Source organism: Saimiri boliviensis, chromosome 20 (assembly GCF_048565385.1).
Source record: "Saimiri boliviensis isolate mSaiBol1 chromosome 20, mSaiBol1.pri, whole genome shotgun sequence".
NCBI lineage: Eukaryota > Metazoa > Chordata > Mammalia > Primates > Cebidae > Saimiri > Saimiri boliviensis.
This window is the reverse complement of record NC_133468.1, coordinates 30,705,815-30,933,549: the sequence shown is the minus strand read 5'-3', so window position 1 is coordinate 30,933,549 and position 227,735 is coordinate 30,705,815. Positions and strand designations below refer to the sequence as shown.

The following is a 227,735-nucleotide window of genomic DNA, read 5'->3' as shown; positions in this document are numbered from 1 at the left end:
TTCTGTTCTTGTGTCAGTTTGCTGAGAGCCACCCCAAAAATAGGCCAGCAGGTTTGGGGTTGCTCTCCAAAAGCTGAGGAAGTCACACACCAGGATAGCTTCAGACGCATCTCTCTCTGGAAGCTATGGAAGTGCAAACTGCCTACTGCAAAGAAATTTAATTCACAGGTTTTGTTTGTTTGTTTCTTTAAGCACACTGGATGCGGTAGGTCACACCTGTAATCCCAGAACTTTAGGCAGCTAAGGCGGGAGGACTCCTTGAGCCCAGGAGTTTGAGACCAGCCTGGGCAACATAGCAAGACCTCCTCTCTACAAAAAATAAGCAAAAACTAGCTAGGTGTGGTGGCACACACCTGTGGTCCCAGCTACTTGGAAGGCTGAGGCAAGAGGACTACTTTAGCCCAACAGTTTGAGACCAGCCTGGGCAACATGAGATGTGTCTATATTTAAAAAGAATTTTTTTTTTTTTTTTTTTTTTTTTTTTTTTTTTGAGATGAAGTTTCACTCTTGTTGCTCAGGCTGGAGTGCAGTGGCGCCATTTTGGCTCACTGCAACATCTACCTTCAAGCAATTCTCCTGCCTAAGCCTTCAGAGTAGCTGGGATTACAGGCATGCACCACCATGCCTCACAAATTTTGTATTTTTGGTAGAGACGGGATTTCTCCACGTTGGTCAGGCTGGTCTCGAACTCCCAGCCTCAGCTGATCTGGCTGCCTTGGCATCCCAAAGTGCCGGGATTACAGGTGTGAGCCACCAAGCCTGGCAATTTTTGGATAAATTTGAAGACAATTTGTCTTTGACAATTATTCCTTTAATGTTTGGTAGAATTCACCAGTGAATCCATGTGTCCTGGACTTTTCATAATTGGGAGCTTTTTGATCAGTGATTCAACTTCCTTACCAGTTAGAGATCTGTTCAGATTATTTATTTCTTCTGATTCAAACTTGGTAGGTTGTGGTTTTCTAGGAATTTGTCAATTTAATCTAGATTAACCAAGGTGTTGGCATACAATTGTTCATAATACTCTCTCTTTTTAATTTTATAAAATTGATAACTCCTCCCTCTTTCCGAATTTTCATTGTTTGAGTATTTCTTACTCTAACTAAAAGTTTGTCCATTTTGTTTGGTTTCATAGATTTTCTCTATTGCTTTTCTATTCTTGGTTTTGTTTTTCTTTGCTTTAATCTATATTATTACCTTAATTTTTCTGACTCTGGGTTTATTCTTCTTTTCTAGTTCCTTAATGTATAAAGTCAGATTGTAGATTTGAGATATTTCTTCTTTTTATTTTTTTCTGTGATAACAGATTAATTTTAATTCTAGACCTGAAGCTGTACAAGGGTACACGTCTTTAAACATTGTATAAATGTGTGCAATACCATTTAAAACCTCAAAAAAGGAACAGACTTTAGAATTGTTTAAACACAATCCACAGAATTAAAAACAAAACCAGAAGCCATTCACAGTTATACTATTGTCAATGAAAAGTTTTACACTTAATACTTGATATAGCAGTCAGTATCTAGTGGGATTGCATAGGTTCATCCTGTTGTACTGGCCACGCGCTGGTCTTGTGCGTACAACCAAGATCAGACCAGCAAGTAAAAGTTCCACCACAGCCCTGTGGTTTCCACTTCGTTTGCTTTGTCAGTTAAAAGTGAACAGTGAAAATTAAATACTTGCCTTTGCATAGGCACAAGGTATGCTGTGAAAGCACATTTGCTGACATACATATAAAAATACTATTTAATAAGAAAATAATGTATAAAAGTTTATAGCCAAAGCACTAATCATCTCTGACCCTAGAAAGACCAATTCTACATATTACATTACTGCTATGTCATATAGTTTCCATTTTTTGAATCCCTTATCCAGAAATACTTGAAAAGACAGGCAGAAATTACTCATTTTTGACCTTAGCAACTCTGTGAAAAGAGTTAATTAAAAAAAAAATTTTTTTAAATCAAATATTTCACCATAGGGTGTCAAGCACTAGGTGTTTGAAATGTATTATTTCTAAGTGCCAAACTAAGTTTTTCAAAACAAAATCATTTGCAATTTTCACAATTTGTACATACAGTTTATTAAAATTTGCTTTATTCAATAATGTTCTTAATTTGGTGAAAATATCTGAACGTACTTAGGGTATTCATTATGACTGAAACAATGTTTCCATTTGGTAATAAAATACATATTCGTATATTAAACCTAACTTGGGAAATTAAAAAAAATCAAATATACTGAAATGCTCAAGTTTAGAATGAGTTGAAATATTTGACCAAGTAGAATATTATCATCTTCAAGAGCAGGAGTAGTAACACAGGCTTTTGTAAGCAGTTTTTAATCCATAAATATAATAGGCATTTTGATACTGAGATGTCTCACTTCTGTAGATTCAATTCAGTGTTTTTAAAGTTCACTAAAGCTGACATTAAAATTTTTTAAATAGTCCAAAAAAATCACATTAAAAATCCATATATTTGTATTTGGAGTAACAGTAGACCACATGATTCCAGAAGTTAAAAATTATTTCGCAGCCTGTGGCTTTGGCTTGGCAAATGACCTAGGTTCCCAAGAGGTTTTGATTCTATTAAAATGTAACCCCTAAAAAAGAATGTGTCTGTGTATATATAGATACATATTTTAAAGGAATCTGATAATCTATGAAACAGCCTTAATGTTTCCTTTAAATTTGCCTGGAAATGACCATTGCATTAGCTTCATGGAAAGAGCTAGCCAGCGTCTTGTTCTAAAGCTAACAGGGTCATTATTTGTCTAAGGCTAGAATGGTACCAACAAGATGTAAACTCTAAGGAGAGGAGGAGGAGATGAGGCCTTTCCCTGGCATTTGGTAGGTAATACTCAAGGGATTCTAGAAAAATGACACAATGTTACTGCTCCTTGTCTTTTTCTTTCCTCATTGGTTCTGGTGAAGGAGTACATTTCTGCTCTTGAAATTTCCTTATAACCCAGCGATGCTCATAGAAAGCTTGAGACCAGTTGTGATGGCTCATGCCTGTAATCTCAGCACCCTGGAAGGCCAAGACAGGAGGATCACTTGAACCCAGGAGTTCAAGCAGCCAGGGCAACACAGGAAGACCCCATCTCTTAGAAAGCAAAAAGCTGAGCTTGGTGGGGCAAGCCTGTGATTCCAGCTACATGAGAAGCTGAGGGGAGAGGATCACTTAAGCCCAGTAGTTCAAGGCTGCACCGAGCTATGATCACACTACTGCACTCCAGCCTGGGTGTCAGAGGACCTTGTTTCAAAAAGAAAAGGCACACACTGCATTCATCCTAATCTTTGCTGATACCTCCATGTATGTTACCCTAGGTTGCTGTGCTAATTGCTGTCATTCCTGTCTCTGACGATCCAGAGGTGCTTTATTACCCATTAAAATCATTGAAAACTCACCATGCTCCTTTACTCTGAGGAGAATCTATCTTTGGAATTGATAGGTTTCTTCAAAACTGCCCCTATCTTTACCTGAAAAGACCAACAGGAAACCCTCACCAGTCCTCACACACTGTTCCCTCATGGCTGCAAACTCTTCTTGTCCTGTTATCTGCAAAATACCTAGCTGGGCTGCTCTGTCATCTAGCACACACTGCTTTGTGTTCGAATCTTCAATGGTTGGATCACATTCATTAAAAAATAGGACTGCACTGGGCGTGGTGACTCATGCCTGTAATCCCAGCACTTTGGGTAGCTAAGGTGGGCGAATCATGAGGTCAGGAGCTCGAGACTAGCCAGCCAACATGGTGAGACACCATCTCTAATAAAAATACAAAAAATTAGCCAGGCATAGTGGTGGGCACCTGTAATCACGGCTACCTGGGAGGCTGAGGCAGGAGAATCTCTTGAACACAGGAAGCAGAGGTTGCAGTGAGCCAAGATCATGCCACTGCATTTCAGCCCAGGCGACGGTGCGAGACTCCGACTCAAAACAACCACCACTACCAAAAAAAAAACAAAAAACAAAACAAAAAAAACAAAACCAAAAAACTGGAGGAACTAGATGCATCAACTTCCAGCAGGGGAGGGGCTCTTGGGCACCAGGAGTTGTCAGAAGGGCTGGTCCTAGGGCAGCATGGTACCTGGGGCTGCCTGGGTCTTGCCCCAGGCACAGAGAAGTGGGGTGATTACCAGGGTCCTGGGCAGCAGGTGAGGGTGGGGTGCTCCTCTATGCCTCTCTGCAGCACAACTACATATGGCCATCCGGGGGCACTGTTTTCTTAATTTTTATTTCAGGTTAAGCGGTACACGTACAGGTCTGTTATATAGGTAAATTGCACGTCCCAGGGGTTTGTTGTGCAGATAATTTTGTCACTAGGACAATAAACATAGCACACAATAGGTAGTTTTTGACCCGTACCCTCCTCCTACCCTCTATCCCCCAAGTATGCCCCAGAATCTGTTGTTTTCTTCTTTGTGTCCATGTGTACTTGATGTTTAGCTACCACTTATAAGTAAGAACATGTGGTATTTGGTTTTCTGTTCCTATGTTAATTAACTTAGAATAATGGCCTCCAGCTCCATTCATTTTCCTGCAAAGGACATGATCATATTTCTTTTTAATGGCTGCATAGTTTCCCATGGTGTATGTGTGCTACTTTTTTTTATTATTATACTTTAAGTTCTGGTGTACATGTGCAGAACATGCAGGTTTGTTACACAGGTATACACGTGCCATGGTGATATGCTGTACCCATCAACCCATCAGCTATATTAGGTATTTCTTCTAATGCTATCACTCTCCTGGCCCCAAACTCCCAACAGGCTCTGGTGTGTGATATTCCCCTCCCTGTGTCCATGCATTCTCATTGTTCAACTCCCACTTATGAGTCAAAATGTGGTGTTTGGTTTTCTGTTCCTGTGTTAGTTTGCTGAGAATAATGGTTTCCAGCTTCATCCACGTCTCTGCAAAGGACCGAACTCATTCTTTTTCATGGCTGCATAGTATTCCATGGTGTGTATGTGCCACATTTTCTTTATTGAGTCTATTATTCATGGGCATTTGGGTTGGTTCCAAGTCTTTGTTACTGTGAACAGTGTCACAATAAACATAGGTGTGCATGTGTCTTTATAGAATGATTTATAATCCTTTGGGTATATATGCAGTAATGGGATTGCTGGGTCAAATGGTATTTCTGGTTCTAGATCCTTGAGGAATCACAATACTGTCTTCCACAATGGTTGAACTATTTTACACTCCCACCAACAGTGTAAAAGCATTCCTATTTCTCCACATCCTCTCTAGCATCTGTTGTTTCCTGACTTTTTAATGATCACTATTCTAACTGATGTGAGATGGTATCTCATTGTGGTTTTGATTTGCATTTCTCTAATGACCCATGATGATGAGCCTTTTTTCATATGTTTGTTGGCCACATAAATGTCTTCTTTTGAGAAGGGTCTGTTCATATCCTTTGCCTATTTTTTGATGGAGTTGTTGGTTTTTTTCTTGTAAATTTAAATTCTTTATAGATTCTGGATATTAGCCCTTTGTCAGATGGATAGATTGCAAAGATTTTCTCCCATTCTATAGGTTCCCTGTTCATTCTGATGACAGTTTCTTTTGCTGTGCAGAAGCTCTTTAATTTAATTAGATCCCATTTGTCTATTTTGGCTTTTGTTGCCATTGCTTTTGGTGTTTTAGTCATGAAGTCTTTGCCCATGCCTTTGTCCTGAATGGTATTGCCTAGGTTTTCTAGGGTTTTTATGGTGTTGGGTCTTATGTTTAAATCTTTGATCCATCTTGAGTTAATTTTTGTATAAGATGTAAAGAAGGGATCCAGCTTTCTGCACATGGCTATCCAGTATTTTCCCAACATTATTTATTGAATAGGGAATCCTTTCCCTATTGCTTATTTTGTCATATTTGTCAAAGATCAGATGGTTATAGATGTGTGGTGTTATTTCTGAGGCCTCTGTTCTGTTCCATTGGTTTATATATCTATTTTGGTACCAATACCATGCTGTTTTTGTTACTGTAGCCTTGTAGTATACTCTGAAGTCAGGTAGTGTGATGCCTCCAGCTTTGTTCTTTTTGCTTAGGATTGTCTTGGCAATGCAGGTTCTTTTTTGGTTCCACATGAAGTTTAAAGTAGTTTTTTCCAATTCTGTGAAGAAAGTTAATGGTAGCTTGATGGGGATATCATTGAATCTATAAATTACTTTGGGCAGTATGGCCATTTTCATGATATTGATTCTTCCTATCCACGAGCATGGAATGTTTTTCCATCTGTTTGTGTTGTCTCATATTTCCTTTAGCAGTGGTTTGTAGTTCTCCTTGAAGAGGTCCTTCACATCCCTTGTAAGTTGTATTCCTAGGTATTTTCTTTTCTTTGTAGCAATTGTGAATGGGAATTCACTCATGATTTGGCTCCCCTTTTGTCTACTATTGGTGTATAGGAATGCTTGTGATTTTTGCACATTGATTTTATATCCCAAGTCTTTGCTGAAGTTGCTTATCAGCTTAAGGAGATTTTGGGCTGAGATGATGGGTCTCCTTAATACAGCACACTTACGGGTTTTGACTCTTTATCCAATTTGCCAGTCTGTCAGCCCCTACTGGGAGGTGACTCCCAGTCAGGATACACGAGGTCAGGGACCCACTTAGGAGGCAGTCTGTCCCTTATCAGAGCTCAAATGCTGTGTTGGGAGATCCCAAGCTCCCTTCAGAGCTGTCAGACAGGAACGTTTAAGTTTGCTGAAGCAGTGCCCACAGTCACCCCTTCCCCCAGGTGCTCTGTCTCAGAGAGATGGGGGTTTCATTTATAACTCCCTGACTGGGGCTGCTGCCTTTTTTTCAGAGATTCCCTGTCCAGGGAGGAGGAATCTATACAGGCAGTTTAGCCACAGATGCCTTGCTGAGCTGCAGTGAGCTCCGCCCAGTTTAACTTCCTAGTGACTGTGTTTACGCTGTGAGGGGAAAACCACCTACTCAAGTCTCAGCAATGGTGGATGCCCCCTCCCCCCACCAAGCTCAGTCATCCCAGGTTGACCTCAAACTGCTGTGCTAGCAGCAAGAATTTCAAGCCAGTGGATCTTAACTTGCTGGGCTCCATGGGGGTGAGATCTGCTGAGCCAGACCACTTGGCTCCCTGGCTTCAGCCCCCATTCCAGGGGAGTAAAGGATTCTGTCTCACTGGCGTTCCAGGTACCACCAGGGTTTGGGAAAAACAAAACAAAACAAAACAAAACAAAACGAAACGAAACAAAAAACTCCTGCTGCTAGTTCAGCGTCTGCCCAAATGGCCCCCCAGTTTTGTGCTTGTAACCCAGGGCCCTGGTGATGTGGGCACCAGAGGGAATCTCCTGGTCTGCCAGTTGTGAAGACTTTGGGAAAAATGCAGTATCTGGGCTGGAAAGCAGCATTCTTCCCAGTACAGTCTCTTGTGGCTTCCCTTGGCTAGGGGAGGCCTCTTGGGCTTCCCAGGTGAGGTGATGGCCCACCCTACTTAGCTTGCCCTCCGAGGGCTGCACCCACTGTCCAACCAGTCCCAGTGAGATGAACAGCGTATCTCAGTTGGAAATGCAGAAATCACCCACCTTCTGCGTCGATCTCTTTGGGAGCTTCAGACCAGAGCTGTTCCTATTTGGCCATCTTGCCAGTCTATCACTGATGGGCATTTAGGTTGATTCCATGTCTTTGCTATTGTAGGTAAAGCCATTGTGGATAGCAGTTATTTCTGAAATAACTTAAAACAGAATTTCTATTTGACTCAGCAATCCCATTATTTACCCAAAGGAATGTAAATCATTCTATCAGAAAGACACAGGCACACATGTTCAGTGAGGCACTTCTTTTTTGATGGAAATGTTTTTAGCTATGAGTTTCCCTCTTAGCATTGTTTTGCTGCATCCCATCAGTTGGTATCTTTTTCTGCTTTTTAAATTTTTTTTATTTTACTTTAGGTGTATACTATATCCACATTTCTCCCCATGTTATTATCCCTCCCTACCCTCCCCACCCCCCACTGTCCCTCCCCTACCCACCCCAACAGCCCCCAGTGTGTGATGCTCTTCTCCTTGAGTCCATGTGTTCTCATTGTTCAACACCCACCTATGAGAGAACATGTGGTATTTGGTTTTCTGTTCCTGTGTCAGTTTGCTGAGAATGATGGCTTCCAGATTCATCCAAGTCTCTACAAAGGACATGAACTAATCGTTTTTTATGGCTGCATAGTATTCCATGGTGTATATGTGCCACATTTTCTTTGTCCAGTCTATCATTGATGGGCATTTGGGTTGGTTCCCGGTCTTTGCTATTGTACACAGGGCTGCAATGAACATACATGTGCATGTGTCTTTATAGCAGAATGATTTATAGTTTTTTAGGTATATACCCAGTAATGGGATTGTTGGGTCAAATGGAATTTCTATTTCTGGATCCTTGAGAAATTGCCACACTGTCTTCCACAATGGTTGAAATAATTTACACTCCCACCAACTGTGTAGGAGTGTTGCTATTTCTCCACATCCTCTCCAGCATCTGTTGTCTCCAGATTTTTTACTGATCGCCATTCTAACTGGCGTGAGATGGTATCTCAATGTGGTTTTTGATTTGCATTTCTCTGACGACCAGTGATGATGAGCATTTTTTCATCTGTTTGTTGGCCTCATATATGACTTCTTTTGAAAAGTGTCTGTTCATATCCTTTGTTCACTTTTGAATGGGGTTGTTTTTTTCTTGTATATCTGTTTTAGTTCTTTGTAGATTCTGGATATTAGCCCTTTGTCAGATGAGTAGATGAGAAAAATTGCGAAAATTTTTTCCCATTCTGTTTGTTGCTAGTTTGCTCTAATGATGGTTTCTTTTGCTGTACAGAAGCTCTGAATTTTAATTAGATCCCATTTGTCTATCAGAATCTTTGTCAAAGATCAGATGGTTGTAGATGTGTGGTGTTGCTTCTGGGGCCTCTGTTCTGTTCCATTGGTCTATGTCTCTGTTTTGGTACTGTAGCCTTGTAGTATGGTTTGAAGTCCAGCAGTGTGATGCCTCTGGCTTTGTTCTTTTTGCTTAGGATTGTCTTGGCTATGTGGGCTCTCTTGTGATTCCATATGAAGTTTAAAGTGTTTTTTTCCAGTTCCGTGAAGAAGGTCATCAGTAGCTTGATGGGGATAGTGTTGAATCTATAGATTATGTTGCGCAGTATGGCCATTTTCATATATTAATTCTTCATAACCATGAGCATGGAATGTTCTTCCATCTGTTTGTGTCCTCTCTTATTTAGTTGAGCAGTGGTATGTAGTTCTCCTTGAAGAGGTCCTTTACATCCTTTGTTAGTTGTATTCCTAGGTATTTTATTCTCTTTGTAGCAATTGTGAATGGGAGTTTGCTCTTGATTTGGCTGTCTGTTATTGGCATATAGGAATCCTTGTGATTTCTGCACATTGATTTTCTATCCTGAGACTTTGCTGAAGTTGCTTATCAACTGAATTCAACAGCACATCCAAAAACTTATTCATCATGATCAAGTAGGCTTCATCCCAGGGATGCAAGGCTGGTTCAACATATGCAAGTCTATAAATGTAATCCATCACATAAACGAAACCAAAGACAAAAACCACATGATTACCTCAATAGATGCGGAGAAGGCCTCTGACAAATTTCAACAGCCTTCATGCTAAAAACTCTCAATAAACTAGGTATTTATTATATACTCTCAATATAAAGACTCTGTCTTTATATTGAGAAATCAAATGCATTTACATTTGTCATATGTAAATGATACATTCTGTATCATAAAATGATAAAAGCTATGTATGACAAACCTACAGCCAATATCATACTGAACGGGCAAAAGCTGGAAGAATTCCCTTTGAAATCAGGCACTAGCCAAGGATGCCCTCTCTCACCACTCCTATTCAATACAGTATTGGAAGTTCTGGCCAGAGCAATCAGGCAAGAAAAAGAAACAAAGGGTATTCAAATAGGACAGGAGGAAGTCAAACTGTTTCTATTTGCAGACGACATGATTGTATATTTTTTTCATAATAATTTGTCTCAACATTGTTAAATGTGCTCTGAATGAAGAGACCCCACCCCCAAAACAGGCTTTGTGTGAGCAACATTCAGCTGGGTGCAGGTGGGCTGAGTCTGAATAGACAGTCAGCTGAGGGCGGGGGGATAGGAGTTGGCTCTATAGGTTTGGGGTAGGCAGTGGACAGTTACAGAAGCCACAGTTCAGGATGATTTTTGCAAGCTGGGAGGGGGTCGTAGGGTCTGGAGTCACAAGGTTGACCTATCAGTTGAGCAAGGTCGGTTACAAAGTCCAGTTGCCTTCTCAGTTGAAGTGGGAATAAGGAAAAATAGAAGAATGTCTCAAAGTTAAGGTACTGCAGGGGTTTGTCATTCTTCTCCTTTCATGGTTTTTCAGTTACTTCAGACATTCTAGTTCCAGGAACTCATCTGGAGGTCTATGTGCAGGTCACAGAGCTTACCAAGCAATCCATGGCACAGTCAATCAGCCTGAAAGAACTTAAAAGATATTTTCTTTTTCTTTTTCTTTTTTTTTTTTTTTTTTGAGACAGAGTTTTGCTCTTGTTACCCAGGCTGGAGTGCAATGGCACAGTCTCGGCTCACCGCAACCTCCACCTCCTGGGTTCAGGCAATTCTCCTGCCTCAGCCTCCTGAGTAGCTGGGATTACAGGCACGTGCCACCATGCCCAGCTAATTTTTTGTATTTTTAGTAGAGACGGGGTTTCACTATGTTGACCGGGATGGTCTCGATCTCTTGACCTCGTGATCCACCCGCCTCGGCCTCCCAAAGTGCTGGGATTACAGGCTTGAGCCACCGCGCCCGGCTTACAAAGATATTTTCTAATCTGTCTTGTGATTTATTCTTTGACTAATTGGTTATTTAAGAGTATGCTGTTTAATTTTCATATATTTATGGATTTTTCAGTTTTCCTTCTGCTATTGATGTCTAGTTTTATTTCGTTGTGATTGGAAAAAGATACATTGCATGATTTCCGTCTTTTAAAATTTATTAAGACTTGTTTTATGGCCTAATATGTGGTATATCCTGAACAGTGCTCCATATGCACTTGAGAAAAATGTTTCTTCTACTGTTATTGGCTGGAGTGTTCTGTATATGTCTGTTGGGTCTAACTGGCCTATAGCATTGTTCTTGTCCCCAATTTCCTTATTATGCTTTGACTAGTTGTTCTATTTACTACTGAAAGTTGACTACTGAAGTCTCTTACTATTATTGTAGAGATTGTATTGTATTATTACTACTTTTTCATTCAATTCTGTCAATGTTTGCAACATATACTTAGGAGCTCTCATATTTAGCACATATATGTTTATAATCGTATCTTTTTGGTTAATCCACTCTCCTTTTATCATTATGTAATGTTCTTTGTTTCTTGTAACAGTTTTTGAACTAAAATCAGTCTTGTATGATATTGATATAGTCCCTCCTTCTATCTTTTGATTATTATTTGCATGGAATATCTTTTTGTATTCTTTCACTTTCAACCTATGCATGTTTTTAGATTTTAAAGTGAGTCTCTTGTAGAAAAGAGTATAGTTGGATCCTGTTTGTTTTATTCACTCTGGCAATCTGTGTATTTATACTGAGAAATCAAATACATTTACATTTAAAACACAATAATGGGGAAGGACTTACTATTATGATTCTGTTATTTGTGTTCTGCCTATTTTATAGGATTTTTTTTTTTTTTTGTCACTCATGTCCTGCCTTACTGCCTTTCTTTGTGTTTGGTTGATAACTTACAGTGACATGTTTGGATTACCTTCTCATTTTCTATTGTGTATATTCTGTAGATCTTAATTCCTGGTTACCACGGTGATTATGTAAAACTTCCTACAGTTATAATAATCTATTTTAAATTGATTACACTTTATTAAAAACCACTACTCCTTTACAGCTCTACACTCCCTCCTTTGTTATTTATGTCACAAATTACACTTTTATGTATCATGTATCCATTTATATACACAGTTACTTGTTATGCTTTAGTCTTTTATATCCTATAAAAGCATAAAAGAGAAGCTATAAGCCCTAAGTTGCAATAATACGGGTTTTAGATTTGTACATATATTTGCTTTTACCAAAGAACTTTTTTCATATTATTGTATGGTTTCAAGTCACTAGCACACACATACAAAAAGGAGAATCCATCTCTAACAGCCTGTCACAGTACTAACAGAATACCATACAGTCCCTGCCTCTTTCCTAAAAGTATTTTTTTTAATTTTGGTTTTTGCTGTTGTAACTTTACCAAAATTATTTAAAGTAACTTTATCAGCATTGAGTTTTATTGACTAAAGCCCTCCAGATTATTTAATGAGTATGAGTCTATTTTGTTTCAGCCAGTTTGCATGGGGCCTTGTCGTCAGCAAAAATAATTTCTGGGCATACAAGTAACTGTCTTTTAGGTTCTACTTTGATGAATATATTCTGAGTGAATTAAAACTGTCAAAGAAATCTTGACTTTCAGTGGCAGGCACTGGAATTGACCCTAATAAAGTGTTCTTGGGGTAAGCCCACTTCATAGTCTCAACCTGTCTGAAGTAGTCATTATAATCTGAACTTCCTAAAGTTCATGTGCAAAGTTGAGTTTATTGTTTAATATTCAATGAGGATCAGTCCAGTAAGATGATACTGTAGGAAAATATCAGATGCGTGTCATCACTGGTGGTATCGTTTAGATTGCAACACATTCTACCTGGCTGCTGATCTCAGCCACCACACCTGTGTTTTATCTTTCTTCATGGTCTGCAACCTTGGAAGCTTTGAACTTAGCTCATAGAAACCTGAGCATCAAGAACATGTGGTTCTGATGGCTAGACGGGGAATGAGAGTAAAAGGACCTTACCCATGGTCAAGTGAGTCAGTGACAGGTTTGGGGGGGTCTGGACTCCTGTGATGATGTCATTCTGGCAATAGTGTTCCAGTTGTCCCTTCATTTCCTCCTAGTCCCATGTCTGGTCTGATCTGGCTGTTTCCCACCTTCCAGTTCCTGCCTTCTCCAATGCTCCCTTCCATAGGTCACTCTGGCTCAGAGTCCCTGCTTAGCAAATGCCCAACCTTTTAATTATTTGTTCAGTAAAACTTGAACTTATGTCTCCCTTCTTGATAAAAAGAAAATACGTTATGTAATATAGGGTTACACTATAACTCTTGTCCTCTGGCTTGGCAACTACTGAACTGTTTTCACATTGAGCAACGTTTATGGCAGGAATGCCAAGAGTCAGGTACTAGGCTTAGAAATATCCTCTGTTCTCTCTAGTCAAAGGCGGCACCAGCCAGAATTGCAGATCTAGGTCCCAGGCCCACTGCAGATCATAGGCCAGGGTCTGGTCTCATCTGGGCTCCTTTGGGAGGGAAAGACATAATCATGAACACTCGTTTTATAGATTAGGCAACTGAGGCTGAGGGATTTTAAATAACTCATACAGGGCCTGCACATCAGTCATATTCCAAGGATCCCTACTTGCTCTCTTCTTTCTACAGAACAAGAATAGATGTCTCTGGAGCCCATAGAAAGCCCAGGGGCCTGTTTGGGCATGGTGGTCCACACCCATAATCCCAGCACTTTCGGAGGCTGAGGCAGGTGGATCACCTGAGCTCAGGAGCTCGAGACCAGCTGGGGCAACATAGCGAAACCCCATCTCTACTAAAGATACAAAAAATTAGCTGGGTGTGGTGGCACGTGCCTGTAATTCCAGCTACTTGGAAGGCCGAGGCACAAGAATTGCTTGAGCCCAGGAGGCAGAGGTTCCAGTGAGCCGAGATTGCACCAGTGCACTCCAGCCTGGGTAACAGAGCAAGACTCTGTCCCAAAAACAAAAAAAACTTTTTCCTTTCCTTCCTTCTTTCCTTTCTCTTTTTCTCTCTCTCTACTTTTTCTTGATGATTTTATGCAAAGGGCTGACATTCTGATCGTTCTATTTTCAGGTCTAATCCTTATTTTAATAACATTTTCAAGCCAAAAAAAAAAAAAAAAATAGCAAGCCCAGGGGCCACCTGCATCAGGTTTCCAGCCACACCTTTTTCTTGTCCCCCTCATCTTTGGCATCTTCTCACCGATTCTTGATTCTTTGTGGTTGCACAAAGTCAAAATTCCAGAAATGTTACCACTTCATGCCCACTAAGATGACTTGTTTTTGAGAAAAGAAGATAACAAGTATTGGCAAGAACATGGAGAAACTGGAATTCTCTCCCATTCCTGGTGAGAATGTAATACGGTGCTGCTGCTATGGAAAACAGCTTGGAGGTTCCTCAAAAAGTTAAACAGGCCAGGAGTGGTGGCTTACACCTGTAATCCCGGCACTTTGGGAAGCTGAGGCAGGTGGATCACAAGGTCAGGAGTTCAAGACCAGTCTGGCCAACATGGTGAAACTCCGCCTCTACTAAAAATACAAAAACTAGCTGGGCACAGTGGCGGGCACCTGTAATCCCAGCTACTTGGGAGGCTGAGGCAGAGAATTTATTGAACCTGGGAGGCGAAGGTGGCAGTAAGCCGAGATCGTGCCACCATACTCCAGCCTGGGCGACAGAGTAAGGCTCTGTCCCAAAAAAAAAAAAAAAAAAAAAAAAAGTTAAACAGAAGTTCTATGTGACCCAGCAATTCCCCTCCAAGTTATATATTGAAGAGGATTAAAATACATGGACTCACATATTCCTAACAGTACCATTCACAATAGCCAAAAGATGCAAATAGCCCATCCATCGATGGATGGATAAATTGTGGTCTATCCATACAATAGAATATTATTTGGTCATAAAAAGAATGAAGTTCTGATACATGCTACAAAATGGATGAACCTCAAAAATATTTATGAAGGCCAGAAACAAAAGTCCACATATTGCATCATTAAAATATCCAGAAGAGGTACACCCACAGAGACAGAACATGTAGTGGTGGATGCCAGGGTCTGGGGAGAGGGAAGAGTGGGGAGAAACTGCTCAACTGATACAGGCTTTATTTTGGAATGATGGGAATGTTTTGCAACTAGATAGAGGTGGTGGTTGCAGAATACAGAATGTACTGGATCCTCTGCCTTTGTTCACCTCAAAATGGTTAATTTTCAGTCCTCAGATTGGATAATCATAAAGAAAAAGATTAATTTCATGTTATGTGCATTTTACCTCTATACATTTATTTTTAATATCTCAGAAATATATACTAACAGGCATGGGACATGCCACTCTGGTTCCTGTCAAGCCCCGTGATGTTATCTGGTGTCCCCACCCAGCCTCAAGCCTCTTGCTGACAGGTGGAGTGCAGAGCCTTTGCCCTAAACATACAAGATCCACATGTTGGCATGATTCCTGGCCAGATTACTTCTTTATTAGCAGTAATTAAAACTGCCTTGATTCAGACATTACCTTGCAACCAAGAAATGAGTCAACAATGATAATAATGGTTAAGCTGGGTCATTCTCTTTATTTGCCAGTTAAATTATATTTATTAAAATGTGATATGAAAAAGCAACTCCAACAGGTAACGCAAGGGCAAAGGACATGTACATTTTATCAAAGAAGAAATGCAGCTATCGAAAATACAGAAATATTCAACCCTGTTAATAATAAAAGTAGGCCAGGCGTGGTGGCTCTCACCTATAATCTCAGCACTTTGGTAGGGCAAGGCAGGAGGATCATGAGGTCAAAAGATTGAGACCATCCTGGCCAACATGGTGAAACCCCATCTCTACTAAAAATCTGAAAATTAGCTGGGTGTGGTGGTGCGTGCCTGTAGTCCCAGCTACTCAGGAGGCTGAGGACAGAGAATAGCTTGAACCAGGGAGGCGGAGGTTGCAGTGAGCCGAGATCGTGCCTCTGCATTCCAGCCCAGCAACAGAGTGAGACTCTGTCTTAAAAAATGGCAGGGCTCAGTGGTTCATGCCTGTAATCCCAGGAATGAACTTTGGGAGGCTGAGAAAGGAGGATCACTTGAGACCAGAAGTTTAAGACTATCCTAGGCAAGTCAGTTCAAGACCAGACTTCATCTCTATAAAAAAATTAGCCAGGCATGGTGTGCATGCCTGTAGTCCCAGCTACTCAGAAGGCTGAGGCAGGAGGATTGCTTGAACCTGGGAGGTTGAGGTGGCAGTGAGCCATGATTGTGCCATTGCACTCCAGCCTGGGCGATACAGCAAGACTCTGAATAATAATAATATATATTTTGTTGAGACAGAGTCTCACTTTATTGCCCAGGCTGGAATGCAGGGGTGCGATCTCGGCTCACTGCAACCTCTGCCTCCCAGGTTGAAGCAATTTTCTGCCTCAGCCTCCTGAGTAGCTGGGATTACAAGCATGCGCCATCACACCCAGCTAATTTTTGTATTTTAAGTGGAGACAGGGTTTCCCCATCTTGGCCAGGTTGGTCTGGAACTCCTGACCTTGTGATCTGCCCACCTCTGTATTTTTTATTACCAAAAAAAGGTAGACCATTCTCACAGTCTGAAATGCTTATCACTTTCCCTTCTTCTGTCCAAACACTTCTCTATGATAATGCAAGCAGTCATCCTTTAGGAAGACTTTACCCCACGTAGTTCCCAGATCCTCTTCTCTCTGCCTTTCCAGAACTTCTGGTGTCTCTCCAGTTCCCTCCGTGTGATGTACCCCACCTAGGGTCTCGGTATGGCTCGTTTTGTGAAGTTCTTGTTCACATTTTCCCTTAAGAGTTCTGTTCCCTTGTATTGTGTCATAGCACTGGGTACAGGGGAGAAGCCATTCACACTGATAAAGAGGGTCCCGTGGTTCTGAAGATAACCGTGTAACCGATCAGAATAGGGCATTGTGGGCTAGGTGTCAGGCATGGGCTGCACTTGGGTGGGCAGTTCCCTCGGAAAGTCAGTGTGTTTGGCAAGCTTCCAAGTAAGGTCTCCCTGGAGTCCCCTTGACGCTGCATGCAAAAATCCTGGATGCTGTTTTATTCTGGGGAGATGGTTCATTCCACTCATTTGATCATCAAAGAAACTAACAGTCCCAACTAACAGTCACAAAATCCAGTTTTTAAACTGAGATGACCTCACTCTGTTTTCCCCCAGCCTCTCGGTGCCCTTGAAATCGGAGCAGTTCAAGCAGCCTCATGAGACATTACAATGTTTAATTATTTCAGTGATTATTAAACCTTGCCCTGTGTTGACCCCAGGTGAATCACAAGCTGAACTTCTGACAAGAACAAGCTATGATATTCTTTTCAATTACAGAAAAAAGTAAGTTAATTGATAGGATTTTCTTTGTTTGAATAATGTTACTAGTTTTGAAAAGGTAATATATGCACTTGGTATGCATTAAGAAGGTATAAGAGGATAATCCTTTTATACTACTAAGAATAATGTTTTCTGTAAGGTTTTTTTGGTAGATGCTTTCATTAGATTAAAAAAGTCTTGGCCGATGGCTCATGCCTGTAATCCCAGCACTTTGGGAGGCCGAGGTGGGCAGATCATGAGGTCAGGAGATTGAGACCATGCTGGCTAACACAGTGAAACTCTGTCTCTACTAAAAAGACAAAAAATCAGCTGGGCATGGTGGCAGGCACCTGTAGTCCCAGCTACTCAGGAGGCTGAGGCAGGAGAATCCTTGAACTTGGGAGGCAGAAGTTGCAGTGAGCTGAGATTGTGTCACTGCACTCCAGCCTGGGCAACAGAGCAAGACTCCCTCTCAAAAAAAGAAAATTTCCCTGCTATTAGTTGTTGAAGTTTTTAAATATCATAAATGGGAGTTGAATATTATTTTATATTATTAATATATTATTATTGAACTATCAAAGGCTCTTCCTGAAACCTTTGAGATTATCTAATAACTGTTCTCCTTTAATCTGTTGACGAGATCATTTGTACTTATCTCTTTTCTCTGTTAACCATTTTTTTTTTTTTTTTTTTTTTTTGAGACAGAGTTTCGCTCTTGTTACCCAGGCTGGAGTGCAATGGCACGATCTCGGCTCACCGCAACCTCCGCCTCCTGGGCTCAGGCAATTCTCCTGCCTCAGCCTCCTGAGTAGCTGGGATTACAGGCACGCGCCACCATGCCCAGCTAATTTTTTGTATTTTTAGTAGAGACGGGGTTTCACCGTGTTGACCAGGATGGTCTCGATCTCTTGACCTTGTGATCCACCCGCCTCAGCCTCCCAAAGTGCTGGGATTACAGGCTTGAGCCACCGTGCCCGGCCTCTGTTAACCATTCTTGAGCTTCAGTTTTAAATTCAACTTGGTCATGGTGTATCATCTTTGATCACTGCTATCTCTGACTTACTAGTATTTTGCTCAGGATTTTTGCACTGATGCTTATGAATGAGACTGGCATGCCATCTTCCTTTGTGGTCCTGATTTTTGTCTGATTTGGATCATGTTGTTATGGCCCTCATGGAAAGAGTTGGGCATGATGACTTCTTTTTCATGTCTCTGGATTGATGGGAAATTTTGGATTCTCTCCACATGGCCCTCATGGTCCCTAACTCCTCACTGTTAGGCCCTTGGGCAACACCTTCTTGTGTTTTTTGTTTTTTGAGTTGGAGTCTTGCTCTGTCACCCAGGCTGAAGTATAATGGCATGATCTCAGCTCACTGCATCCTCTGCCTCCCGGGTTCCAGCAATTTTCCTGCCTCAGCCTCCTGAGTAGCTGGGATCACAGGTGCCCACCACCACACCTGGCTAATTTTTGTATTTTTAGTACAGATGAGGTTTCACCATGTTGGCCAGGCTGGTCTTGAACTCCTGACCTCATGATCTGCCCACCTCGGCCCCCCAACGTGCTGGGATTGCAGGCGTGAGCCACCGTGCCCAGTGAACCTGTGGTTGTTAAAAGCTCCCCATGCATGTGAATGCTGTGAGCATCCCAGGATAACAGCCACTGTGTGTTCAGCTATTGAAACTGTGAGTAAGCACCAGTGGGACCCTCTCTGGCACTTGCCTTGCTGAGCTCGTGAAAGAGTCTTGCTGGGCTTCTCTTTCACATGTTGATTTCATCACCTTTTACTTTTTGCTTTCCTGGAAACAAAAATAATTCTGATTGCAACATGTCAAAATTATTTGCAACATTCCCCTTTCTGCTGAAACCACAAGTTCACTGAATACACAATTTGGTAAAATGTAGGATGTGCATGTCGTTTTCATGGTCACAGCCAGCTCTGTAGCATGTTATAACTACACTGGCAGTGTGGTGGGAGGTGTAGAAGGAAGTATTTATCTCATGTGTCACTGACACAACCTGCCAAGTTATTTTAGGAGCTTCCTTGAATTCCTAGCAAGAAGGCCACCGGCACGATTTGTAATTACAACGTCTGGCTCCATGACCTGGCTTCATGGGTTAGTCACTTCTACAAGTCTCTTCCCATCAGTCTGTTTCCACATCTAAAAAGTGCAAGTTAAATCATCCTAACACTACTCACCTTACAAAGTTTTATTGCCGATCATTAAGAAAGGAAAGAACGTATAAACTGTGAAGTGCCATGGAAATGTTAGCGGTTAGTTTATCAAGAAATAGACGCTCTAGAGTGGAGTGGAAAGCAAACAGTTATGATCAAGTCCTCTTCTTTTTTATTAATTTATAAAGAAAAGAGGTTTAATTGACTCACAGTTTCATATGGTTGGGAGTCCTGAGGAAACTTACAATCATGGCAGAAGGCAAAGGGGAAGAAGACCCCCTCTTCACAAGGTGGCACTAGACAGCTCCTCTTCTTTTTTTGTCATAAAGTCTACAGAAGTGCTTATACTTCAAGGCAAGGGCAGGCAGGGAGAAGAAACGACATTGCTGCACCCCAACCCTCATTAACGAGTTTGCTAGGGGGCCTCACTGTGTCCCAGTGTCGGGGCAGAGCTCCGGCCACTACCTATTCTGCTAGTTCCCCACTAACTGTGTGACCTCAGGCAGGGTCGGGCCTGTGTTAAAAGATTATGACCCTGGGCTCTCAAGCTAGAGGATCTAAATTTGAATCTCGGCTCTGCAGGAGCAATTAGTGATGTAACCTTAGATGGGTCAGTTAACCATCCTGAGGCTTAGCTTGCTCATCTGTAAATAGGGATCACAGCAATACCAATACCGCAGGGTTGTTGGACAGAGTGAATCAGTTCATGCAGGGTAGGTACTTAGCATGACATGTATTTACTATCATTTCCTGGAGTAAGAGCTGTGTGTGAGTGGGTGTGAGCATGTGTGAAACCATTTCCCTGCAATCTCAGTTAAGAAACCAATCCAGAATTTAAACTTCAGGGCCTAAATGTGTGGTTACCTTCTCCCAGTTCCATCCTATCTCACCTTTGTTCTTCCTCCTGTCCACAGGAGCTCTTGGGCCTTGATTGGGCTGGAAGACCTGGTGGACCCAGCCCAATCAAGTGATTTATAAGAGAAGGAGAATAGAGGAGAGGGAATGTCTTTGAAAATCCTACAGGGACATAGAAGTTGAGAGAGGCAGGCAGACCTGCAGGGGTCTTCTGATTGGGACAAGGAGGACCTTGGTCTTTATAGGCCAATTCTGGTCAATTTCCCCCATGAACAGATGAGGAAACAGGCCTAGAAATGTCCAAGGTCTCACACTTCCCATCCATCAAGTCTTGTTGATTCTGTTGTATTCATGTCTTTCAAAGAGAGAGAGAGCTGCAGTGAGCTGTAATTGCAGCACTGCACTCCAGCCTGGGCAACAGAGTGAGACCCTGTCTCAAAACAATTTTTAAAATAGATAAATAAAAACAAAACTTAGGGCCGGGCGTGGTGGCTCAAGCCTGTAATCCCAGCACTTTGGGAGGCCGAGGCGGGTGGATCACGAGGTCGAGAGATCGAGACCATCCTGGTCAACGTGGTGAAACCCCGTCTCTACTAAAAATACAAAAAATTAGCTGGGCATGGTGGCGCGTGCCTGTAGTCCCAGCTACTCAGGAGGCTGAGGCAGGAGAATTGCTTGAACCCAGGAGGCGGAGGTTGCGGTGAGCCGAGATCGCGTCATTGTGCTCCAGCCTGGGTAACAAGAGCGACACTCTGTCTCAAAAAAACAAAACAAAACAAAACAAAACAAAACAAAAACCTTAGATACCACCTGGCCACCCCAACCTGCAAAATCAAGTGTTGCCTTACTGAGAAGAATGGGGACTTGAGAGCAGAGTTACAGAGAAAGAATCTTCCACTTTTTTTTTTTTTCAGTTTACATCCTCAAGATCATGGCCTGTGAAATTTGAATCTAATACACAAATCATTCCAGAGCAATGCTGCCTCCCCACACCACCATCAATTAAGTTGGCCACTGGAAGACAGGACAAGCTTCCCAGAAGCAGCTTTTTATATTGGGCTACCAATACAAAAAGATGAAAAGACCAGAGTGATGGTGTTCCATACGTCACTGAGGCTCTGGACATCCTTGTCATCAGTGGATGACATCATCATCCACTGATACTGATATCTGAGCCTAATGCTTCTCTGAATGTTCTTTGAGATTTAACTTTGATCCAACACTAACTAGACTGAAAAAGAAGATAAGTCTTTCATGGTTGATAAGGACCCTGTATTTCTCATATTTTTAAGGTTACTTTTCCTCAGCTGTACTATAATTATCTGCTTATTTGTCTCTGCTCTATGCGTTTAGGGTAAAGGGTTGACCAAGACCAAGAATAACATCTGGGAGCACAGCTTTAAAAACATGGTGAGCCAGGTGCTGTGGCTCATGCCTATAATCCCAGCTCTTAGGGAGGCAGAAGTGGGAGGATAGCTTGAGCCCAGGAGTTCGAGACCTGCCTGGGCAATACAGCAAGACCCTGTTCTCCACAAAAAGGAAAAAAACAAGACCAAAAAAAAAAAAAAAAGCATAAAAACATGACGAATGCTTTAATACAGGAAATGAGTAGGTGAGAGGCATTTGGTGGTTGGGTGTTCTTCCAATACATAGTTATCTTCCTTGACACATTCAGTGCGACTCTCAGTAGGCAAGTCCCTACATGTTAGAAGATATTACCTTCTGTGGAATTAAGTGGCAGAACGTGCCTTCAATTATTTTCCTTTGCAGAACAAGACCAACTGCATTAGTTAGGATACAGTGCTGGCTATGTTTTAGGTCTAAGTAATGATTAGTCTATCACTGTTGGTATAGATTTCCAACCAGTCAGACCACCTCCTGAAGTTCGTAGGGCAGGTAAATCGTCATCTTAGAATAAAAATCATCATAGCCAAGTATGTGTTTCAGAGGAAAGAATAAAACATATTTGTTTCCTTAAAAAAAAAAAAAAGCTCTGGATTTAGGTGAGTGAATGAAGCTGTTGATAGTTATCAGATGACACTGGAATCTTTACTTGTCTGAATGTGTGGTGCGCACCTCCCAGGGTGGGAACATAGAGAAGGAGATCCTCCAGTAATGCCAGCGATATGGTCAGAAACTGCATCTTTTTTTCTCCCTGCTGAGATGAGGTGGAGTCCTTTGTTCCAGAAGACCCACAGCGGGTGCTGCTGGGAGTAACCCTTGAGCCAGGGACATGAATCTCAACCAATTTGCAGTTGCAGCCTTGAGTGTCACTATTTCCCATAGTGACACTTGGCAGGGAATGGAAGGTGCACCAGAGCAGCATAGGACCTTCCATGTGCCTTCCTGTTAGCTTTTTAGAATATTTTATTATGATCAGTAGCAGTTGGGAAGCCGCTTGCAATCACTGAGCCTCAGTTTCTACATCTGTAAACTGGAGAAGTAGCGTGGCCGTATTTAATGTGCTCAACGAAGACAATGAAAGGAGACAGAAATGCATCTTCCTTGGACTTTATCCTGCTTCTCCTGGGGATTGTCAACCACCCTTCCATGTCTGTCCTTTGTTGTTATGACACTTGCTGTCACTTCTTTCTTTAGGTACCTCTCTGTAGGGCTCTGTTATTCCAGGGATTCCAGTTATTGGCACATGCATACCTCCATCCAAACATGTTTATGTGTCTCCTGCTCCACTAGGCTGTCCCCAAGGAAGATGTGGCTCCCAGCACACACCTGGCACAACACTGCACAAGACATTCACCCACTTGGCCTTGAATCCGACATGGAATCTGGCATGACATTCATCCACTCAGGCCAGATGCTGCCCAGCCCTAGAGGCTTAGGGCCAGAGGGATGGGAAGGGTTGCCCTTCTGGGGTGAGTATCAGTTTCTACTGGAAGGCTGAGTGTGAGAAAGAATAAAGAAGGAAGTGCACAAGCACAGCTTAAACATCTTCTATCTCTATTGAGTTTTAAGAACTCTGAGATTTTGTTTGTCATGTAATCCGCCATTCCTCAGGCCAAGCAGACACAGAACTTGGGTCAGAGTGATGATAATGAGCTGATACAATTTTCACACCGTCATCACTGAGATCTCTCCCATCAGGAATGGGTTGGGAGGCTCACAGATGGCAGCAACTGCTATTACAGGCCTCATCTCTGCCAGCTCCTGGGGCCTGCTCTCCTCCCATTAGAAAATCCTCCGCTTGTCAAAAAGGAAGCCATTTGCTTTGAATCCCAATTCCACCCTCAAGAGACTGGGAACATCTCACTGGAGTCCTTGATGCTGCGTGAGCCTGCAGTGACCGCTGCCCCATCATTGCTGGCTAAGGTGGTTGGGATCCATCTGGCCATCTGGGCAGCTGTTCTCTTCTCTCTGTTCTCTCCCACTGTTTCTACACATGCAGTATTTCCAGAGAGAAGGGGCTACTCTTTGGTAAAGAACCTGTCTAACTTGCTGTCTACAGCAGGACCTTTGAAGGGTTCACAGGAGGCAGCACAAATTGATAGTGTTCCATGAAGACATCAGCTCCATCTTATCCACACCCTGTCTCACCTTTAGGGGTCCTCTTGCCAAAAGAATCGCAGAGGACCAGCCTGGCAGTGCAGAGACAGCAGCTGAGGCACAGCAAGAGCTCTGGCTACAGGAATGACCAAAGAAGATGGAATGGTCATTGGGAAGTCAGAGGAGATGACACACACGGGCCCAAGAATCTCAGCCAAGTCAACTCTACCAGCCTTTCTGGTTGTCAACTGTGTGTTCAGCACCCTGATAGGGAGCAGAGCCATGACAGTGAGTAAGACCAGACTATGCCCTTCAGGAGCTCATCTCGGGTAAGGAAAACAGGTGTGGAAACCCACAATGGTGGTCAAGAGGAAAGCAACCGGATTGCGTGAAGGAAACGGTCACATCTGTGTGAGTAGGTTGGTGAGGAAAGACTCGAAGAGAAGGCTCTGTCTGGCTGGGTTTGGAAGGATGTATAGGAGTCTTCTAGGGGGCACAGGGGCACTCTAGGCACGGGTAAAGATCTGTAGGTATGGCTTGTTGGGATGGATTTCAAGTATTCTGGAATGAAGACAGCCATGGAGACAAGGGCAGAAGAGAGGAAATTTAATAGATTTCATGTCTGTGGCTCCACTTGAGTTTCTGATAAGAACCTCTAACCCTTGGACTCCCCAGTAACACTGATTGACTTGTTTATGATTGCCCAAAGAATATGAACTCAAAGGAGGTCAGTGGGGGTTATGTGTGATTCTCTGCCAACTGCCAAGGTGAAGCCTCTTCCAACTGCAGATGGAGCGCAGGTGACCCTGCTACTGGCTACAACTCCAGCCCTGCCTCCTGCTCCAGTACATAAACAATGCAGCAGCCTCACTGAATCACTGCTGTGCAGGGCAGGAAAGCTCTATGCACACAGTCCAGCAAACAGCAGCACGCAGCTGAAAGAAGTCTCAGAGGAAATAAGGAAGGAAAGTAGTGATGGATTTCATCCCAAACTTGGCCGTCGAAACCTGGCTTCTCCTGGCTGTCAGCCTGGTGCTCCTGTATCTGTGAGTAACTGTCCAGGCTCCTCTCCTCTGTTTCCTTGGACTTGGGGTGCTAATCAGGACTCTCCCTTATCTGTTTTAAAGATCAAAAAGAGATGTTCAGGCCCGGTGCGGTGGCTTACACCTGTAATCCCAGCACTTTGGGAGGTCAGGGAGAGAGGATTGCCTGAGGTCAGGAGTTCAAGAGGAGCCTGGCTAACATGATGAAACCTTGTCTCTACTAAAAATACAAAAATTATCCAGGTGTGGTGGCGCATGCCTGTAGTCCCAGCTACTTGGGGGTTGAAGCAGGAGAATCTCTGGAACCTAGGAGGCAGAGGTTGCAGTGAGTCGAGATCATGCCACTGTACTCCAGCCTGGGTGACAGAGAAAGACTCCATCTCAAAAAAAAAAAAAAAAAAAAAAAAGTAGATGTTCAAAGAGAAGTAGCTTAAGTGTTGGATACTACAAACATAAAGAGATTATTACAGATCTTACACAGATCTATAAAGAAATAAATAAGCATCTCTGCCATCTATCTTCAGTGACAAGAAGGGTTTAGGGACAACTTTGATTGAGGATGATCTAATTGACAATAGTTTGGACCCAGCTTACTAAACCAGAATTTGGATTTCACATTTTTCCCTCTACGTTGTGGTAGAAGATGATAAAGGGAAAAATGGAGGTATTAAAATAAACTGTCGGGAAGGTATATTTAAAAAGACACATGAAATCTTGTCAAAGAGGTGCACACTTGTGCATTAGACTCATAATCCCATATGAGTACCTCTATGACAAGATTGCATGTGTCTTTTTGTGGGATTCCTAGCATCCTAGAGCAGGTGGAGAGAAGAGTTACTCCCCACTGTGGGCAGTGGAGCCTTCCCGTCTGTCACATTTTACTTCTACCTCAATTTCACTTTTATTAAGAATAGGGAATTATGATGCCACAAAAATAGAAAATATAAACCTAATTTTAATTCTTTCACAGAAAGGTTAGAAATTCAGTGCATTGTGGCAACAGTTTCCATCTGCTGATATTTGAACATGAATTGATATGGCTTAAATTTATTCTATTTAAACCAGATTTTTTTTGGATATAGACTATTTTCAGCATGTTCCCCCTGGATGATAAAAGAGGGCTATTAGTTCAGTATTTATGACAACAAATGTGTGTAAAATAACCTCACCTTTGCAGAATAATGTCAGGAATATGAGTCTAATGCACAAATGTATATCTCTATGACAAGATTGCATGTCTTTTAAAATATACCTTCCTGACAGTTTATTTTAATACCTCCATTTCAAATAAACTGCTTAGCAGGTTATCATAAACTCGCAAGGCAGGGAAGCAAGCAAGACTATGAGTGATGACAGTAAAGGTATCCAGGTAGGATCAGTATAAAGTGAGAAAATATTCCTCAGCTCTCAGGGTACAACTCCAAAGAGATATTCATGGGTCCTGGCCCCACAGTGGAGGTCACTCAAAGGGCAAACAGGTTGGCATCTCATCTGCTTCAAGCCTGGACATGGGGCACCATCTGTGTCACTCTGTGTGTGGTCTGCCATGTTGTGGGGCTGTCACTACAGATTTGGGCAGCCGGGCAGGCAATACCTTAGCCTTAGATGATGCTTGTGCAGCCCAGGAGTCAGAAACTGCAGTGTAGAACATGCCTTCCTTGGGCCAACACAGTTACATGCAATAGATGACTGGCTTTTCTGTTAGCTTCTTCATTGGAACCGAAAGCAGCATTACTCTATCAAACAGAGGACAGCTGGAAAGAAACTAACAACTTCGCCCAGCTCACCCTCTGCCTTGACATGGTACCATGTGAGTCTAGACACTTGCCTTTATCTTTCCTCAGGGCCAATGCTGCTGACACATTAACTCAATAGTTTGTCCTGGCCTAAGAGGTCAGGTAACATGTAGAAAGTTTAGAAGCAGAGATTAGTGTCATTGATTTGCCATGGCTATGACAACAAAGGAAGGAACTGGAATGGGAAAACCCAAGGCCACCCTGGTTTTAGTAATGGTGCACACACTTCCACTGACTGTTCTGGGGGAAGGATCCAAATGCACTATTGGGCCTGGCTGTGCTGCCTCCTCTGGGTCCTCCAAACATGACCCCCCTGCAATTTCTCAGTTGTATTTTACCACATATTATAAGAGTCGCTGGATTTGTACAGAATGTTTGGAACCTTTACTGCCTTAAAAGCTACCCTTTAAAGAAGAGAAAACGGTCTTAATTCAACTGTGGAATATTTTATGGTTACGTGGAATACTGCATCTTTTGCTATCAACAGGAAGGTACGTGGACATTAGAAGGCCCCTGTCTTTCAGCTGAAAGCACATACAAGGTGAACGGATTCATTTATACACTCCACACTATTCACCACATTTTCCTGATTTGCCTCTCTGAGGCCAACTTTGTGGGACTAGCAGATTCATGGTTGAATTGATGGCTGGCGACCCCTTCCATCAGCCTTTGTTCTTCCTGCAGTCCTCCCCAGCTCAGTAACATCAGACTGGGAAGGTCTTCAGACATCCATAACCCCCAGCTGGGAGGGTCCATGCATGATGCATCAAAGATGAGCTGCAAGCAGGCCTGCCAGAGGGAGCACCAGCCTTAATGGGTTTTCCTACAGAGATAGTTGATGTGCAGAGGCAACAAACTGACTGCTTTGTGACTGATCGCCTTGAAAAAAATGGGCATGTCTGGCTGTAATCATCCTTTCTTGCATTGCTATAAAGAAATGCCTGAGGCTGGGTAATTTATAAAGAAAAGAGATTTAATTGGCTCATGGTTCTGCAGGCTGTGCAGGAAGCACAGTGACTTCTGCCTCTAGGGAGGCCTCAGGAAATTTACAATCAGGGCAGAAGGTGAAGGAAAAGCAGGCAGATCTTACATGGCTGGAGCAGAAGCAAGAGAGAGTGGGGAGGAAGTGCCACACACTTTTAAACAACCAGATCTCATAAAATCTCATTGTCACGAGGACAGCATCCAGCGGGGGATGGTGTTAAACTATGAGAAACTGCCTCTAAGATCCAATCACCTCCTACCAGGCCCCAACTCCAGCAATGGGGATTACATTTCAACATGAGATTTGGGTAGGGGTACAGACGCAGACCATAGCCCTGGCACCGTGCTTATCAGGTGAATATCACCAGTTGGAAGGCTAGACTCCACAAGAGGAGGAACATTCTGGAAATTGGTTCTTTAGTTGTGATTCTTCTGCACACTGTCATTCATGAAAATATGAGTCAGTCATCCTCCCCAGCAGCTCAAATCAACCAGATCTTCTGACCACAGAGATTGAAGTGTAGCTGAAAGGTGCTCCCATTTCTATGAGGCCAATGGAAGCCTGGAGCACAGTTGTCCATCTGTAGAAATTAAGCCTCTGACTCCTCCAAGACCTGTGAATGACAGTTTAAGAAGGGTCAGATCCTAAAACAGGGTCAGAGTTTAGAGGGAAGGGAAAGCATAGAAGCCTCTGAGCAAATCTTAAAGATAGGGTCGCCATAGGCTCTCAGTGACCCTCTGTGGTTGACTGTATACAATGATGCAAAATCTCATCACTGCAGAAGACAAAAATGTCACCCTTTCTACCTAGGATGAGGATTCCCAAATCAGGGAAGAGTCCACTTATTAGATAGACATAAGGGAATGAAGTGCCCGGGAAGACTTCCCACCTGAACCTCTCAGTAGCACTCACGTTTGAGGACATTTATGAAGTATTCACTCCAGGACTGGGACCAGGAAGACTTCAGCTGCTTTTAGCTAATCATTGTGACTTTTTGAGGTCTCATGGTGGAGGCAGGAAAGGACCTGATGAACAAATAATCATCTTTGCTGTTGGAGTTACTCTTATTACTTATTGCCTTAATGTTACCTCCCTCTCTTGACAATTTCAGTTCCTCAGTGACTCACCAGCCCCTATATCTGTAAAGTCACAATCCCTGCAACCTGACTTCTGTTTCACTTTGTAGATATGGAACTCATTCACATGGGCTTTTTAAGAAGCTTGGAATTCCGGGACCCACACCTCTGCCCTTTTTCGGAACTGTTTTGTCCTACCGTCAGGTGAGTGTTCTGGAGCTCCCCGTTTTGCTTCTTATGATGGCAAAGAGCAACTTAGTTCCATCAGTAAAAATGTTTCTCCTTGGGAGGAAGGTCTGAGGTTTTACACTTTCAGAAACAGTGTGCAGACATCACCCAGAGCACAGCAAAGATTACCCCGGGGCTCTTGTTCACTCTCAGGAACCTCAGGTTTGCCTCAGTCGAACAGCCCAAATCTCAGGGAGATCAGCAACCTGATGTTCAGAACTTGATGTGCAGACTTTGTGAGCACCATAAAGAGGATTTTCTTGCTCCGTGCAGGTTCCCAGGAAGGTACAGTCATACTTAGTATTAAAAGTAGTAACAGGACCTTCCAATTGTGGCTTGTTGTCTGTGTACATGAGAGTCAAACTCTCCTCTGTGTAGCAAGAGCTCATGAGTTAGCCTTTTCCCCCTTCCTCCTGGACAGCTTTGAAACTCAGTTTATTGGGGCGCCCAAGTATTTACCATTGGGTCGTTTGCACCTATTTGAGTAGTCTCCAAAAAATGCTAAATTCCCTGATAGTATTTCTATGACTCTACCCCAGCTCTTACTTCCCATGACATCTTTTGTAGATGTGAGAGACAGAACAAAGGTTTTCTGCTTTACTTCTTCTCCTCAAAAGCTGCACCCTGTGGGTGAGTCTGAGCAGGGAGTGGATATAACTGAGATGATGAGATAGTGGTTGTCTATCAACCTCAGATATTTAAGCACAAAATGAATTTATGTGTGTGTGTGTGTGTGCTTTTCACACAAAAAGGGAATCACATGCAAAATCACTAGAAAGGGGGATGATGTGACAAAATTATTAAGTATTTAATTTGACTGAATAGAATGCCGTATGTGCCACACGGACTGTGAACTTTGGCCCAGCCTTTGTGCCTAACTGGGTCGGATGCTCTGCCAGGGGCCTGGCCCCTGGATGGAAAATGAAGAGCTCACGTCCACAGGGCCAGCAGCAGCAGTCGGCTCTCTGGCTTAGATCATCTTTCCTGCATACCTGAGTCTCATTTCTCAGATTCTAATTCTCCCAAGTGAGGGCTTTGTTGTCTAATTACTACCCAGGAGCTTCCTATGTTTTCCCTCTGCAAAGGCAATAATTTCCCCACCACCTTTCCCAGGTCAACTCTTTAGTAGATATACCCCCAAAATATACATTCCTGGGACCTCTTTTTGCATAGTTAAAACATCGCCCCTGAAATATAGAAACAGGAAGGATTTTTTTTTTATTGTACTTTAGGTTCTGGGGTACATGTGCAGATCATGCAGGATTGCTGCTTAGGTGCACACTTGGCAATGTGGTTTTCTGCCTCTATCCCCCCGTCACCTACATCTGGTATTTTTCCCCATGTTATCCCTCCCTGACCTCCCCATGCCCCCGCTGTCCCTCCCTTGGCCCCCCACAACAGACCCCAGTGTGTGATGCTCCCTTCCCTGTGTCCATATGTTTTCACCTATGAGTGAGAACATGTGGTGTTTGATTTTCTGTTCTTGTTTCAGTTTGCTAAGAACGATGGTTTCCAGATTCATCCATGTTCCTACAAAGGACATAAACGCATCATTTTTTATGGCTGCATAGTAGTCCATGGTGTATATGTGCCACATTTTCCTTGTCCAGCCTACCGTCGATGGGCATTTGGGTTGGTTCCAGGTCTTTGCTATTGTAAACAATGTCGCAATGAACATATATGTGCATGTGTCCTTATAACAGAATGATTTATAATCCTTTGGGTATATACCCAGTAATGGGATTGCTGGGTCTAATGGAATTTCTATTTCTAGGTCCTTGAGGAAGTACCACAATTGTTTTTAAGTTTCAGTGAAAACTCTGAGCCAGTGTCATAATTTGTTGTGTTTGATGTGTAGAGGTGACATTTTCTCGTAACTTCCATGTTAAGCTGGAAAACTGGAAAGCAAGTTCACTTTGTCATTCTGTTGCTCACTCATTTTCTCACTCAACAACATGCCTCAGACTTACCTAAATCTGCTAGACTAAAAGAGGTCCTTGGGGTCTGTAACTTACTAATTCTGCTAGAATTCTAGAGCGAGCTCATGAAATAAATGAAAAGGATGATGAACAAAGAAATCAAAGGCTGTGCATTCCCTTCTGACACTCACATTCCCTCAGCTTCAGTTTCCCCACTGTCCCTGGAGGTGATCATTCAGGGATTTATCAGATTTTAGAGACAACACATGAAAAAGAAAAAGACATTGAAAGACAAGGAGTTGCTTAGTATTTATACACAAGGATAAGTCATTCAGTATCCACAACACTTGGAGGAAATTCAAGAGTGATTTTTAAATTTCCCATTTCAAATATCTCCTCTGTTTTCTCTCCTTTCCCTTATGACGTCTCTAAATAAGCTTCCTCTAACTGCCAGCAAGTCTGATTTCATTGGACTCGACTGTTTTCGGTTCCATTTAGAGACAGGGTTTAGTACGTTTAAAATAATAATCAAGTATTATTTTGTTTCTCCTCCCAGGGCTTTTGGAAGTTTGACATGGAATGTTATAAAAAGTATGGAAAAGTGTGGGGGTGAGTATTCTGGAAACCTCCATTGGATAGACTTGTTTCTATGATGAGGTTACCCCACTGCACAGAGGACAGTCTCAGCCCAGAGACTGTCCTTCGGATAAAGCTCTTGTCAACCTAACTATAAACAGAGAACTTCTCTGAAAGAAGAGGATAATTATTGCAATGGGAATCTGTGTGCCATTATAAACTACATGCAAATTCGGGGGGGTGGTAAAGCAAAACCAAGATGCTCCAAGGAAAACAGGAGGGGGGTTTCATACCAGTTTTGAAATAATTATCCTTCCCTACAAAGATCAGTAACAAGGGTGGCTCCACACCAAGGTTGAACAGGCAGTTGCTGGGCAGGTGTCCCTGAAAAACTATTTTTATGTAAGGTTGGGATGGTCTTTGTGCAAGCCTGTGGTTTTGCAAAGTCTTTTGTGGTACTTTTGTTGTCAGGCACACAAGCATGTGAATCCCCTCTTCATAGCCTTATTTGTCAGGGTTTTTACACACACACACACACACACACACACACACACACACACACACACATAGTGACATCATTTTGGTTCTGACAACGTTCACACTACTGTAAAACTTTTTGAGGCCTGTCCTACCAAGGATGTCGAGCTTTTCAGTCTGAACTAGGCTGGCAGCATTGTGGTTACAACTCTTCTCCAGGCTTTGTTGGCTCAGGGACTCCCAGCATTGCCTTCTGACCAGTGTCTGCCCATTCCTCTCTTCTTTTTTTCTTCCTTAGGTGCCTTTTATCACATGCATTGTCTCAAGACTTTTATAATATGTGCTCATAAATGCATGGCATCATCTTCCCACATCGATTCACTTCCAATTAAAAGTCAAAACTCTTTCATTTAAACTTTGGAATTAATGAACTTTTAAAAGAAGGGTTGAGAGATACAGAGAAACTGTATCTGGGAAACCATTTATGCTCTACTGGTTTTTGTTTTTTTTTTTTTTTTTTTTTTTTTTTTTTTTTCCACTGCAAGTGTGGAATTTTTCCTTCCATTTTGTTATTAAATTTAAGCCAAGACTTTTTAATAGAAGGATATACAGGTACATATTGGCTTATACCATTTTGCTTACTTTGAAGAAGAGATGCTGAATATTCTTAAACCATTGTGTTCCCTGGGGGGCTGACGGACTGTGATTTTATCAGGTGGCCTCAGCCAACTGCAGCAGCTGTTCCCTGTCAGAGGGGCTAGAGGTTTGGTGAGAGCAGTGGAGGAGGGGCAGTGGTGTGTTTGTTCACTAGAAGCAAGTGGGAGAAGGCTTTGTCTCTTTGTGCTTCATCTTCTCTCACCAAGTCCTCAGAAACCGCAGTGCTGGCTGCAGGGTGCTGTGGAGCTGGTACGGCTCATACAGGCAACACGACTGAGTAGAAAGAACACACAGCTCGGGAGGTCCATGGGCCCCCACACCAACTGCCCCTTGCAACATTTACTCTTGTGAGCATCTGATGATTTACCTACCTTCAATTTTTCATGAACCTAATATTCTTTTCAAAAGTGAGATATTTTGGGCTGGGTGCAGTGGCTCATGCCTGTAATCCTAGCACTTTGGGAGGCCAAGATGGGCAGATCACGAGGTCAGGAGATCAAGACCACCCTAGCTAACACAATGAAACCTGTCTCTATGAAAAATACAAAAAATTAGCCAAGCGTGGTGGCATGCACCTGTAGTCCCAGCTATTCGGGAGGCTGAGGCAGGAGAATTGCTTGAACCTAGGAGGCGGAGGTTGCAGTGAGCCGAGATAGTGCCATTGCACTCCAGCCTGGGTGACAGAACGAGATTCCATCTCAAATATATATATATTTAGACATATGAAACATTATGGAGAATGGCATGGGAAATACCCACGTATGCACCACCCAGCTTAACAAATGCTCTCCTATATTTCTAAGCATGATCTCTTTGAAGAGCTCTTTTGTCTTTGAATGTCTCTTCCCTGTTTGGCCCACATTACCCTTTGTCATATGAAGACTTGGGTGGCTCCTGTGTCAGACTCTTGCCATGTGCCATACCTAATGAACTAGAACCTAAGGTTGCTGTGGATTGTACAAGGAGCGGTTTATGTAATGTGAGGGTCAAAGTCTGGCTTCCTGGGTTTGGCTCCGGCTGTAGAATAAGGCTGTTGATGTTTAATCAACTCTTTTTTTTTCCACACAGGATTTATGATGGTCGACAGCCTGTGCTGGCTATCGCAGATCCCAACATAATCAAAACAGTGCTAGTGAAAGAATGTTACTCTGTCTTCACTAACCGGAGGGTAAGCATCTATTTTTTGAAATTTAAATGCTGATTGATTAAATTTTTATTTTGAAATTCTTATATATTCATAGACAATTGCCTAAAAAATGTTCAGGAAGGTTCCACATACACTTCATCCTGTCCCCCACAATGGTAACATCTTGCAATCTTGCATAACTATAAATACAGTATATTCATGTTACTATAGTACAGGAAATTGACATTAATATATTGATACAGTTTACAGAGCTTATTCAGATTTCACCCGTTTTATGTGCCCTCACTTGTATATTTGTATGTGTAGTTGTGTGTGTGTGTGTGTGTGTGTGTGTGTGTGTTGTGAGATGGAGTCTTGCTCTGTCGCCCAGGCTGGAGTACAGTCGTGCAGTCTTGGTTCACTGTACACTCTCCCTCCCGGATTCAAGGATTCTCCTGCCTCATCCTCCCAAGTAGCTGGGACTACAGGCACGCACCACCATGCCCAGCTAATTTTTGTATTTTTAGTAGCGATGGGGTTTCACCAAATTGGCCAGGCTGGTCTTAAATGTGTGTGTAGTTCTGTACAAATTTATCAGTGATCAGCATGATCAAGATGAATACCCATTCCATCACCATGTGGCTCCCTTCCGCTATCCTACAGTCACAAGTCTTTTTCTCTGACAGGGTCTAGATCAGAGCAAACTTTTTTATTTTTAGGAGGTCAACGTATTAATATTTCCTTTTATGGATTGTGTTTTGGGTGTCAAGTCTGAAAGTTCTTTGCCTAGCCCTTCTTCCTATATTGCTGTTTTTTTCTAAAAGTCATAAAGTTTAATGCTTTACTAAATGTAACTCTATTATCCATTTTGTGTTATTTTTTGCATAAGGTATGAGATTTAAATCAAGGTTCATTTTTTGTGTGGCTTTTGGCTGTCCAGTTGTTCCAACACCATTTTTGGAAAGGTGGGCATATTTTAAAAATCAATTGGGCTTATTTCTGTGCATCTCTCATTTGCTATTCCGTCCCATTGATCACTGTGTTTATTCATCCACCAATACCACACGCAGTGACTCTAGTAGCTGTACAGTAACTCTTTTTTTTTTTTTTTGGTCAATATAAGCTTTAGGAATATCTGAACATGTACATTTACATTCAAGTTGATAACGTAGTTTATTTCGATACAAATTATGCTAGAGAACGCTTACATTTCAGACATGGTCATACATGTGCTATTTGAAATGCTTTATCTTGATACAGATCTTGATTATGAATCTCTTGATGATAGATATACAGCTAATTTGTCCCAAAATTCACGAAGATAACTGTATTGCTTGATGATCTGTATTGCCCCAGATCCTCTTAGGTCATGCAGGCTGTCTATGGCTTGCTTTGGTGATACTGTGTGTGACAGGCTGTATAGTAACTCTTAACATCATGTAGAGTGATTCTTCCCACTTTTATTGACTTATTTTTTCAGATTTGTTTTAGCTTTTCCTGGTCTTCTGTTTTTCCATAAAAATTCAGAATGAGTTTGTCAGTGTCTACAAATAAACCTGTTAATTTGACAAGAATTGAATTAAATGTATAGATCGACTTAGGGAAAATCTGTATCTTTACTATGTTTGGTATTTCAATTCATGAACATAGTTGCCTCTCCATTTCCTTAGGTTTCTTTTGACTGCTTTTAACATTTTGTAGTTTTCAGCATAGATATCCTGTACATGTTTTGTCAGATTTACCGCTAAGGTATTTCATTTTTGTTGGAGTGACTCTAAATTATATTATGTTTTTCTTGTATTTTCAGATATTGATTGTTGTTACATAGAAATGTGCTTGGTTTTTGTGTGTTGATCTTGTATCCTAGAACCTTGCAAAACTTAGTAGTTCTACAAGTCTTTTTGTATATTCCTTGAGATTTTGTACATTGACAATTATGTCACCTGGAAATGGAGACAATTCTTTTATTTCCTTTCCAATTTGTATGCCTTTTATTTCTTTTTTCTTGTCTATTGCATTAGGACTTCCCAGTATAATGTTGAGTAAATGTGGTGAATTTTTGAATTGTTCCTAATCTTAGGAGGGAAGCATTCGGTCTTTCATCACTAAGCATTACTTAGATGAACTGGGTGTTTTTTTTCTTGCAGATTCCCTTTATCAAATTGAGGCGCTTTCTCTCCCTAATTTGCTGAGTTTTTGTCATAAATGAGTGCTGGAAGTGCTCATTATAAAACAAAATATGGTTATGGAAGATGAAAGAAAGTTTCAAGCATGTTGGCTTGATAGGCCAGTTCCAAGTTGGCAAAAATAATTACCTCTTTTTCTATCTATGGAATAAAAAATTAAGAGAAAAGAATTTTCATGGAATCTCATTATTTCTTCAAAATATATTCCTAGTTTTAAAAATTTTACCTACTATTTTTTTTTTTTAATCACCACATCAAGGGACCTCTTTTTCAAGTTATCCATGTTGTAGGTGAACATAAAGACAGAGCTTGTCTGAGGCCACATACAGTCCAGCAAAGCCGCCTGCCTGTCTGTCACCACTCCCTCTCTAGACTGTACAGTCCTGGGGGCAAGTCCTAGGTCTTCATCCTGTCTATTCCACTGGAAGACCAGGTTCCCTACCATGTGGAGAATTTGCATACAAAAGGAGACTGGGATATAGAGGCTGGAGACCACATCAGGTGGCTGGGTCTCTTGAACACTGCCCCACATGCAAATACATCCCAGGATACCGGGCATCTGGGATAAATCTCTATTGAGCATCTAGCATAGGGCCTGTCACCTAGCAGACAGTCACTAAATATCTGTTAATGTGATGCCTGTTTAACACATTTTCTACAACCATGGAGATCTCCACAACTTATGTAGGACAAAATGTTTCTGCTTTGAACTCTAGCCTTTCGGTCCGGTGGGATTTATGAAAAGTGCCATCTCTATAGCTGAGGATGAAGAATGGAAGAGAATACGATCATTGCTGTCTCCAACCTTCACCAGTGGAAAACTCAAGGAGGTATGAAAATAACGTGAGTTTTAATTAGAAACTTAAAGAATGAAGCTGATGGGGACAGGTAGAAAGTAAGATCACAGTCCCTTTCTAAAGGTTAGTCCACTGAATTTGAGCTTCCTAAAAATGGTCTTTTATGTTTATGTACAGAAAAGACATCACAAAATTCATTATAAAATGTCACTTACTGCTCCATGCTGGAGAAAGCCATGTCCTTCTGGGACTTGAGTCTGTGCTTTTAACTATGGGTGGTGTGTTTTGTGCTTAGATGGTCCCTATCATTGCCCAGTATGGAGAGGTGTTGGTGAAAAACCTGAGGCGGGAAGCAGAGAAAGGCAAGCCCATCAACATGAAAGAGTAAGTAGGAGCACAGCCATGGGGTTCTTAGCCATCATTAGCCTCTCCAGCTGCCTGCCACGGAGCTAATATTGCCACTGTTTGGTTATTCCAGTGACCAGACAAAAGGAAGGCTGTGATATTGCAACTCCCATGGGTCACCCAAGATGGGGCAGCTCCCATGAGGAAGTGGCGCAGCTGGAGGTAAAGGGTCTTCTCCCCTGTGCACATGAGCCACGATTTACTTATCTGATAAATTGTCACCCTGAATATTCTGGAAGACTAAATACCTACTTTAGGGGGAAAAAAGCATGATTATATCAAAGTTTTAAGTATGGAGTGTATGGGATGGTGGAAAGGGAAGGCACTTGGTATCTGTTGGTTGGCAGTGAGTAGGGTGGGAAAGTTATAATGGAGAACTTTAAGTAACTTTGATCCTTTCATGGTTTTTCTGAGGATGTGAGTAACATACAAAAGATTAAACATTCCCACTACTACTTTTTCCCCCAGTCTTAGAGAGGGTGCTAGAAACACCATAGGTAAGGCAAGCCTATTATTTGCTGTCTACACTAGTATGTACTTCAATTTTGCAGGAATAATGGGTGTAATCTGAGCCTGTCCTGGGCAGAATGGGGATATGTGGTCACTCAGGTATAGGAATTTCCATATCAATTTTTGAGAGATTATTATTATTATTATTATTATTTTTTTAGACGGAGTTTCGCTCTTGTTACCCAGGCTGGAGTGCAATGGCACGATCTCGGCTCACCGCAACCTCCGCCTCCTGGGTTCAGGCAATTCTCCTGCCTCAGCCTCCTGAGTAGCTGGGATTACAGGCACGCGCCACCATGCCCAGCTAATTTTTTGTATTTTTTTTTTTTTTTTTAGTAGAGATGGGGTTTCACCATGTTGACTAGGACGGTCTCGATCTCTTGACCTTGTGATCCACCTGCCTTGGCCTCTCAAAGTGCTGGGATTACAGGCTTGAGCCACCGTGCCTGGCTGAGAGATTATTTTTAACCAGGACGTTCTTGGTCATTATATTTTATAAAAATGATTCTGCCATCAGGGCAACCTCAGCTCACAAGAGCTGGGGACAGTGGAACTTTCCAAAGCTTTAGCAGGGAGTGGAGAGAATAAGGACAATATTTCTGGGAGCTCAGAACAGGATGTTGCTGTTAAGTGCTGAAGAGGAATCAGCTCTGGGCATAGAGTCTGTAGTCAGATATCACCTTTCTTGAATCCACTAGGATGAGTTAATTATTCTACTCTCGTCCTGCTAAAGTACAGTGCTTACACATCTTATATCATCCACACTCAATACATGCTACTATGGTTGTCTGATAATGGGTCTCTGTCTTTCTATGACTGGATTCCTTGACCTCAGAGGTGAGTCTAACTCAGCTTGGTGTCTCCATCACACCCAGCATAGGGCCAGCTGCATCACTAGCACCTGATAACCACCTTCTGAGGGGGTGTGATGGAAGATGATCGAGTAGATAGTTCTGAAAGTCTGTGGCTCTTTGTCTTGACTGGATATGTGGGTTTCCTGTTGCATGTACAGTGGAAGGATGGTAGAGTGGTGCTGATTTTAATTTTCCATGTCTTTCTCCACTCAGCATCTTTGGAGCCTACAGCATGGATGTGATCACTGGCACATCATTTGGAGTGAACATCGACTCTCTCAACAATCCAAAAGACCCCTTTGTGGAAAACACCAGGAAGCTTATAAGATTTGACTTTTCAGATCCATTCTTTCTCTCAATAAGTATGTGAACTACTATTTCCTTTTCTCTTTTAAAAATAACTGCTTTATTGAGATGTAATTCACATACCATGTAATTCATCCACTTAAAATGTACAGTTCAGTGGTTTGCAATGTGCTTGAAGATATGTGTGACCATCACCATTGTAAACCCTAAAACATTTTTGTCAATCTAGAGACCTTATACACTTTAAGCTATCAACCCCCTGCCACAAACCGTCATTATATGTAACACTAATCAACTTTCTGCCTCTTTGTATTTATGTACAGAAAACATAAAGAGGCAGAAAGCTGCCTATTCTGGACACTTCATAGAAATGGTATTAATTTGTCAGTGTTTTTATTCTCTGGTTCATGAATTTGTACTTCAGTCTGTATCATTTTCTTTCTTCTGCTGGCTTTAGGCTTAGTTTGCACTTCTTTGTTTACTGTGTTGTGGCATGAATGTAGATTACTGGTTTGTGATTTTTTGTTCTCCTAAGTTTAGACATTATAGCTATAAATTTCCCTCTGAGCACTTCCTTTGCTAAATCCCATGAGTTGGCCTATCACATCTTAATTTGTTTTCACCTCAAAACAGTCCCTATTTGCCCTTTGGGTTTCTACTTTGACTCATTGGTTACTTAAGAGTTTATTATTTAACTTTCACATATGTGTCAGTTTCCCAATTGTCTTTCCCTTATTGATTTTAGCTTTATTCCATGAATAGGTGACAGAGATATGCTATGTTATTTCTATCGTGACGACTATTTCTTGAACAGCATGATTAATTTAAGCAGCAAATTATGATTTGGGTTATCCTAAGAGACTCTAGTCCAATAGATAAAGGCTAAGAAATTAGGATATTGAATTTTGTTTCTTTCATCATTCGAAAGACGCAGAAGGGGCTGCTGACCTCACTTCTGTAGTGGTGGTCCCTATGTATAGACCTGCCCTTGCTCAGCCACTGGCCTGGAAGATGGGCAAAAGTCATAGAAGGAATGGCTTCCAGTTGACAACCTTGATGTCTTTTACTCTTCTGATTGGTAGAGAAAATTAGAATTGCTCTGGTAAATTTTGCATGTTCACAATGGTTTCCTCTTCTGTTGTTGTGTTTTTCCTACAGTACTCTTCCCATTCCTTACCCCAATTTTTGAAGCATTAAATATTTCTATGTTTCCAAGAGATTCTACAAGTTTTTTAAGAAAATCTATAAAAAGGATAAAAGAAAGTCGCCTCAAAGATACACATAAGGTAAAATCTGGTGGTAGTTATAGGAGGATGTTTATTTTTTCATAACTTGTTAGATAATATACATATGATTGGTGCACTTACCTGTATGTTTTAAAATAAAGATTTTAACATGAAGAGTACTTATGTTTAGAGCAGGAGAATTCATTTGGTAGGAATGCAGAAGGTGTAGTTTGGGGAAGGAGACATGAGAATGAGTCAGAGACAGCACTTAAAATTTGTTATCAGGTGCAACAATTAGTATGCCATGGCATAAATACTATAAAGATAAAATTTTACCACTTGACTTCCCTTCAATAAATTGTCAAAGGATAAACATTACTGTTTGGAAATATATTTTACTGGTATTATACTTTCCCCAGATCATAGATTGGTAAAGAGTCATTTCAAATACAAGCCTGTTATTTTACACATTCTGCAATGAAAGGCCCTATCAGGCCACTTGCTGAAGTATAGTGTGTGTTACATCTGAGCCCTCTCACAACCTGAAGTGAACAGAGGTCTTCTCTGGGAATTGAGGCTGCAAGGTTGGCTAACTCAACTTTGCTTTTATGAGCCCTAGAGGTCAGCCAAAGATGTCTGCAGGTCACAGAGGCAGGACTGGGTAACCCAGGTGTCAATAAAGATTGTATAGAGTTTGGGAATGTTGGAGTATTTGAAGATGCTCCCACCAAAGCTGCTAAGTTCTGGAAATGTCAGGAGATTAATCTTTGTGGACATTGGGAGGAAGACAAGAATAAGAGGTCCAGGGCTTCTTCATGGGTACCAGTTATGCCCACAGAAAGAGCTAGCAACTCTTTGGCCAGGAAGCTATGTCCAAAAGACAGGGGACTGAGGATCAGTAAGGAGCAAAGACCAAAAAGCAATTGAACATGATAGCCAGATTTGTTTCAGGAAAACATCCTGCTTTCCAAGGATTTAGATGGATATTTTTTTCACTGGTGACTCAGGCAACACCCATCAGATTTCTGGTCTTCAAGGGGCCATATTCTCAGAAGGGAGGCTGAGGACTGCACTTCTGATTTACTTCTGACTTGATGAGTCACTTTCTGTCAATGTAATGTCTCTTTTTGCTTCTAGCACCGAGTGGATTTCCTTCAGTTGATGATTGACTCCCAGAATTCGAAAGAAACTGAGTCCCACAAAGGTAACCAAAGAGTGCTTCTGGGGGCTACTGGTGGGGCACTAAGAGGGAGGTCCTTGTTCTGAAAATGTGCAGGAAGTATTCGAGGAAGATGAGAATTTCTGTCACATAGCAGAACGATACATGTTTGGATGTATAAATGGTAGCGGAGATACTTTTCAGAGGCGTACAGGCATAGATAGCCATGTTCTAAGCTTAAAGGGCAACCTAAGCAAACCTGGCATGCCATAATGTCAGCGGTCAGTGGATCACCTACATCAGATCAAATGTCAGTTCTCAGTCTCCTCCAGATCCACTGAAACAAAACTTCTGCCTGGAAATTTATTAGGTTGCTGCAAAAGTAATTGCGGTTTTTGTCATGACTTTTAATGGCCAAAACTGCAATTACTTTTACAGCAACCTAATATATCTAACATCCAGTCAGGAGATATGCTGTCCAAATAAGGGTGATTTTAACTGGCAGTACTTGCTGAAAGTGTGTTCACCAGGCTAATCTACTGCAAAGTTATTTTTTCCCTTTCAAATGGATAAGTAACTTGTAGGGGAAATATCTGAGACCAACTAAATATCCTCTTTGTCTTTAATCTTTCACCTACAACCCATGTATGGTTTTTACTAAAGTAATTATTATAATGACAGTGGCAAAATGATGACCATGGTCAATTTCAAGCCACCAAGATTTGGCAACCATCTCACAAAATTCCTGTATATTTACCCATTGGTTCTAGAAAGCAGGACTGGGCTAACTCTAGTAGTCTGCTTTAAATATGTCCATGTCTACATCTACTTCTGTCTGTCTATCATCTATCAATTATCTGTCCAACTATCACCTATCTACTTACCTATTTTCTATCATATATCATTTATCTATCTATTAATCTATCACAATAGAACTTGCTGTGATAAAGGAAATAGTGTATTGTTTTACTGTTTCATACAGAAATCACTAGACACATAAGGCTATTGAGCACTGGACATGTGGCTAGTGCCACTGAAGAACAATTTTAAATGGTATTTAAGCTTAATTGAATGAAATTTGATTTTAAATAGCCACATGTGGATAGAGGCTACCTTATTGGACAGGAGAGCTCTAAACTTTGAGCGTACAGTTCAATTCCGCATCAGTATCATCAGGTTCACGGTAACTGAATACAATTATTAGATAGTTTAATTTACCCACAACTACATCACAGAAATCTTCACTGGTAAATCACAGCTCTGTTGACCTTTCTCACACTCATTTAATATTGGTTTTAGTTGTGAATTACATGGTTGGAGCAGGCACCATATTTATTTCTGTGTTCCAGGTCTCTAAGGTCCTAATCCAGTCCTGATCAAATAGATGAGTGATGGAGCATCCTGAGCTTCTCTCAGGAGACAAATCAAGAGGGGAGCCAACTTGTAATCATAGGAGCTTATGCTCTTTTAATGCCATTCATCAGACTACAATCAGTCACCAATCATATAGCCTTTTTTCCATCTCTAGTTCCTGTACATCCTGAGATAGCAAATTCTGAAACCTGTAGCCTAGATCTATCACCTAACACCTCTCAAAGATAAAATCCATGCTTCTCAAGCTAGGCTATGCAAACAAATCACTGCATCTTGTGAAAGTTCAGATTTTGAATCTGTAGTTCAAGGGTGGGGTTTGAGATTTTGCATTTCTAATAAACTCCCAGATGCCTCTGAACTGTGGACCACACTCTGAGTAGCTAGAGATGGTTTGTAGTCTAGTATTGGTCCCTTAACTTCCCTCAAACATATCTACAGGAAAGGTCCTTTAATTTTCCCTATATTTAACCATTAATGTTGCAAATTCCCTCAAAGTTTGTCAAGGTATATTGTAGCTAAAATAAATTACATCTTTCTTGGGGGAGAAGACTACCCCATATTAATTTACAATAAAGTACTTTTAGGATCATTCAAGAAGCATACCCATAACACTGAGTAGGTTATGTAGAAACACTCTCTCTGGAAATTACCCAGTTGTGCAGGTGTTGGGGATGGCAGGAGGAGAAGTGGATGGCCCACATTCTTGTATACCTTGGGGAAAACTGGATGAAAATGATTTGCCTTGTTCTGGCTCTGTAAGATACATATCAAAGTGAAACCACCCCCAGTGTGACTCTGAATTGCTTTTCTGTTTTTTCCCCTAGGGATTTGAGGGCTTCACTTAGATTTCTCTTCATCTAAACTATGATGCCCTCCATTGACCTAATTTACTTAAAATGTCTTTCCTCTCCTTTCAGCTCTGTCTGATCTGGAGCTCGTGGCCCAATCAATTATCTTTATTTTTGCTGGCTATGAAACCACCAGCAGTACTCTTTCCTTCATTATGTATGAACTGGCCACTCACCCTGATGTCCAGCAGAAACTGCAGGAGGAAATTGATGCAGTTTTACCCAACAAGGTGAGTGGATGATACATGGAGAAGGAGGGAGGAGGTGAAGCCTTAGCAAGAATGCCTCCCCACCACTTCCCAGGAGAATTTTTATAAAAAGCATAATTAGTGATTCTTTCACTGACACTATGTAGGAAGGCTCTGAGGAGAAACACAAGGGGAGAAACATAGAGAATGGTTGTGACTAGCAAAACTATAAGATCTTTGTAAAACAGTACTGGCCCTGGTTCATCTGCTTTCTGTTACCACAATAATGCTAAGTTAAAAACATCCAAAAACCTCAGTGGCATCCAACAATAAGCATTTGTTGCTCACACGTCTGGATAGTGAGCTCTGCTGACATTGGCAGGACTGGCTCTGGTCTGGCTGTGGTCTGACAGAGCTTGGTCCTGGGTGTGCTGTGCAGGCTGACTCACCTCTGCCCCATACCTGTCTCATGTTCCAGTCAGGTAGCCACTGGTGAAGAAGCCAAGCTAGGAACCAGGGTATCTGACTCCTGAGCTGAACTCTTAACCTCTATAATACTGCCTTCCAAATATAACACCAAGTACAAGGTACATATCACCCACAGTGTTTTCAGGCCTCTGCCAAAACTGGGATTCTTTGTGGTATGAAGAAACCTAGCTTCTGGGGCTGGCCCTGGTGTGGCAGTGAGGTGAACACAAAGGGACAGAGATTACAGTCCAGCCCTGAAGTAACAACTAGGAGACTGTTTCAACAAATGAGGACAGGGCTGTTCCAGCCTCTTTATAACTTTCACTAGCATTGAAATTGTGTGCTCTGGTGACATCCAACCAGAATCTTCTTTTGTCATATTTGGGATAGAAAGGGACTAGTTTATTCTCAAATTATTGATAGAGATTTTATATAATACAGTGTGTCTTTCCACATTTATTTATATAACAAAAGTCCTGCTTTTTTTTTTTTTTTTTGTACACACAGACATATATAATACAAATCCTGCTTTGTAACTCTTGTTTGTATGTATAACAAAAAGTTACCATGCAGGACTTTGCAACCAATAATCCTTGTGTGGCACAGATAATTTGCTCCTTTTATCTGTTTTTACTTTCCTGGTTACAGGCATGTGACTTCTTTTTTGAAAGGTGACAGTCACTTTATCACATTTTATTTGATGCTAGTTGTCATAGCCTATTAGTCACATCTATTTCCATGAGAAAGAAAAACCACTATACAGTTATGCTAAAGATTTTTAGTACCTGGGGTGAGGATGGTCCCGAATGTCTCCCACCTTCATTACTCCTCCACACATCTCAGTGGGCCATTCAGCACATCAGTGGGCATAACAGTTATTAAAATACTTTATGAATGCTACGATCCTTTACCAGTATGAGTTAGTCTCTGAAGCTCCTAACACTTCAGTAATACTACATGGACTGAGTTAAAAGTTAATTCAAATTCTCAATGTATCCAAATCTGTTTCTTTCTTTCCAGGCACCAGCCACCTATGATACTGTGCTACAGATGGAGTATCTTGACATGGTGGTGAATGAAACACTCAGATTATTCCCACTTGCTATGAGACTGGAGAGGGTCTGCAAAAAAGATGTTGAAATCAATGGGATGTTCATTCCCAAAGGGGTAGTGGTGATGATTCCAAGCTATGCTCTTCACTATGACCCAAAGTACTGGACAGAGCCTGAGAAGTTCCTCCCTGAAAGGTACAAGGCCCCTGGGAAGGGAGCCCTCCCTGAACCAGACTGGTTCAAGCATATTCTGCTCTCTTAATCTACAGGACAGTCATGTGGTTGTACAATCATTTGCTTGTCTTTTTTAAAAGTTATTTTTATTTTTATTTATTTTTTTATTTTTTTGAGACGGAGTTTCGCTCTTGTTACCCAGGCTGGAGTACAACGGCGCAATCTCGGCTCACCGCAACCTCTGCCTCCTGGGCTCAGGCAATTCTCCTGCCTCAGCCTCCTGAGTAGCTGGGATTACAGGCACGCACCACCATGCCCAGCTAATTTTTTGTATTTTTAGTAGAGATGGGGTTTCACCATGTTGACCAGGATGGTCTCGATCTCTTGACCTCGTGATCCACCCGCCTCGGCCTCCCAAAGTGCTGGGATTACAGGCTTGAGCCACTGCGCCCGGCCCAAAAGTTTTTTTAAAATCATCAAACTGATCATTGTCACACTTTACAAACCACAGACTAGAAAAAAGAAAGCTACAGCTACCCACAGTCCCAACAACTTAAGATGAAGGTCATCAATTATGTCCTTAAGGGTCATAAGTCTCCAAAATATATGGACTCTTAAAAACACATGATCATAATGCTATTATTATTTATCCCTCAAAGGAATATTTTTTCCTTAATATAATCAAATATTTAGGAATCAAATTTGAATAAAATTTTTTTATTGGCTCTAATCTTCAAAGAATTTATAGCTTAGTGGAACAGACAAAGCAGTGATGATACTGCTGTACATCAGTACAGTAGCATCATATGGCCATGTAAATTATCTGACTTAAACTATTTTATGGAGGAATGGGGGAGAAAGAAGGAGAAACAGGGAGAAATGGAGTGAACAAGAAGGAGGGAAGGTAGGGAGGAGACGGAGGAGAATTAGAAAAACAAGAGAGGAGAGGAGAAGGAAAGTGCAAAATAACAATTTTGAAATAGTGCAAGACAATTTCCCCTTCTCCTTCCACATGACCAACATAAGTGTGAGTTGAGGCAGGAACCTACTTTTCCATCAATCAGTCTCATCACTTATTTGCCTTTTATAGTGTCAACACATCACCAGCAAGAATATAAGTTTAGTGTTTAGAAATAAATATTCTTGGCCGGGCATGGTGGCTCATGCTTGTAATTTCAACACTTTGGGAGGCCGAGGCAGGCGGATCATGGTCAAGAGATCGAGACCATCCTGGCCAACATGGTGAAATCCCATCTCTACTAAAAATACAAAAATTAGCTGGGCATGGTGGTGAGTGCCTGTAGTCCCAGCTATGCAGGAGACTGAGGCAGGAGAATCATTTGAACCTGGGAGGTGGAGGTTGCAGTGAGCCAAGATTGTGCCATTGCACTCCAGCCTGGGCAACAGAGTGAAACTCCATCTCAAAAAGAAAGAAAGAGAAAGATTCTATGCAACACCATTTATCTCATCTCAACAAGACTGAAAGCTCCTATAGTGTAAGGAGAGTAGAAAGGATCTATAGCTTACAATTCTCATCGCAAAATAAGCATAGCAGGATTTCAATGACCAGCCCACAAAAGTATCCTGTATACTACTAGTTGAGGAGTGGGCCCTAAGTAAGAAACCCTAACATGTAACTCTTCAGGGTATTATGTCATTAACTTTTTAATCTACCAATCTGAAATTAGGTTCAGTAAGAATAACAAGGACAACATAGATCCTTACATATACACACCCTTTGGAACTGGACCCAGAAACTGCATTGGCATGAGGTTTGCTCTCATGAACATGAAACTTGCTCTAATCAGAATCCTTCAGAACTTCTCCTTCAAGCCTTGTAAAGAAACACAGGTAAGTAAATTTTTGTATAAATAATGTTTTGCTAAAAATTCTTTTAACTGAATGGTCTATATTTTTTAAAAAGAATATGCTCATTTAATCTTTTAATAATTTCTTCTATGGGCCAAAGAATATATTTGGACCCATCTATGATTTTTAAGGGTGCTTCTGTTGTGGAGTCAAAAAGCCATAGCATTAAAAACATCATCTAAAGTCAATGTAGATTACCATGCCATGATTATGTGCAGTCTCTCTGAACTTGAGCAAAGTTTAAATTCCATTTCAAGTTGATTGGAAAGATAAGTATTTTGCACAATCATGAAGTGCAATGATTACCTTGTTTTGACTTTTCAATGGTGCTCTCCCTCACCAGAACTTATAGAGGCTTTCTCATGACAGTGGTTCCCAACCACTAGCTGTACATTTGAATCACCAGGGAGCTTTAAAAATTCATGATGCCTGGGACATCTCAGTAATTCTAAACTAATTTGCCCAGAGTGTGGCTTTAAAAGCTCCCACATTGTTTCTCATGTGAAGCCAAGGTTGAGAATGACTAATTTAAGCATTTCTGGTAGATATGAAGGACTACCACAGTCCAAGACCATCCTGACTGACCTCACCTTCCAGATGCCTAGCTCTATCCAACTGGGCTACTTTTCAACCCAGTTATAACTCTATTAATGTTCTTTCCTCTTTCTTGCTCATTCTGTTCTTATCTTTCAAGTCCTAGTTCAATTCCCAAGCCCTTCCAAAGTGTCTTCTCCACCTAGTCCAGGGTCCCTCTCCTCTGCTCTGTTATTGGTTACTGGAGGCTATTATTATATAATTTCATAGTTTGCTATTAAATCACTGAGTTTTGTTCTCTTTTCTCTGTATCTAAGAATATCTTCCTTCCTTAACAATATTCTCTCATTTTACTCCTTTTAAAATATCCCAGTGGTGCCTTACAAGAGACTTTATCTAATGCAAGCATTTGGTAAATATTTAAGGAGTGATGTGCAGTCAATTGGCTTGCATAAAAACTATTTAATGTGAACATATAACAAATGACATTCATGTATATATTTAAGCTATTTAATGTGAACATTTAACAAATGACATTCATGTATATATGTGTGTGCATGTGTGCACATGTGCATGTGCATGTCTGCAGGGAAATATATTCATGCCTTTTGAAATTTTTTAAATAATAAGGTTTTATGTTTGTAGAAAGATTAGGAATCTTTTCCCTGAAGAAGTTAAAGAATAGATGTTATTGATTCATATTAAGGACTACCACAGTTAGTCCTTAATATTAAGCAAGACCCTATCAATCTTATTTCTAGGTCTTATGTATTTATTATGCAACTCTGCCCCTTAAGTAAGTTTTCTACATAGGAGAGGAAGAAGATACAGATGGTTTCCGTATTATTTCCATATTCCATATTATTTATAGCTTCATGTCAGCTGTGTAGCTATCCTATATGTGTGCTTAGGCAGGGGACTCAGTCCTGAGAGAAAGTGGTCCTCTGGCACACCTGGGATGGGGAAGGTACTCCCTGGTAAGCTTCCAAGCTGGCACTTCTTGATCTCCGTGGCAGTTTTCTTGCCCTTTACTCTGTGGAGATCAGAATATTACTCTGTTGTGTTCCCTCAATACTGAAGGAGTGTCTCAGTAAGAATGGGGCTTAAAAAAAAAAAAAAAGAATGGGGCGAAAAGTTGAGTAGAAACACTGTAGGAATTAATTGAGGGGTTCCCCACTTGCACTACCCTTAGAAGCCAAGGGGAGATGTGAAAAAATAAAATGATAATGCTTACTGAAGGTGTCTTCCCATCTTTACACTGGATGGGTTCAATTGGGAGGAATTACTGGACTCTGGAAGTTGAAGACTGTCCATATAATTGAAATGTACAATAGCTACTCATGATCACCTTGAAAGTTTCAACATATACAAAATTCACTTTATATGACTCTTCAAAAATAGTTTGCCATCATACCTAATAATCTGGTTTAAATTTTAAAAACTCATCCTTTTTACTTACAATTTGAATCCAAAAGGAACACAGGTTCCCACGAATTTGTCTCAAGCCTGGCACAGAATAGGTGCTCCATAAATATTTTGTTAAATGATAGATGATGAATGGTCTCACACTATCCAGTCTTCACACATTATAGAGTAAGTATAAAGAATCCAAGATTTGTAGTGCTGAAGGTAGTTTTCATATGTTCACAAAGCATTATTGTCATTAATGCATTTTTTTTTTTACTTTGATGCTATACTTTCTACTTTTGCTTTATTTAATGCTTCTCAATATGCTTGTTTAACTGTTGCAGATCCCCCTGAAATTACGCTCAGGAGGACTTCTTCAAACAGAAAAACCCATTGTTCTAAAGGTTGAGCCAAGGGATGGGACTGTAAGTGGAGCCTGAACTTCTGCTTTGCTCTTGAAGAAAGCTGTGCCTCAGAACATCAGAGACCTCAAATTACTTTCTGAATAGAATCTTGAAATAAATATGGGCTTAATCTAATGTACTGCATAAATAACTGGGGATTATGTACATGCATTGAGCTATCTCACTGACCGTGTAGAGTGTTACAGTTGGTAATATGAAAGGGATGACCTAGATTTGGCTTCTCTGCTTCTCATAGGACTATCTCCATCACCCCCAGTTAGCACCATTAACTCCTTCTGCACTCTAAGAGAATAAACATTTCTCAATAATTTCATCCATAATTATTAATGAAAATAAGAATTATTTTTATGACTCTAACCGTGATATTTATATGAGATATTTTATCAGGAGTATTCTATGAAAAGTTTTATATTAAGCAAATAAATAAAAATCTCTTTACAAAAGTATTATTGCATGCTTTCCTGCACATTAAGGAGAAATCTATAGAAGTGAATAACTGAGAACCAACAAGTAAATATTTTTGATCATTGTAACCACTGTTGGTGTGGGGCCTTTGTCAGAACTCAAATTTGATTACTAACATAGGTGGAAGTTAATCCACTGTGTCTTTGCCCATTATTTAGAAAGAACATTCACAGTTTAATTATGCCTTTTTTGACTGGGCACAGTGGCTCACACCTGTAATCCCAGCACTTTGATCACCTAAAGTCAGGAGTTCGGGACCAGCCTGGGCAAAGTGGTGAAACCCATGTCTACTAAAAATGCAAAAATTAACTGTGTGTGGTGGCATGTGCCTGTAATCTCAGCGACCCAGGAGGCTGAGGCAGGAGAATCACTTGAACCTGGGAGGTGGAGGTTGCAGTGAGCCAAGATTACAGCACTGCACTCCAGCCTGGGTGACAGAGTGAGACTCCATCTCAAAATATATTTTGTAACATACAACTGAAGCTCTTACTATAGTATTAGTTTTGAGTTAATGTTTTCAGCCCAGCTCCCCTGATATTTCTGGGAGAAGGAAACACGTTTTCTTACACCTCCTGCATTCCATCCTCAACTCCTGCCTTAATACAATGAACACTTAATAAAAGGGAGTCAGTTGGCCAATTGACTGGGCAACAAGGCTAAAAGCATTCATTCCTTTTCTTTTCCTATTCCTTCCTTTACTTTCCCTTTCTGAAGAATTTAGTCCAAAAGCCACTAGGTGGGTGGCAGCCAGACAGTGGCCACACATTAAGGTAGAGAAGAGAGAGTCATGGGGTCTCCAAGTCAGAAACCAAGTAAGGTGAGGACCAAGTAGATGTTCTTGTGGAGAGACAGCCTGGCCAGGGTATGGGAGTCCAAGCAAGCAGAGAAGGGGTCCACCCAGAGGGGTGGCCAGCAACAGCTAGAGCCTAAATAGGGCCTACAGAACCCAAGCGAGGAGAGAAGGGCATCTATGAGTGGGAGGGGATGGGTAAGAGCTGGCTACACAAAGGGGATTGATCAAATAAGTAAATATATTAAGGATGATGGAAGCCAGTCTTCTCACCTTTGCAGAAGGGAGTCATGGATTCAGAAAGGGAGAAAACTAGCATGAATCCTATGAAATTAGATTGAAATGAATGTATCCGTGTATATTCATATCCTTCTAGATAGATAAAAGATAACAGATGATATAGACATAAATGTATGTATGTGTGTGTACAAAAAACATACGTTCCCTACTTCTCTCCACTGATAAGGCTAGGTAACAATGACATTTCAATAGCAATGAGCACACTTAGTGCCTAGATGTTGGCTTATGAATACCATTTTGCACTAAAGGGAACCAGAGCTCTTCAGAGAAATGGCTGATTGCAGGGCTAGGATTAAGAATGTTCAAGATAAGCCTAGGATACATTTTGTGCCAGAAAGCAAGAAACTGTTCAAATGATTTCCAAGTAATGTTTGGAAATGATATTTGAAAATGATTTCCAAATGATATTTCCAAATGATTTCCAAACAATTTCCAAATGATATTTGGAAAAACCTAAAGATTCCACCAAAGAACGATTAGAACTTATATACAAATTCAGTAAATTTGCAGAATACAAAATCAACATTCAAAAATCAGTATCATTTCTATCTGCCAATAGTGAACAATCTGGCAAAAATTTAAAAAGTAACCCCATTTACAATAGCCACAAATTAAATACCTAGGAATTAATCAAAGAAGAGAAAGATCTCTACAATGAATACTGTAAAACACTGATGAAAGAAATTGAAGACACAAAAAGGATATTCCATGTTTATATATTGTAAGAATCGATATTAAAAATGTCCAACTACCCAAAGCAATGTACAGATTCAATGCAATCCCTCAAAATGCCAATGCCATTCTTCAAAGAAACAGATTTTAAAATCCTAAAATTCAGATGGAACTACAAAAGACCCAGAATAGCCAAAGCTATGTTCAATAAAAAGGACAAAACTTGAGAAATCATATTACCCAATTTCAAATTATGCTACAGAGGTACAGTAACCAAAACAGCATGATACTTGTATAAAAACAGACACACAGACCAATGAAATACAATAGAAAACCCAGAAACAAATCCACACATCTTCAGTGAACTCATTTTCGACAATATTGCCAAGAACATACACTTGGGAAAAGAAGGTCTCTTCAATAAATGGTGCTGGGAAAGCTGAATATCAATATGCAGAAGAATGACACTAGACCCCTATATTTCACCAGACACAAAAATCAAATTAAGGTGGATTAAAGACTGAAATCTGGCTGAGCACAGTGGCTCATGCTTGTAATCCCAGCATTTTGAGAAACCAAGGTAGGTGGATAACTTGAGGTCAGGAGTTTGAGATCAGCCTGACCAACATGGTAAAACCCTACCTCTACCAAAAAATACAAAAGTCAGCTGGGCATAGTGGTGCATGCCTGTAGTCCCAGCTACTCAGGAGGCTGAGGTGGGAGGATCACTTGGACCCGGGAGGTGGAGGTTGCAGTGAGCCAAGATAATGCCAATGCACCCCAGCCTGTGCAACAGAGTAAGAATCTGTCTCTAAAAAAGAAAGAGTCCACAGGAAAGATCGCAGAATAGGAATAGCCCTGGTGTGCAGCTCCCAGCAAGATCAATGCAGAAGGCAGGTGGATTTCCACATTGCTAACTGAGGGATCACAGCTCCTTGCTAGCAAGGGAACAAAACTGGATGGAGACTGAGTTTTATGAATTGACAGAGGCAGGCTTCAGAAAGTGGGTAATAACAAACTTCTCTGAGCTAAAGGAGAGATTTTTTGTCAGCACCAGGCCCACCCTACAAGAGCTCCCAAAGGAAGCACTAAAAATGGAAAGGAACAACGGGTACCAGCTGCTGCAAGAACATACCAAATTGTAAAGACCATGAGCGCTAGGAAGAAACTGCACCAACTAACGGGCAAAATATCCAGCTAACATCATAATGGCAGGATCAAATTCACATATAACAATATTAACCTTAAATGTTAATGGGCTGATAGCCCCAATTAAAAGACACAGACTGGCAAACTGGATAAAGAGTCAAGATGCACTGGTGTGCTATATTCAGGAAACTTATCTCACATGCAAAGACACACATAGGCTCAAAATAAAGGGATGGAGGATGATTTACCAAGCAAATGGAAAGGAAAGAAAAAAGCAAGGGTTGCAGTCCTAGTCTCTCATAAAATAGACTTTAAGCCATCAAAGATCAAAGGAGACAAGGAAGGCATTACATAATAGTAAAGGGCTCAATGCAACAAGAAGAACTAACTATCCTAAATATTTATGCCACCAATGCAGGAGCACCCAGATACATAAAGCAAGTTCTCAGAGACCTAAAAAGAGACTTACACTCCCACACAATAATAGTGGGAGACTTTAACACCCCACTGGCAGTATTAGACAGATCAATGAAACAGTATATTAACAAGGATATCCAGGACATAAACTCAGCTCTGGACCAAGCAGACCTAATAGAAAGCTACAGAACTTTCCACCCAACATCAACAGAATATACATTCTTCTCAGCACCACACTGCACTTATTCTAAAATTGACAACATGATTGGAAGTAAAACACTCATCAGCAAATGCAAAAGAACAAAAATCAAACAGTCTCTCAGGCCACAGTGCAATCAAATTAGAACTCAGGATTAAGAAACTCACTCAAGGGTGCAGTGGCTCATGCCTGTAATCCCAGCTCTTTGGGAGACTGAGGTGGGTGGATCAAGAGGTCAGGAGATCAAGGCCATCCTGGTCAACATGGTGAAACCCCATCTCTACTAAACTATGAAAAAACTAGCCAGGCATGGTGGTACATGCCTGTAGTCCAAGCTACTCAGGAGGCTGAGGCAGGGGAATGGCTTGAACCTGGGAGGCAGAGGTTGCAGTGAGCTGAGATTGTGTCACTAAACTCCAACCTAGCGACAGAGCAAGACTCCGTATCAAAAAACAAAGAAACAAACAAAAAACTCACTCAAAACCATGCAACTACATGGAAACTGAACAACCTGCTCCTGAATGACTGCTGGATACATAAAAAAATGAAGGCACAATTAAACATGTTCTTTGAAACAAATGAGAACGAAGATACAATGTCCCAGAATCTCTGGGACACATTTAGAGCAGTGTGTAGAGTGAAATTAATAGCACTAAATATCCACAAGAGAAAGCATGAAAGATCTAAAATCGATACCTTAATGTCACAATTAAATGAACTAGAGAAGCAAAAACAAATTCAAAAGCCAGCAAAAGACAAGAAATAACTAAGATCAGAGCAGAACTGAAGGAGACAGAGACACAAAAAAACTATTCAAAAAATCAATGAATTCAGTGCTGGTTTTCTGAAAAGATCAACGAAATAGATTGACCACTAGCCAGACTACTAAAGAAGAAAAGAGAGAAGAATCAAATAGATGCAATAAAAAAAATGATAAAGGTAATATCACTACTGATCCCATAGAAATGTAAACCATCATCAGAGAATACTATAAACATCTCTATGCAAATAAAACCAAAAATCTAGAAGAAATGGATAAATTCCTGGACACTTACACCTTCCCAAGACTAAACCAGGAAGAAGCTGAATCCCTGAATTGACCAATAATAAGGTCTGAAATTGAGATAGCCATTAATAGCCTACCAACCAAAGTCCAGGACCAGATGAGTTCACAGCCAAATTCTACCAGAGGTACAAAGAGGAGCTAGTACCATCCCTTCTGAAACTATTCCAAACAATACAAAAATAGAGAATCCTCCCTAACTCATTTTATGAGGTCAACATCATCCTAATACCAAAACCTGGTAAAGACAAAACTAAAAAAGAAGACCAGAGAAAGAAATAAAGGCATTCAAATAGGTAAAGAGGAAGTCAAATTGTCTCTATTTGCAGATGGCGTGATTGTATATTTAGAAGACCCCATCATCTCAGCCCAAAATCTCCTTAAGCTGATAAGCAACTTCAGCAAAGACTCGGGAGACAAAATCAATGTGCAAAAATCACAAGTATTCCAATACACCAATAACAGACAAACCAACAGTCAAATCATGAATCAACTCCCATTCACAACTGCTATGAAGAGAACTAAACATCTAGGAATATAAGGATGTGAAGTACCTCTTCAAGGAAAACTACAAACCACTGCTAAAGGAAATAAGAGAACATAAACAGATGGAAAAACATTCCATGCTATGGTTAGGAAGAATCAATACTGTGAAAATGGCCATATTGCCCAAAGTAATCTATAAATTCAATGTGATCCCCATCAAGCTAACACTGACTTTCTTTATAGAATTGGAAAAAAAAAAAAAAAAAAACACCTTAAATTTTATATGGAACGAAAATAGAGCCTGCAGAGCCAAAACCATTCTTTTTTTTTTTTTTTTTTTTTTTTTTGAGACAGAGTTTCACTGTTGTTACCCAGGCTGGAGTGCAATGGCGTGATCTCGGCTCACCGCAACCTCCGCCTCCTGGGTTCAGGCAATTCTCCTGCCTCAGCCTCCTGAGTAGCTGGGATTACGGGCACGCACCACCATGCCCAGCTAATTTTTTTTTTTGTATTTTTAGTAGAGACGGGGTTTCACCATGTTGACCAGGATGGTCTTGATCTCTTGACCTCGTGATCCACCCACCTCGGCCTCCCAAAGTGCTGGGATTACAGGCTTGAGCCACCGCGCCCGGGGAGCCAAAACCATTCTAAGCAAAAAACAAAGCGGGCAGCATCATGCTACCTGACTTCAAACTATAAAACAAGGCTCCAGTAATCAAAAAAGCAGAGTACTGGTACCAAAACAGATATATAGACCAATGGAACAAAACAGAGGCCTCAGAAATAATGCCACACATCTATAAACATCTTATCTTTGACAAAACTGACAAAAACAAGCAAGGGGGAAAGAATTCCCTGTTTAATAAACGGTGTTGGGAAAACTGGCTAGCCATATGCAGAAAGCTGAAACTGGATCCCTTCCTTACACCTTATACAAAAATTAACTCAAGATGTATTAAAGATTTAAATTTAAGACCTAAAACCATGAAAACCCTAGAAGAAAACCTATGCGATAGCATTCAGGACAAAGGCATGGGCAAAGACTTCATGACTAAAACACCAAAAGCAATGGCAACAAAAGCCAAAATTGACAAATGGGATCTAATTAAACTAAAGAGCTTCTGCACAGCAAAAGAACCTGTCATCACAGTGAACAGGCAACCTATAGAATGGGAGAAAATGTTTGCAGTCTACCCATCTGACACAGGGCTAATATCCAGAATCTACAAAGAACTTTTAAAAATTTACAGGAAAAAACCCCATCAAGAAGTGGGCAAAGGACATGAACTGACCCTTCTCAAAAGAAGACATTTATGGGCCGGGCGCGGTGGCTCAAGCCTGTAATCCCAGCACTTTGGGAGGCCAAGGTGGGTGGATTACGAGGGCAAGAGATCGAGACCATCCTGGTCAACATGGTGAAACCCCGTCTCCACTAAAAATACAAAAAATTAGCTGGGTATGGTGGTGTGTGCCTGTAATCCCAGCTACTCAGGAGACTGAGACAGGAGAATTGCCTGAACCCAGGAGGCAGAGGTTGCAGTGAGCCGAGATCGCACCATTGCACTCCAGCCTGGGTAACAAGAGCGAAACTCTGTCTCAAAAAAAAAAATAAAGAAGACATTTATGTAGCCAAAAAAGACATGAAAAAATGCTCATCATCACTGATCATTAGAGAAATGCATATCAAAACCACATTGAGAGACCATCTCATGCCAGTTAGAATGGTGATCACTAAAAAGTGAGGATAAAACAGATACTGGAGAGGATGTGGAGAAATAGGAACGCTTTTACACTGTTGATGGGAGTATAAATTAGTTCAACCATTGTAGAAGACAGTGTGGTAATTCCTCAAGGTTCTAGAACCAGAAATACCATTTGATCCAGCAATCCCATTACTGGGTATATATATATATACCCAAAGTATTATAATCCATTCCATTATAAAGACACATGCACAAGTATGTTTATTGCAACACTATTCACAATAGCAAAGACTTGGAACCACCCGAAATGCCCATCAATGATAGACTGGATTTTTAAAAAGTGGCACATTTATACCATGGAATACTATGCAGCCATAAAAAGGATGAGTTCATGTCCTTTGCAGGGACATGGATGAAGCTGGAAACTATCATTCTCAGCAAACTAACATAAGAACAGAAAACCAAACACCACATGTTCTCACTCATAAGTGGGGGCTGAACAATAAGAACACATACACACAGGAAGGGGAATATTACACACCGGGGCCTGTCAAGGGGTGGGGGGCTAGGGAAGGGATAGTATTAGGAGCAATAACTAATGTGGATGACGGGGTGATGAACGCAGCCAACCACCATGGCATATGTATACCTACACAACAAATATGCATGTACCCCAGAACTTAAAGTACAATTTTTAAAAAGGAAAATAAAAATAGAAACATTAAAAAAAGACTGAAATTTGACCTAAATGATGAAATTGCCACAAGAAAACATTATGGAAACTTTTCAGGACACTGATCTGGGCAAAAATTTCTAAAGTAAGACCCCACAAGCACAGGCAACCAAAGCAAAAATGGACAAATGGAATCACATCAAGTTAACAAGCTTTTGCGCCATGATGAAAGCAAATCAACAAAACGAAGAATGGGAGAAAATATTTTCAAACTAACACTCTGACGACAGATTAATAGCCAGAATATATAGAGAGCTCAAACAACTCTGTAGGAAAAAGTCTAATAATCCAATCAAAAAATGGGCAAAGATTTCTTTGACACTTCTCAAAAGAAGACATACAATTGCCAAATAGGCATATGAAAAGGTGCTTAACATCACTGACCATCAGAGAAATGCAAATCAGAACTACAATGAGACATCATCTCACCCCAGCCAAAATGGTTTTTATCCAAAAGACAGGCAATAACAATTGCCAGTGAGAATGTGGAGAAAAGGGAACCCTTGCACACTGTTGGTGTAAATTACTACAACCATTATAGAGAACAGTTTGGCGTTTCCTCAAAAAATTAAAAATAGAGATACTCTAAGATCCAGAAATTCCAGTGCTGGGTATATACCTGGAAGAAAGGAAATCAGTATATTGAAGAGACATCTTCACTCCCATGTTCACAATAGCCATTATTCCCAAATGCCAAGACTTGGAAGCAACCTAAGTGTCCATCAACAGATGGAAGAATAAGAAAGTACTCCACAATAGAGGGCAATTCAGCCATGAAAAAGGCATGAGGTCCTGTTATTTGTAACAACATGGATGGATCTGGAGGTCATTATGTTAAGTTGAAATCAGGCAGGTACAGAAAGACAGACATTGCATGCTCTCACTTACTTGTGAGACCTACAGATCAAACCAATTGAGCTAATGTCTAGGCATTAGTAAATTTTGTACCCTAAGTACTAGGAGCACAGCTTTTAAAATACATGATGAATGCTTTAATACAGGAATGAATAGATGAGAGGCACACAGTGGTTGAGTGTTCTTCTGATACATAATATCTTGCTTGACATATCAGTACAACTCTCAACAGGTAAGTCTCTTCATGTTAAGTTACCTTCTGAGAAAGTAAGTGGCAGAACATGCCTTCTATTATTTTCCTTTGCAGAACAAGACCAATTGCATTAGTTGGGATGCAGTGCTGACTGTATTTGAGTCCCAAGCAATTACTAGTCTATTGCTATCACCACAGAGTCAGAGGGGATGACACCCAGGGGCCCAGCAATCTCACCCAAGGCAACTCCACCAACCTTTCTGGCCACCCACTGTGTGTACAGTACTCTGCTAAGGACCAGGGTCATGACAATAAATAACACACTGTGCCCTTGAGGAGCTAACCTCTGCTAAGGGAAACAGACACAGAAACCCATAATAATGGCAGAGAGGAAAGAGGACCATAGGACTGTGTGAGGGGCACAGGAGGTACCCAGAGGAGGAAATGGTCACATCTGTATGAGGAGGTTGGTAAGGAAATACTTTAACAGAAGGGGTATATCTGGTTGGCCTTGGAAGGATGCATAGAAGTCATCTAAGGGGCACAGGTACACTCCAGGCAGAGGTTATTGCATGGGTACACATCTGTAGGTATGTCTTGTTGGGATGGATTTCAAGTATTCTGGAATGAGGACAGCCATGGAGACAAGGGCAAGTGAAAGGAGATCTAACAGATTTCATGCCAATGGCTCCACTTGAGTTTCTGATAAAAACCTAGAACCTTTGGACTCTCCAATAACACTGATTAAGTTGTTTATGATTCCTCATAGAATGTGAACTCACAGGAGGTCAGCAAAGGGGTGTGTGCAATCTTTTGCTACTGGTTACAGCTGCAACCCCGCCTCCTTCACCAGCACATAAACATTTCAGCAGCCTGGCTGAATGACTGCTGTGCAGGGCAGGGAAGGGCCAGACACACAGCCCAGCAAACAGCAGCACACTACTGAAAGGAAAACTCAGAGGATACAGTCGAGGAAGAAAAGTGGTGATGGACCTCATCCCAAATTTGGCAGTGGAAACCTGGCTTCTCCTGGCTCTCAGCCTGGTGCTTCTCTATCTGTGAGTAACTATCCAGGCTCCTCTGTTTCCTTGGAATTGGGGTGCTAATCAGGCCCCTTTTCCCTTATCTGCTTTGAAGATAAAAACAGATGTTCAAGGAGACGTAGCTTAAGTGTTGAACGCTACAAACACACAGAAGCTATTATTGATCTTACGCAGCTCTATGAAGGAATAAATAAGCATTTCTTTCATCCACCTTCTAATTTTGGTGACTAGGAGAGTTTAGGGACAGCATTTGGTGGTGAGAATGATCTGATTAGCTTATATTTGAACTGATCAATGAAAACACGGCAGAGGCTGATTACAAACTACTGAACATGACAGCCAGTGTGACCCTCATCCCCTTCCCAGGCTCTGGGGATTCTGGGAACGGGAGGGAGTAGCTTGGGTTTTTGTCTCATTATCTTCATTTTCTGGGTTCTATGTCTGCTGGGAGAGATGTGTAGAACTATTGTCCCCTTGGACCTGGTGGTTCCTGCTCCCCTGCCTTCCCCCCAGGATATCATTTACGTAAGGCACCAGGGAACACCAAAACTTACGGGAAGCTGTCCCTTGGTTCTTCCCTCTTTACTATGCCACACCCTAGAAAATCTGCTCTCTTCTATGACTCAATCCTCCACCCTGTCATACACAGAACTATTTATCTTGAAATGATTAATCTCTAGAGCAAAGGAGACTTCGAGAAAGTTTTGAAGTTTTATTCTTTGCTTTAATCTTTTTCCTCCAGTCTCTCAGAGGCTAGAATTAATATAGAGCTTTGTTTCTCACTTAATGGGAATCTGCTAGCAGCCCAAAAAGGAGCTGTGAAAGCCAATTGGGATTTTACACATTTTTTCCCCTTTATGTCACAGTACAGGAGGATGAACCCTCTCGGTGGTGGGATTCCTGGAATCCTAGAGCAGGTAGAGAGAAGAGTTACTTTCTACTGTGGGCAGTGGAGGCTCGACCCATCACATCTGACTTCTACCTCAAGTTGCCTTTTATTAAGAGAAGAGAGAACCACAATGACATGAAAATAGAAAATATAAACCTCATTTTCTCTCTTTCACAGAAAACTTAGGAATTCAATGAGTTGTGGCAACATGGTTTCCATTTTCTAACATTTTTAAATGAATTGATATGGTTTAAATTCATTCATTTTTAAACCAGAAATTTTTGGAGATAGACTATTTCCAGCAAGTTCCTTCTGGATGATAAGAGGGCTGTTAGTTCAGTATTTGTGAAAATAAATGTGGGTAAAATTATCTCACTTTTCCAGACTAATGTCAGGAATATGAGTCTAATGCACAAATGCATATCTCTAAGATAAGACTGCATATGTCTTTTTAAATACACCTGCCTGACAGCTTAATACCTCCTTTTTGAATACACCTGCTTAGCAGGTAATCTTACACTCTCAGGGCAGGGAAGCAAGCAAGACTGTGAGCCACTGATAATAGCAAAAGCATCCAGGTAGGATCAGTATGAAGTGAGAAAATATTCCTCAGCTCTCAGGGTACAACTCCAAAGAGATATTCATGGGTCCTGGCCCCACAGTGGAGGTCACTCAAAGGGCAAACAGGTTGGCATCTCATCTGCTTCAAGCCTGGACATGGGGCACCATCTGTGTCACTCTGTGTGTAGTCTGCCATGTTGTGGGGCTGTCACTACAGATTTGGGCAGCCGGGCAGGCACTACCTTAGCCTTAGACAATGCTGATGCAGCCCAGGACTCAGAAACTGTAGTGTAGACCATGTCCCCCTTAGGCCAACACGATTATGTACAACAGATGACTGGCTTTTCTGTTAGCCTCTTCATTGGAACCAAAAGCAGCATTACTCTACCAAACAGAGGACAGCTGGAAAAAAACTAAAGACTTCGCCCAGCTCACCCTCTGCCTTGACATGGTACCATGTGAATCTAGACACTCACCAAGAACTTTCCTCAGGGCCAATGCTGCTGACACATTAACTCAACAGCTTGTCCTCACCTGAGAGGTCACGTAACTTGTTTAAAGTTCAGGAGCAGAGATTAGTATCGTTGATTTGCCATGGCTGTGACAACAAAGGAGGGAACGGAAGTGGAAAACCCAAGGCCACGCTGGTGTTGGCAGGCGGTGCACTTCCACTAACTATCCTGGGGCAGGGACCACATGTGTGACTGGGCCTGCTCAAACTGTCCCTGCTGGGTCCTCAAAGCCCCGCCCTTCATGTAATTTCTCAATTCTGTTTTACTACATAGTATGAGTCACTGGATTTTTACACAATGTTTGGAACCTATACGGCCTTAAAGGCTGAACTCTAAAGAAGAGTAAACAAGGTCTTAATACAACTCTCTGGGACATTTTATCTTTACTTATATGCCATACTGCATCTTTTGCTATCAACAGGAAGGTACCTGGACTTTAGAAGGCCCCTCTCTGTCTTTTAGCTGAAAGCACATATGAGGCATGTGGATTCTTTTATGCACATCATCTTTGTCAGCCACATTTCTGTAGTTTGCCTCTCTGGAGCCAACCTTATGGGACTAGAAGCTTCACAGCTCAATCAGAGTCTGGCAGCCTCTTCCTTCAGCCTCTCTTCTTCCTCCAGTTTTCCACTCCTCAATCACAACAGAGGGGGCAGGTCTACAAGGATCCAGAACCCTCAGTTGGAAGAGTTTGCACATGATTCATGAAAGATGAGTTGCAGGCAGGCCTGCCATAGCGAATGCCAGGCTTTATGGGTTTCTCCTCAGAGATAGTTCCTGTGCAGAGGCAGTGAACTGACTGCTGTCTGACTGACCACCTTGAAAAAGATGAGTGTGCCTGGTACTGTGCTTCTCAGGTGAGTATTGCCTGAGAAGTATTAGTTGTTGGTTCTTCTGCACACCATCATTCAAGGATATATGGGTCATCCATCCCCCTTAAGTAACTCAAATCAACCAGATCATCTGACCACAGACACTGAGGTGTAGCTGAAAAGTGCCCACATTTCCATAAGGCCGATAGAAGCCATGAACACAGTTGTCAATCTGTAGAAACAAGGACTGCGTGACTCCTCCAAGGCCTCTCTGTGAATCAAGCTTTAAGAAGGGCCAGATCCTAAAAGAGGGTCAGAGCTTAGAGGAAAGAAAAAGTATAAAAGTCTCCGAGCAAATTATAAGGGCAGTGTCACCATAGGCTTTTGGTGGCCCTCTGTCACTGAGTGGATGCAGTGATGCAAAATCTCATCATCAGTGCAGAAGACAAAAAATTGTTACCCACTACCTCAGATGAGAACCCCAAATCAGGGAAGAGTGCACTTATTAAATAGACATAAGTGAATGAAGTACCCTGGAAGAATTCCCACTTGAACCTCTCAGGAGCACTCACGTGTGAGGGCATTTATCAAGTATTCACTCCAGGATTGGGATCATGAAGACTTCAGCTGCTTTCAGTGAATCATTGAGAGTTTGGGGGATCTCAGAGTCAGGGAAGGATATGATGAGTGAATGCAATTACTGACATTGGAGTTGCTGTTATTATTTATCATGTACATATTAACTCCCTCTCTTGACCATCCAAGTTCCTCAGTCAGAAACTGATCAGCCCTCCAATCTATAGTCACAACCCCTATGACCTGATTGCTGTTTCACTTCATAGATACGGGACCCGTTCACATGGAATTTTTAAGAAACTGGGAATTCCAGGACCCACACCTCTGCCTTTTCTTGGAAATATTTTGTCCTATCGTCAGGTGAGTCGTTTGAGCTTCCTCTTTTGCTTCTTATGGTTGCAAACATCAGCTTAGTTCCATCAGTAAAAATGCCCCTCCTTGGGAGGCAGTTCTGAGGCTTCACATATTTAGAAATGGTGGGACTGGGCATGGTGGGTCATGCCTGTAATCTCAGCAATTTGTGAGGTCAAGACTGGAAATGACTTGAGTCCAGGAATTTTGAGACCAGCATGGGCAACACAGTGAGATCACCATCTCTAAAAAGAAAACATTACCTGGGCATGATATAGTAGCCCAAGCCTGCAGTCCCAGCTACTCTGAATGCTGAGGTGGGAGAATTGCCTGAACCCAGGAAGTCAAGGCTGCATTGATCATGCCACTGCACTCCATCTTGGTCAACAGAGCAAGATTGTTTCAAAAAAAGAAAGAAACAAAAAGAAAAGAAAGAAAGAGAAAGAAGAAAGAAGGAAGGAAGGAGAGAGAAAGAAAGAAGAAAGAGAAAGAAAGAGAAAGAAAGAAGGAAAGGAAGAAAGAAAGAAGAACAAAAGAAAGAAAAGAGAAGAAAGAACAAAAGAAATGGTGTGTAGGCTCCACCCAGAGCATGGCCAGGTTTACCCCAGGGCTTTCTTGCTAATTCTCAGGAGCCTCGGGTTTCCCTCAGTTGAACAGCCCTGATCTCAAGTAGATCAGCGCTTGATGTTCAAGACTTGATGTGCAGATTCTGTGGCACCATAAAAAGTATTTACTTTTTGTTCCATGTAGATTCTCAGGAAGGTATAGTCATACTTAGTTAGTATTAAGAGAAAAGCAGGAAGGGGGCCCTGGCAGTGGTTCATTATCTGTGTGTACCAGATTCAAACTTGTCTCTTTGTAGCAAGAGCCTTTTCCCCCCTCTTCCTCCTGGACAGTTTTGAAACTTTATTCTATTAGGCAACTTAAGTATTCACCATCAGGAAATTTGCACCTACTCGAATTTTCTCAAGAACTGCTAAATTCTCTAGGCATATTTCCAAGGCTCTACCCCAGCTGTTGTAACATCTTTTGCATATTTGAGAGAAAGAACAAGAGTGTTCTGCTTGACTTCTTTTCCTTGAAAGGCTGCACCCTATGGGCGAGTCTGAGCAGGCAGTGGATGTTAACTGAGATGAGATGGTGGTTGTCTATCAACCTTAGATACTTAAGTACAAAATCAATTGTGTGTGTGTGTGTGTGTGTGTGTGTGTGTGTGTGTTTACACAAAGAAGTGGCCACTTAGGAAAAATCATTAGAAAGGCAATAATTTGTCAAAATTATTAAATATTTAATTTTACTGAACAGAATGTCATATGTGCCACATAGACTGTGAACTGTGGCCAAGCCTTTGTGGCTACCCTGGTCTGAAGCTTTGCCCAGGGTCTGGCTCCTGGAGGAAAAGTCACAGCTCATGTCCAGAAGGCCAGCAACAGCAACCTGCTCTCTGGCTCAGATTTCCTATCCTGTGTACCTGAAGCTTGTTTCTCAGATTCTAATTCTCACAACTGAGGCCTCTGTTTTCTGATTACTGTTTGAGAATTCTACACAATTTTACCCTTAATAAAAGCAGTAATTCCTTCTTCATCTTTTCCAGATCAACTGATCTGGAAAATGTTGTAGTAGAATAATATTTCTGGAACCTTATTTTACATAGTTAAAACATCACTGCTGAATCTTAGCAAGAGGAAGGTTTGCTTTTAAATTTCAGAAATGAAAACTCAGAGCATGCACTGTAATTTTCTGGGTGTGATGTGAAGAGGCAGCATTTCTCCAGTTTTTCTGTGTTAAGCTAGAAAACTGGAAAGGAAATCCAGGCCTCCTTTACAAGAGCCCCTGAAGGAAGCACTAAACCTGGAAAGGAACAACCAGTACCAGCTACTACAAAAACACAACAAATTGTAAAGATCATCAACACTATGAAGAAACTGCATCAACTAATGGGCAAAACAACCAGCTAGCATCAAGATGGCAGGAACAAATTAACACATAACAATATTAACCTTAAATGTAAATAGGCAAAATGTCCCAATCAAAAGACACAGACTGGCAAACTGGATAAAGAGTCAAGACTCCTTGTTGTGCTGTATTCAGGAGAACTATCTCACATGCAAAGACACACATGGGCTCAAAATAAAGGGATGGATTTACCAAGCAAAAGGAGAGCAAAAAAAGCAGGGGTTACAATCCTAGTCCCTAATAAACAGACTTTAAACCAACAAAGGTCAAAAGAGACAAAGAAGGGCATTACATAATGGTAAAGCGATCAATGCAACAAGAACAGCTTACTATTCTAAATATATATACACCCAATGCAAGACACCCAGATACGTAAAGTAAGTTCTTAATGACCTACAAAGAGACTTAGACTCCCACACAATAATACTGGGAGACTTTAACACTCCACTGTCAATATTAGACAGATCAATGAGACAGAAAATTAACAAGGATATCCAGGACTTAAATAAACTCAGTTCTGGACCAAGTGAACCTAATACACATCTACAGAACTCTCCACCCAACATCCACAGAATATACATTCTTCTCCATACATCACACTTACCCTAAAATTGACCACATAATTGGACGTAAATCACTCCTCAGCAAATGCAAATTAATGGAAACCATAACAAACAGTTTCTCAAACCACCAAGCAACTAAATTAGAACTCTGGATTGAGAAATTCACTCAAAACCACACAACTACATGGAAACTGAACAACCTGCTCCTAAATGACTACTGGATAAGTAATGAGATGAATGGAGAAATGAAGATGTTCTTTGAAACCAATGAGAATGAAGACACAAGGTATCAGAATGTCTGGGACACATTTAAAGCAGTGTGTAGAGGAAAATTTATAGCACGAAGTGCCCACATGAGAAGTGAGGAAAGATCTAAAATCGATACTCTAATGTCATCATTAAAAGAACTAGAGGAGCAAGAGCAAACAAATTCAAAAGCTAGCAGACGACAAGAAATAACTAAGATCAGAGCAGAACTGAAGGAGATACAGACACAAAAAACCCTTCAAAAACATCAATGAATTCAGGAGCTGCTTTATGAAAAGATCAACAAAACAGATCGAACACTAACCAGACTAATAAAAAAGAAAAGAGAAAATAATCAAAAAGATACAATAAAAAATGATAAAGGGGATATCACCACCTATCCCACAGAAATACAAACTACCATCAGAGATTACTACAAATATCTCTATGCACATAAACCAGCAAACCTAGAAGAAATGGATAAATTCCTGGATACTTACACCCTCCCAAGACTAAACCAGGGAGAAACTGAATCCCTAAATAGACCAATAAGAAGATCTCAAATTGAGACAGCAATTAATAGCCTACCAACTAAAAAGTCCAAGACCAGACGGGTTCACAGCAGAATTCTATCAGAGGTACAAGGAGGAGCTGGTACCATTCTTTCTGAAACTAATCCAAACAATACAAAAAGAGAGAATCCTCTCTAACTCATTTTATAAGACCAACATCATCCTGATAACAAAACCTGGCAGAGACACAACTAAAAAAAAAAAATTTCAGGCCAATATCCATAATGGACATTGATACGAAAATCCTCAATAAAATACTGGCAAAATGAATCCAACAGCATATCAAGAAGCTTATCCATCACAATCAAGTCAACTTCATCCCCAGGATGAAAGGCTGGCTCAACGCACACAAATCTATAAATGTAATCCATCACATAAACAGAACCATCTATGATTATCTATATAGACGCAAAGAAGGCCTTTGACAAAATTTAACAGCCCTTTATGCTAAAAACACTCAATAAACTAGGTATCAATGAAAAGTATCTCAAAATAATAAGAGTTATTTATCACAAACATACAGCCAATATCATACTGAATGGGCAAAACCTGGAAGCATTCCCTTTTAAAACCAGCACAAGACAAGGATGCCCTCTCTCACTACTCCTATTCAATATAGTATTGGAAGTTCTGGCCAGGGCAATCAGGCAAAAGAAAGAAATGAGGGGTATTCAATTAGGAAAAGAGAAAGTCAAATAGTATCTATTTGCAGATGGCATGATTGTATATTTGGAAGACCCCATCATCTCAGCAATAAATCTCCTTAAGCTAAGTCTAAGCAACTTCAGCAAAGATTCAGGAGACAAAATCAATGTGCAAAAATCACAAGCATTCCTATACACCAATAACAGACAAAGAGCCAAATCATGAGTGAACTCCCATTCACAATAGCTACAAAGAGAATAAAATACATAGGAATACAACTAACAAGGGATGTGAAGGACCTCTTCAAGGAGAACTATAAACTACTGCTCAAGGAAATAAGAGAGGACACAAACAAATGGAAAAACATTCCATGCTCATGGTTAGGAAGAATCAGTATCATCATGAAAATGGCCATACTGCCCAAGTAATTTATAGATTCAGTGTGATCCCCAACAAGCTACCATTGACTTTCTTCACAGAATTGGAAAAACCACTGTAAACTTCATTTGGAACCAAAAAAGAGCCCCCATAGCCAAGACAATCCTAAGGAAAAAAAAAGAAAACAAAAGAAACAAAGCTGGAGGCATTACACTACCTGACTTCAAACTATACTACAAGGCTACAGTAATCAAAACAGCATGGTACTGGTACCAAAATAGAGATATAGAGCAATGGAACAGGACTGAGGCCTCAGAAATAACACTACACATCTACAACCATCTGATCTTTGAAAAACCTTACAGAAGCAAGCAATGGGGAAAGGATTCCCTGTTTAATAACTGGTGTTGGGAAAACTGGCTGGCCATATGCAGAAAGCTAAAACTGGATCCCTTCCTTACACTTTATACAAAAATTGATTTAAACATAAAACCTAATACCACAAAAACTCTAGAAGAAAACCAAGGCAATACCATTCAGGACATAGGCATAGGCAAGGACTTCATGGCTAAAACACCAAAAGCAATGGCAACAAAAGCCAAAATACACAAATGGGATCTAATGAAACTTAAGAGCTTCTGCACAGCAAAAGAAACTATCATTAGGGTGAACCAGCAACCAACAGAATGGAAAAAATTTTTGCAATCTACCCATCTGACAAAGTGCTAATATCCAGAATCTATAAATAACAAACAAACTTAAAAGAGAAAAATCAAAACCTCATCAAAAAGTGGGCAAAGGATATGAACAGACACTTCTGAAAAGAAGACATTTATGTAGTCAACAAACATATGAAAAAGCTCATCTTCACTGGTCATTAGAGAAATGCAAATCAAAACCACGTTGAGATACCATCTCACACCAGTTAGAATGGCAATCATTAAAAAATCAGGAGACAGATGCTGGGGAGAATGTGGGGAAACAGGAACACTTTTTACACTGTGGTTTGGAGTGTAAATTAGTTCAACAATTGTGGAAGACAGTGTGGCGACTCCTCAAGGATCTAGAACTAGAAATACCATTTGATCCAGCAATCCCGTTACTGGGCATATACCAAAACGATTATAAATCATGCTATTATAAAGATACATGTACATGTATGTTTATTGAGGCACTGTTTACAATAGTAAAGACTTGGAACCACCCCAATTGCCCATCAGTATATAGACTGGATAAAGAAAATGTGGCATATATATACCATGGAATACCATGCAGCCATAAAAAAGGATGAGGTGATGTCTCTTGCAAGGACATGGATGAAGCTGGAAACCATGATTCTCAGTAAACTAACACAAGAACAGAAAACCAAATACTGCATGTTCTCACTCATAAGTGGGTGTTGAACAATGAGAACACATGGACACAGGGAGGAGAACATCACACAGTGGGGCCGGTTGGTGGGTTGGGCCTAGGGGAGGGATAGCTGAGGGTGAAGGGACTGGGAGGGATAACGTTAGGAGAAATACCTAATTTAGATAACAGGGGGACAGATGCAGCAAACCACCATGGCACGTGTATATCTAGGTAACAAACCTGCACATTCTGAACATGTACCCCAGAACTTATAGTATAATAATAAAAAAAGGTAGTCCACTTTTTCACTTGCTCATTCGATGACACACTCAGTCACTCACTCACTTTATCACTCAACAACATGTCTTAGACTTATCTAAATCTGCAAGACTAAAAGACGTCCCTGGTTTCTTTTAACTTTCTAATTCTGCTAGAATTCTAGAGAGAGCACATGAGATAAATGAAAAGGATACCGATGGAAGAGATAAAATATTATGCATTCCCTGCAGAAACTCACTTTTCCTCAGCCTCAATTTGGCCCCTGCCATTGCAGGTGATCATGAAGGAGGTTAGGAGACTTTAGAGAGAATAAAAAACAAAAAACAAAAATACATCAGAAAGACAGAGTTACTTACTAGTCATAGACAAGGGTGAGTCCTTCAGCACTTGGAGAAAATTCAAGAGTGACTTTATATTCCCCATTTCAAATATATCCTCTGTTTTCTTGCCTTTCCCTTCAAATGTCTCTGAATAAGCTTCCTCTAACTGCCAGTGAAAGACAGCAGGCCTGATTTCATTGGATGCAACTGTTTTCAGTCCCAGTTAGAGGTAGGGTTCATTCTACTTAAAATAATAATCAAATTGTATTTTGTTTCTCCTCACAGGGTATCTGGAAATTTGACTCAGAATGTCATAAAAAGTATGGGAAAATGTGGGGGTGAGTACTCTGGAAACCTCCATTGGATAGATCTGCTTCTGTGATGAGGTTACCCCACTGCACAGAGGATAGTCTCTGTCCAGGGCTTCATGTGATGAAGCTCTTGTCAACCTAAATACAAACAGAGAGAGGTTCTCTGAAAGAAGACGATAATTATTTAGAGTATTGCAATGGGACTCTGCGTGCATTTGCAAATTCAGGGAGGTAAAGCAAGACAAAGATGCTCTATATGAGGAGGATTTCATAAATGTTTTGAGATAATTACTGTTAGTTGCAAAGATCAATAACAAAGGTAGTGCCACACCAAGGTTGAACAGGCAGTTGCTGGGCAGGTGTCCTTGCAGAAATATTTTTGTGTAAAAATTGAAATGGCCTTTGTGCAAAGTTGTGTTTTTAGTAGAGTCTTGTGATCGTTTTGTTACTAGGAACACAAAGGTGAGAATCCTCTCTTCAGAGCCTTCTTGGGATTTGTCAGGTTTAAAAAAATAGTGACGTCACTTTGGTTCTGACATGTTCACACTTGCTATTGTAAAATTTTCAAGGCTTGTCCTACCAAGGATCCATGTCACCAGGTGTCGAGGTCTTCAGTCTGAACTAGGCTGGGAGCATTGTGGTTACAACTCTTCTCCAGGCTTTGTTGGCTTAGGGACTCCCAGCATTGCCTTCTGACCAGTGTCTGCCTATTCCTCTTTTCTTTTTTTCTTCCTTAGGTGACCTTTTATCACATGCATTGTCTCAGACTCTTCTAATATGTGCTCATAAATGCATGGCATCATCTCCTTCCCACATCGATTCACTTCCAATTAAAAGCCTAAACTCTTTCATTTAGACATTGGATTTAACAGGTGCTTCTGAAAGAAGAGTTGAGAGATAACAGAGAAACAGACTGGGAAACCATTTATGTTCCACTTTTTTAAACTTTCTCTTCAAGTATGAAATTTTTGGTTCCGCCTTGCTTTTAAAATTTAAGCCAAGACCTTTTAATAGAAGGATATACAAGTACTTATTGGTTTATACCATTTTGCTTACTTTGAAGAAGAGATGCTGAATATTCTTAAACCATTGTGTTCACTGGGGGCTGACGGACTGTGATTTTATCAGGTGGCCTCAGCCAGTTGCAGCAGCTGTTCCCTGTCAGAGGTGCTAGAGGTTTGGTGAGAGCAGTGGAGAAGGGGCAGTGGTGTGTTTGTTCACTAGAAGTAAGTGGGAGAAGGCTTTGTTTCTTTGTGCTTCTTCGTCTTCTCTCACCAAGTCCTCAGAAACCGCAGTGCTGGCTGCAGGGTGCTGTGGAGCTGGCACGGGCCATACAGGCAACACGACTGAGTAGAAAGAACACACAGCTCGGGAGGTCCATGGGCCCCCACACCAACTGCCACTTGCAACATTTACTCTTGTGAGCATCTGATGATTTACCTGCCTTCAGTTTTTCATGGAAATAATATTCTTTTTGATAATGAAATATTTTAAACATATGAAACGTTATGGAGAGTGGCATAGGAAATAACCATGTACGCACCACCCAGCTTAACAAATGCTCTCCTGTCATTTCTAACCATGATCTCTTTCAAGAGCTCTTTCGTCTTTCAATGTCCCTTCCTTGTTTGAGCCACATTACCCTTCATTGTATGAAGACTTGGGTGGCTCCTGTGTCTGACTCTTGCTGTGTGTCACATCCTAATGAACTACAAACTAAGGTTGCTGTGTATGGTACAACTAGAGGTATGGATTACATAACATCATGATCAAAGTGTGGCTTCCTGGGTGTGGCTCCAGCTGAAGAATCAGGTTTGTGAAGTTTAATCAGCTCTGTTGTCCCCACACAGATCATATGATGGTCAACTCCCTGTGCTGGCTATCACAGATCCTGACATGATCAAAGCAGTGTTAGTGAAAGAATGTTATTCTGTCTTCACAAACCGGAGGGTAAGTAAGCATCCATTTTTTGAAATTTAAATAATGACTGTTAGATTAATTTTCATTTTAAAGAAACTCATATATTCACAGAAAGTTACCTAAAAAATGTACAGGAAGGTTCCATGTACCCTTCAACCTGTCTCCCCCAAAGGTAACATCTTGCAATCTTGCATAACTATAAATATAGTATACACATATTATTAGGTTGGCACAAAATTTATTGCAGTTTGCCATTTAAAAACTGCAATAACTTTTGCACCAACTTAATAATACAGTACAGGAAATTGACTTTAATATAGAGTACAGAGCTTATTCAGATTTCACCGTTACACGTGCCCTTGTTTGTGTGTGTTTTTGTATGTGTGTAGTTCTAAGCAAATTTATGACATTCATAGATTTGTGCAGTGACCAGCACCATCAAGATGCGACCCATTCTGTCACCATGTGGCTCCCTCCTGCTATCCTACAGTCACAACACGGAGTTTGTCTTTTTCTCTGACAGGTCTATATTCATAGCAAACTTTTATTTATTTGAGGTGGCCAATGTATTAATATTTCCTTTTATGGATTGTTCCTTTGGTGTCAAATCTGAAAATCCTTTGCCTCACTCTCCTTCCTACCTTGTTTTTTCTAAGAGTTATATAGTTTAACACTTTACAAAATGTAACTCTATTATCCATTTTGTGTCAATATTTGTAAAAGTTATGAGATTTAGATCAAGGTTCATTTTTTTTGTGGACTATGGCTGTCCAAATATTCCAACAGCATTTTGGGAAGGTGAGCATATTGTCAAAAATCAGCTGAGCATATTTTGTGCATCTATTTCTTATTGTTTATTCTGTCCCATTGGTGAGTGTGTTTACACCAATACCACACTGTGGTGACTCTAGTAGCTGTACAGTAACTCTTATCATATAGAGTGATTCTTTCCACTTTATTTACATTTTCAAAATGGTTTTAGCTTTTCTTGTCCCTTGCCTTTCCATAAAAACTCAGAATAAGCTTGTAAATGTCTGTAAACAAATCTGCCATAATTTTGATAAATTAAAGCAGAGGTGTCCAATATTTTGGCTTCCCTGGGCCACAATGGAAGATGAATTGTCTGGAACACAAATAAAATACACTAACACTAATGATAACTGATAAGCTAAAAAAGAAAAAAAGTCCGTGTATAGTTTTCATTTTATCTACCACCACATATAAGCAAAAATGTCCTTGCATAATAATCCTAATTATGCACTGCCCCATTCAGAGGATCTTTTAAAATCGTTGAATGGGTCCCAAGTTTGTAATCACTGATATAGAAAATGTACATATCTAAGTTTAAAAAACTTCACTACTTTGGTATTTTTTATTATAAAAGAAAAGAGGGCAATGTAAAACCAGTGGGGTACTTGACATTGTTTTTGAGAAACGAATGCATCAATATCTGGCTTGATGGAAGTAGTTGCAATTCTCGGTGAGTTATCAAGATGCTCATCAGATATTTTGATTCTAATTTTACTCTTCATGTGCTTCATCCTTGAAAATAGTTGCTCACAAATGTAGACGCTGCCAAAAAGCAATGAGATGAAAAAGGTGTGATTGTGAAGCGAGGGATATTTGTCATTGGGAAGACAGGTCTTACAAAAGTCCAGTAAAGAAACACAATCACATTTTTCTTCAGGTTGAATGTCAGACTGCAGCTCTGGGCATTCCATTTGAAAATTGGCAGGTAACATATTTATGTTAATGGAAAATGGAGTCACAAATATACCAAAATATTGATTATTTTTTCAGAAATCTTGAAATTCCTGTTTTCAAATTCCTGTATCAAATTGAAAAGCAAGGCTGCGTATTTTTTGCTGTTCACAGGACCGTGTTTAGCCAAAGTGTCAAAATGCATAAAATTGTTTGCCTTTATTTCAACTTGCCATAATTTCAGTTTCATTTGGAATGCTGTTATGGTTTGAGACACTGTATTGTTAAGTTGATTTTCACCTTGAAGACACAGGTTTAACTCACTTAAATGGGCCTTCAAATCCACTAAAAATGCTAAATCTGTAAGCCAGTTTTCACTGTCAAGTTCTGGCACAAATTTTGTGTTTGATATCATAAACTGCTTGACTTCATGTCACAAAGCATAAAATCTTCACAACATTTTGCCTTGACTTAACCACATTACTTCTAAAAAGTGAATGACATTGCTAGAGTCAGCATCCATACTTTTAAGGAATTCCTGCAACTAGCGATGGTGAATTCCTGCAACTAGTGATGGTGAATTCCTGCAACTAGCGATGGTGAATTCCCTGGCCCTTGTGAAATTCACAGCCTTGATAATAATTTGCATGATGTTATCCATTTTTAAAGCCTGTGCATATGGATTTTCTTATTATGCAATAATACTTGATCAAAGGTGAGTTTTGTGTGGCAACTGCATCATCTTCTATTAATTTTACAAGTCCCATTCTTTTACCCACCGTCACCAGGGCACCATCTATAGCTATATCAGATATGTTCATAATAAACAAAGAAAATTGCTTTAACGTATTTTTCACTGCTTTGTATAAATCTCTTGATTTAGTTGTGTCTTTTAATGGCACATTTAGAAATAGAAATAAAAATGGTGACATTTCTATTTCTTCAGTGACATTATATTCATCATCAATACCTCCAATAAAAATGGCAAGTTGTGCCATATCTGTAGTGTCAGTGCCTTCATCCATCACCAAAGCTAAAATTTTAAATTAGCAGATTTACTCTCCAAACATCTTTCAATAGATTTCCCAATTTCTTCAGTTCTCCTAGGTATAGTCTGGTGAGGCAAACTGATTTTAGAAATATCAGTTTCTCAAGACAAATAATATCTACCACATCTTCTGTACATTGCTTAATAAACTCACCATCAGTAAATGGTTTTGATTTTTTGCTATTAAATTTGCTACCACATAACTAGCCTTTATGATAGAATTTGTTTGAGTTGTAACTGTAAAAAATTTTTGTTGTTGTTGAAAAGACAGACTTTTAGGGGAGCATCACACACCGAGGTCTGTGGTTGGGAGGATTAGGGGAAGGACAGCTGGGGGAAGGGAGCTGGGGAGGGACAACATGGGGAGAAATGCTAGATATAAGTGATGGGGATGGAGGCAGCAAACCACACTGCCATGTATGTACCTATGCAACAAGGCTGCATGTTCTTCATGTGTACCCCAGAACCTAATATGCATATATATATATATATATATATATATATATATAGAGAGAGAGAGAGAGAGAGAGAGAGAGAGAGAGAGAGAGAAAAGACAGACTTTTTTTCAGTTCTGCTATTTTGTGCTTGAAACACATTCCTTGATATGTACCAAATTTGTCAGCATGTTTTTGCATACAATTTGCCTCTTCAAATTGTAGTCTTTGAAAACTGGCACAAATACCACAGAAATTAAGGAGAGTGCTTTGCTATTTACCTTAAAAAGAATAGAATAGAAGTCATTTGTCCACTTTTCATTGAACAATCTTCCTGCATCCATAATTTTTTTTTAGGGTTCTGTTTCCTTTTTAAGACATTGTGGAAGCTATGCTAGAATTAAAAACATTATATATATAAGCAACTATATTTAATTTTATTATGAAAATTTGGGCCAGGCACGGTGGCTCATGCCTGTAATCCCAACACTTTGGGAGTCTGAGGCAGGTGGATCATCTGAGGTCGGGAGTTTGAGACCACCCTGACCAAGATGGAGAAACCCCTTCTCTACTAAAAATACAAAGCATTAGCCAGGCATGGTGGTGCATGCCTGTAATCCCATCTACTTGGGAGGCTGAGGCAGGATAATTGCTTGAACTCAGGAGGCAGAGGTTGCAGTGAGCCAAGATTGTTCCACTGCACTCCAGCCTGGGCAACAAGAGTGAAACTCCATCTCAAAAAAGAAAAAGAAAAGAAAAAGCAAAGCTTAATAATCAAGTAAGAATATTTACATGTCTTCTAAATAATACTGAACACCTATCATTTACAACCATAGATTGAAATACTATTGATAATCACTATGTTTTACTTGCAAGGTTGCCACAAACACACCTAATATCTGATGGTGTCAATTCAACTGTCTATGAGTGGAAGATAACACACACTGGAAGTCGCACATCACCACAAAACTGAATCCACACATTTGTACAAATGGCGAGAGTGCCTGGTGTACAGCAGTGCTCTACCTTCTCTAGAATACACACTTGAATTCTTTGTCACAATTCACTTTACATGGCATTGCAATAGAGTCCTCTCGCTCTTTATTTTGTTAATTGTAATGGTTTTTCATTTCTTCTGGCCGAACTGTTTGCAATTATAATGCAAATTATAGACAATACTCCATTATTTGTGGCTGTGACATCCTCTGATTATCCCATTCCACTCCATTGTCATCTACAAAGTTCACACTTGAGAACTGCACAGTCAAATTACAAAAGAAAAATTGCAAAAAAAAAAAAAAAATCACAAAATGTTTTCAGAAAGTTTCAAAATTTGTGTTGGGCTATGCTCAAAGCCATCTTGGACTGCCTGAGGCCTGTAGGCCACAAGTTGTACAAGCCTGAATTAAGCCAATAGAACAATTCAAGGATAATCTGTACCTTTACTATGTTTAGTCTTTCATTCCATGAATATACTATGCCTCTCCACTTCTTTAGCTTTTATTTCTTTCCTCAACATATTGTAGTTTTTAGCATAGAGATCCTGCACATCTTTTGTTAGATTTACACCTGAAATAATTTGTTTTTGTTGGAGTAAATGTAAATGATGCTGTTTTTCTTATATTTTCAGATATTAAGTTATGTAGAAATGTAAATAATTGTGGGTATTGATCTTGTATCCCACAGCCTTGCAGAGATCACTTATTAGTTCTAGAAATCTTTTTGTATATTCCTTGACATTTTACACATTGACAATTATGTCACCTGAAAATAATGATAATTCTATTATTTTCTTTCCAATCTGTATGCTTTTTATTTCTTTTTCTTATTGTATTAAGACATCCAGTATGCTCTTCAGGAAGAATGCTGAGTGGGCATTTTTAAAAAATTGTTCCTTTTTTTTTTTTTTCCATCCTCAAAGAAAAACTCTCAGTAAGAATAATGGTTCCTGATCTTGGAAAAAACCATTCAATCCTTCATCATTAAATGTGATTTAGCTGATTTTTTTTTTTAATAGATTGTCATTATTAAGTGAAGGAGCTGTCTCTCTCTTCCTAGTTTATTGAGATTTTATCATGAGTGCTGGAAGTATACATTTTAAAACAAAACATAGTTGTGGAAGATAAAAGAAATTTCCAAGCATGCTGGCTTGATAGGCCAGCCCCAAGTTGGGAAAAAGAATTACCTCTTTCTTTTTCCTTCTATGTATGAAATAAAAAATTAAGAGAAAACAGTTTTCATGGAATTGCATTATTACTTGAAAACAGGTTCCTAAAGTATTACCTACTTTTGAAAAAAAAATCACCACATCATGGCATCCCCTTTTCAAGTTGCCCATGTATTAAAGATGGTGTATTAAAGACAGAGCTGGTCTGAGGCAACATACAGTCTGCCAAGGTCACCTGCCTATCTGTAATCAATCCTTTTCTACTCTGCACATTCCTGGGGAAGTGCTAGGTCTTGTTCCTGTCTACTCCATTGGAAGAACAGTTCCCTACCACGTGGAGCATTTGCACTTAAAAGGAGACTGAGATATAGAGGCTTGAGATCATATCAGATGGCTGGGTCTCCTTACTTCCACTCCTGCCCCACATATACTCAGAAGAGGCTAGGCATCTAGGATCTCTATTGAGCATCTTGAATATGGCCTGCCATATCATATACAGTTACTAAATATTGGTTAAATAAGTCATATCTGTTCAATATATTTTGTACAACCATAAAGAGCTCCGCAACTAATGTGAGACAAAATGTTTCTGCTTTGAACTCTAGCCTTTTGGCCCAGTAGGACTCATGAAAAGCGCCATCTCCATAGCTCAGGATGAAGAATGGAAGAGAATACGATCATTGCTGTCTCCGACCTTCACCAGTGGAAAACTCAAGGAGGTATGAAAATAACATGAGTTTTCAGTAGAAATGTAAAGAATGAATCTGGGGACAGGTAGAAAGTAAGATCACAGTCCCTTTCCACGGGGTTGTCCACTGAGTTTGAGCTTCCTAAAAATGGTCTTTTATCTTTATGTACAGAAAAGACATCACAAAATTTGTTATAAAAATGTCACTTACTGCTCCATGCTGGGGAAAGCCCTGTCCTTCTGGGACTTGAGTATGCATATTTAACTAGAGGTAGTAAGTAATCTGTTTTGTGCTTAGATGTTCCCCATCATTGCCCAATATGGAGATGTGTTGGTGAGAAACCTGAGGCGGGAAGCAGAGAAAGGCAAGCCTGTCACCATGAAAGAGTAAGTAGGAGCATAGCCATGGGGTTCTAAGCTATTACGGGCCCCTCCAGCTGCGTGCCATGGAACTGATATTCCCACTGTTGTGTTACTCCAGTGATGAGACAAAAGCAGGGCAGTGTCGCAACTCCAAAGAGCCACCTAAGAGGGAGTGGCTCCCATAAGGAGGCAAGTCAGCAGGAAAAAGGGCCTTCTCTCTGATGCACAGGAGCCAAGATTTACTTACCTGTTAACTTGGCACCATAAATATTCTGGGAGATTAAATATATACTTTAGAAATTTAAAAAACATGATCGTATCAATGTTTTGAGTGTAGTGGATATGGAACTGTGAGTAAGAAAGCATTTGGTACTTGTTGACTTGCATTGGGTAGGCTGAGAAAGTTACAGCGGGGAACTTGGAACAATTTTAATCCCTTCACGGTTTTTCTCAGGGTATCAGCAAACTATGAAATATTAAAGCTTCACACCTCTTCCTTCCTCTCCAATCTCAAAAGAGAAAAGATGCTAGAAACCTATGTGTAGGGCAACCCTATTATTAGCTGTCTACGTTGGTAAATGCTTGAATTGTTCAACAACAGGTATAATTTGAGCCTGTCCTTGGGACCATCACTCAGCTATAGGATTCCCCAAATCAATGTTGGAGAGATCTATTTTTTTAAACCAGAACATTCTTGGTTGTTACATTTTATAAAAATGATTCTGTTCTCAGAGCAACCTCAGGTCAGAGGAGCTGGGGATAGCAGGGTTTTCCAGAGCTATAGCAGAGAGTATAGAGAATAAAGGATGGTATTTCTGGGAACTCAGAACAGGGTGTTGTTGTTTTGTAAAGTCCTGAAGAGGAATCAGTTCTGGGCATAGAGTCTATAGTCAGACAACATCACCTTTCTTGAATCCACTAGGAAGAATTAATTATTCTACTCATGTCCTGTTGAAGCACAGTGCTTACACATCTTGTATCATCCACTCTCAACACATGCTACTGTAGTTGTCTGATAATGGGTCTCTGTCTTCCTATGATTGGGCTCCTCGACCTCAGAAGTGAGTCTAACTCAGCTCAGTGTCTCCATCACCCCTAGTGCAGGGCCACCTGCATCACCGGCACCCAATAACCACCTTATAAAGGAGTGTGATGGGAGATGATCCAGCAGATAGTTCTGAAAGTCTGTGGCTCTTTACCTGTCTTGACTGGACATGTGGGTTTCCTGTTGCATGTATGCTGGAAGAATGGTAAAGAGGTGCTGATTTTAATTTTCCATGTCTTTCTCTTCTCAGCATCTTTGGGGCCTACAGCATGGATGTGATCACTGGCACATCATTTGGAGTGAACATCGACTCTCTCAACAATCCGAAAGACCCCTTTGTGGAAAGTGTTAAGAAGTTCCTAAAATTTGATTTCCTCGATCCATTATTTCTCTCAATAAGTATGTAGACTATTATTTCTTTCTCTCTCCTTTTAAAAATAACTGCTTTCTTGACACATAATTCACATATCATATAATTCATCCACTTAAATGTACAATTCCATTGTTTATAAGATAATAATAAATACATGTGACCATCACTATTGTAAACTAAAACATTTTTGTCAATCTAGAGTCCTCATACATTTTTCGTTATCAACACCCTGCCATAAACTCCACTGCCTTAAGCAACCATTTGGCTATTCTGGACACTTTATAGAAATAATATCACTGATTTTTCTCTGTTGTTTTTTATTATCTATTTCATGAGTTTGTACTTTAGTCCTTGTTATTTTCTTTCTTCTGCTGGCTTTAGATTTGGTTTGCTATTCTTCTCTTAGTGTTTTGTGATGTAAATGGTAATTATCAATTTGAGATATTTTATTCTTTTATATTTAGGTATTACAGCCATCAGTTTCCCTCTGATCACCTCTTTGGCTACATCCCATGTTTTGGCATATCATGTTTTCTTTTTGTTCATCTCAAAACAATTTATTCTTGCCATTTAGATTTCTGCTTTGACTCACTGGTCACTTAAAACTGTAATGTTTAAGTTCCACAAATGTATGAGTTTCCAAAATTTCTTTCCCTTATTGACTTCTGGTTTCATTCCATGGAAATTTGATGTATATATACTGTGCTATTTCTATCTTGACTATTATTTACTGAACAGCATTATTAATTTAAGAAGCAGATTATGGTCTGATTAACCCACAAACTCTAGTCCAATAAATAAAGGCTAAGAGGGCAGGGAATTTAATTCTGTTCCTTTGGTCACTCGAAAGATACAGAAGGTACCACTGATCTCACTGCTGTAGTGGTGGTTTCTATGGATAGACCTGCCCTTGCTTAGTCACTGGCATGAAAGAGGGGCAAACATGATCAAAGGAATGGGTTCCAGTTGAGAACCTAATGTTCTTACTCTTATTACTGGTAGAGAAAATTATAATTGCTCGAGATAAATTTTGCATTTTCATTATAATTTCCTTTTGTTTTGTTTTTCCCACAGTACTCTTTCCATTCCTTACCCCAGTTTTTGAAGCATTAAATATCTCTCTGTTTCCAAAAGATGCTATAAATTTTTTAAAGAAATCTGTAAACAGAATGAAAATAAGTCGCCTCAACGATAAACAAAAGGTAAAATCTGGTGGTGGTTAAATGATAGTGTTTAGTTTTTGATAAATTTAGATTTTATACATACAGTAGTGTATGCATCTTTATTTTTAAAAAATAAAGTAAGAGAACTTAATGTTTCGAACAAGAGAAGTCATTTGGTAGAAATGGAGAAGGAGATTGGGGAAGGAGATAAGAATAAGTCAGAGAGACAGCATTTAAAATTTGACATCAGGAACAACAATTAGTATGTCATGACATAAACAGCACTGAGATACAACTTTACTACTTCACTTCCCTTCAATACATTGCCAAAGGATAAAGATTCCTATTTGAAAATATATTTTACTGGCATTATGCTTTCCTCACATCACAGATTGGTAAAGAATCATTTCAAATCCAAGCCTGTTATTTTACTTATTCTGCAATGAAAGGCCCAATCAGGCTACCTGCCAACTGCTGACATGTAGTGTGTGGTAAATTTGAGTGCTTCACAGCCTGGAATGAGCAGGGGTCTTTTCTGAGAATTGAGATTGCAAGGCTGGCTAACTCAGCTTTGCCTTCATGAGCCCTAGAGGCCAGCTGAAGGATGTCTGCAGGTCAGGGAGGTAGGACCAGGTAACTCAGGTGTCAATGAAGATTGTATAGAGTCTGAGAATGTTGGAGTATTTGAAAACCTTCCCCAAAAAAAGCTACTGATGAGTTCGGAAAATGTCAGGAGATTAATCTATGTAGACATTGCTGAAGAAGATGGTAGAAAAATAAAAGATCCAGGACTTCCTCCTGGGTAAGTAGTTATGACCACAGATGGAACTGGCAACTCTTTGGCTAGGAAGTTGTGTCCAAAAGACAGAAAAGGTGAGCAACAGGGAGGGCAAGAACCAAAAAGCAATTGGACATGATAGCTAGATTGGTTTGAGAAAAACATCCTTCTTTCCAAGAATTTGGATGAATGTTTTTTTCACTGGTGACTCAGGCAACACTGTCAGATTTCTGGTCTTCAAGAAACCATAGGGAGGTTTAAGGAGAGAAGTCAAGAAGGGAGGTTGACTACTGCACTTTGGATTTACTTCCGGCTGCATGAGTTACATTCTGTCAATGAAATTTGTCTTTTGGCTTCTAGCACCGAGTAGATTTCCTTCAGCTGATGATTGACTCCCAGAATTCAAAAGAAACTGCATCCCACAAAGGTAACCAAGGAGTGCTTCTGGGGGCTACTGGTGGGGACATTAAGAGGGAGGTCCTTGCTCTAGAAATGTGCAGGAAGTATTCGAGGAAGATGAGAATTTCTGCCACATAACAGAAAAACACACATTTATATGTTGTAAATGGTAGCTGGAGGCACTTTCCAGAAGCCCACAGGTACAGCCATGTTCCAGGCTTGAAATAACCCTAAGCAAACCTAGAATGCTTGGTGGACAGTCAGTGGTTTGTGGATCACCTACATGAGATCAAATGCCGGTTCTCAGCCTCCTCCAGATCCACTGAGTGAGAACCTCTACTTGGACATTTATATCAAACATCCCAATCAGGAGGCACACCGTCCCAGTAAGGGTGATTTCAACTGGCAGTACTTGATGAAAGCATGTTTGCCAGGTTAATTTACTGCGAAGTTTTATTTTTTGCTTTGAAATGGGTAAGTAATTAATGGGGGAAGCCTCTGAGACCATGTAAATATCTTGTCTTAAATCTTTTACCTACCAGTTTAACGACCATAGATGGTTTTGACTGAAACCATTATTACTAAGACAGTGGCAAAATGGTAACTATGGTCAATTTCAAGCTACCAGGATTTGGCAATCATCTCACAAATTCCCGAATATGTAACAACTGGTTCTAGAAAGCAGAACTGGGTTGACTGCAGTTTATCACTTTAAACATGTTCATGTCTACATCTACTTCTATCTGTCTGCCTGACTATCAATCATCTATCTATCTATAATCTATCAATTAATCTTCTACGTATCTATCTATCTATAATCTATCAATTAATGTTCTACTTATCTCAATAAACCTTACTATGATAAAGGAAATGGTCTATCATTTCACTGTTCCACATGGAAATCACGAGACAACAAATTTCAACTCAGTATAATGGGGTTCAATGTAACTGAATAAAATAATTGGATGGTTGAATTTACCCACAGTACGATAAAGATATCCTCACTGGTAAATCACAACTCTGTAGAACTTTCTCATTCTCATTTAATATTGTGTTTGGTTGTGAATTACATGGTTGCAGCAGGCACCACATTTATTTCTGTGTTCCACATCTCCAAAGGTCCTAATCAAGTCCTCATCAAACAGACTAGTGATGGACCATCTTGACTTTCTCTCAGGAGAAATATCAAGAGGGAGGCCAACCTGTAATCACAAGAACTTCTGCTATTTTAATGCCATTCATCAGACTGCAGTCAATCACCATGCTTCTGGCTTTTTGTCTATCTCCGCAGTTTTGTACATCCTGAGATAGTCCATTTTGAGAACTGTACCCTAGATCTTGTAATGCCTGATGCCTCTCAAACATGTAATCCATGCTGCTCAAGTGAGGTTGTGCACACAAATCACCACATCTCTTCAAAGTTTGGATTTTGATTCAGTAGTTCAACAGTGGGGTTTGAGATTCTGCATCTCTAGTAAGCTCCCTGACCCCAGATGCATCTGGTGCTGCTGGTCCATGAAATATACCTTGAGTAGCAAGAGGTGATCTGTAGCTCAATATTTGTCTTTCAAGTTCCTTCAAACATACATAGAGAAAAGGTCCTAAATATTGCAAATTTTTTCAAAGTTTGTCAAGCTATCTTGTAGAAAATCAAATTTTTCTTGGGGAAAATGTTACCCCATATTTACTTACAGATAAAGTACTTTTAGGAGCATTCAAGGCACACTCCCATAATGCCGAGTATGTCAGACAGAAATGCTCTCTCTGGAAATTACAGAGCAGTGCTGGTGCTGGGATGCCATGAGGAGGAGGAGATGGCCCACAGTCATGTAGACCATGGGAAAACATGGATCAAAATGATTTTGCCTCATTCTGGCTCTGTAAGGTACACATCAGAATGAAAACCACCCCCAATGTGACTCTGAATTGCTTTTCTGTTTTTTCCTCTTGAGATTGGAGAGCTTCACTTAGATGTCATCTAAGCTGTGATGTTGTACATCAACCTGATTTATCTAAAATGTCATTCCTCTCCTTTCAGCTCTGTCTGATCTGGAGCTTGTGGCCCAATCAATTATCTTCATTTTTGCTGGCTATGAAACCACCAGCAGTGTTCTTTCCTTCACTATATACGAACTGGCCACTCACCCTGATGTCCAGCAGAAACTGCAGGAGGAAATTGATGTAGTTTTGCCCAATAAGGTAGGTGGATGACCCCTGGAGATGAAGGGAAGAGATGATGCCTTAGCAAGAATGCCTCCTCACCACTTCCCAGGAGAATTTCTATAAAAAGCATAATCAATGATTCTTTCACTGACACTATGTAGGAAGGCTCTGAGGAGAAAAACAAGGGGAGAAATGCAGAGAATGGTTGTGACTAGCAAAACTGTAAGATCTTTGTAGAACAGTACTGGCCCTGGTTCATCTGCTTTCTGTTATGACAATAATGCTAAGTTAAAAACATCCAAAAACCTCAGTGGCATCCAACAATAAGCATTTGTTGCTCACACGTCTGGATAGTGAGCTCTGCTGACATTGGCAGGACTGGCTCTGGTCTGGCTGTTGTCTGACAGAGCTTGGTCCTGGGTGTGCTGTGCAGGCTGACGCACCTCTGCCTCATACCTGTCTCATGTTCCAGTCAGGTAGCTACTGGTGAAGAAGCCAAGCTAGGAACCAGGGTATCTGACTCCTGAGCTTGTTGAAGTTCAGAGGAGCGCTTAGCTTCCCTGAGAGGGCATTTCTCCAGGTTCATGGTCTATCACTCTCTCAAAAATAAGGGAGAGGCTACAGCACACTGTACTCGTAAAGTAAAATACCGGACTTAAAAAGTGGTTGCAGAAAGTGATTTATTTAGATAGAAAAAGAGAAAAAGGGGAAGGAGAGAGGAAGAAACAGCTTACTCTCATACTTAGTGAGAGAAAGAAAAGCCGCTCTCACACTGAGTGAGAAGGTGTCCCAGAGGGAGAAAACCAGAGAAGGAAAACTCCCCTCACACTGAGTGACAGAATTCAGAAAGATGGAATCCAGGAAAGGAAAGATAGCTTCCACACTGGGTGGAAGGGGACCCCAGAGGGAAAATCCAGGAGGGGAAAGAGAGCTCCCACTATATGGGATGGAATTTCAGAGAGCAGGACATCCGGTGTGGGTGAAGGAGCATGGGAATTTATCCTGGGAGAAATTCCCACCTCCCCAAGTTCCTCTGGCTAATGAAAGGAGTTCCTTAAAACTTCTGCTGGGGTGATTGACCCTTAGTTTCTTCCCGTGCCCATGAAATTGAAACATAAACTGTTAAATCTCCTGGATTGAGAGAGATGAGAAGGGGGCATGGCACTGGGAAGTTCTTGCAGCCACCACCCCCAGCCTATCCTCAAGTTTTTAATGGAGTTTTTATATAATATAGTGTTTATATCATTCATATATATATATAATAGTTGCCAAGTGGGACTTTGCAACCAATAATCCTTTGTAGAAGAAGAGATTTGCTCTTTTCCCTGTTTTTCTTTCTTGGTACAGACATGTGACCTCTTTTTGAAAGATGATAGTGTCTTTGGTGTATTTTATTTGGTGGTAATGGTCACAGCCTATTAATCACATTTTCTCCCATGAGAAAGGAAAACCACTACATGGTCATGCTAAGGATTTCAGTCCCTGAGGTGAGGTTGGTCCTGAATATCTCCTATGTTCATAACTCTTCCACACATCTCAGTAGGTCACTGAGCACATCAATGGGCAAGACGATTGTTAAAATACTTTACAAATGCTATGATCATTTACCAGTAAGAGTTATTCTCTGGAGCTTCTAACACTTCAGTAATACTGCATGGAATGAGTTGAAAGTTAATTCAAAATCTCAGTTTATCCAAATCTGTTTCATTCTTCCCAGGCACCTGCCACCTATGATGCCGTGATACAGATGGAGTACCTTGACATGGTGGTGAATGAAACGCTCAGATTATACCCAATTGCTATTAGACTTGAGAGGGTCTGCAAGAAAGATGTTGAAATTAATGGGGTGTTCATTCCCAAAGGGACACTGCTGGTGATTCCAACCTATGCTCTTCACCATGACCCAAAGTACTGGACAGAGCCTAAGGAGTTCCGCCCTGAAAGGTACAAGGCTCCCGAGAAAATGGAGCTTACCCTGAACCAGGCTGGTTCAAGCATATTCTGCCTCTCTTAATCTACATGACAATTGTGTGGTTGTACAATCATTTGCTTGTAAGTCTTTTTATCACAAAAAAGTGATAAAGGTCAAACTTTGCAAATCACAGACAAGAAAAAATGAAACGACAGCCATCCACTGTCCCAACACATTAAAATGAAGATCATGAATTAAGTCCTTGTGGGCATTTTTCTATGCCTATATAGATTTTTTAAAACTAGAATGTTATCACTTTTTGATTTGAATTGCTGCTTACTTTATTTAACAGGAAACTATCCACTGACCTACATTACTATAAATATAAATACAAATATATATAAATATATATATATGTTGCATATGCCATAAACCATTTAACCATGATGTTAGTTCATGTATATAGGTGTTTTATTCCTTGCAGTTTTTTCTATGCTGTGCCCTTTAGCTCTCTGAATTTAACAGCAACTTTAAAAGACTCACACATTCCATTTTCTTTCAACATTGCTTGCTGTTTCCTCTATGGTAATTATAAAAGTGCAGGCTGAGGTCCTGAGAAGTCCTTGTCCCTAATGGATTAAACCACTTCACTGAGGACACACGACAGCACAGGTCCTCCTGGTTCTGTCTGTGGCAGTCCTGTGCCAGCTCCCTTATACTCTCAGTAGACATCTCATACACTCCTCCTTGGAGGTGTCTTGAGCATACTCTTCTGGGAATTCAGGGACAAAGTCAGGCTTTGGGCACAGTTGGCACTCTAGACATAGTTGGTGTTTTCCCATTATTGTATTATTAAGCAAAATTTAGAATGAAATGTTTAGAGTACTGGCTGGTGATTCAGGATGCTTGGGAGCTAGACTTTCATTGGCCCCTACCTACAAGTTTGCTGATGGCAGGGACCTTGTCTTGTTGGCCATGGTGTCCCTAGTGCCAGCATAGAGTCTGCACATAATACTTGTTCACAGAGTAAGTCAGAGCTGACCAAGTTCTCTGTTTTCTGGGGTAGAGGACTTCATATTTCCTGCAAGCTCAGTACTTCCACCTGCTGGGGCTGCACTAATACAAAATCAGAGACCACTTGCTGTACTTCACTTTGAATCATTCAATCTCCAAACAGATAGTGCTTGCCATGTGTCAGAAACTTGGCCAGGCAGGGAGAAATCGATGTGATTCATATAAATCCAAATCATGTAATTTACATAAATCCAAATCACGTAAATTTATATAAATCTAAATCATAAATTTATATAAATCAAAATCATATATATCATCTAAATCATACATATCATCTAAATCATGTATGTCATCTAAATCAAACTTGCTCTAATCAGAGACCGTCAGAACTTTTCCTTCAAACCTTGTAAAGAAACACAGGTTGGTAAACTTTCTGTATGTTTTGTGTTCTCAATGAAGTGGCTTAAACCATTAGGAATGAGGACTTCTCAGAACCTCAGGAACTCATATATAATCATATGATCTAGATTTATATAAATATAAATTTATATATACAGTATACTTTCTGTATGCTTGTGTCCTCAATGAATTGGCTTAAACCATTAGGGATGAGGACTTCTCAGGACCTCATATATAATCATATGATTTAGATTTATATAAATGAATTTATATAAATTTATATAAATGAATTTATATAAATTTATATAAATCTAAATCATATGATTATATATAAATTTATATAAATCTAAATCATGTGATTAATATAAATCCATTTATAAAAATCTAAATCATATATATCTAAATCATATATAAATCTAAATCATGATTATCTAAGTCTAAGTCATATATGAATCTAAATCATATATATATCTAAATCATGATTATCTAAATCTAAATAATATATAAATCTAAATCATATGATTTCAAGATTAATATATAAATCTTGAAATCATATGATTATTATTTATATATTATTTAGATTTAGATAATCATATAATTTAGATTTATATCAATGGGTTTATCTAAATCATATGATTTATATAAATCATAAGATATGTGTGTGTGTATAGGAGAATGTTCCACATATACACAAGTGTACTCTATAGACACCAGCCTATAGAATAGTTTTCCTCTAACTCCATGTATCTATCACTGGTCCCAACAGCCATCAAACCATGTTAGCTGCCCCATCCAAATGCCACCACCACTCTCCTCCTGACTGTCATGTTATTTTGAAGCAAAGCCTGTAAATATTTCCGAATGTTCTCCAAAATATAAAGACTCCTGTAAAAACATAATATAAAAATGTCGGCCGGGCGCAGTGGCTCAAGCCTGTGATCCCAGCACTTTGGGAGGCCGAGGTGGGTAGATCATGAGGTCAAGAGATCGAGACCATCCTGGTCAACATGGTGAAACCCCATCTCTACTAAAAATACAAAAAAATTAGCTGGGCATGGTGGCACGTGCCTGTAATCCCACCTACTCAGGAGGCTGAGGCAGGAGAATTGCCTGAACCCAGGAGGCGGAGGTTGCAGTGAGCCAAGATCACGCCATTGCACTCCAGCCTGGGTAACAAGAGCGAAACTCCATCTCAAAAAGAAAAAAAAAAACGTCATTATTACTTTCCTCAAATCAACATTTTTTCCTTACTATAATCAAATATTTAGAAATCAAATTTGAATAAAACACGGGTCAATCTTGAAAGAACTTATAGCCTTGGCAGGTGTCCCCAAACTTTTTACACAGGGGCCAGTTCACTGTCTCTCAGACCGTTGGAGAGCCACCACATACTCTGCTCCTCTCACTGACCACCAATGAAAGAGGTGCCCCTTCCTGAAGTGCGGCGGAGGGGCAAAATAAATGGCCTCAGGGGGCCGCATGTGGCCCGCGGGCCATAGTTCGGGGATGCTTGGCCTAGTGGAACAGATAAAGGAAAGCAGTGATAACCTTACAGTAGGGTAGCATCATATGCTCATGCAAATTATTCGACTTAAACTATTCTATGAGAATGTGGGGGAGAAACAGACGGAGAGAAGAACAAGGAAGAGAACGACGAGGAGAAGCAGGCAGAGAAGAAGGCAGACAGCGGAAGGTGGAGAGGAGGAGGAGGAGGAGGGGAATTAGAAAAATGGATGACAGGAGAAGGAAAGGGAAGAGCAACAACTTGAAACAGCACAAGACATCTTCTCCTCCTTTCTCAATGAGCATGTGACCAACATTAGTGTCAGTAGAGGTAGGAACCCACTTTTCCATCCATCAGTCTCATCACTTATGTGCCTTTTATAGCGTGAACACATTGCCACCCTGAATATAATTTTAGGTTTAGAGATAAATATTATTTGCAAAAATATTCACCTCATCTCAAGGAAGCTCAATGCTCCTATAGCATATGGAGAATGGAAAGGACCTGTAGGTTAAAATTATTAAACAAAATAACCAAAGCAGGATTTCAATGACCGGCTCACAAAAGTATCCTGTATCCTACTGGTTGGGAAGTGGAGGGGGGCGGTTCTTAAGAACTCCTAATATGTAACTGTGGTTTTTATGTTTCATTTGCTTTTTAATAGGTTCAGTAAGAAGAACAAGGACAGCATAGATCCTTACATATACACGCCCTTTGGAACTGGACCCAGAAACTGCATTGGCATGAGGTTTGCTCTCATGAACATGAAACTTGCTCTAATCAGAGTCCTTCAGAACTTCTCCTTCAAACCTTGTAAAGAAACACAGGTCAGTATACTTTCTGCATGTTCCATTAAGAACGTTTCTAACCAAAGGGTATAAAAGAATATGCATGTTTATCTTTTAATAATTTGTTCTATGGTCCACATAATCTGTTTGGATCCATCTTTGATCATTAAGGGTGCTTTGGTTTTGGACCTCAAAACCTGTAACATTAAGAACATCATGTAAAGTCAATGCAGATTAGCATGACATGATTATGTGCAGCCTCTCTGAACCCTAGTTAAGTTTAAATTCAGTTTCAAGTCAATTGGAAGGAAGAGGAAGTGTTCTGCATAATCATCAAGTGCAATGATTACCCTGCTGTGACTTTTAAATGGTGTTCTCCATCACCAGAACTTGCAGAAGCTCTCTCATGACAGTGGTTCTCAACCACTAGCTGTATATTAGAATCATCAGGGAGCTTTAAAAGTTAATGAGGGGCCGGGCGCGGTGGCTCAAGCCTGTAATCCCTGCACTTTGGGAGGCCAAGGCGGGTGGATCACGAGGTCAAGAGATCGAGACCATCCTGGTCAACATGGTGAAACCCCGTCTCCACTAAAAATACAAAAAAATTAGCTGGGCATGGTGGCACGTGCCTGTAATCCCAGCTACTTAGGAGGCTGAGGCAGGAGAATTGCCTGAGCCCAGGAGGCGGAGGTTGCGGTGAGCCGAGATCGCGCCATTGCACTCCAGCCTGGGTAACGAGAACGAAACTCCGCCTCAAAAAAAAAAAAAAAAAAAGTTCATGAGGACTGCGACATCTCAGAAATTCTTAACTAATTGCCCCAGAACATGCCCCAGAACATGCCCCAGAACAGCATGACTTTAAAAGCTCCCTGATTGGTTCTCAAGTGAAGCCAAGATGAAGAATGACTAATTTGAGGCATTTCTAGCGGATATAAAGGACTGCCATAGAGCAGGGCTATCCTTAATGTTTGACCTTATGTTCTAGGTGATAAATTTATAGAAAGACTTAGAATCTTTTCTCTGAAGAAGTTAAAGAGCAGATGTCATTGACTAATATTAAGCAATAGCCTATAAGTCTTATTTCTATACCTACATATTTAATATGCAACTCCATCCCTTAAGTACACTTTGTGCTTGCGAAAGGAGGGAGATGGAGATGGCTGCCATCTTATCTACGGCTTCAGGGCATCTGTGTAGCTTTCCTATGTGTGTATTCAGGCAGGAGGCTCAGCCCTGAGAGACAGTGGGCCTGGCACACCTGGGACAGGGAAGATACTCCCTGGCAAGCTCTCAGGCATCTCAGGCTGGCACTTCCATGTATCCATGGCAATTTGCTTTCCCCTCGCCGAAGTGAGATCAGAATGTTACTCTGTTGGTGGCTCCCCCAACAGTGACGGAGCAACTCAGTGACAACAGGCCTAGAAGTTGAGTCAAAACACTGTAGGACTTGAGAACTGCCTTGTTTGCACTACCCTTGGAAGCCAAGAGGAGATGTTAAAAAGAAAAGAATAATTCTTCCTGAAGACCTCTTCCCATCATTGCACTTGATGGGTTCAATTGGGAGGGGTTATTAGACTCTGGAAGTTGAAAACGGCCCACATAATTAACCTGTACAATAGCTACCTTGGAAGTTTTAACCTACAAAAATTTAACTTTATATGGCTCTTCAAAAATAGTTTGCCATAATACCTAATAATCTGGATTCGATTTTGAAAACTCATCCTTTTTGCTTAAAATTTAAATAAAAAAAGAACACAAGTCCACAAGAATTTGTCTCAGGCCTGGTACAGAATTGGTACTCCATAAATATTTTGTTAAATGATGGACGGTGAGTGCTTTTACTATCCAATATTTACCCAGCTTACAGATGAAGTATGAAGAATCCAAGATACATGGTGTTGAGAGTAGTTTTTATATGCTTCCAAAGCATTACTGTCATTCATGTATTTTTTCTACTTTGCTTTCATTTCATCTATTAATTCTCCATATGCTTGTTTAACTATTGTAGATCCCCTTGAAATTAGGCGTGCAAGGACTTCTTCAACCAGAAAAACCCATTGTTCTAAAGGTTGAGTCAAGAGATGGAACCCTAAATGGAGAATGAGTTATTCTAAGAACTTCCACTATGTGCATCAAGAAAGCTGTGCCCCAGGACACTAGAGATCTCAATTTACTTTGTCAATAAAACCTTGAAATAAAGATGGGCTTCATCTAGTGTGCCGCATGAACAATTGGTGATTTTTTACATTCATGGAACTCTCCCGGTGTCTGTGTAGAGTGTTAGGCATTATGTAATATAAAAGAGATGGCCAGATAAGTGACAGGTAGATTCAGCTTCTCTGCTTGTCATAGGACTATCTCTGCCTAGCTCTAGTTAGCATTGTCAGCTTCTCCTGAACTCTCATCAGAGAATAAACATTTCTCATTTGATCCACAATTTTTTTTAAAAATAAGAATTATTGTGATGACTCTAACAGTGACATTTATTTCAGGTTTTATCTGTAATATTCTATAATAAGTTTTATGCCAACAAAGCAATAAAAACTCCTTTACGAAAGTATTATCTGATGCCTTCCTGCACACTAAAGAGAAATCTATAGAACTGAATGACTAACAACCAGCAAATAAACATTTTTGTGTCATTGTAATCACTGTTGTTATGGGGCCCCTGTCAGAACTCCACTTTGATTATTAACATAGGCGACAGTTCATCTACTGTGACTTTGGAGAGCATATTCATGGTTTCATTCTGCCTTCTTTGAAGCATACATTATTTGTAACATTCAGCTGAAGCACTTATTAAATTATTAGTTTTGATTTATTGCTTTTACTTCATCTCCCCTGAAATTTCTGGAAGACAGGAAACATGTTTTCCTATACATCTTGCATTCCGTCTTCCCCTCCCAATTATCTTAATGCAATGAACACTGAATAAAAAATGGTCAGTTGGTCAGTTGACTGGGCAGCATGTCTAAAAGCACTCATGCATTTCCCTTTTTTGCTCCTTCCTTTCCCCTCCCTTTCTGAATCCTAAAGCCATTAGGTGAGTCGCAGCCATGTGGTAGCCACACGTTAAGGTGAAGGAGAGAGTCATGGTAGTTCCAAGTCAGATTCCAAGTGTGCTGGGGAAGGCGTCCACATGGAGGAGCAGCCTGACCTGGATGCAGGAGCCCAAGCAATCAGAGTCCACACAGAGAGGGAACTGAAAGAGCAGCCAGAGCATATCTAGGGCATGGAAAACCCACGTGAGGTGAGGAGGGTATCCACGAGTGGAAGGGGATGAGTGAGAGTTGGCTATGTACAGGGGATTGACCAAATAAGTAAATTAAGTATACTGGAAGCCAGGTGCGTCACTTTTGCAGAAAAGTCATGGATTCAGAAAGAGAGAAAACTAGCGTGAATCCTACAGCGTTAGATAGAAATGGATTTATCAGTGTATAATCATCCTTTTCTAGATGGGTAAATGGATAGACAGACAGATGATAGATAATGGATAGCCGATAATTAGATAGATGTAAATGTATGTGTATGTGTGTGCATGCGTGTGTGTGTGTGTGTGTGTGTGTGTGTGTGTAAAACATACATTCCCTACTTCTCTCCACTGAGAGGACTAAGTAACAATGACATTTCAATAGCAATAGCACACTTAGTGCCCAGATCCTGGCTTATGAATACCATTTTCCACTGAAGGGAACCAGAGCTCCTTAGAGAAATGGGTGACTCCAGTGCTAGGACTAAGAATGTTCAAGGCCGGGCGCGGTGGCTCAAGCCTGTAATCCCAGTACTTTGGGAGGCCGAGGCGGGTGGATCACGAGGTCGAGAGATCGAGACCATCCTGGTCAACATGGTGAAACCCCATCTCTACTAAAAATATTAAAAATCAGCTGGGCATGGTGGCATGTCCCTGTAATCCCAGCTACTCAGGAGGCTGAGGCAGGAGAATTGCCTGAACCCAGGAGGCGGAGGTTGCGGTGAGCTGAGATTGCGCCATTGCACTCCAGCCCGGGCAACAAGAGCAAAACTCCGTCTCAAAAAAAAAAATGTTCAAGATGAGCCTTGGACACTTTATGTGCCAGGAAGTAAGAAAATGCTCAAATGGTTTCTAAATGATATTTGGAAATGGTTTCTAAATGATATTTTCATATGACTTCCAAATGACAGTTATAAAAAACCTAAAGACTCCACCAAAGAACATTAGAACTGATAAACAAATTCAGTAAAGTGTCAGGATACAAAATCAATGTACAAAATTAGTAGCATTTCTATATGCCAGCAGGGAACAATCCGAAATAAAATCGATAGCCACAAATAAAATTAAATGGCTAGAAATTAATTTAATCAAAGAAGTGAAAGATTTCTACAATTAGAACTGTACAATGCTAATGAAAGAAATTGAAGAGCACACAAAAACATAGAAAGATATTCCAAGTTTATATATTGCAAGAATCAATATTGTTTAAAAATGTCCATAATACTAAAGGAATATACAGATTCAATGTAATCACTATCCAAAAACCAATGACATTCTTCACAGAATTTTTTTTTTTTTTAATCCTAAAATTTAGTCCCTGGGCAAGATGGCCAAATAGGAACAGCTCCAGTGCATAGCTCCCAGAGACTGCTGTAGAAGGTGGGTATTTCCACATTTCTAACTGAGGTACCTGGTTCAACACACTGGGGCTGGTAGGACAATAGGTGCAGCCCGAGGAGGGTGAGCCAAAGCAGGGTGGGGCATCGCTTCACCCAGGAAAATGCAAGGAGCTGGGGAACTCCCTCTCCTAGCCAAGGAAAGCCATTAGAGAATGTTCCCTGTACTCCAGGCCAGACACTGCACTTTTCCCATGGTCTTCACAATCTACAGACCAGCAGATTCCCTCCAGTACCTATACAACCACAAGGGCCCTGGGTTTCCACCACAAAACTGGGTGGCCATTTGGGCAGAAACTCACCTAGCCACAGCAGCCCTTTTTTCATAACCTAGGGGTGCCTGGAACATCAGCAAGACAGAAGCATTCACTCCACTGGAAGGGGGCTGAAGCCAGGGCCAAGTGATCTGACTCAATGGGTCCCACCACCATGGAAACCAGCAAGCTACGATCTACTGGCTTGAAATTCTCGCAGCTAGCACAGCAGTCTTAGCTCAACCTGAGACTTTGGAGCTTGGCAGGGGGAGTGGCATCCACGATTGCTGAGGATCACATAGGTGGTTTCAATCTAAGAGTATAAACAAAGTTACTGGGAAGTCTGAACTGGGCAGAGCCCATGGCAGCTTATCAAGGTCTCTGCAGACAGATTGTGTCACTAGACTCCCTCCTCACTGGACAAGGCATCTCTGAAAAAAGGTAGCAGCCTGTCAGAGAGTTATAAATAAAGCCCACACCTTCCTAAGACAGAGCACCTGGGAAAAGGGGCAGTAGTGGGCAGCTTCAGCAGACCTAAATGTTTCTGCCTGGCAGCTCTGAAGACAGCAGTGGATTTCCCAACACAGCATTCAAGCTCTGATAAGGTACAGACTGCATCCTCTAGTGGCTCCCTGACTCCCGTGTATCCTGGCTGGGAGACACCCTCCAGTAGGGGCCGACTGCACCTCATACAGGAGAGCTCAGGTTGGCATCTGGCAGGAACCCCTCTGGAAAGAAGCTACCAGGGGAAGGAACAGGCAGCAATCTTTGCTGTTCTGAAGCCTCCACTGGTGATTCCCAGGCAAGCAGGGTCTGGAGTGGACCTCCAGCAAACTCCAGCAGACCTGCAGCAAAGGGGCCTGACTGTTAGAAGAAAAACTAACAAACAGAAAGAAATAGTTTCAGTATCAACAAAAAAGATATCTACTCAGAGACCCCATCCAAAGGTCACTGACCTCAAAGACCAAAGGTAGATAAATCCACAAAGATGGGAAGAAACCAGCACAAAAAGGCTGAAAACTCCAAAAACCAGAATGCCTCTTCTCCAACTTTTTTTTTCATCCAGATGACAACTCCTCACCAGCAAGGGAACAAAACTGAATGAAAAATAAGTTTGATGAAATTACAGAAGAGGCTTCAGAAGGTAGGTTATAACAAACTTCTCTGAGCTAAAGAAGCATGTTCTATAATGCAGGAAAGCTAAGTACCTTGAAAAAAGGTTAGATGAAATGGTGACTAGAATAAACAGTTTAGAGAATAATATAAATGACCTGATGGAGATGAAAATCACAGCATGAGAACTTCATGAAGCATGCACAAGTTTCAATAGCAAACTGAGAAGCAGAAGAAAGGATATCAGAGATTGAAGATCAACTCAATGAAATAAAGAAGGCAGTATTAGAGAAAAAAAGTGAAAAGAAATGAACAAAGCCTCCAAGAAATGTGGGATTATGTGAAAAGACCTAATCTACGTTTGATACATGTACCTGAATATGACGGAGAGAATGAATCCAAGCTGGAAAACACTCTTCAGGATATTATCCAAGAGAACTTCCCCAACCTAGCAAAGCAGGCCAACATCCAAGACCAGAAAATACAGGGAACACCACAAAGATATTCCTCAAGAAGAGCAACCCCAAGGCACATAATTGTCAGATTCACCAGGGTTGAAATGAAGGAAAAAATGCTAAGGGCAGCCAGAGAGAAAGGTTGGGTTACCCACAAAGGGAAGCCCATCAGACTCACAGTGGATTTCTCAGCAAAAACCCTACAAGTTGGAAGAGAGTGGGGGCCAATATTCAACATCCTTAAAGAAAAGAACTTTCAACCTAGAATTTCATATCCAGCTAAACTAACCTTTATGAGCAAAGGAGAAATAAAATCCTTTGCGGACAAGCCATTGCTAAGAGATTTCATCACCACCAGGCTTGCCTTACAAGAGTCCCTGAAAGAAGCACTAAACATAGAAAGGAACAAGTAGTACCACCCACTCCAAAAATGTATCAAACGGTAAAGACCACTGATGCAATGAAGAAAATGTGACAACTAAGGAGAAAAACATCCAGCTAGCATCAAAATGGCAGGATCAAATTCACACATAAGAATATTAAGCCTCAATGTAAATGGACTGAATGCCCCAACCAAAAAACAAGGACTGGCAAATTGGATAAAAAGTCAAGACCCATCAGTGTGCTGTATTTAGGAAACCAATCTCATGTGCAAGGACACACATAGGCTAAAAATAAAGGGATGGAGGAAAATTTACCAAGCTAATGGAGAGCAAAAAAAGCAAGAGTTGCAATCCTAATCTCTGATAAAATAGACATTAAACCAACAAAGATCAAAAGAGACAAAGAAGAGCATTACATAATGGTAAAAGGATCAATGCAACAAGAAGAGCTAATGATCCTAAATATATATACACCCAATACAGGAGCACCCAGATACATAAAGCAAGTTCTTATAGACCTACAAAGAGATTAGACTCCCATACAATAATAGTGGGAGACTTTAACACTCCACTGTCAATATTAGGCAGATCAACAAAACACAGAATTAACAAGGATATCCAGGACTTGAACTCAGATCTGGACCAAGTGGACCTAACAGACATCTACAGAAATCTCCATCCCAATTCCACAGAATATACATTCTTCTCAACATCACATTGCACCTACTCTAAAATTGACCACACAATTGGAAGTAAATCACTCCTCAGCAAATGCAAAAGAATGGAAATCATAACAGTCTCTCAGACCACAGGGCAATCAAATTAGAACTTAGGATGAAGAAACTAACTCAGAACGGCACAACTTCATGGAAACTGAACAACTGGCTCCTAAATGTCGACTGGATAAACAATAAAATGAAGGCAGAAATAAAGATGTTCTTTGAAAACAACAAGAACAAAGACATAAAGTACCAGAATCTCTGGGACACTTTTAAAGCAGTGTCTAGATGAAAATTTATAGCAATAAATGCCTACATGAGAAGCAAGGAAAGATCTAAAATTGACACCATATCATCAAAATTGAAAGAGCTAGAGGAGCAAGATAAAAAAACAAACAAACAAACAAACAAACAAAAAACCTCAAAAGCTAGCAGAAGACAAGAAATAACTAAGATCATGGCAGAACTGAAGAAGATAGAGACACAAAAAACCCTTAAAAAATCAATAAATCCAGGAGCTAGTTTTTTGAAAATATCAACAAAATAAACTACTAGCCAGATTAATAAAAAAGAAAAGAGAGAAGAATCAAATGGATGCAATAAAAAAAGATAAAGGGGATATCACCACCCATTCCACAGAAATACAAACTACCATCAGAGATTACTACAAACAACTCTATGCACATAAACCAGTAAACCAGGAAGAAATGGATAAATTCCTGGACACCTGTACCCTCCCAAGACTAAACCAGGAAGAATTTGAAACCTTGAACAGACCAATAACAAGGGCTGAAGTTGAGGCAGAAATTAATAGCCTACCAACCAAAAAAAGTCTGGGTCCAGATGGGTTCACCGCCAGATTCTACCATATATACAAAGAGGAGTTGGTACCATTCCTTCTGAAACTATTCCAAACAATCTAAAAAGAGGGAATCCTTCTTTCCAAATCATTTTATGAGACCAACATCATCCTGATACCAAAACCCAGCAGAGATTCAACAAAAAAAGAAAACTTCAGGCCAATATTCATGATGAACATAGATGCAAAAATCTTCAATAAATATTGGCAAACTGATTGCAACAGCACATCAAAAAGCTTATCCATCACAATCAAGTAGGCTTCATTCTGAGGCTGCAAGGCTGGTTCAACATACACAAGTCTAAAATGTAATCAACCACATAAACAGAACCAAAGACAAAAACCACATGATTATCTCAATAGATGCAAAGAAGGCTTCCCACAAAATTCAACAGTCCTTTATGCTAGAAACTCTCAATAAACTAGGTAGAGAAGGAATGTATCTCAAAATAATAAAAGCTATTTATGACAAACCCTCAGCCAATATCAATACTGAATGGGCAAAAACTGAAAGCATTCCTTTTGAAATTTGGCACAAGACAAGGATGCCCTCTCTAACAATTTCTATTCAATATAGTTTTGGAAGTTCTAGGCAGAGCAATTAGGGAAGAAAAAAAATAAAGGGTATTGAATTAGGAAAGGAGAAAGTCAAATTGTCTCTATTTGTAGATAACATGATTGTATATTTAGAAGACCCTATCATCTCAGCCCAAAATCTCCTGAAAGTGATAAGCAACTTCAGCAAAGTTTCAGAATACAAAATCAATGCACAGAAATCACTAGCATTCCTATACATGAATAACAGACTAACAGAGAGCTAAATCATGAGTGAACTTCCATTCACAATTGCTACAAAGAGAATAAAATACCTGGGAATACAACTAACAAAGGATGTAAAGAACCTCTTCAAGGAGAACTACAAAACACTGCTCAAGGAAATAAGAGAGGACACAAACAGATGGAAAAACATTCCATGCTGATGGTTTGGAAGAATCAATATCATTAAAATGGCCATACTCCCCAAAGTAATTTATAGGTTCAATGCTATCCCCATCAAGCTACCAATGACCTTCTTCATAGAACTGAAAAAACCACCTTAAACTTCATATGGAACCCAAAGAGAGCCCCCACAGCCAAGACAATCCTAATCAAAAAGAACAAAGCCGGAGGCGTTACGCTATCTAACCTCAAACTACACTACAAGGCTACAGTAATCAAAACAGCATGGTACTGGTACCAAAACAGAGATACAGACCAATGGAACAGAAAAGAGGCCTTGGAGGCAATGCCACACAACTACAACCATCTGATCTTTGACAAACATGACAAAACCATCACACACTTGGGATTCCCTGTTAAATAAATGGTGTTGGGAAAACTGGCTAGCCATGTGCAGAAAGCGGAACCTGGAGCCCTTCCTGACACCTTACACTAAAATTAACTCCAGATGGATTAAAGACTTAAACATAAGACCTATACCATAAAAACCCTAGAAGAAAACCTAGGCAAAGGTATTCAGGACATAGGCATAGGCCAGAACTTCACGAATAAAACACCAAAAGCATTGGCAACAAAAGCCAAAATAGACAAATTGGATCTAATTAAACTCTAGAGCTCTGCACAGCAAAAGAAACAATTATTAAAGTGAACTGGTAACCAACAGAATGGGGAAAATTTTTTGCAATCTACCCATCTGACAAAGGGCTAATATCTGGTGATCATTAAAAAAATCTGGAGACAGCAGATGCTGGAGAGGATGTGGAGAAATAGGAACACTTCTACACTGTTGGTGGGAGTGTAAATTAGTTCAACCATTGTGGAAGACAGTGTGGCGATTCCTGAAGGACCTAGAAATAGAAATTCCATTTGAACCAGCAATCTCATTACTGAGTATATACCCAAGGGATTATAAATCATTCTATTATAAAGACATATGCACACATATGTTCATTGCAACACTATTTACAATAGCGAAGACCTGGAACCAACCAAAATGCCCATCAATGATAGACTGGACAAGGAAAATATGGCACATATACAGCATTGAATACTATGCAACCATAAAAAAGTATGAGTTCGTGTCCTTTGCAGGGACATGGATGAATCTCGAAATCATCATTCTTAGCAAACTGACACAAGAATAGAAAATCAAACACTGAATGTTCTCACTCATAGGTGGGTGTTGAACAATGAGAACACATGGACACAGGGAGGGGAGCATCACACACTAGGGTCCCTGAAGGGGGGAGGGGAGGGACAGCGTAGGGGGTTGGGAGGTTGGGGAGGGATAACATGGGGAGAAATGCCAGATATAGGTGATGGAGGGGATGGAGGCAGCAAACCACATTGCCATGTATGTACCTATGCAACAATCCTGCATGATCTGTGCATGTACCCCAGAACCTAAAGTACAATTTAAAAAAAAAGAATGAAAGTAGGACCAGGGGACCATCACTTTGTATATACTGCAAGCAGTGAAGGCCCCAAGCTCCGGTTTCCACAATGTTTATTGAACACAATCACTTTTATCTATAGTGCAGGTGGTAGAATGAATCGGTAAAGAAAGGCTGTACATCAAACATAAAATTGATAGCAGTGATGGTTTATGTGAGTTTCTGAAGAACTAAAGTGTATCCTTATCAATCGACAGTGCAGTGGGAGTGGGCTTAGCAAGGAGCCTACATGTCTGGTTACATTCCAATGCTTCAAGGGAGTGTTATATCCTTGGGCACTATGATTAGAGTATCAGAGCTTAGGCCATTCTGTTCCTGAGAACATGCCGGCATAGAGAGGCCATCCTCCCCAGTGCCTCTGCAGCCTTCCGCAGTTTATTATTCCTGATTTCTTTTATACATTACTTATAACTAGTTTATGGAGGCACACTGTAAACCCTACCTCCATTGCTGCATCCCCCAATAGATACGTAGTATCTCCTTTGACACAGTCAGTACAAGTCTACAGGTAAGTCTCTTGATGTTATGTTACCTTCTGAGAAAGTAAATGGCAGAACACGTCTTCTTTTATTTTCCTTTGCACAACAAGACCAATTGCATTAGTTGGAACACAGTGCTGGCTGCATTTGAGTCCCAAACAATGATTAGTATTGTTATCACCAGAGTCAGAGGGCATAACACCCAGGAGCCCAGCAATCTCACCCAAGTCAACTCCACCAACCCTTCTGGCCACCCACTGTCTGTACAGTATGCTGCTAGGGACCAGGGTCATGACAATAAATAATAACACACTGTGCCCTTGAGGAGCTCACCTCTGCTCATGGTAACAGGCACAAAAACCCATAATGATGGTAGAGAGGAAAGAGGACCATAGGACTGTGTGAGGGGCAAGGGAGGCACCCAGAGGAGGAAATGGTTATATCTGTGTGAGGAGGTTGGTAAGGAAATACTTTAACAGAAGGGGTGTATCTGGTTGGCCTTGGAAGGATGCGTAGAGTCACCTAGGGGGCACAGGTACACTCCAGGCAGAGGTTATTGCATGGGTACACATCTGTAGGTGTGGCTTGTTGGGATGGATTTCAAGTATTCTGGAATGAGGACAGCCAGGGAGACAAGGGCAAGTGAAAGGAGATTTAATAGATTTCATGCCAATGGCTCCACTTGAGATTCTGATAAAAACCTAGAACCTTTGGACTCTCTGATACCACTGACTAAGTTGTTTATGATTCCTCATAGAATGTGAACTCACAGGAGGTCAGCAAAGGGGTGTGTGCAATCTTTTGCTACTGGTTACAGCTGCAACCCCGCCTCCTTCACCAGCACATAAACATTTCAGCAGCCTGGCTGAATGACTGCTGTGCAGGGCAGGGAAGGGCCAGGCACACAGCCCAGCAAACAGCAGCACACTACTGAAAGGAAAACTGAGAGGATATAGTCGAGGAAGAAAAGTGGCAATGGACCTCATCCCAAATTTGGCAGTGGAAACCTGGCTTCTCCTGGCTCTCAGCCTGGCGCTTCTCTATCTGTGAGTAACTATCCAGGCTCCCCTCCTCTGTTTCCTTGGCCCCTTTTCCCTTATCTGCTTTGAAGATCAAAAGAGATTTTCAAGGAGAAGTAGCTTAAGTGTTGGACGCTACAAACACATAGAGGTTATTATTGATCATACACAGCTCTATGAAGAAATAAATCACCTTCTAATTATGATGACTAGGAGAGTTTAGGGACAGCATTTGGTGGTGAGAATGATCTGATTAGCTTATATTTGAACTGATCAATGAAAACACGGCAGAGGCTGATTACAAACTACTGAACATGACAGCCAGTGTGACCCTCATCCCCTTCCCAGGCTCTGGGGATTCTGGGAACGGGAGGGAGTAGCTTGGGTTTTTGTCTCATTATCTTCATTTTCTTGGTTCTGTGTCAGGTGGGAGAGATGTGTAGAACTATTGTCCCCTTGGACCTGGTGGTTCCTGCTCCCCTGCCTTCCCCCCAGGATATCACTTACCTAAGGCACCAGGGAACACCAAAACTTTGGTTCTTCCCTCTTTACTATGCCACACCCTAGAAAATCCGCTCTCCTCTATGACTCAGTCCTCCACCCTGTCATACACAGAACTATTTATCTTGAAATGATTAATCTCTAGAGCAAAGGAGACTTCGAGAAAGTTTTGAAGTTTTATTCTTTGCTTTAATCTTTTTCCTCCAGTCTCTCAGAGGCTAGAATTAATATAGAGCTTTGTTTCTCACTTAATGGGAATCTGCTAGCAGCCCAAAAAGGAGCTGTGAAAGCCAATTGGGATTTTACACATTTTTTCCCCTTTATGTCACAGTACAGGAGGATGAACCCTCTCGGTGGTGGGATTCCTGGAATCCTAGAGCAGGTAGAGAGAAGAGTTACTTTCTACTGTGGGCAGTGGAGGCTCGACCCATCACATCTGACTTCTACCTCAAGTTGCCTTTTATTAAGAGAAGAGAGAACCACAATGACATGAAAATAGAAAATATAAACCTCATTTTCTCTCTTTCACAGAAAACTTAGGAATTCAATGAGTTGTGGCAACATGGTTTCCATTTTCTAACATTTTTAAATGAATTGATATGGTTTAAATTCATTCATTTTTAAACCAGAAATTTTTGGAGATAGACTATTTCCAGCAAGTTCCTTCTGGATGATAAGAGGGCTATTAGTTCAGTATTTGTGAAAATAAATGTGGGTAAAATTATCTCCCTTTTCCAGACTAATGTCAGGAATATGAGTCTAATGCACAAATGCATATCTCTAAGATAAAGACTGCATATGTCTTTTTAAATACACCTGCCTGACAGCTTAATACCTCCTTTTTGAATACACCTGCTTAGCAGGTAATCTTACACTCTCAGGGCAGGGAAGCAAGCAAGACTGTGAGCCACTGATAATAGCAAAAGCATCCAGGTAGGATCAGTATGAAGTGAGAAAATATTCCTCAGCTCTCAGGGTGTAACTCCAAAGAGATATTCATGGGTTCTGGCCCCACAGTGGAGGTCACTCAAAGGGCAAACAGGTTGGCATCTCATCTGCTTCAAGCCTGGACATGGGGCACCATCTGTGTCACTCTGTGTGTAGTCTGCCATGTTGTGGGGCTGTCACTACAGATTTGGGCAGCCGGGCAGGCACTACCTTAGCCTTAGACAATGCTGATGCAGCCCAGGACTCAGAAACTGTAGTGTAGACCATGTCCCCCTTAGGCCAACACGATTATGTACAACAGATGACTGGCTTTTCTGTTAGCCTCTTCATTGGAACCAAAAGCAGCATTACTCTACCAAACAGAGGACAGCTGGAAAAAAACTAAAGACTTCGCCCAGCTCACCCTCTGCCTTGACATGGTACCATGTGAATCTAGACACTCACCAAGAACTTTCCTCAGGGCCAATGCTGCTGACACATTAACTCAACAGCTTGTCCTCACCTGAGAGGTCACGTAACTTGTTTAAAGTTCAGGAGCAGAGATTAGTATCGTTGATTTGCCATGGCTGTGACAACAAAGGAGGGAACGGAAGTGGAAAACCCAAGGCCACGCTGGTGTTGGCAGGCGGTGTACTTCCACTAACTATCCTGGGGCAGGGACCACATGTGTGACTGGGCCTGCTCAAACTGCCCCTGCTGGGTCCTCAAAGCCCCGCCCTTCATGTAATTTCTCAATTGTTTTACCACATGGTATGAGTCACTGGATTTTTACACAATATTTGGAACCTATATGGCCTTAAAGGCTGAACTCTAAAGAAGAGTAAACAAGGTCTTAATACAACTCTCTGGGACATTTTATCTTTACTTATATGCCATACTGCATCTTTTGCTATCAACAGGAAGGTGCCTGGACTTTAGAAGGCCCCTCTCTGTCTTTTAGCTGAAAGCACGTATGAGGCATGTGGATTCTTTTATGCACATCATCTTTGTCAGCCACATTTCTGTAGTTTGCCTCTCTGGAGCCAACCTTATGGGACTAGAAGCTTCACAGCTCAATCAGAGTCTGGCAGCCTCTTCCTTCAGCCTCTCTTCTTCCTCCAGTTTTTCACTCCTCAGTCACAACAGAGGGGGCAGGTCTCCAAGGATCCAGAACCCTCAGTTGGAAGAGTTTGCACATGATTCATGAAAGATGAGTTGCAGGCAGGCCTGCCATAGCAAATGCCAGGCTTTATGGGTTTCTCCTCAGAGATAGTTCCTGTGCAGAGGCAGTGAACTGACTGCTGTCTGACTGACCACCTTGAAAAAGATGAGTGTGCCTGGTACTGTGCTTCTCAGGTGAGTATTGCCTGAGAAGTATTAGTTGTTGGTTCTTCTGCACACCATCGTTCAAAGACATATGGGTCATCCATCCCCCTTAGTAACTCAAATCAACCAGATCATCTGACCACAGACACTGAGGTGTAGCTGAAAAGTGCCCACATTTCCATAAGGCCGATAGAAGCCATGAACACAGTTGTCAATCTGTAGAAACAAGGACTCTGTGACTCCTCCAAGGCCTCTCTGTGAATCAAGCTTTAAGAAGGGCCAGATCCTAAAACAGGGTCAGAGCTTAGAGGAAAGAAAAAGTATAAAAGTCTCTGAGCAAACTGTAAGGGCAGTGTCACCATAGGCTTTTGGTGGCCCTCTGTCACTGAGTGGATGCAGTGATGCAAAATCTCATCATCAGTGCAGAAGACAAAAAATTGTTACCCACTACCTCAGATGAGAACCCCAAATCAGGGAAGAGTGCACTTATTAAATAGACATAAGTGAATGAAGTACCCTGGAAGAATTCCCGCTTAAACCTCTCAGGAGCACTCACGTGTGAGGGCATTTATCAAGTATTCACTCCAGGATTGGGATCATGAAGACTTCAGCTGCTTTCAATGAATCATTGAGAGTTTGGGGGATCTCAGAGTCAGGGAAGGATCTGATGAGTGAATGCAATTACTGACATTGGAGTTGCTGTTATTATTTATCATGTACATATTAACTCCCTCTCTTAACCATCCAAGTTCCTCAGTCAGAAACTGATCAGCCCTCCAATCTATAGTCACAACCCCTATGACCAGATTGCTGTTTCACTTCATAGATACGGGACCCGTTCACATGGAATTTTTAAGAAACTGGGAATTCCAGGACCCACACCTCTGCCTTTTCTTGGAAATGTTTTGTCCTATCGTCAGGTGAGTTGTTTGAGCTTCCTCTTTTGCTTCTTATGGTTGCAAATATCAGCTTAGTTCCATCAGTAAAAATGTCCCTCCTTGGGAGGGAGTTCTGAGGCTTCACATTTTCAGAAATGGTGGGACTGGGCATGGTGGGTCATGCCTGTAATCTCAGCACTTTGTGAGGCCAAGGCTGGCAAATCAATTGAGTCCAGGAATTTGAGACCAGCCTGGGCAACACAGTGAGACCCCTGTCTCAAGAAAGAAAAAATTACCTGGGCATGATATAGTAGCCCATGCCTGTAGTCCCAGCTACTCTGAATGCTGAGGTGGGAGGATTGCATGAACTCAGGAAGTCAAGGCTGCATTGATCCTGCTACTGCACTCCAGTTTGATCAACAGAGAAAAACTGTTTCGAAAAAGAAAGAAAGAAAAGAAAAGAAAGAATGAAAAGAAATGGTATGTAGGCTCCACCCAGAGCATAGCCAGGTTTACCCCAGGGCTTTCTTGCTAATTCTCAGAAGGCTCGGGTTTGCCTCAGTTGAACAGCCCTGACCTTAAGTAGATCAGCACTTGATGTTCAAGATTTGATGTGCAAGACTCTGTGGCACCATAAATAGGATTTTCTTTTTGCTCCCTGCAGGTTCCCAGGAAGGTACAGTCAAACTTACTTAGTATTAAGAGAAAAGCAGGAAGGGGTCCCTGGTAGTGGCTCATTATCTGTGTGCACCAGATTCAAACTTGTCTCTTTGTAGCAAGAGCTCATGAGTAGCCTTTTCCCCCCTCTTCCTCCTGGACAGTTTTGAAACTTTAGTTTATTAGGCAACTTAAGTATTCACCATCAGGAAGTTTGCACCTACTTGAATTTTCTCAAGAACTGCTAAATTCTCTAGGCATATTTCCATGGCTCTACCCCAGCTGTTATAACATCTTTTGCATATTTGAGAGAAGGAACAAGAGTGTTCTGCTTGACTTCTTTTCCTTGAAAGGCTGCACCCTATGGGTGAGTCTGAGCAGGGAGTGGATATAACTGAGATGAGATGGTGGTTGTCTATCAACTTCAGATATTTAAGCACAAAATGAAGTCGATGTGTGTGTGTTTTTTTTTTTTTACATAAAGATGTGACCACTTATGAAAAATCATTAGAAAGGCAATAATTTGTCAAAAATATTAAATGTTTAATTTTACTGAACAGAATGTCATATGTGCCACATGGACTGTGAACTGTGGTTGAGTCTTTGTGGCTACCCTGGTCTGAAACTTTGCCCAGGGTCTGGCTCCTGGAGGAAAAGTCACAGCTCATGTCCAGAAGGCCAGCAACAGCAAGCTGCTCTCTGGCCCAGATTTCCTATCCTGTGTACCTGAAGCTTGTTTGTCAGATTCTAACTCTCACAACTGAGGCCTCTGTTGTCTGATTAATGTTAGAGAATTCTACACAATTTTCCCCCGATAAAAGCAATAATTCCTTCTTCATCTTTCCCAGATCAACACTTGTAGTAGAATGACATTTCTGGGACCTTATTTTACATAGTTAAAACATCACAGCTGAATCTCGGCAAGAGGGAGGTTTGCTTTTAAGTATCAGAAGTAAAAACTCAGAGCACACATTATAATTTTCTGGGTGTGATGTCAAAACGCAGCATATCTCCAGTTTTTCTGTGTTAAGCTAGAAAACTGGAAAGGAAGTCCAGGCCTGCCTTATAAGAGCTCCTGAAGGAAGCACTAAACATGAAAAGGAACAACCAGTACCAGCTACTAGAAAAACATATCAAATTGTAAAGACCATCAACACTACCGTGTGTTGATGCAGAAGAAACTACATCAACTAACGGCAAAACAACAAGCTAGCATCAAAATTACAGGATCAAAGTAACACATAACAATAATAACCTTAAATTACTGAGGCATTTCTAACTATACCTCTATAACCAAAACCACAAGGAAGAAGTCAAAATCCTCAATAGACCAATAACAAGGGCTGAAGCTGAGGCAGCAATTAATAGCCTGTCCACCAAAAAAGCCCAAGCCCAGATGAGTTCACAGCTGAATTCTACCAGATGTACAAAGAGGAGCTGGTACCACTCCTTCTGAAACTATTCCAAACAATACAAAAAGAGGAAATCCTTCCCAAATCATTTTATGAGACCAACATCATCTGAAACCAAAACCCGGCAGAGACTCGACAAGAAGAGAAAACTTCAGGCCAATATCTATGATGAACATAGATGCAAAAATCTTCAGTAAAATACTGACAAACTGATTGCAACAGCACATCAAAAAGCTGATCCATCAAGATCAAGTAGGCTTCATCCTGGGGATGCAAGGCTGGTTCAACATACATAAGTCTATCAACATAATTCACCACATAAACAGAACCAAAGACAAAAAACACATAATTATCTCAATAGATGCAGAAGGCCTTCCACAAAATTCAACAGCCTTTTATGCTAAAAACTCTCAATAAACCAGGTATCAAAGGAATGTATCTCAAAATAAGAAAAGCTATTTATGACAAACCCACAGCCAATATCATACTGAATGGGCAAAAACTGAAAGCATTCCCTTTGAAATATGGCACAAGACAAGGATGCCCTCTCTCACCACTCCTATTCAATAAAGTATTGGAAATTCTAGCCAGAGCAATTAGGCAAGAAAAAATAAATAAAAGTATTCGATTAGGAAAGGAGGAAGTCCAATTATCTCTATTTGTAGATGACATGATTGTATATTTAGAGGACCCCATAGTCTCAGCCCAAAATCTCCTGAAACTGATAAGCAATTTCAGCAGTCTCAGGATGCGATATCAATGTGCAGAAATCACAAGCACTCCTCTACACCAATAACAGACTTAAACAGAGCCAAATCAAGAAGGTACTGCCATTCACAGTTGCTACAAAGTGAATAAAATGCCTGGGAATGCAACTAACAAAGGATGTAAAGAACCTCTTCAAGGAGAACTACAAAACACTGCTCAAGGAAATAAGCGAGGACACAAACAGATGGAAAAACATTCCATGCTCACGGTTAGTCGTGAAAAAGGCCACACTGCCAAAAGTAATTTATAGATTCAATGCTATCCCCATCAAGCTACCAATGACCTTCTTCACAGAACTGGAAAAAACCACCTTAAACTTCATGTGGAACCAAAAGAGAGCCCATAAAGCCAAGTATATTCTAAGCAAAAAGAACAAAGCTGGAGGCATCATGCTACCTGGCTTCAAACTATACTACAAGTCTACAGTAATCAAAACAGTATGGTACTGATACCAAAACAGATATATAGACCAATGAAACAGAACAGAGGCCTCAGAGGTAATGCCACACATCTACAACCATCGGGTCTTTGACAAACCTGGCAAAAACAAGCAATGGAGAAAGGATTCCCTGTTTAATAAATGTTGTTGGGAAAATTGGCTAGCCATGTGCAGAAAGCAGAAACTGGATCCCTTCCTGACACCTTACACTAAAATTAACTCCAGATGGATTAAAGACTTAAACATAAGACCTAACACCATAAAAACCCTAGAAGAAAACCTAAGCAAAACCATTCAGGACATAGGCACAAGCAAGGATTTCATGACAAAAACACCAAAAGCATTGGCAACAAAAGCCAAAATAGACAAATGGGACCTAATTAAACTCCAGAGCTTCTGCACAGCAAAAGAAACAATAATTAGAGTGAACCAACATCCAACAGAATGGGAAAAAATTTTTACAATCTACCCATCTGACAAAGGGCTAACATCCAGAATCTACCAAGAACTAATACAGATACACAAGAAAAAACAAACAAAGCCATTCAAAAGTGGGCAAAGGATATGAACAGACACTTTTCAAAAGAAGACATATATGAGGCCAAAAAACATATGAAAAAATGCTCATCATCACTGGTCATTAGAGAAATGCAAATCAAAAGCACACTGAGATACCATCTCATGCAGGTTAGAATGGCAATCATTAAAAAAATCTGGAGACAACAGATGCTGGAGATGATGTGGAGAAATAGGAACACTTTTACACTGTTGGTGGGAGTGTAAATTAGTTCAACCATTGTGGAAGACAGTGTGGCGATTCCTTAAGGGCCTAGAAATAGAAATTCCATTTGACCCAGCAATCTCATTACTGGGTATATAACCAAAGGATTATAAATTGTTCTATTATAAAGATACATATATATGTATGTTCATTGCAGTACTGTTTACAAAAGCAAAGCCCTGGAACCAACCCAAATGCCCATTGATGATAGACTGGACAAGGAAAATATGGCACATCTACACCACAGAATACTACACAGCCATAAAAAATGATGAGGTTGTGTCCTTTGTAGGGACATAGATGAAGCTGGAAACCATCATTCTCAGCAATAAAAAACATATTTTTTAGAAAACCTTAAATGGAAATGGGCTAAATGCCCCAAACAAAAGACACAGCCTGGCAAACTAGATAAAGAGTCAAGACTCATCAGTGTGCTGTATTTAGGAGATACATCTCATGTGCAAAGACACACATGGACTCAAAATAAGGGGATGGAGGAAGATTTACCAAGCAAATGGAGAGCAAAATGAAGGAGGGGTTGCAAATACTAGTCTCTAATAAAACAGACTTTAAACCAACAAAGATCAAAAGAGACAAAGAAGGGCATTACGGCATTACATAATGGTAAAGAGATCAATGCAACAAGAAGAGCTAACTATCTTAAATATATACGTACCAAATGCAGAAGCACCCAGATACATAAAGCAAGTTCCTGACCTAGAAAGAGATGTAGACTCCCACACAATAATAGTGGGAGACTTTAATACTCTGCTGTCAATATTAGACAGATCAACAAGACAGAAAATTAACAAGGATATCCAGGACTTAAACTCAGCTCTGGACCAAGTGAACCTAATAGACATCATCTACAGAACTCTCCACCCCAAATCCACAGACTATACATTCTTCTCCATACCACATCGCACTTACCCTAACATTGACCACATAATTGGAAGTAAACAACTCAGCAAATGCAAAATAACAGAAATCACAACAAACAGTCTCTCAGACCACAGTGCAACCAAATTAGAACTCAGGATTAAGAAACTCACTCAAAACCGTACAACTACATGGAAACTGAACAACCTGCTCCTGAATGACTACTGGATAAATAACAAAATGAATGCAGAAATGAAGATGTTCTTTGAAACCAATGAGAATAAAGACACAAGGTACCAGAATGTCTGGGACACATTTAGAGCAATGTGTACAGGGAAATTTATAGCATGAAGTGCTCACATGAGAAGAGAGAAAAAAATCTAAAACTGACACCCTAACATCATGATTAAAAGAGCTAGAGGAGCAAGAGCAAACAAATTCAAAAGCTAGCAGAAGACAAGAAATAACTAAGATCAGAGCATAACTGAAGGAGATACAGACACAAAAAACTCTTCGAAAAATCAATAAATCCAGGAGCTGGTTTTTTAAAACAATCAATGAAATAGATCAAACTCTAGCCAGACTAATTTTAAAAAAGAGAGAGAAAAAAGAATCAAATAAATACAATAAAAAAAGATAAAGGGGATATAACCACCTATCCCACAGAAATACAAACTACCATCAGAGATTACTAAACACCTCTATGCACATAATGCAGTAAATCTAGCAGAAATTGATAAATTCCTGGATACTTACACTCTCCCAAGACTAAACCAGGAAGAAATCGAATCCCTGAGTAGACCAATAATAAGGTCTGAAATTGAGGCAGCAATTAACAGCCTACCAACCAAAAAATATCCAGGACCATATGGGTTCGCAGCTGAATTCTACCAGAGGTACAAAGAGGAGCTGGTACCATTATTTCTAAAACTATTCCAAACAACACAAAAAGAGGGAATCCTCCCTAACTTATTTTATGAGACCAACATCATCCTAATACCAAAACCTGGCAGAGACACAACTGAAAAAGAAAATATCATGCCAATATCCATAATAAACATTGATGCAAAAATCCTCAATAAAATACTGGCAAAACGAATCCAACAGCACATCAAAAAGCTTATCCATCACGATCAAGTTGGCTTCGTCCCTGGGATACAAGACTGATTCAACATACACAAATCTATAAATGTAATCCACCACATAAACAGAATCAAATACAAAGACCACATGCTTATCTTAATAGAGGCAAAGAAGGCCTTTGACAAAATTCAACAGCCCTTTATGCTAAAAACTCTCAATAAACTAGGTATCAATGGAACATATCTCAAAATAATAGGAGCTATTTATGAAAAACTCACAGCAAATATCATACTGAATGGGCAAAAATTGGAAGCATTCCCTTTGAAAACAAGCACAAGACAAGGATGGCCTCTCTCACCACTCCTAGTCAATACAGTATTGAAAGCTCTGGCCAGGGCAATCAGGCAAAAGAAAGAAATGAGGGGTTTTCAATTAGGAAAAGAGGAAGTCAAATTGTATCTATTTGCAAACTACATGATTGTATATTAACAAGACCCCATCGTCTCAGCCCAAAAACTCCTTAGGCTGATAAGCAACTTGAGCAAAGACTCAGAAGACAAAATCAATGTGCAAAAATCAAAAGCATTCCTATACCCCAATAACAGATAAACAGAGAGCCAAATTATAAGTGAACTCCCATTTACAATTGCTACAAAGAGAATAAAATACATAGGAATACAACTAACAAGGGATGTGAAGGACCTCTTCAAGGAGAACTACTGTAGCTCAAGGAAATAAGAGAGGACACAAACAGAGAAACATTCCATGCTCATGGTTAGGAAGAATCAATACCATGAAAATGGCCATAGTGCCCAAGTAATTTATAGATTCAATGTGATCCTTATCAAGCTACATAGCCAAGACAATCCTAAGCGGGGGGGTGGGGGGAGGGAAGCTGGAGGCTTCACACTACCTGACTTCAAATGATACCACAAGACTACAGTAATCAAAACAGCATGGTACTGGTACCAAAACAGAGATATAGAGCAATAGAAAAGAACAGAGGCCTCAGAAGTAATGCCACTCATCTACAACCATCTGATCTTTGACAAACATGACAAAAACAAGCAATGGAGAAAGGATTCCCTATTTAATAAATGGTTTTGGGAAAACTGGCTAGCCATATGCAGAAAGCTGAAACTGGATCCCTTCCTTATACCTTATACAAAAATTAACTCAAGGTGGATTAAAGATTTAAAAATCAGTTTGAGAAGATTTTGGGCTGAGATGATGGAGTCTTCTAAATATACAATCATGTCTACAAAGAGACACTTTACCTTCCTCCTTTCCTAATTGAATATGTTTTATTTCTTTTCCTTCCCTTATTGATCTGGCTATAACTTCCAATACTATATTGAACAGGAGTGGTGAGATAGGGCATCCTTGTCTAGTGCCTGATTTCAAAGGGAATTCTTCCAGCTTTTCCCGTTCAGTATGATATTGGCTGTAGGTTTGTCATATATAGCTTTTATCATTTTATGATACAATCCGTCGATACCTAGTTTATAGAGAGTTTTTAGCATGAAGGCTGTTGAATTTTGTCAAATGCTTTCTCTGCATCTATTGAGGTAATCATGTGGTTTTTGTCTTTGGTTCTGTTTATGTGATGGATTCTGTTAATGAACTTTCGTATGTTGAACCAACTTCACATCCCTGGGATGAAGCCTACTTGATCATGATAAATAAGCTTTTGTTCTGATGTGCTGTTACATTTGGTTGATAAGCAACTTCAGCAAAGTCTCAGGATACAAAAGCAAGATGCAGAAATCACAAGCATTCCTATATACCAATAACAGACAAACAGAGAACCAAATCAACAGCAAACTCCATTTACAATTGCTACAAACAGAATAAAATACCTAGGAATACGACTAACAAAGGATGTAAAGGACCTCTTCAAGGAGAACTACATACCACTGCTCAACGAAATAAGAGAGAACACAAACAGATGGAGAAACATTCCATGCTCATGGTTATGAAGAATCAGTATCATGAAAATGCCCATACTGCCCAAAGTAATTTATAGATTCAATGCTATCTCCATCAAGCTACCAATGACCTTCTTCAAAGAACTGGAAAAAACCACCTTAAACTTCATATGGAATCACAAGTGAGCCCACATAGCCAAGACAATCCTAAGCAAAAAGAACAAAGCCAGAGACACACACTGCTGGACTTCAAACTATACTACAAAGCTACAGTAATCAAAACAGCATGGTACTGGTACAAAAAGAGAGACATAGACCAATGGAACAGAACAGAGGCCTCAGAAGCAACACCACAAATCTATAACCATCTGATCTTTGACAAACCTGACAAAAATAAGCAATGGGGAAAAGACTCCATGTTTAATAAATGGTGTTGGGAAAACTGGCTAGCCATGTACAGAAAGCAGAAACTGGACCCCTTCCTGTCACATTACACTAAAATTAACTCCAGATGGATTAAGGATTTAAACATAAAAAAATCTGGAGACGACAGATGCTGGAGAGGATGTGGGGAAATAGGAACACTCTTACACAGTTGGTGGGAGTGTAAATTAGTTCAACCATTGTGGAAGACAGTGGCAATTTCTCAAGGATCTAGAAATAGAAACTCCATTTGACCCGGCAATCCCATTACTGGGTATATACCCAAAGAACTACAGATTGTTCTACTATGAAGACACATGCACACATATATTCATTGTAGCCCTGTTTACAATAGCAAAGACCTGGAACCAACCCAAATGCCCATCAATGATAGATTGGACAAAGAAAATGCGGCACATATACACCATGGAATACTACACAGCCATAAAAAAACGATGAGTTTGTGTCCTTTGTAGGGACTTGGAGGAATCTGGAAATCATCATTCTCAGCAAACTGCCACAAGAACAGAAAACCAAACACTGCATGTTCTCTCACTCATAGGCGGGTGTTGAACAATGAGAACATGTGGACTCAGGGAGAGAAACATCACACACTGGGGGAAGTTAGGGAGACTAGGGAAGGGAGAGTGGGGGGTGAGAAGGGTGGGGAGGGATAACATGGGGAGAAATGCCAGATATAATATGCACCTATGCAACAACCCTGCATGACCTGCACATGTACCCAAGAACCTAAAGTAACATTAAAAAAAAAAAAAAAAAAAGATTTAAACGTAAGACCTACTACCATAAAAACCCTAGAAGAAAATCTTGGCAATACTAGTCAGAACACAGGCATAGGTAAGGACTTCATGACAAAAACACCAAAAGCAATGACAACAAAAGCCAAAATACACAAAGGGGATCTAATTAACTTAAGAGCTTCTGCACAGCAAAAGAAACTATCATCAGAGTGAACCAGCAACCAACAAATCGGAAACAAAATTTTGCAATCTACCCATCTGACAAAGGGCTAATATCCAGAATCTAAAAATAACAAACAAACTTGCAAGAGAAAAACCAACAACCCCATCAAAAACTGGGCGAAGGATACAAGCAGACATTTCTCAAAAGAAGACATTTATGCAGTCAATAAACATGAAAAAAGCTCATTTTCACTGGTCATCAGAGAAATGGAAATCAAAATCACATTGAGATACCATCTCACACCAGTTAGAATGGTAATCATTAAAAAATCAGGAGACAATTGCTGGAAAGGATATGGGGAAATAGGAACGCTTTTACACTGTGATTGGTAATGTAAAATAGTTCAACAATTGTCGAAGACAGTGTGGTGATTCCTCAAGGATCTAGAACTAGAAATACCGTTTGACCCCGCAATCCCATTACTGGGTATATACCTGAAGTATTATCAATCATTCTATAATAAAGTCACATGCACATACATGTATGTTTATTGTGGCACTGTCTACATTAGCAAAGACTTGGGACCAACCCAAATGCCCATCAGTGATAGACTGGACAAGGAAAATGTGGCACATATACACCATGGAATACTATGCAGCCATAAAAAAGGATGAGTTTGTGTCCTTTGCAGGGACATGGATGAAGCTGGAAACCATCATTCTTAACAAACTAACACAAGAACAGAAAACCAAACACTGCACGTTCTCACTCATAAGTGGGTGTTGAACAATGAGAACACACGGGCACAGGGAGGGGAACATCATACACTAGGGCCTGTTGGTGGGTTGTGGGGCTAGGGGAGAGATAGCAGGGGATGGGGGGATTGGGGAGGGATAACATTAGGAGAAATACCTAATATAGAAAACAGGGAGATGGATGCAGCCATGAAACTTGTATACCAATGTAACAAACCTGCACTTCCTGTACATGTACCCCAGAACATAAAGTATAATTTAAATAAAAGGTAGTCCACTTTTTCACTTGCTCACTAACTCAGTCACTCACTCACTTTATCACTCAACAACATGTCTTAGACTTATCTAAATCTGCAAGACTAAAAGACGTCCCTGGTTTCTTTTAACTTTCTAATTCTGCTAGAATTCTAGAGAGAGCACATGAGATAAATGAAAAGGATACCGATGGAAGAGATAAAAAAAATGATGCATTCCCTGCAGAAACTCACTTTTCCTCAGCCTCAATTTGGTCCCTGCCATTGCAGGTGATCATGCAGGAGGTTAGGAGACTTTAGAGAGAATAAAAAACAAAAAACAAAAATACATCACAAAGACAAAGAGTTACTTACTAGTCATAGACAGGGGTGAGTCCTTCAGTACTTGGAGAAAATTCAAGAGTGACTTTATATTCCCCATTTCAAATATATCCTCTGTTTTCTTGCCTTTCCCTTCAAATGTCTCTGAATAAGCTTCCTCTAACTGCCAGTGAAAGACAGCAGGCCTGATTTCATTGGATGCAACTGTTTTCAGTCCCAGTTAGAGGTAGGGTTCATTCTACTTAAAATAATAATCGAATCGTATTTTGTTTCCCCTCACAGGGTATCTGGAAATTTGACTCAGAATGTCATAAAAAGTATGGGAAAATGTGGGGGTGAGTACTCTGGAAACCTCCATTGGATAGATCTGCTTCTGTGATGAGGTTACCCCACTGCACAGAGGATAGTCTCTGTCCAGGGCTTCATGGGATGAAGCTCTTGTCAACCTAAATACAAACAGAGAGAGGTTCTCTGAAAGAAGACGATAATTATTTAGAGCATTGCAATGGGAGTCTGCGTGCATTTGCAAATTCAGGGAGGTAAAGCAAGACAAAGATGCTCCATATGAGGAGGATTTCATAAATATTTTGAGATAATTACTGTTAGTTGCAAAGATCAATAACAAAGGTAGTGCCACACCAAGGTTGAACAGGCAGTTGCTGGGCAGGTGTCCTTGCAGAAATATTTTTGTGTAAAAATTGAAATGGCCTTTGTGCAAAGTTGTGTTTTTAGTAGAGTCTTGTGATCGTTTTGTTACTAGGAACACAAGGGTGAGAATCCTCTCTTCAGAGCCTTCTTGGGATTTGTCAGGTTTAAAAAAATAGTGACGTCACTTTGGTTCTGACAATGTTCACACTTGCTATTGTAAAATTTTCAAGGCTTGTCCTACCAAGGATCCATGTCACCAGATGTCGAGGTCTTCAGTCTGAACTAGGCTGGGAGCATTGTGGTTACAACTCTTCTCCAGGCTTTGTTGGCTCAGGGACTCCCAGCATTGCCTTCTGACCAGTGTCTGCCTATTCCTCTTTTCTTTTTTTCTTCCTTAGGTGACCTTTTATCACATGCATTGTCTCAGACTCTTCTAATATGTGCTCATAAATGCATGGCATCATCTCCTTCCCACATCGATTCACTTCCAATTAAAAGCCTAAACTCTTTCATTTAGACATTGGATTTAACAGGTGCTTCTGAAAGAAGAGTTGAGAGATAACAGAGAAACAGACTGGGAAACCATTTATGTTCCACTTTTTTAAACTTTCTCTTCAAGTATGGATTTTTGGTTCCGCTTTGCTTTTAAAATTTAAGCCAAGACCTTTTAATAGAAGGATATACAAGTACTTATTGGCCTATACCATTTTGCTTACTTTGAAGAAGAGATGCTGAATATTCTTAAACCATTGTGTTCCCTGGGGGGCTGACGGACTGTGATTTTATCAGGTGGCCTCAGCCAGTTGCAGCAGCTGTTCCCTGTCTGAGGTGCTAGAGGTTTGGTGAGAGCAGTGGAGGAGGGGCAGTGGTGTGTTTGTTCACTAGAAGTAAGTGGGAGAAGGCTTTGTCTCTTTGTGCTTCTTCATCTTCTCTCACCAAGTCCTCAGAAACCGCAGTGCCCGCTGCAGGGTGCTGTGGAGCTGGCACGGGCCATACAGGCAACACGACTGAGTAGAAAGAACACACAGCTCGGGAGGTCCATGGGCCCCCACACCAACTGCCCCTTGCAACATTTACTCTTGTGAGCATCTCATGATTTACCTGCCTTCAGTTTTTCATGGAAATAATATTCTTTTTGATAATGAAATATTTTAAACATATGAAACGTTATGGAGAGTGGCATAGGAAATACCCATGTATGCACCACCCAGCTTAACAAATGCTCTCCTGTCATTTCTAACCACCATCTCTTTCAAGAGCTCTTTCGTCTTTCAATGTCCCTTCCTTGTTTGAGCCACATTACCCTTCATTGTATGAAGACTTGGGTGGCTCCTGTGTCTGACTCTTGCTGTGTGTCACATCCTAATGAACTACAAACTAAGGTTGCTGTGTATGGTACAACTAGAGGTATGGATTATATAACATCAGGACCAAAGTGTGGCTTCCTGGGTGTGGCTCCAGCTGAAGAATCAGGCTTGCGAAGTTTAATCAGCTCTGTTGTCCCCACACAGATCATATGATGGTCAACTCCCTGTGCTGGCTATCACAGATCCTGACATGATCAAAGCAGTGTTAGTGAAAGAATGTTATTCTGTCTTCACAAACCGGAGGGTAAGTAAGCATCCATTTTTTGAAATTTAAATAATGACTGTTAGATTAATTTTCATTTTAAAGAAACTCATATATTCACAGAAAGTTACCTAAAAAATGTACAGGAAGGTTCCATGTACCCTTCATCCTGTCTCCCCCAATGGTAATATCTTGCAATCTTGCATAACTATAAATATAGTATACTCATATTATTAGGTAGGCACAAAAGTTACTGCAGTTTGCCATTTTTTAAAAACTGCAATAACTTTTGCACCAACCTAATAATATTACAGGAAATTGACTTTAATATCGTTTACAGAGCTTATTCAGATTTCTCCAGTTTTATGTGCTCTGCTTTGTGTGTGTTTTTGTATGTGTGCAGTTTTAAGCATATTTATCATATTCATAGATTTGTGCAATGACCAGCACCATCAAGATGCAGACCCATTCTGTCACCATGTGGCTCCCTCCTGCTATCCTACAGTCACAACATGGAGTTTCTTTTTCTCTGACAGGGTCTATATCAACACAAACTTTTATTTATTTGAGGAGGCCAATGTATTAATATTTCCTTTTGGATTGTTCTCTTGGTGTCAAGTCTGAAAATTCTTTGCCTCACCCTACTTCCTACATTGTTTTTTCTAAGAGTTATATAGTTTTACACTTTACAAGATGTAACTCTATTTGTTAATATTTGTATAAGTTATTAGATTTAGATCAAGGTTCATTTTTTTGTGGACTATGGCTGTCCAAATGTTCCAACACCATTTTGGGAAGGTGGGCATATTGTCAAAAATCAGCTGAGCATATTCTGTGCATCTACTTCTTATTGTTTATTCTGTCCCATTGATGACTGTGTTTACCCCAATATCACACCACACTGTGACTCTAGTAGCTGTACAGTAACTCTTAACATCATATAGAGTGATTCTTTCAACTTCATTAATTTACATTTTTAGAATAGTTTTAGCTTTTCTTGTCCCTTGCCTTTCTATAAAAATTTAGAATAACTTTGTGTCTCCAAACAAACCTGCCATAATTTTGATAAGAAGTGAATTAAAGAAGAGGTGTCCAAATCTTTTGGCTTCCCTGGGCCATAACAGAAGATGAATTGTCTTGGAACACACATAAAATACATTAATCCTAATGATAACTGAGAAGCTAAGAAAAAAAAAAAGGCCCATGTATAGTTTTCATTATATCTACCACAACAGATAAGCAAAAATGTCCTTGCATAATAATCCTAATTATGCACTGCCCCGTTTAGAGGGTCTTTTAAAGTTTTTGAACAGTTCCCAAGTTTGCAATCACTGATATAGAAAATGTACATATCTAAGTTAAAAAAACTTCACTACTTTTTTTGATATTTCTTATTATAAAAGAAAAGAGGGCAACAAAAAAAATGAATGCATCAATATCTGGCTTGATGGAAGTAGCTGCAATTCTCGGTGAGTTATCAAGATGCTCATCAGATATTTTGGTTCTAATTTTACTCTTCATGTGCTTCATCCTTGAAAATAGTTGCTCACAAATGTAGACGCTGCCAAAAAGCAATGAGATGAACAAGGTGTGATTGTGAAGCGAGGGATATTTGTCACTGGGAAGACAGGTCTTACAAAAGTCCAGTAAAGAAACACAATCACATTTTTCTTCAAGTTGAATGTCAGACTGCAGCTCTGGGCATTCCATTTGAAAATTGGCAGGTAACATATTTATGTTAATGGAAAATGGAGTCACAAATATACCAAAATATTGATTATTTTTTCAGAAATCTTGAAATTCCTGTTTTCAAATTCCTGTATCAAATTGAAAAGCAAGGCTGCATATTTTTTGCTGTTCACAGGACCGTGTTTAGCCAAAGTGTCAAAATGCATAAAATTGTTTGCCTTTATTTCAACTTGCCATAATTTCAGTTTCATTTGGAATGCTGTTATGGTTTGAGACACTGTATTGTTAAGTTGATTTTCACCTTGAAGACACAGGTTTAACTCACTTAAATGGGCCTTCAAATCCACTAAAAATGCTAAATCTGTAAGCCAGTTTTCACTGTCAAGTTCTGGCACAAATTTCGTGTTTGATACCATAAACGGCTTGATTTCATGTCACAAAGCATAAAATCTTCATAACATTTTGCCTTGACTTAACCACGTTACTTCTAAAAAGTGAATGACGTTGCTAGAATCAGCATCCATACTTTTAAGGAATTCCTGCAACTAGCAATGATGCATTCCCTTGGCCCTTGTGAAATGCATAGCCTTGATGACAATTTGCATGATGTCATCCATTTTTAAAGCTTGTGTACATGGATTTTCTCGATATATTATGCAATAATACTTGATCAAAGGTGAGTTTTGTGTGGCAACTGCATCATCTTCTATTAATTTTACAAATCCTATGCTTCTACCTACCAACACCAGGGCACATCTATAGCTATATCTAAATGTTCACAATGGACAAAGAAAATCACTTTAACATATTTTTGACTGCTTCGAATAAATCTCTTAAGTTGTGTCTTTTAATAGCACACTGACATTTCTCTTTCTTCAGTGACATTATATTCATCATCAATAGTCTAATAAAAATGGCAAGTTGTGACATATCTGTAGTGTCAGTGCCTTCATCAATCACCAAAGCATAAAATTTTAAATTAGCAGCTTTACTCTCCAGATGTCTTTAAATAGATTTCCCAATTTCTTCAATTCTCCTGGCTACAGTCTCGTGGGACAAACTGATTTTAGAGATACCATTTGAGGTTCTCAAGACAAATAATATCTACCACATTTTCGATACATTGCTTAATAAACTCACCATCAGTAAATGGTTTTTGTTTTATTTTTTGCTATTAAATTTGCTACTACCCCATAACTAACTTTTACAATAGAGTTTGTTTGACATGTAACTTAAAAAAATTTTTTTTGTGTTCAAAAGACAGACTTTGTTTTTTTTTTCAGTTCTGCTATTTTTTCCTTACATCACATTCCTTGATATATACCAAATTTGTCAGCATGTTTTTGCATATAATCCCTCTTCAAATTGTAGTCTTTGAAAACTGGCACAAATTCCAGAGAAATTAAGCAGAGTGCTTCACTATTTGCCTCAACAAGAAAATTGAAAAGAAAAAAAAAGTCATTTGTGCACTTTTCATTGAACAATCTTCCTTCCTTTATAATTTTTCTTTTTCAGGGTTCTATTTTCTTTTTAAGACCTTGTGGAAGCTATGCTGGAATTAAAAACTTTATAATAGATAAGCAACTATATTTACTTTTATTATGAAAATTTGGGCCAAGCCCGGTGGCTCATACCTGTAATCCTAGCAATTTGGGAGGCTGAGGCAGGTGGATCATCTGAGGTTGGGAGTTCAAGACTAGCCGGACCAACATGGAGAAACCCCATCTCTACTAAAAATACAAAATAGTAACCAGGCGTGGTGGCACATGCCTGTAATCCCAACTACTTGGGGGACTGAGGCAGAAGAATCACTTGAACCTGGGAGGCAGAGGTTGCAGTGAGCCAAGATTGTGCCAATGTGCTCCAGCCTGGGCAACAAGAGTGAAATTCTGTCTCAAAAAAAAAAAAAAAAGAAAGAAAGAAAGAAAAAAAAAACAGATAAGAAAATGGAAAGCAAAGCTTAATAATCAAATAAAAATACTTACACATCTTCTAAATAATATTAAACACCTATCATTTACAAAGATATGTTGAAATATTATTGATAATCACTGTGTTTTACTTGCCAAATTGCCACAAACACACCTAATATCTGATAGTGTCAATTCAACTGTCTATGATTGGAAGATAACATACACTGGCAGTCGCACATCACCATAAAACTGAATCCACACATTCGTACAAATGGTGAGAGTGTCTGCTGTACAGCAGTGCTCTGCCTTGTCCAGAATACACACTTGAATACTTTGTCACAATTCACTTTACGTGGAATCGCAATAGAGTCCTCTCACTCTTTTTTTTTTTTTAATTTAATTTAATTTTTATTTATTTATTTATTTATTTATTTATTTAATTTATTTTTTTTATTGCATTTTAGGTTTTGGGGTACATGTGATGAACATGCAAGATTGTTGCATAGGTACACACATGGCAGTGTGCTTTGCTGCCTTCCGTCCCCTCACCTATATCTGTCATTTCTCCCCATGCTATCTCTTCCCACCTCCCCACCCCGCCGCCCCTCCCCCATTTCCCCCCAACGGACCCCAGTGTGTAGCTCTCACTCTGTTAGTTAATTTTAATGTTTTTTCATTTCTTCTGGCCAAACTGTTTGCAATTATAGTGCAAATTATGGATAATACTCCATTATTTGTGGATGTGACATCCTCTGATTATCTATTCCATTCCATTATCATCTACAAAGTTTGCACTTGCAAATCACACAAATTACAAAATTAACCAAAAAACTGCAAAAAAAATCTCAAAATGTTCTCAGAAAGTTTCCAAATTTGTGTTGGGCTATATTCAAAGCCATCCTAGACTGCATGAGCCCTGCAGGCCACAAGGTGGACATGCTTGAATTAAACCAATAGAACAATTTAAGGATAATCTGTATCTTTCTTTACTATGTTTAGTCTTTCATTCCATGAATATAGTATGCCTCTCCATTTCTTTAGCTTTTATTTCTTTCCTTGACATTTTGTAGTTTTCAGCACAGAGATCCTGTACATCTTTTGTTAGATTTACACCTTAAGTATTTCATTTTTGTTGAAGCAACTGTTAATGATATTGTTTTTCTTATATTTTCAAATATTGAGTGTTATGTAGAAATGTGAATAATTTTGTTTGTTGATCTTGTATCCTACAACCTTGCAGAACTCACTTATTGGTTCTAGAAGTTTTTTTATATATTCCTTCACATTTCATACATTGACAATTATGTCACCTAAAAATAGAGAAAATTCTATTATTTCTTTTCCAATCCATATGCCTTTTATTTCTTTGTCTTGTCTACCTTTTATTTCTTTTTCTTGTCTATTGTTTTAAGACATCCAATATCCTCTTTAGTATGAATGTTCAGAGTGGGCATTTTGAATTGTTCCATTTTTGAATTGGAAAAAACCATTCAGTCCATCATTAAATGTAATTTAGCTGAATAGTTTTTTATAGATTGTCTTTATCAAATGAAGGAATTGTCTTTCTCTTCCTAGTTTATTGAGATCTTATCATGAGTGCTAGAAGTATACATTTTAAAACAAAACATAGCTATGGAAGATAAAAGAAAGTTCCAAGCATGCTGGCTTAATAGGCCAGCCCCAAGTTGGGAAAAACAATTACCTCTCTTTTCCTTCTATGTAAGAATAAAAAATTAAGAGAAAGGAATATTCATGGAATTGCATTTTCCTTCAAAACATGTTCCTAATCTTAAGGATTACCTACTTAAAAAAAAATTACCATGTCATGGCATCCCTTCTTCAAGCTGCCCATGCTGTAGGTGTATTAAAGACAGAGCTGGTCTGAGGCAACATACAGTCTGCCAAGGCCAGCTGTCTATCTGTCACCAATCCTTTTCTACCCTGCACACTCCTGGGGAAGACCTAGGTCTTTTTCCTGTCTACTCTACTGGAAGAACACTTGCCTACCACGTGGAGCATTTGCCCCTAAAAGGAAGACTGAGATATAGAGGCTGGAGTTCACACCAGATGGCTGGGTCTCCCCACTTCCACTCCTGCCCCACATACACTCAGAAGAGGCTAGGCATCTAGGATCTCTATTGAGCATCTTGAATATAGCCTGCCATATCATATACACTCACTAAATATTTGTTAAATAAGTCATGCCTCTTCAATATATTTTGTACAACCATTAAGACCTCCACAACTAATGTGAGACAAAATGTTTCTGCTTTGAACTGTAGCCTATTGGCCCAGTGGGACTCATGAAAAGTGCCATCACTATAGCTCAGGATGAAGAATGGAAGAGAATACGATCATTGCTTTCTCCGACCTTCACCAGTGGAAAACTCAAGGAGGTATGAAAATAACATGTGTTTTTATTAGAAATGTAAAGAATAAATCTGGGGACAGGTAGAAAGTAAGATCACAGTTCCTTTCCAATGGATAGTCCACTAAGTTTGAGCTTCCTAAAAATGGTCTTTTATCTTTATGTACAGGAAAGACATCACAAAATTTGTTATAAAATGTCACTTACTGCTTCATGCTGTGGAAAGCCATGTCCTTCTGGGACTTAAGAGTATGCACATTTAACTAGAGGTAGTGATCTCTTTTGTGCTTAGATGTTCCCCATCATTGCCCAATATGGAGATGTGTTGGTGAGAAACCTGAGGCGGGAAACAGAGAAAGGCAAGCCCATCACCGTGAAAGAGTAAGTAGGAGCAGAACCATGGGGTTCTGAGCTGTCATAGCCCCTCCAGCTGCCTGCCATGGAGTTGACAGTCCCACTGTTGAATTACTCCAATGACCAGACAAAAGCAGGGCAGCATTGCAACTCTAAAGAGCCGTCTAAGAGGGAGTGACTCCCATGAGGAGGCAAGACAGCAGGGAAAAGGGCCTTCTCTCCTATGTGCAGGAGCCGGGATTTACTTATCTGTTAACTTGTTACCATAAATATTCTGGGAGATTAAATATATACTTTAGAAATAAAAAAAAAAATTTGTATCAAAGTTTTGAATGTAGTGGATATGGAACAGTGGGTAAGCAAGCATTTGGTACTTGCCTTGCTTTCGGTAGGGTAAGAAAGTTACAATGGAGAACCTGGAACAATTTCAATCCCTTAATGGTTTTTCTAAGGATATCAGCAAACTATGAAATATTAAACCTTCCTACCACTTCCTTTTCTTCCAATCTCAAAAGAGAAAGGGTGCTAGAAACACTATGGGTAGGGCAACCCTATCATTAGCTGTGTATGCTGGTATATGCTTGAATTCTTCAGGAACAACAGGTGTAATCTGAGCCTCTCCTGGGCAGACTTCAAACATGTCATCACTCAGCTACAGTTCCCCAAATTAATGTTGGAGAGATCTATTTTTTTTAACCAGAATATTCTTGGTTCTTAGATTTTACAAAATTGATTCTGCTCTCAGGGCAACCTAAGGTCAGAGAAGCTGGGGGTAGCGGGATTTTCGAGAGCTATAACAGGGAGTGTAGAGAATAAAGAATGATATTTATAGGAACTCAGAAGAGGGTGCTGCTCTTCTGTAAAGTGCTGAAGAGGAATCAGCTCTGGGCATAGAGTCTGTAGTCAGACAACGTCACCTTTCTTGAATCCACTAGGGAGAGTTAATTATTCTACTCTTGTCCTGTTGAAGCACAGTGCTTACACATCTTGTATCATCCACTCTCAACACATGCTACTGTAGTTGTCTGATAATGGGTCTCTGTCGTCCTGTGATTGGGCTGCTCAACCTCAGAAGTGAGTCGAACTCAGCTCGGTGTCTCCATCACCCTTAGTGCAGGGCCACCTGCATCACCGGCACCCAATAACCACCTTATAAAGGAGTGTGATGGGAGATGATCCAGCAGATAGTTCTGAAAGTCTGTGGCTCTTTACCTGTCTTGACTGGACATGTGGGTTTCCTGTTGCATGTATGCTTGAAGAATGGTAAAGAGGTGCTGATTTTAATTTTCCATGTCTTTCTCTTCTCAGCATCTTTGGGGCCTACAGCATGGATGTGATCACTGGCACATCATTTGGAGTGAACATCGACTCTCTCAACAATCCAAAAGACCCCTTTGTGGAAAGTGTTAAGAAGTTCCTAAAATTTGATGTATTAGATCCATTATTTCTCTCAATAGGTATGTGGACTATCATTGCTTTCTCACCCTCTTTTAAAAAATAACTGCTTTCGTAACATATAATTCATCCACTTAAAATGTACAATTCCATTGTTTATAAGAATCAGAACTGTGTGACAACCATTATTGTAAACTAAAACACTTTTGTCAATCTAGAGAACTCACATATTTCTAGCTATCAACTGCCCACCCCACCCCCACCACAAATCCCATCACCCTAAGCAACCAATTGACTTTCTGCCTCGATAGATCTGCCTATTCTGCATACTTCATAGAAATTATATCATTGATTTTTCTCTGTTGTTTCTTATTCTCTATTTCGTGAGTTTGCACTTTAGTCTTTGTTATTTTCTTTCTTCTGCTGGCTTTAGGTTTTGTTTGCTCTTCTTCTAGTGTTTTGTAGTATAAACGGAGATTATCAACTTGAGATATTTTCTTCTTTTAAATTTAGACATTACAGATACAAATTTCCCTCTGAGGACTGCTTTGGCTACATCCTGTGTTTTGACATATCCTATCTTCTTTTGGTTTATTTCAAAACAATTTCTTGTTGCCGTTTTGATTTCTGCTTTGACTCAATTGTCATTTAAAGCTGTATTGTTTAACTTCCACAAATGTATGAGTTTCTCTATTTTCTTTCCCTTATTGGTTTCTAGTTTTATTCCATGGAAGTTGATGTATATATGCTGTGTTATTTGTACCTTGATTATCATTTCCTGAATGGTATGATTAATTTAAGCAGCACATTATGGCCTGATTAAACCAAAAACCCTAGTACAATACATAAAGGCTAAGAGGGCAGGGAATTTAATTCTGTTCCTTTGGTCACTCCAAAGATGCAGAAGGTACCATTGATCTCACTGCTGTAGTGGTGGTTTCTATGGATAGACCTGCCCTTGCTTAGTCACTGGCCTGAAAGAGGGGCAAACATGATCAAAGGAATGGGTTCTAGTTGAGAACCTGATGTTCTTATTCTTATTACTGGTAGAGAAAATTATAATTGCTCCAGGTAAATTTTGCATTTTCATTATAATTTCCTTTTGTTTTGTTTTTCCTACAGTACTCTTTCCATTCCTTACCCCAGTTTTTGAAGCATTAAATTTCTCTCTGTTTCCAAAAGATGCTATAAATTTTTTAAGGAAATCTGTAAACAGAATGAAAAAAAGTCGCCTCAACGATAAACAAAAGGTAAAATCTGGTGGTGGTTAAATGATAGTGTTTAGTTTTTGATAAATTTAGATTTTATATATAAGGTAGTGCATGCATCTGTATTTTAAAAAATAAAGACAGATGACTTATGTTTAGAACAAGAGAAGTCATTTGGTAGAAATAAAGAAGGAGATTGGGGAAGGAGATAAGAATAAGTCAGAGAGACAGCATTTAAAATTTGATATCAGACACAACAATTAGTATGTCATGACATAAACAGTATTGAGATACAACTTTACCACTTCTCTTCCCATCAATAAATTGTCAAAGGATAAAGATTCCTGTTTGAAAATATATTTTACTAGTATTATGCTTTCCTCACAACATAGATTGGCAAAGAATCATTTCAAGTCCAAGCCTGTTATTTTACTTATTCTGCAATGAAAGGCCCAATCAGGCTACCTGCCAACTGCTGACATGTAGTGTGTGGTAAATTTGAGTGCTTCACAGCCTGGAATGAGCAGGGGTCTTTTCTGAGAATTGAGATTGCAAGGCTGGCTAACTCAGCTTTGCCTTCATGAGCCCAAGAGGCCAGCTGAAGGATGTCTGCAGGTCAGGGAGGTAGGACCAGGTAACTCAGGTGTCAATGAAGATTGTATAGAGTCTGAGAATGTTGGAGTATTTGAAAACCTTCCCCAAAAAAAGCTACTGATGAGTTCGGAAAATGTCAGGAGATTAATCTATGTAGACATTGCTGAAGAAGATGGTAGAAAAATAAAAGATCCAGGACTTCCTCCTGGGTAAGTAGTTATGACCACAGATGGAACTGGCAACTCTTTGGCTAGGAAGTTGTGTCCAAAAGACAGAAAAGGTGAGCAACAGGGAGGGCAAGAACCAAAAAGCAATTGGACATGATAGCTAGATTGGTTTGAGAAAAACATCCTTCTTTCCAAGAATTTGGATGAATGTTTGTTTCACTGGTGACTCAGGCAACACTGTCAGACTTCTGATCTTCAAGAAACCATAGGGAGGTTTAAGGAGAGAATTCAAGAAGGGAGGTTGACTACTGCACTTTGGATTTACTTCCGGCTGCATGAGTTACATTCTGTCAATGAAATTTGTCTTTTGGCTTCTAGCACCGAGTAGATTTCCTTCAGCTGATGATTGACTCCCAGAATTCAAAAGAAACTGCATCCCACAAAGGTAACCAAGGAGTGCTTCTGGGGGCTACTGGTGGGGACATTAAGAGGGAGGTCCTTGCTCTGAAAATGTGCAGGAAGTATTCGAGGAAGATGAGAATTTCTGCCACATAGCAGAAAAACACACATTTATATGTTGTAAATGGTAGCTGGAGGCACTTTCCAGAAGCCCACAGGAACAGCCATGTTCCAGGCTTGAAATAACCCTAAGCAAACCTAGAATGCTTGGTGGACAGTCAGTGGTTTGTGGATCACCTACATGAGATCAAATGCCGGTTCTCAGCCTCCTCCAGATCCACTGAGTGAGAACCTCTACTTGGAAATTTATATCAAACATCCCAATCAGAAGGCACACCGTCCCAGTAAGGGTGATTTCAACTGGCAGTACTTGATGAAAGCATGTTTGCCAGGTTAATTTACTGCGAAGTTTTATTTTTTGCTTTGAAATGGATAAGTAATTAATGGGGGAAACCTCTGAGACCATGTAAACCTTGTCTTCAATCTTTTACCTACCAGTTTTATAAGCCACAGATGGTTTTGACTGAAATCATTATTACTAGGACAGTGGCAAAATGATAAACATGGTCAATTTCAAGATACCAAGATTTGGCAACCATCTCACAAAATTCCCGAATATGTAACAATTGGTTCTAGAGAGCAGGACTGGGTTGACTCCAGCATATCACTTTAAACATGTCCATGTCTACATCTACTTCTAGTTATCTATTTATCTATATATCTATCTAAATATCTATAATCTATCAATTAATCTCCTACCTATCTCAATAAACCTTGCTGTGATAAAGGAAATAGTCTATCATTTCACTCTTCCACATGGAAATCAGTAGACACATACGGCTATTGAGTATAGGACATGTGGCCAACGCCACTAAAGAACAATTTTTAAAAGTATTTCATTTTAATTGAATAAAATTTGAATTTAAATACCCATGTGTAGATAGTGGCTACCAGAATGGACAGCAGAGCTACCAACTTTAAAATTATAGTTCAATTTCAACTCACTATAATGGGGTTCAGTGTAATTGAATAAAATAATTGGATGGTTGAATTTACCCACAGTACCATACAGATATCCTCACTGGTAAATCACAACTCTGTAGAACTTTCTCATTCTCATTTAATATTGTGTTTGGTTGTGAATTACATGGTTGCAGCAGGCACCACATTTATTTCTGTGTTCCACATCTCCAAAGGTCCTAATCAAGTCCTCATCAAACAGACTAGTGATGGACCATCTTGACCTTCTCTCAAGAGAAATATCAAGAGGGAGGCCAACCTGTAATCACAAGAACTTCTGCTATTTTAATGCCATTCATCAGACTGCAGTCAATCACCATGCTTCTGGCTTTTTGTCTATCTCCGCAGTTTTGTACATCCTGAGATAGTCCGTTTTGAGAACTGTACCCTAGATCTTGTAATGCCTGATGCCTCTCAAACATGTAATCCATGCTGCTCAAGTGAGGTTGTGCACACAAATCACCACATCTCTTCAAAGTTTGGATTTTGATTCAGTAGTTCAACAGTGGGGTTTGAGATTCTGCATCTCTAGTAAGCTCCCTGACCCCAGATGCATCTGGTGCTGCTGGTCCATGAAATATACCTTGAGTAGCAAGAGGTGATCTGTAGCTCAATATTTGTCTTTCAAGTTCCTTCAAACATACATAGAGAAAAGGTCCTAAATATTGCAAATTTTTTCAAAGTTTGTCAAGCTATCTTGTAGAAAATCAAATTTTTCTTGGGGAAAATGTTACCCCATATTTACTTACAGATAAAGTACTTTTAGGAGCATTCAAGGCACACTCCCATAATGCCGAGTATGTCAGACAGAAACGCTCTCTCTGGAAATTACAGAGCAGTGCTGGTGCTGGGATGCCATGAGGAGGAGGAGATGGCCCACAGTCATGTAGACCATGGGAAAACATGGATCAAAATGATTTTGCCTCATTCTGGCTCTGTAAGGTACACATCAGAATGAAAACCACCCCCAATGTGACTCTGAATTGCTTTTCTGTTTTTTCCTCTTGAGATTGGAGAGCTTCACTTAGATGTCATCTAAGCTGTGATGTTGTACATCAACCTGATTTATCTAAAATGTCATTCCTCTCCTTTCAGCTCTGTCTGATCTGGAGCTTGTGGCCCAATCAATTATCTTCATTTTTGCTGGCTATGAAACCACCAGCAGTGTTCTTTCCTTCACTATATATGAACTGGCCACTCACCCTGATGTCCAGCAGAAACTGCAGGAGGAAATTGATGTAGTTTTGCCCAATAAGGTAGGTGGATGACCCCTGGAGATGAAGGGAAGAGATGATGCCTTAGCAAGAATGCCTCCTCACCACTTCCCAGGAGAATTTCTATAAAAAGCATAATCAATGATTCTTTCACTGACACTATGTAGGAAGGCTCTGAGGAGAAAAACAAAGGGAGAAACGTAGAGAATGGTTGTGACTAGCAAAACTATAAGATCTTTGTAAAACAGTACTGGCCCTGGTTCATCTGCTTTCTGTTATGACAATAATGCTAAGTTAAAAACATCCAAAAACCTCAGTGGCATCCAACAATAAGCATTTGTTGCTCACACGTCTGGATAGTGAGCTCTGCTGACATTGGCAGGACTGGCTCTGGTCTGGCTGTGGTCTGACAGAGCTTGGTCCTGGGTGTGCTGTGCAGGCTGACGCACCTCTGCCTCATACCTGTCTCATGTTCCAGTCAGGTAGCTACTGGTGAAGAAGCCAAGCTAGGAACCAGGGTTTCTGACTCCTGAGCTGAACTCTTAACCCCTACAATATTGCCTCCCAAATATAACACCAAGTACTAGGTGCATATCACCCACACAGTTTTCTTTTCTTTTCTTTTCTTTAATTGTACTTTAAGTTCCAGGGTACATGCAGAGATCTTGCAGGATTGCTGCATAGGTACACACATGCCATAGTGGTTTGCTCTCTTCATCCTCCCCATCACCTACATCAGGCATTTCTCCCAGTGTTATCCCTCTCCAACCTCCCCGCCCCCCACTGTCCCTCCCCTAGCCCCCAGAATTCTGCCCAAACTGGGATTCTTTTTGGTGTGAAGAGACCTGGCCTCTGGGGCTGAACCTGGTGTGGCAGTGAGGCAGACACAAAGGGATGTTCCTCAGAGATTGCAGTCCAGGATTGAAGCAGCAACTAGACTATTCCAAAAGGAGAGGACGGGGCTGAGTGTGGGGTTCTATCCTCTTCATAACCTTAACTAGAACTCAAACTGTGTGACTTGGTAGCATCCAATCAAAATTTATTTTGTCATATTTGTGATAGAAAGGAAAGAGTTTACCCTCAATTTTATTTTTTTTTACCCAAGCTGGAGGGCAGTGGTGCAATCTCAGCTCATTTCAAACTCTGCCTCCCAGGCTCAAGCCATCCTCCCACCTCGGCCTCCTGAGTAGCTAGGACCACAGGTACATGCCACAATGCCTGGCTAACTTTTGTATTTTTTATGGAGATGTGTTTTCACCATGTTTCCCAAGCTGGTCTGGAGCTCCTGAGCTCAAGCGATCAGCCTGCCTCAGCCTCCTAACATGCTTGAATCACAGGTGTGAGCCACCCCCAACAGCCTATCCTCAAGTTTTTAATGGAGTTTTTATATAATATAGTGTTTCTATCTAACACACACACATATATATATATAATCAAAAGAGTTACCAAGTGGGACTTTGCAACCAATAATCCTTGTGTAGAAGAGATCTGCTCCTTTCCCTGTTTTTCTTTCTTGGTACAGATGCGTGACCTCTTTTTGAAAGGTGACAGTGTCTTTTGTGTATTTTATTTGGTGGTAATGGTCACAGCCTATTAATCACATTTCTTCCCATGAGAAAGAAAAATTACTACATGGTCATGCTAAGGATTTCAGTCCCTGGGGTGAGGTTGGTCCTGAATATCTCCTACATTCATAGCTCTTCCACACATCTTGGTAGGTCACTGAGCACATCAATGGGCATGACAGTTGTTAAAATACTTTACAAATGCTACAATCATTTACCAGTAGGAGTTATTCTCTAGAGCTCATAACACTTCAGTAATACTGCATGGAATGAGTTGAAAGTTAATTCAAAATCTCAGTTTATCCAAATCTGTTTCATTCTTCCCAGGCACCTGCCACCTATGATGCCGTGGTACAGATGGAGTACCTTGACATGGTGGTGAATGAAACGCTCAGATTATATCCAATTACTATTAGACTGGAGAGGGTCTGCAAGAAAGATGTTGAAATCAATGGGCTGTTCATTCCCAAAGGGGCATTGGTGGTGATTCCAACCTACGCTCTTCACTATGACCCGAAGTACTGGACAGAGCCTAAGGAGTTCCGCCCTGAAAGGTACGAGGCTTCAAGGAAAACGGAGCTCACTCTGAACCAGGCTGATTCAAGCATATTCTGCTTCTCTTAATCTACATGACAACTGTGTGGTTGTACAATCATTTGCTTGTAAGTCTTTTTATCACAAAAAAGTGGTAATTGTCAAACTTCACAAACCACAGACAAGAAAAAAATGAAACTACAGCCATCTACAGTCCCAACACATTAAAATGAAGATCGTCAATTAAGTCCTTGTGGGCATTTTTCTATGCCTATATAGATTTTTTAAAACTAGAATGCTATCAGTTTTTATTTGGTTTGAATTGCTGCTTACTTTATTTAACAGGAAACTATCCACTGACCTACACTACTATAAGTGTGTATATGTTTGTGTGTGTGTATATACACACACACATACACAATATGTATATATATATACATATTGCATATGCCATAAACCATTTAACCATGATGTTAGTTCAGGTATATAGGCATTTCATTCCTTGCAGTTTTTTCTATGCTGTGCCCTTTAGCTCTCTGAATTTAGCAGCAACTTTGAAAAGACTCTTACACATTCCATTTTCTTTCAACATTGCTTGCTGTTTCCTCTGTGGTAATTATAAAAGTGCAGGCTGAGGTCCTGAGAAGTCCTCATCCCTAATGGTTTAAGTCACTTCCTTGAGGACACAAGATAGCACAGGTCCTCCTGGTTCTGTCTGTGGCAGTCCTGTGCCAGCTCCCTTATACTCTCAGTAGACATCTCATACACTCCTCCTTGGAGGTGTCTTGAGCATACTCTTCTGGGAATTCAGGGACAAAGTCAGGCTTTGGGCACAGTTGGCACTCTAGACATAGTTGGTGTTTTCCCATTATTGTATTATTAAGCAAAATTTAGAATGAAATGTTTAGGGTACTGGCTGGTGATTCAGGATGCTTGGGAGCTAGACTTTCATTGGCCCCTACCTACAAGTTTGCTGATGGCAGGGACCTTGTCTTGTTGGCCATGGTGTCCCTAGTGCTAGCATAGAGTCTGCACATAATACTTGTTCACAGAGTAAGTCAGAGCTGACCAAGTTCTCTGTTTTCTGGGGTAGAGGACTTCATATTTCCTGCAAGCTCAGTACTTTCACCTGCTGGGGCTGCACTAATACAAAATCAGAGACCACTTGCTGTACTTCACTTTGAATCATTCAATCTCCAAACAGATAGTGCTTGCCGCTTGCCATGTGTCAGAAACTTGGCCAGGCAGGGAGAAATCCATATGATTTATATAAATCCAAATCATATGATTTATATGAATCTAAATCACATATAAATCTAAATCATATAAATGTATATAAATCTAGATCGTATATATCATTTAAATAAATTCATATAAATATAAATACATAAATTCATATAAATCTAAATCATATAAACGTATATAAATCTAGATCGTATATATCATTTAAATCATCTACATCATCTAAATCAAACTTGCTCTCATCAGAGTCCTTCAGAACTTCTCCTTCAAACCTTGTAAAGAAACACAGGTGGGTATACTTTCTGTATGTTTTGTATCCTGAATAAAGTGGCTTAAACCATTAGGAATGAGGACTTCTCAAGACCTCAGGACCTCATATACAATCATATGATTTAGGTTTATATAAATAGATTTATATAAATCCAAATATAAATTTATATAAATCTAAATCACATGATTATATATAAATTTATATAAATCTATATATCTAATCATATATATCATCTAATTATAAATCTAAATAATATACATTATATGATTATAGAAATCTAAATCATATATAAATCAAAAATCATGATTTAGATTTATATTAATGGATTTATATAAAGCATGATTTAGATTTATATAGATTTATATGAATCCATGATATAAATGTGTGTGTGTACAAATACATATATATATGAGAATGCTTCACATACACACAAGTGTACTCTATAGACACCAGCCTATAGAATAGTTTTCCTGTGTCTCCATGTATCTATCACTGGTCCCAACAGTCATCAAACCATGTTAGCTGTCCCATCCAAATGCCACCACAACTCTCCTCCTGACTACTGTGTTATTTTGAAGCAAAGCCTGTAAATATTTCAGAATTTTCTCCAAAATATAAAGACTCCTGTAAAAACGTATCATAAAAATGTCATTATTACTTTCTTCAAATCAACATTTTTTCCTTACTACAATCAAATATTTAGAAATCAAATCTGAATAACGCAAGGGGCAATCTTCAAAGAATTTATAGCCTAGTGGAACAGATAAAGGAAAGCCGTGATAACCCTACAGTAGGGTATCATCATATGCCCATGCAAATTAATCGACTTAAATATTCTATGAGGATGGGGGGGTAGAAACAGACGGAGAGAAGAACAAGGAAGAGAACAATGAGGAGAAGCAGGCAGAGAAGAAGGCAGATAGCGGAAGGTGGAAAGGAGGAGGAGGAGGAGGGGAATTAGAAAAATGGATGACAGGAGAAGGAAAGGGAAGAATAACAACTTGAAACAGCACAAGACGTCTTCTCCTTCTTTCTCAATGAGCATGTGACCAACATTAGTGTCAGTAGAGACAGGAACCCACTTTTCCATCCATCAGTCTCATCACTTATGTGCCTTTTATAGCATGAACACATTGCCACCCTAAATATAATTTTAGGTTTAGAGATAAATATTTGCAAAAATATTCACCTCATCTCAAGGAAGCTCAATGCTCCTATAGCATATGGAGAATGGAAAGGACCTGTAGGTTAAAATTATTAAACAAAATAACCAAAGCAGGATTTCAATGACCGGCTCACAAAAGTATCCTGTATCCTACTGGTTGGGAAGTGGAGGGGGGCGGTTCTTAAGAACTCCTAATATGTAACTGTGGTTTTTATGTTTCATTTGCTTTTTAATAGGTTCAGTAAGAAGAACAAGGACAGCATAGATCCTTACATATACACGCCCTTTGGAACTGGACCCAGAAACTGCATTGGCATGAGGTTTGCTCTCATGAACATGAAACTTGCTCTAATCAGAGTCCTTCAGAACTTCTCCTTCAAACCTTGTAAAGAAACACAGGTCAGTATACTTTCTGCATGTTCCATTAAGAACGTTTCTAACCAAAGGGTATAAAACAATATGCATGTTTATCTTTTTTTTTTTGAGACTGAGTTTCGCTCTTGCTACCCAGGCTGGAGTGCAATGGTGCAATCTCGGCTCACAGCAACCTCCGCCCCCTGGGCTCAGGCAATTCTCCTGCCTCAGCCTCCTAAGTAGCTGGGATTACAGGCACGTGCCACCACGCCCAGCTAGTTTTTTGTATTTTTAGTAGAGATGGGGTTTCACCATGTTGACCAGGATGGTCTCGATCTTTCGATCTCGTGATCCACCCGCCTCGGCCTCCCAAAGTGCTGGGATTACAGGCTTCAGCCACCGCGCCCGGCTATCTTTTAATAATTTGTTCTATGGTCCAAATAATCTTAATGATCATCTTTGATCACTAAGGGTGCTTTGGTTCTGGACCTCAAAACCTGTAGCATTAAGAACATCATGTAAAGTCAATGCAGATTAGCATGACATGATTATGTGCAGCCTCTCTGAACCTGAGTTAAGTTTAAATTCAGTCTCAAGTCAGTTGGAAGGAAGAGGAAGTGTTCTGCACAATCATCAAGTGCAATGATTACCCTGCTGTGACTTTTAAATGGTGTTCTCCATCACCAGAACTTGCAGAAGCTCTCTCATGACAGTGGTTCTCAACCACTAGCTGTATATTAGAATCATCAGGGAGCTTTAAAAGTTCATGAGGACTGCGACATCTCAGAAATTCTTAACTAATTGCCCTAGAACATGCCCCAGAACAGCATGACTTTAAAAGCTCCCTGATGGGTTCTCAAGTGAAGCCAAGATGAAGAATGACTAATTTGAGGCATTTCTAGTGGGTATAAAGGACTGCCATAGAGCAGAGCTATCCTTACTGTTTGACCTTACGTTCCAGGTGATACATTTATAGAAAGACTTAGAATCTTTTCTCTGAAGAAGTTAAAGAGCAGATGTCATTGACTCATATTAAGCAATAGCCTATAAGTCATATTTCCAGGACCTACGTATTTAATATGCAACTCCATCCCTTAAGTACACTTTGTGCTTGGGAAAGGAGGGGGATGGAGATGGCTGCCATCTTATCTACGGCTTCAGGGCATCTGTGTAGCTTTCCTATGAGTGTATTCAGGCAGGAGGCTCAGCCCTGAGAGAGAGTGGGCCTGGCACACCTGGGACAGGGAAGATACTCCCTGGCAAGCTCTCTGGCATCTCAGGCTGGCACTTCTATGTATCCATGGCAATTTGCTTTCCCCTCGCCGAAGTGAGATCAGAATGTTACTCTGTTGGTGGCTCCCCCAACAGTGAAGGAGCAACTCAGTGACAACAGGTCTAGAAGTATGAGTCAAAACACTGTAGGACTTGAGAACTGCCTTGTTTGCACTACCCTTGGAAGCCAAGAGGAGATGTTAAAAAGAAAAGAATAATTCTTCCTGAAGACCTCTTCCCATCATTGCACTTGATGGGTTCAATTGGGAGGGGTTATTAGACTCTGGAAGTTGAAAACGGCCCACATAATTAAACTGTACAATAGCTACCTTGGAAGTTTTAACCTACAAAAATTTAACTTTATATGGCTCTTCAAAAATAGTTTGCCATAATACCTAATAATCTGGATTCAATTTTGAAAACTCATCCTTTTTGCTTAAAATTTAAATAAAAAAAGAACACAAGTCCACAAGAATTTGTCTCAGGCCTGGTACAGAATTGGTACTCCATAAATATTTTGTTAAATGATGGACGGTGAGTGCTTTTACTATCCAATATTTACTCAGTGTACAGATGAAGTATGAAGAATCCAAGATACATGGTGTTGAGAGTAGTTTCTATATGCTTCCAAAGCATTACTGTCATTCATGTATTTTTTCTACTTTGCTTTCATTTCATCTATTAATTCTCCATATGCTTATTTAACTATTGTAGATCCCCTTGAAATTAGGCGTGCAAGGACTTCTTCAACCAGAAAAACCCATTGTTCTAAAGGTTGAGTCAAGAGATGGAACCCTAAGTGGAGAATGAGTTATTCTAAGGACTTCCGCTATGTGCATCAAAAAAGCTGTGCCCCAGAACACCAGAGATCTCAATTTACTTTGTCAATAAAACCCTGAAATAAAGATGCGCTTCCTGTAGTGTCCCACTTGAGTCGTTGGTGATTTTGCACATTCATTGAGCTCTCCCAGTGTCAGTGTAGAGTGTTGTGCATTATGTAATATAAAGGAGATGATAAATGACAGGTAGACTCAGCTTCTTTGCTTCTCACAGGACTATCTCTACCCACCTCCAGTTAGCACTGTCAACTCCTCCTGAGCTCTCATCAGAGAATAAATAGTTCTCAGCAATTGGGAGGAAGTGACCAGAGGTGTATCAAATGTCTTAATGCAATGAACACTTCATCTACTGTGACTTCACCCATTGTTGGCTAGGCAACAACGATATTTCAATAATATTTGATCCATAATTTTCAAGAAAAATAAGAACCATTGTGATGACTCTAATAGTGACATTTATTTCAGGTTTTATCTGTAATATTCTATAATAAGTTTTATGCCAAGCAAAGCAATAAAAACTCCTTTACAAAAGTATTATCCGATGCCTTCCTGCACACTAAAGAGAAATCTATAGAACTGAATGACTAACAACCAGCAAATAAACATTTTTGTGTCATTGTAATCACTGTTGGTATGGGGCCCTTGTCAGAATTCCACTTTGATTATTAACATAGGCGACAGTTCATCTACTGTGACTTTGGAGAGCATATTCATGGTTTCATTCTGCCTTCTTTGAAGCATACATTATTTGTAACATTCAGCTGAAGCACTTATTAAATTATTAGTTTTGATTTATTGCTTTTACTTCATCTCCCCTGAAATTTCTGGAAGACAGGAAACATGTTTTCCTATACATCTTGCATTCCGTCTTCCCCTCCCAATTATCTTAATGCAATGAACACTGAATAAAAAATGGTCAGTTGGTCAGTTGACTGGGCAGCATGTCTAAAAGCACTCATGCGTTTTCCTTTTTTGCTCCTTCCTTTCCCCTCCCTTTGTGAATCCTAAAGCCATTAGGTGAGTCGCAGCCATGTGGTAGCCACATGTTAAGGTGGAGGAGAGAGTCATGGTAGTTCCAAGTCAGATTCCAAGCGTGCTGGGGAAGGCGTCCACATGGAGGAGCAGCCTGACCTGGATGCAGGAGCCCAAGCAATCAGAGTCCACACAGAGGGGGACCTGAAAGAGCAGCCAGAGCGAATCTAGGGCATGGAAAACCCACGTGAGGTGAGGAGGGTATCCACGAGTAGAAGGGGATGAGTGAGAGTTGGCTATGTACAGGGGATTGACCAAATAAGTAAACTGGAAGCCAGGTGTGTCACTTTTGCAGAAAAGAGTCCAGGATTCAGAAAGAGAGAAAACTAGCATGACTCCTACGGAGTTAGATTGGAAGGGATGTATCAGTGTATATTCATACTTTTCTAGATAGGTAGATGGGTAGATAGACAGATGATAGATAATAGTTGATAATTTTTTTTTTTTTTTGAGACGGAGTTTCGCTCTTGTTACCCAGGCTGGAGTGCAGTGGCGCGATCTCGGCTCACCGCAACCTCCGCCTCCTGGGTTCAGGCAATTCTCCAGCCTCAGCCTCCTGAGTAGCTGGGATTACAGGTGCGCGCCACCATGCCCAGCTAATGTTTTGTATTTTTAGTAGAGACGGGGTTTCACCATGTTGACCAGGATGGTCTCGATCTCTCGACCTCGTGATCTGCCCGCCTCGGCCTCCCAAAGTGCTGGGATTACAGGCTTGAGCCACCGCGCCCGGCAATAGTTGATAATTATAGAGACATCTGCACGCGCGCGCGCGTGTGTGTGTGTGTATGTGTGTATAAAACATATTCCCTACTTCTCTCCACTGAGAGGGCCAGGTAACAATAACATTTCAATAGCAATGAGCACACTTAGTGCCTAGATCTTGGCTTATGAATACCATTTTCCACTAAAGGGAACCAGAGTTCCTTAGAGAAATGGCTGACTCCAGAGCTAAGACTAAGAATGTCCAAGGTGAGCCTAGGGTACTTTATATGCCAAGAAGTGAAAAATGCTCAAATGTTTTCTAAATGATATTTGGAAATGATTTCTAAATGATATTTCCGTATGACTTCCAAATGATATTTTAAAAACCTAAAGACTCCACCTAAGAGCATTAGAACTGATAAACAAGTTCAGTAAAGTGTCAGGATACAAAATCAATGTACAAAATTAGTAGCATTTCTTTTTTTTTTTTTTTTGAGACTGAGTTTCGCTCGTTACCCAGGCTGGAGTGCAATGGCGCGATCTCAGCTCACCGCAACCTCCACCTCCTGGGTTCAGGCAATTCTCCTGCCTCAGCCTCCTGAGTAGTTGGGATTACAGGCATGTACCACCATGCCCAGCTGATTTTTTGTATTTTTAGTAGAGACGGGGTTTCACCATGTTGACCAGGATGGTCTCGATCTCTTGACCTCATGATCCACCCGCCTCGGCCTCCCAAAGTGCTGGGATTACAGGCTTGAGCCACCGCGCCCGGCTTTAGTAGCATTTCTATATGCCAACAGGGAACAATCTGAAATAAAATCAATAGCCCCAAATAAAATTAAATAGCTATGAATTAACTTAAAGAAATGAAAGCTCTCTACAATGAAAACTATAAAACACTGATGAAAGAAATTGAGGAGCACACAAAAACATAAAAAGATATTCCATGTTTATATATTGCAAGAATCAATATTGTTAAAAATGTCCACAATACTCAAAGCAATATATGTATTCAGTGTAATCCCTATCAAAATACCAATGACATTCTTCACAGAAATATTTTTTTAAATACCAAAATTTGGTCCCTGGGCAAGGTAGGTAAATAGGAACAGCTCCATTATGCAGCTCCCAGGAAGATCGAGGCAGAAGGTGGGTGACTTCCACATTTCCAACTGAGGTACCTGGTTCATCTCACTGGGACTGGTAGGACAGTGGGTGAGGACAAGGAGGGTGAACTGAAGCAGGGTGGGGCATTGCCTCATCCAGGAAGCACAAGGGGCCAAGGAACTCCCTCTCCTAGCCAAGGGAAGCCATTAGGGAGTATTCCCTGCACTCTGGCCCAGACACTGTACTTTTCCCATGGTCTTCACAATCCACAGACTAGGAGATTCCCTCCAGTACCTACACAACCATCAGAGCCCTGAGTTTCCAGCACAAAACTGGGCAGCCGTTTGGACAGAAACCAAGCTAGCCACAGTAGTTTTTTTTTTTTTCATACCCCAGTGGCGCCTGGAACACCAGTGAGACAAAACCATTCACTCCACTGGAAAGGGGGCTGAAGCCAGGGAACCAAGTGGTCTGGCTCAGCAGGTCCCAACCCCACAGAAACCAGCAAGCTAAAATCCACTGGCTTGAAATTTTTGCAGCCAGCACAGCAGTCCTAGCTCAACCTTAGACTTTCGAGCTCAGCAGCGGAGGGGCACCTGCCATTGCTGAGGCTCCAGTAGGTAGATTCAACCTAAGGGTGTAAACAAAGTTGCTGGTAAGTCTGAACTGGGCAGAGCCCATGGGAGCTCAGCAAGCCCTCTGCAGGCAGATTGTGTCACTGGACTCCTTCCTCACTAGACAAGGTATCTCTGAAAAAAGGCAGCAGCCTGTCAGGGATGTATAAATAAAGCCCACACCTTCCTCAGACAGAGAACTTGGGAAAAGGGGCATTACTGGGTACAGCTTCAGCAGACCTAAATGTTCCTGCCTGGCAGCTCTGAAGACAGCAGTGGATTTCCCAACAGAACATTCAAGCTCTGATAAGGGACAGACTGCATCCTCAAGTGGCTCCCTGACCCCCATGTATCCTGACTGAGAGACACCTCCCAGTAGGGGCTGACAGACACCTTATATAGGAGAGTTCTAGCTGGCATCTGGCAGGAAACCCTCTGGGAAGAAGCTACCAGAGGAAGGAACAGGCAGCAATTTGCTGTTCTGCAGCCTCTGCTGGTGATTCCCAGGCAAGCAGGGTCTGGAGTGGACCTCCAGCAAACTCCAGCAGACCTGCAGCAAAGGGGCCTGACTGTTAGAAGGAAAACTAACAAATAGAAAGAAATAGTTTCAACATCAACTAAAAGGAAGTCTACTTGGAGACCCCATCGAAAGGTCACTGACCTCAAAGACCAAAGGTAGATAAATCCACAAAGATGGGAAGAAACCAGCACAAAAAGGCTGAAAATTCCAAAAGCCAGAAAGCCTCTTCTCTTCTAAGAGATCACAACTTCTTGTCAGCAAGGGAACTAAACTGGATGGAGAATGAGTTTGATGAACTGACAGAAGCAGGCTTCAGGAGATGGGTGGTAATAAACTTCTCTGAACTAAAGGAGAATGTCCTAACCCAATGCAAGGAAGTGAAGAACCTTGAAAAAAAGTTAGATGAAATGCTAACTAGAATAACCAGTTTAGAGAAGAAAATAAATGAACTGATGGAGCTGAAAATCACAGCACAAGAACTTCGTGAAGCATACACAAATTTCAATACCCAAATCAATCAAATAAAAGAAAGGAATCAGAGATTGAAGATCAAGTAAATGAAATAAAATGAGAAGACAAGATTAGAGAGAAAAAGAGTGAAAAGAAATGAACAAAGTCTCAAAGAAATATGGAATTACATGAAAAGACCAAGTCTATATTTGATTGGTGTACCTGAAAGCGAAGGGAAGAATGAAACCAAGTTGGAAAACACTCTTCAAGGTATTATCCAGGAGAACTTCCCCAACCTAGCAAGGAGGTCAACATTCAAATTCAGGAAATACAGAGAACATCAAAAAGACACTCCTCGAGAAGAACAACCCCAAGAAACGTAATCATCAGATACACCAAGGTCAAAATGAAGGAAAAAATGCTAAGCACAACCAGAGAGAAAGGTGAGGTTACCCACAAATGGAGGCCCATCAGACTCACAGCAGATCTCTCAGCAGAAACCCTACAAACCAGAAGGGAGTGGGGGTCAATATTCGACATTCTTAAAGAAAGGAATTTTCAACCCAGAATTTCATATCCAGCTAAACTAAGCTTCATAAGCAAAGGAGAAATAAAATGCTTTACAGACAAGCCATTGCTGAGAGAATTCATAACCATGAGGCCTGCCTTACAAGAGCTCCTGAAGGAAGCACTAAACATGGAAAGGAACAACTGGCACCAGCCATGGCAAAAACATACCAAATTGTAAACACCATCAATGCTAGGAAAAAACTGTAACAAACAGGCAAAATAAACAGCTAGCATCATAATGGCAGGATCAAATTCACACATAACAATAGTAACCTTAAATGTAAATGGACTAAATCCCCCAATTAAAAGAAGTAGACTGGCAAACTGAATAAAAAGTCAAGACCCATTGGTGTGCTGTATGCAGGAGAACCCATCTCACATGCAAAGATACGCATAGGTTCAAAATAAAGGGATGGAGGAATATTTACCAAGCAAATGGAAAGCAAAAAAAAAGCAGGGGTTGCAATCCTACTCTCTGATAAAACAGACTTTAAACCATCAAAGATTAAGAGACAAGGGCATTACATAATGGTAAAGAGATCAATGCAACAAGAAGAGCTAACTATCATAAATATACTTGCACCCAATGCAGGAGCACCCAGATTCGTAAAACAAGTTATTAGAGACCTACAAAGGGACTTAGACTCCAATACAATAATAGTGGGAGACTTTAACATCCCACCATCAATATTAGACAGATCAACAAAACAGAAAATTCACAAGGATATTCAGGACTTGAATTCAGCTCTGGACCAAGTGGATCTAATAGACATCTACAAAACTCTCCACCCGAAATCAACAGAATATACATTCTTCTCTACACCACATTGCACTTACTCAAAAAGTGACCACATAATTGGAAGTAAATCACTCCTCAGCAAATGCAAAAGAATGGAAATCATAACAGTCTCTCAGACCACAGGGCAATCAAATTAGAACTTAGGATGAAGAAACTAACTCAGAACTGCACAACTTCATGGAAACTGAACAACTGGCTCCTAAATGTCGAGACTGTAGTCTCTCAGACCACAGTGCAATCAAATTAAACTCAGAATTAAGAAACTCACTCAAAACCACACAACTACATGGAAACTGAACAACCTGCTCCTGACTGACTACTGGATAAATAATGAAATGAAGGCAGAAATAAAGATGTTATTTGAAACCAATGAGAACAAAAAGACACAATGTACCAGAATCTCTGGGACACATTTAAAGCAGTGTGTATGGGGAAATTTATAGTACTAAATGACATCACAGTTAAACAAACTAGAGAAACAAAAACAAACAAATTCAAAAGCCAGCAGAAGACAAGAAATAACTAAGATCAGAGCAGAACTGAAGGAGACAGAGAAACAAAAAAAAACTACAAAAAAATCAATGAATCCAAGAGGTGGTTTTTTGAAAAGACCAACAAAATAGATAGACTGCTAGCTAGAATAACAAAGAAGAAAAGAGAGAAGAATCAAATTGATGCAATAAACAATGATAAAGATGATATCACCACTGATCCCATCAGAGAATACTATAAACACCTCTACACAAATAAAACAGAAAATCTAGAAGAAATAAATACATTCCTGGACATTTACACCCTTCCAATACTAAACCAGGAAGAAGTCAAATCCCTGAATAGACCAATAAGGTCTGAAATTGAGGCAACAATTAATAGCCTACCAACCAAAAAAAGTCCAGGAACAGATGGTTTCATAGCCAAATTCTAGCAGAGGTACAAAGAGGAGCTGGTACCATTCCTTCTGAAACTATTCCAAACAATACAAAAAGAGGGAATCCTCCCTTATGAGGCCAACATCATCCTGATACCAAATCCTGGCAGAGACAGAACTTAAAAAGAAAATTTCAGGCCAATATCCCTGATGAACATCAATGCAAAAATCCTCAACAAAATACTGGCAAACCAAATACAACAGCACATCAAGAAGCTTGTCCAGCACAATCAGGTCGGCCCCATCCCTAGGATGCAAGGCTGTTTCAACATAAACAAATCAGTATACGTAATCCACTGCATAAACAGAATCAAAGACAAAAACCACATGATTATCTCAATAGATGCAGAGAAGGCCTTCCACAAAATTCAACACTCCTTGATGCTAAAAACTCTTAATCAACTAGGTATTGATGGAACATATCCCAAAATAATAAGAGCTATTTATGACAAACCCACAGCCAATATCATACTGAATGGGCAAAAACTGGAAGCATTCCCATAGAAAACTGGCACAAGACAAGGATGCCTTCTCTCACCACTCCTATTCAACACAGTATTGGAACTTCTGGCCAGTGCGATCAGGCAGGAGAAAGAAATAAAGTGTACTTAAATAGATAAAGAGGAAGTCAAATTGTCTCTATTTGCAGATGACATGATTGTATATTTAAAAGACCCCATTGTCTCAGCCCAAAATCTCCTTAAGCTGATAAGAAACTTCAGCAAAGTCTCAGGATGCAAAACTCAATGTGCAAAAATCACAAGCATTCCTATACACTAATAACAGACAGACAGCCAAATTATGAATGAACTCCCATTCACAACTGCTACAAAGGGAATTAAATACCTAGGAATACAACTTAGAAGGGATGTGAAGAATCTCTTCAAGGAAAACTACAAACCACTGCTCAAGGAAATAAGAGAGGACACAAACAAATGGAAAAACTTTCCATGCTCATGGTTAGGAAGAATCAATATTGTGTAAACAGAAGATCTAAAACCATAAAAACCCTAGAAGAAAACCTAGGCAATACCATTCAGGACATAGGCAGAAACAAAGACTTCATGACTAAAACACCAAAAACAATGGCAACAAAAGCCAAAATAGACAAATGGAATCTAATTAAACTAAAGAGCTTCTGCACAGCTAAAGAAACTGTCATCAGAATGAACAAGCAACCTACAGAATGGGAGAAAATGTTTGCAGTCTAACCATCTGACAAAGAGCTAATATCCAGAATCTACAAAGAAATTAAACAAATTTGCAGGAAAAAAACAACCCCATCAAGAAGTGGGCAAAGGATATGAGCAGACACTTCTCAAAAGGAGACATTTATGCAGCCAACAAACGTACTTAAAAAGCTCATTATCACTGGTCATTAGAGAAATGCAAATCAAAACCACAATGAGATACTATCTCACACCAGTTGGAATGGTGATCATTAAAAAAATCAGGAAACAACAGATGCTGGAGAGGATGTGGGGAAATAGGAATGCTTTTACACTGTTGGTAGGAGTACAAATTAGTGCAACCATTGTGGACGACAGTGTGGTGATTTCTCAAGGATCTAGAACTAGAAATACCATTTGACCCAGCAATCTCATTACTGGGTATATACCCAAAGAATTATAAATCATTCTATTATAAAGACACATACATACATATGTTTATTGTGGCATTCACAACAGCAAAGACTTGGAACCAACCCAAACGCCCGTTAATGATAGACTGGGTAAAGAAAATGTGGCACATATACACTATGGTATACTACACAGCCATAAAAAAGGATGAGTTCATGTCCTTTGAAGGGACATGGATGAAGCTGGAAACCATCATTTTCAGCAAACTAACACAAGAACAGAAAACCAAACACCACATGTTCTCACTCATAAATGGGAATTGAACAATGAGAACACATGGACACAGGGATGGGAACATCACACACTGGGGCCTGTTGGGGTGGGAGGCTAGGGAAGTGATAGCATTAGGAAAAAGATCTAATGTAGATGACAGGGTGATGAATGCAGCCGATCACCATGGCACATGTATACCTATGTAACAAACCTGTATGTTCTGCACATGTACCCTAAAACTTAAAGTACAATTTTTTAAAAATCCTAAAATATGTATGGAACCACAAAAAAACCAGAATAGCCAAAGCTATCAACAGCAAAAAGAACAAAACTAAAGGAATCACATATACCTGACTTCAATGTATACTACAAAGCTATAGTAACCAAAACAGCATGGTACTGGTATAAAAACAGACACATAGACCAATGGAACCGAATAGAGAGTCCAGAAACAAATCTACACATCTAGAGTGAACTCATTTTTGACAAAGGTGCCAAGAACGCTGACGGGGGAAAATAAATGCAAACTGTGCATTTGTCTAACAGCCAACATCTATAAAGAATTTAAATTTACAAAAAAACCAAAAACATTAAAAATGGGCAATGGTCATGAACAGAAACTTTTCAAAAGACATATATGCAGCCGACAATCACATTTTAAAAAGCTTAACATCACTGATCATTAGAGAAATGCAAATCAAAACTACAATAAGATACCATCTAACACCAGTCAGAATGGCTATTATTAAAATGTCAAAAAATAACAGATGCTGGCAAGGTTGTGGAGATAAAGAACACTTATACACTGTTGATGGGAGTGTGGATTAGTTCAACTATTGTGGAAAACAGTGTGGCAATTCCTCAAATACCTAAAAACAGAAATACCATTTGGGCCAGCAATTTCATTACTGAGTATATCCAAAGGAAGATAAATCATAAAGACACATGCATGCATATATTCATTACAGTACTATTCACAATAGCAAAGATATGAAATTAACCTAAATACCCATCAACGACAGACTGAATAAAGAAAATGTAGTACATATACACTATGGAATATATGTAGCCATAAAAAAGAATGAGATCGTCCAGGCACAGTGGCTGACACCTGATCCCAGCTCTTTGGGAGGCTAAGGCAGGTGGATCACAAGGTCAGCAGATTGAGACCATCTTGGCCAACATTGTGAAAACCCATCTCTACTAAAAATACAACAATTAGCTCGGTGTGGTGGCACATGCCTGTAATCCAAGCTACTCGGGAGGCTGAGGCACGAGAATCACTTGAACCCAGCAGGCAGAGATTGCAGTGAGCCGAGATTGTGCCACTGCATTCCAGCCTGGCAACAGAGCAAGATACCGTCTCAAAAAAAAAAAAAAAAAAAAAAAAAAAAAAAAAAGGAATCATGTCCTTTGCAGGGACATCGACAGAGCTGGAGGCTATTATCCTTAGCCCACTTTCACCACTTCATTCAACATAGAAGTGGATGTCCTAACCAGGGCAATTAGACAAGAGAAGGAGATAAAGGGCATCCAAATTGGAAAGAAGTCAAAGTATCCTTGTTCACACATGGTTTAATATTATTTTTAGAAAGAACTAAAGATTCCACCAAATTAAGTTTCAGAATACAAAATCAATGTACAAAAATCAGTAACATGTATATTCACCAATAATGAACAAACTGAAAAAGAAATCAAGAAAGCAATTGCATTTACAATAGCTACAAAAATATAAAATAGCTAGGAACCAATTTAACAACATAAGTGAAAAATATCTTCAAGGAAAACTCCAAAACACAGAGGAAATAAATTGCAGAGGGCACAAAAGTTAAAAAGATATTCCACGCTCATGAACTGAAAGAAATAATACTGTTAAAATGTCAATACTAGCAGTTTCTTCACAGCAAAGGAAACAATCAACAGACTGATGAGACAACCTATAAAATGGGGGGAAAATGCAAACTATTCCTCCAACAAAGGATTAATATTCAGAATAAATAACAAATGTGAACAACTCAAGAGCAAAAATGAATAATCACATTTAAAAATAGGCAAAAGATAAGAACAGACGTTTCTCAAAAGAAAATATACAAATAGTAAACAAGTATATGATATAATGCTCAACATCACTTATGATCAGGAAATGTAAATCAAAACCAAAATGAGATACATCTCACACTCATTAGGATAGCTACTGTAAAAAAAAAAAAAAAACAGAAAATAACTAATGTTGGTGAAGATGTAGAGGAAGTGGAACACCTGTGCACTCCTGATGGAAATGTTAAATGGCACAGCCACCAGGAAAAAGTGGGTTGGTTCCTCAAAAAATTAAGAATAGAATTATCATATGATCCAGCAATTATATTTCTGGGTATACACCAAAGAGAAGTCAAAGTAGGATCTCGACCAGGCATCCCTCCCAAAGTGCTGAGATTTTAACTGTAATCCCAGCACTCTGGGTGGCCGAGGTGGGTGAATTACCTGAGGTCAGGATTTTGAGACAAGCCTGAACAATATGATGAAACCCCAACCCTACTAAAAATACAAAATTTAGCCGGGCATGGTGGCGTGCACCTGCAGTCTCAGATACTCAGGAGGCTAAGACAGGAAAATTACTTGAACCCAGGAGGTGGAGGTTGCAGCAAGCTGAGATCATTGTGCCACTGCACTCCAGCCTGGACAGCATAGCAAGAGTCAATCTCAAAAAAAAAAAAAAAACAAAAGTAGGCTCTCAAAGAGATATTTTACAACCATGTCCACAGCAGCATTATTCAAAATATCCAAAAGGTAGAAATAGCCCAAGTGTTCATTGACAGAGGAATGGATAAACAAAATGTGACATACACACACAATGAAATATTATTCAGTCTTAAAAAGGAAGGCAATTCTGACACTTGCTACAAATGGATGGATGAACTTTGAGGACATTATGCTAAGTAAAATAAGCCAGGCACAAAAAGACAAATACTGTATGATTCTACTCATATGAGGTACCTACAGAAGTCAAAATCATAGAGACAGAAAGTAGAATGATGGTTGCTGGGGGCTGGTGGGAGGGAGGAATGTGAGGTTGTTTTGTAAGGGGTCCAGGGCTCCAGTTTAAAAAGATGAAAAGAGTTCTGGACATTGGTTGCACAACATAAATGTATTTCACAGTGCTGACTGTCCACTTAAAAATGATTAAGATGGTGTATTTTATGTTTTGAGTATTTTACCTCAATTTAAAAGGGGGCCATCAACATGATCTTTGGAGTTCTGACCTCACACAATCAATGAGATGAATTCCCTGGACTGAAGAGAAAAGCGGGGAATTGTGAAGATTGCCCCTGGAGACAAAAGTAGCAAATTGAATGTCTGCAAGCTGTCACTCTCCAGTGGAAAAACCCTAAAGAGATGGTATGTCTGGAGCCCAGGAGAAATGGGCCCAGCAGGACCCCAGGCAATTACTGCACATTTATTTCTAACGATGCCCACTGGAGGTTGCTCCCTAGACTTCAAGAGCATCCCTGCAAATAAGCTGAGGGTGAAGCCCAGTCACCTCTCCTTGGCCCATGCACCAGGGAATGAGGCTCTGTTATCTCCAGCCACCACCCTCTCCCTGCCTCCCCGCCATCTGCTTTCTCATCTTGCTTTCCATGAGGCCCAGGCTTGTGTCCCAGGTCCCAGGCTGCTTCTGAGCTTCCCGCCCTCCTGAAAGAGGAAAGGCCACTCAGGAGGAGGCAGAGGCCTCAGGTGGGGTTGGCAGAAATCAGACCAACTGGACAGGTCAGTGCGCATGTAGGGAAAGAAACAGAGACACTCCTCCCCAAAATCCCTAAATGTCTAGCCAAAGACATGTCCTCCTCCTCCACTTCTCAAAGACAAGCAGAACCTGACCCTGAAGGGACCTTAGAAACCATCCAGGGATCCAACCCCATCATTTTAGCAGAGAACAGACTTCCCACATCACAAAGGATTCAATTCCTGGACAACCTCTTTCAGCTTCTGCCCTCATCCCTACAATGGAGGATTCTCCAGCAATTTCATTACCCAGCAATCTCAGCCCCTCCTAAGATTGCATCTGGGCAGAGACATCGGAAAATGTTTGCTGGCACAAAGACAGGCCCAGAAGCAGATCGGGTGACTGCCTACAATGGCCTCATTGTCACATCGTGAAGAATGTAAGCAGGGAAAAAAACAGGGGAAATTAAACCTCAAACCATTCTCTCATCAGCCTCCAAATTAACATCTTGTGTTTGTTGGCGTGTGAACAAACATTCCGACACAGACGTCATTGGTATGTATACGCTATCATGCATTCTGCTTTGAAAATCTACAACATAGGCAAATATTCAGAAATCGACACAATCTTTCATTTTTACCTTCTGTACAGTGTTCCATACCATTGAGACATCAGAGTCTGCAAACTATTCTCTTATTATTTTGGAAATTTGGTTATTTCATATTTTAAAACATTTTTAAATGCTGTTTCAACAAATATCTTTGAACAAATGATCTCCATCTGATTTGTTTCCTCCTGTGTGATCCCAAACATAAAATTTCTACACTTATACACGTTTGCTTAATCTCTGTAAGCCTCTGTAAGTAAAATAAGAATACCCACCTATATAATTTGGGATAGAATTTAAAAACTAATATGTAAATAGCACAGTGTCTAGTCTATAGTATACATTTATTAAATGTATTATTCATAATAACATCTATTTATTTCCTTAGGATAATAATCTAAATATATTTAAACTTTTCAATTAGAATCTATTTCTATCATATGAATTCCTTAACTTTATCCATTATAAATTTTGGACAATATTTCATTTTTAAATTGCCTTTGAATTCAAATATTGTTTCATCATTAGTGGAAATAAAATCATCTTTTTCCTTGCTTTTTTTTTTTTTTTTGCAGGGCTAACTCATCACAGTGTGCCTAGAGTCAGCTTTTTCAATTGCTTTTTAAAATGGTTTTTCAGTATAAGCAACTGATATTTGTGTGCCATTATATCCTGCAACTCTGCTAAACGAACATTATTTCTAACAATTGTTTCATGCTTTCAATAGCTTACTTATGAAATGAATCTTTTCCAAAACATTGTTTTTATTCCTTTTGCCTTTTCAGATAGCCAACATCAGCATTTCTAGGGAAATGTTAAATAAAGTATGATAACACAGAACATTTCTTTTTTTTTTTTTTTTTTTTTTTTTTTTTTTTTTTTTTGAGATGGAGTTTCGCTCTTGTTACCCAGGCTGGAGTGCAATGGCGTGATCTCGACTCACCGCAACCTCCGCCTCCTGGGTTCAGGCAATTCTCCTGCCTCAGCCTCCTGAGTAGCTGGGATTACAGGCACGCGCCACCATGCCCAGCTAATTTTTTTTGTATTTTTAGTAGAGACGGGGTTTCACCATGTTGACCAGGATGGTCTCGATCTCTCGACCTCGTGATCCACCCGCCTCAGCCTCCCAAAGTGCTGGGATTACAGGCTTGAGCCACCGCGCCCGGCAACACAGAACATTTCTATCTTATTCTTTTGGGGAGAAAGTAAAAGTGTTCTTCAATAGGCATGACGTTGACTCATTTTTATTTTATTTTTTAATAGAGGCAAAGTCTCACTATGTTGCCCAGGCTGGGTTTGAACTACTGGGCTCAAGCAACCCTCCTGCCTCCCAAAGTGCTGGGATTACAGGTGTGAGCCACCACACCTGGCCGATTCTTGTTTTTAAATACACAATTTATCACATAAGAGAAAACACTTCTAATGCTTTGAGAGTTTTTATCTATAAGGTAATGATACATTCATTTGGATGTCTTATTATGAATGAATTATATTATTTTGATAATTCATCTGAGATATACTAAGTTAACAGATTTCTTCCAGTTTTACAGCTAGCTCTATCAAAGTGTTTTCTTTGCTTGCAAATATTTTATTTGTGGCATTTGCATCTATGTATATAAACAAAATTGGCCCAAAATCTTCTTTTCATTGTCCTTGTTTAGTTTGGTATTAAAATCACATTTGCCTCTAAAACTTAATTGAATAATAGCCAGTGCTCACTGTGTGCCTATGTGCAATGTCCTGTTCTAAGCACATATGTGCATTTCCTCATTTAATTCTCACAAATATGCCTCTAAGCAGACAAGAGTACCATTCATTGGCTGTTTCCCCTTCTCATCTCCTGCCCAGTTCCCATGTGGCCAGAACCCCACCCCATCGCTTTCCCCTACAGATTTCCCATTACCTGTGTCCCATCCCCAATCCCATAACCCTGCACTCTCCTGCTTCCCTTTATCTTTCGAGATTCACTTTATGATAGGACCCACATCCTACTCTTTCTCTTGAAGCCACAAAAAATGCTTTATATCTAATGAAACATCAGGTGAACTCTCCGAACTATTATGAATTCCAATTTAGTGGGGTCCCTGAGTGGCTTTACTGTGGTCTCCGTGACTCTGGGCAGTGTTACAGCTGTAGTTCCTCCTTGGTATCTGCAGGGGCAACTCCTACCCTTCTCTGTTCACCCTCCAGAAGTGAGGCCCTTCTTGGGTGAGTACAGACAGAAAGGATGGCTGAGCTAGCCCTGTCAACAGGCTCCTCTGCCCAGATTTGCCCTGACCTTCCCCCTCAGCAGCATTCCCAGGGCCAAGCTGTCCAGAGGTGGTGATGAGTAGCAACCACAGCCGCTGAGTCCTGGGCTTTGCCTGAGTGGGGGCCAAAGGAGACAAAATCTTAGGGGGAAGGAGGGTGGGTGCCCACAGTACCCTCTGATTCTGTACATGTGCCATTATGCTTCCAGAATTCCACACAGAAACAACATTCGGGTGGCCCCCTTTACTGGGAGTTGGAAGAAACTACATTTCTATAGCTCTTTACTTAATCTTGAGACATTATCAGTTGCTCAAAGAATCAGAGTGTGATGAAAACTTGGGTGGTAAAATACCCTAAGTAACTGCCTTATTGCTGCCACCACTAAATACATGACCATGTGCCACCAGGATCCTCCATGGAGGGACAGCAGATGGGGCTTGGTGAGTTCAGAGTCAGCAGTTTAGCAGTGAACTAACTGAGCCCTGATGCCTGGGTATGTTGAGCCCATAGGGCTCCTTGGTTGAGGCTTTTCCTTTGATAGGCTGATATCCTGCTTTGGGGTTTGTACCAAATGAGCACAGAGATGTGCCCAGATGAGAGCTGAGGGACTGCAGGTGGAAAGAAGGGAGGCCTGGGAATTCATCTCTCGCTGGTCTGCGACTGGTTTGGCTCTCCCCACAGGACCTGTCATCCATGGGGCACAGAAACCATACCAGTGCCTCAGAGTTCCTCCTCCTGGGGCTCTCTAGCCGGCCAGAGCAGCAGGAGCTGATCTTCGGGCTCTTCCTGGCCATGTACATGGTTGGCATCGCAGGAAACCTGCTCATCATCCTGGCCATTGGCTCAGCCTCCCGTCTCCACATCCCTATGTACTTCTTCCTCAGCCAGCTCTCCCTGGTGGATTTCTTCAACTCTGCCACAGTCCCCAAGATGCTTGTGAACATCCAGACACAGACTCAGGCTATCTCCTACGGTGCGTGCCTGGGCCAAATCTACATCTGCATCCTGCTGGCCAACATGGACAACTTCCTTCTGACAGCAATGGCCTACGACCGCTACTTGGCCATCTGCCACCCGCTGCACTACTCCTCTAAGATGAGCCTGGGTGGCTGCACCCTAATGTTGGGCTGCTTATGGGCCATTGCCAGCCTCCATGCCCTGCTGCACACCCTTCTCATGGCCCAGCTGGACTTCTGTGCCAGCAATGTTATCCCCTACTTCTTCTGTGACCTCGTTTCCCTGCTCCAGCTCTCCTGTTCTGACACCCAACTCAACCAGCTCATGATTGTGCTGGTAGGGCGCCTGATCGTCCTCCTGCCCTTCCTTGGCATTCTCGGTTCCTACACATGCATTGCAGCTGCAGTGCTCAGGGTCCCCTCTGCCAGGGGTAAGTGGAAGGCCTTTTCCGCCTGTGGCTCCCACCTGACCATGGTCGTCCTCTTCTATGGCACCGTCTCAGGGGTCTACCTGAGGCCCTCATCCTCCCACTCCACAGACAAGGACTCACTGGCCTCAGTGATGTACGTGGTGGTGACCCCCACGCTGAATCCCTTCATCTACTGCCTGAGGAACAAGGACATGCAGGGGGCTCTAGGGAAACTGTACAGCCTGAAGGCTTTGTTCCACAGGCTGTGACACAGCAGAGTTCCCTCTCAGGGCCTGTGTGAACCCAAGGGACAGGCTCTATAGACAGGGCAGGAGAAGCACAGCCCGGTTGTCCCAGCTTGTCACCATGTATGGGGAAACCTCCCTCACTGCTCTAACAATTTGCAAGCCTGGCACTTTGTGGCCCCTGCAGAGGATACTCCCAGAATACCAAGAAAGAATAAACTCCAACCCAAAGACAGAACCACATCAACAGATGCAAATTCCCCTGCAGGTCTTCTGGAGGAGGTTGGAAAGGTCATACATTGCATGTGAAAATGATGAACTCCTAGGAGTCCGTGACCTGTGCCAATCAATGGCCTGTGTGAAGGGGACCCCTCTGAGAGCTGCCGCACAGTCCCCAGTTCCTCCAATCCTCAACCCTCATGCAGCCTAAATTCCAAGCTCCCTATAGACATCCTCTCTACTACAGCCCCTTCCTCACCACCATTCCCGCATTCTGAAGTGAACCTAGCTCTGGGCCAGGCTTGATCACCCTCCTCAAAGCCATCCCACTCCTGGCCTTGTCTCCTGCTGGGTGGGCTTCTGTGGCTCTAGGCACTTACATCTTGAGTGTCTGCAGTGACAGTCTCATGTCTGACCCTGCTGAGCTCCTGAGCAGACTCCAACCCGTCCCACTATGTGTTCTCTTTTTCCCAAAAAAAAAAAAAAAAAAAAAAAAAAAAGTCTGATATGCACATGGAAAGGAAAGAAGGGAGACCAGACGTGGCATTGCTTCTCTGTGTGCGAAGAACATGTGGGGAATCAGCTATCATAATCATTAGAAATGCCGGGCATGGTGGCTCAAGCCTGTAATCCCAGCACTTTGGGAGGCCGAGGCGGGTGGATCACGAGGTCAAGAGATCGAGACCATCCTGGTCAACATAGTGAAACCCCGTCTCTACTAAAAATACAAAAAATTAGCTGGGCATGGTGGCGCATGCCTGTAATCCCAGCTACTCAGGAGGCTGAGGCAGGAGAATTGCCTGAACCCAGGAGGCGGAAGTTGCGGTGAGCCGAGATCGCGCCATTGCACTCCAGCCTGGGTAACAAGAGCGAAACTCCGTCTCAAAAAAAAAAAAAAAAAAAGAAATGTGCTTCTCCACTCATTGACTTGGGAAAGGAAACAGATGAAGAAAGGCCTCATAAAAATGAATTCATGATGGGAGGGTTATATGCAGTTTCCTATAAATTATGGTAATATTCAGGCTGCAAAGGGTGTGGAGGAGGAAACAGAATTACTCAGAGGGTCACAACTGCCCTCTAGTCCGAGTCCTTTCCATTTCTAGCCACTGACCCTGCTCCAGTCAGTCTGAAATTCACCACTCTACCAAACGTACCATGCTTTTAGTTCCCCTCATGCTGTTCAGGCAGCCCAACTTGCCCACTTCTATCTATAAAATTCTATTTGTCCTTCAAGGCTCAGATCAAATATCATGTACTTCATGAAGCCTCTGGTGTCACGGGCCAGGAGAGGGTCTTCTTTCCCCTCCAGAGCTCCCCAGAATGCAAATTCTGTGGCAGCCCTTTTCATGCTCTGCTTGGCATCAGTCATGTGTACCTCAAATGCTACCCAACACAGGACTGTTTGTTCTTCTGTAAGTTGTCTAAAAACTCCTGTTTATCTGAATAAACCCATCCTCAGAAGAACTGATCACCGCACCTGGTGACAATGATGACAAGGATGATGACAGAAAACACTGGGGAAAGAACTCTGATGACCTTCTCCCAGAGACTTTGCCTTAACTCATTCCCTTGTCTCCCTGAACCCATCCATAAAAAAGAAAAAAGAATTAACTGTGTGCTTGGTCAGAGCTCCAGGATCTCACTGGCTTCTATCTTATGAAGGGCAGTGTGCCTCACGGGGTCCGCATCTGGGATGCAGCTCCCTTCCTTTTCCTTCCTGCATGGCCCTGATTCGTCTTCTGCTCATGCATCTTCTTGGAGTCCCCATTTGGTATCCAGTCACCATTCTCCATCCTGCAGTGTGCCTGAACCCACAGGTCTTCAACTCAGATGTGGGGCTGATAGTGGGGAGCAAGGCAGGTCTACATGATCTCACAACTCCCTTCCCTCATGAACTCTAGGATACAGGTTACTGGGTGCAGCTCAGAGACTAGTACAGTGGGACGGAGAGCCCCATCTGCTGTGGTTCCTTGGGCCATCAGGGTTGAGATGATTGGCAGGACAAGATTCAGCCTTTCCTGGGTCTCTGCCCATAAAACCACAAAAATCTTAACAGAATCTCACCTCAAGCCTGTGAAAGTGATATGAAGAAGAGTTGATATCAACATGAAGAAATGTTTAATATGCATTTGCTGTAATGGTGAAGAATATAATTATTTGGCCTCATGGGAAAAAAATGAATTGAACAAGGAAAAAAAAAACAAAGAGGGGCAGCAATGGGTAAATATGAAAGGCCTTCAGTTAACTTTGCTCTTTGCTGGTTTGTAAGGAGATTTTCTGGTTCACAGTCTTCTTTATTTTTTTATTTTAGTGAATTCTAGCTTTGAGACATCAAAAAAGTCAGGGAAAAGCCCGAACATAGTCTTCTAAAGTCAACGAAATACATTAAGATGATCCTTCTCTTATGGCAAATGCCTTTCTAGATGGGCTCTAGTCTTGGCCTGCAGGCTGCTTGCTCAGTGGTATGGGGAGAGGAATATTCCCTTTCTCATCTGCACACAATGCAAACATAAAAGATTCAGGCCGGGCGCAGTGGCTCAAGCCTGTAATCCCAGCACTTTGGGAGGCCGAGGCGGGTGGATCACGAGGTCAAGAGATCGAGACCATCCTGGTCAACAAGGTGAAACCCCGTCTCTACTAAAAATACAAAAAATTAGCTGGGCATGGTTGTGCGTGCCTGTAATCCCAGCTACTCAGGAGGCTGAGGCAGGAGAATTGCCTGAACCCAGGAGGCGGAGTTTGCGGTAAGCCGAGATCGCGCCATTGCACTCCAGCCTGGGTAACAAGAGCGAAACTCCGTCTCAAAAAAAAAAAAAAAAAAAAAGATTCAGAAGCTTAGTCACTCTTACAGACTTGGAAGAGTAAACTCGATCCTATAAACATGAGAATTTTTATTTCTACTTCAAACATAAATTGCTTTTTTGAAAAAAAAATAATCATTACCAACATTAAACAATCATCATTAAGGACTGCTAACAGGGAAGTAGAAATATGCTCAAGAATAATGAGACTAATAGGTGGCTTACACCTGTAATCCCAATACTTTGAGAGGCCAAGGTGGGTGGATCACAAGGTCAGGAGTTCGAGACCAGCCTGACCAATGTGGTGAAACCCTGTGTGGACTAAAAGTACAAAAATTAGCTGGGCATGGTGGCACACACCTGTAATCCCAGCTACTCAGGAGGCTGAGGCAGAAGAATCGCTTGAATCCGGGAGGCAGAGGTTGCAATGAGCCAAGATCGTGCCACTGCACTCCAGCCTGGGTGACAGAGCAACACTCCATCTCAAAAAAAAAGAATAAGAAGGAGAATAATAATAATAATATCTCCTATGTTGTCCTTTCCAAGCTCCATAATACTTTCATGCCCACACTGTCTCTACATCTTGGATGCCTTCCTCACACCACAGACCACAGGTACATCCATTAACAAAACAGTATGAGGTTGCGTGACTATTACTATGTAGTGTGCACCATTCTAGGCAGGGGAGGACATATCAGCAAAAAAAAAACAAAGATTCTATTTTCACACAGCTGAAGTTCCAGGGCATGTGGTAGAACAGGAAACAAAAACAAATTTATAATATTATATGTCAGATAATAGTAAGGGCTACAAAGAAAAATAAATCTGAGTAAGAAAATAGAGATTGATGGGGAGTGCTATTGTAGAAGGACTATGTTCCAATTATCTATTGCTATATAATTGAACCACTCATACTTAGTGGCTAAAAACAACAGCAAGCATTTACTCTCGTTCACATTTCTGGGGGTGACTAGACTGAGCCTCGCAGTTTCCCTGCAGGGTCTCTCTCGTGGTTGCAGTCAAACAGAGGCTGCAGCTGGACTGGAGGGTTCCTCCTCCCTTGACTGATGGTCAGTGCTGTGACTACAGTGAGGACTGTTGCTGGAATACCTCTGTGCAGCCTGTCAATGTGGCGGGGGCTTCCTCCCAGCATGGCAGCTCTGTTCCAGTGGCAAGCACCCCACATACCACCTCTTATGACCCAGACTGAGAAGTAACACAGCATCGCTGCCCTCACTTTTCATTTGTTAGAAGTGAGTCACTTTGTTCAGTTTCAAGAGGAGAGGAATTGGACCCCAACTGTTGGTGGAAAAAGTGTCAAAGAATTAGCAGACATGTTTTAAAAACATGACAGATGGGACACATTTGAAGCAGTGTGTAGAGGGAAATTTATAGCACTAAATGCCCACAAGAGAAAGGAGGAAAGATCTAAAATCAACATCCTAACGTGGCAATTAAAAGAACGAGAGGAGAAAGGACAAATTCAAAAGCTAGCTGAAGATAAGAAATAACTAAGATGAGCGCAGAAGTGAAGGAGATAGAGACACAAAAAATCCTTCAAAAAACATCAATGAATCCAGGAACTAGCTGGTTTTCTGAAAAGATCAACAAAACAGACAGACCGCTAGCCAGACTAATAAAGAGAGAAGAATCAAATAGATGCAATAAAAAATGATAAAGGGGATATCACCACTGATCCCACAGAAATACAAACTACCATCAGAGAATACTATAAACACCTCTATGCCAATAAAACAGAAAATCTAGAAGAAATGAATAAATTTCTGGACACTTACACCCTCTCAAGACTAAACCGGAAAAAAGTCGAATCCCTGAATAGACCAATAACAAGTACTGAAATTGAAGCAGTAATTAATAGCCAGCAAACAAAAAAGTCCAGGACCAGATGAGTTCACAGCCAAATTGTACCAGAGGTACAAAGAGAAGCTGCTACCATTTCTTCTGAAACTACTGCAAACAATACAAAAAGAAAGAATCCTCCCTAACTCATTTTATCATCCTGATACCAAAACCTGGCAGAGACACAACTAAGAAAGAAAATTTCAGGCCAGTATCCCTGATGAACATCAATGTGAAAATCCTCCATAAAATACTGGCAAACTGAATCTAACAGCAAATCAAAAAGTTTATCCATCATGATCAAGTCAGCTTCATCCCTGGGTTGCAGGACTGATTCAACATATGCAAATCAATAAACATAATTTATCACATAAACAGAACCAACGACAAAAACCACATGATTATGTCAACAAATGCAGAGAAGGCCTTCAACAAAATTCAACAGCTCTTAATGCTAAAAACGCTCAATAACTAGGTTATTTATGGAACGTATCTCAAAATAACAGCTATTTATGACAAACCCACAGCCAATACCATACTGAGTGGGCAAAAACTGGAAGCATTCCCTTTAAAAACCAGCACAAGACAAGGATGCCCTCTCACCACTCCTATTTAAATAGTATTGAAACTTCTGGCCAGGGCAATCAGGCAAGAGAAAGAAATAAAGGTATTTAATTAGAAAAAGAAGAAGTCAAATTGTCTCTTTTTGCAGATGACATGATTGTATATTTAGAAAACCCCATCATCTCAGCCCAGAATCTCCTTAAGCTGATAAGCAACTTCAGCAAAGTCTCAGGATACAAAATAAATGTGTTAAAACCACAAGCATTCCTATACACCAATAACAGACAAATAGTCAAATCATGAGTGAACTCTCATTCACAATTGCTACAAAGAGAATAAAATACCTAGGAATACAACTTACAAGTGATATGAAGGACCTCTTCAAGAACAACAAACCACTGCTCATGAAATAAGAGAGGACAGAACAAATGGAAAAACATTCCATGCTCATGGTTAGGAAGAATCAACATCGTGAAAATGGCCATACTGCTCAAAGTAATTTACACATTCAATGCTATCCCCATCAAGCTACCATTGACTCTTTGCAGAAATTGAAAAAAAAAAAAAAAATTAAATTTCATATGGAACCAAAAAAGAGTCCACATAGCCAAGACAATCCTAAGCAAAAAAAAAAAAAAAAAAAAAAAAAAAAAAGCTGGAGGCATCATGCTACCTGACTTCTAACTACACTACAAGCCTACAGTAATCAAAACGGCCTGGTACTGGTATGAAAACAGAGATATAGACCAACGAAACAGAACAGAGGCCTCAGAAATAACACCACACATCTACAACCATCTGATCTTTGACAAACCTGGGAAAAACAAGCAATGGGGAAAGGATTCCCTATTCAATAAACAGTGTTGAGAAAACTAACTAGCCATATGCACAAAGCTGAAACTGGATCCCTTCCTTAAACCTTATACAAAAATTAACTCTAGATGGATTAAAGATTTAAATGTAAGACCTAAAACCATAAAAACTCTAGAAGAAAACGAAGGCAATACCATTCAGGGCACAGACAGGGGCAAAGACTTCATGACTAAAACACCAAAAGCAATGGCAACAAAAGCCAAAATAGACAAATGTGATCTAATTAAACTAAAGCACTTCTGCACAGCTAAAGAAACTATTATCAGAATGAATAAGCAACCTACAGAATGGGAGAAAATGTTTGCACTTTATCCATCTGACAAAGGGCTACCATCCAGAATCTACAAAGAACTTAAACAAATTTACACGAAAAAAACAACTCCATCAAAAAGTGGGCAAAGTATATGAACAACACTTCTCAAAGGGAGACATTTATGTAGCCAACAAACTTACGAAAAAAGCTCATCATCACTGGTCATTAGAGAAATGCAAATCAAAACCATATTGAGATACCATCTCATGCCAGTTAGAATGGCGATCGTTAAAAAATCAAGAAACAACAGATGCTGGAGAGGCTGTGGAGAAATAGGAACACTTTTACACTATTGGTGGGAGTGTAAATTAGTTCAACTATTGTGCAAGACAATGTGATGATTCCTCAAGGATCTAGAACTAGAAATACCATCTGACCCAGCAATCTCAATTACTGGGTATATACCCAAAGAATTATAAATCATTCTATTATAAAGACACATGCACACATATTTATTGCAGCACTGTTTACAATAGCAAAGACTTGGAACCAATCCAAATGCCCATCAATGATAGACTGAATAAAGAAAATATGACACATATACACCATGGAATACTATGTGGCCATAAAAACAGATGAGTTCATGTCCTTTGCAGGTACACAGAAGCTGGAAACCATTATTCTCAGCAAACTAACACAGAACAGAAAACCAAACACCGTATGTTCTCACTCATAAGTGGGAGTTGAACAATGAGAACATGGATACAGGGAGGGGAACATCACACACCAGGACATGTCAGGGAGTGAGGGGCAGAGTAGCATTAGGAGAAATACCCAATGTGGATGGTGGGGTGATGGATGCAGCAAACCGCCATGGCACATATATAACTATGTAGCAAACCTACATGTTCTGCATATGTACCCCAGAACTTAAACAGGAACTCACATGCAGAGAAGGAGAAAGTTGTATAAAGGGCTTGAGAAAGTATGTTCCAGACAAGGAGAACAACAGGAGCTAAACCCAGAAGTGGGGGGAGTGTTCCTGGCATGACCTGAAGAACTGTCAGGTATGGAAGGACTTTGTTATTCTGAGAGGAGAAACCTTTGGAAAGTTCCAAACAAGATGTAAAATCATATTATTCATATTTTAAAAAGATTATCTGGTTCTTAGATAGTGAAGAGAGTATGCAGAGGAAAGAGTAGAATATGAGTTAGAACTCAAGGGAGAAATCCATGACCTCCTGGAATCTGGCTTCCCACCACTATGCCACTGAAGCGGCTCTCACCGATGTCACCAATGTTGATAAAGCCAACTCATTTTTTGTCATTATCTTCTTTGACCTCTTGGCAGCATTTCACCCTTGAATGTGGCCTTCTTTAGAAACCAGCATCCACCCCTGCCTTCTAGGGCACCACACTCTCGAGATTTGCTACTTCCTTTCTCACTGGTCTTTCTCAGTCTCCCTGGCAGACTCTTTCTCTTGCCAACCCTTAAGTGCCAGTATCTCTCAAGATCCTCTTCTCTTCTTACTCTAAGCCTTCTCCCTAGACCACCTCATCTGGCCACAAGGCTCTAAAGGCTATTGTGAAAACAGAAACTATAAACTTTAAATCTAAAAAAAAAAGAAAGAAAGAAAGAAAGAAAAACCACACACAAAACAACTGTAAAATCTTATATGCACCTTAGTTGAAAGAACAAAAGGCACAAGAATAATTTATATGAGTCTGGACCCAAAAAAAATCTTATAAGATACCCTGAATTTTGCCAGGTGCAGTGGCTCACGCCTGTAATTCCAGCACTTTGGGAGGCTGATTTGGGTGGATGGTTTGAGGCCAGGAGTTCGAGACCAGCCTGGCTAACATGGCAAAACCCCATCTCTAATAAAAATACAAAAATTAGTCAGGCTTGGTGGCACATGCCTGTAATCCCAGCTACTTAGGAGGCTGAGGCACAAGAATCACTGGAACCCAGGAGGCAGAGGTTGCAGTGAGCCAAGATGGCACCACTGGACTCCAACTTCGGTGACAGAACAAGACTGTTTCAAAAAAAAAAAGAGAGAGAGAAAAGAAAAGAAAGAGGGAGAGAGAACAAAAATGGCTAGGCTCCATGGTTCACACCTGCAATCCCAGCACTTTCAGAGGTCAAGGCAGGAGGATCATCTCAGGCCAGGAGTTCCAGACCAGCCTAGACAACAGAGTGAGACCCCTATCTCTATTTTAAAAAATAATTAAAAAAAAGAGAGAGAGACAAAAAATAAGTTGAAGAAAATGATGAGTCCTGTCTCTTGTGATTGCTAAGAAGCAAATAGCTTCCTGACTGGTATGGGGCTTCCTGAGCTATTTAATATGACATTCCTCATCATTCTCCTTGGCATACGATCTTAACTGTGCTGCATACAGATCATCACTTAGCCCAACACCATTTTTTAAAAAATCGATCTCTGCCCTAGTGATTTAAGATACCATCTTTATCACATATTAGATCTATATAGAGAGCCCAGTTCATTTCTGAAACTTTTCTTCTAGTTCATTGGTATATATATCGGTTAATATCACGTAACTTTAACTGTTGATGTTTTTCCGTTACTTATTTTCCATTCTTTCCACCAGAAGTTTAGTCTAGACAGCAGAAACACTTAGAAATGAGGACTGGAAAAATGGTGAGAAAACTGACTATCAATGATAAACTTCTTTTCATATTTTCCCTTTTCATATAACAGGCTGAGACTTGTTTTCAGAAGTCAGTGAATTTTCTGGATGATATAGACACAGTTTTCCTACAAATTTCTGCAGTCGCAGAAATAGTATAATACTCAAACAACTCCTGGAGGTGGGAGTCAAGGACAGGAGGTGATATGGTTTGGCTGTTTCCCCACCCAAGTCTCATCTTGAATTGTAGTTTCCATAATCCCCACATGTTGTAGGAGGGACCCGACAGTGGGTAATTGAATTATGGGGTGGTTACCCCATGCTGTTCTCATGATAGTGAATTCTCATAAGAACTAATAGTTTTGTGAGGGGCTTTTCTCCATTTGCTCAGTATTTCTCCTTCCTGCTACAAGGTGAAGAAATACATGTTTGTGTCCCCTTTCACCAAGATTGTAAGTTTCCTGAGGCCTCCCTACACCTGAGGAACTGAGTCAATTAAACCTCTTTATTAATTACCCAGTCTTAGGCAGTTCTTACAGCAGCGTGAGAAGAGACTAATACAGGAGGTAAATAAAGACTTCTACCACCTCTCTCCTCCCAATCTCTAAAAGCTCTTCACCTGCACTTTTTGACAGGAAGGAAAAACGTGAAGCAAGCTCTTGGGTTTGCTACCATTTCCTAGTCTCCGGCCACTCAGATGACAAAGCAGCGCTATGGCTACTGCATGTGGCAGTAAAACCATTTGCTCTTCCTGAAAGCCAAATTGCTCCTCCCAAGTCCCTTTGTTTCTCAGGGCACAACACATACACTACTGAAGCATTTCCATCCTCCCTCTCCCAGCAGTTTAAATTCTCAGTGACAAAAAAGAATATTGCCTCATAGCCAATTTTTGCTGTTTTTTTTGTTTTGTTTTGTTTTTTTTAAATCAAAACATACTGATCCTGGGCATGCGCTGGACAAGACTGCTCTCTGGAAGTATATCCTTCACTGAGATCATACAGAAAATAGGTAGGATACAAATTCAAAATTGAGAAGCCCAAGTGAATTTCTTTGGCTTGGAGAACTTCTGGTAAACCAATTCAGTATAACTGTGATTGGTGGCTCACTAGAGATCACTAACAAAGAGCCTGTGATTGGCTGCACTGCACTTAAGTGGCCCTCGCTAAGGGAAGGTTAGTCTACACCCAAGCAGAGACTCGTTGTGATGCAGAGGCACCGGGGCAGAGGCCTGCCTGACAGGAACCCAAAGCAGCAGTGCCACAAGTTGCTTGTTAACAGACTTGCAGGCCCCTACCCTAGGAGTCTACTTCAATAGCTCTTGGCTCTGCCTGCCAATACTATCCTTACCCCCATGTAATCTCTAGTAAAACTCCTTTGTTTTCTAGGAACTAGGTGGAGACTTTAAACTCTGCAAGAAACAGGTCCAGTTGTTGGAGTTCCAGTCCTCCTCTCAATAGCTAAAATACCTAATTGAGGTAAGGTATTATCCTGAATGCTAAGAGCAGTGATTCTCAGCTAAGGTCGACTCTGCCTCCCCAAGGGGACATCGAACTATTTGCTCGTCCTGAAAGGCAAACTGCTCCTCCAGAAACATGGTTGTCACAGCCGGTGAGTGCTACTGGCATCTGGTAGGTTGAGGCCAGGATTGCTGCTAAACATCCTACAATGCATAAAACAACCAGGACAGCTGCCAACAAAGAATTATCTGGCACAAAACGCTAACAGTGCAGGGGATGAGAAACCCTGGTGAAGTTTAAGAGCGAGAACATGCTGGAGAAACGTGTTGCTGCCTGTCATTTTCCTTGTCTCAGAAGTGGGTTAAGTCAATCTGTGACATAAAGTGGAGAGGGAGGGGACTTGAAACCAGCTCATTATTATTGTTATTGAGACAGAATCTTGCTCTGTCACCCAGACTGGAGTGCAGTAGCACAATCTCTACTCAATGCAACCTCTGCCTCCCAGGTTCAAGTGATTCTCTTACCTCAGGTGCCCACCACCACACCTGGCTAATTTTTGTATTTTTAGTAGAGACAGGGTTACACCATGTTGTCCAGGCTGGTCTCAAACTCCTGACCTCCGGTGATCCGCCTGCTTTGGCCTCCCAAAAGTGCTGGGATCACACGCGTGAGCCACGGCACGCGACCGAAACCAGCTTATTTTTTAAGAAACAAAGGTTCTCCTTGCTCTTCAGCTGGGATAAAACAGGTATTGAAAGTATTTAAGCGTAATCAGCCTGCAAACACCCCCCATGGCACACATTATGACAAGAACCAAACTTTCATGACTAAATACCTCCCCAGTGCTTGCGAAAATGCTGATAACCCAGGGAATGAAAAAAAAAAATGTCTATCCAGGACAGACCATAGGGAGTTACCTGGCTGTACCACCACCCCGGGAATAAAACAGTTTCTCTTGCAAAGGACCACAGCCTCCCTCATTACCCAGCAGCATGGCACATGCAGCCAGACACTGAAGGCATACAGCATCATCACAATGTGAGGCAACCACAGACGCCTTGTCATACAAAAGGAGGCCCATCTACGAGTTGACCAAGTGCCCCTGTTTGACCTGGAGAGTCCCAGTTTACACTACTGTCCCAGGAAAATCAACGGCACCCATATTCACTCTCAAAAGGGGCAGGAAATGTGGAACATTCACCGGGAACATCTTGTCATGCCAGAAAGCAAAGAAGCTGTGAATGAGGGTTAGGTTTGTGTCAAAAGGATTCAGGAGCCAAGGTGCAGAGGCTTCCACTGGTCAAAGGTGAAATATTTGAACATCAAATTATAACTGCAGTTGAACGATCAAGTATGTTTAAATCCATGAGTGCAGGCTAGGCACAGTGGCTCACACCTGTAATTCCAACACTAGAAGGACAACGCAGGGGGAGCACCATAGCCTGGGGGTTTGAGGCTGCAGTGAGCTACAACTGCACCACTGCATTCCAGCCTGGGTGAAAGAGTGAGACCCTGTCTCAAAAAAGCCAATAAAAGCAAAAAATCTATGAATGCATTCATTTCTGCAGACCTGATTGCTTTCACAGGAAGCAAAAAGTAACTAGCCCAGTATTCTGAAAACAGGCAAATGAGGAGGAGGATCAAGCATTTATCTTGCCTTCCCTGTATGAACTGTAAGGGTAATCTAAGTTAATGAAGGCAAATCTCTTACAGAAGTATTCCAACTACTAAATGATGAAGCATTTACAGAACTAATGAAATAAGCAGATCTGGGCTTCTAAGATCATATGAAGAGAAACAAGGTATGTCACAATCTACAACATGTCCTTTGCCAAAATGTGAAATATGAATGTGATTACACCTCTAAACCTGTACATTTTTAATTAATACAGAGGGCAAGGAAATATGTTAAATCATGCCATGGGTATGCAAATAGAAAATGCAGGATGATTAGCTGGACATGGTGGCACATGCCTGTCCCAGCTACTCCAGAGGCTGAGGCAGAATCGCTTGAACCCGGGAGGCAGAGGTTGCAGTGAGCCAAGATCATGCCACTACACTCCAGCCTGGCAAGTGAGACTCCATCTCAAAAAAAAAACAAAAAAAAAACAAAAAAAAGAAAATGCAGAATGTAAAAGTCTCCAGGATAAATGATCCAATTTTTTAAATGAATAAATTTCAAGAAGGATAAGTACTATAGATTATAAGACTTAAGAGGCAAAGCAGGGCCGGGCGCAGTGGCTCAAGTCTGTAATCCCAGTACTTTGGGAGGCTGAGGTGGGTGGATCACGAGATCAAGAGATCGAGACCATACTGGTCAACATGGTGAAACCCCGTCTCTACTAAAAATACAAAAAAAAAGTTAGCTGGGCATGGTGGCGCGTGCCTGTAATCCCAGCTACTCAGGAGGCTGAGACAGGAGAATTGCCTGAACCCAGGAGGCGGAGGTTGCGGTGAGCCGAGATCGCGCCATTGCACTCCAGCCTGGGTAACAAGAGCGAAACTCCGTCTCAAAAAAAAAAAAAAAAAAAAAAAAAAAAGAGGCAAAGCAACAAATTATAATGTATTGAAAAATTAGGTGGGTTCTTAAAATTCACTGGATATTTTGACATTAAGGAACTGTTTTGTTTTGAGACAGAGTCTTGCTCTGTCTCCCAGGCTGGAGTGCAGTGGCACAATCACAGCTCACTGCAACCTTAACCTCTTGGGCTCAGGTGATGCCCTGCCTCAGCCTCCTGAATAGCTGGGACCACAGGCATGCACCACCATGCCCAGTTAACTTTTGTTTGTAGATAAGGTCTCAGTATGTTGTTCAGGCTGGTTTTGAACTCCTGGACTCAAGCAATGCCACCTCAGCCTCCCAAAGTGCTGGGATCACAGGTGTGAGCCACCACACCCAGCCACCCTTACCTTTTAGAGATACACACTGAAATGGTTATAAACAACACTTGGGATATACTTCAAAACTTCAGTGGGGAAGGAAGGAGTGGGCAGAGATGAAACAAGATTGACTGATTTTGAGTTTATGATAAAGTCAAATGATAAATACATAAGGATTCATTTATGTAGGTTTGAAATGATCTATTATAAAAAAAATTTCTAAAGAATAGAAAAACACAGAAAACAAAATATTTCTTAACATTTGAATAGATAGGAAAAATCAGACTACCACAATCCCATGGGAAGAACCCTCTATTAAAAGGCTTTTCTGAGACACTGTCCTAAACTCTTGGCTCCACAGGAGATACGGAAGAGGCCAGATGGGAAAGTCAGCAAGGCCCAGCTCCTACTGAAGCTTCTGCTGAGAAATTCCAACTCACTGAAACCCAGAAGCCTTCTAGCTCAGTGTGCAATAAAAGAGCATCCACGATTCAGGTAAACAGAATGATGAGTAACAAGCCCCCAGAGGCTTCCCCAATCCCCACCTGCCTTTGGAATTCCAGCCTCTGGGGAAGGCCATGCTCAGGCCAGAAGCCTCGAGCTGAGTCTGCCTGGCTGTCAGCCCTGCCTAGCTGCTCTGATAATTGAGGAGGGTGAGGGGAAGCTGATTTTGCACGTGTATCTCAGTATTACAGAAGAGCAGCAGCAGCCCTGTGTAGATATCTCAGATACATCTATGACCCAGTCAGTGCAGTCTCGTAAGCACAACTAATGGGCCAGGAAGACCAACGAAGGTCATTTGCTAAGTCAAAATTAAACACCATGCCACCTGCCAAGAACAGGTAATAAAACCACATTTCAAAATGGACTAATACAGCTTTGTGTTAGTCATCATCATTTACCTTATTTACAATGGAAAATGAAAAAAAAAATCTCAGTAAAAGAATCTGGTAGTAAGCAGCATCAGAAGACAAACCACATTTCACAATTATAGTACACTGTCAACAAAAGACAAACTCACTCAGCCAAGGTTCAAAGGCACAGCACAACAGTGACACAGCAGTCAGTCCACACTAGTTATGCAGCTTCCAGAACTTAACAGAAATGAAACCCTTTAGTGATGGCACAAGGAATCTTCAACAGTTTACAAATATTGCATCATCTCATTTTTAAAGAAATGTGTATTTTTTTAATGCCTACAAACATCTTCATTTCTCCTGACTTGGCACTCATGCAAAACAAGTCGCTACCAGCTCATCATCCCCAGTGGGTGTCCAGGACCCCGAGTGCCTTGGATGACAAGGGTCTGGAGTGCAGAGACCATTTAGTAACAAGAGGTAGGTGGTGAATGCATTTCAGGGCAAGATGCTGACAAAGCCGTGAAAACAGGCCCAGAGTATTTGCAGGAATATCAACGGGTTCTGAAGATCAAGTATATCCACGAGATGTAAGCTCTACAAGGTCAAGGGCTTCTCCCCGTTTTATTCATGGATGCATCTCGAGCACCCAAAAGAGTTCCTGGCATGTTACAGGGCCTCAATAAATACTTGGGAAATGGGTCGAATGAGAATGGGGAGAAAGTAATGTTATGTACTATAAAGTGCCATCAAATAGAAGCGTCAATACTAGTTCATCTTTCAGACTCATTTTAATAATACCAGTTCTTTCTACAGAACTGTTTTTTAAAATACTCTGATGTTTACTCAGTGATCAATAGCAAAATAGTAACTTCCTAATAGTTGGTGTATTGACAGTTGTTATAGTGCAAGGAATAATGGATGGGGAATTTTTACAGATGAGCATAGAATGTCAGCCCAACATATAGGAGACTCTAAGTAATGTAAAATCCACACAGCTGCCTGACAGCAGATCCCAGCTGGAGCGGGAAGATCCAGGGAGGAGCAGGATGGCAGGAGTGGGTGTGGGAAGACACTCTCACCGGTACACAGCACAGACACCCTGGGAACATCTTGGGTCATGAGCTGCTGCATGTGTCCCCAATGCACAGCACAAGCCCCAGGAGTAAGGTCTCATCTTTCATTCACCACTGCATTCCCATGGCCAGTAGTGCAGAGGATGTCCAATAAATGTTTGTTCAATGGAAAAGAGAGAGGGTAGGGGAAGAGTCTGAGCTAATGACCCTGCAGGCAGGACAGAGCCCTCAGGAAGATGAGATCCCAGCTGCCAACACATGTCAAGGTTTTGCCTTTACTCCCAGCCTTGTTCAGTGAGGGGACATGGACAGTCCACTGAAGGAGAAAAGCTCAGCCTGAACTGAACCGCGGGAGACTGCTTCCCTCAAACACGGGAAGAAAAATTGTTTAGCACCACTTGTGTAGAAGACGGGAGCAGCTGTGCTCTCTGGAAGCTCTAAGTAAGCCAGACCTTGCCTTTCCTGCGTGTGTGAGTGGGTAGGAAAGCGATGGGACCAGTGCTTTCTGGCAGCCGTCACTGTGTGCCCCGCAAGGCCCTGCAGTGAGGAGGACGAATGACAGTGCTGCCTGCCACCTGCTGCGCTCACTGCACCAGCGGCTCCTGGCGGTGCTGGGTCTTCTGGTGCCGGTTGAGGATGGACCTCTGGTTGAAGCTTCGCCCGCAGGCAGGACAGTGGTAGGGCTTCTCCCCTGTGTGGATTCTCTGGTGTCGGACCAGCCGCTCCCCTTTGCTGAACCGCTTCCCGCACACTTGGCACCCATACGGCTTCTCGCCCGTGTGGGCACGCCGGTGCACCGCCAGGTTGGCATTCCTGCTGAAGCTCTTGCCACACTCGCAGGTGTAGGGCTTCTCGCCAGTGTGCGTCCTCCGGTGCACCTGCAGGTGCTGCCTGCGGCTGAAGCTCTTCCAGCAGTCCCCGCACTTGTAGGGCTTCTCCCCAGTGTGGCTGCGCTGGTGCACCTCCAGGTGGTGTCTCTGGCTGAAGGTTTTCCAGCACTCGCTGCACACATAGGGCCTCTTTCCCAGGTGCGTTCTCTGGTGCTTCATCAGGTACTCTCTCAGGGTAAAGCCCTTCCCACACTCCACACAGCCATAGGACTTCTCCTCTTCATGGGTTCGCTGGTGCCTGACGAGATTGGAGCTCCGACTGAATCCTTTTCCACACTCGGGGCACTGGAAGGGCTTCCAGAAGGAGCCGTGCGTTTTGACTTCGTTGGGCAGGGGCATGGCACCGTGCTGGGGAGGAGCAAGCCCAGGCGCACCGCCCCCAGAGCTACCGGGCTCCTGCTCACAGGCCCTTACGAGCCCAGGGCCCTGGAGAGCAGCTTCCCCAAACCTCTCTGATGTCAGTGCCGCCAGCGCCCCTTTCAGGTCTTCCTGGGGGGGTTTTGCCTCCTTTTCCTTGCTCCCAATGCCTACAGGACAGGAGGAGATAAAGATTGATTCTGTGGTAGCCATTTACATGTTAGAACTCTGCTTCACAGGGATCCTGTTGACAGTTCCTTCTCTGTTTCCTTCGACCAACAATCTCAACTCAGGCTTTCCTGACTTCCACCTCCATGTCTTTTTACAGAAGAGTATGCCAAACTCCAGTGCCACCCACTTATCTTGCTGCTCATCTAGACTCTTCCTTCAAAATGTAGCTCAATAAATTTCCTTAAAGACACTCACCATGATTATTTTCTTACTCTGGGCCTCTTCAGCACTGTGCACCTACTTTATTATTCGGTACCTATTTACTGCCACCTTGTTGGAAATGCTGTCCCCATTCATCCAGATGTCCTGTGCCTTCTCTGAACGATTCCAGGCCTCCTGTAACACGGGGCAGCATGCAACTCTCCAGACCTTCCAGGTGCCTGCTCAGCCCTCTGTCCTGCCCACATGCTCCATCTGCCTAACCAGGTTTATTCAACTGGGTCTCCTAGGAGGCTGGCAGGGGACTGACTCTGGGAAGACGCTTGCTAACTGCTGGCTGAATGAATGAAGCAGGCTTCACTGAGATTCCTGCAGGAGAATGCCCCCCGGTGGCACATTTATCAGGACTGAGACCATGACGCTGCTGAAATGCTCAGCCTCACCCTTCATCGTCACTCCAATCCTTCTTATCTCTCTAGATTAATGGAACAGGTGCTTATACAAGAGTAAGAGGAAGGGGAGGAGAAAAAAAAAAAAGGAAAAGGTATTGGAGACCAAGGAGGCCAAGATAAAAAAAAAGAAAGGGAGAAATAAGTGGCACTTAAAGGGGAAAAAGAGTCCATTTAGGCAAGGTGATTAGAAAACAAAAAAACTGACATTACATGCCTCCTTGTTTGATAAAATATGAAATACATATATATCAGCTTGGATTTTTTTTTTTTGCTCTGTAAATGTCAAGAAAGTAAAAGTGTACAAACCATTTATGGTTTGTATATCCAAAGAATTTTATTTTTATTCTTCTGGATCCAGCACTGGCTAAAAAATTTCAAGTTACCCTTTTTTTCCTTTTTGTGAAAATGGGGGTCTCACTATGTTGCCCAGGCTGGTCTTGAATTATTGGGCTCAAGTGACCCTCCTGCCTCTGCCTCCCTGAGTGCTGGGATTACAGGTGTGAGTCACCACACCCTGTGCAAAGAATTTTCTTAATGAACCCAGCACAGCATTCAGTTCAACAAACAGAACATAACCAGCCCCTAGAAGCCCCCATTTTCATCTCCTCCATTACTATACCCTGCCCCCAAAAGGAACACACTGTCCAGACTTTTTTTCACTTGTTCTTGAACTTCATGTAACTGTCTCACACATTGTTTCTGGCCTCTTCTGCTCAGTATGTTTGTGAATTAGTATTCCACTGTATATGTATGTGTATATGTGTGTATACGTATGTTATATGGTGCAATAAGTAGGTTACAATAAATATATATAGGTTGTAATATATATTGCAATATATATATACAGATTGCAATATATATATTGTAATACGTATAGGTTGCAATATATATATTTTGCAAATTAGTAAGTAGCTCGCAATATACATATTGCAATATATATAGGTTGCAAAATATATACTGCAAATTAATATGCAGGAATTAATTTGACTGATGTTCATTTGGGTAGTTTTCAGTTTTGAGATGTTATGAATAGGAAAACTAAAAGCAATCCACAAACCACAGCTAGATCCTAGGAAAATCTGACTATGCACTAGATGTTACATATGTGGAATTTGTGTTCATTTTCTTATATGGAATTATACTACTGGACTATGTTGGGAATGTCATTGTTAGGCATATGCTGAAGTATTTATGATTGAGACACTTCCAACTTCCAGATCATTCCAAAAAAACACACATTATACAGATAAATATGGCAAATGTTAACAACTGGTGAATCTAGATAAAGGCGTGTGTTCCCTGTACTAGTCTTAGCTATTCTGTATGTCTGAAAATTTGTATAGTGTTCAAAATATAAAACTGGGGGAAAAATAAATACAATAAGATATCTAAGCATAAATACAGTCACTGGGAGAAAGACACAGTAGTGGAGAGAAGGGACCCAGCAGTGAGAAACCTAGTTCTGAGTGCTACACTGGCTGCTCAACTGCTGTACTGGCTGCTCAATTGCTGTGTGATCATGGGAAAATCAGTTAACCTCTCTGAGCCTTACATTCTTCACCTTCAAAATGATTAGTACACTCATGAAATTTGCTGCACACATGGAGCAGGAATGCAATGACTGGTGATATTATTTTAATCCCCAGACCATGTACCTGACTGGCACCTACTTCCAGGGACTGTCCACCTAGATCTCAAAGTCAACAAATGGAATTTTCCATTCTCCCTCCCCATTAGGAAAATGCTTCCCTCCCTTTCTGACAATAGCAGCATAACTTTTCCAGTCTCTTAGCCAGGATCCTAAGACAGAGACTCCTCTCTAACGCTTCTCTTTCCTCTCCTCTGGCCAATCTATGGCCAATCCTTGGAAGCATGTTTCAGTAAACCCCCTTCTTCATGGCCACTGGCATGGTTCCTGCTCTTACCCTGGTGCCTACATGATTTCAACCCTCCAGGCTGGCTATAGCCTATCATCAATCCAATTTTCCTCAAGTAAAATTTCCATCACGTTACTCTGTGCAGAAAAAAATTTAAAACAAGGAGCCAGAGTCCAGGCTGGCTGTACCTTGCCATCAATCCAATTCTCCTCAAGTAAAACTTCCATCACAATACTCTGTGCAGACAAAATTTTAAAACAAGGAGCTAGAGTCCAGGCTGCCTGTATCCTGCCGTCAATCCAATTTTCCTCAAGTAAAACTTCTATCATGTTACTCTGTGCAGCAAAAATTTTAAAACAAGGAGCCAGAGTCCTCATGGCCGGCCTCACTCTGCTCACTCCTACCTTCTCCTTACTCCTCTGTGCACTGATCTTTCACTCCAGGACCCTCGTCATCCTGGGAATCTGCCTGTAGAGTCCTGCATTCAGGTTTCTGCACCTGCTACTTTTTGCCTCTGTGATTCCAAATCATCTTCTGAGTTCCTACTCCAGTTCTTGTGACCATTACTGCAATTACAACCCAGATGACAAGGTCTGCACTTCATCGTTCACTAATGAGAACAGACAAAAAACTGGAAGTGATCTGAGTAACCACCTAACCCAACCCTGCCCTGTGCATCCAGCCTTTTCAGGCCCAGCCCCCACGCAGCTGTCAGTACAAGCACTGGGACAACCCAAGTGTGAATCCCAGAAGGCCTAAAAGCTGGACAGTGAGTGGACAGTACACTTGGGAGACAGGCCTTCATGTCACCTGGCCTTGGCAGACATGTTCAAGTATGGGCTTGAGTTGCTCTGGGTTCTGAGACACTGAGCTGGTGAGGGGACAAGGACAGAATCAGAGTCTCCAGAATGGTCAGAAATGGCCAGGAGGGCATGAAAACCCTCTGAGAATAGGGGGCAGGGAAGAATCTTCACCCCACAGCAGCATTACTAGCAGGGGAACACCCCTGAGGGGGACCCTGGCACCAGGACATTGGCACCTTTGTCTGGGGCTCATCATTTGAGCCCCTGCTTTGTTCTGTCATCCTCTGCCATTACAGCAATCACACATCTCCATGTAAAATATGCTGGCTTCTTTCTACCACTCACATCACTGTCATGCTGTGTCAACTGTGCCCTGGACCCAGGTCTCCCAGGAGCCCAGTGCCCCTTGCCCTATCCCACTGTTACATCCACTTGACCTCCTCCCCTGAACTCTAAGACCCCATAGGCAAGCGCCTTTATTTTTAACTCTTCATAGTGACCAGAAAAGCAATGGCCACACAGCAGGTGCCAAGTGCACTTCTGTGGTGAATAAATGAGTGAAGGCTGATGGCTCATACAAGAATCCCTTAGTAATATTTACACCGCTAACTAACCGATCTAACACTACCATGGTCACACATTTAGATGTAACACCTCCCTTCATCCTCATGGCACCATGAGGACAGGTTCTATGAATAGTCCCATTGCAGAGCAGAGGAAACCAAGACCTGGAAAGGTCAAGGGAGATGCTCAAAGTCAGGGTCAGCAAGTGGTAGAGAGCCAGAAAGGATTCTCTTACGTCCTGAAGGAAGCACAGGGATACTCTCGCTCATCCTTCAAGGCATTTCAGGATAAGGAAAGGCCAGGTGGGGTCAGTATAGATGGGTGGTCAGTGCATGACTCACAAAGAAGTTATGAGACAAAAAAGAAGAAAATCAGAGAACAAGGAAAGCGCCATTCCAGCCACAGCGTTTCCTCTCCCCGCCGGTGTCTTCATTCCACCCACACAGATTCTTCACACTGCCCTTCACCGTAGCACCCACAAAGCCCTGCAGTGTGCTCCACTGGCAGCCCCTGTGGGCTCTCTCTCGCTGACCCCCCTCCCATGAGCTACTGTCACACACGACGGCCGCATCCCCCCAAGCTCTGAGCCCAGGTCAAAGCCAGCCACCACCTGAGGCCCAGCGCAGCTCTGCTTCCTCTGTGACTTGGGCCACTCCAGCCTCTCCCGTCATGAAGCCCCCTCGTGCCCTCCTACGCGCACACTGTGAGCGCCGACGCTTTTGCACACATTAGTCCTGGCTACCTCCTGCCCCAAGAGAAAGCCACAAACACAGGGCCCACATGCAGGAAGTACTCAATAAATATCTGAACATGCTCAGATGCCCCATCTTTTGCTGTTGGTATCTTGCTTTCAAGACCTTAGTGTATTTAATCATGTACACAGTGTAGGTGTTTGGGGATCCTCGTGACCTACCTGTCTCCACACAGCCAGAATAACGGCCTCATGTTTTCCTGCTCCATCGTTCAGCTCCTCTCTTGACAGAGGAAAGCAGCTCCTCGTGCCTGTGGCCCATGCTGGACCCATTTACCAGCCTGTCATGAACTCCCCCTTCCTTTGCCAGGTGTGCCAGAGCTACGGCAGCACCCTGACCTGAGCTTTCAGAACTCCCCAGCTCCTCACCTGTGGGTGGAGACAGTCTTACCTGGAGAGACCCTGCAGTCCTGCGGTTCCACGTACTCCCCAAAGCAGTCTATCTGGGCTGGGGTCACATGCCTCCACTCCTCCTCAGGGAAGGCCAGAGCCATATCTTTAAATGGCCCCAACCCCTGCAACAACAGGACATTGCTATGAATAAAGAAAGAATCCCAGGCCGAAGGCAGTGGCTCATGTCTATAATCCCAGCATTTTGGGAGGCTAAAGCAGGGAGGATTGCTTGAGGCCAGAAGTTCAAGACCAGCCTGGGCAGCAGGACAAAACCCCATCTCTACAAAAAACATAAAAATTAGCCAGGACTGGTGGTGCACACCTATGGCCCCAGCTACTGAGAAGGCTTAGGTAGGAGGATCACTCCTGCCTGGGAGTTCAAGGCTGCAGTAAGCCAGGATTGCGCCACTGCACTCTAGCCTAAGTGACAGAGCAAGACCCTGTCTCAAAAAATAAAAAACTAATTTTTTTTTTTTTTTTTGAGACGGAGTTTCACTCTTGTTACCCAGGCTGGAGTGCAATGGCACGATCTCGGCTCACCGCAACCTCCGCCTCCTGGGTTCAGGCAATTCTCCTGCCTCAGGCTCCTGAGTAGCTGGGATTACAGGCACGCGCCACCATGCCCAGCTAAGTTTTTGTATTTTTAGTAGAGACAGGGTTTCACCATGTTGACCAGGATGGTCTCGATCTCCTGACCTCGTGATCTACCCGCCTCAGCCTCCCAAAGTGCTGGGATTACAGGCTTGAGCCACCGCACCCCGCTCTTAAAAAACTAATCTTAAAGGCTAAGAGCCTAAAAGCAGAAGTGAACACAGGAAATCAAAGGAGGAAGAGCAGAGCCTGAAGATGCCCTGAGGGCGGAACCAGCTTCCTCCCAACAGTCTAATGGGAGCAGTCCACTTGTTTGAGCCACTGCAGTTTTGAGCCTCTGCAGCTGGGGTTCAGCTTGCCCCACAACCAAGGCACCCCATTTCCACTCTGCAGTAGCCTCCACTCACACCTCCTGCTTGACAGAGCCTGGCAGCCGCTATTTGCCTTCTCATCAAGAGCAAAGTTCACATTTGGGCAAGCCCTGTCTTAAGAACACGGCTGCAAAAAAAATAAAAAATAAAAAATAAAAATAAAATCATGCCTGTAATCCAAGCACTTTGGAGGTCAAGGCGGGCAGATCACCTGAGGTCGGGAGTTCAAGACCAGAGCCTGACCAATGTGGTGAAATCCCGACTAAAAAAAAAAAAAAAAAAAAAAAAAAAAAAAAAAAAAAGAGAACAAGGCTGCAATAAAGTAAATGCATCCGTAATTTCCCACTCACTACACTATGAAGAACCACTACAGTACGAGGGAGGGTCCAATCAAATTGAAAGGCACTGATATCATTCCTCATCCCCTCAAAAGCACGTCCCTGGAGAACAGAAATGGGAAATGATGCCTGCATTCAGCCTTGCCCAAATACAGCTTGAGCAGGGCCAGATGTGACCTCCTTTTTTCTGCCAAACACCACCTTTTCTTCTTCAAGGAACTCTTTTAGACTCGCCTCCTTCAGCCGGGGGCAGTGGCTCAAGCCTGTAATCCCAGCACTTTGGGAGGCCGAGGCAGGTGGATCACGAGGTCGAGAGATCGAGACCATCCTGGTCAACATGGTGAAATCCCACCTCTACTAAAAATACAAAAAAAATCAGCTGGGCACGGTGGCGTGTGCCTGTAATCCCAGCTACTCAGGAGGCTGAGGCAGGAGAATTGCCTGAACCCAGGAGGCGGAGGTTGTGGTGAGCCGAGATTGCGCCATTGCACTCCAGCCTGGGTAACAAGAGCGAAACTCCATCTCAAAAAAAAAAAAAGACTCGCCTCCTTGAGGAAAGTGCCCCACTGGAAAGCCCCCACCTCCCTGACAGCGCTCAGCACCCTGTGGAAGAGACGGCACCCCATTTATGCTTCAGTTATCCCATTTGTGGCAGGTGCGTAATGTTAACGAGGTCCAGCTCCCAGTGTGGCCTGTGTGGCCACAGAAACCACCCTGCTCAATGCTCCTGGAAGCCCCAACCTTGAGTCAGCCACATTCCTGCTGAGGTTAGGGGACAGGGGAGTTTCCAAAACGGAAAAAGCAGCAGCAGAAGTAACCATAAAGGGCACCACAAAGAGTTATCTTAGGGCCAACCAGCATGGTCCAGATAGTCCTAGGGGGTTTCTATCCGTAACAGTTGTAAGAGTCCATCTGTGGCTCAGGGTCCAGACATTAAGGTTCAAGGCAAATTAACAACTGGGGATGGTGGCTCAGTGAGGGAAACCACACCATCAGGTCCATGGACTAGGAGGGGAAAATGACTCAACTTGGGGGCAGGGAGGGCGCATTGCTGTGCAGAGAAACCTTGGGGAAGGTGAACCTCAATCAAAGCAACATCACGATTTCCAGAAAGGAAGAGTCAGAGCTCACCTGCGATCCAGCAGTAAAGAATCCAGCTGCCATCTCTTGGTCCCTGGGATTCATTGTGGGGAGGCCAGGACCTGGCTGCAGAACAGGCAGCGCTGAGCAGAGACAAAAAACATAAGAAAGATGAGAAGGATCAGCGCTGTCATGCTGTCAGCTCGTTCAAAGGTGTCCCCCACCCGATGTACACAATCTCAGGAACCAGGAGACTCTAGACAGAATCACTTTTCACTTTAGTGCCACGCTTTCCCACACACAGGGGCCTGGGTGTCTCCTGCCCTGTTCTCAGCTGGGGCCTGGGTGTCTCCTGCCCTGTTCTCAGCTGGGGCCTGGGTGTCTCCTGTCCTGTTCTGAGCTGGCAAGATTGTCCCGGCCCTGTCCCTTCAGGATGACCCATGCTCCCTAGTCACACTCTGGGAATAAGCCCCTTTGAGATTCAGTAAAAAAAAACAAAGCCACGTATTACTTTGAGGGATATGATTTGTCTAACCACTGAAAAAGTTTTCCTGCATGTCAGCCGAATATTTCCTGGTGGTTTCTAGAAGGGATCTTAGGAAAAGAAGAGAGAAATAATAAGACAGCATGATCCCAGATAGCACCTCCAGAAACCAGAGTGTGAAGGGAGAAGAAACAATTTCACTTCATCTATTTCCTGAGGTCCAGGAAGTAGCCAAGAAAATTCATAATTACATCCTATGGGTAACTTTGTTTCTCCACTGCTGGGCTTCTGAAGGGGGTCGACTGCACAGCACAGTTTTCTGTGCCCTGACATCCTCACTGTCTGCAACTTACTCACCTTGCTCCTGGAACACCCGCGTCTCATCTCCAGGGTCCTGACTGAGATGCTCCTCAGTACCTGGGTCCGGACCTTGAACGCCTTCCCCAGGGGGCATCCCCCACTCGGGCTTGACCTCCACTGGCCCCAGGTGGATGCCCGGCTCCCAAGCGCCTCTGCAAAGTGCTGTTTCCTCCTGCTCTCCCTGCCCGTGGCATGGAACCTAAAAACAGTTCCCAACACCAATTAGAATGAGGCCTGGCCAAGGCTGTTATGAAGAAAGTTGAACTAAAACCTAAAAAGAGAACCAAGAGAAAAGAACCATTCCAGCTTCAGCGGAGAGAAAGGAAAAATCGGCGGAGCTCTTCCCCAGGACATCAGTGGGGGAGTGAAAAGGAAGCTAAACTCCCTGCATCAGGCCCTGAGCAACTTTAATCTGTCCATGCCATTTGACAAGGGTTCCTTCTACCCACCATCAAATTTCACCATGAATAACATCATCCAGCCCAAATATCATCCTGTGGAGGATTGTAGCACAATATATTCACTCCTTGAAAAAAAAAAAAATTCCTAATGAAGAAGGTGAAAATAAAAAATGCAAAGCCTAAAAGAAAAAAAAATGCAAAGCCTAGACCCTGCATGCAGTGAATTGGCTAGTGAGAAACAGTTGCTCTAAAGAGAGCCAGGAAGCCTGGGCAACATGGCAAGACCCTATCTCTACCAAAAATAGAAAAATTAGCCAGCCATGGTGGTACACGCCTGTGGTCTCAGCTACTCAGGAAGCTGAGGTGGGAGAATCAATTGAGCCGGGAGCTGGAGGCTGCAGTGAGCTAGGATTGTGCCACTCCACTCTAGCCTGGACTGTCAGCTGACCCTGTCACAAAAATAATAAATAAAAAGAGCAAGGGAAATCAGGACTCTCACACTGACGAGTACTCACAAAACAAGGCCTTTCAGGTCTACTTTTAAGCTCCTGAGTTGGGAGCAGGAAAAAATTCTCTTAGGATTCTGAAGACAGGAAGTCAGGGTGATGAGAGTGTGCATGGGAGGCTGCGCTACAGAACGACTGGGGCTTATGAACAGGACGTATCATCAGTCCTACTCTCCTTCTCAGTCATCCAGCAGGTGGCTATGCCACAGAGTGACAGAAATATGGCTGGAACCTCAAGGAAGCATGCATGGCGCCAAGTCACTTGGTGTCATTAGAACAGCACCAGAGAACTGTTACAGGAGCCTTAAGAGCCAACGTCCCAGACACAGAAACAGCACTGCTACAGACTTTTCAGGAAAAATATTCTCCAGGTGGGATTCTCTGCCTTCCCAGAGGCATCTCTGTCCAAAGTTGGGTCGGGTCTATGAGGGACCCCAAAAACAATCACGACTGCCTTCTTTGTGCCTGATGCCCACAAGGGAAATATGGCCAGGCCTCTGCCTTAATGACCAAACAGAGGCTTCAGGCCCGTCGGTACCACAGCATCTCCCCTGTAAATGGCTTTTCTTGCTGAAAACTCCACTGCTTTCCAAAAAGGACCTCAGGGAGTCTGAGAGCAGAGGAGGGAGGTTCCACACCTTGTCCACTCCTACTGCTTCCTCAAATCTTTTGATTCTTTAACACTCCCAGCCCACACCAACAGCACCAGACCTGGATCCCCTCCTCACCTACCGCCTTGGCCTCCAGCGTTCTTTCTGTCAGGTCCTCCACCATGGCAGCCAAGGCCTTGCCACTCTCTGGGCCATGCTCCCGAATCCAGGCGTAGAACTCTCGGGGCAGGATGGTGAGGAACTGCTCCAGAACCAGCAGTTCCAGGATCTGCTCCTTGGTGTGCAGCTCAGGCCTCAGCCACCCACGACAGAGTTCTTGGAGCTCCCTAAGAGCTTCCTGGGGTCCAGCCGCCTCCTGGTAGCGGAACTGCCGAAACCTCAGCCGAAAAGTCTCTGGACTAGGGTCTTCCCTTCCTCTGCCCCATGGCAACTCTTTCTCCAGTTTCACCACAGGAACACCCAATTGCTGCTGAGGAGCTTCCGCCATCTCTGGATGCTCTTTAAGCATCTTCACACTCCCTCGCAGGAGACTGAGAATGACATCAATGACCCTTTTGAGAACATGAGACACGTGAAAGGTCAGTCCGTCACAGTTCTGTCTCTACATCAATGAATATTCCAATGGAGAACATAGTAATTACCTTTTACAAGGCATTTTCAAAAGACTGAACACAGATCCCAAAATTCAGGTCAATTCAATATAGTAATCATTTGCTAAGCACCTATTAGGTACAAAGACTAAACAGAAATGTCTAAGATTTTGCTTACAGCATAGGATCTCACTGCACTACAATCAGAGAATAATATATAATGGGTTATAATTGCGTTAGTCACAGGGGCCTACTCTTCCAAGACTAAAGGAAACATACATGCAACACACAAATACACACATATACACACACATACACACACACCAGGCAGGCAGAAACAACAAACAGAATACATAACAAGACACACAAGGAGCTTGCCTTCTTGAAACTCATATACTGGTACAGCAGACAGAAAAAGTCAAATGTAAGCAACTTCTTTAAAAATTGCAAGTGGGGACAAGTTCTAGAAAGCAAATAAGTGCAGCGTTCTATTAACAAGGGACAACTGACTTGAAGAAGACTTTTCTAAAGACATGATACTGGGCTGACTCAAGGATGAGAATAAGTCAGTCGTTCCAAGAGCATTCCAGGCAAAAGCCCTGAGGCTAAGAAACTACTCTGGGTGTCCAAGAACTAGCCACATTTCATTGTGGCTTCAGCAGAGTGAGTGAGGGGCAGAGCTGCACCAGAAGAGGTGGCAGAGGCAGGCAGAAACCAGATCACCCAGAGCCTGCGCCACAGAAAGGACTATGAGCTTTATTCTTTTTTTTTTTTTTTTTTTTTTTTGAGACGGAGTCTCTCTCTGTCACCAGGGAGGAGTGCAGTGGGGCAATCTCAGCTCACTGCAACCTATGCCTCCCAAATTTAAGTGATTCTCCTGCCACAGCCTCCTAAGTAGCTTGGGACTACAGGCACATACCACCACACCCAGTTAATTTTTGTAGTTTTAGTAAAGATGGGGTTTCACCATGTTGGCCATGATGGTCTCAATCTCTTGACCTCATGATCCATCTGCCTCGGCCTCCCAAAGTGCTGGGATTACAAGTGTGAGCCACCGCACCCAGCCATGAGCTTTATTCTTATTTCTTACTTTAGCAGGGAACCACATGTTTTATGAAAGTCATTCTGCCTGTGTGTCAACAGGGAATAGATAGGTGGCAGGATCGACATGGCACTTACAGAGATTCGAGGAGATGATAGGGGCTTAGATCAGGGTGGTGGTAAAGAGTCAGACAAAATCAAGACGTATTTTGGACATTAAAAACAACAAACTTGCTGATGGCTTAGATGTGATGCTGTAATCAACCTAAAAAAGATAATGGAGCAGGCTGGGCGCGGTGGCTCAAGCCTGTAATCCCAGCACTTTGGGAGGCCGAGGCGGGTGGATCACGAGGTCGAGAGATCGAGACCATCCTGGTCAACATGGTGAAACCCCGCCTCTACTAAAAATACAAAAAAATTAGCTGGGCATGGTGGCACGTGCCTGTAATCCCAGCTACTCAGGAGGCTGAGGCAGGAGAATTGCCTGAACCCGGGAGGCGGAGGTTGCAGTGAGCCGAGATCGCGCCATTGCACTCCAGCCTGGGTAACAAGAGCGAAACTCCGTCTCAAAAAAAAAAAAAAAAAAAAAAAGATAATGGAGCAAGATATATACCATTATTATAAATGACCAAAAGATTTCTAATTTGTACAGGTTTTACTATCTAAAAAGCATGTGAACACGTATTTTATTTACTACTTAATTATGTAGGGTGAGCACTATTCCTCCTACTTTTCAGAAGGAAAAAAAAGAGACTAGCTGATAACTGCCTCCCAAAATACATGGTACAGATTTTTTAAAATATGAGAAGCCAAAGAGAGAGAAAATTAATCTAAGTCCAAGTATTCAAGGAAAAGAAGAGGCTTGAAGTAGACTGGAGGATGAGTCCTATTTACCTCCAAGAGGATTAGCGGGGAGACCTAGGCTGGGAAAACAGACTTGGAAGTCCAAAGCAGTTAGGGAAGGGGGATACTGCTTGTCAAAAAACCTGACTGGAGCAGAGAACGGGCAACTGGCAGGAGGCACGCCCCAAGCTTCTGCTAAATACTCTATTGGGTGTCTGTATATATATCTACCCCCACTTAAACCAATTATATCTTTTCAGTCTATTCACTGACTCCGCAACACTGAGATTTCCTTTTCATGACTTTCTAGCTATTGCAGTGGTTCACTCCACCAGTGTATTTAACGCACTATGGTGCAAATACTTAATCCATATGTCTCCCTCTAACAGATTCCCTAGAGGCAAGAAAGATCCTCATTCAGCTTTTATCTCTGCCATTTGACAAACAGAAAGTGTCCCACTGCTATTCTTTATCTCCTCCACCCACTGGTACTTTTCTGTTTTATTTTTGAGACAGGGTCTCGTTCTGTCATCCCAGCTGGAGTGCAGCGATGAGATCACGGCTCACTGCAGCCTTTGCCTCCTGGGCTCAAGCAATTCTCCCCACTCAGCCTCCCGAGTAGCTGGGACTACTGGCGAGTGCCACCATGACCAGCTAATTTTTTATTTTTGTAGAGATAGGGTCTCCCTATGTTGCCCAGGCTGCAGTGTAGTGGCATGAATGTAAGTCACTGCAGCCTTGAACTCCTGGGCTCAGGTGATCCTCCTGCCTCAGCCTCTCAAGTAGCTGGGACCACAGGTGCGTGCCACCATGCCCGGCTACTTTCCTATATTTGTAGAGACAGGGTCTCGCTATGTTGACCAGGCTGGCCCATGGCTATTCTTTAAATAAGTGTTATCCATTATTACTTTCACTTTTCAAGGAGCTGCTTTGGTTCAAGATCTCCTCGGGTTCGTGACCAGCCCTGCACTAAGCCAAGCCTGGCCGAGCGGGACCAGCCTCGCTCATACCTAAGCCCACAGCGCTGTGGCCCCTCCAGTCCACCCCGCAGTGCCTCAGGGCCGCGGAAGGCAGCTCCCGAGAGACTTGCCGCCCGCAGGTGGGGCTGGGCGGAGAGAGACGCGCTCTAAAGCCGCCCCGCCGCCGCCGAGCCCCGCAGCAAAGCCCTGCAGCACTAAAGCCCAGCCCGCTCCCGTTTATCGCCTCGCCCGCACCCCCTCTTTGGCCCCAACCCAGCTCTCACCCGCCAGAGACGCCAGTTCCCTCCGCGGACCGGAAGTGAGCTCCGAACGCTGTCAGACAGGTGCGTAAGACAAGACCCGCTTCCGTGTCCTCTCTAGGACGCTCGGAGGTCTCGGAGGATGAGCCTCGGTGGTCGCTAATCCCAGCCCGCGGTCCCTCCGCGGACCGGAAGTGAGCTCCGAACGCTGTCAGACAGGTGCGTAAGACAAGACCCGCTTCCGTGTCCTCTCTAGGACGCTCGGAGGTCTCGGAGGATGAGCCTCGGTGGTCGCTAATCCCAGCCCGGGTCAGGCGAGCCAAGCAAGGGGCCTCCTTCCCCAAGACTGACTGCCCAGCTCGAGGCGCTCCGTCGGGTGGTCCCTTTGCACCTGCTTTCCCTTCCGTGGAAAGGACTCGGTGCATCGCCAGATCCGCAACCGGACACTGCACCTGCTCCAAGGGGCTTTAGAGTCCAGTCGGTCAATGCGTGGTTATTGCGGCCCTAGGGCCTTCCTTGCGTGAGGCGTAGGGGCCGAGGAGATGGAGGGCGCACTAGGTCTTATGGGCTCACCTAAGAGACGCCTGACTCCCCTGGGTAGTGTGCGCGCGCGCGGCGCGTGTGTGTGTCGTCAGGGACGGCTTCCTGGAGGAGCCGGCATCGGAGCTGTTTTTTTGGGTTTTTTTTTTTTTTTTTTTTTTTTTTTTGAGACGGAGTTTCGCTCTGGTTACCCAGGCTGGAGTGCAATGGCGCGATCTCGGCTCACCGCAACCGCCTCCTGGGTTCAGGCAATCCTCCTGCCTCAGCCTCCTGAGTAGCTGGGATTACAGGCACGCGCCACCATGCCCAGCTCATTTTTTGTATTTTTAGTAGAGAAGGGGTTTCACCATGTTGACCAGGATGGTCTCGATATCTTGACCTCGTGATCCACCCGCCTCGGCCTCCCAAAGTGCTGGGATTACAGGCTTGAGCCACTGCGCCCGGCCTCAGAGCTGTTTTTTTGGTGGGGTTTTTGTTGTTGTTGTTTTTTGAGAGAGAGGAGGTCTCGTTCTGCCTCCCAGGCTGTAGTGCAGTAGTGAGATCATAGCTCACTACAACCTCGAACCCCTGGGTTGAAGCGATCCTCCCACCTCAGTCTTCTGGGTAGCTGGAACTTTTTTTTCCATGTTTTGCAGAGAGCGAGGGTCTCTTTATGTTGTCCAGGCTGGCCTCCAACTTCTGGGCTCAAGCGATCTTCCGGTCTTGGCCTCCCAACGTGCTGGGATTACAGGCGTGAGCTACCGCGCCCAGCCTGAAGGCAGTGGATCCCAACTGGGTGGCCCAGTGTTACTCAGGAAATAGGAAACCCTCTTATCTTACTCTTCTCCAGCACTCTGCAAAGTCCCTGGTACAGTATTTGCTAAAATACATATAATATACACACACACATATATATGTATGTATGTATTTTTTTTGTGTATATATATATATATATATATATATATATATATATATACACACACACACACACACAAAATAAATGAATTCCTTCTGGAATATAACATAAGGTAGGTGTTAGATCATCTCACTGTATCCTCTATGTCTTTGTCCCACTTTCGTATTTTTCTTGTCTGCCCATATTTGACTTGGGTTCATGACTTCAGCGTTTTTTTTTTATAACCTACTTTTCAGTTGTTTCTAATATGCTACAAAATCCATACTTTTTTAAAGAGACAGGGTCTTGCTGTGTCACCCAGGCTGCAGTACAGTGGTACAATCATAGCTCACTACAGCCTCCAACTTCTGGGCTCAAGCAGTCCTCCCACCTCAGCTTCCCAAATAGCTGGGACTACAGGCAGGAGCCACCACACCCAGCTAATTTTTTAAAAATGTTTCCTAGGGACAGGGTCTCACTACATTGCCCAGGCTGGTCTTAAACTCCTGGCCTCAGGCAATCCTCCCCACTGGACTGCCCATATTTTTGTTTTAATTAATATACTTTTCATTTATAGAGTTTCTATTTGATTTTTTCCAAATATTCTAGATAGATCTTTTTTAAAAAGAATTTTACGATATAGTTAAGCTTTCTTTATACATAGTAAATATAGTTGAGCCTGATAATTCTGAGATCTGAAGTCCCCTCAGATCTGTTTCTGTTATCTGGTATTTCCACTGTTTTTGATGGTGCCATTTCCACCAGCAGTGCCTGACAGCATCCATTTCCCATATCTCATCAGCTCTACTGTTATCCAGCTTTAATCTTTGTCAGTTGACAGGTGAAGTAAATGTTACCTCATTTTGCCGGGCGCGGTGGCTCAAGCCTGTAATCCCAGCACTTTGGGAGGCCGAGGCGGATGCATCACGAGGTCAAGAGATCCAGACCATCCTGATCAACATGGTGAAACCCCGTCTCTACTAAAATACAAAAAATTAGCTGGGCATGGTGGCACGTGCCTGTAATCCCAGCTACTCAGGAGGCTGAGGCAGGAGAATTGCCTGAACCCAGGAGGCGGAGGTTGCGGTGAGCCGAGATCGCGCCATTGCACTCCAGCCTGGGTAACCAGAGCGAAACTCCGTCTCAAAAAAAAAAAAAAAAAAAAAAGTTACCTCATTTTTTAATTTGCATGTTCTTCACAATGAGTGATGTCAGGCATTATTCCTACTTTCATTAACTTCTTGCCTTCCCTTTTCTGTGAACTGGCTTTTCTTTGTGTTTCTATTAAGCTGTTTATCTCTTGTTGATTTATGAGTTCTGGGGACATTATATAATGTCCCTAAAGCATTAAATAATGTCCCCAGGACATTATGTCCCCAGAACATTAAATAGTGTCTCCAGAACATTAACTGGGGGAATTCCTCAAACATATCTTCCTCGAGCATACCATGGTACCTTGTTTTCTTGTGTTTCTGTTTTTCTTTGACTGTAGACTGCTCATTTACCTTGGAAACATTTTTGTGAAACTTCTTTGAGTTCCAGGATAAAGTGAATTGATCTAGAGAGGGTGATTTTTTTTTTCTTCCATGTAAATTTTTTTCTTGCCAGCATCACCAGTCCAGAGTCATAGTAAACTAAATTTATAATTTGAGGATTTTTGAACCATGCTAAAATAGTAATATGAATTTTGGCTGCAAATTTTTTTTTCTTTTTTGAGAAGGAGTCTCGCTCTGTTGCCCAAGCTGGAGTGCAGTGGTGCGATCTCGGCTCACTGGAACCTCTGCCTCCTGGGTTCAAGCAATTCTCTTGCCTCAGCCTCCTGAGTAGCTAGGACTACAAGCAAATACCACCATGACTGGCTAATTTTTTGTATTTTTTTAGTAGAGACTGGGTTTCATCATGTTGCCCAGGCTGGTCGCAAACTCCTAAGCTCAGGCAATTTGCCCACCTCAGCCCCCCAAAGTGCTGGGATTAAGGCGTGAGCCACCATGCCTGGCCTGGGCTGCAAATATTGAGGGGTAATTTGTGGTTGGGACTTCTCAACAATGGCTTTGTAGTTGTTCAGTTCCGCACTAAGACAGATTTCCTTGCTGATGCCTAGTGGTAAGGGCATGGGATGGGTGACTTATCTCTCACCTTTACATGATAGCCCAGCCCTTGTCTATGGCCAGACCACCCTGAACACACCCGATCTCTTCTGATAGTTTTTTGCAGTTCTTGGTTTATCGGGGAAAGCCCTTCTATCAGATGTCCTTCCTTGAGTAAAGTCTAGGCATAGTTTTAAAAAATCAAATCTTAGGCCTGGTGCAGTGGCTCACACCTGTAATCCCAGCACTTTGGGAGGACGAGGTGGGGAGATCACGAGGTTAAGAGATCAAGACCATTCTGGCCAACATGGTAAAATCCCGTCTCTACTAAAAATGTAAAAATTAGCCAGGCTTGGTGGCACAAGCCTGTAGTCCCAGCTACTCCGGAGGCTGAGTCAGGAGAATTACTTGAACCTGGGAGGTGGAGGTTGCAATGAGCTAAGATCACACCACTGCACTCCAGCCTGGCAACAGAGCAAGACTCCATCTCAAAAAAAAAAAATAAATAAATAATAATAAAAATTTTTAAAAATAAAATATCTGCAAGATGATTTCTCTAAGGATTATTCTTTACTTTGATGTTATAATTCATTACTATTCTGTTTTTGCTCTGATACTTTTAGATTTTATTATTTCTTTATCATTTCTGTTGGTTTTGGCAGAAGAATCGACCCAACTATTTAGTCTGCCATGTTATCAGATGCAGGATTTCTCCAGCCTTCTTTATTTATATATTTTTACTTCTTTCAAATAGGATACTTACATTTTTAATGCCTATATAATATTCTGCCCTATGAATATACTGTACTTTTAAAATTTATCTCAATGTGGGCAAAAGAATCTAAAATATACTCTTTTATTTTTGCTATTATAAATAACCTGGAACAAGCATTCTTATATGTAAATACTTGACCTCATCCCTGGTTATTTCCTTAGAACAAATTCCTAAAATTCAACTCCTGGGCCACCAGGTATAAATATTTTTAAACCTATTAATGCATACTATTATAAAATGCCTTCCAGAAAGTTTATGCCAATTTATATTCCTATCAAATGTATATGAGAGTGCTCAACTCATCAAAAGTGGCTAAGACTGGTTTCTAATCTTTGCGGATTTGATTTTCATTTAATTTTTTTATTTGACCAGTTTTATAGGCCTTTAGTAAAAATTCTTCCAAAATTCTGGCAATAAATCTATCATAAATCCTAGCTTTCACTGGTGGCATGAATTCCCATTTTTTCCTGGTTATTTATAGGAATTTGGGTGAGAAGATGGGGGAGGTGAGTCATGGACTACTGGCCTATTCTAATTCTAAGCCAAAAATACTAAAATGGTCATACTAATTCTTAAATCTTTCCCTCTACAGGCCCCAATGTACTTTCCCTGTCTTCTACCCCTCCCCAGCACACATCCCACCATGTTTGTTCTCTGCCACATTCACAGCCATTCCCTCTCAGGATGAGTCCTTCTCAGGCACCTAAAGGTTGATATTAGCTAATAATTTGAAGTTTGCTACCACTAGAACCCCTATATGTTCTCTAATCTGCCTTCCTGTGCCCACTAAGCCATTCCCCCGGCTGTGGCTTCCCAAACTGGTTCTGCTGGATTGGGGTAGTTTGGGCCACAAATACGTAAGTTGGAGTTTGTAGGTGTTCTCTAGTCCTAGTTTCACTGACAATTACAGTTCCTATGGTTTCTTTTTTAAGAAGGAAATGTGAGACAATTTGGAACTAGGCTGTAATCATATCCCTATAAGAAACTCCCAGCCAGGCACAGTGGCTCACGCCTGTCATCGCAGCACTTTAGGAGGCCAAGGCAGGTCGATCACCTGAGGTCAGGAGTTCGAGACCAGTCTGACCAACATGGAGAAACCCCATCTCTAGTACACATGGCGTGGTAGCGCATGCCTGTAATCCCAGCTACTCAGGAGGCTGAGGCAGCAGAACTGCTTGAACCCAGGAGGTGGAGGTTGTGGTGAGCCGAGATCATGCCATTGCACACTCCAGCCTGGGCAACAAGAGTGAAACCTGGTCTCAAAAAAAAAAAAAAAAGCTCCCAAGATACCTTTTGGAGAGAAATGTAATAAGACACTCCAAAAAAATTCACTAAAACACCCATTGACTATTAGTTGTTCAAGTGTGTATGTCTTAGTTCCTCTGCTTAGGTGTCTGCCTCTAGAAACAGGGACGAATTTTGAAATCTCTTTGTACTCCAAGGTGCATCCCACAAGTTCACCTTCAATGATGCTATTTAATCACGATGGAGTCCACTTGATTCTAGCCATGTCCATTGCCTCTCCTCTCCCAAAAGACATCCACAGCTCCCTGCACCTGCTTTAGGAGTTGCACTGCTTAAATGCTAAGAGCTTTTTCTGCACATTTGTTCTTTGGAGCGAGACGTGGGAAGCCATTGGTAGGTGGTATCTTTGAGATGAAGGATGAGGGATGGTTTGGCTTTGTCCCCACCCAAATCTCATCTTGATTTGTAGCTCCCATAATTCTCACGTGTTGTGGGAGGGACCCGATGGGAGATAATTCAATCATGGGGGCAGTTCCCCCCATATTGTTCTTGTGGTAGTGAATAAGTCTCACAAGATCTAATGGTTTTATAAGGGGTTTCCCTTTTTGCTTGGCTCTCATTATCTCTTGCCTGCTGCCATGTAAGACATGCCTCTGCCATGATTGTGAGGCCTCCCCAGCACATGGTACTGTGAGTCCATTAAACCTCATTTGCTTTATAAATTACCCAGTCTCAGATATGTCTTCATCAGCAGCATGAAAACAGACCAATACAGAGATGAAGCCAGAAGAGGGCTTGGATTGCTCTTCTGGCTGCTCCACTGCCCCAAGCATATGTTCTTCCCAGCTACACCCATTCTTGCTGGGACGCTGAGTGCTCCCCATGATATAAGCACCATAGAGCTGTGAATGGGGCACACTAGAGGAGCACTCAGGAGGCCTCTGGCTATAGGGAAATGATGGAATGCCAGACATATTGATTGGCTAATGTACAGTCCTAAATACAGGAAAGAAGTCAGGCTGGTGGGAGGAGGAGAAAGCAAAAAAAAATCAGATAAGCCACAAGCCTGCCTTTCTTCATGGTCCAGCACACATAGCCCTTCTGTGCAATTAACTCACAATCTTCCTGCTTCCAAGCTATCACTAGACACCTGCAAATTAGCTCACTGCAACCTCCGCATTGTCAGTACTACACAAAGCCCTCCAGCATACAGAATAAACAGTACACCATGAAATCTCCAGCAAGAGGAGGATCCAAGATGGCCAAATAGGAACAGCACTGGAGTGCAGTTCCCAGCGAGAACAGCACAGAGGGTGAGTACTCACCACATTTCCAAGCAAGTTTTCACTGCCCACAGACCAGGAGATTCCCAGGCCAAAAAGCACCATAAGTTTTCAGCGTGGCAGTTTCAGCCAGTGCTGGGTTGGTGCACAGAAACTCATACATGTCTGGGCAGCTGTTTTGACTGGTGCCTGGAACACCTGGGAGACAGAGCCACCCATTCAACTGAAAGGGAGGGGGCTGAGACAGGGAGCCAGGCAATCTGGATCAGTGGGTACCACCCCCACAAAACAGGCAATCTGAAACACTCTGGATTGAGTGTTTCACAGCAAGCACAACTGGACCCAGGATAGTCCTACTCAGTTAGGGGAAGGGTGTCCCCTACTACCGAGGTAGCCCCCACTACCAAGGCAGTCCCCACTACCCAGGCAGTTCACACAGCAGCTGGACAGAGCTTGCAGCAGCTCAGCAATGCCTCTTCTGGCAGACTGTGATTAGCAGGGCATCTATGAAAAAAGGCAGCAGCACGACAGGAACTTATAAATAAAGCCAACCTTCCTAGGACAGAGCACCTGGGAAAAGAGGCAGATGTGAGTTTAGCTGCAGCAGACTTAAAGGTACCTGCCAGCAGCTCTGCACAGAACAACGGAGCTCCCAGCATAGCACTTGAGCTCCTGTAAGGGACAGACTGTCTCTTCAAGTAACTCTCCAACACCTGTATACCCAAAGAGACACCTCATAAAGGAGAGCTCAGGCTGACATCTGGTGGGTACCCTTCTGGGACAAAGATAGCAGTGGAAGGAACCAGCAGCAACCCTTGCTGTTCTGCAGCCCCCGCAGGTGATCCCCAGGTGAGCGGGGTCTGGAGTGGACCTCTAGCAGTTCTGCAGCAGAGGGGCCTGATTGTTAGAAGGAAAACTAAGAAACAGAAGGAAATAGCTTCAACATCAACAAAAAGGATGTCCACTCAGAGACCCCATCCAAAAGTCACCAACTACAAAGACCACAGGTAGATAAAGCCACAAAGATGGGAAGAAACCAGCGCAAAATGGATTAAAACACCCAAAACCAGAATGCCTCTCCTCCTCCAAAGGATCACAACTCCTCACCAGCTAGGGATAAAAGATAGATGTAGAATGAATCTGATGAATTCAGAAGGTGGATAATAACAAAATTTTCTGACCTAAAAGAACTTGTGCTAATCCAATGCAAAGAAACTAAGAACCTAGAAAAAGGGTTAGATGAGATGCTAACTAGAATAAACAGCTTAAAGAAGAATATAAACAACTTGATAGAGCTGAAAAACACAGCACAAGAACTTCATAAAGCATACAGAAGTTTCAATAGCTTGTGAATTGACATGCAGAAGAAAGGATATCAAGGACTGAAGATCAACTCAATGAAATAAAATGAGAAGGCAAGAATAGAGAAAAAAGACTGACAAGAAATGAACAAAGCCTCCAAGAAATATGGGATTATGTGAAAAGACCTAATCTACATTTGATAGGAGTACCTGAATGTGACAGAGAGAATGAATCCAAGCTAGAAAACACTCTTCAGGATATTATCCAAGAGAACTTCCCTAACTTAGCAAGGCAGGCCAACATTCAAGTCCAGGAAATACAAGGAACACCACAAAGACATTCCTCAAGAAGAGCAACCCCAAAGCACATAATCATCATATTCACCAGGGTTGAAATGAAAGAAAAAATGCTAAGGGCAGCCAGAGAGAAAGGTCAAGTTACCTACAAAGGGAAGCCCATCAGACTCACAGTGGATCTCTTGGCAGAAACCCTACAAGCCAGAAGAGAGTGGGGGCCAATATTCAGCATCCTTAAACAAAAGAACTTTCAACCTAGAATTTCATATCCAGTCAAACTAATCTTTCAAAGTGAAAGAGAAAGAAAATTCTTTATGGACAAGCAATTGCTGAGATATTTCATCACCACCAGGCCTGCCTTACAAGAGCTCCTGAAAGAAGCACTAAACGAAGAAAGGAACAACCAGTACCAGCCACTTCAAAAATGTACAAAATGGAAGCCGGGCGCGGTGGCTCAAGCCTGTAATCCCAGCACTTTGGGAGGCTGAGGCGGGTGGATCACGAGGTCAAGAGATTGAGACCATCCCAGTCAACATGGTGAAACCCCGTCTCTACTAAAAATACAAGAAATTAGCTGGGCATGGTGGCGCGTGCCTGTAATCCCAGCTACTCAGGAGGCTGAGGCAGGAGAATTTCCTGAACCCAGGAGACGGAGGTTGCGGTGAGCCGAGATCGCGCCATCGCACTCCAGCCTGGGTAACAAGAGCAAAACTCCGTCTCAAAAAAAAAAAAAAAAAATGTACAAAATGGTAAAGACCATCGACAAAATGAAGAAAATGTGTCAACTAATGGGCAAAATATCTAGCTAGCATCAAAATGGCAGGATGAAATTCACACATAACAATATTAACCATAAAGGTAAATGGACTAATTGCCTCAATCAAAAGACACAGACAGGCAAATTGGATAAAAAGTCAAAACCTATCAGTGTGCTGTATTTAGGAGACACATCTCATGTGCAAGGACACACACAGGCTCAAAATAAAGGGATGGAGGAAGATCTATCAAGCAAATAGAAAAAAAAAAAAAGCAGGAGTTGCAATCCAAGTCTCTGATAAAATAGATATTAAACCAACAAAGATCAAAAGAGACAAAGAAGGGCATTACCTAATAGTAAAAGGATCAATGCATCAAGAAGAACTAATGATTGTAAATATATATGCACCCAATACAGGAGCACCCAAGTACATAAAGCAAGTTCTTAATGACCTACAAACAGACTTAGACTCCCATACAATAATAATGGGAGACTTTAACACTCCAATATCAATATTAGACAGATAAACAAGACAGAAAATTAACAAGGATATCCAGGACTTGAACTCAGATCTGGACCAAGCAGACCTAATAGACATCTACAGAAATCTCCACCCCAAATCCACAGAATATACATTCTTCTCAGCACTGCATGGCACCTACTCTAAAATTGACCACATAATTGGAAGTTAATCACTCCTCAGCAAATGCAAAAGAATGGAAATCATAACAAACAGCCTCTCAGACCACAGTGCACTCAAATTAGAACTCAGGATTAAGAAACTAACTCAGAACTGCACAACTTCATGGAAACTAAACAACTGGCTCCTGAATGTCAACTGGATAAACAATAAAATGAAGGCAGAAATAAAGATGTTCTTTGAAACCAACAAGAACGGAGATACAATGTACTAGAATCTCTGAGACACATTTAAAGCAGTGTCTAGAGGGAAATTTATAGCAATAAATGCCCACCAGAGAAGCAAGGAAAGATCTAAAATAACACCCTATTGTCAAAATTGAAAGAGCTAGAGGAGCAAGATCAAAAAAACTCAAAAGCTAGCAGAAGACAAGAAATAACTAAGTTCACAGCAGAACTGAAAGAGATAGACACAAAATATCCTTCTATAATTCAATAAATCCAGGAGCTGGTTTTTTGAAAATATCAACAAAGTAGACAGACTGCTAGCCAAATTAATAAAAAAGAAAAGGGAGAAGAATCAAATAGATGCAATAAAAAATGATAAAGGGGTATCACCACTGACTCCACAGAAATACAAACTACAATCAGATTACTACAAACAACTCTATGCACATAAACCAGTAAACCAGGAAGAAATGGATACATTCCTGGACAATTACACCCTTCTAAGCCTAAATCAGGAAGAAGTTGAAACCTTGACTAGACCAATAACAAGGGCTAATGTTGGGGCAGCAATTAATAGTCTAACCAAAAGAAGTCCAGGTCCAGACAGGTTCACAGCTGAATTCTACCAGACGTAGAAAGAGGAGCTGGTACCATTCCTTCTGAAACTATTCCAAACAATCCAAAAGGAGGGAATCCTTCCCAAATCATTTTATGAGACCAACATCATCCTGATACCAAAACCTGGCAGAGACTCAACAAAAAAAGAAAACTTCAGGTCAATATCCATGATGAACATAGATGCAAAAATCTTTAATAAAATACTGGTAAACCAATTGCAACAGCACATCAGAAAGCTTATCCATCACGATCAAGTAGGCTTCATTCTGGGGATGCAAGGCTGGTTCAACATACACAAGTCTATAAACATAGTTCACCACGTAAACAGAACCAAAGACAAAAACCACATGATCATCTCAATAGATGCAGAGAAGGCCTTCGACAAAATTGAATAGCCCTTTATGCTAAAAACTCTCAATGAACTAGGTATGGACAGAATGTATCTCAAAATAATAAAAGATATTTATGACAAACCCACAGTCAATATCATACTCAATAGGCAAAAACTGGAAGCATTCCCTTTGAAATCTGACACTAGATGAGGATGCTGTCTGTCACCACTCCTATTCAATATACTATTGGAATTTCTAGCCTGAGCAATTAGGCAAGAAAAAAAATAAAGGGTATTCAGTTAGGAAAAGATGAAGTCAAATTGTCTCTATTTGCAGATGACATGATTGTATATTTAGAAGACCCTATCATCTCAGCCCAAAATCTCCTTAAACTGATAAGCAACTTCAGTGAAGTCTCAGCAAAGTCACAAATGCTTGTGTGCAGAAATCACAAGCATTTCTATACACCAATAACAGACTAACAGAGAGCTAAATCATGAATGAACTCCCATTCACAATTGCTACAAAGAGAATAAAATACCTAGGAATACAACTAACAAAGGATGTAAAGACCTCTTCGAGGAGAACTACAAACCACCACTCAAGGAAATACGAGAGGACACAAGCAAATGGAGAAACAGTCCATGCTCATGGTTAGGAAGAATCAATATTGTGAAAATGGCCATACTGCCCAAAGTAATTTATAGATTCAATGCTATCCCCATCAACCTACCAATGACCTTCTTCACAGAACTGGGAAAAACCACGTTAAACTTCATATGGAACCAAAAGAGAGCCCCCATAGCCATGCGGGTGTTGAACAATGAAAACACATGGACACAGGGAGGGGAGCATCACACACAATGGTTGTTGGGGGCGGAAAGGAGAGACAGCGGAAGGGTGGGGAGGTCAGGGAGGGATAACATGGGGAGAAATGCCAAATGTAGGTCATGGGGGGGATAGAGGCAGCCGTGTGTGTACATATGCAACAATCCTGCATGATCTGCACATGTACCCCATAACCTAAAGTACAATCAATCAATCAATCAATAAAAGAGGAGAAAAAAAAAGAAATATCCAGCAAGCCTCTGTTTCCTTTCAGTCAGCTCCTCTTCTGCTGGTTCTGCCCATTGCTCCCTGGCAACATACTTTTATACTTCCTTTAGTAAATCTGCCTTTCTTTTTTTCTTTTTTTTTTTTTTGAGACGGAGTTTCGCTCTTGTTACCCAGGCTGGAGGGCAATGGCGCGATCTTGGCTCACTGCAACCTCCGCCTCCTGGGTTCAAGCAATTCTCCTGCCTCAGCCTCCCGAGTAGCTGGGACTACAGGCATGTGCCACCATGCCCAGCTAATTTTTGTATTTTTAGTAGAGACGGGGTTTCACCATGTTGACCAGGATGGTCTCGATCTCTTGACCTCATGATCCACCCGTCTCGGCCTCCCAAAGTGCTGGGATTACAGATGTGAGCCACTGCGCCCGGCCAAATCTGCCTTTCTTTATCTACAATTGTCTTGGTAAATTCTTTCACCACTATGCCACCAGCCCAAATAACTGTCATTACCCCAAGTGTATTCTGTATTCTATACAGTTTTTGTTTTGCAAAATCCCATTTCACTTGGTCATCTTGTAATATTCTTCCCTCCCCTCCTGCCCTACAGGCTTGGTTTTTGAGGTATGGATGAACAAAGCAGCCCCTTCTTTTTCTTGAAAATACCTGCAAAAATGTCACTCAGGAAGCTCAGAAGAGTTGAAAGGACTTTTAGCAAATTTCAAATACAATCAAGATAGAATCGCTGTGCGTATGGGGAAGTGGAGGGTTGATCTGAAATACAAGAAGCTCCGCAAAGGCACAGACACTGGCAGAGAGTGGGGCCTACAAACAGCTACATGTATGCATTCACACGGCTTGAAGAAGGGTAGGGAGGCCATGTCCTGGGCTAGATAACTGTTTCTTCTGTCACCAGTGTCTCCTTTTGTACTGAGCTCAGTTCTCCTCCCAAACTCTCCAGATTGTCCAGGTGCAGGCACCCATGGCCCTCCTCCATCCTCTGGGAAATGGACAACAAGTGACAGCAAGGGCAGGCTATTTCTTGAGCAAGGCAGATGGTACCTAGGGAACAGCCAAGGTTTGAGTCAGGTCAGAGAGAGTGCAGAGCTCCACGCCCTGGAGGTCATGTCCCTCTGGCTCCAGACCTGCCCTCCCTCATTCTGCCTCTCAATCTAGGGTATTGCCAAGATAGGATACGTCAAAGGAGAAGAAATACAAATACATGAATAAAATCACAGACCCATAGTCAGCACCTAGAAGACACCTCAGCAATCATCTAGCCCATTAATGGGTGACAAAAACAAGGGTTTAGAGAAAGGAAGTTCCAATACAAAACCCAGGCCCAAATCGAGATCTTCAGTGAAGTGAAAGAAAGACAACTGACATTAATAAGAACAAATGCTGTAATCCCAGCACTTTGGGAGGCCGAGGCAGGTGGATCACGAGGTCGAGAGATCGAGACCATCCTGGTCAACATGGTGAAACCCCGTCTCTACTAAAAATACAAAAAAAAACTAGCTGGGCGTGGTGGCGTGTGCCTGTAATCCCAGCTACTCAGGAGGCTGAGGCAGGAGAATTGCCTGAACCCAGGAGGCGGAGGTTGCGGTGAGCCAAGATCGTGCCATTGCACTCCAGCCGGGGTAACAAGAGCGAAACTCCGTCTCAAAAAAAAAAAAAAAAAAAAAGAACAAATGAAGGATGGGTGTGGTGGTTCATGTCTATAATTCCAGTGCTTTGGGAAGCCAAGGCAGGAAGGTCTTTTGAGCCCAGGAGTTCAAGACTCATCATGGGTGACATACCAAGACCTCAAGGGTGCAGTGAGCTATGATCACACCACTGCTCTCCAGCCTGGGCAACAGAGCAAGACCTTGTCTCTTTTAAAAAACAACAAATGGAGATATCTTGAATGATCAATGCTGTGTTAAGGTGAAGACTAAGATAAAAGACAACTTCTATTTTCAGCAATATAGCAGACTACTCTCCCACTCGAAGCCACATTCTAAATAAAATGTGAGGGAACTTCAAAAAGTTCATGGAAATCATGGAAAAAATAGAATTAAAAGGTTAAAATATAAAATATTGTAACTGTATTTGGAGATAGAGAAATTAAGAAATAAAAAATAAAAATATATTAAAAATATAATGTTTTTATTGGGGTTTTATTTTTAGGTTTTTTTTTGAGACAGAGTCCTGCTCTGTTGCCTAGGCTGGAGTGCAGTGGTGCGATGTTGGCTCACTGCAACCTCCACCTCCTGGGTTCAAGCAATTCTTGTGCTTCAGCCTCCCAAGTAGCTGGAACTACAGGCATGAGCCACCACGCCTGGCTAATTTTTGTATGTTTAGTAGAGACAAGGTTTCGCCATGTTGACTAGGCTGGTCTTGAACTCCTGACCTCAGGTGATCCACCCACCTCAGCCTCCCAAAGTGCTGGGATGACAGGCATGAGCTAGCAGCACTTGGCTGTGTGTGTGTGTGTGTGTGTGTGTGTGTGTGTGTGTGTGTCTGTTAAATATATATATTTAACTAGCTGGCCATGGTGGCCCATGCCTGTAGCTACAGTAATTCAAGAGGTTGAGGCAGGAGGATCTCTCAAGCCCAGGAATTGGAGGCTGCAGTTCTACCACTGCAATCCAACCTGGGCAACAGAGCAAGACTCTGTCTCTTAAAAAAAAACAGAGACAGGAATAGATAGCCTTAGGAGAAAGGTTAGTGGAAGGGAGACTATACCAATTTGAAGGAGTTTGGTTCTAAGCCAAGAAGGATAAGAACAGGAAGGCAAAGGATGAGGTTGAAGCTCCAGAGCAGTGCCTTCCAGTAGAACGTTCTGCAGAGAAGGAAATTTCTCTGTCTGCAGTGTCCAGTATGACAGTTGTCCAATAGCCACTGGACACATGTGGTTATTGAACACTGGTAATGTGGCTAGTATGATTGAAGAAATGAATTCATAAGTTTTTATTTTATTTTGGAGACTGAGTCTTGCTCCGTCACCCAGGCTGGAGTGCAGTGATGTGATCTCAGCTAACTGCAACCTCTGCATCCTGGGTTCAAGCAATTCTCCTGCCTCAGCCTCCCAAGTAGCTGAGATTACAGGCATGTGCCACCATGCCCGGCTAATTTTTTTTAGATGGAGCCTCAATCTGTTGCCCAGGCTGGAATGCAATGGCACAATCTCAGCTCACTACAATCTCCGCTTCCTGGGTTCAAGCAGTTCTCTGCCTCAGCTTCCTGAGTAGCTGGGATTACAGACACACACCACCATGCCTGGCTAATTTTTGTATTTTTAGTAAAGAAGCGGTTTTGCTATTTTGACCAAACTGGTCTTCAACTCCTGACCCCGTGATCCACCCGCCTCGGCCTCCCAAAGTGCTGGGATTACAGGTGTAAGACACCACCCCCAGCCCTAAATTTTGCATTTTTAGTAGCGGTGGGGTTGGCCATGTTGGCAAGGCTGGTCTCAAACTCCTGGCCTCAAGTGATGCACACACCTCAACCTCCTGAAGTACTTCGATTACAGGTGTGAGCCACCATGCCCGGCCAATAACTATTTTAATTAACTCAAGTTAAATTGCCATGTGTAGCTGGCGGCTGCAGTTTAGAACAGTGCAACTCTAGTGAATCCAAAGGGAGGGCCTCCACAAGACAGGCTCCTAAATCCAGACCGAGGATGAGAAGCAGGGCACTGTTCCCTGGACACTCACCAGCCACTATGAACAGAAAGATGTTGAAGCCCAGCACGTAGTAAGGCCATAGCACGGAGAACTGCAGGTGGCTGAGCTTCATCCTCAGAGCCTGGATCTCCAGGGCATGCAGCACCAAGGCCAGGAGGGCGCAGGCTGCTGCAGGGTTACAGGGAGGTACCCTCGCTCTTCTCCCATGCTGCCCACCTTCCCCCCAGACTTCACACTCTGTAGCTCCTGCCTGGATGTTCCTTCATCCTTGTCCCCTCTCTGAAAAAAAAAAAAAAAAAAAAATCTCCCACCCTACAGGCCTGTCCCTACTTCCTTTCTGACTCATCTTGAAAGCCCGTGTGCCTCACCTCCCAGGAAACTATCATCAGAACTCCCTTTCCTAGCACCCTCTGCATCTGCCCCTCGCTCACTTCAGGTTGCACCCTCTGGGTTTGACACTTCGGATTAAATGCAACTCGGTTTTCCTACTGCATGTGCTCTACCTCCACCATTTGCCTGGGAGCCTCTCAGGATGGAGCCTGGGTCACCCTTTATAAATGTCAAAAGGGGCCAGGTGCAGTGGCTCATGCCTCTAATTTCAACAATTGGGAGGCTGAGGCAGGAAGATCGCTTGACACCAGGAGTTCGAGGCCAGGCTGGGCAACATAGCGAGATCCCCATCTCTACAAAAACAAACAAAAAAATTGTTTAAGGTGCTGCATGCCTGCAGTCCCAGCCACTTGGAAGGCTGAGGTGGGAGGATCACTTGAGCCCAGGAGGTCGAGGCTGCAGTGAGCTATGAGTGCATCACTGCACTCCAGCCTGGGCGACAGAGTGAGACTCTGTCTCTATAAAGAAAAATTATGCCTCTCTTGACATCACAGAGACTGAGCACCCCCCTTTCTCTGGACTCCTCCCCAGGCCCTGGTAAAGGTCAGGGATCACCTGGCTATTCCATACCTGTGAAGAAGCTGATGAAGGCTAACACCAAGTTTTGCTTCCAGGTCCTCGGAAAGAACTTGGCTGCGAAGGGAACCATGAAGAAGGTGGTGAGGAAAGCCAGGATAATTGCAGAGAGCAGGAAAAACCGGCCGAGGAGGATGTAAACTGCAGGGAAGGGAGAAGCAGGGCTGAAGCTGGGAACCCTGACCCAAAAAGGACAGAGTCCCACAGAGCCTGGACAGAGCTGGCTCCCGGACCCACCACCACCCTCAGGTCCCAAAGCATAGCCTTGGGACCAAGGTTGTGACCATGCCACTTTGGCCCCAGGAATGCTCTGGCCCCACAATTCGATTTCCAATGACATAGAAATATATGAAAAAAATTAAATTGACAATGTCAGACACTGAAATCATCAGTTCTTAATAAATATTTTTTCTTCTTTTGAAATGGGGTCTCGCCTTATCACCCCAGCTGGAGTGTGGTGGTGTGATCTCGGCTCACTGTAACTTCGACTTCACAGGCTCCAGCAGTCCTCCTGCCTCAGCCTCCAGAGTAGCTGGTACTATAGGCGTGCACCACCACACCTGCCTAATTTTTTTTATTTTTATGTTTTGTAGAAAAAGGGTCTTGCTCTGTGGCCCAAGCTAGCATGCAGTGGCACCATCATAGCTCACAGCAGCCTCAGCCTCCTGGGCTCCGGCGATCCTCCCATCTTGGCCTCCCAAAGTGCTGGGATGACAGGTGTGACCCACCATGCCTGGCCTTAACAAATATTATTATGTGAATCTGGAAAACCATGTATCATCCACTAGGGGAAAATAGTGGTTTTAAAAAGCAACACAAAATCAATCTCTCATGATAAAATTTGTTGCACGTGCAAATGTGAAGAATCACACCTGTATTGATTACCCTGAAATAATTCACCTGTGGAAAATTAGAACTTCATGAGGTCAAAATGTTCTGAACTTTGAGAGAGTCCCCACACCCTTATTTAATTTTCCTAGTTAATAGGAGTGAGACTGGGTGTGATGGCTCACACCTGTAATCTCAACACTTTGGGAGGCTGACGTGGGAGGACTGCCTGAGGTCAGGCATTGGAGACCAGCCTGGGCCACATAGTAAGACTCCATCTTTACAAGAAATTTTAAAAAGTTGGACGTGGTAGGGCACACCTGTAGTCCCAGCTACTTGGGAGACTGAGGCAGGAGGATCACTTGAGCCAAGAAGGTAGAGGCTGCAGTGAACTATGATCATGGCAGCCTGGACAACAGAGCAAGATCCTGTTTTTACAAAACATAAAATTTAAAAATTATCTGGGAGCTGTGGTGTGCACCTGTAGTCCCAACTACCCAGGAGGCTGAGGTGGGAGGATTGCTTGAACCCAGGAGTTAGAGGCTACAGTGAGCCATAATCATGCCACTGCACTTCAGCCTGGGTAACAGAGGGAGACCCCATCTTTAAAAACAACAACAACAGGAGTAGTGAAGCAAACCAAAATTAGCAGAGCCAGAGGCTGGTAACAGGGTGAATTGTTCTCCAAATGCTGGCATGATCATGTGAAAATGAGTTTGCACACCCTCCCAAGCTGGCAGAGTGAGCAGCTGGCAGTGGGACCAGGAGTCAAAGTTACTGTTGAAGTCCCAGATATCCCAGAGTCTACCCTGGGTTAAACAAGCCTGGTTAATTTTTTGTGGTTTTTTGAGACAGGGCCTCACTCCGTCCCGCAGGCTGGAGTGCGGTGGCACGATCACAGCTCACTGTAGCCTTGAACTCCTGGGCTCAAGCGGGAGGCCTCCAACCTCAGCCTCTTGAGTAGCTGGGACTACAAGTACATGCCACCATACTCGACTGTTTTGTTTTTTTGTTTTTTGGGTTTTTTTCCATTTTTGCAGCAACAGGGTTTGGCTATGTTGCCCAGGCTGGTCTCAAATTCCTGGCCTCAGCAATCCTCTCACTTCGGCCTCCCAAAGTGCAAGCCACTACGTCCAGCCCTGAGCTAATCAGATTTTGTCCTCTCTGCCCAGATTCTGCTTTTTCACCCCCCACCTCTGTCCCCATACTGGCCCCATCTCCCTCTTTCCCATCCCTGCCTCCATGCCTCCTTACTGGATAAGGGCCGAGGCTTCCAGCATTTGACATGGAAGCAGTTCTCAAACGGACCACTGAAAAAGACTTCGTGGGACTCCTGGTTCACAAGCCGCACCCAGAACGGAAAGATGGAGACCACCACTATGAGCAGGTAGCCTAGGGAGGTCAAGGCCGGGACTATGACCCAGGAGAATCCCTTCATGTCCTAGTCCTCCAACGTCAGCAACACCTGCGTAAGAGAAAAGTGATAGCAGAGGTGAGGCTGTCAGGACGGCCTCACCAGCCACCAATGGCCAGCAGTTCAATTCAGTGATTCCCCAATCTGAAATTCTGTGGATCCAGAGGATGCTTTTTCATACGCATGTAGATGTGTGAGAAAGGGAGAGAGAATGGGAGAATACAGGACTGCCAACTTTTGATTTTGCCAAGAGCATTCAAAACAATACAACTTATCTACGATCACTGGTTTGGTTTTTATTCCATTTGTTTGTTTGTTTGTTTGTTTTTGAGACAGTCTCACTCTGTTTAGCCCAGGCTGGAGTGCAATGGTGTGATTTCGGCTCACTGCAACCTCCACCTCCCGGGTTCAAGCAATTCTCCTGCCTCAGCCTCTTGAGTAGCTGGGATTACAGGCGTGCACCACTATGCCCAGCTAATTTTTGTATTTTTAATAAAGACGGGGTTTCACTATGTTGGCCAGGTTGGTCTCAAACTCCTGACCTCGTGATCCATCCACCTTGGCCTCCCAAAGTGCTGGGATTACAGGTGTAAACCAACACACTTGGCAGTTTTTGTTTTGTTTTGTTTTGTTTTTTTGAGACAGGGTCTTGTGTCACCCAGGCTGGAGTGCAGTGGTGCATTCATGCCTCCTGGGCACAAGCGATCCTCCCACCTCAGCCTCTCGAGTAGCTGGAACTACAGGTGTATGCCATTACACCTGGCTGATTTTTTTTTTTTTTTTTTTAGTCAGAACTCTTGAGCCATGATTTTTTTTTTTTTAAGAGATAGGGTCTTGCTATGTTGCCCAGGCAACTCCTGGGCTCAAGTGATCCTCCTGCCTTGGCCTCTCAAACTGCTGAAATTACAGGTGTGAGCCCCCATACCTGACCAAATTATTATTTTTTAATGGACCCATAACACCAGGAGGTAAGAAGAAGAGCTGTGTACCCTGTGGTGGTGCCTGGACCAGCATTTGAGGACCACTGGCTTGGCAGGAGGTTCCTGGACCCCAAGCCTCTCCAGCGCCTGAGCTGCAGCCCCGCACCTTCCAGGCCCTGGCACCTCCCAGGAAAGCCGGTAGCTGCCCTGGGGATAAAGGAAGCGGGCGACCTAAAGTGCATCCTGGGTTGGAACGGGAAAGAGACCTTCCATTCCCAGTTTCCTCCAGTAATTTGTGGCCACTTGGGCTGCACATTGACCCAGGGTGGAGTCAGAGGTTCCTTCCTGCTGACGATCCTCTTAGACCCTTTCTCCTGAATGCCCAGGATTCCGCCCTTCTGTGGCCCCAAAGCCACAGGGGCATTTTCAATACCCCAAGCTGAGCCCTAACTTGGCCATCCGCCCCCAGCCCCTGCCTCTCGGGGGCCCACAGCCAGTTAGGTAACGCTCAGCCTTGGGTGGGTAGGGGGACTTCCCCACATCCTCTCCCCTCCCAGCCTGTGGGGCCACCTTGCTCGCCCCGCTCCTGATCTCCCTTCTACCCCCGCCGCCACCTGCGGCACTGTTGTAGGGGTCTCGCGTCCCGGGGCTGGGCTGCCTTCCAGGCAGGTCACGGTGGGACCCTCGCCCGCCCCTCCAGGCTCTACCGCGCTCCTGCAGCTTCCGTTGGCCCCCGAGTCCCCAGCGCAGAGCCCGCTGCATCTGGGCCTCCGGGCCGAGCTCCCGCTCTGCGGAGACACGGGCTCAGCCCTCTCTACCTGCTGCCCCCTGGCGGGTGGAGGGTGGGGAAACCTGGCTCTGGCGTCTGCCCACAGTACCCGCCTCGCCTACGGGCGCGTGGGGGCCGAGGAATAGAGAGCGGGAGGGATCGAAATTCAAACTCTAGCTCTACCGTTACCAGCGTGGGGACTTTGGGTAAATTTCCTGTGTCTCCTGGGTCCTGGGCTTCTCAACTGTAAAATGGGAACAATAATAATATTAATAATATAGTGCTAACAGAATTAACAGAAGTATATTAATAATATACTATTAACATTATATTATTAATATAATTAATATACTGTTAATAGTATTAACACACATTCATAATATAGTGTTAATAGCATTAACACTATCATATTAATAATATAGTGTGTTAGTATTAACATTATTATATTAATACATGATTAATATGATTCTATTAATAATATAGTGTTATGGCCTGGTGCAGTGGCTCATGCCTGTAATCCCAGCACTTTGTGAGGCCGAGGTGGGTGGATCACGAGGTCAAGAGATCGAGATCATCCTGGCCAACACGGTGAAACCCCGTATCTACTAAAAATACGAAAAAATTAGCTGGGCATGGTGGCATGCGCCTGTGGTCCCAGCTACTCGGGAGGCTGAGGTGGAAGAATCGCTTGAACCCAGGAGGCGGAGGTTGCAGTGAGCCGAGATTGCGTCACTGCACTCCAGCCTGGTGACAGAGCAAGACTCCATCTCAAAAAACAATAATAATAATAATAATAATATAGTGTTACTAGGATTAACACAATCCTATTAATATAATATTAACACTATTTTATGAAAAATGTAGTATTAACATTATGTTAATAATAAAGTGTTAACAGTATTAACACTATTAATCATATGGTGTTAACACTATTAATAATGTAGTGTTGATAGTATCAATACTATAAGCAGAGAGTGTTTCATAATAAAACATTAACACTATTATATTAGCAATGCAGTGTTAACACTATCATAGTAAAAATATAGTGTTAGTAGTATTAACACTATTATATTCATAATCTAGTGTTAACACTATTATTTTAATAATATATATACTATTATATATAACATATATAACACTATATTATTAACCTAACACTCCCATTATAGTAATAATACAGTGTTAATAGTATTAACACTATTAATAGTAGCACACTGTGATATTACTAATAACAATATCAATAATATCCAGTGTTAGCATATTGTGTTAACACACTGTGATATTACTTATATCTGTAACAATAATATCCAGAGTTAACACACTGTGTTTACAAACTGTGACATTACTAATATCTATATTAGTAATAAACAGTGTTAGCACACTGTGATATTACTATCTATAATATTAATGACTTATAGTGTTAGCACACTGTGATATTACTAATATCTGTGACATTAATAATATCCATTGTTAGTACACTGAGATGTTAATATCTATGATACCAAAAATATCAGTGTTAGCAGCCTGTGATGTGTTAATAATATCTATATTAATAAAATCCAGTGTTAGCATCCTGTGACTTGATATCTACAATACTAATAATGTCCAGTGTTTGCACACTGTGATAATATCTATAATATTCAGTTAGCACACCATGATATTATCTATGATAATAATATTCAGTGTTAGCACACTGTGTTAGCACATTGTGATATTAATAATTTATATAATATCCAGTGTTAGCACACTGTGTAATGTACTGTGATATTAATAATATCTATGATATTCATAAGATCCAATGTTATCACACTATGATATTAATATCTATGATATTCATAATATCCAGTGTTAGCACACTGTGATATTAATATATATGATATTCATAATGTTCAGTGTTAGCACATTGCGACATTAATATCTATATTAATAATATCCATTGTTAGAACACTGTTATATTAACATTATCTATGATATTCATAATATCCAATGTTTGTTAGCACACTGTGTTAACACACCATGATATTATTCATAATATCCATTATATTACTACTAATGTCCAGTGTAAGCATACTGTGATATTATTCCTTATATCCATGACACCACTACTAATATCCAGTGTTAACATACTGTGTTAACACATTGTGATATTATTCCTAATATCCATGATATTACCACTGATATCCACTGTTAACACACTGTGATATTTTCATAATATCCAATGTACTACTACTGATATCCAGGGTGTTAGCACACTGGGTTAACACCCTCTGATATTATTCATGATATCCAGTATATTACTATTGATATACAGGGTGTTAATACACTGTGTTAACATTGCATTAACCCACTGTATTAACACCCTGTGACAGTATTTGTGATAGTATTCACAATATCATCAATATTACTGCTGATATCCAGCATTAGCCCACTGTATTAACACCCTGTGATAGTATTCATAGTATCATCGATATTACTGCTGATATCCAGTGTTAATCCACTGTGTTAACACACTGGGATTTTATTCATAATATCATCGATATTACCGCTGATATTCAGTGTTAACCAACTGTGTTAACACACTGGGGTAGTATTCATAATATCATCAATATTACTGCTGATATCGAGTGTAAACATACTGGGATAGTATTCATAATATCATTGATATTACTGCCAATATCCAGTGTTAATATGCTGGAACAGTATTCAATAATATCATCAGTATTACTGCTGAAATCCAGTGTTAACATATTGGGATAGTATTCATAATATTATTGATATTACTGCTGATATCCAGTGTTAATACACTGTGATAGTATTTATAATATCATTAATATTAGAACTGATATCCAGCATTAATACTCTGTGATAGTATTTATTATATAATCGATATTTCTAATATCCAGTGTTAATTGTGTTAACACACTGTGACGGTATTCATATCATCAGTATTACTGATATCCAGTGTTAACACACTATGATACTAATCACAATATCATCAATATTACTACTGATATCCAGTGCTAACACACTGATGGTATTCATAATATTATTGATGTTACTACTGATTCCAGTGATAACACTTTGTGACAGTATTCACAATAACATCGATATTTTACTGATATCCAGTGTTAACACATTGTGATAGTATTAATATCATTGATATTACTACTGATATCCAGTGTTACACTGTTTTAGTATTCGTAATATCATCAATATAACTACTGATATATCCAGTGTTAACACACTGTGACAGTATTTATAATGTCATCAATACTAGTGATGTCCAATGTTAACACAGTGTGCTAATACACTGTAATAATATTGATAATAGCAATATTACTACGGATATCCAGTGTTAACACACAGTGTTGTCACATTGTCATATTGTTCATAACATCATCGATATGACTCCTAATATCCACCATTAACACACAGTGTTAACACACTGTGATACTGTTCATAACATCATCAATATACTGCTAACAGCCAGTATTTCACACCGTGATATTAATGAAATATTGCTGTTATATTTATAATATCCAGCATTTACATGCTGTGATATTATTCATAATACTATTGATATCACTACTAATATCCAATGTTTACACACTATGATATTTAATGAAATAGTGCTGTGATATTTATAATAACTAGTATTTACACACTGTGATGTTATTCACAATAACATTGATATCACTAGTAATTCCAGTGTAAATGGATTAAGCCAGTGAACTTACACTCCCGTCAGTGTTTCTGCCTTCCAAGTCTGATGGAGAAAACAGATTTGCTTTGCAATCACTTGCTGACCGCACATTGTCTGCAATCATGAATCTTGGAAATAAATCATTTCCAATGCTCTTTTTTTTAAGTTTTAATTAAATATTAACACATTAAAAATTAGCTAATCATAGTGGTTCGTACCTGTCGTCCCAACTACATAGGAGGCTGAGGCAGGAGGATCACTTAAACCCAGGAGATCAAGGCTGCAGTGTGTTGTGATCAGGCCACTGTACTGCAGCCTGGGTAATAGAGTAAGACCCTCTCTCAAAAGGAAATAAAAATTTAAAAATAAAATAACACCTGATTCCCTTCTCCTGGTACATAATTTCAAGGCCTAACCTAGACCTTCTAAGGCATTCTGGGTCAATATCAAGTTCACAATTATCTCTTCTTATGAATTTCAACATTGCTACTGTCCCAAGAGCCTTCATGGTTCACTATTCCAACACAACTCTAAACTCTAGGTTCATAGGGTGGAGGGCCTAGGTTTTCTTTCAACTTAGTCTCAGCATCTCCTAAATATTACTCAGTAAGTACTTACATTAAAAATTCGCCTGATTACATAATTCAGAGACTAAATGAAAGAAAGTCCCCTAAACATAAGCCATCTCGAAGTCCATGCTGTGGATTATCTAAACCTTTGCCTCCCAAATAAAGAATCCAACTTCATTTTCTTTTTTCTGTTTTTCTTTTTTGAAGGGGGGTGCAGAGGATGAAGTCGCACTGTGTCGCCCCAGCTGGAATTCTGTGACGCCTTCTCAGCTCACCGCAATCTCCACCTAACAGGTTCAAGCAATTGTCCCACCTCAGCCTCTCCAAGTAGCTGGGCCATCAGGCGTGCGCCATCAGGCCCAACTATTTTTTATTTGTAGTAGAGACAGGGTTTCACCATATTGGCCAAGCTGATCTCGAACTCCTGACCCCAAGTGATCCGCACGTCTCTACCTCCCAAAGTGCTGGGATCACAGGCATGAGTGACCATGCCTGGCCCCAACTTCATTTTCTTTAAATAGCCATACACCTGATAATGGTGGGACAGCAGATTGAAATCCCAATGTTATTAATCACTTAACTTCCATTTCTCTTAACAGATGGGTGACCTGTTCATTGTATCCACTCTTGGAGTTTATGCCTTGGGTAGAAAAAGGTGCCTTTCCTAACAAGGAAGAGTGTGTGTAAGACAAGAGTCCACTTTTCTCCGTGCACTTGGCTCATGGAGCATACTTGGCTGGGTTCATTCATTTATTCATTCACACAACATTTACCTAGCTTCTCCAAACGCCAGGCAAGTTAACAGGTGTTGGTAGAACAGATCCTCACAGTAGAGCTATGACAGCACTCCTGCAGATTTGCTCCACACCGTGAGAGAGGAAACATTAGCTGCAGGCTTTACTAACATGAGATAGAGCTTCGGGTTAAACAAGAAGAAAAAAAAAGTCATGGCCGGGCACAGTGACTCACACCTGTAATCCTAGCATTTTGGGAGGCCAAGGAGAGAGGATAGCTCAGTATCAGGAGTTTGAGACAAGCCTGGGCAACATAGTGAGACCCTGTCTCAAAAAAAAAAAAAAAAAAAAAATTATTAGCTGGGGATGGTCGTGTGAGCCTGTAGTCCCAGCCACTTAGGAGGCTGAGGTCGAGGCTGCAGTGAGTTATGACCGTGCCATTGCACGCCAACCTGAGCAACAAAGTAAGCCACTGTCTCGAAAAAATAAATAAATAAAAATAAGAGAGAAAGGGGAGGAAGAAAAGGAGGGAGGGAAAAAAGTCACTAGTCTTGCACCAGAATGCTTTTAAGTGTGAGACTAATCTTGATCCTCTGATATGAGAGCATGGTCGGAAGGGCAAATGAACTCTAAATTTTGTCTAAGCCACGAAGATCAGCCGGCTAGGTCAGCTCCTCCCCGCTTGCTCTCCGAAGCCCCTGCCCTGGGAACAGACAAATGGACTCTGGGGACCTACCTCTCCATGGGCTGGATCCAATCTCCGATGCTGCTGCAGCGCCAAAATCTCGACACACTCGCAGCACCATGCAAGAGACGGGCAGTCACTTCAGGAAAGGGAGAGAGGAGAGGGCAGGTACAAGGGTAATGGTAGGCAGAGCTTTCCAAGAAAGGTGCCCAACCGAGGAGAAGGCGTTAGAAGCTGCGTTCTTTCTCCAGGAGGGGATGGGCGAAAGCAAAGACCCCTACTTGTGACCTCAGGAACGCAGCCAGGCCCTTAGAAATCGGCAGCTGGCCCCGCCCCTGCGACCTGGACGTGGATCCAGGAGCCCCACAAGCTGGGCCCCGCCGCCAGCCTCGTTTCCAACGGCTACCGCGCGGACCCCTCCTCCGTTCTCCGCACGGGGGCGCCCAGCTCCTCCGACCACCCTAGGGGATGCGTGGGAACCGCGAGGTCCGCTGCGCGCACTTTGGAGTCACTTCTGGGAGGCTCAGAGGCCTCATCTTGATCGCGGGCCCACCAGGAACCGCCTCGGTACAGAGCAGGATAGGATAGGGGCGCCCCAAGGGAGAACTGCAGGAAGATGGAACCGGATTTCTTCACCTGCCCTTCATCGCCTAAGTAGGCCTAGACTTGGCTGTCCATTCTATGTCATCGCCACGGTCCCCATGTGCACCCCATTTGTCCTCCCCTCTTCCTGCCCTGTGTGGCCTCCCCCTACTCCACCTCCCTTCATGACCGTTGGCCGGGACGACCCTGCGGGGCCAGCGGCCAGCCTGTCCTACTCTCCCTGTGTGCACCCCAACGCCTCCCAGCTCCGCCTGGAGCATGTATTAGGTTGGCACAAAAGTAATTACGGTTTTGCAGTTTTTTTTAATGGCAAAAACCAAAATTACTTTTGCACCGCCCATAAATAAGCACATGGAACTCGCAAGAAAAGCCTTAGAGAAGGGGCCAAGATCCAACTGCCTAGCCCACCAGGAGTATGCGTTTGTCAGAGGCACATTGAAGCAGGAATGGAAAAAAAAAGATTAAGGTGACAAATTGTTCGTGATAAGAGGTTTCCTGATAAACTCAGAAAAAGCAACTTCCAATTATGTAGCACCTAACCTGACACTATCTCATTAATCCTCACAACAGCCCTGTGCAAGTGGTGGTATTTTGTTTTTTACCATCTTACATGCCAGAGCTGCAGTTGGTATGCAACAAAGGCAGCATCTGCACCCTGGCCTGCCAATACCAGAGTGGGGACACGTAACTTCACCCCCAAAGGACAATGAAAGATGACTGTGTCATTTGTAATATGAGCAAATGATGAAAAGACAAAACAAATGCTTGTATTATACCCAAGTTGTAAATTTATAAACATGAATGAAATAAACATACAAGAGGCTAGTCATTTTCTTTCCTTTTTTTTTTTTTTTTTTTTTTGAGACAGTCTCACTCTGTACCCCAGACTGGAGTGCAGTGGTGCAATCTCAACTCACTGCAACTTCTGGCAACCTCTGCCTCTCGGGTTCTAGGCGTTCTCCTGCCTCAGCCTCTGGAATAGCTGGGATTGCAGTCACACACCAGCACACCAGGCTAATTTTGTATTTTTAGTAGAGACAGGGTTTCAGCACATTGGCCAGGCTGGTCTTGAACTGACATCAGGTGACCCACCCGCCTTGGCCTCCCAAAGCACTGGGATTACAGGCGTGAGCCACCACACCCAGCCATGGCTAACCATTTTCTAAAATCAAAGAGAGTAAATGGGAAGTGTCCACAAAATAAATTTTTAAATTTATGTAGTTTCTTGTTGATTTGTAAAGGGTGCCATTTGTTTGAAATAATCCTTACACTCTTGGATTAAAACAATGGTTCCTTCACACACTTGTACTTTGAAGGGAGTACAAAATGCGATTCCCTCACACCTGTAATCCCAGCACTTTGGGAAGCCAAGATGGGTGGATCACGTGAGGTCAGGAGTTTGAGACCACCCTGGTCAACATGGTAAAACTCTTGTCTCCACAAAAAAAAAATACACAAATTAGTCAGGTGTGATGGCAGGTGCCTGCAGTCCCAGCTACTCAAGAGGCTGAGGCAGGAGAATCACTTGAACCTGGGAGGCAGAGGTTGCATGGGGCCAAGATCGCATCACCACACTCCACCCTGGGTGACAGAGCAAGAATCTGTCTTTAAAAAACAAACAAAAAGTGGCTGGGTGTGGTGGCTCAGGCCCGTAATCCTAGCGCTTTGGGAGGCCGAGGTGGGTGGATCACCTGAGGTCAGGAGTTCAAGACCAGCCTGGCCATCATGGTGAAACCCCATCTAGAAAAAAAAAAAAAAAAAAAAAGTTACTCAATATGATATGAATGTTACAAAAAAAGATGTCAGTTTGTAGACTCCGGCAGGGAGTTACCTCTCTGGAGTAGTTCCCACCACGTAGCCCAGGATGCCAATGTTTTCTCTAGTTACATTAAGATCTTCAAATCCAGGCCATCCCTCTTCAAACAATGCTAGTCCTACACTGCTAAATGTTTACTGAAATGGATGAATGAAGGCAACATTTTGAGATGTGGGAATCCCACAGGGCTTGGTTCTTTAGATGAATCTCTGGGCGCTTCCTGTGGTGGCCCTTGGTTCTTAAACCTCCTCAGTTGCCCCCATACTATGTCCTAAGGTGAGGCATTTCTCCAGAGCTCACTTATTACCTTAAAAGTGCCATACTCCCAAATGTAGACCTTGTCATGCTGGCTCTTTTGCCTAAAACTCTCCCTGCTCCTCTCCCCACCTGTCATCTACCTTTATCCACCCTTCTCCCCACCTGTTATCTACCTTTATCCACCCTTCTCCCCACCTGTCATCTACCTTTATCCATCCTTTTGCTCAGGCCAAAAACCTAGGAATTTTCACATTACCACTTTGCTCCATTGCTATAACCAGAGGTGACAGTGACTTGTAGCAAGGATACACACCCACCTGCAAGTTCTGGTTAACAGAAAGAGTAAACTTGGTCACTGTGTAATGGAAATGCAAATCTACTGATGGCAGCAGGGGTATCTTGACAGGATGACAATTTGGGAGCTTTGACCTGTGATCTGCCATTGTCAAAACTATCCAACACTGTTTCAGAGCTGGAGTTTGACTAGCTCCCTAAAAAAAAAAAAAATCTTTCAAGAATAGGCCAGGCACAGTGGTTCACACTTGTAATTCCAGCACTTTGAATTGGCGAGGCGGGCAGATCACAAGGTCCGGAGTTCATGACCAGCCTGTCCAATACGGCGAAACCCCGTTTCTATCAAAAAATACAAAAATTAGCTGGCCGTGGTGGTACAGGCCTGTAGTCCCAGCTACTTGGGAGGCTGAGACAAGAGAATCACTTGAACCCAGGAGGCGGAGGGTGCAGTGAGCCAATATCGTGGTGCCACTGCACTCCAGCCTGGGTGACAGAGTGACTCTGTCTTTAAAAAGAAAAAAAAAAAAAATTTAGGATATTCTCTCCTAGTATCCCAGAGAGCTCTGTGAGCATTTGAGATCAGCTGCAAACTAGTAACAATGAGTCATCAGTGATGTACTAGGGAATGAAGAGCTATCAAACTTCTCTGGGTTTTAAGATCTGTGTAATACCAGCATTGCTTTGGGGTTTTTGTTTTAGTCTCACTGTGTCCCTCAGGCTGGAGTCCAGTGGCACAATCTCAGCTCACTGAAACCTCTGCCTCCTGGACTCAAGCCATTCTTATGCCTGTCTCCCAGGTTGCTGGAATTATAGGCATGCACCACAACGCACAGCTAGTTTTTTTATTTTTAATAGAGACAGCATTTCATCATGTTGACCAGGCTGGTCTCAAACTCCTGACCTCAAGTGATCTGCCAGCCTCACCCTCCCAGTGTTGGGATTACAGGTGTGAGACACTGCACCCACCCTGGGGTATGTTTATTAAAATATTCCTCTGTAAAATGGAGTTAACTGCTTTGCAGAATAAAGTTTCGATATGTACAGAGATCGTGTGTGCAAGTAAAAGGGGCCCACTACCATTTATTTCTCTTCTCTCCCACTTCATGACCAAAATAACTCAGAACACAAACTTATATATCAGGCCAATTAAATATCTGCTTAAAAAAATTGCCCTGAAGGATGATTTTGATTTCACATTTTTAAAAGTCTGTTTTACTTATTTAAAAAATATGGCCAGGTGCAGCAGCTCATGTCCATTAATCCCAGCACTTTGGGAGGCCAAGGCAAGCGGATCAACTGAAGTCAGGAGTTCGAGACCAGGTTGGCCAACACAGTAAAACCCTGTCTTTACTAATACAAAAATTAGCCAGGTGAGGTGGCGGGTGCCTATAGTCTTAGCTACTTGGGAGGTTGGTGCAGGAAAATCGCTTGAACCCAGGAGGCGGAGGGTGCAGCAAGCCAAGATTGTGCCACTGCACTCCAGCCTGGGTGACAGAGCAAAACTCTGTCTCAAAAAACAAAACAAAACAAAAAAAACTGTTATTCCTAGTTCTACTGAAATTTCAAACTATTTTTATTTTATATACCAACAACTTCCCAATCAAATAACCCTTTAAGTCCCAAACATTCAGCTTTTGTTCCAGAGGTCTGTGGAAAAGCTAGCTTTGTATCAGTGCAAAGGAAAGTGATCCACTCTTGCCGTGAAGCAAGTTTCAGGGAGGAAAGGAGTTGCATCCAGAAAGGTAATTCCAACATTCCCAAATGCTTCTGGCTGAGACCTTCAGATTTTGTTTGAAACAAATTCTCAGAATAACAAACACACCTTTATTCAAGTGGAAGTACAAAAGCACATTCCTAAACCAAATGCATACATGTGATTTTTACATATTCTGCTTTTTAGGGATTACATAATCCTGTTTCAGTCACCACAGGTGACTACTGGTTCTCTATACATAAGGGTATCCATGTTTGATGGGAAAAAAGACATGCATTTTTCATTTGCTTTTACATTTAGATCAACTCATTTATATATCATTTAGATTCCTACCTTGCCTTGATGAGTTCCTATTCTTGCTGATGGCAAAGAAGTAAAATATAGTGGCAGAACTATCCTAGAGGTTAGCCATAGGATTATAGAGCAATATATTTTTATACATTTGTTGATGGTCCCTAGCGAATATTGTAACATCTGAACTATGAAAGCCTCAATTGCAAGTTGACAACTAGAATTTTAAGTAACACTTGTCTTATTCACAAAATGTTATAAAGCTTAAGATGGAAAAATATAAAATGCTCTGACATTACCTAAAGAATCATGAACTCTTGTTAGGTATATGATGGTGGCCCTGAACTTGAGCCAACATCTGTAATCACTTTTATCAATCAAAAAAGCCATGTTCTTTTATATAGCCTATAGACTATTAAAATACAAAAACGTGATAATGAATAAACAACTATACACAAAGCCCCCAGACTTCAAATACTGTCCTGATGAGGAGAGAATACTGGGGCGGCGGCGGGGTGGGGGGGGGGCACAAAATTCAAACATTTATCTGCAATCCTAACGGTTAAAATTTTACCAGGGAACAGATCTGCCACTCTCTTAAAATATTATCTCTGAGATTAACATAAGAACAGCATCATCTGTAGGAAGGCTACAGCCCCTTATGATGCTTTGTGTTTTTTTTTTTTTTTTTTTTTGAGACAGTCTCACTCTGTCACCCAGGCTGGAGTGCAGTTGCGCCATCTCGGCTCACTGCAACCTCCACCTCCCGGATTCAAGCAATTCTCCTGCCTCAGCCTCCTGAGTAGCTGGGACTAGAGGCGCGTGCCACCACACCCGGCTAATTCTTGTATTTTTAGTAGAGACAGGGTTTCACCATGTTAGCCAGGATGGCCTCGATCTCCTGACCTCGTCATCCACCAGCCTTGGCCTCCCAAAGTGCTGGGATTACAGGCGTGAGCTACCACACCCAACCTGTGTATGTTCATGTTTACTCTACCAAAAGCAGACCTGAGCATTTTGCTGGCCTTAGAGGATATAAAAGAACTCTAGGCTTAGGCATGCAGAATAGGCACTGAATGAATGTAGTGAGGCTACCAGGAGGCTTGTTGACTCCCTGATGTCATCATCTCTCTTAGCAGGCTGTGGATGCACACAAGGCAGCTAAAACCTTGGGCATCATTTGAAAATGTTTGGCCACCTGCTACAATCTCGGGAGAGACAATCTTTCATACTTATATTGGACTGGATATATTTTAAATCCAATTCTTTTTTTGAAAAGATGCTTCACTTCAGGAAATAAGACACCAGACCAGCAACATCAAGCAGGTATGGAATACTTGCTGGTGAAACACTTAAAACGAAGAAACTTCTAAATTTTCTAAAGGTGCTTAAGAGAATGTAGAAATCAATCAATAGGAATCCAAGTATTGTGGCTGTAAAGCAATACGACGTAGGGTCCCTAGTAAAGAGAGGGCCTAAGAATCGGTTTTGGAAAGAACTTGGGCCAAGAACAGCAGAAAAAGCTAAATGAGCTAATACTTACATGGATCTGTTTTAATACTGGTACATTAGCAGTATCTTACTGAACTTGTGAACATTAAGAACCAATTTCAAGAAAAATAAAAATGTTTATAGGACATATTAAAATAAAAAGTTTAAATGAGTTCTATAAATAAAATAGGATGGGCACAGTGACTCATGCCTATAACCCCAGCACTTTGGGAGGACAAGGTGGGAGGATCACTTGAGGCCAGGAGTTCAAGATCAGCCTGGGCAACAAAGCGAGACCCCATCTCTGTTCTTTTTAGTATCAAAATTATTATAATAAAAAAGGTAAAAATAAACGTACCTACTTAGAACACATTAAATAAAGGAATGCCATGAGAAAATGGCACTGCATTTACCAAGTCATTCCTAGATTCTTGTGCAAAGAAAAAGATTGAGACTATGTATTAACAATTTCATAAACAAATAATCAACAATTTCACTCCATTATTTTGATGTTGGGTAAAGCCTGAAATGTGGTGTCAAGTTTTTCCATTTGCATTACATCAAATTCTTGTCTACTGTGGATATTCTGATATGACAAAGACTAAATTCGTATTGAAACATTTGCCATTTACTACACTCACATAACTTCTCTTAGGTATAGATTCTTTGATGTTGGGTGATGACTGAATCTCCTCACACACATACACATTTATTACATTTATAATATTTTTGCATGGCATGAATGATACAAAACAAGGTAGTTTCTTTGACTGATGGCTCTTTCACACTCATTGCAGTAATGGAATTTTATTCCCGTACGAATTTTCCAAATATGACTAAGCTATGAAAATATTAATAGCATGAAAAATTTACCACATTGAATATTTATAGATTTCTCACTGGTATGGATTTGCAGGAGTTGATTAAGAGTTTAATACCTTTTCTACATTCATCACATTTAAAGGGTTTCTCTCTGGTGTGAATTCTCTGATGCTGAGTAACGGCTGAGCTATGACTGAAGGCTTCACCACATGCAGTACATACATGATTTCTCCCTGGTGTGTACTCTCAGTTGTTGAATGAAGCCTCAATTTGACTAAATGTCTTCCCACCTTCGTTACATTCATGAGTTCTCTTTGGTATGAATGCTCTGATGTTGAACCAGGTGTGCCCTCTGACTGGAGTTATTTTCCCATACATCACAATCAAAGGCTTTCTGTCTGGTGAGGACGTCTTGTTGCAGGATAAGATCTGAGCTATGACTGAAACTGCCCTCATACTCATTACATTCATATGATTTATCTTTCCTATGCATTTTGTGATGCTGAATAAGGCATGAGGTTTGACTGAAAGCTTTTCCACATTCATTACATTCATGCGGTTTCTCTCCTGTGTGAATTCTTTGATGCTGAATAAGATGTGAATTCAATCTGAAGTCTTTTCCACACTCATTACACGTATAGGGCTTTTCTCTGAAATGAATTCCTTGTTGTTTAATATAGGCCAACCCATATTCATCATACTCATAGGATTTCTCTTCATGGTGGACCCTCTGATGTTCAAGAAGGTACGAAGGATGGCAGAAGTCACTGCCACATATAGTACACTTACAGGACATCTCTTTGTGAATTTTCTGATGTTGAGTAAGGTGGACGCTACGACTGAAGACTCTTTCACAACTGCTACATTTGTAAGATCTGGCTCTGGTGTGAATTTTCTTGTGCTGAATTATGCCGGAGCTTGGACTACAGGATTTATCAGATGCTTCACAGGATTTATCAGATGCTTCACATTTGTAAGGTTTTTCTCTAGTGTGTATTCTTTTATGTCGACTAAGACTTGAGCTCTGACTGAATGATTTTTCACATTCTTTACATTTGTAGGGCTTCTCTCTAGTATGGATTCTCTGATGTCTAGTAAGAGCTGAGCTCTGATGGAAAATTTTCCCACATACATCACATTTATAGGACTTCTCAGTGTTAGGAATGCTCTCCCATTTGTTAACGTGGGAGAGCTCCATTAAGCTTTCTTTACATTCACTATTCTGAAAATCCTGTGTTAGATGTATGTGTTCATGTTTGCCAGAGGCTGAATTCTGGTTGAAGCTCATGTCATACTTATCATTATCATCAGTATTCTGTATTCTAAGAACTCTCTGATCTGCATCAATAGTAGAGTCCAGACTGAAGCTTTTTTCAGGTTCATTACATTCACTGTTCTTCTCATTGGTGAAGGTTTCCTTGCTGATTGTTATTTGCCTAAACTCTCTCTCCAGGTACAGAAATTTCCTTAGAATTTCCTGAAGCCTTTCTAATCTGTCCTCAGACTTATACACTTCTCTAGTCTCAGGAACTTGGGTAATACCGTGTTTGAGTCTTCCTACTCTCACTTTATATGAATGTACTTCTTCCGAAATTTTCTGCTTAGGAATCAACAGCTTGTTCTCTTCTCTGGTCTCTCCATCTGATACAATATATAAATAGAAAATGCAAATGTAATCTGTACCCTGTGCTTAGAAAAAGAAAACTCAGATGAGAAAAACTAAACAATGTAGTCTCTACAAGGACAAGACAAGTTTATTTACTCTGAAAAACAGGCACAAAATCTCAACAGCAGAAGTAAGGGCATGAACAGGAGCAGTGAGGTAAAACAGGCAACATGTTCAGCAGAGTAAGGCGGCAACAGTTAAGGAGATAATAAGGAAACAGTTTGAAAGAATCTTATCTAAGTAACTTGATTAGGGGTCTAGTACAACATGTGCACGGGTACTAAACAAATGGAAAGGGTCAACCTAACTGAAGGGAAAAGGAAGAAACTCTCCACGCTAAGACATACACCAAGCTCTTCATTCTGAGTGCCAGAGCAGCTACAGCTTGACTCAACAATTGAACTTTACTTCCCTACTAATTCCATCTGATTGATTCTGCCTTACTCACCTGAGCAGTCATCTCTTAAGACTTCTTTAGTCTTAGTTTCCAGATCAAAGACCTGTAGATCCTGTTCCAGCTGGGAGATCCCATCAGGCTTGGAAATTGGAAATCCTGCTCATAGAGAAGGAAATGGGATGTGGCAATGTATCCTCAGATGCTACACAAGCCACATTTTCTTTTAACTAATGATTAAGAGAGAGAGAAGGTAAATTCTGAGAAGATATTAATTAGGAAGGCCTGGAGAGTGAAGAGGGAAAAGATCCTCTGCAAGGTCAGATTTGTGCTCTAGAAAGATGTGAGTTAGGGGCAAGCTGATGACTTGGGAGCAGAGGATTCATTTAAACATTATTCAGACAACAGAATATGTGCATGGGTTTCTTCACAGAAGAGATCATTATCACACTCCCATCTGTTACCTCAAGGGCAATCTTTGAATTAGATCTGGTCTACAATTATCAAAATGGAGGTCATCAAAATATAATTCTGCTCAACTGGAAAGAGGTGAAACTCAAGGACCTGCTGCATGGTTAGCTAACCTGTAGCAAGAGAATCAATGAAAACTGAATAAATATTCTAAGGACCAATATCAAGAAACAATTTGTTTCAGTGCATGTAAGAAAACAAAGAACAGTATGACACATTCTTACCCATCAGGAGTGTAGCCTTTATTCAACCAATATTTATAGAGTGCCTCCTCTATGCAAAGTATGCAGAGGATAAAAAGGCAAAGCAAGGTCCCTTCCCTCGAGGACCTCAAGAACCTAACACTCTACACAGAGACAGATCTAAACAATTAACTACAATATAGAGAGGAAAGTACAATCAAAGTGCATCTTCACATAAAATGGTCTTTCTATGGCCTGCATAATGGAATGCTTGGATCTAAATCTTTTTTTTTTTTTTTGAGATGGAGTTTCGCTCTTGTTACCCAGGCTGGAGTGCAATGGCGTGATCTCGGCTCACCGCAATCTCCGCCTCCTGGGTTCAGGCAATTCTCCTGCCTCAGCCTCCTGAGTAGCTGGGATTACAGGCACGCGCCACCATGCCCAGCTAATTTTTTGTATTTTTAGTAGAGACGGGGTTTCACCATGTTGACCAGGATGGTCTCGATCTCTTGACCTCGTGATCCACCTGCCTCGGCCTCCCAAAGTGCTGGGATTACAGGCTTGAGCCACCGAGCCCGGCATCTAAATCTCTTTTAAAACTAAAGCAATAGGCAGTCTGCTTCCAAGGAGAGATAATTTTAATACTACTAGTATCAAAGGGCAATTTTTATATGTGTCCAGCCCAGAAAGCTTCTAATAGCACACATACAAGGTCTAGCTCAAGACCCCTCATCTCCAAAAACCTTTCTCTTGATTTACTGAATGTCTAAAAAATTTATTAGTGGTTCCTCTTATTCTGACATGTCACATATAATGGTGTTTAAATAGATTTTGTTTAGGTAAGTAGTTTCAGGTATTATCATTCATACTTGATTATAAACTCTTTGATAGAAGGGACCATGTATCTTGTATCTTGCACTTCTTTTGATTCATTTACTTAGCAGCTACTTATTGAGCGCCAACTCTGTGCCCAAGTATCATTGTATTAACAGCTACATAATTTTATAAAAAGGGCACTGGGGCTGGAAAATATGAAGAACGGACAGCTGCCCCAAAGACTCCATGTGAGAGCCTATGAGCAAGGAGAACAGATAGAAGAAAGGTATGTATTGTGTTTCTGAATTCCTGCTGGGCATTTGGAGTCAATTTTCCTTGTGGACACTTATTTAATTAAGGTCTGCCATGTCAAACCATTAAAGAAGTCTAAAAAATAAAGTTAGTGCTCCACCCATCCCTTTCTCAATCTCCACAAAAAATAAATAAATAAATAAAAATAAAGTTAGTGTAACATGAAGCAGCAATCAATATTGTTCTCAGAATTCCAACAGCATAATTTGCAACTTTTAACTTTGAGATATTTAAGATGTCTGTCGATATTTGATAACTGAAACAAAATTCTGGCAATTTACTCCATATCTATACTTAAAAGCATACAAAAAAAGGAGGTCTTCATGTCGGATGAAGGATTTGATTTTAGACATGTGTCTAAGGTAATGTAGGAAAGTATATGAGAAAATGCATACAGACTCATATAATAGACTTTAGAGACTAAGAAGGGAGCAGGTGGGAGACAGGATGAGGGATTAAAAAAACAACGTATTAGGTACAATGTACACTATTCCAGTGACAGGTATACTAAAATCTCAGAATTCACCACTATGTATTATAATTCATCCATGTAATAAAAAAACAAAACACTTTTACCACAAAAACTACTAAAATAAATTTTTTTTCTTTTCTTTCTTTTTTTTTCTTTTTTTTTGAGGAGGAGTCTCGCTCGTTACCCAGGCTGGAGTGCAATGGAGCGATCTCGGCTCACTGCAACCTCCGCCTCCTGGTTCAGGCGATTCTCCTGCCTCAGCCTCCTGAGTAGCTGGGATTACAGACACGGACCACCATGCCCAGCTAATTTTTTGTATTTTTAGTAGTGATGGGATTTCACCATGTTGACCAGGATGGTCTCGATCTCTTGACCTCGCGATCCACCCGCCTCGGCCTCCCAAAGTGCTGGGATTACAGGCGTGAGCCACCGCGCCCAGCCTAAAATAAAAAATTTTTTACAAAAGAGAGAAAGGCTAGGTGCAGTGACTCACGCCTGTAATCCCACCACTTTGGGAGGCCAAGGCAGGTGGATCACAAGGTTTGGAGTTCAAGACCAGCCTGACCAACATGGTGAAACCCCATCTCCACAAAAAATACAAAACTTAGCCGGGTGCGGTGGCTCAAGCCTGTAATCCCAGCACTTTGAGAGGCCGAGGCGGGTGGATCACGAGGTCAAGAGATCGAGACCATCCTGGTCAACATGGTGAAACCCCGTCTCTACTAAAAATACAAAAAATTAGCTGGGCATGGTGGCACATGCCTGTAATCCCAGCTACTCAGGAGGCTGAGGCAGGAGAATTGCCTGAACCCAGGAGGCGGAGGTTGCGGTGAGCCGAGATCGTGCCATTGCACTCCAGCCTGGGTAACAAGAGTGAAACTCCATCTCAAAAAAAAAAAAAAAAAAAAAAAAAACTTAGCCAGGCGTGGTGACACACACCCATAGTCCCAACTACTTGGGAGGCTGAGGAGGAAAAGTCACTTGAACTTCAGCCTGGGTGACAAGAGCCTCCATCAAATAAAAAAAAAAGAAAAAGAAAAAGAGAAAATGCCTAGCAGGTAGTTAAAGATACAATATCACAGTTTAGAAGAGAGAACAGGGGCCGGGCGCGGTGGCTCAAGCCTGTAATCCCAACACTTTGGAGGCCAAGGCGGGTGGATCACAAGGTCAAGAGATCAAGACCATCCTGGTCAACATAGTGAAATCCCGTCTCTACTAAAAATACAAAAAATTAGCTGGGCATGGTGGTGCGTGCCTGTAGTCCCAGCTATTCAGGAGGCTGAGGTGGGAGAATTGCCTGAACCCAGGAGGTGGAGGTTGCGGTGAGCTGAGACCGCGCCATTGCACTCCAGCCTGGGTAACAAGAGCGAAACTCCATCTCAAAAAAAAAAAAAAGAAGAGAAAACAGGGTATCATCAGTATCATCAAAACATTATTAAGGTTTCCTATGTACTTGGTAGGTGCAAAGTACCATGCCAAGAGCTCTCCAGGTTTTCACTCATTTAACACCATAAATTTACAAGGTAGGAACTATTATTGTACTCATTTTATAAATGAGAATACTAAGATTCAGAGAGATTAAGTAGCTTGCCCAAGTTTACAATAACTGATAATGCCTAGTTTTCAAACCTTATTTCAGAACCTGGCCTTTAAACAATCTGCTGGTAAAAAAAATTTGATTTTGCTTCCTAACAATCCCTGAAAAAAAGATAATAAATGACTGTCAACAAAACCCATCCCTTCCTCCAAATTATACACAGGAAGAGAAGAACATGTAAGTTTTCTTGCCACTAGCCTAAATGCCATTTTCCTAAATTTAACTCAAAACTTTGCTTTCAAAATAAGCACTTACTTCACATTTTTCCTGTTTAAAATTAATGTATTAAAATCTTTTGATTTTATTTAAATCGTGAAAGTTTTCTAATATGATTTATAAAATATTGACAGTGAAGTAAAAGGTAAAAATACAAACAACAAATAAAAAGTAATCAGAATAATATGCAGTGAGCCAGGATCCTAAGGATTTGGAGTCGCAGCAGTGTTAATTAAAAGGAATCTATGGCCAGGCACAGTGGTTTACGCCTGTAATCCCCACAATTTGGGAGGCCGAGGCAGGCGGATCACTTGAGGTTGGGAGCTCTAGACCAGCCTGACCAACATGGAGAAACCCCATCTCTACTAAAAATACAAAATTATGGGGGCATGGTGGCACATGCCGGTAATCCCAGCTACTCAGGAGGCTTAGGTAGGAGAATCACCTGAACCCAGGAGGCGGAGGTTGCTGTGAGCTGGGATTGCGCCACTGCACTTCAGCTTGGGCAACAAGAGTGAAAGTCCATCTCAAATAATATAAAAAATTTTTTTTAAAAAGGGGATCTATGGCAGGGCACAGTAGCTCACACCTGTAATCCCAGTACTTTGAGAGGCCAAGGTAGGCAGATTGCTTCAGCCCAAGAGCCCAAGACCAGTCTGGGCAACATAGTGAGACCCCATCTCTGCAAAAAATACAAAAATTAGCCAGGCATGGTGGTATACTCCTGTAGTCCCAGCTACTTGGGAGGCAGGGACAGACGGATCACTTGACCTCAGAATGTCGAAGCTGCAGTGAGCCAAGATCACTCTACTGTACTCCAGCCTGGGTGACAGAGTGAGATCCTGTCAGTCAGCCAATCAACCAAAAAACCAATCACTGGGATCTACAAGCCAGGCATGGTGGCTCACACCTGTAATCCCAGCACTCCGAGAAGCCAAGGCAGGAGAATCTCTTGAGCTCAGGAGTTTGAGACCAGCCTGGGAACACAGTGAGACTCCATCTCTACAAAAAATTAAAAATTAAAAGGGATCTAAAAGATGATTTATTACCAAGGAAATGCAAATCCCTTTACAATAAAAATCCCAAACCCCTAAGCAATAGTCCAAATAATAATCAATTTGAGGAAAATCCACTATAAATTATTTGAATGCACACCTGAAATTTTTATTTGTATTTAAAAAACTGGTCTAGCCGGGCGCGGTGGCTCAAGCCTGTAAACCCAGCACTTTGGGAGGCCGAGGCGGGTGGATCACAAGGTCAAGAGATCGAGACCTGGCCGGGTGCGGTGGCTCACGCCTGTAATCCCAACACTTTGGGAGGCCGAGGCAGGTGGATCACGAGGTCAAGAGAGCGAGACCATCCTGGTCAATAAGGTGAAACCCCGTCTCTACTAAAAGTACAAAAAATTAGCTGGGCATGGTGGCGTGTGCCTGTAATCCCAGCTACTCAGGAGGCTGAGGCAGGAGAATTGCCTGAACCCAGGAGGCGGAGGTTGCGGTGAGCCGAGATTGTGCCATTGCACTCCAGCCTGGGTAACAAGAGCGAAACTCCGTCTCAAAAAAAAAAAAAAAAAAAAAAAAAAAAGAGAGATCGAGACCATCCTGGTCAACATGGTGAAACCCTGTCTCTACTAAAAATACAAAAAATTAGCTGGGCATGGTGGCGTGTGCCTGTAATCCCAGCTACTCAGGAGGCTGAGGCAGGAGAATTGCCTGAACCCAGGAGGCAGAGGTTGCGGTGAGCCGAGATCGCGCCATTGCACTCCAGCCTGGGTAACAAGAGTGAAACTCCACCTCAAAAAAAAAAAAAAAAAAAACTGGTCTATAGCTCACATCACTTCCTGTTCTTTCCAACTAGCACAAGCCAGGTACTTATATCCATAATCTAATTCAATCCTGTACAACCTAGAAGGTAGACATTATTTTCCTGTTTTATAGATGAAGAAAATGTCATATTAAATAATTTGCTCAACATACTACAGCTGGTAAGTGGAACCCACGTTTGATTCCAGTTTATATTCTTTCCAACTTACCATACTGCCTAACAAAGAAAGCATTAGTAGCAGGTTCTCTTGACACTGATGTGAATGCCTTTTTCCTAAATTTAACACAAGACTCTATGCTTTTTTCTTTAAGACGGAGGTTCGCTCTTGTTGCCCAGGCTAGAGTGCAATAGTGCGATTTCAGCTCACCCCAACCTCTGCCTCCTGTTCAAGTGATTCTCCTGCCTCAGCCTCCCAAGTAGCTGGGATTATAAGTATGTGCTACCACGCCTGGCTAATTTTGTATTTTTAGTAGAGATGGGGTTTCTTCATGTTGGTCAGGCTGGTCTTGAACTCCTGACCTCAGGTGATCCGCCTGCCTCAGCCTCCCAAAGTGCTAGGATTACAGGCGTGAGCCACCGCACCCTGCCGAGTCTATGCTTTCAAAATATGCACTTGCTTTACATTTTTCCTGTTTAAAATTTGTTGGGGTTTTTTTGTCTGTTTTTTTGGATCCCTGTTGGGGAATCAAATCCCAGCCTCCCACGTGATCTGTTTAAAATTAACTTATTAAAACCTTTATTTTAAGGCTAGATGTGGTGGCTCACATCTATAATCCAGACACTTTGGGAGGCCCATGGGAGTGACCACTTGACACCAGGTGTTCAAAAACAGCCTGGCCAACATGGTGAAACCCCGTCTCTACTAAAAATACAATTAGCTGGGTGTGGTGGTACATGCCTGTAGTCCCAGCTACTGAGGCACAAGAATGGCTTGAACCTCGGAGGCAGAG

The 227,735-nt window shown here is 41.6% G+C and overlaps 6 protein-coding genes and 1 pseudogene across 14 annotated transcripts; 4 read left to right on the top strand and 3 right to left on the bottom strand.

Moving 5' to 3' along the window:
- Positions 1-1,202: 1,202 nt before the first annotated feature.
- On the bottom strand, positions 1,203-7,937 carry LOC141582431 (ras-related protein R-Ras2 pseudogene; annotated as a pseudogene).
- A 3,529-nt stretch (positions 7,938-11,466) lies between these two features.
- ZSCAN25 (zinc finger and SCAN domain containing 25) lies at positions 11,467-185,908 on the bottom strand. Of its 4 annotated transcripts, none has more exons than XM_039460310.2 (6): positions 185,290-185,900; positions 181,694-182,123; positions 180,052-180,253; positions 179,262-179,353; positions 176,829-176,952; positions 11,467-28,144 (listed from the first exon to the last, which is right to left on the bottom strand). In XM_039460310.2, the coding sequence occupies exons 1-6, from the start codon at positions 185,688-185,690 to the stop codon at positions 28,074-28,076; spliced, it is 1,320 nt and encodes a 439-aa protein (XP_039316244.2). In that variant the 5' UTR covers positions 185,691-185,900; the 3' UTR covers positions 11,467-28,073. The 4 variants fall into 4 exon arrangements, with proteins under 4 accessions (XP_039316244.2, XP_010343055.2, XP_010343054.2 ...); XM_010344753.3 differs by lacking the exon at positions 11,467-28,144 and adding an exon at positions 168,548-171,770 and having other exon boundaries at positions 181,694-182,102; positions 185,290-185,908; XM_010344752.2 differs by lacking the exon at positions 11,467-28,144 and adding an exon at positions 168,548-171,770 and having other exon boundaries at positions 185,290-185,906.
- Positions 24,670-49,486, top strand: CYP3A4 (cytochrome P450 family 3 subfamily A member 4). The gene is made up of 13 exons (XM_003934216.4): positions 24,670-24,753; positions 28,718-28,811; positions 31,311-31,363; positions 33,533-33,632; positions 36,493-36,606; positions 36,869-36,957; positions 38,556-38,704; positions 39,807-39,934; positions 41,012-41,078; positions 43,325-43,485; positions 44,932-45,158; positions 46,826-46,988; positions 49,292-49,486. Exons 1-13 carry the CDS (start codon positions 24,683-24,685, stop codon positions 49,385-49,387), a joined length of 1,512 nt encoding a protein of 503 aa, XP_003934265.1. The 5' UTR covers positions 24,670-24,682; the 3' UTR covers positions 49,388-49,486.
- On the top strand, positions 59,257-91,838 carry CYP3A5 (cytochrome P450 family 3 subfamily A member 5). Its single transcript, XM_010344853.3, has 13 exons — positions 59,257-59,455; positions 63,057-63,150; positions 69,739-69,791; positions 71,615-71,714; positions 77,640-77,753; positions 78,021-78,109; positions 79,381-79,529; positions 80,578-80,705; positions 81,805-81,871; positions 83,882-84,042; positions 85,724-85,950; positions 89,500-89,662; positions 91,632-91,838. The coding sequence occupies exons 1-13, from the start codon at positions 59,385-59,387 to the stop codon at positions 91,725-91,727; spliced, it is 1,512 nt and encodes a 503-aa protein (XP_010343155.2). The 5' UTR covers positions 59,257-59,384; the 3' UTR covers positions 91,728-91,838.
- Positions 101,838-138,189, top strand: CYP3A90 (cytochrome P450 family 3 subfamily A member 90). The gene is made up of 13 exons (XM_039460312.2): positions 101,838-102,031; positions 105,585-105,678; positions 116,543-116,595; positions 118,420-118,519; positions 124,362-124,475; positions 124,740-124,828; positions 126,110-126,258; positions 127,319-127,446; positions 128,544-128,610; positions 130,740-130,900; positions 132,751-132,977; positions 135,872-136,034; positions 137,976-138,189. The coding sequence occupies exons 1-13, from the start codon at positions 101,961-101,963 to the stop codon at positions 138,069-138,071; spliced, it is 1,512 nt and encodes a 503-aa protein (XP_039316246.1). The 5' UTR covers positions 101,838-101,960; the 3' UTR covers positions 138,072-138,189.
- Positions 150,510-154,888, top strand: LOC141582495 (olfactory receptor 1f45-like). The gene is made up of 2 exons (XM_074390702.1): positions 150,510-150,794; positions 153,935-154,888. Exons 1-2 carry the CDS (start codon positions 150,510-150,512, stop codon positions 154,886-154,888), a joined length of 1,239 nt encoding a protein of 412 aa, XP_074246803.1.
- A 12,077-nt stretch (positions 185,909-197,985) lies between the features above and the next one.
- TMEM225B (transmembrane protein 225B) lies at positions 197,986-211,926 on the bottom strand. Of its 6 annotated transcripts, XM_074390370.1 has the most exons (6): positions 205,794-206,042; positions 205,156-205,293; positions 204,007-204,217; positions 201,919-202,065; positions 200,989-201,126; positions 197,986-198,352 (listed from the first exon to the last, which is right to left on the bottom strand). In XM_074390370.1, exons 3-6 carry the CDS (start codon positions 204,188-204,190, stop codon positions 198,180-198,182), a joined length of 642 nt encoding a protein of 213 aa, XP_074246471.1. In that variant the 5' UTR covers positions 204,191-204,217; positions 205,156-205,293; positions 205,794-206,042; the 3' UTR covers positions 197,986-198,179. The 6 variants fall into 6 exon arrangements, with proteins under 6 accessions (XP_074246471.1, XP_074246472.1, XP_074246473.1 ...); XM_074390371.1 differs by lacking the exons at positions 205,156-205,293; positions 205,794-206,042 and adding an exon at positions 211,598-211,926; XM_074390372.1 differs by lacking the exon at positions 205,156-205,293 and having other exon boundaries at positions 201,919-201,981; positions 205,701-206,051.
- Positions 211,927-227,735: the final 15,809 nt, after the last annotated feature.

Coding starts and splice junctions, on each gene's coding strand:
- TMEM225B (XM_074390371.1), bottom strand. CDS start 204,190: ATGAAGGGATTCTCCTGGGTCATAGTCCCGGCCTTGACCTCCCTAGGC. Junction 202,066..204,006: donor GAAGCCTCGGCCCTTATCCA/GTAAGGAGGCAT, acceptor CCTTCCCTGCAG/TTTACATCCTCCTCGGCCGG. Junction 201,127..201,918: donor CTTCATCAGCTTCTTCACAG/GTATGGAATAGC, acceptor GTAACCCTGCAG/CAGCCTGCGCCCTCCTGGCC.
- CYP3A90 (XM_039460312.2), top strand. CDS start 101,961: ATGGACCTCATCCCAAATTTGGCAGTGGAAACCTGGCTTCTCCTGGCT. Junction 124,829..126,109: donor AAGCCCATCACCGTGAAAGA/GTAAGTAGGAGC, acceptor TTCTCTTCTCAG/CATCTTTGGGGCCTACAGCA. Junction 126,259..127,318: donor TCCATTATTTCTCTCAATAG/GTATGTGGACTA, acceptor TTTTTCCTACAG/TACTCTTTCCATTCCTTACC.
- CYP3A5 (XM_010344853.3), top strand. CDS start 59,385: ATGGACCTCATCCCAAATTTGGCAGTGGAAACCTGGCTTCTCCTGGCT. Junction 77,754..78,020: donor CCAGTGGAAAACTCAAGGAG/GTATGAAAATAA, acceptor TTTTGTGCTTAG/ATGTTCCCCATCATTGCCCA. Junction 85,951..89,499: donor AAGGAGTTCCGCCCTGAAAG/GTACAAGGCTCC, acceptor GCTTTTTAATAG/GTTCAGTAAGAAGAACAAGG.
- LOC141582495 (XM_074390702.1), top strand. CDS start 150,510: ATGTCCTCCTCCTCCACTTCTCAAAGACAAGCAGAACCTGACCCTGAA. Junction 150,795..153,934: donor CAGGCCCAGAAGCAGATCGG/GTGACTGCCTAC, acceptor CTCTCCCCACAG/GACCTGTCATCCATGGGGCA.
- CYP3A4 (XM_003934216.4), top strand. CDS start 24,683: ATGGATTTCATCCCAAACTTGGCCGTCGAAACCTGGCTTCTCCTGGCT. Junction 36,958..38,555: donor AAGCCCATCAACATGAAAGA/GTAAGTAGGAGC, acceptor TTCTCCACTCAG/CATCTTTGGAGCCTACAGCA. Junction 39,935..41,011: donor GCCTCAAAGATACACATAAG/GTAAAATCTGGT, acceptor TTTTGCTTCTAG/CACCGAGTGGATTTCCTTCA.
- ZSCAN25 (XM_010344752.2), bottom strand. CDS start 185,690: ATGCACCGAGTCCTTTCCACGGAAGGGAAAGCAGGTGCAAAGGGACCA. Junction 182,124..185,289: donor GGAACTGGCGTCTCTGGCGG/GTGAGAGCTGGG, acceptor TGTTCTCAAAAG/GGTCATTGATGTCATTCTCA. Junction 171,771..176,828: donor GGACTGCAGGGTCTCTCCAG/GTAAGACTGTCT, acceptor CCTGTCCTGTAG/GCATTGGGAGCAAGGAAAAG.